This window comes from Apodemus sylvaticus, chromosome 1, assembly GCF_947179515.1.
Source record: "Apodemus sylvaticus chromosome 1, mApoSyl1.1, whole genome shotgun sequence".
Taxonomy (NCBI): domain Eukaryota; kingdom Metazoa; phylum Chordata; class Mammalia; order Rodentia; family Muridae; genus Apodemus; species Apodemus sylvaticus.
This window is the reverse complement of record NC_067472.1, coordinates 57,659,737-57,929,220: the sequence shown is the minus strand read 5'-3', so window position 1 is coordinate 57,929,220 and position 269,484 is coordinate 57,659,737. Positions and strand designations below refer to the sequence as shown.

At 46.8% G+C, this 269,484-nt stretch overlaps 12 protein-coding genes, 1 non-coding gene and 2 pseudogenes across 20 annotated transcripts; 6 read left to right on the top strand and 9 right to left on the bottom strand.

Annotated features, from left to right (window-relative positions):
- Positions 1-4,206: 4,206 nt before the first annotated feature.
- Slc29a2 (solute carrier family 29 member 2) lies at positions 4,207-11,647 on the top strand. The gene is made up of 12 exons (XM_052193100.1): positions 4,207-4,446; positions 4,679-4,760; positions 6,007-6,167; positions 6,356-6,495; positions 7,129-7,263; positions 7,448-7,545; positions 7,678-7,762; positions 8,514-8,650; positions 8,890-8,998; positions 9,082-9,167; positions 9,983-10,182; positions 10,654-11,647. Exons 1-12 carry the CDS (start codon positions 4,418-4,420, stop codon positions 10,763-10,765), a joined length of 1,374 nt encoding a protein of 457 aa, XP_052049060.1. The 5' UTR covers positions 4,207-4,417; the 3' UTR covers positions 10,766-11,647.
- An 8,014-nt stretch (positions 11,648-19,661) lies between these two features.
- Trnas-gcu (transfer RNA serine (anticodon GCU)) lies at positions 19,662-19,743 on the bottom strand. Its single transcript has one exon. It is a non-coding gene; the product is annotated as a tRNA-Ser (tRNA).
- Positions 19,744-20,201: 458 nt separating this feature from the next.
- Positions 20,202-22,442, top strand: B4gat1 (beta-1,4-glucuronyltransferase 1). Its single transcript, XM_052193069.1, has 2 exons — positions 20,202-21,385; positions 21,627-22,442. Exons 1-2 carry the CDS (start codon positions 20,330-20,332, stop codon positions 21,816-21,818), a joined length of 1,248 nt encoding a protein of 415 aa, XP_052049029.1. The 5' UTR covers positions 20,202-20,329; the 3' UTR covers positions 21,819-22,442.
- An 89-nt stretch (positions 22,443-22,531) lies between these two features.
- On the top strand, positions 22,532-31,708 carry Brms1 (BRMS1 transcriptional repressor and anoikis regulator). Of its 2 annotated transcripts, none has more exons than XM_052193079.1 (10): positions 22,532-22,798; positions 27,560-27,698; positions 27,813-27,903; positions 28,268-28,395; positions 28,539-28,618; positions 28,702-28,798; positions 29,268-29,361; positions 30,415-30,478; positions 30,854-30,893; positions 31,195-31,708. In XM_052193079.1, the coding sequence occupies exons 2-10, from the start codon at positions 27,560-27,562 to the stop codon at positions 31,200-31,202; spliced, it is 741 nt and encodes a 246-aa protein (XP_052049039.1). In that variant the 5' UTR covers positions 22,532-22,798; the 3' UTR covers positions 31,203-31,708. The 2 variants fall into 2 exon arrangements, with proteins under 2 accessions (XP_052049039.1, XP_052049047.1); XM_052193087.1 differs by lacking the exon at positions 22,532-22,798 and adding an exon at positions 22,815-22,919.
- Positions 31,709-32,577: 869 nt separating this feature from the next.
- Rin1 (Ras and Rab interactor 1) lies at positions 32,578-38,598 on the top strand. Its single transcript, XM_052193055.1, is given in 12 exon segments — positions 32,578-32,720; positions 32,869-33,049; positions 33,149-33,263; positions 33,365-33,437; positions 33,555-33,646; positions 33,770-34,501; positions 34,761-35,066; positions 35,393-35,524; positions 35,650-35,801; positions 36,596-36,942; positions 36,944-36,979; positions 36,981-38,598. Coding segments are annotated over 12 exon segments (2,295 nt in total). The 5' UTR covers positions 32,578-32,637; the 3' UTR covers positions 37,027-38,598.
- An 11,399-nt stretch (positions 38,599-49,997) lies between these two features.
- On the top strand, positions 49,998-52,587 carry Cd248 (CD248 molecule). The gene has a single exon (XM_052193040.1). The coding sequence runs from the start codon at positions 50,092-50,094 to the stop codon at positions 52,390-52,392; it is 2,301 nt and encodes a 766-aa protein (XP_052049000.1). The 5' UTR covers positions 49,998-50,091; the 3' UTR covers positions 52,393-52,587.
- Positions 52,588-64,880: 12,293 nt separating this feature from the next.
- Positions 64,881-69,645, bottom strand: Tmem151a (transmembrane protein 151A). 2 transcript variants are annotated; one of them, XM_052193028.1, is made up of 3 exons: positions 69,411-69,494; positions 68,841-68,925; positions 64,881-67,240 (listed from the first exon to the last, which is right to left on the bottom strand). In XM_052193028.1, the coding sequence occupies exons 2-3, from the start codon at positions 68,841-68,843 to the stop codon at positions 65,909-65,911; spliced, it is 1,335 nt and encodes a 444-aa protein (XP_052048988.1). In that variant the 5' UTR covers positions 68,844-68,925; positions 69,411-69,494; the 3' UTR covers positions 64,881-65,908. The 2 variants fall into 2 exon arrangements, with proteins under 2 accessions (XP_052048988.1, XP_052048977.1); XM_052193017.1 differs by lacking the exon at positions 68,841-68,925 and having other exon boundaries at positions 69,411-69,645.
- A 3,069-nt stretch (positions 69,646-72,714) lies between these two features.
- On the top strand, positions 72,715-76,524 carry Yif1a (Yip1 interacting factor homolog A, membrane trafficking protein). The gene is made up of 8 exons (XM_052192961.1): positions 72,715-72,923; positions 73,570-73,781; positions 73,917-74,021; positions 74,140-74,218; positions 75,411-75,468; positions 75,610-75,765; positions 76,145-76,238; positions 76,320-76,524. Exons 1-8 carry the CDS (start codon positions 72,893-72,895, stop codon positions 76,464-76,466), a joined length of 882 nt encoding a protein of 293 aa, XP_052048921.1. The 5' UTR covers positions 72,715-72,892; the 3' UTR covers positions 76,467-76,524.
- A 362-nt stretch (positions 76,525-76,886) lies between these two features.
- On the bottom strand, positions 76,887-83,195 carry Cnih2 (cornichon family AMPA receptor auxiliary protein 2). Of its 2 annotated transcripts, XM_052193003.1 has the most exons (6): positions 82,253-83,195; positions 78,726-78,794; positions 78,277-78,324; positions 77,923-78,035; positions 77,679-77,822; positions 76,887-77,509 (listed from the first exon to the last, which is right to left on the bottom strand). In XM_052193003.1, exons 1-6 carry the CDS (start codon positions 82,331-82,333, stop codon positions 77,482-77,484), a joined length of 483 nt encoding a protein of 160 aa, XP_052048963.1. In that variant the 5' UTR covers positions 82,334-83,195; the 3' UTR covers positions 76,887-77,481. The 2 variants fall into 2 exon arrangements, with proteins under 2 accessions (XP_052048963.1, XP_052048954.1); XM_052192994.1 differs by lacking the exon at positions 82,253-83,195 and having other exon boundaries at positions 78,726-80,347.
- Positions 83,196-83,286: 91 nt separating this feature from the next.
- Rab1b (RAB1B, member RAS oncogene family) lies at positions 83,287-91,339 on the bottom strand. 2 transcript variants are annotated; one of them, XM_052192983.1, is made up of 6 exons: positions 91,229-91,339; positions 89,448-89,520; positions 89,104-89,199; positions 88,915-89,010; positions 84,752-84,883; positions 83,287-84,658 (listed from the first exon to the last, which is right to left on the bottom strand). In XM_052192983.1, the coding sequence occupies exons 1-6, from the start codon at positions 91,240-91,242 to the stop codon at positions 84,464-84,466; spliced, it is 606 nt and encodes a 201-aa protein (XP_052048943.1). In that variant the 5' UTR covers positions 91,243-91,339; the 3' UTR covers positions 83,287-84,463. The 2 variants fall into 2 exon arrangements, with proteins under 2 accessions (XP_052048943.1, XP_052048935.1); XM_052192975.1 differs by lacking the exon at positions 91,229-91,339 and adding an exon at positions 90,949-91,196.
- A 647-nt stretch (positions 91,340-91,986) lies between these two features.
- Positions 91,987-102,721, bottom strand: Klc2 (kinesin light chain 2). 3 transcript variants are annotated; one of them, XM_052192948.1, is made up of 16 exons: positions 102,482-102,721; positions 101,549-101,787; positions 98,565-98,795; positions 98,406-98,475; positions 97,508-97,730; positions 96,257-96,344; positions 96,050-96,151; positions 95,796-95,969; positions 95,568-95,667; positions 94,696-94,745; positions 94,526-94,593; positions 94,017-94,125; positions 93,764-93,922; positions 93,567-93,691; positions 93,365-93,422; positions 91,987-92,955 (listed from the first exon to the last, which is right to left on the bottom strand). In XM_052192948.1, exons 2-16 carry the CDS (start codon positions 101,774-101,776, stop codon positions 92,872-92,874), a joined length of 1,869 nt encoding a protein of 622 aa, XP_052048908.1. In that variant the 5' UTR covers positions 101,777-101,787; positions 102,482-102,721; the 3' UTR covers positions 91,987-92,871. The 3 variants fall into 3 exon arrangements, with proteins under 3 accessions (XP_052048908.1, XP_052048898.1, XP_052048891.1); XM_052192938.1 differs by having other exon boundaries at positions 101,549-101,825; positions 102,465-102,720; XM_052192931.1 differs by having other exon boundaries at positions 101,549-101,825; positions 102,482-102,720.
- A 10,772-nt stretch (positions 102,722-113,493) lies between these two features.
- On the bottom strand, positions 113,494-115,098 carry LOC127692519 (heterogeneous nuclear ribonucleoprotein F-like; annotated as a pseudogene).
- Positions 115,099-115,759: 661 nt separating this feature from the next.
- Positions 115,760-248,146, bottom strand: Pacs1 (phosphofurin acidic cluster sorting protein 1). Its single transcript, XM_052192898.1, has 24 exons — positions 247,422-248,146; positions 151,413-151,500; positions 143,688-143,777; positions 142,931-143,056; positions 137,915-138,059; positions 137,526-137,617; positions 137,363-137,443; positions 135,156-135,215; positions 134,159-134,319; positions 133,735-133,828; positions 128,583-128,663; positions 126,968-127,083; positions 126,708-126,843; positions 125,726-125,830; positions 125,280-125,386; positions 124,305-124,459; positions 124,031-124,141; positions 123,388-123,490; positions 122,955-122,997; positions 121,117-121,159; positions 120,773-120,908; positions 118,427-118,653; positions 117,176-117,295; positions 115,760-117,089 (listed from the first exon to the last, which is right to left on the bottom strand). The coding sequence occupies exons 1-24, from the start codon at positions 247,769-247,771 to the stop codon at positions 116,974-116,976; spliced, it is 2,886 nt and encodes a 961-aa protein (XP_052048858.1). The 5' UTR covers positions 247,772-248,146; the 3' UTR covers positions 115,760-116,973.
- On the bottom strand, positions 174,403-174,894 carry LOC127692510 (40S ribosomal protein S17-like; annotated as a pseudogene).
- A 1,039-nt stretch (positions 248,147-249,185) lies between the features above and the next one.
- Positions 249,186-267,038, bottom strand: Sf3b2 (splicing factor 3b subunit 2). 2 transcript variants are annotated; one of them, XM_052192876.1, is made up of 21 exons: positions 266,863-267,038; positions 266,642-266,688; positions 266,092-266,169; positions 264,929-265,168; positions 263,479-263,596; positions 261,088-261,197; positions 260,685-260,781; positions 260,305-260,396; positions 259,842-260,057; positions 259,566-259,703; positions 259,343-259,423; positions 258,951-259,178; positions 257,374-257,523; positions 256,525-256,614; positions 256,304-256,411; positions 255,521-255,628; positions 255,133-255,275; positions 254,944-255,045; positions 249,998-250,097; positions 249,726-249,911; positions 249,186-249,404 (listed from the first exon to the last, which is right to left on the bottom strand). In XM_052192876.1, the coding sequence occupies exons 1-21, from the start codon at positions 266,993-266,995 to the stop codon at positions 249,333-249,335; spliced, it is 2,637 nt and encodes an 878-aa protein (XP_052048836.1). In that variant the 5' UTR covers positions 266,996-267,038; the 3' UTR covers positions 249,186-249,332. The 2 variants fall into 2 exon arrangements, with proteins under 2 accessions (XP_052048836.1, XP_052048844.1); XM_052192884.1 differs by having other exon boundaries at positions 261,088-261,194.
- Between the last annotated feature and the right edge of the window lie 2,446 nt (positions 267,039-269,484).

Sequence of the window (269,484 nt, the reverse complement as noted above, 5' to 3'; positions counted from 1 at the left end):
GCATGGGCTTATTAATTTTTATTTTCATAGTTACTTTATTTTATGTGTTTGAGTGTTTTACCTGTGAAGCAGAAGGAGGCAAGAAGGCATTGGTTCCACTGGAACTGGAATTTATAGTTGTGAGCTGTCTGCTGTAGATTCTGGGAAATGGATGAACCTTGGTCCTCTGCTGAGGGCCAGCCCCCAACAGGGTCAAGCACTGAGGTGGGGCACGACTTGGGACCAAGACCAAAGACAGACGACCTCTGGCATTTAACTCTCACTGTTCTGAGGGCTCTGGCAATTCAATTTAACTCAACTATTCTGGGGTCAAACGCTGATGACTTTTGTCAATTTCAGAGAGAAAGGAAAAGAGAGAGAGAGAGAGAAGAGAGAGAGAGAGTCACACACACTGGATGAAGCAGAAAAGGGCTACACCCAACTTTAGTGTTGCTTTCAGCTTTTTATAGCTTTTTAGACAAAAAGTTCTCTATGTAAGAATTATCTAGTAGATAAAATGTTACATAAAAGGGGAGTTACAGAAAGATGTCAATGAGTTCAAAGCAGTGTTTCATTCTATAAACTCATTATAAGTTCAAAGCAACAGTTTCACCTGGATAGAATAGCGCACCTGTGGCTTCATCTTTGGACCTGACCTAGAAGGAACATTTCTCCTTGGTCACAAATCTATCTGTCCAAGCCTGTTCCTCTTCTTAGTGCACCTGTGAGAGCTCACGGCCTCCTCCTTATGCACCTTTACTCACTATCCTATGAGGAGGGCACATGCTATTCTTGAGTCTAACTTTATTACATCTTTCTGGCAAAACAACTACAACCATCTCCTTAAACTTCCTTCCTAAAATTATTTGAATCAAATCAGAAATTCTATAAAGTCGTCAATACATCTAAACAGCATTACTATATGAAAGTACATCTTCATATTGATCTTCAGGAAATTTGCCCCATAGAGTGGGCAGGAAGTAACTACAGCAGGCTAGAGGCAGTGAGGGCCTCCTGGTGTCCACTCACACCAGGACAAAAACATGAGGACTATGGCAAAGACAAACAGGAAAAAGCACATCATCAGCAAGAAGCAGTCCTGGGACAGAGTCTCTCGGGCTGTGCCTCACGAGAGTGCGCCCATTGAAGCTGAGCAGGATGCGTGTGCGCGCGCGCGCACACACACACACACACACACACATATCTCCAGGGAGCTCACGTGCCCTCCCTCTGCAGCTCTTCCTCATGGCGCCTGCCAACCCTCTGCAAGTGGACCAAGCACAGCCAGTGCTCTTAAGCACTGAGCCATCACTCTAACCCCACAGGCCGAGGAAAGAAACAAAACAAACAAACAAACAACTTCTTTTGGGGAAATGACCAGAGTTCAGTTCCCAGCACTCATGTCAGACAGTTTTCATCCTTTTATAACTCCCGTTCCAGGGGATCTGTCTTAGTCTGTGCTCTATTGCTGAGAGGAAATACACAGCCAAGGCAACATTGAGCATTTAATGGGGCTGGCTTACAGTGTAGAGGTTCAGTCCATTGTCAGGTTTGGGAGGATGGCAGCATGCAGGCAGGCCTGGTGCTGCAGAAGGAGCTGTGTCACACGGTCTACTCCCTGTCAGGGATGTGCCACGTTAACACAGGGTCTGAATGAGGGAAACTGAGTTGCAGTCGCAGCTACCACAAAGAACTCTGTCCTGTTTGCTCAGGCATTCTGTAAATCTAAAACTGTACTAAAAATAAAACCAACTTTTTTTTTAAACCACCCTAATAATTTTCTGAGCCTGGGCTGTAAATCCATTTGTCCTGCAGACACAGTGTATTATCTGTAAGGTTTAAATAGAAACAGATTTTCCAGCAACTCGGCCACTGTCTGCAGAGAGACAGCTGCACTGTTTCATTTGGAGATTCACCAAGCCTTGGTCACCATTCCAGAATAGCACATCCTCAAGACACACTAGTAGCCTTTAAGAGTCAGCTTCTGGTGCCTCTGCTGTGTGTTTAACACTGGCTTTATAAAGAGGGTCTGAGGATGTGGCTGCCTCGTGTGTCTGAGCACTAATAGTCACATGCTTACCATTTCATTACTAAGTGCTTTCCTTCTTGCCTCTGTTAGGACATCACTGCACCATCAAAATGCTTCCTGCCTGGATTTTTGTCACAAATAGAAACAAAATATTGGTTAATTACAGATCCCCAATCTGACTGAGCTGAGAACCTGAAGTAAAATCCAACTCCAGGGAGACTCCAGCTTCTCCAAACCTAAGGGACCTGTTAGTATGTCCCACAGTGTGCCAGCTCTCTGCTGTCCCCGTCCTGGTGCGGGCTGTTCTTTCTCTGAAATGCCTCTTCCATCCCAGACAAGCAAACAAAATGCACTGCTCCCCAGACCCCCCATCTCCATTTTTGCCTTCAAGACAGTGCCAGGCCTGCGTCTCTACCCCCTGTCTCACTTTGACTCATTTTCCTATTCCTATCAAGTAGGAAACAGGTCGATAATAATTATTAGAATAAGCTTGGGGAAAATGCAAGTGATTAACTTGTGTGTAGGCAAAACTGTCAAGAAACGCCCAAGGCAGAGGGGATGAAGAGGCCTTGAAAACCTGTTAGAACTGAATTCAGACTGTCCCTCTCAGCATATTGAAAGGCAGGAAAGAAAGCTTAAAGAGTAACTGTCTTTCCCAGTGTAACTGAATGCTGTCTTTTCCCTAAATTCACCAGCTAAGGCTATGGATGCAGTCCAGGGTAAGAGTGTTTGCCTCACATGCACAGGGTTCTGAGTTCAGTTCCCAGTACCACAGACAGTCATGTATAGTCCACCATGATCTAATTAACCACCTCTGATGAACGAAGCCCGGCGGCTAGATTCTGGGAACAGAACAGAAATAACAGTACTAGCATGGTTTGGCTGGCACATAGGAAAAACATTCTAAAAATAACTATATTCTTTAAAACACACACATTTCTTTTTTAAAATATTTATATATAACTGTACTATAGCTGTCTTCAGACACCCCAGAAGAGGGCATCAGATCCCATTTCAGATGGTTGTAAGCTAACATGTGGTTGCTGGGAATTGAACTCAGGACCTCTGGAAGAGCAGACAGTGCTCTTAACCACTGAGCCATCTCTCCAGCCCTAAAATACACATTTACATTACTTTGTATATTTATATATTCATATGTATTTATATTTATTATTTGGAAGCAGGTGTACAACCATGCTTGTGTGGAGGTCAGGGAACAATTTGCTGGAGTCACTTTAGTGTTTCCGACATATGGTCCTGGGGTCCTCAGGTCGTCAGGCTGGGCACGCCCACCAGCCCAGATAAATAGATTCTTAACTAAGGAAAATAGCAGCCAGGCAGTGGTGGTGCACGACTTTAATCCTAGCACTTGGGAGGGAGAGGCAGGCCGATTTCTGAGTTCAAGGCCAGTCTGGTCTACAGAGTGAGTTCCAGGACAGCCAGGGCTACACAGAGAAACCCTGTCTCGAGGTGGGGGGCAGGGAGGAGGGAGGAAAACAGCAAGTCTCACTTCCCCAAACCAGAGAAACCATACCCATGCATAAATTATCAGATTGTAACTAGCAATCTTATCAAGTTTTCTCGAGATGGTTGTAATAGTAGAAGGTAACCGTTGTTATTGAGATAACGTTTATTGGAACCTCTGGACAATTAAGCACCCCGACTAAGGGGGCCCGAACATCGCCTCCTGGGCCACGATTCCCTCCGGAGCTTTTGTTCAATACTCCCTGTTGGACCCAGGTACCGCAGGAGGGCCTGTCTGTCTTTCAAATACGTTGGATGGCAAAAGTACCTGGCCACCTCCTCGACCTCTGGGGCAACTCCCTCGGAGCACCCCGCTGGGACCTTCTGCGACAATAGGTGACATTGGCTTTTTCCTCCAGGTCGGACTTGCTTCCCAACCTGCTGATTGGGAAACAGCAAACTTAGAAGGCTCCAAACCTTAGAACACGCCAAGAGGAAGAGCCTCCCAGCTAGGTCGGCTGTGCCCAACTATCAACGGACCCCTTCCCTCCTGTGCACGCCTTATCCCCTTCCCAGAGATTCCGGACACTTGCCTAAGGGGAAGGGGATGTGTGAGGCGAAGGGCTAAGAGACGAGCAAGCTAGAAGCCGGAACCCAAAGCCCTAAAAGCACAGTCACGAGCGAGGCGGAGCCTGGAGAGCCCGCGTTCGGGGGAGGGGTGCGAAGGCTCTTTGTTCCCGCCCTGGGGGCGGAGCCGAGGTCCGAGCCCGCCAAACGTGGTCCGCTGTGTAACCCAACCCGGACCCTCTCACTGGCTACAGCGCTCCGACTTTGGGATTCCCGGCCAGCGGCCGGCGTCGCTATCCTTCGGCCTCCCTCCCAGCCCTGCGTAGCGCAGGCGCAGCCGTCTTGCAGTGGGCCTGGCGAAATCGGACTGCGGCAACCATGGCGCGCGGAAGCGCCCCTCGGGACAGGTGAGGTGGGAACCCATGTGGTGCGTACCGTGGCCCATGGGCCACGAGCCTGTGAATTCCCGCTCGTCTGGATGCTCCTGGGCTCCAAGACCAGCGGGACTACAATTCCCATCAGCCGATTCCCTTGGCTGCCTGAGCCAGGGTGATGGGGATTGTAGTCCGTTCTACTGAGGGTCGGCTAGGGCGGCACAGGCGTACGTCCTCGGGGTGACCTTCTGATTGATCCCCACAGCTACCACCTGGTCGGGATCAGCTTCTTCATTCTGGGACTGGGCACCCTCCTCCCCTGGAACTTCTTCATTACCGCCATCCCGGTGAGCCGCGGCCGATGAGTAACCGCATGGCCACAAACCTCCATCCCTCCAGTCGTCGTGGACTGTGGTTCACGAGCTGCTTTCCTCACCAGGCCACCTACTACAACTCAGCCTGTCAGCGAAAGCACCAAGCCTCACTGAGGGAACCGCCTCTCGCCTGGCTAGGCAAACTTTTAGGAATGTCCATATCCCAGGGGGCAGGGCCATCCACGCAGGGAGTCTGACAGCAAAGGAGCTACCATCCCATGCCCTTTGTCCTTATTTCTGGCCAGTCACTACAAAAGTGGTTTTCCCAAGCCTTTGGCTTTCTTTGCAGTGACATGAATCACATTCATTCAACTAATACTTAATGCACAGCTACTGTAGACCAGGCATTGCAGATGTGGAGGTACCATGAGACAGGAAGGCCCTGTTCCCCAAAGCATGCGTTCTTTTATGGAGAGGCAGAAATGTATAGCTTGTGTTTTCTTTGGGATCGGGTTATTCAAACATATCCAGTGGGTTAACTTCCCAGGTGCCTGTGGATGCCGGGATCAGTGCTGGGCCCTGGATACCCAAAGATGAATCAGCTACTGGATTTGAGACACATAGAGCCAGGGCTATTAGAATTGTAACATGACCCGTGCCATTCCATTCCACCCTAAAGGTTCTCAGAAGACATTTCTTCTGTTTCATAGAAGAGGCTTGTAAATTAGGAACTGAGCCGGCAAAGGGTGGGGGGGAAATTCAGAGTGGAGGCAAAGAAGACCCTATTTAGAGAAAGCTCTGGAGCCCGCAGCTTACCAGAGTGGAGCAGAAACCAGACAAAAAAGGGAGTCTGGGATCAGATTCTAAAGGATACTAAAATGTGAGTGAGGTCTGCCCTGCCGGCCATGGGCAGTGTAAGTAGCAGAGTGCTGGGATATGCGTGCCCGAGAGAATGGGCTGGCTTAGTACCTGAGCTGGAGCCTGGCATACAGTAGGTGTTCAATACCCGTGGAATGAGCACGAGTTGAGGTTGTTACAGCAGGGGAACGGAGGCTAGGGCCCGGACCCTGAAGAGGAAAGCAAGACCTTGGGCTCTGGCGTAGCCATCAGCTGTTTAATCCAGTGTGTACACATCTAGCTCCTGCTGTGTGCCAGGTGTTGGGAACAGTGCAGAGACAGCCCCACAGATTTTAAGCAGACAGAGATGCTGGCCAAGTGTGGGGAGGGGGAGGGGGAGAAGAAGTGCTTCCTGACCCCACCCTGTCTCCCCCTGTGGCAGTACTTCCAGGGGCGGTTGGCAGGGACCAACAGCAGCGCCGAGACCCTGAGCACCAACCACACCAGTCCCACAGACACTTTCAACTTCAACAACTGGGTGACACTGCTGTCCCAGCTGCCTCTTCTGCTCTTCACACTCCTCAACTCCTTCCTGTATCAGTGGTGAGAACCCGTCCTGGGGCCCCAGCCTCCCTGCGGAGGCTCGCAGAGGAGAGGCCAGGGACACCTGCTCCAGGGACACCTGCTCCTCTCCTCCCCTGCTCCCACTCAACACTCCCGAGCCACCGCCCTGCCCCTATGCCCACTTGCTCCTGGTGGCCCCCTGATGTCCTCTGCCCCCTTCTGAGCAGCATCCCTGAGTCGGTGCGTATTCTGGGCAGCCTGCTGGCCATACTGCTGCTCTTTGCCCTGACAGCAGCGTTGGTGAAGGTGGACTTGAGCCCTGAGCTGTTCTTCTCCATCACCATGGCATCCGTCTGGTTCATCAACTGTAAGCACATCTCCCTTCGACTTCCCCTCCTCCTCCTCGTGCTGAAACAGCCCCGCAGATCCTCTAAAGGAAGACAATACCACTATCACCCAAGTCCCCAGAGCAGAAAATGAGCCCAAAGAGAGGAAAAGCCACTTGTCTAGGACCTGTAGTGACGTCATCGTAGGGAGACCTCCTAGTCAGAATCCCCACAGACCAATGTTTTATCTCAAAAGAGAAATTGGCTGGGTGTGGTGGAAGACCATCCTGGTCTACACGATGACTTCCAGGCCAGCCAAGACTACATAAATAAATAAATAAATAAGAAAAATAGCTGGGTTGTGGTGGCACACACCCTTCATCCCAGCACTTGGGAGGCAGAGGCAGGCAGATTTCTGAGTTCAAGGCCAGCCTGGTCTACAGAGTGAGTTCCATGACAGCCAGGGCTACACAGAGAAACCTGTCTCAAAAACAAAAAAGTAAGAAAAAAAGAACGAAAAATAGATGGGGGACACATCCTACTAGATTGCCCTAGGTCCCCAGGAAAACGCACACCTGCCTAGCGTAGACTGCAGCTGCCCGTGCACCTCATGGATACGTCTTCTCGGATGCTGCTGAGGCTGCCTAAGTGTTGCTCCTTCCATGTCTCCACAGCCTTCTGTGCAGTGCTTCAAGGCAGCCTCTTTGGGCAGCTGGGCACCATGCCTTCCGCCTACAGCACGCTCTTCCTCAGTGGCCAGGGTCTGGCTGGGATCTTCGCTGCCCTGGCTATGCTTGTGTCCCTGGCCAGTGAGTGCCTCTGGGGTCTGGAGGGCTGGGTGGAAGAGAGCAGACACAGGAGGAGGATGCCTGGGCTACCGGGTGGAGGCTGAGGGTCAGGGCCCTTGGGCTTTGCACTGAGGGAGAATGAATGATGCCACAGAAAACTGGGACTGGGAGATTTGTGTCTCCTCTGAGGCTAAACCTGTCACAGGTGGCGTGGATGCCCAGACCTCTGCCCTTGGATACTTCATCACGCCCTGTGTGGGCATCCTCCTCTCCATTGTATGTTACCTCAGCCTGCCCCATCTGGTAAGCCTGCCACTGCCTTAATGCACCACCTTAGGGGATTGTGTACAAAACCCTGGAAGAGTCGAAGGGAGAGAAAACTTGACTGGGGAGGCCTCAGCCTTGTGCAGGACTGACTTGTTGATCCTTCTGCAGGAGTTTGCCCGTTACTACCTGAGCAAGAAGCTGTCTCAGGCCCCAGCTCAGGAGCTGGAGACCAAAGCTGAGCTCCTCCAAGCTGGTAAGCCCCCCGGCCCTTCAGGGAATGTGGGAAGTTCAGGTACGCTCTCCTGGGCAGGATTCCCTTCTGTCCTCCCGTAGCTCATCCCTCTGTGCCTGGTATGAGAAGCAGGCCATGAAGAGACACCATCCCTGCTGCCCTGGGGTTCAGTTTCCTCTTGAACAAAATGGAGAAGCAGGAGAGAGCACTTTGCATCTATGATCTCTAAGCCTTGGGCAGATCACTCTAGGCTCTATTTCTTTGTTGTTGTCATTGGTTTTTGGTAACAGGGTCTTTCTAAGTAGGCCAGACTGGCCTCAGACCCAGAAACCCGCCTACCTCTGCTTCCTGGGTGCTGAGACTAAAGGCGTCCACCACCATGCCTGACTTAGGCTTCATTTCTTCATTGCAAAGTGACAATAAGAGAATATCTCCAAGATGCTTAATTCGTTGCCTGGCACATGGGCAGGGGGATAGCTAGTCAGAGGTCAAGCTAGGTAACAGAGAGGCTAGGCTGCCCTGGGCTAGAAAGAGATCCTATCTACAAAAACTCCTGAGTGCTCTTTTGTAGTTCAGTCACATGTCTAACAGCCATGAAAACATGGGTCAGGCCCCAGCACCGCCATAAACAGGCAATAAACAACTGTCACCACCATCAATCCCCTTTCTCCTGTTCTTAGGCTAGAAAGGGTCACTTTTTTCAACCCTGAGGATTTCCTTACTTTTGGAATAGTGAGTCATGAGCCTGACCCCAGACTCCCCTCTTCCCTAGATGAGAAGAATGGGATTCCCATCAGCCCCCAGCAGGCCTGCCCAACTCTGGACCTTGACCCTGAGAAGGAACCGGAGCTGGAGCTGGAGGAGCCACAGAAGCCAGGAAAACCTTCAGTCTTTGTTGTCTTCCGGAAGGTTCGTTGTCTTTTCGAAGGTTCAGCTAAGAGATAGCTTCTAACTGACCACCCAGAGATTTTCTCCAGCTCCCCCACCCCCCAGACCAGAATTGGACCTTAGTGCTTATTCCCTCGGTTCATTGGCTCAGGGTGGCTTAGGGGAGACAGTGGACGAGGCTGCAGCAGGGGGCTGGGGCGGGGCTGTATGATGGACATGGGGCTTCTCCGCCCACTCACACCCCTGCCTCCGGCTCCCAGATCTGGCTGACGGCGCTGTGCCTTGTGTTGGTCTTCACCGTCACTCTGTCAGTCTTTCCTGCCATCACAGCCATGGTGACCACCAGCTCCAATAGCCCCGGGAAGTGGAGTGAGTATTAAGGTAAAGCAGGGGCTGGGGGAGTGAGGGAAGGGGGCAGACGGGATCGGGCTGACTGTGGCTCTCTTCCCCAGGTCAGTTCTTCAACCCTATCTGTTGCTTCCTGCTCTTCAATGTCATGGATTGGCTGGGCCGGAGCCTGACCTCCTACTTCCTGTGGGTAAGCTTGTCTGGGCTAAACCAGTCAGAAGTTTGGGAAGTAACCAAAGGGAGGGGAGGAACATAGAAAGGTGACTTTCAGTAGTCCTCCTGACCTGACATTAGAACAGTCCTCCCAACTGGCAGTAAGTGGCTGTCCCCTGGAATGGGCAGGCCAGGCGGGTGCTGAGTTCCTCCAACTGCATCTAATGGACCACTGCATCTAATGGACCACCATGTCCCCAGCAACCAGCCCCAGCCCAGCCCTTTGCTGCATGATGAGGACATGATTCTTAGGACATGATTCTTAGTCAGCGGGGTATTGTCTCCTTATGTGAAGGCTCTCTGGGAAGTCTAACAGGTATAGCAGCAGCCACCCAAGTGCGGACACAACCTGGAGACCCAGCCTGCTTGGAAGCCCGAGCCCGAGTTAGCCAGTGGGCTCTAGTTAGGTCGGAGGAACGCAAGCTGCTGCTCCGGTGCACGTGGCTGGAGAGGCCCTGACTGTCCCGTGCTTCATGAAAGCTAGAGCACATTATTTTGAATGCTTTTATTATAAAGACTTGATCAGGAGCAAGAGAGATGGCCTAGAAGTGAAGAGCTTTTCCAGAAGACCCGAGTCTAGTTCTCAGCACACGTGTTACTCTGCTCACAGTTGCCTGTAACTTAAGCTCCAGGGGGGTTAGAGACCCTCTTCTGGCCTCCTGGGGTACACACACGCGCACGCATGCGTGCGCGCGCACACGCGCACACACACACACACACACACACACACACACACACACGGCACATGCACACACACTGCAGGGCCCACACTCACCTGAGCGTCTGTCACAGCCAGATGAGGACAGCCAGCTGCTGCCCCTGCTGGTGTGCCTGCGCTTCCTGTTTGTGCCGCTCTTCATGCTGTGTCACGTGCCCCAGCGTGCCCGGCTGCCCATCATCTTCTGGCAGGACGCCTACTTCATCACCTTCATGCTGCTCTTCGCTGTCTCCAACGGCTACTTGGTGTCTCTCACCATGTGCCTGGCACCCAGGTCTGGGAGGTGAAGGGCTGGGGGTGGGCATGGGGAGGGCCTGGCTCTTTGAGGGGTATCTGGAAAGGAAGCCCACTGACCCTAGGTAGCTGTTGTAAGACCTCTGGTGCCGTCCTATGGGACAGGCCTTCACTGTGGCACTTGTCCCAGGCTAGGAACTGAGGAGTTGCAGGCCCGGGCAGCCGAGCCATTTTCTACGGCGGCAATAAGGCTGGGACTCTCAGGAGACTGAACAGGACGGGAAGAGCCACTTGGGGATATTTTGTTGAGAAATGAAGCGATAGGATCTAGAACCCTATAAGCTGGACCCGGAAAGATGCTCTTTTTCAGCAACTTCATTTTATGGAGGAGATTGAGCCCAGAGAAAAGCCCAGACTAGAACTCCAGTGTTGAGGGACAGCAGAGGGCCAGGAGCTGTGTCTAAGGTTAGGCCTGGCATTCTTGATAAGTTCCTGTCTCTTTGTGTTCTAGGCAGGTGTTGCCACATGAGAGGGAGGTGGCCGGAGCCCTCATGACCTTCTTCCTGGCCCTGGGACTCTCCTGCGGAGCCTCCCTCTCCTTCCTCTTTAAGGCTTTACTCTGAGGAGCACCAGTGCTCCACATAGTCCTCCCCTCAGTGCTGCTTCTGGAGCTGGGACATTTCCCAGGGAAGGACCTCCGCTATGCCGGTCTCTTGGTCTGTGGGTGCCAGGGCGGGACAGAAACTACCTTGGCTGGTAGCCATATTGCATATGGTGAGGAAGAATCCACCATTGGTCATTGTGCCTCTCAGATGGGAGTGAAACGGGACACAGGAACACGGAGCTCACTGAGAGGATATTGGAAGGCAATAGTCAGGGGAAAGCAGGCACGGGGCCCTCACTGCCATCTGGACGACATCCGTTCATCAAGCCACCCACTGACCCCAGGGAGCAGAGCCACCTGTAGGCCTTGATTAGGACAGACATCCTGATGGTCTCTACCTTGGCGGGCGCAGAGTGGGAACTGGGACCAGCTCCAGAGCAGCAGCCTCCCGCTGCTCACCCACAAGGCCCTGGGCAGGGCACAAAGTGTCATGGAAACTGAGGGGAAGAGAAAGCTCAAAGGGCCTCCGAGCCTTCAGCAGGGTTTTCTCACTGCCAACACCCCTAGAATCCCACGGGCCTGTCTAACAGAAAGGCAGTCGGCCTGCATGTGTTGTGCACTGCACTTTACAGTCTGCAAAGTTTTTCCTCAGCCACTCACAGAGGCCTCTGTGAGGCCTTTGGAACAGGCCAGGCAGGGACCATCCCCAGGTGGGATTCGGCTGGTCCGAGGAAGAGCAGGCGATGGCCTTCATGTAGGTGCTGACCCTGCGGCCCACCGCTTGCCGCTTTTCCTCAGAGGTCTGCAGGCGGGCGCCCTCAGCACTCGCTTCTGTCTTCACCCCATTTCTCCTCTGACCCTGTTCCTGCATCCAATAAAAACTGCCCATTTCTAGGACGGATTCCTAGAGTATTGACTTCTTAAGACCTGCTCTTGGTATTGGCCTCAGTAAGCTGGGTGGGGCAGGGATGGGCGGTAACCACGTGACAGGTTGAGGTGGCCTGTTCTGAGAGGGGCAGAGGTCTGTGTGCTGGCTCTCTGGACCTCTTGACAGCCGAGAAGGCCAAATGGTTTGCAAGAAGCTGTCCTAGATTGCCTGGGTTTGATTCCCAGCACTTACATGGTGACTGGGAACTCGAACTCCAATTCCAGGGTAATCCAACACCCTCTCATGGTGAACATATGTAATTGTGTAAATTATCCAGTATTTATACTAATAAAGACACGGGAGGTGTAAATGGAAAGAAAAACCTGCTATCTCAGTGAGGTAACTGACAAAAGAGTTTCTCTGTGTAGCCCTGGCTGTCCTGGAACTCACTCTAGACCAGGCTGGCCTCGAACTCAGAAATCCGCCTGCCTCTGCCTCCCAGAGTGCTGGGATTACAGGCATGTGCACTGGTGCCACCACCACCCACCCCAAGCTGAGGTAACTTTTTATTGTCTGAACTACATACAAAATATCAATTTGCAAGCCTGATTTTACAACTAAACTACCAGCTCTTGAGAAATCTCTGTCATTCTTGGGAGCTAGTCTACCTTTCTCTTGAGCTCCTCTGAACACAAGAAGGCCCCTTAGCTCTCTTTGCTAGAACAGTTTTACCTGTGGCCTGCCAGCTGCTTTGCCTGTTCCTGCAAGCCCAAAGAGAAATCCGTCTCCTAGCTGGAGCTCATTCCATAAAGTCAAGTCAGAGAGACAGAAATAAGGAGAGAGCACTCTATGCCAACTGCTTATAAAAGTCTCTAGCTCCTCCTCCTCCCTATGTCTGAGTGGCTCATAAGTGGGATGAGGGCTCCCTGTGCCCTTGGCAGCTGAACCAAGTCCCTGTCATGGGGAGGGGCCCGCTCACCTTTACAGAGAGGTAACTCTAGGCCACCCAGCTGACCTGCCTCCTGTCACAGATCAATGACCACACGACCTCTCTCAACTTGCCTTTAAATGGGCAGGAACTTTCCCTTCTTTAGCATTCTTATTTAAGCTTGTATATTCTGCTAACAATCAAGTTTTCTATGTACAATAATCAAATATCCTATGACAGTCATACATGCAGGCAAACACCCATCACATACAATACAAATAAATTTAAAATGTAGACAGCAGGGCTGGAGAGAAGGCTCAGTGGTTAAGAGCACTGCTCGTCCTAGAGGTCCGGAGTTCCAATTCTCAGCAACCATATGCTGGCTCACAAGCATCTGTAATGAGATCTGACGCCCTCTTCTGGTGAGTCTGAGGACAGCTACAGTGTACTCACATAGAATAAGTGAATAAATCTCTACCAACAAATGCAGGAAGCAGTGGCTTTGTGTGATCCTGAGAAGAACGCTTGGCTGAGCAGCTAAGCAGTGCTACCCCCCTTCTGAGCGCTCCCAGTTCTCTCCTGCATCTGCTACCTCTCTCTGTGTTGCACACTCCCAGATATCTTATCCTCAGAGAGGCAGTCACCCTGAGCAGGTCTCCAGCAACCCAGCCCGGGTCCCTGATGGGCGGAGAAGCGGTCTCCTTCATCTCTGCACACATGTGCCACCTGCTGTGCCCGTAAGGTTTTCTACCCTCTGCCTTCCATGAACACGCATGGAGCCCATCATGTACCCGAGGCTAGGCTGCTTAAACCACAGGCTCTTGGTGTCTTAGAGGATGATAAAGTAAGCTACGACATTGGGAGCAGAGACAAACTACAAGGCAGACCTCAAGTAACAGCCAAGACCTTCTGACCTGAGGCTGGTGGGACAGGGCCCCAATGCCTGCTGAGTCTTCTTCAGAGAATTCTATAGGCCTGGCTGGCTGGGTCAGGAAAGTACCCCTCCCTCCTCTTACAGGCCAGGCAGTCTCAGGGAACCCACAAGGGCCACTGTCAATTGGAGCATGCCAGGAGAAGGTTGGCTTTTTTAAAAAGATACTTATTTTTAAAAATTTATGTAAACCCTGTCTCGAAAAACAAACAAACATGTGCTGGACTGGAGAGATGGCTCAGCAGTTAAGAACACTCTGCTCTTCCAGAGGTCCTGAGTTCAAATCTCAGCAACCACATGGTGGTTCACCACCATCTGTAATGAGATCCGATGCACACTTCTAGTGTGTGTCTGAAGACAGCTGCAGTGTACTCACATACATACATAAATCTAAAAAAAAAAATTTATGTGTATGAGTGATGTCTTAGGTTCTCTTGCTGTGAAGAAACCACGACCACAGCAACTATTATAAAGGAAAGCCTATAACTGGCGACAGCTTACATTTCAGAGGTTTAGTTCATTATTGTCACGGCAAGAAGCATGGTAGTGTGCGGGCAGCCATGGTGCTGGAAAGGCGGCTGAGAATTCTACATCTGATCAGCAGGCGGCAGGAAGAGACTCTGGGCCACAGGACTTGGCTTGAGTTCCTGAAACCTCAAAGCCCATCCACTAGGGACAAAAGCCACACACCCCAGCAATGCCACTCCCATGAGTCTGCAAGGGCCATTTGCCTGCATGTATGGCTCTGTACTGTGTGTGCGCGCGCGCGCGAGGTGCCCACAGAGACCGGGAAAGTGTCAGATCCCCTGACACTGGAGTTTCAGATGGCTGTAAGCCCAGGTATGGGTGCTGGGAACACCCACATCTAAGAACAGAACCTAAGTCCTCTTCAAAGGCAGCCAGTGCTCTTAACTGCTCAACTCTTGCCCCTATTCCCCATCCCTCCCTCTTTTGAGACAGGGTCGCACTAGGCTGGCCTTGAACTCACAGAGATAAGCCTGCTTCTGTCTCCCAAATGCTAGGATTAAAGATGTGCACACCACACCCAAAGGAAGCTGCTTTCAGTGTTAGGAACAAAAGCTTGAGCAGAAGGGCTGCACCTGTGTACGGGAGGGGGGTCCCACGCCCACCCCAGTTCTTGAATAAAGACATGTATATTTATTTTTGAATGCCTAGGCCTCATGCTAGGCTTGTTCCCGACTAGCTTGTAACTCAATTATCCCATTTATACTAATCTAAGTTCTGCCACATGGTTGGTTACCTCTCCTCAATATCTGCAGTTCAGTTTCTCTCCTCTCCATCTTATTTGCTAAATCTCCCATGCTACCCTCTTTCCCAGAATTCCTTTCTCGGCTCAGAGGCCCCTTCTTACTAGTCTGCCTTTCACTATAGGCCAAAGGCTTTTTATTTTAACCAATGAAAAGGTACCTTAGGCAGACAAGGAAGGATGGAAACACATCTTCACACTGTACAAAAACATCACCCCATCTGTCCCTTTCCTGTTGCCCAGGGTCCTGCTCCTGCCCCCTCCTCAGCCCCCATACAGTTCTGTGATTGGACTCTGCCTCACCTCAAAGCAACCCATTCCCACCAGCAAGCCCTTGGAAGTCTTCCTGTAGAGAGGGCTTAGCCAGCTTCATGGAAGGGACATAGACATTTGACGCTCAGGGTTGACCCTAAGTTGCTGAACCTTTTATAAGGAGTCTGGGTAGCACTGGTTACAATTGAGAAGCACTTAGCAGTAGGGTAGGTGCCTGCCTGTAATCCCAGGACTTGGAAGGTGCATGCAGGAGGATCAGGAGTTCAAGATCATCTTTGGCTACAAGAGGCCCTGCCTCAAAAAGAAACAAACAGGGCTGGAGAGATGGCTCAGAGGTTAAGAACACTGGCTGCTCTTCCAGAGCCCCAGCACTCGCATTATGGTTGGCAACTGTCTGTAACTTTGGTTCCTGGGTACCTGACACCCTCTTCTGACTGCTACATGTGGTACACAGACACACCAACAGGCACATACATATAAAATAATATGTAAAAATGGTTAGAAGGTGGATTTAAAAAACTAAACAATAACAACAAAAGCATCGGAGGAGTATTTGGCACTGTGAATTAGTGAGCTCCTTCCCTGCCACTCACAGCCATAGTTTCCGCTTTGGATAGGGCTGAAATCTTCGTCTGGCTAGAGTCACCAGGACAAGGCTGTGTAGGGTTGTGGGTCCTGAGTCCACTCTGCCACAGGACATGACCACTTGGGAAGGCAGAACACGGGGAGTTTGACTCTGCTCCACAAGGCTGTGTATGGGTGTTTTGCCTACGTGTATGTCTGTGTACTACATGTGTGTATAGTGTCCTGGAAGTCAGAAGAGAACATTAGATGCCCTGGAACCAGAGTTGTAGATGTGTATGACCACTGTGTGAGTGATGGGAAGTGAACCTGGGTCTTCTAGAGCAGCTGGTGCTCTTAACTGCTGAGCCAGCCCTCCAGCCCTTGAGCTGAGTGTTGAGCAAGGACCAGGTGGTAGCCGTTAGTCGGCCCACGGCCTTATGATACATAATGATCCAGCCTCCCTGGTGAGAAGAACCAACCAGCTCACTCCTCTTGGGAGAGTGCAGCCACATAACATGGAGAGACATCGTGAAGTGGACAGACGAAGGGACATCAGGTCAGAGCACGACAGAACAGGGCATGTCTCTGTAGTCATAGCTGTTGCCATGATCCTGTGGGTGGACCTGGATGGAGTCCTGGCTTTCTTTCAGGGTTTCTCAACAAAATCACAGTTGACTGAAGTCACCTAACTAGTCTTAGGCTGCTGTTGTGACCCTTTAATACACTTCATATTGTGGTGATCCCCCAACCATAAAATTATTTTTTTTCTACTTCATAACTTTAATTTTGCTACTGTTATGAATCATAACGAAAACATCTTTGTTTTCTAATGGTCTTGGACATCGCCTGTGAAAGGGTCATCGGTCCCTCCAAGGGGTCTCGACCCATAGGTCTAGAACCACTCAAGACTTGAGCCATGAGCAGTTGTCCTATGCCTGCGTCTCGCCAGTCCTTTTGTTTGTCTGTCTAAAGTTTTAAAGATGAGTCTCTGTCTGTTTGGGCTTTCTGTTTGTTTGTTTTGTTTTGAGACAGGATTTCTCTGTGTAGCCCTGGCTGTCTCAGAACTCACTCACTCCTCCATGTAAGTTTTGTTTTGTTTTTTTCCCTGAGACAGGCTGTCCTGGAACTCACTCTATTGACCAGGCTGGCCTCGAACTCAGAAGTCCACCTGCCTCTGCCTCCCCTGCCTCCCAAGTGCTGGAATTACAGGCATGCGCCACCACACCCGGCTATGAGTTTTTTTTTTTAATATTTGTTTGTTTATTTATTTATTTACTGTATGTGAGTGAGCACTGTTGTGCTCTTCAGACACACCAGAAGAGGGCATCAGATCCCATTACAGATGGTTGTGAGCCACCATGTGGTTGCTGGGACTTGAACTCAGGACCTCTGGATGTGCAGTCAGTGCTCTTAACCACTGAGCCATCTCTCCAGCCCCCTCCATGTCAATTTTTAAACTCGGGGATTTTGCTACAGCCACACACACACAACTCACACAGTGGTAGTTGTGAGGACCCAGGTGATTGGCTCAGGAGGAGGGAAAGCGAACCTTGTTAGAAAAAAATTGCCTTTATCTGTCTCAACACATCTGGGAACAACCCCAAGGGCTGAGGCGAAGCACAGCTCAGAAATCTCAGGAGGGAACTGCTCTGGTCAAGGGCAGTTCTCTAAGACACTGAAAGGTACGTTAATGCCCCAGTGGCTGTCTGGAGTAAGGGTCACAGTGGAGGCAAACAAAAGACCAAGGTCTGGCAGGGAAAATCTGGAAGGGATTTTTGTGGTGAACTGAAAAGCTGCCTCAGATTTCAAGGAATTTATAAAGTCACGTGCATGCGCAGGGAGGTGCATGCACAGTGAGGTGCCTGTGCAGAACTGACCAGCGTCTCACCAGAGCAGGGCCTTAGAGTTGGGGAGGTTAGGGTAGAGTGGCAAGCTTCTGGGCTGCTGTTAAAGACAAGCCTCCGCTCAGAGCTAGAAGCCATGCTATCTCTGGACAACTGTTACTAGTGCAAGTGTAAGCCATATCATCCAAACTTCAAACAGGAATTGAGCTACCCTGGTAGGTGTGCCTGGGTCCCAGCAATGGGGAGCACAGGGCAAGAGAATCATGTGAAGACAGCCTTGGGCTCCATACTATGATGGAGGCCAGACTCGATGGTGCCAGGTACCCAGGAGGCAAACCGGAATCCCTGTGAGTTGGAAGCCAGCCTGTTTTACATAGTGAGTTCCTGGATCGCCAAGACTACATAGAGACCCTGTCTCAAAAACAAACTACCACCACCACCACCCAACAACCAAAACCCCATACCCTCTATCTCAAAACCACAAACAATAAAATAATGATAATGGAGCATCCAGATGTGCTGGTGCATACCTATGATCCAGCACTCCAGAGGTGGTGGCAGGAGGTTCACAAGTTCGAGCCCATCCTGGACTACAATAGCAAGGTACTCTTTAAAATAATAATAATAAACTGAAACGGTAGGTCACCCAGGGGAGAGTAGAGCTGCATGCACCACGTTCCTACTTCAAATAAAATATTTATTTTAAAGTTCTGTTTTAATAGTGTTTATTTTGTGAAGTCTATTATTCTAAGAGTTCTGTTTGTGAAGAAAAAAGTTAAAAACAGGATTACTGATATATAATATAATATATATTATATTATATTATATTATATTATATTATATTATATTATATTATATTATATTAATCAGTTAAAAAGGGGGGGGGGGGAGAGCCGGGCGGTGGTGGTGGCGCAAGCCTGTAATCCCAGCACTCTGGGAGGCAGAGGCAGGCGGATTTCTGAGTTCGAGGCCAGCCTGGTCTACCAAGTGAGTTCCAGGACAGCCAGGGCTACACAGAGAAACCCTGTCTCGAAAAAACCAAAACAAAAAACAAAAAAAAGGGGGGGGGAGGGAAGAAATGCCCCTCCCCCCAGGATTTCTCTGTGTAGCTCTATAGACCAGCACTCGAACTCGGAGATCTGAGTCTCCCTAGTGCATGCCCCACTACAGCCCAGTATAGATTGTTATTTTTGTTAATTATTGACCAGGTTATAAAAAACAAAACAAAACAAAACAAAAAGGCTGGCAATGGTGGCGCACACCTTTAGTTCCTGCACTTAGGAGGCAGAGGCAGGTGGATTTCTGTCCACAAGGCCAGCCTGGTCTACAGAGTGAATGCCAGGCCAGCCAGGGCTACCCGGAGAAACCCTGTCTCAAAAAAAACTAAAACCAAACCAAACCAAAGTTCTCACAGTGCAGCAAGTCTGATTTTTGATCCCTGTGTCTACCAAACCTGGGCTGAAAGTTCTGACCCTCCCCTTCTCTCCTGCCGCCTGTGTCCAGTGAAAAGGACACTCACTACCTGTATGTGCACGGTTCCCTGTCAGTGCCTAACACAGCCTTGGCTGAGAGCTGGCGCCCTGAGTGCTACCATATCAATCTGTGAAATAGGTGTATCCTGAATGTTTAGGACCCTGCAGCCTGTGGAAGCCCCCTACCCAACCCAACCCTGCCACTCGGTGCCCTCCAGTCTGAACGAGCGCTGTGTTCTGTCCACAGTATATATCTTGATTTGGTTAAAAAGGAAGTCAAGTATTTATTAAGTCAGTTGATGAAGCAGCGGAGGTACCCGCCCTTCCCCCACACTTCTGCTAACGGTTTCCATTCATCCACAAACACTAAGTGCCTTCAGTATACAGTGGCTGCTGTGGGACTATTCGAAGCCGTCTGTTTCAATTCATGCCATGGGCCAAGGGCTGTGTAAAGATGTTTCCACCTTGGAGGAAACAGAGGAAACAGCAGTGATTTAAACAATCACTCCCCTGCAGAGATCAGGTGAGGTGCTGATGGTCAAATCAGAGTACTAGTCTTAGACGCAACGAGCCCTTCGCTGTACTTAGGAGGAAAAAAGAGTGGAGCCTTAATCAACACCATGCACACTCTGAAAGCTCTAGTACAAAACACGCTCGAAACATGGGCTGTGGACAAATAGTTTGGTGGGACCCCGAATTTTTCCACTTCGCTGCTCACGACCCGCAGAATGTAGAAAATTAAGAAGCCTTCCCCCTATAAAACAGGACCGACGAGGATGGGATTCGAACCCACGCGTGCAAAGCACAATGGATTAGCAGTCCATCGCCTTAACCACTCGGCCACCTCGTCCCACACGCAATGATGCTTTCCACATTTCCATATCTCCCATCTCCTGCGCACCTTCACGTTTTATTCATAACTCCGGTACTCACCCGGAAAAGTTCAGAAGAAGAAACAATAACAAAGGTGTTTTAATTTCCTCTCCGAAGGATTCAACCGGGAACTCCGCCATCACATCAGTGATGCAGCCAAGCTCTGCGGGGGTTCCTTTCCCCGCGGCCGGGCGAGCGCACCGAAGTTTCACGACGCGCTAAGGCTGGAGGGGGGGGGGGGCGGTAACTCTGCGTCCAGCTCCCCAGGGAAAGAAACGCTTACAGGGGTCTCCGGCCTCGCGCTGGGACCGCGGCTAGGTTCAGCGTTCGCAAAGCGCGCGCCGAGCAGCCACGGCTGCAGTAGCTCCCCTTCTCTCACAGAGGGCGAGCTGGCTCGCGCCTCCGAGGAGGAGAGCGGGTGGTGGGCGGGGCTACGCGTAGAGCTCGGCTGGCCTCGGCTGGCCTCGGCTGCGCTCGGGAGGCTGCGGTAAATCCGGGCTTGCGGTGGCTGGCAGAGGCTACGGCCGGGTGGTCCCTGCTTCGTGCCGGGATCCCCGAGAGCCATGCAAATGTCCTACGGCATCCGATGCGCCTTCTACCAGCTGCTGCTGGCCGCGCTCATGTTGGTGGCAATGTTGCAGCTGCTCTACCTTTCGCTGCTGTCCGGACTGCACGGCCAGGAGGAGCAGGAACAGTATTTCGAGTTCTTCCCGCCGTCTCCGCGATCCGTAGACCAGGTAAAGTCTCAACTCCGCGCCGCCCTGGCCTCCGGAGGCGTTCTGGATGCTAGCGGCGATTATCGCGTCTACAGGGGTCTACTGAAGACCACCATGGACCCCAACGATGTCATCTTGGCTACGCATGCCAGTGTGGACAACCTACTACACCTGTCCGGACTTCTGGAGCGCTGGGAGGGTCCGCTGTCCGTTTCAGTGTTCGCGGCCACCAAAGAAGAGGCGCAGCTGGCCACGGTGCTGGCCTACGCGCTGAGCAGCCACTGCCCCGAGATGCGCGCCAGGGTCGCCATGCACCTCGTGTGCCCCTCGCGTTATGAGGCTGCTGTGCCCGACCCCCGAGAGCCTGGGGAGTTTGCCCTGCTGCGGTCCTGCCAAGAGGTCTTTGACAAGCTAGCGAGGGTGGCCCAGCCCGGGATTAATTATGCACTGGGGACCAACATCTCCTATCCCAATAACCTGTTAAGGAATCTGGCTCGAGAAGAGGCCAGCTATGCCCTGGTGATTGATGTGGACATGGTGCCCAGCGAAGGGCTCTGGAGAGGCCTAAGGGAAATGTTGGATCAGAGTAAGCACTGGGACGGCACAGCCCTGGTAGTGCCTGCGTTTGAAATCCGCCGATCCCGCCGGATGCCGAGAAACAAGAACGAGCTAGTGCAGCTCTATCAGGTGGGCGAAGTCCGGCCCTTCTATTATGGGCTGTGCACGCCTTGCCATGCGCCCACCAACTACTCCCGCTGGGTCAACCTGCCAGAAGAGAGCTTGCTGAGACCTGCCTACGTGGTGCCCTGGAGGGACCCCTGGGAACCATTTTATGTGGCTGGAGGAAAGGTGCCCACATTTGATGAACGTTTTCGGCAGTATGGCTTCAATCGAATCAGCCAGGTACTTAAAAGGGAGACAGCATGTGGGACTGAGACTGGAGGTGTGTCGGGGATGGAGTGGCCATTGGCGGTTGGACGGTGGAGAATTGAGGACAGTGGAGTGAAGCTTTAGGGGTGATTGTGTGGGCCCTGGGGATATCATTAAGTTATTATGATTACATTATTGTGACCTCTGTCTGTCTCACTCCTTCTCTTCCCTCTCCCTTCCTCCATCTCCCTTTTCTTCCCCACCCCTTTTCCAGGCCTGTGAACTGCACATGGCAGGGTTTAATTTTGAGGTGCTGAACGAAGGATTCCTGGTTCATAAGGGATTCAAGGAGGCCTTGAATTTCCACCCCCAAAAGGAGGCTGAAAACCAGCGCAATAAGATCCTTTACCGCCAGTTCAAACAGGAGCTGAAGGCTAGGTACCCCAACTCTCCCCGACGATGCTGAGTCCTTTTCTTCCATGGTCTGAGAATTTTCAGCATCTGGCTCCTCAGGCCTGACTGGGATAAGAAACATGCCTCCACTTTAGAGGTAGCTGTGGTTTCAGAACACTGGACTTGACCATGGGCTGCTGGGAGCCAAGTCTCAGCTTTACCACTAACTAGCTGTGTGGCCTTGAGCAAATATTACTTCTCTGAGCCTCCATTACCCCGTCTGTAAAAAGGGAGGTGAAAATACCTACCTCACAGAACTGTTGGCTCAGATGAGATGCTGTATGTGAAAACATCTGTAAACTCGTACAAATGTGAAGTATTATTAATATTGCTGCACTGATAGGATATTGTTACTATTAACAATGCTGGGTAGATAGCAGCAAAGCAAAAAGTATGAATGGACTAGAGGTGAGAAGCTTGAGTATTTAATAAAATGAGCCTTTTGGAAAGAAAGATGAAAACTTAGAATGTAGTGCTCAGAACTGGGGTAGAACATAAGCGTTCTCGTTCTCCCCCTGAAGGAGGAAAGGGGTCTGTAGACCCTGGGGGGGTTAAAGTCCCAGATCTGTGCCCTCCATTAGGTTGGGCTGCTCATTTGCTTTCGGATGACTGTGTAAATAAACGAGTGTTACACCCACAGCTGGCTCACTTACTCTCCTAAGCTGAGGGGTGGTGGGCCGGAGCACCGTGTTATACCGCGGTGGACCCAAGGACACAGACCACAATGCCAGAATAAGCTGAAGGCCTGGGAGACTGTGGGCCGGTTGCTATGGAGACCCGTCCTCCTATCCCGGCATGCCTGGATACCAGTGGTTCCATTGTAAGTTCCACATGGGCGCCTCCTGATGACGTACACGGAAGCGTCGACACCTCCCGGAGAAAGAGGGACCTGCGCAGCTCTGTTCCGGAGACCAACGGCGGCCGCGTTCACATCCTGGCTCCGACCTCTCTCACGGAGTCTTGGACGTGAGGCCGGAGTCCCCAGTCCCTGCGGTGCGTATGGCCACGCCTGGCGCTGGGTTGGACTTCCGGGTTCGGAACCAAAGCAGAGACTTAACCGGTCCGGCCCGCGCGCTGGCTTGAGAGGAGCCCGCGGTTCTGAGGGTGGATCGAGGTTGGATACTCCCTTGCGCCGCAAAGTTTGTTCCCTGTGTCTGTAGGGAGAGGTCTGCTTTCCCTGGAGATGCTTATACCTCTGTAAAGAGAAATTTCATGTACACTGCGCGTTACCTTGTGCCTCTTCCACTTCCTACAGCCCTCAGCAATGGTATAGCCACTATTTGTACCCAGATTAAGGAGGGACGGTTGTGACTTCATTTAACGAAGTCAGGATCAGAGTCAGATGGAGGAAGGAGATCGTTGCGTTCACCCTGCGTCCTAGAAAAAAATATATACCATGGTGAAAAGGAATTGCCCGTGCGGAGGATCTGAGTCTTGAGAAGGGGAACGGTGGGTGGGGCTGTTTTGGAGATCTGGATTTTCAGAGCAGGAGGAAATGTTACTAAACGCTCCTGCAGGACTGGCACTATAATTACTTGAATAGGTATTGAAGAAGCGTTGGCCACCACTCCAAGTAGAATTATCAAGACGTAAAGCCAGTCCCTGTACTGCAAAGGTTTCTTTTTTGTTTTGGGGTTTTTTTGTTTTGTTTTGTTTTTGGGTTTTTTGTTTTGTTTTGTTTTTGTTTTTTTGTTTTTTTTTTTTTTGTTTTTTGTTTTTCCGAGACAGGGTTTCTCTGTGTAGCCCTGGCTGTCCTGGAACTCACTCTGTAAACCTGGCTGTCCTCAAACTCAGAAATACGCCTGCCTCAGCCTCTCAAGTGCTGGCATTAAAGGCGTGCGCCACCACCGCCTGGCACTGCAAAGGTTTCTTTTTGTTTAATTTGTATTTGGAAATCTGCAGTCATCAGGTGAGCTGGCACTGTACTAGGTGAATAGGACAGACTGCGGCCCCTGTTCTCATGAAACACCCACATTTCCCTGGGTGATCTGACATGAGAATGGGAGACTATGAATTAAAAAAAAAAAAAAAAAAACAAGCTCCTGGGGGAGGGGGGGTGTGCCTACCCCACAGGGATGACTTACAGAGCAGCAACCAGAGGGGTAGAAGTAACACCACTGTGAACTAGAAGCTTCTACATCCAAGATGGCTTATTCTCTCAGGTGACCTGGCAGATCAATCTCTCAGTCTCCTTCATTCTGAAAATATCTTCCACCCTAACTTTTGGGTTTTCAATCTACTGTGCTGAGATTTCTCCGCCTGCCTCCATTGTTGGCCTTGTGAATTCCAACAAAGACCCCTTCTGATGTTTCTGCTTGACTAGTCAGACTGCACAAAGCCTAAACAACTTGCCATATGTAGGTAGCGGAGCCTGGGTCTAGTGGAAGCTTACATACCTGTATCCCTGGCCCCTTTCTCACTTCTGAGTCTTTGTACTTGTTCTTCACTCTGCCAGGAATGTTCCATCTCTGTCGGCCTGGTCCTCACCTAGTCTCTCTCTCTCTGGAAGCTGTCACTATAGCAGCAAGCTCCAGATCCTGTGTAGACACCTCTCCCATAACACCTTAGTTTGACTCTCTTTACACCATTATAAAGGTCTGTTTCTTTGCCTTCTCTCCCAGAAATTTGTCATTTCCTCAAGGCCAAAAACTATGTCTGTTATAGCTGTATTACAGCCCCTGCCACAGTTCATGGTGACTGTTGGTACCTGGCATATATTAATTAGGTGCTTAGTAAATACTAGATGCGTAGAAAGAAAGTGAGGGGAGGGACTTAGTGTTCTGATAGGTTACATAAGGCAAGCACTGAAAAATGTTGGTGTTTGCTACAAGGAAGTCGATGTGTAATTCTGCCGCAGTGGTTTTAGTGTGAGTTCTGGGTATCCAAACACTGAAAGAGGAGCAGATGAAAATCAGAATAGCAAGTGTGCCCAAGGCCTAGAGAACTGTAGGAAATTAAGTAAACTGGGCCAAGTTTCGTATCTCTGCATTCCTTCTTTTACCTATTCATTTAATTGGATTTGACACAGCCTCCCCAGCTATTGCTAGCCTGAAACTAACTGTATATCAGGCTGGGCTTGAATTGGTAGTAATCCTTCTGCCTCCTGAGCGCTAAGATAACAGGCCTGTATCGGCTCACCCAGCTTTACTTTTTATTTGTATTTGTTTTTTTCCAGAGGGCTCTAGTCCAGGCACCTCTTCAGACAGCAGCTCCAGCCCTGAACTGCGCCCAGACAGGCTGCTGTTGTTTGTTCTTGTTTTAAGACAGAGCATCACTATCTCACCCAGTTATTGGCTCTCCGCATCAGTGTGTGGAGAGATGGGACTGTGTATGAGCCTCGGGCTCCCTCTGCTTTTTCATTTTTTATTTTTCTTTCCAGTACTGACAATTGATTCCAAGACCTCATATATGCTAGGAACATTCTTAGACTTCCCTGCTTCCTCCCCACCTCCACCCCCCAACAGGGTTTCTCTTTGTAACCTTGGCTGTCCTGGAACTCACTCTGTAGACCAGACCAGGCTGGCCTTGAACTCAGAGATCCACCTGCTTCTGCCTCTCGAGTGCTAGGATTAAAGGCCCTTGCCACTACCACCTGGCTTCTGGTTTTTTCTTTTCTTTTTTAGATGTATTTATATTATGTATATGAGAATACTGTAGCCGTCTTCAGGCACACACAAGAAGAGGGCATTGGATCTCATTACAGATGGTTGTGAGCCACCATGTGGTCACTGGGAATTGAACTCAGGATCTCTGGAAGAGAAGTTAGTGCTCTTAACCACTGAGCCATCTCTCCAGCCCCTTCTGTTTTTCCTTAATGGTAGGAAAAATCTGAGTACATCTGAACTTCCACATAGGAATGTGCTTCCTGTTCCTGTCCTTGGGAATGCTAGGGGCTTAGGATATTGCCCCGTGGTAGTTAGGGCTCAACATTTATGAGAACTGGAGTTCAATCCTTAGTCCTTCACCAAAACAAAATAAAAACCCAAGTCAGGGTCATGTATGAAGCAGGGCATTTAACTGAGTGGAGAGAGGCAAGCCTGTGGCCCTGTGGCCAGCGTGGACAACTTAGAGACCAGTTCTCAGAGAAGGCTGTGAACGTCGGGAAATGCTGGCTTTTTCAGCATGCTTTTGAATCTGAGTTTAGGGCTGGAGAGATGGCTCAGAGGTCCTGAGTTCAATTCCCAGCACCCATATGGTGGCTCACAACCACCCATAATATCTGGCTCCCTCTTCTGACATGCAGGCAGAACACTGTATATAATAAATAAATGTTTGAAAAAAAAAAAGAAAAAAAAACCTGAGTTTAGCCAGGCAGTGGTGGTGCATACCTTTAATCCCAGCACTTGGGAGGCAGAGGCAAGTGGATTTCTGAGTTCAAGGCCAACCTGGTCTACAAAGTAAGTTCCAGGACAGCCAGGACCACACAGAAAAACCCTGTCCCAAAAACAACCAACCAAACAAAAAGAATCTGAGTTTAGCTGAGCATAATGATGCATTCCTCTAACCTTAGCATTCGAGAAGCAAGGCAGGCAGATCTCTGTGAGTTCAAGGCCAGCCTGGTCTGCAGAGGAATTCAGACCAGCCAGGGCTATCCAGAGAAACCCTGTCTTAGAGGAAAAAAGCAAAAAAACCCAAAACAACAAAAACTAAACAAACAAAAAAGAATCTGTTTAACTCCCAGAATCAGAAATTTTTACAATGGACATTGGTGTTCCTAGAGAAATGGTTCAGCCACTAAGAGCACTGGCTGCTCTTCCAGAGGACCCTAGTTCCATTCCCAGCCCCAACATGGCAGCTCACAACCGTCTGTAATTCCGTTTCTAAGAGATCTGATGTTCCCTTTGCAGCCACTGCACACAGTGCAAAGACACAGGTGCTGGCCGAACACTCGTGCACATAATGTCAAAATTATATATGTAAGATGTGTGTGTCTCAGAGCCCTGGGCCGGGAGACAAGGCTGAGAAGCCTGTGTCTGACAAGAGCCTTTTCGCTAGAGCACCGCATTTAAGAAGGTGAAATGGAAAGACTTAAATTGTCTCAGGAACCCTCTGCTGACTGAGGCCATCAGTACACCTGAGGGCAGACCTCAGCGTCTTTCAAAGGTCTCATCTTGGGCTAACCAAATGGTTCAGCAGGTAAAAGCAACTGCCACCAATGTTCAGTCCAAGAGCCCACATTAGGAGAGAACTGACTTGTACAAGCTGTCCTCAGACTCCATGTATGCTCTATGGGCTGTGTGTGTGTGTGTGTATTAAGTGAATAACAGAAAACCCTGAAGGTCTCATCTCTAAGCACTTGCACATTAAGCTTTTAATACGGGCCAGAAGGAGGAACTGAAGATCATAGGGAGAAGGAAACACTGAGGACTGAAGAGACAGTGACAGGATTTGATCTAGAACACAGGAAAAGGCCAGAGTGGGTGGAGTGTGAGAACTGGCCATTGAGTGAGGTAAAGGAGCTGGGCTTAGAGTTCAAGTACAGCCTGTGAAGGGTCTTGTCAGAGCCAGTCAGAAGCTTGGGTCCAGTCCCATGGCTGTGGGGAGCCTTTCCCATTGTGACTCATGGCCTTGGTCAGCATTCCCATGCATCCCAGAATTCTGTGAGAGGAGCAGGTTCCATCAAGTGCGTGTTCAGTGTGGTGATACTAGTCACTTCCCGTCTCGTTCGAGGCTTGTGTTTGGTCAGCTCTGTTTGGCTGCTCTGATAGTGGTCAGTGGCTAACAATGGCCCATACTCTGTCTCCCGGAGCCCAGATGCCCATCCAGCCTTCAGGCAAAGAAACAGAAGAGATGGAGGCAGAAGGCGATTCAGCAGCTGAGATGAATGGAGAGGCAGATGAGAGTGAGGAGGAACGGAGTGGCAGCCAGACTGAGTCGGAGGAGGAGAGCTCAGGTGAGCCCCTATAGCCTCTCCCTCTCCCCCACACACGCACACACGTGTGCACACACATGTGCATACATGCACGCACACACAGCAGAACCAGTCCTAATTGCCCTCTCGCCTCAGAGATGGATGACGAGGACTATGAGCGGCGCCGCAGTGAGTGTGTCAGTGAGATGCTGGACCTGGAGAAGCAGTTCTCTGAGCTGAAGGAAAAGTGAGCATGGGAGCTAGGGCCTTTGTGCAGCTGGGGGGCAGGTGCCGTAATGACAAGCCACAAGGGGGAGCAGGGGGCAGCGGGTAGGGGGGCAGGGGGACAGGGAGCAGGGGGCAGGGGGGCAGGGGGGCAGCGGACAGGGGGGCAGGTGCTGTAATGACAAGCCACAAGGGGGGGCAGTGGGCAGGGGGACGGGGGCAGGTGCTGTAATGACAAGCTGCAAGAGGGAGCAGGGGGCAGGAGGGCAGCAGGCAGGGGGCCAGCGGGCAGAGGGGCAGGGGGCAGGTGTTCAGCAGGCATTGACTTGAGAGGACAAATGGCCCCTAGAGAAGCCAGTGACACACAGCTGCCTTTTCACCCCCAGGCTGTTCAGGGAGCGGCTGAGCCAGCTACGCTTCCGCCTGGAGGAGGTGGGGGCAGAGCGAGCCCCAGAGTACACAGAGCCTCTTGGAGGGCTGCAGCAGAGCCTAAAGATCCGCATTCAGGTGGCAGGTCTGTAGCTGCCCTGTTCTGCTCCCAGACCAGCTCTCTGACACCGTCAGTTTTGCCCTGCCCTGTTCACCCTATTCTTGTGACTCTTCCTTTGGGTGACACTAGGGCCTCTGGCCAAACAGAGCTGCTCTTTCCCTTTGCAGGGATCTACAAGGGCTTCTGTCTGGATGTGATCAGGAATAAGTATGAGTGTGAACTCCAGGGAGCCAAACAGCACCTGGAGGTGAGCCCGTGTGAACCCCATAGGAAGGCGGGGAGGCTGAGTTTAGCGTCCCCGACTGAGCAGCTCTCCCCCCCCCCCCCCAGAGTGAGAGGCTGCTGCTATACGACACACTTCTTGGGGAGCTGCAGGAGCGGATCCAGAGGCTGGAGGAGGACAGACAGAGCCTCGACATCAGCTCTGGTGAGGCGAGGGCCCAGTCCTAAAGTGCCCCACCCTTTCTGGACCTCAGTTTCCCAGGCTGCACAAGGGGAGTCAAACAGCCCGCTTCTTGGGGTCAGGAAAGGGTCTAGCTCAGTACTCCGCATATAGTGGGGGCTCATGCAGAGTGGGCTCTGCCTGCCCCTATTCAGATTAGGGATATCCAACTGACACCGGGATGCATATAAAAAAAACATAGTCCTCTCAGTGATAGTGGCATCCGTGTTCATATGGGGTCCAGAAATTTCCTTCATCCCCTGTCAGCAAAGCAAATGGAGAACCTGAGGCTTAAGCAAGGAGGGCAGCAGTCTTCCCGGGCTGCACCAGTACCCAGGAGGCTGCCAGCCTCAGCCAGGGTTGGGCGGCTCTCCTGGTGGTGATGGGGAAGGGAGGGAAGGCCAGGCTGTCCGTGGCTGTGGTTACTGTCCTGATCCTGACTCTCTGGCCACAGAGTGGTGGGACGACAAACTACACAGCAGGGGCGGCTCCAAGACCTGGGACCCGGTGCCCCCCAGCAAGAGGAAGAAGGCACCGCTTGTTTCTGGTATCCTTCCACTCAAGGTCGCCTGCCTCTGGGCAGATTGGACGGGCCCTGGACTCAGGGAGGTTGGACTCAGGGAGGTTAGAAGGATCATGTGGGACAGCCAAGCTACAATCATTCATGGCCATTTGGTGTCACATGAAAGTGTCCATTTGTCAGAATTTTCTTCTGCATTCTAGGTCCTCCTGAGTTCCATGGTCCCCAAAGAAACTGAAAGCTCAGATCACTGACTCCTAGTAATTTCCTGAGAAAAGATGAGCCTTGAAGCCCTCTGGCGTCCCCTCAGTGTCCTGATGTAGGGCTCATGCTCGGTCATTCCTTCCCGGGCCTTGCTCAACCCCTCTGCGCTATTGCCTATCTGTCCAATGCTGTCATGTCAGGTGCCCTCTCCTCTGAAGTCTCTCCTGATCCATACCCCGCCCCATGCATGTGGCTCTCTCCTGTATGAGCGTCCTAAGGAGACTCCCTACCTTTGACCCTCCTGTTGCTGCACAGCGTAGCACTGAGCTGAGGTCTTCCATAGCCATAGTGTCAGCCCTGGGATCACCTCAGGAGGGAGGTGGAACGGACAGGACATTATTGAATCATTGTGGGTAAAGGTAGATTTCAGATACAGAGCTCAGTGTTACTAGGAGGGAAGCCGCCAGGATCCACCTTCAGGAGACAGGGTCCAGCAAGCCAGTAGCTGTCAGCAACAGGTGCAGGGCCCCTTAGGGTGGGCGGGGCCTTGGTCAGCCCATACAGAAACAGGGTGGGAGTGAGTGAGGGAATGGGGTAGGGTTCTGTCCCAAACACAGCTCCCACACTTGCCAAGAACTAGAGTCCCTGAGGCAGGAGGCAGAGGCAGGTGGATCTCTGTGAGTTCCAGGACAGCCAGGACCACAAATACCAAGGTTTTTTTTAAAAACAAAACAAAAAACTCTGGCACCACCTCCACAGTCTCCATGTGCCAGCTCTCCTAAGCAATGAGTGTGAGGTGTGGCCCTGCTGCCTGTGGCCTTCAGTGGGGTGGTTGCGTGCTTCCTGTGGCTGTCCTGCTTCCTTGACCCTGTGTGGGCCCATACATTGTGTACATGCTGCAGGAGATTGACATCCTGGAAGACTGGACGGCCATCAAAAAGGTGGGTCCACCGCTGCCTCTAACCCCACCCTGCTTTGCCTCTTGTCCCTCTACTCCCAACAACCCCACCCTCCCTGCCCCCTACTTCCTTCACCTGGCCCCCCTGCTAGCTCTAGTACCTGAGGACGCCCAGGTGGTTTTCTCCTCAGCAACATCTGTCTCAGCCCAGGTGCCCTGACTTTGTGGCTAGAGACTGACCTGTTCATGTCAGCCCTCGTTCCAGGAGGACTGGGAGGAGAGGGCCACCTCAGCACTTGGTGTAGAAAAGATTTTATATTTCATAGAGCTTGGCTCAGAGCAGCTCTCATCCTGGACCATGGGGGCAGTATCAGCAAGCTAAAATGGACGCTAAGGGACCCTTTCTTCTCTCCACCAGGCCAGGGCAGCAGTGTCCCCTCAGAAGAGAAAAGCAGACGGTAAGAGCCACAGTCGTGGGCCCATCAGAGGTGGTGGTCTGATCTCACTTTGAGGATTTCACGGGATTTGGAGGACTAGGAAGCAGATTGGAGAGGCTCTTGGCTGAGGGAGCAGGACCTGTAGAGGAAAGCGGTTGGAGTGGAGCCCAGTGGTAGTGCATGCCCAGCATGGGTGGGTCAGAGGGCAGGAAGAAGAAACCCTTATGGATGAGGGGAGTATGGCACTTCCTCAGGGCCTTCAGGAAGTGGGGGTGGTCCTTTGGTTCAACTTCCTTCAGCAGGTTTCCCATATCCCTACTAGGACCCTGACCTTGCATTGGCACTCAGAGGGTCCTGGGAACAGCTGCTTCCACACACAGGATTAACGTTTCTCTGCAAAGGCAGGGGCTGCCTAGTAACTCTCCGGTGTTACTGCTGTCCCTGACCCTCTGCCACCACTGGCCTGGACTCATCCGCTCTCCTGGAGATCTGCATAACTGGCCCTGAAGGTGACCTGGCCAAGCAAGACTGTTTTCTCCATCCCTGACCAGCCCACCCCCTCCCAAACAATAACTTCCTCAGAGTCCCCCACAAAGAAAACAGGCCTCATCCAGAGTCAAAGCAGCAACCCTCCTGACTTTCAACCCTGGCCCTCAGCCACTGAGCCAGGATCCAGGCCCAACAGCAGGAGGACCGCTCTCGATCCAGAGACATGTTGGGTCTTGCCCATCCTACTGCCGCTGGAAATGATGGCTTCCCAGGCTTTCTCAGGGCTATTCCTGGTGTCTGCCTCTCAGATTCCAAAGACTGGAATAAAATTTAACCTGGGACCTTGATGTGACTGACGCGTGGCTGCTGTACCTTACAAAGGCTTTTGTGGGAGCACCTAAGACAGACTTTTCTGGGGTCTCTGTAGTTTGGGACATTGTGATTTAGAGAAAAGCCTGGGGATAGGAAACTGGGACCAGAGCCGGAAGCTACACATGGCACAGGCAAAAAGGTGACACGTGTGGCCTTGTGTGGTGAAGGGGCTTTTGGACATGACTGCAGGCCAAGTCATGTCTGTACCTGCCCCAGACACTTGGCAGATTGGCAGGGCAGGCTAGCTAGCAGGTCTGTGTGGGAGGGAGGCAGCAGCAGCACCATGTGCAGTCGACCTCACAGCCACACTCCCCCTCTGGTTAACAGTGAGTGTCAGAACCACCCCCAGAACCTCAGTTAAGCAAAGAGCTTAGTTTCCATGGAGACACAGCATCCTTTCTCCATAGCAACCTGAAATCACAAAACCCAAGTTAGGTTCAGGAATGAGTCATCTGCAACCAGTAGGGGGTGCTCTCCCACAAGGCTGACCCCCCCCCCCCCCCTGCAAGACTGGAGCAGATGAGCCAGTGACCACAGACTTCTTAAGGTGACCCAGAGGTGCGGTTTGGGCCTATGGGAACTTAGCCAGTCCTGCTTAACCCCTCCCTCCTCCACTGCACAGTGGGAGGAGGCTGCAGGAGGAGCTCCGTGGAGGTGGTCCTCCCACAGCTGGGGCCCTCAGCAGGGCATTAGCTTGGAGGGCTCCTTGGCCACTCAGCTGGGCCAAGAATAGAAACGGTGGACACTGGCTACATGGAGTGGACATACAAGAGTTAACTGGCGGGGTGTGACAGGGCGAACCGCCTTCAGGAAGTGTTACTCACCGCCAGGAATGTGCACGCCTGTGCCTTGGGGGTTGGATTCCCTTCCTGAGTCCCAGGAGAAGCTGAAGGAGCTCCCAGCCATGGAAGACCCTGGTGAGACCGGAGCCCACCCTCTGGGAGCCACCAGCCTGAACTCTGTACCTGGGCACCAACAGGAAGAAAAGTTAGTAAAGTTGGGGGACCAGCCAGGTGTGTCGGGTGAGGGCAGTTCCAGGAGGGTCTGGCAAGGACAGGACAGATGGGAAGGAAGCCCAGAATGGGAAGAGGTGTTCACCCCAGACCCCTGCTCAGGTCTGGGTGTCTGCCCCCAGGCCATCTCCAGACCCACTGTATGACACACCCAATGCCAGAGGGGTACAGGCAGGCGGGTCCCAACCACCAGCGCGTACTGTGAGCCTGCGGGAGCGGCTGCTGATCACCCGGCCTGTGTGGTTACAGCTGCGGGCCAACGCTGCAGCCGCGCTGCACGTGCTGAGGACGGAGCCTCCAGGGGTGAGTCTCTCCCTTTCTTCAAGGTCTAGCCTGCCAAGGATGGGAGCAAACGGGTCTGGACATGGAGGTCCCGAGCCTCCTAACCCTGTTCACTTGCAGACCTTCCTGGTGCGGAAGTCTAACACTCGCCAATGCCAGGCTCTGTGTGTGCGGCTGCCAGAAGCCAGTGGCCCCTCTTTTGTCTCCAGCCACTATATCCAGGAGAGTCCTGGCGGTGAGGAGGGTGGCCTGGAGGGAAGGGGCTGGAAGACAGGCAGGGGAGGGAGGTCCCCAGAGAGCAGCCTCACTCCCGATGATGTGATGTCTGTCTCTCAGGCGTCTCTTTGGAGGGCTCAGAGCTCACGTTCCCGGACCTGGTGCAGCTCATCTGTGCATACTGCCAAACCAGGTGAGTGTGCCCATAGGGCACGTGGGGGCCCCCGGCCGGCCAGGCTGCCACCTGGGGCTGCCCACCCTCTGCATCTGCGCAGCACTCACTCTTGACTGCTCCTTGCTCTGACCTTAGGGACATTCTTCTCCTCCCTCTCCGACTCCCCAGAGCCATTCACCAGGCAGCCACCCACAAAGAGCTGGAGGCCATCTCCCATCTGGGCATGGGTAAGGGTTCGACAGGCACAAAGAGGCCAAATGTGGGGAGAAAGAGCAACCCAGATTGTTGTTTGTGGACGCCCTCCAGAGCCAGCCCTGAGCCCTCTCCCCCCATTGGTTTCTGATTGCTAGAGTTCTGGAGTTCCTCTCTCAACACCAAGCTTCAACAGAGGTCTTCGGAAGCCCCAGCGATACCCCGGCTGAAGGCTCGCTCCCCCCAGGAGCTGGACCAGGGCACTGGTGCTGCCCTCTGCTTCTTCAACCCCCTCTTCCCCGGGGATCTGGGCCCCACTAAGCGCGAGAAGTTCAAGAGGAGTTTCAAAGTGCGCGTGTCCACCGAGACCTCCAGCCCTCTGTCTCCACCTGCTGTTCCGCCTCCGCCAGTCCCGGTGCTGCCAGGGCCATCTTCCAGCCAAACGGAAAGTCTGCCCCCTCGACAGCTGCTGCAGAGGGAGAGCTCAGTGGGGTATCGTGTGCCAGGAAGTGCAGCGGGCCCGAGACTTCCTCCCCTACCTTCACTTCAGGAGGTGGACTGCTGCTCCCCTAGCAGCTCAGAGGAGGAGGGTTCTTCAGGAAGCCCTACAACCTCCCCACGCCCAAGGCACCGGCGGCCTCTGCTTCGGTCCATGAGTTCTGCTTTCTGCTCTCTGCTGGCACCTGAGAGGCAGGTGGGCCGGGCAGCCACAACGCTAATGCAAAACCGATACACGGCTGTGGGTCAGCTAGTGCAGGACCTACTGACCCAGGTTCGGGCTGGTCCCGAGCCCCGAGAGTTGCAGGGCATCCGCCAGGCCCTGACTCGGGCCCGGGCCATGCTGAGTGCAGAGCTGGGCCCTGAGAAGCTGCTACCACCGGAGCGGCTGGGTAAGGCCCAAGCCCTGGCCTCCACAGGCTCATGTCCCTGCCTCTCCATCCTCCCTTGTCCTCCTCCTCTCTCCTTGCTTTGGGTGCCTAATGAGGTACAGCTGCTTTCCCTGTGCCCCACCCCACCCCCTTTCTCACTACTGTTGGACTGAATTCCCCCTCCCCACCTTTCTCCCTACCTCCTATCTTGGCCAGGGCCTCCAGAAAGAAGCTCTTCCAGGCTTCTTTCCCCTGACCACACCTACCTCTCCTCTGGCAGAACTGGTCCTGGAGAAGTCCCTGCATCGCTCCGTTCTCAAGCCTCTGCGACCGATTCTAGTTGCCCGCCTGCGGCGCCGGCTTTCCACAGATGGTTCCCTTGGCCGCCTAGCTGAGGGCTTCTGCCTGGCCAGGACCCAGGGCCTTGGAGCCTTCGGGTCCCACCTGAACCTTTCTTCCCCTGTGGAGACAGAGCAGGTGCGCCAGAAGCTGCTTCAGCTCCTCCGTGCCTACTCCCCCAGTGCCCAGGTCAAGCGGCTCCTGCAGGCCTGCAAGCTGCTATACACAGCCCTGAAAACCCAGGCAGGTATGATCCCACCACACCTTCCCTCCCCCACTCTTTCTGAGAAGAGGCTGTGCACCACCCACCTCCACAGGGAGACTGTCCCAGAACCCCAGTACTGCACACAGGATAGAAGGATCCAATTTTCCATCCCAGGGACTCCAGAGAATACTGCTTTTCTTCCCTGTAGCCTTCCCTGAGGTTGCTATGATGGTCCTGGTCTGTTACCTAGTCTCTTAGGGGTCTAGCAGATGGAGGGGAGGGGAGGGGTCGCTGTCTAGCATGGAGACTGGACCCTAGCTTCTGGGCCTCTGAGGAGGCTGGGACTTCCTTCTCCCATGTCTCCACAGGGGAGGATGCAGGAGCTGATGAGTTCCTGCCTCTGCTGAGCCTTGCTCTGGCCCAGTGCGACCTTCCTGACCTCCTGTTAGATGCTGAGTACATGTCCGAACTTTTGGAACCCACCCAGCTCACGGGAGAGGGTAAGGGTTCCCTCACTTCCTGTCTGGGTGAAACTGGGGCTTCTTAGCTGGGAGTAGGTCCTTGGGGAGGCAGGACGCTCTACCCCAGCCTGAGCTGCATTCTGTGTATTTCTCTTGTGTGCCAGGTGGCTACTACCTGACCAGCCTCTCGGCCAGCCTGGCCTTGTTGGGTGGCCTAAGCCAGGCCCCCGCACAGCCACTCAGCCCAGCACAGGAGCTCCAGCGCTCTCTGGCCCTCTGGGAACAGCGCCGCCTGCCGGCCACCCACAGCTCCCAGGTAAGGAGCCGTTCCCCATGGCTTCCCCTTATTGGCCGACACTGACGTTGCCCTGCACCACCCTACAATAGAGATTAAGGCCCAGCTGAGCTTCAGAGCTGCCCTTCAGGAGAATGTGTTCCCTGGGGGAGGCACTGGACTGTAAGCTGCAGGGCAGTCTCGAATCGGCACAGAAATTCTGCAGAGGTAGGGCCATTGTTTTTCTCATTTTACAGATGTGGAGATAGAAACTGACATGAGAGTGACAGCCAGTTCCTGGCCCCTAGTACCAGCTAAGACTCTCCCCTCCTTGTTGTTGAGCTTTGGTCTATGCTCCCATTTGGACCTTGGCCAGGGTGCACCATTCTTGACCTTTGACCTTCTCAGTCTTGCTTATGAATCCAGAGTTTGTAGCCAGATCCCAGATTCACCCCAGCTCTATCACTTTGTCTGTGCGTTGGTTTTCTCATCTCTAAAATGGGCACATGGGTTGCCATGAAGGGTAGGTGAACTGGTGAACTATGGGGATAGTTGTAGGTAGGTAGGCCCCGGGACAATTATGGAGAGAGCCTAGCACACAGTGGATTATCCTCGTGGATCTTTTCATAGAGCTCCCTCTGGTTGGCCTTGCGCCTGGACCACTAGTCCAAGCACATTTCTCCCTGCCCCAAAGTCCCACTTGGAGCCCACAGTCAGTCCGTCCTACCCTGGATGGGTTCCACGCCACTCTATCATTACACCGCTTCAGCCTGACCCTTGTGCTTTGGTGGTGACAACCAAACAGACTGTTGGACTTGTTCTTGCTTTCTGCACAGCATCTCCTCCGAGTGGCCTACCAGGACCCCAGCACAGGCTGCACATCCAAGACCCTGGCTGTGCCCCCAGAGTCTTCCATCGCTGCCTTGAGCCAACTCTGTGCCACCAAGTTCCGAGTGACTCAACCTGATGCATTTGGCCTCTTCCTCTACAAGGACCAGGGCTACCATCGCCTACCCCCCGAAGCCCTGGCCCACAGGCTCCCTGCAACTGGCTATCTCATCTATCGCCAGGCAGAGCGCCCTGAGACCCAGGGGGCTGCAGCAGAGAAGACAAAGACAGACAGTGAGAGGCCAGAGGCAGGAGCCTGGGAGGAGGAGAAAGGGGATCTAGACGGTGAAGGGAAAGCGCAGAGCTGTTGACCAGGAAGGCAAGGATCACACAGCCAGAGGAACACGAGGCAGAGGGAAGCCAGGCTTTGGAAGAGTAGCTGGGGAGGACCAGAAGGGCTGCCCGGGCCCCCAGGAGCCTCTGAAGTCCACCTTCTTAGCTGCACAGCTTCCCTCACCACCCACACATGGTTCACTGTGGTGTCTGCCACCGCCTCTAGCTGATCTTCCTGAGTCCACCTGCCAGGGAACGGGAGCTGGCCATACAGACCAAAGCAGCATTAAGAGAGGTGGGGCAGACCCTCTGTTCAAGGCCCCAACTTCTGTGCCCCCATAGCCCACGGGGATAGATGGGTCTGATAAGGGGAAATCCCCCTGAGAGCCAGAGGGGCAGAGCAGAGCGTGAGGGTTGTCCCAGCTGCTTCTGCCCCTCCCACTGCCATGGGCACCCCAGGGCTGCTGGAGCATCAAGACCCCATGCAACTCCAGTCTCTCCTAATTTCAGGGGTCAGGGATCAGAAGAATGGCAGCAAGTCTCCCCAAACTAACAGCTCTTCCCGGACATAGCCTCTGACATGCGAAGAAGGGGTGTGACTGCTATTCTGCAGGGTCCTGGAGTGAGTGACCCAGGACCTTCGTGGATGGCTGGCAGCTCAATTTAGGAGAAAGAGAGCAAAGAGTGGGTGTTAGCAGCCGCGATAGCCTGTGGGCGCCTCTACCAGGCAGTCCCCAGTCAGTTCAGAGACGGTTGCTTCCCTAGAGGTCAGGCCACAGGAGAGAGCATCTATGTTCCAGTCTTTTCTCAAGACCAGAAGTCTGCTGAGGCTCTTAAGTGTTTCTGGGAAATTGGACTCTGAGAAGTAATGCACACTAGCAGCAGAAGTTTCCAGAACAGAGATGCCCCACAAACATTGCCTTTGCAGTCCGCTCACTGGGTCCTTACTAAGCTCGGTAATGAGGGGTGGCCTGGCTTGTGAGCCCCACTGCAGTGCAGGTTAGATCATTCCCAAGATGTTCCAGCAAACTGGCCCACCAGGCCAGGGCAATGGCCCCAGAGGGAAGCCCACGGCAAATACGAGCAGAGAAAAATACCCACGAATGGCCACAAGAGGGCGTGTGCAGCCCAAGAAGCGGCTGAGGGTTGCCCACTCCCTCAGAGCGGTGGGAGGGGTGTGGCTAAAGAGAATGTAAGAGCCCCAGAATGTAGGCAGTCGCTGGCCTTACACTCCTACAGCAGCGTGGGAACTGCCGAGCAGAGACGACTTGTTTCCAGACAAAGGAGAACCACAGCCGGGCTCAGAGCTGCTCTCCTGGGCCTCTGAGCACCAGGGCACCAACTTACGTGCTATATACTTACCGACATGGAGATGGGCTTTCAAATCCACATCTGGCCAGTGTAGGGGTTCCAAACTAGTCATCAGACCACCAGTCCCTTGCCCACTTCTATGCCCCTCCCTCTGCAGGAGGGAAAAGTGTGTGATAAGAGACAAGTTCGTCTGATATCTAACATCTGGCACGGGGAGGGTGGCCTTCTCTCCACCACCCAGGAAGAGCCACGAACAGGCTGCTGGATCTTCAAGGCTCTGAACAACACGGCCGCTGTTCCGTCATATGTTCCCCCTTCCACCCTAACCCTTTGTACAGGATCGAGCACTCCACAGGTGCTCAATAAACGGTGTCTGCTGACTGGAGCTCGATAGCTAGAAAGAAGGGGCGGGGCGGAGCTGGGGAGGGGTGGGGAGGCTGTTTCTGGGAAAGAGACATGCTTGATGCGACCTACGACGACGAGGACCTGGAATGTCTGCAGGGGTGCTCAGACAACCCCAGGGGCCGGATATGCAGCTCCTTTCGTGGGAACCAGGTTTCTGGGACCTCGTCAGGCCCTTCCTTTTTGTGGTCAGTTCTAGTTCTGGGCTCCGAGAAGTCAGTGCGGGTCCTGCCATGGCTCAAAGGAGTGCCGCTGGCTCCTGCCTGCTTTTATCAAAGCCAAATCGGTGTGAGCACAAGTCAAGCTCGGTGGCAGCCCCACCAGTCGGGTGGTGCTAACATGCCAGTCTTAGATGCTGTCTCCACCTTATTTTTCCCTTCCCGATGTCTCCATTACATAAAGTAGGAATGCGAGGCCTTTTTCAGGTAAGTGGCTTGTTGCAGGACTTAAAACTGCAATGTCTACCCTCCAGAAAGAGAATCAGTTATTCATACTCTGAACAAACAAAGCCAGGCACAGCAGCACACATCTGTAATCGCTGTACTTGGGAGGCTGAGGCAGTTCAGGAATATCTTTGGCTACACAATTGGAAGCCAGACTGGGCTATAGCAAGACCCCCATCTCAAAAGAGAAGTGTGTGTATTTTGTGGCCTAATACCAAGTACTGTGATCTGGCAGGTGACTGAAGCGCTGCATCCCGGGGCTCCACCTTTCCTGCATCTCCCATGTCCTAGAAGTCAAGGCTCTGAGCTGTGCTGTGCCTCAGCCAGTGTCCACTGCTGCAGAGCAGGACAGGGACACTGACCAGTAGCTTGGGTGTCTTGAGAGCAGGGACGTCATTTCCTTGCTTGGCAATGTTGCATTTGTCACCTTAAAGTCACCCCAATTGTATGTGTGAGTGTGTTTATTGTCTGTCTTCCTCACTAATGTGCCAGAGTCAGACTGGCCTTCTTCCCAGCAGGCCTTCAAGACCTAGAACAATGCTTTGGCTGGAACTGGCACTTTTAAGACTGTCTGTGGGATGATTCAGAATGGTGGGTCTGGGAAGACTTCATTGAGACCTGTTCTCTCCGTTCCTGGGGCTGGCTCGTTTCCTAGCAGTTCTCCTGAGCACCTTGCTTCAGGCCCATACCAGGTGCTCTTGTCCCCTGATGCCACCCCAACGCATGAATACCCAGCTGGTGATAAAAGACCACTGGGCATCACTGGAAGGGGGTCAGAGGTAGGGTGAAGAAAGGGCTGCCTGCTCAGGTTCTAGGGCCTGTGAGATGGTCTGAGGAGTGGAGTGAACCGCAGTCATTGAGACTTAGTCTGACACACCCTCCTCCCCTCCTTAGCATTCTACTGAGGCTTTGTAAGCAATGTTCACACCCACGGGTTAGAGCGTCCTCCGACCCACATTCCAAAGCTAAGTGACATGTCCATGTCGTTATTATCCCAGGTGAGAGAAGCACTGTGCCCAGGCATCCCCAAGACTAACAGGTGTCCCCAGATACCAGGACACACATGGGGCCTGAGGGTACAGGTCTGACACACAGACTTCCTGACACTTGCCTACCTATGCAAACCGTGCTAAGAGCACACGTCACCACTCAGTTACATTCAAGCTCCTGGAGACAGAAGTATAGCTTCTGCTTCCTGCTCCTTCTGAGCCCTGGCAATGTACACAACACACACAACTCACATGTTTTTATACTTTGGAGCATGAACAGGAGATCCAACCAATCTCCTACCCAGCCTGGCCTATCCTGGCCTCACTCCCCCACATAGCCCCTAATGGGGCCCCTGAGGAGGCTGAATTGCTGGGAAGACCCCTGAAAGGGTGCGGTGACCTCACGGGCTAGGCAGGAGCTGAGGCAGGCAGGCTGGGCGGGGCAGCCTGAGCTCATCAGATTCCAGCCTGATTCACTGGAGGAACTGGATGGAGGATGGGGAAGAGCACTGGCCCAGGAGCTGGGGCTCTGGGGACCTGAGTGGGGTTTGGATCTGAGTGTCATGGTGGTGGCCCTTCCTGAAGAGTTCCCCTGGGTACACTTAGGGCCCTAGGCTGAGCTGTGGGGTGAGACAAATCAGCCCTGCCCTCCAGGCTGGGACTCCCCCCACCGTCCCTGGCTTTAGCAGCTGGATGTCTTTAGCTGGGGAGGTGACCTTCAGTCCATCTTGGATCCTCCAGGCTCAGGCTGGCAGTCAGTTTGGTGGACTCTAAAGGTCAGGAAAGGCCAGATTTGCGTGGTCCCATTCATTGCCTGGGGCTGACAGGGTTACAGACCCATGCTGCCCTGCCAGGCTGTGCCTCTGCCAGCGAGTGAGAGTGCAAGGCTGCCCGGTGCCTCAGATGTTTTCTTGCTGAGATTAAGCCCTTTACTTCTGCCATCCCCAGAAACCCTTGTGTTCCCAACTGAGGGATGCTAACGGGGCGGGGAGTGGGGGTGGGGGGAGCTGCCCAGACTCAGCTGCGGGGTGACAGGAAGAAAGTATGGGGGCAGGGTGAGGGTACAGGAAGTGCCTTTCTTGGAACTCTGTACCAAAATAGACCATTCCATCCCTACTCTGGGTCTGGTGTCCCAGGGGGGAGGTGTGTGTCACCAAGGAGACCCTCACTAGGGAGGAGCATGATCTGACCTCAGTCTGGCTTTTGCTTGCCAGCCCCCTCCACCCCCACCACAGCCCAGGCTCCACTTTGAAGTCCCAACGTAAATATCATGTCTGCTTGGTTCTCCTTCCTGGCCTTGGTCACAGACCCCAGACCTGGCTTCCAACCCAGCCAACCCCCAGGATACAGAACAGAGAGAGAGAGGAGGGAGGCTAGACCACCCAGGGATGGCGGCAAGATAGACAGACTGCTACATAGATGGGGGAGAGGTGGGGGAGATGCACAGACAGGAGACTGAAAGCAATGAGACAGACCCCAGACCAACAGGGGGACAACTCTTAGGGCAGGAGACCCCTGACTCCGGGATCCTGGGGGATGAGGGTGCGTGAGAAGAAACAGGCGTGATCCAGGAAGAGACAAAGAAAAGTAAATACTTGAGAAAGTTCCAGAGGTGTCAGGTGTGGCAGAGATCAGAGAAGTTGGGACTGGGGTAACTGGGGAAAGATGTGGGACAAAGAAACTTGTCCTGTGACAGTGAGGACCCTTGTTTACCCAGGCCTGGGGTATGTGGTCAGGGTGAGGACCTAGGAGTTGGGACTGAAGTTCTCGAAGTCCTCAACAACCTGGGCCCAGCCAATCGATCCTCCCCTTAGGTGGCCTACACCCACAGGTACTCTTGCCTTCAGAAGAGCTGCCTGCTCAACTCAGGCAGGGCTGGCCCTTCCAGGCTAGACACGGGTTCCAGGATTCCCTTTCTTGAGGGCAGATGTGGCCAGATGTTTAGGTCAGGCATCTGCTAGGAGAGAGAACTGGGCTCCCAGCTGGATCTAGGCTGGATGCTGCGAGGAGCCATTTGCTTCATTCTTGCAGCTGTGGGCACAGGTGTGAATTTGCTGGGACACCCAGCTGTGTATGTGTGTAGCCACGCCAAGGCTGTGCAAACACGTGTGTATGCACAGCCCTGCGCATGCAAGCACATTGTCCTGTAGCCACATGCATACAAGGTCTCTATGACTAAGGCCCAGCTCTACCCTCAGCTACCCCCAGCTGTCAGAATTCTTTGGCTTCAAGGATACTGAGAAGGGCCAAACCCCCTTCTTCCCAGTTTGAGTTCTCCAAACCTCTGTCTCCCACCCATCCTGTCCCCAGCAGCATGATCCCCTCCCTGCAGGGCTGTCCTGCCAGAAGCACAAAGGGCGTGGCCCCAACAGTGGGGAGGAGAGGACGTTGCAAATGTACTCTTTCCTCCCCAACAGCTGCCCAGGGTAAACCTCTCCCACCCACCCACCTTGGCTCCCACCCAAGACTGGGTGCCTCCCGCCCTCTCTCGGCCCTTCCTCCCGACAGCCTAAAAGCTAGGATGCTTTGAGAAGAGTTTAGACAGGGACTGAGGTGGGGGTGGGGACAGAAGAGAGAGGAGAAGGAGGTGATTTGCACACAAAGCAATGTGCTGACTCAGCAGGCCAGCATGCCAAGGCTCTAAAGGACGCCTGTAGGGGGGGTGCCGGGTGGGGGCGCCCCCAATCTTACCCAATCCCCCCCCAGCTGTTCTATGGGGCCTTTCTCTGGGCCAGCTATCCTTTAGACCACCTTTCCCTGTCCCCTCTGGGCCTACAGATTGCATTTAAAACCATCTCCCTCTTGCATGTCCTGGACAAGTTTTCCTGGGAATCGGGAAGACACACTGGCTCAGACCCCAGTAAAGAGCACAGTTGTGTGTGGGAACTCATCTTGCAGTGGTAGCGCACGCTGTCCCTGTCTTGGATTGTCCTCCTCCAGAGATGTAGAGATCCATTCTCAATTTGCCACTCATCAGGGTGGCTGCCCGTGACAACTCAGGCCCCTATGGAGCAATGCATCCAAATGTTTTATAATTTTTAATTTTTTAAAAAAATTAATTTTATTTATTTATTTACTTATGTTTTTCGAGACAGGGTTTCTCCGTATGGCCCTGGCTGTCCTGGAACTCTCACTCTGTACACCAGACTAGTCTTGAACTCAGAAATCCACCTGCCTCTGCCTCCCAAGTGCTGGGATTAAAGGAGTGCACCACCATGTGTTGCTCCAAATGTTTTATAAACAAGGTGATAAATGCCTGTAATCCTAGTACTTGGTAATAAAGGCAGAGAAATCATAACTTCAAGGTTATCCTTGGCTACATAGTAGTTTGAAGCTAGCTTGAGCAACATGAGACTTTGCATCAAAAAAAATCCACATATACATCTACCTACCTATCTATCTTGCACATATGTGCATACATATACACTACATGCATGCATACATACTACATACATACATACTACATACATGCATAACATACACACATACTACATACTACATACTACATACATACTACATGCACACATAGTACATACACACTACATGCATACACACTACATGCATACACACATACATATTACATACACACTACACACATGCATACACACTACATACATATTGCACACATACATATTACACACATACTATATACACACATGCATACATGCTACACACATAGTACATACATACATATATACTACATACACACTACATACATACACACTACACACATACATAGTACATACACAGTACATACATCTATACTATATACATACTACACACACTACATACATACATACTACATACATACCCACATACATACTACATACACACATACCTACATACTACACACATACATATTATACACATACTACATACACACATACATACATACTGCATACATACATATATACTAGATACATACATGCATGCATGCATGCATACTACATACATACATTGGTCCATCTGTCCATCCATCCATCCAATCCCTTCCTCCCTCCTAACCATCCTTGCTTCCACACATTCATTCATTCAGCTGTGTGGCAACCCACGCCCCCATCTATCTATCATCTCTCTGTGTATCTTCCAAGCACTCATGCTGCACATGGTTCACCCATGTGAATGAGTACGCACCACCTGCCCACGTATCCATCCATCCCCCATGCGTCTGTCTATCTACCATCGTTCACCCGTGCGTCCATCCATCCACATATCGACCACCAAGCTTTAATCGCCTGTCACATCAGTTGGCATCTTCTCGTGTAGTGGTGAACAGTACAAGTCAGACTCGACCAGAACAGCAGGATGGGAACCTCCAGCCCGCCTGCTCTCGGGCTCAGTTCCCCACATCCTTGGTGCTCTCTATTCGTGTTCCCCATCCCAACTGGGGAAGAAAGTTCTTCGGACACCCCCCAAGGGTCTAAGAACACTCTACTTCTCCCAACCTGGAGGAAGGCTGGACCCTCAACCTGGGCACTGAAGTATGTCGCCAACTCTTACTTTTGGCCAGAGGCCCTCAGCCACCTCTCAGCCCCTGTCCTGCGGTGGCTTCCCTCCACTCAGGAGCAGGTCTGGCTAGGACATCTGGAGGCTGCCCTTTGACCCTCTCCTTCTCCTTACTCTGCCGGCTCCCCCAGCCCTTCGCCCCACTGAACCTGGGGTCCTGACCTCTGCTCTGACCCACCCACTTGCCAGACATCCTGCAGCTTCTTCTCAGACGCCCAGCTCTGGCCATGGCCCGAAGCATGACCAGGCTCACCACACCCTTGGAGCAGGCTCAGAACCGCCCCCAAGGAACCTCCAGAGGCTGCCTCCCCCAGCCCGGCCCGCCCTGTAGCCCAGCTCTCCAAGCCAGAGCCCTTCCCTTTCCCAGATGATTGCAACAGGCTCCTAACTGGTGCCTGGCCTTGGGTCCCATCCACCCACCATCCACCCACCATGGAGTTCCCTCGCCCTGACTCTTCCCGTGGCATCCACAGTGGAGATTCTGCTTCTCAGGGGCAGCTTCAAAGCCGCCCACGTCAGGCCTCCCCTCCCGGCCTTTATCCTCTGTCTGTTCCTCACTTTCCTCTCAGGCCAGGCAAGGAAGTCCATCTGAGCTCTCAGCCCAGGCCATCAACCTGGTGTGCCAGCCTCTGCTCGGGACGACAGGTGTGCAACCTGGAGGACAAGCGGAATAAGGATCAGCAGCCCGGGGTTCAAGCCTGAGCTCTGCCATTAATTCCCTCTAAGACATTCACTGCCTCAGTTTCCCCAGCTACAAAAAGACATGCACACCACCAGGAACGTCCACTTCTGGGATGATCCAGTATCAACAGGGTAGCTAGCAAATGTGGAGAACAAGCAGGGACGGCAGGCTCTTCCGTTCTCTGTGCTCATTCAGTCAGTCAACAAGTCCCTGCCAACAACAACTTTTTTTTTTTTTTTTTTTTTTTTTTTAGTATAGATTAGAGTTTATTCAGGGCATGGATGGGGAAGGGAGTTAAGAGGGTAGTAGAGGCTGGCCTATGACCGTGTGGAGAGAGGGGAGAAGGGAAGGGGGAAGAGCCCAAGAGGACAAGAGAGCAAACGGGAAGCAAGAGTAAAAAAGCAAGAGGACCAACAACTTTTTATTTGTTTGTTTTGAGACAGGGTTTCTCTGGGTAGCCCTGGTTTTCCTGAAACCCACTCTGTAGACCAGGCTGGCCTCAAACTCAAGAGTGCTGCCTGCCTCTGCTTCCCAAGTGCTGGGATTAAAGGCAAGGACCACCATGCCGGGTTCTTTTGTTTGGTTTTTGTTTTTAAAGATGTATTTATTTTAAGTGAGTACACACTTGTCTTCAGACACACCAGAAGAGGGCATCAGATCCCATTTCAGATGGTTGGGAGGCACCATGTGATTGCTGTGATTTGAACTCAGGACTCTGGAAGAGCAGAGCAATCAGTGCTCTTAACCCCTCCGCTAGCTCTCTGCGTTTTTGTTTTTGGGTTTTGTTGTTGTTGTTGTTTTGTTGTTGGTTGTTTTATTTTGTTTAACAGGGTCTCATATATCTTTTTACATCTCAGCCTGGCCAGAAACTCACTATGCATCTAAGGATCACTGAATTTCTGATCTTCTGCCTCCATCTCTGAAGCGCTGGGATCTCAGGCACTTCTTACTAATTCTTACAATTCGTACTAAGCAAAGGTTTAGTAAGGGAGGCAGGGAGGACATGGGATCAAAGGTCCTAAGCTCAGTGTCGAAGGCTGGCCACAGACGAGGCCTGAGTAGCTTAGAACAAATGGAAGGATCAAGAGAGAGGGGGAGGGCAGAGCTGACTGATCCTTAGAGACAGATCACATAGCAGGACTTTGGCTACCTCGGAGTGAGACATGGTAGCCATGTCTCATGGTTGTGAGCAGAGGACTGGCTGGATCTGGCCAGGTCTGCTTTTTCCCTGTGTGCATGTGTGTAAGATTATTTTATTTTATGAGTGGTTTTTTTGTTTTGTTTTGTTTGAGTTTGGTTTGGTTTTTTGTGCTTTTTTTTTTGTTTGTTTTTTTTTTTTTTTTTTTTTTTTTTTTTGGTTTTTTGAGACAGGGTTTCTCTGTGTGATCCTGGCTGTCCTGGGATTAAAGGCGTATTATTATTATTAAAGGCTGGGATTAAAGACCTCCCTGTATGAGTATCTCTGCCTGCATATACTGTATGCACTCCATGTGTGCCCGGTGTATGGAAGGGGTCAGACGAGGACATCAGATTCCCTGGGACTGCAGTTACAGATGGTTGTGGGCCTCCGTGTGGATAACAGGAACCCAGCCGTGGGTCTTCGCAAGAGCAGCAAGTACTTAACCACTGAGACAGCTCTGCAGCCCTCTTGTTTTTTAGTGGTTCTCCCCATAAGGGAGAAAAGGAAGAAGAGGAAGGAGAGAGAGAGAGAGAGAGAGAGAGAGTGAGTTGTGGGGCCCTGGAGACAGAGTGTGACTAGGGTAGACAGGAGGGTGAAGGGGTTGCTGTGAAGTGGTCACACTCTTGGTCTAGTTTTGAAAATGATGCTCACAGTATTTGCTGAGATACTGGACAAGGGGTGTGGGGGAAGGATGGAAGAGAAGGGTGAGCTCAAGCTCTGGCTGCTGCTCCAGTGGAAGGATGGACCTCGCTCTCCTGAGAGGGGGAGTGGCCCCGCATGCTTTGAGCATAAGACTTGTGAGCACAAGGCCAGTGCTGACTAAATGGCAGTTCCCAGAGCCTGGCTGCATCCGCAGTGCCAGCGCGGGCACTGGGAGGCAGGGAGTGAAAGCACTAGGTCCACACTGGCATCTAGATTTGCTCAGAAGACGACCAAACCTTCGCCCTGTGCTCTGCAGCCGATAAAACACATATGCATAAAACACATATGCAAATGGGTACTGCGACAGGACACAGTATCGGAGCGGAAGGACCTGCCCACGTTTATCCCGAGTTGTGGAGGGGGCAATGGGACGCAGGCATGGTGGCCTACACTCAGTCCCAGTACTGCTGTGGGGAGACCCGCACAAAAGGGAAGAGACGGTAGAGAAAGAGGAGAGGAAGGACATGAAATAAAGAGAAGGAGAAAGGAGCAAGTGTGTGTGTGTGTGTGTGTGTGTGTGTGTGTGGGTCACTCACTTAATCCCAGCACTTGGGAGACAGAGGCAGGCAGAGTTCTGAGTTCGAGGCCAGCCTGGTCTACAGAGTAAGTTCTAGGACAGCCAGGGCTATACAGAGAAACCCTGTCTCGAAAAAAACCAAAAAAGAAACCAAAAAAAAGAAAGAAAAGAAAAGAAAAAAGGGGGTGGGGTGAGGATGGGACACGACCGAAGGCTCAGACATAGCCTCGAACACACACAGGCCAGTAGCAGAGTTATCTAGGCCAGGCCAGTGTCCCAAAGAACAAAACTTCTTTTTCACTTTCTCATCCATGGATCAAGAGGTTTTTAGTGCTAGGAATTCAACCCAGGACATCACTCTACCACTAAGCCACATCGCTAGCTGGTTGAAAATCTGCTGAGAATATAAAGTATCATGTGTTAACCAGACCAGAGGTGACAGGAAGACCAGGAGTTCAAAGTCATCCTTGACTACACAGTGAGCTCCAGCCCAGCCTGGGCTACATGTGAGGCCTCAAAAAAAAAAAAAAAAAAAATCAACAACAAGGGGCTGGAGAGAAGCCTCAGCAGCTAAGAGTGCTTCTTGCTCTTGCAGAGGACCCAAGTTTGGTTCCCAGCACCCACACGGTAGTTTACAAACACCTTCAACTCCAGTTCCAGGGAGTCTGATCCCCTCTTCTGACGTCAGGAGGTACCAGGTACATGCATGGTGCACATGCATACATGCAGATAAAACATAAACAGAAGGCAAAAAAAATTGGGGGGAGTTTTGTTTTATTTGTTTGTTTGTTTGTTTGGGGTTTTTTTGTTTTTTGGTTTTTTTGGGATTTGTTTTTTTTTTTTTTTTTTTTTTTGAGACAGGGTTTCTCTGTGTAGCCCTGGCTGTCCTGCAACTCACTCTGTAGACCAAGGTGGCCTCGAACTCAGAAATCCGCCTGCCTCTGCCTCCCAGAGTGCTGGGATTACAGTTGTGCGCCACCACCGCCCGGCTCAGAAGGCAAAATTTAAAAACAAAGTCAACATAAAAATCAAGAGTATAAAAGCATTGCCTGGTGTTGGATGACTGTAGTAGCAGCTACTTAGAGCCCAAGAGTTTGGGATAGCCTTGGCAACATAGCAACCAGGCTGGCCTCGAATTCAGAAATCAGCCTGCCTCTGCCTCCCAAGTGTGGGGAGTGTGCCACCACCGCCGCCCAGCGTAAACTCCCTCTCTTAAAAAAATGCGTGAAAATGGGGTGTGTTTAATCCTTCACAGATTCCCAGGGCCACCCTGGGTGCCAGGCCCAGTGTGCAAACCTCCAGAGGCTTCCAGGAAGGGAAGAGGACCCTGACCAGGCTATGCAGCAGGCCCTGGGAGTGAGGAGGACAGTGTGAGACCCGTGTCACAATTGACTATTCGGTTGTGTCCCCGTGCCCATACATGGTCTGGCACAGGTCCCCTCATAGCAGCCCTGCTCACCCTGAGCAGAGCTCAGCCTAGTGGAGCCCAGAGCCATGCACCCTGCCCTCCTGCAGCAGAAGCCCAGAGAGGCATTTCCTGTTTGGGGGCAGCCTCCTCCCCACCAAGCCCAGGTTCCCAGGGCCCCTGACTGAGCCAGGGTAAGGGGAGAGCAGCCCTGGGCCTCCTCCCCCTCCCTAACCGCTAATGCTGGTCCTGCTGGAGTCACAAACCGTGGGAGCGAGGTAGGTGAGCGAGCGAAGGGGCTCATCAGAGACGCGTCTGCCTGAGGTTGTTCTCAGGGAGGTTATCAAGTTGATTCTCACGCGGGGCCTAGGCAGGAATGGGCGGGGCCTCAGAGTTCAGACCGGTTAGCGTGCCACATCATCCCAGCCTTGCTTGTCCACCTAAGGGCATACATAGCACGTCAGGAGAACTGCGTGTGTGAGGCCGGGGTTCGGCGGCCTTAGATAGGGTGTCAGAGAAGATGCTCTTGCCAGGAGCTGGAAGGAGTCAAACACATGTGTGATGAGAAAGGGCGGGCCCGATCTTGTCGTTGAGCTCAGAGCGCAGCCTTATACTGACACTGGTGAATCCAGGTTCTGGGTCTTCGGGAGTTTCTCTGGAAAGGCTGCTTCTCCCCGGCTGCCTTAACTGCAGACGTTGCCGAAGTTTCAGAGGGTTGACTGGGGATGCCTCTCAGGCAGCGAGGTCCCCCTTTCCCTGACTCTCAGCTCTGTGCCGCCTGAGGTAGCCCGTTAGTTAACTGTACCCCTCCCCTCCTCTGCCCTTCGCCTCTCACCCCAGAGCCCCCCACCCCACTGCTTCCTGCTCCAGCAGCCCCCGGGGAGCTAGCGGGGGAGCTGGCAGCGGCCCCAGCCCACTCCTTACAAGGCGTGAGTCCGCCGGGCCCGCCCCCGGCCCTCCCGCCGGAGGCCTTGATCCCTCCCCCTGTCAAGAGCAGCGGCAGGCCCGAGCCGGGCCAGTCGGGGGGCGTCGCGATGCTGCTGCGCCTGCTGCTGGCCTGGGCGGCCGCGGTGCCCGCGCTGGGCCAGGGCCCCTGGACGCCGGAGCCTCGAGCCGTGTGCGGCCCCAGCAGCTGCTACGCGCTCTTCCCCCAGCGCCGCACGTTCCTGGAAGCTTGGCGAGCGTGCCGCGAATTGGGGGGCAACCTGGCCACGCCGCGGACCCCGGAGGAGGCCCGGCGTGTGGACAGCTTGGTGGGCGTCGGGCCCGCCAGTGGGCTGCTATGGATTGGGTTGCAGCGGCAGGCTAGGCAATGCCAGCCGCAGCGCCCACTGCGGGGCTTCATGTGGACCACGGGAGACCAGGACACCGCCTTCACCAACTGGGCCCAGCCGGCCACGGAAGGACCCTGTCCGGCCCAGCGCTGTGCCGCCCTTGAGGCCAGCGGAGAGCATCGCTGGCTCGAAGGCTCGTGCACACTGGCTGTCGATGGCTACCTCTGCCAGTTTGGTTTTGAGGGTGCCTGCCCTGCCTTGCCGCTTGAGGTGGGTCAGGCCGGTCCAGCTGTCTACACCACACCCTTCAACCTGGTTTCCAGCGAGTTCGAATGGCTGCCCTTTGGCTCCGTGGCAGCTGTGCAGTGCCAAGCTGGCAGGGGAGCTTCTCTGCTGTGCGTGAAACAACCTTCAGGTGGCGTGGGCTGGTCCCAGGCTGGCCCACTGTGCCCGGGGACAGGCTGTGGTCCTGACAATGGGGGTTGCGAACATGAGTGTGTGGAAGAGCTGGATGGCCGTGTGTCCTGCCGCTGCAGTGAAGGCTTCCGTCTAGCAGCAGACGGGCACAGCTGTGAAGACCCCTGTGCCCAGGCCCCCTGTGAGCAGCAGTGTGAGCCTGGTGGGCCACAAGGCTACAGCTGCCACTGTCGCCTCGGCTTCCGGCCAGCTGAGGATGAGCCACATCGCTGCGTGGACACGGATGAGTGCCAGATTGCTGGTGTGTGCCAACAGATGTGTGTCAACTATGTTGGTGGCTTCGAGTGTTACTGCAGCGAGGGTCATGAGCTTGAGGCAGACGGGATCAGTTGTAGTCCTGCAGGAGCCATGGGCGCACAGGCTTCCCAGGATCTTAGAGATGAGTTGCTGGATGACGGGGAAGAAGGGGAGGATGAAGAGGAGCCCTGGGAGGACTTTGATGGCACCTGGACAGAGGAGCAGGGGATCCTCTGGATGGCATCGACACATCCACCTGACTTCGGCCTCCCCTATAGGCCCAACTTCCCACAGGATGGAGAGCCTCAGAGGTTGCACCTGGAGCCTACCTGGCCACCCCCACTTAGTGCCCCCAGGGGCCCCTACCACTCCCCAGTGGTGTCGGCCACACGGCCCATGGTGATCTCGGCCACGAGACCCACACTGCCTTCTGCCCACAAGACCTCTGTTATTTCAGCCACACACCCACCCCTGAGCCCTGTCCACCCACCTGCCATGGCCCCTGCCACACCTCCAGCTGTGCTCCCCGAGCATCAGATCCCCAAAATCAAGGCCAGTTATCCAGATCTGCCTTTTGGCCACAAGCCTGGGATAACGTCAGCCGCTCACCCAGCACAGCCTCCTCCTTACCAGCCCCCCATTATCTCAACCAAGTATCCCCAAGTCTTCCCTCCCCACCAGGCTCCTATGTCTCCGGACACCCACACTATCACTTATTTGCCTCCAATCTCATCGCACCTTGACCCTGGGGATACCACTTCCAAAGCCCGTCAACACCCTTTGCTCCCAGATGTCCCAGGTATCAGAACCCAGGCACCCCGGCTTTCTGTCTCAGCTCTCCAGCCCCCTCTGTCTACCAACTCCAGGCCTTCTGTCCATGAAATCCCTGTGCCTGTGCCTGCTGCCACCCAGCCTCCAGCCTTCCCTTCTCCCCTGCCCCCTCAGAGCCCCATTAACCAGACCTCACCTATCAGCCCTACACAGTCTTATTCCAGAGCCCCTCTAGTCCCAAGGGAAGGAGTTCCCAGTCCCAAATCAGTGCCACGGCTGCCCTCAGTGGCCCCCACAGCAGCTCCAACAGCCCTGGCGGAGTCGGGTCTTGCAGGCCAAAGCCAAAGGGATGACCGCTGGCTGCTGGTGGCACTCCTGGTACCAACGTGTGTCTTCTTGGTGGTCCTGCTCGCGCTGGGCATTGTGTACTGCACTCGCTGTGGCTCCCATGCGCCCAACAAGCGGATCACTGACTGCTATCGCTGGGTCACACATGCTGGAAACAAGAGCTCAACAGAACCCATGCCCCCCAGAGGCAGCCTTACAGGGGTACAGACCTGTAGAACCAGTGTGTGATGGGGTGCAGATACCCCTTGTGGGGTAAAAGGACTTGCTTGGACACATGGCTGAGACCACACCAAGGACTTACAGGGGCTGCCCAGATGGACAGAGGAGGGTCTGTCCCTTGGGCCCAGCATTCAAGGCAAAGGACACACCAAAGAACTCCAGGACCTCAAGGGGTGGGGGCCGGGATCTTCTCCAATAAATGGGGTGCCAACCTCACCCAAAGTTTGTGATCCCCACTGATGCCTGAGTGAAGGGTCTGGGAGGCTTCAGGGGGAAATGGAGCTCCCTTCCATTTATCTAGGTAAGATAAGACCCCTTTAAGAAAAGGTGTGCTTTATAGTTTTCAGTGAGATGAGACAGGAGAGGGCAGGGCCTTACCCACTGTTACACAGCAGGCAGAGTGGTCTAGGGGTTTGGTAAGGTTCCCCATTTTATTAAAATGCTACAAAGATCTGGGGGAAGGTCTTGAGGTGAGGGTCTCTGATGAACTGGAGTCCGGCTGGAGTTTGGGAATCTCAGATAGGATGGGGCTGGAGATTAGGGGGAGAGGAGTCTCCAGTCATCTGCTTCCCTGAACTTTCTTCTGAACACTCTTTCTCATCGTCATAGGATGCCCAGAAGTCTGGGCAGGGAATCGGGGTCGCCCAAGGATGCAGCCACCCTAAGGTTGTAGGTACGCCTCCTTCATAGAAGGTAATAGGGGAGGAGTCAAGAATGGGTACCCGGGAGGCTAGGCTGGGGAAGGGCCAGATCTAGCTCCCTGGGTCCACTTAGAAACAAGGCCTTCCCTGTAGGGAACACATTTTACTCTTCACCCTGTTGGAGTGAAAGTGGCCCGGCTAGGAAACATCCCATCATACCCGAGCAGCTTGAGGATATTGAGGGCTGGTGTCCTGGTCAGAGATCACGAGTGTGAGATAACCTCCCCCTCATCCCCGGCGGACTGGCTTGGGGGGAAGGGGGAAGGGACGGGACCTGGAAGAGGGAGGCGCCGGTTCCACCACCTCTATAATTTTTCAGCTCAGCCCTCTCAGGGCCTCTAATTAGGACTGGGCAAAGCTGCACCCCCACCCCCAGGCAGGTGAGGAGGGGTGGCCCAGCGCCCTTTCTCTGCTTGAAGCCCCTGTGCCACATTCTCGCCCAAGGATTGTATCCCAGGAGACCAGGAAAGGGAGTGCGGGGGCTGGGGACCAACTAGGAGTGGGGGTTCACAGAGGGGGGCAGAGGGAACGCACCGCCCGGGTAGCCACTCTCACGTTCCCCTAACTCAAACCAGACGCCCCTGCCAGATCCTTCCCAGCTTTAACCTCGGAGACGCAGTCGAGGGGGCGGGGGATTGATGGATGGAATGGAGGGAGGTCCCCTGGTTTTCCAGAAAGCTTGGGCCTGAGGCACCACTTATGGAATGACACCGTCTGCTGGGACGGAGCCCTGAAGTTCCTTCCCATGACCTCTGGCAGAGGGTAGACAGCACCCTGAGGGAAAGAAAGAGTTAAATGCGCTGCAGTCCGCGGGAGGATGGGTGTGGGGAAGGGGGCCCAGAGCCGGCTCTTTGTCATCTAGTAATGAGCACCAGATGCGGAGCTGCGTGCGGGCCTAAACAGACGGCCTCCCAGGGCAGAGCCCCCGCCTGCGCCCAGACTCAGGCTCCGCCTCCACCGAGAGCTGAGTCTCAGGCTCCGCCCATTAACTCTCAGGCCGAGCCTCACCTCAGCGCGCCGGAGGTGGCCTGGATTATCAGCCCCGCCCTTCCAATCCATGAGCCACGCCCCTTGGCGGCAGGGGCGGGGAGAGAAAACGTCGGGAGAACCCGCCCGCCAAAGCCACAACCTCTCCCCTCGCCAGCTCAAAGACGCCTTCAGAGCTGGGCTAACCCCTCGGCCTTATCACCTCCCCCAGAACCCCGCCCATAAGCAACAAGCTGCGTCTCCACCGCTAGGCCGAAACCGAGACGAGAGGAGTTTATAAATCTTGTCTTCACCGAGATATGAACTCCGCCCAGACTTTGCGCATTCTCGTCTCCGTCCCTTCCGAGCCTGGGACTCTGCAGGATATCCCGCTGAGAAATAAACGCTGTTCCCAAAAGACCCAAGCAAACTCAGCCCTCTAGGGAACGGAATTGCCCTCGAGCTATTCTTCAGGTTCCGCCCCTTCAGGTTCAGGCCGGCAGAAGAACGACCCCCAGGTAATGTTCATTGCTTAAACCATCCTCGGTCTAGCCTACGACGGTGCTCCCAAGCCATGCCTCTTAATAATACCTTTAAATCGGCTCCACCCAAGGAAGCCCTTTTAAGGCCGCGAGATAGGTAAAGACGCACACTTCCAATCTTGACGGCCTGCGATCCAGCCCTGGGAACCACCTAGTGGAAGGGAAGAATATAGTCCCGCAAGTTGTCATATGACTTCCACAGGAGCACTGTCATCAATACAACACACACAAAATAAAATGCAATGTTTTAAAAGTCCTCTGTTGCCGGGCGTGGTGGCGCACGCCTGTAATCCCAGCACTTGGGAGGCAGATGCAGGAGGATTTCTGAGTTCGAGGCCAGCCTGGTCTACAGAGTGAGTTCCAGGATAGCCAGGGCTACACAGAGAAACCCTGTCTCGAAAAACCAAAAAAGAAAAAAGAAAGAAAGAAGAAAGAAAGAAAGAAAGAAAGAAAGAAAGAAAGAAAGAAAGAAAGAAAAGTCCTTTGTTGCGGGACATTAGTGGCACACGCCTTTCATCCCAGCACTCAGGATCCAGAGGCAGGTGGATCTCTGAGTTCAAGGCCAGCCTGGTCTACAGAGTGAGTTCCTGGACAGTTGGGCTACACAGAGAAGAAGCCCTGTCTCAAAACAAAACAAAATAAACAAACCAAAACCACCAAAAGCCCACTCTCCAGACTCGTCTGAAGTACCTCTCACTCAAGGAAAGAAACCAGAAACTACCTCCCCACTCATGCTCCGCCTCCTGATTGTGGATAGCTCCTTCCACATCTGTACTCTGCCTCTCTGGATGTAATATGCACTCGGCCCGCGCGCACACGCACACGCTCCAACCCTCTTACCTCTAAACAGAGAGCCCCATCTCAGCCCTGGAGCCCGTTTTCCTTCTTATTCTTAGGGTTAAAGAGTCGGACAGTATCAATGAGTGGCCATTTAGCGCCATCTGGCGTTGGCACCACAGATTTGCAGCCACCGAAGGTTCTCCTAAAATGCGTCCTAATTGTACAATAATTATTTGATTTGTTTGTGTCACTGAATATCTGCTGATTCCCCTGCCCCACAGGACAAATATTCTTCATGTTTGGGATTCTGTACTCAAAGGTGCTTCACTTCAGTCGTCAAGTCTCCCTAGCAAGTGGCCCTGGAAAATCTTTAAATTGGCTGGTAGAACTCAAATTGTTCATCCCCAGAATCCTGCTATCAGAGGTGAAAGCACACTTTCTCACCCGGAAGCCCAGAATCATTGAAGCCGGGCGCCAATCGCTCCACCGAGCACTCTGAAGTATGCTATTTACTCTCACTAGGGTGTGGGTTTTGGCTCTGAAGCGCTGTTCGGAAGCTGAAGGTGGTAGTTTTTAGGAAAGTGTTGACGTCAGCCAGAATCTTAGGACAGACTTCTTTCAGCCTAAACACGAACTAAAAATACTTTCCACCCACTGGTTCGTGAGAGTGTGTTTTAGAGGGCAGAAGTCCACGGGGCTCTATCAAGACGTTTCAGGGGCTAACAGAGAGGAGCGGCGGAACACCCATCAACCGGAAGGCTCCTACAGGTCACCCTTTCCCGGACTACTTCAGCTAGCGTGAAGTTCAGGCACTCACCATTCCCACAGGCCCCTGGGACAGCCTCAGGCCCAAGACTGCAAGCCACCTTCGGTGCTCTCAATACTACAGGTGGTGGCAGCATTTGGTGCAAATTGAAAATAACAGCGAATTTTCTGCCCAGTCTTAGTCCAAGACACACCTATCCCAACTGAGAGCTGTAAGGACCGCGATTTAGATGCCATTCCTAACTATCACCTAACAGATACGAAAACTGAAGGCACTGCTTGAGTTAGACACCAGAGTAGAAATACACATCCAAAATCCTGTGATCTTTAAACGATTTATTTATTTATGTGAGGGTATGCTTGTTATTTGAAAAATGTGTGGGGCTGGAGAGATGGCTGCTCTTCCAGAGGACCAGGTTCAAGTCCCAGCACCCACATGGCAGCTCACAATTGTCTGTAACACCAGTTCTACCGAATCTAACACCTTCATACAAACATACATTCAGGTAAAACACAGATGCACATGAAATAAAAATAAGTTATAGGGCTGGAGAGATGGCTCAGTGGGTAAGACTGCTCTTCTGAAGGTTCTGAGTTCAAATCCCAGCAACCACATGGTGGCTCACAACCATCCATAAAGAGATCTGACACCCTCTTCTGGTGTCTGAAGACATCTACACTGTACTTAGTTATAATAAATAAATAAATCTTTTTAAAAAACTATAAAAAAAATTCTCCCTTCCTTAAGTCGCTTTTGGCAGTATATTTTGTCACACAACAGAACAGACAACAAACACAGCCAGGTACATGTGTGTGCAGGTGCATGTGCAAAGGCCAGAAGTCAGCCTTAGGTGTCCTCAGAGATTCTCTTTGGTGACAGGGTCTCTCACTGGGAGCCTCAGGTGCCCTGCGGTCTCTTCCTCCCCAACTCTGGCTTCACATGCAAGAACTACCTGGCCTTTGACCTGGGTACCGGCGATTGAACTCTTGAACTTGGGTCTTAATGCTTTCAAGGTAAGCACTTTACCGACTGTCTCCCCAGCCCCAGAAACGTCAGGATTTGGTGGCATATGGAGGACTCTCAGGATGACAATGCTGGGACTGACTTCTCCTCTCAGTAAGAGTTAAGCACCGTGGCTTGGGTTGTGTGTATTGCCGGGAAATAAAGCATTTCCTCCATACGTGGGATCTGGACAGTGTGTGGTCGCGGCTGTAGTGGGGCCCGCGGCTCATGCTTAGCAGAGGTTTCCAAGACATCAGGGGTGTTTATGGGAAGGTCATCTAGCATTAGGAGTTGTCACACTCTGTGTCTAACAGGTTGGGTAGGTTCCAGCTTTGCTGCTTGATGGCCTGGGACGTCCGGCAAGTTTTCTAATTGTTCTGAGCTTGCCTGCTTGTCTGAAAAATCGGGGAGGACCCTCTCTTGTAGTTACTGCGTCCTCCATCTGTGACCCGTGCATCTGACCACTCATCTCTTCAGTATTTCTTGAAATCCTGCCGTGAGTCAGACTCCAATAAGGTCAGGACACAAAAGTGGCCAGAGACAGCAGGAAGTGTCCACAATGAAGCGGAAACTTAAGGGTTCTTTGGAAAGTCGGTTGGATGATGTTTTGCTGGGGCAAACACGTGAAGGAACATTTAGCTGAAGCAGACACAGGTGAAAGGATGTTGTTGTTTTTTTTTTTAAGATTTATTTATTATTATATGTAAGTACACTGTAACTATCTTGAGACACACCAGAAGAGGGCAATAGATCTCATTACGGATGGTTGTGAACCACCTTGTGGTTGCTGGGATTTGAACTCAGGACCTTCGGAAAAGCAGTCAGTGCTCTTAACCGCCGAGCCATCTCTCCAGCCCAGAAAGGATGTTCTATTAAAGCAAGCGTGTGAAAGGACACGTGATGAAGGATTCTTTGCTAACGTCACACATGTATTGGTCTGCCTTACACTGCTTGGCTGTGCTTCATTTGTTGGGACACCATAGAGAGAAACGCACCAAAATACTTTTGGTGGTGTGCTGCAGTGTCTTGCTGATTCCTTGGACTCGGGCTGATTGGCCGAGTGATGTCAGCTGAGACAGACTCACGAGCTGAGGCAGGACACATGGAGGACACGTTATGTTTGGATATAAATAGGACTTGAAGGACAGCGATGGAGGCGGAGCTTGGCTTGCTTACAGAGCTAGCTGTGCAACGCCTGGGGGTCTCTCATCTTCGCTGATCTTTGCTGAGGGAGGCACAGCCGAGAACTTCTCCTGGTGTTCTGTTGGTCCCTCCTGCTGGCTTGTACTGAGGCTGTGGCCTGGCTGTCTCTACTAGGTCGTGTCACCTCTGTTGCTAACCTGACTCTGCCGGACTGGACTGCTGGTGTACCTGTGGAGCGTTTTCAGGAGGACTGAGCTGCCGCTGCCTGCTAGCCTGTGAAATGAACTGCAGATTTCCAGACAACATATATGGGAGTTGTTCCAAAGAACCATTTATAAACAGGTCTATTCCCCCTATATCCTTTCTTTCCCACTACCTCTGTTGGGTGGTGGACTAAAAGGAAGGTTAAACCACTTAAGGACTATCATTAAAAATAAGGTTTGGCTGGGCGGTGGTGGCGCACGCCTGTAATCCCAGCACTCTGGGAGGCAGAGGCAGGCGGATTTCTGAGTTCGAAGCCAGCCTGGTCTACAGAGTGAGTTCCAGGACAGCCAGGGCTATACAGAGAAACCCTGTCTTGAAAAAAAAAATAAGGTTTGAGTGGTGGTGGCGCATGCCTGTAATCCCAGCACTCTGGGAGACAGAGGCAGGCAGATTTCTGAGTTCGAAGCCAGCCTGGTCTACAGAGTGAGTTCCAGGACAGCCAGGGCTATACAGAGAAACCCTGTCTTGAAATAACCAAAATCCAAAACAAAAAACAAAACAAAAAAAGGTTTGAAAAATTAAAGTTACACCCTAAAGCAAGTCCTCTCTGGGTAGGGTGTCTTAGTCAGGGTTTTTATTGCTGTGATAAAACACTTTCACCAAAACACAGGAAAGGGTTGGAGAGGAAAGGATTTGTTTGAGCTTGCAACTCCCAGGTCACACTATTCTAGCAATGAGGGAAGTCAGGCAGGAACTCAAGCATGGCAGGAACCTGGAGGGAGAAATGGAAGCAGAGGCCATGGAAGACCACTGCTCACTAGTTCACTTCCCAAGGTTTTTTCTCAGCTTGTTTTGTTTTAGCACCCAAGACCCTCAGCCAGGAGTGGTACCGCTCAGAATGGGCTGGGCCCTCCTACATCAATCATTAAGCAAGAAAATGCACCCCAGACATCTAGTGGAAGCATTGTCTCAGGTGTGATTTCCTCTTCCAAAATGACTCTAGCTTAATGTCAAGTTTACATAAAATTAGCCAGTGCAGCAGACAATAGAAGATGTGGCCTGGATGTAGGCAGTGGGGGAATTGGGCGGTGAGGAGACAGACTGAGGAGTGGGCATGCAGATGTGGGAGGACCAAAGATGGACCAGAAGGGAAGGAGGTGGAGAGGCTGGTAAGGCCTGGGGTTTTTTGTTTTTTGTTTTTTTAGATTTATTTATTTATTATATATAAGTACACTATAGATGTCTTCAGACACACCAGAAGAGGGCATCAGATCTCATTATGGATGGTTGTGAGCCACAGTGTGGTTGCTGGGATTTGAACTCAGGACCTCTGGAAGAACAGTTAGTGCTCTTAACCTCTCAGCCATCTCTCCAGCCCCAGACATCTGAGGTTTTTGTTGTTGTTGTTGTTTTTTTTTTAAGATTATGTTGTTATTGTTGCTTTGTTCTGGTTTTGTTTTTGTGTTTTTGAAATCACACAGATCCACCTGCCTCCTAAGTGCTGGGACTAAAGGCACGTGCCACTTCCACTAGGCAAAAGGGTTTTCTGTTTTGTTTTGTTTTTAAAATTTATTTTATGTATGTGAGTACACAGTCACTTTCTTCAGAGACACCAGAAGAGGGCATCAGATCCCATTACAGATGGTTGTGAGCCACCCTGTGGTTGCTGGGAATTGAACTCAGGACTTCTGGAAGGGCGGTCAGTGCTCTTTACCACTGAGCCATCTCTCCAGCCCAAGGCAAAAGATTTAAAAAGTTTTTTTTTTTCAAGACAGGGCCTCTCTGTGTAGTCCTGGCTGTCCTGAAACTAGCTCTACAGACCAGGCTGGCCTTGAACTCACAAAGATCCACCTGCCTCTGCCTCCCAAGTGCTGGGTTGAAGGGATACACGTTATGTGTATATTATATGCATGTCTCTTTGTAGGCTGGTGCACAGGAATGCAGTATGATTGGAGGCCAGGAAAGGGGGTCCCCAGGACCTGGGGTGAGAGGTGGTCAGGAGCTGCCACAAATGCTGCTCATCAGACTTGGTTAAGTGCTCTTCACACTGAGCCACCACCCCAGACCTGGCTTCTGAGTTTTGCCTTATCCCCCTGGGTGGTGTCATTTATTCAGGTGGGGATGTGTGGAAAGCCATTCCAAGGAGGTTTCCTGGTTAGTGGTTTGTCCCTATCCCGTGCTGACTTTTGATTTACAATGTGGCCGAGCTGAGGTGATGAGGCCTAACAGGAAGTCCTGGGGTTGTGTGTGTTGACTGAGACAACTTGTTTGCTAGTGTCGAGGATTAAGTGTTTGGCTGTTGTCTTAGTCAGGGTTTCTATTCCTGCACAAACATCATGACCAAGAACTCCAGCCTGTGTCAAGTTGACACACGAAACTAGCCAGTACAATTGACCCCTCGTCAACTTGACACACAAACACATCACTATTAAGCCTCAACCCTTACTTTCTTATTCATCCCCAAGATCTAAATTACTTTAAAAGTCCCACAGTCTTTACATATTAAAAGTTCAATCACCTTTAAATGTCCAATATCTTTCAAATTCAAAGTCTTTTAAAAATTCAAAGTCTCTCAACTATGGGCTCCACTAAAATACTTTCTTCCTTCAAGAGGGAAACATATTAGGGCACAGTCACAACCAAAAGCAAAACTCAAACTCCAATGGTTCAATGTCTGGGATCCAACTCACGATCTTCTGGGCTCCTCCAAGGGCTTGGGTCACTTCTTCAGCTCTGCCCTTTGTAGCACACAGCTTGTCTTCTAGGCTCCAGCTGCCTGTACTCCACTGCTGCTGCTGTTCTTGGTGGTCATCACATGGTACTGGCATCTCCAAAACGCTGCTATCTTCCACTGTAATTAGGCTTCACCAATAGCCTCTCATAGGCTCTCATCAGGGTGACAAGCCTCTGCTCCTATGCATGACCCCTTCAAGTCCTGGGCCATCAATTGCAACTGAGGCTGCACCTTCACCAATGGCCTTCTGTGGCCTCTCACTGTGCCAAGAGCCTCAGCTGCTCTTCATGACCCCTTCATGCCTTCAAAACCAGTACCATCTGGGTGACTCTTACACAGTACCAAGTCCAGCCACAACACAAAACACAACTGTGGCTATCTCTGGAACATACTCTCTGTGCTCTCAGAAAACACTTCCAAGAAGATTTCATCTCAGTGATGCTGGTCTCTTCTTAATCACCACTAATTTCTTAGCTCCAGCTAACCAGCATCAATAGTCCCAGTAACACAAAGGTTTGCTTTAGTGGTTCTAGTATCTTGTTACTCACAGCTGATTCTTCAGCCCCAGCTAACCAAAACCACAGAATCTTCACAATCAAAACATGGCCACTGTAAGAGTCTTTAATCTTCCCTCTGAAATTTCACAAGGCAGGCCTCCATCTTTTGCATTGTTCTTAACATTGTCTTCCAAGCTCCTACAGAACTTTCCACTGAGCTCTTAATATTCTAATGGCTTTTCTAGCTCAAAGTTCCAAAGTCCTTCCACAGTCCTCCCCAAAACATTGTCAGGTTGTCACAGGAATACCCCACTCCTGGTACCAATTTGTCTTAGTCAGGGTTTCTATTCCTGCACAAACATCATGACCAAGAAGCAAGTTGGGGAGGAAAGGGTTTATTGAGTTTACACTTCCACATTGCAGTTCATCACTAAAGGACGTCAGGACTGGAACTCAAGCAGATCAGGAAGCAGGAGCTGATGCAGAGACCATGGAGGGATGTTTCTTACTGGCTTGCTTCCCCTGGCTTGCTCAGCCTGCTCTCTTATAGAACCCAAGAGCACCAGCCCAAATGTGGTACCGCCCACAAGGGGCCCTCCCCACTCGATCACTAATTGAGAAAATGCCCCACAACTGAATCTCATGGAGGCACTTCCCCAACTGAAACTCCTTTCTCTGTGATAACTCCAGCCTGTGTCAAGTTGACACACAAAACTAGCCAGTGCAGCTGTTATCCCTGCATGGCCCAAGACATGAACACTGGCTTCTGCAATTCCAGTCCGAGGTCCCGGCTGACAATGAGGGTATGTCCTTCATTATATGGCGTTTCTGAGAGAATCCCAGAAAACTGACAGGACATCCACAGACAACCCTGAACACTCCTGCCATTCTGGGTAAATAGACAGAACTAACTTTTCTGTTGTTATAACTGAATACCACAGCCTCAGTGATTTATAGCATTAGATGTGTACTTTGGCTCTTGGGAGGCAGAAGCAGGTGGATTTCTGAGTTCTGGTCTACAGAGTGAGTTCCAGAACAGCTAAGACTATACAGAAAAACCCTGTCTCAAAAAACGAAGAAGAAGAAGAAGAAGAAGAAGAAGAAGAAGAAGAAGAAGAAGAAGAAGAAGAAGAAGAAGAAGAAGAAGAAGAAGTAGTAGTGGTGTACTCACCCTGGGAAGTGGTGGTACAGGCCTTTAATCCCAGCAGAAGCAGGTGGATCTCTGTGAGTTCAGGCCAGCTTGGCTTACATAACTAGTTCCAGGACAACACACACACACACACACACACACAAAACCCCTTCTTTAAAAAAAATCCAAAAAAGTGTCCATCATCTCTGCTACATAAATTTATGAGTATGAAAGACCCCAATAAATGTGTAGCAGGTTACTCTGTCCTGAGAAGACCCACATCTGACATACTGCCACCACCCTGCCTCCAGCCAAGATCATAAAAGGCACATCAACTGTAGAGGTCAGTAGGCAGTGGCCTGGGCTCAGCCGTCACTTCATTTGTAAGGAGGACCATGATTATTTCTCCATCTCCTGTTCTTTTTTTGGAGCTGGGGTTGGTTTGCATATTTTGTTTTTGGAGAAAGGGTCTCAGGTACCAGAGTCTGGACTGGAACTCACTGTGCAGTCTAAAGTGATCCTGAACTCCTGATTTTTCCACTTTCACTTCCTAGTTCTGGGATCCCAGGGCTGAGTTACCACACCTGGTGGAGAAGTGGGATCTGTGTTCTCACCAAATAAGCCTGATGTCTGTGTAACAACCTTCTGCTGTGCCTCTGTGTGACAGCATGGTTCCCTTACTGTTCTTGTCTGTGCAGCCAGCTGACAGGCATAAGGAGACCCAGGCCACAGGAGTCCATGACTGGCTGCTCTAGCCAACATCTCTAGTTAGTCCTTTGATGCCTATGCCAGACCTGTGCATGACGGAGACCTCCAGCGGAAGCCTTCTAAGTGGTAGGCAGAGATAAGGGGTCTCCATTCTGCTTTGGCTGAATTCTTGACCCACAGCTGCAAGAAGTGATGGCATGGATCATAGTTTCTTCTTATTTTGGTTTTAGTTTGGTTTCTTCAAGACAGGGATTCTCGCCGGGTGGTGGCGCACGCCTTTGATCCCAGCACTTGGGAGGCAGAAACAGGCATATTTCTGAGTTTGAGGCCAGCCTGGACTACAGAGTGAGTTCCAGGACAGTCAGGGCTACAGAGAAACCCTGTCTCGAAGAAAAAAAAAAAAAAAAAAAGACAGGGTTTCTCTGCATAACCCTGGCTGCCCTGGAACTTGTTCTGTAGACCAGGTTGGTTTCAAATCCTCAGAGATCTGCCTGCCTCTGCCTCATGAGGTAAGGGTAAGCCCGGGGCCCCTTGCATGCTAGACAAGCACTCTGCCCAATGAGCAAGAGGTCATTGGGGGTAGCTGGACTTTGGCTAAGAGTCTTCATGTTTTCCCTTTTCAACTATTCACCATGGCTCCAGTTCAAACACAGTCTCTGGTGTTTGACTGAGAGCCACGGGTCTTTGCTTCTGTTTCCCACACACTACTCAAAGCTAGGGAACTGATTACACTCCTACTCCCCCTCCTCCATACCAGCCTAGCATGGTAGACGTGGCGAACAAACTCTGCATACCATGTTGATCCTTCACTCAGACGCTTTCCTAGGCCCGCCTCCACGAGTGAGGCCCTTCCTCTGTCCTTTATTCTCTTTCTTTATATTCCATTTTGGCTCACCATGTTTCAGCTTTCTGTCCCACAGCCTGCCCAAGACTGTTCAGTGGCCACAAATGGAACTGTATTTGGGTTATAGGCCATAGCTTCCTCCCCACAGTGGAACAGACATCACCTCTTCATCCCCTGCGTACCCAGCAGGTTTGCAATTGCCACCAGGTTGGAAGAGGGGTCACTTGGGACAATGCGTACTTATGTAATCAAGTTCTAATACTGGGGGGTGGATGTAGTCAGCTACTCAGGGCATCTCAAAGCAAAGTCTCAGAGGCCCTGGGTGAGACAGAAAGGTTCCCACGCTGTGTGTCTGAATGCTAGAAGCCACCTCTGTGTCTCCTCCTGGAAGCCACCGTCACCCTTGACTCAGTGTACTCAATGGCCTTGCAGCTGTGGTCTCGGACCCATCGCCCAGGAACACACTTGTGAAACCTTTCCCGTTTCGTAACTTTATTTAATTTTCTCTGTCTCTTCCCTCCCCCGCCGCCGGCCCCTGAGAGGGGGTGGAATCCCCAGTTGGAAGGGAAGGGACTGTTCTGTTCTCCCTAGGGAGGGATGGTGTCCCCTGTACAGGTTCCATGAATGAGAGATGAGGGGCCTTCAAGGCAAGGCCAGGGCATCGTCCAAGAGGCTGTGGCCAGGGCAGAGCCCCTCAGATGCCCTGTGCTATGTCCTGTGGCTCACCTGGAAGGTGAAGCGCAGAGAAGCCTGGACGGAGGGTGGAGACAAGGTACTGCGTGGCTGACAGAGGCAGATATGAATTTTAGGATGCTGGGGCTCAGAGCTGGAAAACCTGGGTCACGGGGAAAGCTGGGTGTGGTGAGGGTGCAGCAGGAACCAGGGAGACCAAAGTGGACAAGAGAGCATGTCTGTGCTCTGAGCACTGGGCGCTGTGGAGGGACTAACCACACCTTAGGGTCTAGGGATCATCAGGGCACTTGCCCTGAGCAGAGGCTAGAGGGCAGATGCAGCAGAAGAGGGTGGGGACTCTGGTGGTCAGGGGACCAAGCTACGGGGTAGCCATGGCCAGCTGTTCAGCCTCAGGACAGCATTCCCAGCTGGGCATGGTCCCAAGCCACCAGTTTGTGCTTCTATGTTGCTGGAGGGCTCCCCATGTAGCTCAGCCACGGCAGAGAGGCAGGCAGCCGTGCCCTGATCTCCTCCCCATCCCAGGCTTTCTGGAAACTTCTCTCCCTGCCCAGCATCATCTGCTATCACAGGGGAATATGGCAATGGTTGGGGGAGCCATGCTGGGGACAGATCACAGACTCAACTTAGATGGTGTTTCCTTCCTCCTCGAAGGACCACGTGTCACCGCATTTCAGTCTAAGGATCCCACTCCACTCCCACCTCTTGTGCATGGCTGGTCTGTTGTCTTTCCTGTTTTTGAGAGTTATTCAGACATCTGAGCCCGTGGTGAGATGGTGAGGAGAGAGGGGTGTTCTGGGACTGTAGGGGGCGGGTATCTCAGAGTGCACCCTGCCCATCCCCACGGCAGCCGCTGTCCCCGTGAACAATGAGCACCGGGAAGTACAGGGCGTCCTCATAGCACGGAGGGCTTTCCAGAGGCTCCGTGTCCTCCCCTCTGCGTCCCAAGGGGCCTCCGCTCAAGCTTCGGAAGACCCCTGGGGTGGTTCGGCCCCCAGCACCTAGCGAGAGGCGGCTGCGGCTGAAGGGTAGGCGGGGCCCACTGGGACGAGCAGGAGGCAGGGAGTTGCTGCTGACAGAGCGGCGGCAGCGTTGGCAGCCTCGCAGGTAGGCCCCAGAGCCCGCACCCATAACCACAGCCTCCGAGTAGCTGGGCACCAGCTGCCGGTTGGAGCAGATGTGCCACTCAAGCTCTGTAAAGTCCACGGTGGCCACGCGAGAGAGCGGCGGCCCGCTGGGCACAGCCCCTGGGGGCGGTGAGCTGGCACCGAAAAGCTTCTCCACTTGGTAGTGCACGTGGGCTGTCCCATAGGCAGCCACCACTCGCAGTGGCCAGGACAGTGTGGCTGCAGACACCAGCCAGAAGACCCAGGCTCGGGCATACCAGGGTGGGCTGCGGGGGTCTGCAAAGACCATGAGGGACTCACGGAAGTCCACATCCTTCAGATGCATGCCCTCGCGGGCCTCTAGGTAGTCATCCAGGCCCTCATTGGCACTGAAGAAACGGGCCCTTTGCGTGAGGTACGAGGCCTCGGCCTCAGCACTCCCAAAGCTGAAGCACTTGGTGAAACGCAGTCGCGTGGCTGCGTGGTCTGCCAGGCCCACGAGCTCCTTGGAGACGTCACGGACACCATGTGCACTGTAGTCAAACTCACCCCGAGCTGTGCGACTGTCCGCCCTCTCATGGTAGACCTGTGTGGTGGTATAGGCGTCCCCATTGCGGTATCGGGTGATCTGGCGTGTGCGGCGCACGTAGTGGTAGCTGGTGGCCTTCCACCAGACACAGGGCGGAGCCTGTTGCAGCCGGTGGATCAGGGCAAGCACGGTGTTGGCATCAGTGCGAGGCGCCTGGCATGACCGCACATGACAGTGCCAGCACTCTGCCAGGTAGAGGAGGTAGAGGAGGGAGACGAAGGCCAATGGGATGTACAGGTAGCCATCCGAGCAGGGACTGGCTGGGTAGGTGGGCGGTGGGGCGCCAGCCCCACGAGCCAAGGCTGCTTCAGGCCCCAGGACCAGGCGGGGCACAGTGGCTAAGCGACACCAGGCCACCACAGCCCCACAGGCATGGATGAGCAGTGTGAGGAGCAGGCACTTCCAGTGAGACTCTCGACACAGGGAGCCTCCCAGGGACTGCTTCAGGGGCCGCTGCTGCGGGCGGGCGGGCAGAGAAAGGAGAGGCATCTGTCAGTGGGGGCCACTGGCACGAAGGATGTAGACCCACTTTACAGAGGAAGAAACCGAGGCTTCTATTGATTGAGTTATTTTGCAGCAAGTCTCACAGTAGCAAACATTGTTTATCTGCTATGAGCTTGCCTCTTCTTGTGACCTGCTGTTAGCAGCCCTCTACCCAAATAAAATCCCAAGAGAAGAACTGACAGCCCCCGCCCCCCATGCCCCTCTCCAGTGACTACTGAAAAATCTGATTTCTGGTAGTTCTTGTTCTGTCTCTAATTTTCTGTGTGCATTTGGCTACATTTTTACTCTCTCTGAGTCTGGATTTTAGTAATAGTGAACCAGGAGGCTGATGTGGCAAGGAGTGGTGTGTGTGTGTGTGTGTGTGTGTGTGTGTTAGAGAAGGCAGGCGGCTATGGAGTCCTTAAAGTGCTAGCCCTTCTACTCAGTGTGATTTGGGACCCCTTACCTACTCTAACACTGTTTCCTCATCTGCATACCTGGTTGTTGAGGATTCAGAGATCGCATGTGGGAATTTGTTAGCACAGGGTCTGGCCCTGGGAATAAACACTTTTGCTGCTACCCTGAGACTCCCACTGGTCCCTTGTTCCACAAGGGATGGCAGGAGGCTTGGGAGAGGCTGTTAAGTCAGAGTGGGGGTGGGGTGGGAAATGGGGATGGTGTAAGTCTCAGGCCTAGGAGCAGATAGAGGGCCACCCTCCACCCCCACTCTGTGAAGAAGGGATGGGACACAAGTTACTTGCACAAGGTACTTTGTGTAGGCAGCACAAAGTACTTTTTGACCCAAAGGGCTTGGTGTATCCTCCATGGTAGGTCTACCAGCCTGGTTACCTCAGCTCTGGGATCAATAGGAGAGAAGGAATGGCAAGGGGGACGGGAACTGGGAGAGCAAAGGTGGAGAGTCTAGAGTGGGATTCTGGGTAATGTCACCTACTCAGCCCCACCTGCCCTGAGAGGTCCAACAGGAGAGGGCACTGGCCCAGGACCCATCCAGGGCAGCCTGCTCCCATGGTGCATGAAATTTACAAATGCATCCTGCCACCTAGACCTGTGCCAGCCAGGGGCACACACCCACTCATCCGCACCTCCAACACATGTCCATCAGAGACCCACCTACCACAAAGGAACATCACCGCTCATCAAGGAACAACAGAACCTGGCTTATTCTCAGAGAGCAAGCATCGCGGCTGTAGCAGGGTACACCCACACACTCACACACACTACCACGTCAGCACAGGACACACATGCACATACATGTTACACACTGGCACCTAGACATGCAAGACCTTCACCTGACCACAGTGCACATCTACCCCACCCTATAGCAACCTAACACCCACAATCCATACTTAGCCACACACTGGAAGGCACAGCACAAAATCATACACACCTACACTCTTGGGCAAGGAACCCACCAGAGGCTCACCAGACTACATGTTCCTACTGAAGTCACAGGAAACACACCACCAGAATTCTTTCACACACACACACACACACACACACACACACCCCACACAAACGCATTTATATCCGCTCTCACACACAGACCACTCACCATCCTGTTTTCCACACTTGGCACATCCTCCTAGCTAGAGCTGGGGAGGGGATCTCAACTACTGGAGTGGGCCCTCAGTCCTCACCTGGGGGTGGGGGAGAGAAAGGTATCAGCGGCGGCTCTGCTCCTTTCTCTTCCGTTTTTTCCCTCCCCCACCTCCAGTCCCTGCCACTGCTACTGCATTGCAGGCACCGCCCGACACCTCGTGAGCAACTGGGCTGGACTGGGGGCCTGACCCCATGGCCCTAGCAGTCACAAACAGCATCCCCGGCTGCGCTTTGGAACAGGGGCGCGTGGGGGCCACAGAGGCTGACGTCACAGGACAGGAGAAGATGGTTGAGGGGGCGCCGGGGGTCAGGATCTTCCCTACATTCCTGCCATCCATTCCTGCCTTGACCTACGTGGATCCCGAAGCCTCGACCCCTACCAGAACTCTGTCCCCCCAATGACGTCATTGCTGGAGGGGCTCCGGGACATTCCTCCTCAATCCGTCTCCGGGGATCGCCCCTCTACTTGTCCCCTTCACCTCTCTACAGCCCTGGCTCCGTTCCCACTAGTCGCCCCCGGTACCTCCTCCCGCAGCGGCTCGCCGTCCGGAACGAGCGCGGGCACCTCCCCGCAGTCTCCACCTTCGCCCTCCGGCATGGTGTCCTGGCTGCTCCGACTGCCGGGCCCGAGCCCGGGGCATGATAAGCAGGGGCGCGGGGGGCTGCGGCGCGGCCCCGAGGGGCGTCCGCTCGGCTGGGCGGCCGCTGAAGAGTGCGCCGAGCCCAGCCCAAGCGCCGCGGCGTTGGCGGCCGCGGTGCCCGGCGCCCCGCCCTCCGCTGACCCCGCCCCCGCAGCACCGGTGGCGCCGCTGGCCGCGCCTGGCACGGCGGGCACACCCCATCTCCACCCCCTCGCCCGTGGGAAGCCCAGTCTGGGCCGCCGGACGCCTGGTTTCTCTAGCCGCGCTCGCGCTTGCGACCTTGGGCGAGTCCTTGCTCTGCGGCACCCGAGTCTCCCCAACTGAGTAATGAAGAGGGCCATGATGGGTGGACGTCCGCCAGGTTCCTCTCTAGGGGATGGGCCCAGCACTAAGCCCACCCAGACTTCACCCCAGAAGCTTTGCTTGTTGACAGTTAATACCCAGAAGGGAAAGACAGTCTCATCTGCTGGACTCTAAGGCTGGTGGGCTGGAGCCAGGGCACCAGAAACTCTAGACTGCACAACTTTTGACCAGATTATCCAGCCATAAACTCAGCCTTTCTATCTGAGAAATGGGAATGAAAAAGTGTTGGATTAAATTCACTAGAGTGCTTAGGCCAGGTGGCGGGGAATAGTTAGCTCTGCACAGGACACCCTTTTCTCCTCAGGGGGCTGGTTTCTCACATTGCAGAGGCCTCGAATTCAGAGATTCACCTACCTCTGCCTCCTGCGTGCTGGGATTAAAGGCCTGTTTCACCATCCTCCATCTTTACTTATTTTGTGTTTACTTTTTCAATTATTATTTTTTTAACATTTATTTATTTTATGTAAGTACACTGTTGCTCTCTTCAGACACACGAGAAAAGGGCATCAGATCCCATTACAGTTGGTTGTGAGCCACCATGTGGTTGCTGGGAATTGAACTCAGGACCTCTGGAAGAGCAGATGGTGCTCTTAACTGCTGAGCCATCTCTCCAGCCCCTACAATTATTATTTTGTTTTATGTGTGTTTTGCTTGTGTGTTTGTCTGTACACCACATGCTTGCAATGCCCACAGAGGGCAGAAGAGGGTGTCCCATCCCCTGGAACTGGAATTATAGATGACTGAGAGCTGCTGAGTGGATGAGGGGAAGCCAATCAGGCCCTTTGGAAGAGCAATCTTAACTGCTGAACCATCTCTAAGTGCCCCGCCCATTTGTGGACTTATTGGGCCCAGATGTGTCTCGGCTTTCGTCTGTGTGTAATCGGTGTGCTTGGGCACTAGGAGGACATAGGTCTCAGGAATGACACAGTTTCTGTCCTCATGGAAGATATTCAGGACAATCTGGTTAAAGAGGAGTTTGGAACCCAGACTTTGGCCATCACTCTGGGCCATGGTCAGGCCTTTATTCCCTTTGTCCCTCCGTAAGAGCTAAAGTGATCCCCCTTTTATCTTTATTTTATTTTTTTAAAAGATTTATTTATTTTATGTATATGAGTACTCTATCTGCATGTACACCTGCATGCCAGAAGAGGGCATCAGATCTCATTACAGATGATTGTGAGCCACCATGTGGTTGCTTGGAATTGAACTCAGGACCTCTGGAAGAGCAGCCAGTGCTCTTAACTGCTGAGCCATCTCTCCAGCCCCGACCCCCCCCCAATGAAATTAAAATTAAAATTTGTTTTGTGTATATCTGTCTGGGTGGGATGGTACAGAGAGGTGCACTTTATTTTTTATTTATTTTTTGTTGTTTTTTGTTTTTGTTTTGTTTTGTTTTGTTTTGTTTTGTTTTTTGAGTCAGAGTTTCTCTGTGTAGCCCTGGCTGTTCTGGAACTAACTCTGTAGACCAGGCTGGCTTCAAACTCAGAAATCCACCTGCCTCTGCCTCCCAGAGTGCTGGGATTACAGGCGTGCGCCACCACCACGCCCGGCGAGTGGTGCACTTTAACCGAAGCTCAAGTGTGCGAATCAGAGGATGAATCAGGGGTTGGTTCTCTTCTTCCACTGTTTGGGAACTGAGTTTAGGTCTGCAGGCTTGGCAGTCTGCTGAGCCATCTCACAAGCAAGCTAACATGACTCTTAAAGGATTTGGACAAGTGGATAGAAAGGGAAAAACATATCTTCCGCATCCCAGGCAGAGGAGCAAAAGCAGCCGCTGGACCGCATGGGCTGAGTTTGGGGAGCAGGAAAGTCTCACCTTATGTAACTAAACACTGAGTAGTTAGTCAGCTACAAGTATCAGAGGGCGTGTCATCCTGTTTAGAGATAGTGCCTGGCCGTCTGTGAGAGAGGGACCCTTGAAGTCTGTCTCCAATGAGGGAGGCAGTGGTTACAGTCTGGGTGGGAAGAAAAGAGCCTGGGAAGTGAGGCTTAAGGGCCTCCCTTCGAGATCAGAGGACTGGTGATGACTCAGGACGCCTTCAGGAGACATCACCACACTCCTGCCTCCCAAATCTACCGGACTACTGGAGAAAGCAATGGAACAAGACCCAGTACAGATTCCTGCCGCATGTATACCACCAGAACTTCGTATCTTCTGGGTGGTCTCAGTTTCTGTCCCCTGCCTCATGTGTGAGCGCGTATGTGCATAATGTTTTGAGCGCGATTCCAACCCCTGCCAACAGTGGCCCTCGAGGATGAGCAAGACGGCGGCAGACTCTACGGGGCATTTTCAGCACCGGCCGACGGACAGCACCTGTTCTGAAAGGAGTGGGAGGGCGGAGGAGGAGTCAGCGTTCTGGGGCTCTGGGCCCGGTTGTCGCTCTCCCGATGCGGGCAACAACACATTTTAGCAGGCCGGGGCTCCAATAGAGGACGGAGTGAACTGGAGGAAAGAGCAGAGAGAAGGGGCAGGGATCAGTCAGAGCTTGACCGACGGCCGCATTCCTCTTGGACTGCATTGCGGCGGAGCCAGCTTTGTGCCCTGACTAGCTGGGTCGGACCTCAATCTTCCTATTGGCGTAGTCGTGGCAAGGAGCGTCAAGCGCCTCTTGGCGCAGACACGGAACTAAGTTACAAAATTCCTTCCCACCTATTGGCTGGTAGCGCCGCAAATTAGCAAGCCTACTACTCAATCGGAGAACTTCTTGAGTAGCTCCGCCCCCTACCTGTCGGAAGTTGAATATGAAAAAACCCGATTGGGAGAAGGTTCACCAGTAGCCAATTGAAAGTGTGAAGGGGAAGAACCAGCTCCTCCGACGAGCCAATGGTAGACAGCGAAGTGTGACGCCAGGGACATGGCGGCCGTGATCGGACAGCCCCGGGACGTGTCGGGCGGTCGGCTAACTTCGGTCAGGACAAGGCAAGAGAAACAGCTGTTTCAGTAGTGTTCGTATCCAAGACTCAGCGAGGCCAGCCCTTGGGTAGAGAGCACGTCACTGCCATGGCTTACCACTCGGGATATGGAGTCCACGGTGCGTGAGGTGTGGGGAGGGCGGGGCGCGGCCTGGTAGAGGGGCGTCAAATACGCTGCGAGATCCAGTGGTCCGGAGGGAGAGGGCCTGCGGTGACCGCTGCCCAGGGCGGGGAGAGTGTCTCTCGGGTTCCTGCCCTGCCACATTGCGGCGTGTCCTGGACTTCGCCCTTACTTGCCAGTCCTCAGATCAGGCGGCGACAGAACTACCAGGATCCTCAAGTCTAATCCTTCATGTAGCGAATTTGCCTCCAGAACTTCCTTTCCCTGTTACAACTCTGGCAACATTCCTGACCACTGTCCAGGGATTCTGAATAGGCCAATGCTGTCTTTTCTACCCGTGTTAAGGGATGTCTTTCCGGTGGTCGTGCCCAAGCAAACGTCTATTCACACGCCATTACTTAGGGATCATCTCTGTTGACTTTCTAGAAACTACAAATTGGCAGCCATTCTAGGCAAGCCTTTCCCCTTGCATGCAGTAAAGGATCCCTCCAAAAGGATCGGAGATCGATCTTAAAAACGCACCCTGGCTTTTCCTTAACAACTGTTCCGTGCCTCAGGACCTATGTACAGCTTCTCAGCCTGGGGAAGGGGCAGTGGTTTGGGTTCTTGCTTTGTAACTCTGTAACCTACTCCCACACCCGCAGGTTCCAAGCACAGGACCCGGGCAGCTCCAGATCCTCCTCCACTCTTCGATGACACAAGTGGTGGTTATTCCAGCCAACTAGGCGGATACCCAGCCCCAGGAGCTGATGTGGCTTTCAGTGTCAACAACCTGCTTGGAGACCCAGTGGCCAATATGGCTATGGCCTATGGCAGCTCCATAGCATCCCAAGGGAAGGACATGGTGCACAAAGAGGTGCGGCCTGTGCTCAGGACGGCGTCAGGGCTGCTGGCTAGGGGTGGGGTGTCACAGGGTCCCATCTCACTCCCAGGCACCCTTTAGGAAGGAGCACAGCGTGGCTTGTCCATAGCTTCTTTTCTTTACTTCCAGCTCAACCGTTTTGTGTCTGTGAACAAACTCAAGTATTTTTTTGCTGTGGACACAGCCTATGTAGCTAAGAAGCTAGGGCTGTTGGTCTTCCCATACACACATCAGGTGAGCCTCCGTCCAGGTGAGCTGGCAAGCCCCTCTGCACTCAGGGCAACCTGACAGACCGTCAGATCTCAACCCCCTCTCTCTTTTTCTCTGCTCCCGTTTTCTCTGCCACTGCCAGAACTGGAAAATGCAGTACAGTCACGATGTGCCTCTGCCCCCACGGAAAGACCTCAATGCTCCTGACCTCTATATCCCCAGTGAGTCTCTGGTGTGGCTTGGGGACAGAGGGGACTTGTGCCTTGAGGCATAGTTAGGAAAACGATTCAATGAATGACACCCAGCATTCATTCCTGGAGCTTTTCATGTGTGACTGTTGCTAGACACTAGGTTGACAGGGTGACCAGTAGGAAACTTCCCAAATGTGACCCTGATGTTGTTGTTGTTGTTGTTAATGTTGTAACACCTTCCTGCCTTTTAATTTGGACTCTGTCTCTCTTCAGCCTGGAGCTCTGGGTTTCCTCTTGGCCCGGCAGCTGCCAGCGTGGGACTTGAGGCTTCTGGCTCCTCACAGCTGTCTGTCCCTGTGGCACTTGTCGGGCTGGCTGCATTGCCTCTGCACCTCATTTTTCTCTGTCCTGTTGGCTAAGAAGGTTCAGGCTCAGGACATGCACAAGGAAAGCAGATATACTAGGGCAGAGCTGTCTGGAGGAGCTGTCAGGAAGGGCAGCAGCTAAGGTGGTCCCATCCTCCGTTCCTCCCATGACCTCTGTTACAAAACTGGTACTGCCATCCTTTGTCATATGCTGAAGTCAAGGCTATAGGGCCTTAACTGTCTCATAGCTTATAGGTGGCAGTGCTGTGCCTTCTGGTGCCAACATCAATCTGGTGCTTGGGAGGCAGGGGGCAGGCAGAGGAAGGTAACTGTTGAGTTGAGATTGCCTCTGAAGCCTGCCTGGCCCCCTACATCTTTGAGCTCCTGTGAAAACAGCCTATAGACAACCAGGGGTTTCTGCATGGTCTGTGGCCAAACTCACAATAGTTGGCAGAGAAGGACCTTATTCCCAGAATCCTGGACCCTAAGGACAGCCTAGGTTGTCCATGAAGCTTCCTTTTTGGTTCTAGTTTTGCCGGCAATCAGGCTGGTTCCTGTCCAGGAAGAGCAGCGGTCTTGGTTTGTGGTGGACACTGCAGGGAGCTGCTGAGCTTCCTAGCATAGGAGGGAAGGTGATGACTTGAGGTCCAGGGGCAGTCAGCTGGAGGGGTGGTCGGAGAGGTGCACTGGACGGACACGGAGAGCTAAGTGTAAAAGGCGAGCGTGTAAAGGACGAGCGAAGTTGGGATATGCAGAGGGACGAATGGGAGAGGCTGGCGGACCAGTGGACTTGAATGCCTAATGAGGGGCTCTGGGTGAGGAAGCCAGATTAACTACTTCCTCTCTTGTCTTGGCAGCCATGGCCTTCATCACGTATGTGCTGCTGGCTGGGATGGCGTTAGGCATTCAGCAAAGGTTGGTATTCTCCTCTCCCTCCTAGCTTAAGTCCCTTCCTCTTAGGGCATCTGTGCCAGGTCCCAGCTCACCCATCCTAGCTTTTTACCTCAGACCTGCCACAGATGGCTCAGCCTGACCTATCTTCTCCCATGGTTGCAGGTTCTCCCCAGAGGTTTTGGGCTTGTGTGCAAGCACAGCACTGGTGTGGGTGTTAATGGAGGTGTTGGCTCTACTTCTGGGCCTGTACCTGGCCACCGTACGCAGTGAACTGAGTACCTTCCACCTCTTGGCTTACAGCGGTTACAAATACGTGGGGTGAGTGCCCTTGGGCCGAGAGGCACCTGAAGGGTCTCTGGCTACAGCTTTTGAGCCTATGTAGCAACAACTTTCATTATGATGCTAGAGACAGTTTCTATTCCATCTCAACTTCCAGCTCTATTTCTAACAGCCCCCCCTTGGAGCCAGTGACTTTAAAGAGATTGAGGATTTGTTAGTTACCTTGGGGAGCCCAGAGAAGGGGATTTCAGATCCTGGGGCTGAGTCCTGAACCTTGCAGATCCATTTAGAGTCTGGTTCTTTGTAGAGAACAGCCTGGTGTCTTGGGTCATGGTATTGAGTGGTTCTAGGCCCTGGCAGGTAGGGCTAGTTTTGGGCTTGGCCATTGGCAGTCACTAGCTGACTCCTGTACCTGCAGGATGATCCTCAGCGTGCTGACAGGGCTGCTCTTCGGCAGTGATGGCTATTATGTGGCCCTGGCCTGGACATCATCTGCGCTTATGTACTTCATTGTGAGTGTGGGCTGGCCCTCCCCCTCCTCTCCTCTGGGGCACATTTCCCTTCCTAGCCCACTCAGCTCTCCTCTCTTCCAGGTACGTTCTTTGCGGACTGCAGCTTCAGGCCCTGACAGCATGGGGGGCCCAGCCCCTCGGCAGCATCTCCAGCTCTACCTGACCCTGGGAGCAGCTGCCTTCCAACCCCTCATCATATACTGGCTGACCTTCCAGCTGGTCCGGTGATTCCCTGCTCCTTCGGTGGCACTGATTTTTCCATACATTGAAGATTTGGTTTCCTTAACTTGGCTTGACCCTGGTTCCTGGGACCCAAGGGGAAGCCACAGGCGTCTGCTTTGCCCAGGGGACCAGGCTTCAGGCTGTTTAAGAGAAGGGTAAGCAGATCTGGGGAGAGCATCCTGGAGATATCTTTTGTACTGCCTTGAAAAACAACTGGAAGGGTCGCATCGGACACGGCTGGAAAGGGAGGATGGAAGGACTGCTTACTTCCAAGACTTCAGATACATCTGAGAGGATTCCAGAAAAGCCCAGAGCTAGCAGGGCAAGGCTCACAGTGCTGGGATTTAGTTCTGGGTTGTCCCCTCTAGAATATTCCACCTAACTCTGTGTGTTCAAGCCTTCCAGAAGCAGAATTGGGGCTTGTATGTTTTCAGTAGTTTATTCATATTTTGTCACAAATGTCTGGGGATGTGGTGCTGGACTCCTCCAGGCAACATAGAAAATAGGTCCAAGGGACAGGGTGGGCTGGATTTGGGATAAGTAGAGACTGGGTTGGAAAGAGCCTGGGGAGGGGAGAGGGCAGACTAGGGATGGGGCTGCCCCCCATGTTGAGCCTGCTCATTCCTGGTGCAGGTGCCCCCCCACCTGCAGGGGGAGCTTCGGGGTGAGGGCCAGGGTGGGCTGCCCAGAATTGCCAGATCAAGGTCTGCCTGTTGGCAGGGCCCAAATTCCCCTGAAACGGACAAGACCAGAAGTCCTACCCCTTCCAGGATGACTGCCATGCCTAGCTTCAGGCTAGCAGAGGAGCCCCCACCCCTGTTTAGAGCTTCGCTGGCCCTAGTCGGAAGGGGAGAGCTCTGAAGGCGGAGGTCCCCGCAGCAGCAGTTTGGGGGGTGGAGAGGCAGGAGGCACCAGTGCCTCCTCCCTCCCCAGGGCTGAGGCCTCTGTGGCCAGAGGGGCAGGGCTGGGGGTGCACAGGCGTCCGGTCCGTTCTGGGCTTGCTCCCTGGCCGGCTTCCCCCTTAGAAGCTCACCAACGTATAAACCATACTGTGGGGAAGATGAGGCTGTGAACGCGTGTTCTGAGAAAGCCTGCTACCCTCAGTCATGCCCTGAGTTGTCCATTGTCCTCAAAGGCAAAAAGAGGGACCTGGGAACTAAGGGCCCAAAGCCTGGGATCCCCCTTGCCTGGATTCCAGCTGCCGTGGCCCAGGCTCACCTGTACAGGTAATAGAAGAAGGAGAGCAGGTAGAAGGCGAGTTTGCACCAGGACTCCTTCTGGCAGTAGTTGAGGATGTCGGCGTTCATGATAGAGACCGCATCATACATGACCTCAGAGCCGTCCGCAGGACGGTGGAAGTACCTGGTGGGAGGGAGGCCTGAGTGCCCGCTCGCCACCCAGGGCTGACCCCCATCCTGCCCTGCCCCGTCTTTATGTCCCTGAGGTAACTGCTTGCCCTCACCTCCAGAGGTGGTAGAAGAGGAGGGGGATGTTGAGGCCCAGGGTCACCCACTCTGCTGCACACAGAAACATCAGACAGAAGAGGCCGTGGATGGAATATTCCGGGACCACCAGCTGAGGGAGCGAGGGTGAGAAGTCAGAGGTCTGGTGCCTGGACGGACCCAATGGCACAGAGGGGCAATGATATTTAGGAAGCGCCAACCCACCATGATCTCAGAACTAAAAGGCCTTTCTGGCCTGCCATTCCCACCCTCCTGGGTGGTGAAATGGACCAAACAAGCTCAAAGAAAAGGAAGGACTCGCTGTGGGCTACACAGAGAGAGGGGGCAGCACTAGCTAGCTTCCTGACACTGACCTTCCTCAGGAGGCAGCAGATGCGTTCGATGTTTTTCAAACGCTCGCGCTGTAGGGAAGGAAAGGGCCTAGATAAGGGAAGCCAAGGAGCAGAAACCAGGGCGCCTCCCATGGCCCTGGGCGTGGTCACCAGAGGGCGCCAGAACTCTCTGCGGTGTCTTCTCAGGAAAGCAGCCCGCCGTCCCCATGGTGACTGTCGCCATGGAGGGGCCTTCACCCGCATCTCCATGGCAACGGCCCAGAGCCTGGAAAAAGGCTTCCCCACCAGGAGGAACCCGAGCCCTGAGCCCGCTCCAGGTGTTTGCGGGGGTGGGGACGGAGGAAAGGACAGGGTCACCTCATCAACCTTCCACATTGCACCCCCATCTTCCCGATCTCCATTCCCACCCTCCACCATGACAAAAAGACAAACAGACGGACACACCTCAGCACAGCACATGTATCACTTACTGCCCGCGCTGGGTTCCCCTGGTCGATGGGGTTCTTGAAGTCAGTCCGCAGCTCATCAAAGGCTATGATCTGGGGGCGGGGGCGTGCGCCTGTCAGGGTTGGGGAAGGCCCACTACCACCCTTAACACCCCAGGGAAAAGAACATGGGCTTCTTGGAGGGATCTGGATGGTAACAGCCTTCCTTCTCTCTCTCTGTCTCTCTGTCTCTCTCTCTCCCTCCCTCCCTCCCTCTCTCTCTCCCTGTGTATACATTATATACCCTGTTAAGTGGAGATTGCTGCTTCGTGGGGAAGCAGGACTGCTCCAAGCTCACAGTGATCAACAATGTCTAGTGTCTATTGCACTCCCCATACATTTCAAGACATGGCCTCTCCTCTCCAAGGGCTCATGTTAGTACAGGAACCCTAGAGCTTGGTACAAAGTCCTTGTCCAAGAGGAGCCTCAGGGGGGTAGGGAGAGAACTCCTGATCAGAGTTAGGGGTAGCGCGGAGCTCCATATGGGTTGGTGGGGTTCAAGCTGACTATGCATTTGGTGAACAAATGGGAGAAAGGCAGTCCAAGCAGTGGTGAGAACAGAGACAAAGGCACAGAAGGTTGAGAGAACATTCAGAAAGCTGCAGGTTCACGGGGTTGGGTGCTGTGCAAATGGGAAGAAAGGGAACTGTGCAAGGTGGGTGGAAGGGTCAACAGAGCTAGTCCCCGTAGGCCAGCCAAGACTAGGCTGTAACATAGGAGTTGGGGAGTCCTAGTAGATGATAAAGCCACGAGGTGGGGGCATCAGTTTAGGAATGCAGGGATACAAGCTGGCTAACAATCACAGCCAAGATAAACACCCAGCAGGCATTATAGCTCACTGAACCCTTTTAACAACTGATGACTTAGGTGCTAGTATTGCTTTTATTTTTTACTTACAGAAGAGAAAACAGGTTAGGTATCTTGTCTAGGGCCACAAGGGCTACTAAGTAGTAAACCTGTAACCCAGTTAAAAGTACTACCCACGTCATACAGGGGCAGATGAGTGAGGGGCCGGCTGGCCTGTTTTGTGTCCAGGGAGGGGTTCACTGCATGGTGGTCTAAGTGAGAAGGACGGCGGCCATGGAAATGAAGAGGTGTGGAGGTATCCAGTGTTCTCTAGTAGCCAGCTTCAAGGGGCCTGTGTGATAGGGAAAGTGACAGTAGAAGGCCGCAAGATACCTTCCTTTATAGTGTGTCTGTGTCTGGGGGATGGCAGTGTATTCAGAAATTCCTGAGAGCAGACATTTGAGACAGAGCTGTGGACCTGGAAGGAACTGCAGGGAACCTGGGGGAGGCAGACTGGCAGAGAACCTGACTGAGGGGGAAGGGGAGTTCCTTCCCCTCCAGCCCCAGGATGAGGCAGCAGGCCCACCACCCCCAAACATCCTAGACCCCATACGGTTCAGAGGAAAAGAACACGGGCTTCCTGAAGGGAGCTGGGGCCATCTGGAGCCCCTCCCCCAATTCCTCACTGACTCTGAGCTGCTGCCTGCCTGAGAGACACAGCAACAGGGTCCAGCAGGGGCGGAAGGGTACCGTCTGCCTGTCCCCCCCCGGCCCCCCCTCGAGCTGGCACCACCAGCAGGCAGCGGGTGTCGAGCCTCCCACCCCCCCCCCCAGGCTGCCTGGCGCTGACTCAGCACTGTCTCCCCCCACCCCCAACCCCGGAACAAACAATTCTCCACGGTGACAGCTGACACACGTCACTCATGAGGGTTGCCTAGTGACTACTGGGACCTGGGGTTTTGGCTCAGAAGATTTTACTTCTAAACAGCTTTGAATTGAGGACCACATTCTCTCTCCTAGACTTCACATCTACAAGCCCATTTTACTGATAAGGAAACAGCTCCAGCCTGATAAGATGACCAAGCTAAAAGGGTAAAAAAAGCACAGTGCCTCACAGTAGAAGGGGTTCCAGAAAGGTTTATCGAGAGAACAAAGGCGCTGCTCCAAGCCTCAGACTTCACCTCAGCCTGGACACTTTGCAGGGGCAAAGTCTGGATCTCATGCAGCCTGACTCCCCTGGCAGCTGCCATGCAGCTGTACTAGGCAGGCCTGAGACTCTCCTAAGAGGCCCTATTAGTGGAGCTGTGAGTGGGAAGGGGCTTCTTGAATTTCAGGAGCTAGTTAGCTATCCTGTGCTTCTCTGCCTGTGCCTCCCCAGTTTTTCTAACTCTTAGGACCAAAGTTCTCCTGCCCCCACAGGACTGTCTGTCCAAGGCCCTGGGCCTGGGACAGGAAGCTCATAATGGATTCGAAGTGATGGAGGAAGAGAAAAACGGAGCAGAGGACAAGAAACCCAACTGGGAGACCTAGATCAAGACTGGAGCAAAGTGAGGGATTGGGCTGGAGACAGGGTGCGTGTCTGGAGATACCTGTGGGGGCTCAGGATCCAGGACAGTAGTGGTTTAGCGTATGTCAACGAGAAAGGGGGGAAGGGCAAGAAAGCCATGGGGCAATTCTGGGAGGCAGCAAGTCCCAGAAAGACACAAGAAATGGAGAGAGCAAGAAGGTCAGGTAAAGCACGGGAGGCAGGGAGGCGCGCAGTCAGTCAGATAAGAGAACATTGGGAAGAAGATGAAGACAAGACCAGGAGGTCCACATGCTGGTAGCTACAACAGAGACAGAGGCCTGCGTGGGGGCCCGTTTGGGGCAAAAACCTCAGAGGACCACGGAGGGAGGGGAAGCTGGAAGGAGGGGCAGAGACCTCAACAGTGAGCCGGAGGCTCATAGTTCTATAGAGAGGAGAAAGAAACCAGGTAGAGGAGGCCCTTGGAAAAGCCCAGGAGAGAACTAGGTAGAACCCTCTCCAATGGGAAACCGTTAGTGTGAGATGAGACACATTCTGAAGAGTAAGGTGTGAGGCTAGGCCAGGGTAAGGGCAGACCAGGAGTGAGGGAATGAAAGACGAAAGGCATGTACGTGGAGAAATAGGAAGGAAGCTGGAAAGTGAACGTGAGACAAGGTGGGGGCTAGGTTTCTGGAGCTGCTTCAAACCTATCTCACTTGGGTCAGAGAGGGGTCCAGGAGGGGACAGGGTTAATGGGTTCCAAGATATGCGGGTCTTGTAAACAGATGCAGTTGCCATAGCAACCATCTCCATCATCCTGGTTGGAAAAACCCACAAAGAAGGGGTTCAGCGGGGGGGGGGGGGGTTGTGTGTGTGTGGGGAACAAAGACAAACTGCCCGATGGACAGACGGGGGTGGATGGGTGAGAATGTAGAAGGATCAAGAATTCCGCCCCCTGCCCAATGACTGGATGGGCAAGGAGAGGGTCAAGACCTACTGACATACCCACAGACAGGCGGGGGCGGTGAAGGAAGGGGGGCTGCTCCCGGGGAAGGAAGCCAAAGACAAGGGGATACTGGTGGGAGGCAAACAGAAACCATGGGGGATAGTAGAAAAGACCTTTCAAGTTTCCCCGGAGCGTTGATACCATCAGTCCCAGCCCCCTCCTGCTCCGTAAGCCCACTTGCCCCCCACCCCGCCCCCAGTCCAAGCCCAGTCTTACGTGCCAGATGACAAAGAAGATGAGGGAGGCGCACAGCACCAGGGTGAGCATGTAGCAGAATGCTGCGAAGGTGAACGCCATGGCCCCCGCGCCGGGCGGTGGCCCGGGGGGCGCCAGCGCGGGGTCTGGGCGCAAGGGGACGCCCCCCGGCCCACACTTAGGGCCGGCCGGGCATGGCCCACCGGACTCGAGGGACACGGGCAGCGCGTCCGGGACCAGGGCCACGGGGCCGTGGGGGACGCGGGGCGCGGGCCGTGGGGCTCGGGGGGCGCGTCCGCTGCCGGCTGCCCGGGCCCCGATCGCTCATCCTGCGATCCCTCGCCCGCGGCTCCCTCGCTCTCCAGCCCGCGAAGCCGGTGGGGCGGAGCCAGGGGCGGGGCCGCTGTGCAGAGGCCTCGGGCGGGGCTGAGACTAGAAGCGCCCCTCCCGCCAGCCTCATCAGCCCAGCACAGCTACTCACCCCACTGAGCCCAGTGTTTGTGCACCTTCAGAACATGCAGACCTGAAGCCTGTTCCTGACATAACTCTTAGACAACTAGCCCACTATAGCCACATTTGTCTCCAATTCTCAACACACAGTGCTGGCTCAGGAGGATACAACTGAGGTCCTAATATGAAGAAGCACTTGTCAAAGCTCAGAATGGCTGGCATCTGGCTTCAAGCCAGAAGAGGTGACTAAAGGACCTGAGGAGGCGAAGACTAAATGCAGTGCAGATTGTCATAAGGAACCAATGCCCGCTCCTTGCTCCTAACTTTATGTCTTGCACACCTGTCCCAGTAGATGTTGTTGGTGGCTTACCTGATGGCCTCCTGCCAGCCTCCCTCTGACAGATCCGTGCTGGGCCCTTGGGGACATCCCATAGCAGCACAGCAGGCTTTCCCAGCCCCAGTATGTGGGTCAAGGGCTTTTACCAGCAAACTCAAGATAGAGTCCAAGCCAGGACCCCCTATGCATCACACCAAACTCTGGACTTCAGTTCCACCCAGCAACTCAAAGCTGACTCAGACCATAGACCACACTCAGTCACCACAGCTTCCTTGCAAAAACCCTTGGCTTATCCAAGGGCCGGTGGAAATTTATTTTTTCATCCTTTTCCATCTTCCCCCAAGTGGCTTTTCCTTGCAAAATGCCTGATGTGACACCAGAGGGGAACCTGGGAGAGGAGGCTCCCTCCCAGAGGGGCAGCCCAGGGACTTAAATACACATTGGAGGGGAGGGCAGATTGTAGGGTGAGACTGGCAAGAGACAGCACAAAGGACATGGCTTCTTAGGTAAAGACCAAAGGTTTTCTATAGGAAGCTGTGCCAGAGGGTGGGGGCCAGGATTCTGAGTTGGGAGGGGAAAGAGTCCCACAACCCCAAGCTGCACCCACATTCCCCAGAGAAGTAGGTCTGGCCCTGTCAGGCTATGAGGAATGGAGGAAGAACAAGCCAGATGTGCTGCCTCAGAAAAGGGAGGTGGTGCTGGCAGAGTGAGGGTTAAGGCTGGTGCCCGGCCTTTGGCAAGGTGGGCCTTCCGCCTCCGCTTTCCTCAGGGACAAAGGGGCTCGGTGGGCAGGCAGCACATGGGCCTGGCTCTGGCAGGGCAGGGGGAGGCAGGAGCAGGCTCCCTCCCGGCTTGAGACATAGGCCCAGCGCAGCCATCCGCCCACCTACCCTAGATGTGCTCAAGACCTAACTGCAGCTGGACGGCTCAAGCTGTGTGTGGGAGCAGTCGAGTGAGGCAGAGATGAGGAAAAGGTGACTATTGGGCTCTTGCAGCCCTGGCACCTGTCCTGAGGTCCGATGCGGGACCCTGGATCTGAGGCCCTGGATCCTCTGGCTACTGCCTGCACCCAGGGGCAGCAGAGGCAGGGAGGCCCTAGCTATTGGTAAGAAAGGAAAAGAAAAACCCAGTGCAGCATACATGGGGGTGAGTGACAGACAGCGGAGCCCTCATTCCAAGAAAGGTGCGTGGTGGGCATCTTTTCAAGGTCCCTAGAGGCAGCAGCAGAGCAGTCCCTGTGACCACCCCAGCCACAGGTCCTGCATGTCCTCCATGGGGGCCCTGACAGGACTGGGACTCAGAGCAGAAGGCAGATGGGCCAGAGGAAGATGGGGAGCCCAGGACACCCCAAAGCTACAGACTCAAATGCCCTAGGAGAGGGAGGCATTTCCTGCCCCCTCCAGGGGCATCATCTGGAGAAGGTGCCCCTCCCCCAAGTGCCCCTCCTAGCAGCAGCCACCACTAGCAGGCTTCACAGGAGTGCTGTCAATCTTCAGGTTGGGCCGTTCACCCCCAGATGCTGCTCCTGGCCCCATCCGCTTTTTGATCTCTGCGGCCATTGTCATGAATGCCTGCTCAACATTGGTGGCATTCTTGGCACTTGTCTCCAGGAAGGGGACACCCAGAGAGTCTGCAAATTCCTGCCAAGGAAAGAAGAGAGAGGGGAGCAAGGGAGAGAAGGGGTGAAGGCATGTGGGCCCCAGACCCCTGACAGCCAGGGCGGGTCTGCTCACCTTGGCTGTGGTGTTGTCCACGACCTTCTTGGTGGTGAGGTCACTCTTGTTGCCTACCAGAAGTTTATTGACATTCTCACTGGCGTAGCGCTCTATCTCCTGCAGCCACTGTTTCACGTTAGCGTAGGATTCCTAGGCACAGTGTCCAAAGTTAGTGAGCACACAAACCCAGGCCTACCTAGGTCTAGAGAACAGCACTCGTTTGAAAGGGAGGAGACCTGAGCATAGGGATTCAGACAAAGTCTTCCCCTCCAGGTTTAGCTTTCCCCTGGTTTTCTTCCATGTGGAAACCTGAAAACCAGAACCAGAGTAGAGTAGCTGCCAGTGGCTGTCACCTCAACGGTTGCCCGGACCCACAGCCATTTCTGCTTCCTGAGTTCTCTCTCCCTAAACCACTCCTAGGAAGCCAAGGGCATCAGAAGAAAGACGGGTGACACCAGGCATGGCTGATGCAGGAAGATCATGACTCTAAGACTAGCCTAGGGAACTCAGTGAGACCGTCTCAAAATAAAAGTAATGACAAGGGGGGCTTGACTAAAAGCACTGGCGCAATTCCCGGCACCCACAAGGCAGCTTACAACTGTCTATAGCTCAAGTTCCAGATGATCTAACACCCTCACAGACATACATGAAGGCAAAAACACCAATGCACATAAAATAAGTCATTAAAAATAATGAAAAGGAGCCAGGCCTGGAGACACACACCTTTTACTCCCAACACTTGGGAGGCAGAAGCAGGTGAATCTCTTAGTTCAAGGACAGCCTGCCAGTTCTAGGACAGTCAGAGCCACACAGAAAAGTCCTTTTCACCACTCCCCCAAGCCCTGCCTGCATCCCCCAAAATGAGGCAGGCATTTTATGACTGAGCTACATAATCTCTTGCCTTTAAATTGTGAAGCTTTGGAGCCCACGGGAGGTAAAAATTCCTCACAGGGCAACCCTGGCTAGTGAAGGCTGTAAGTTTACTCACTTCTGACATCAACGATTGTCTCACTGAGTCTCAGATTCTCCTAGCAGCTTGACATGGAACTTGTACAAAGAATGAATTTCTACAAATGGGTTCAAGCCAGAGGTATAGTATACTTCCTCTTCTTTTTAGAGAGTTTGCCGGGACTGGAGAGATGGCTCAGTGGTTAAGAGCACTAACTGCTCTTCCAGAGGTCCTGAGTTCAATTCCCAGCAACCACATGGTGACTCACAACCATCTGTAATGGGATCTGATGCCCTCTTCAGGTGTGTCTGAAGACAGCAACAGTGTACTCACATAAATAAAATAAATACATCTCTAAAAAGAGTTTGCCTGCTTGTAAACATGCGCCTTGTGTATGGCTCCTGCTCCTGGAGGCCAGAAGAGGGTATCAGCTCCTCTGGAACTGGAGTTACAGAGACTTGTAAACTGCTGTGTTAATGCTGGGGACGGAAATCCAGGTTCTCTGTAAGAGCAGTGAGCACTCTTACTGCTGAGCCATCTCTCCAGATTCTGCTTTCCCTTCAAGATATACAGGGTTCTAATGTACACACCAGCATGTCCTAAGCTGGGCTCTATCCTGAAGGAGGGGACATCATACAAACACCTGCCTTAGGGTACTGGGGACCGCAGAGAAACAGACCAGCACACACACATGGCGAGATGGGCTAAAAAGCCAGCGCTGGGCAGCCCCAGGACTACTACTGCAACAGCTGACCCTAGCCTGCAAGTATGGACTTAACTAAAGGCTACCAGCAGAAGACATAGCATCTGCTAGAATGAAAGGGTGTGGTGTCTTTGGGAAGTGGGAAAAGAGCAGACTTCAGGTTGGGAAGACCTGGTCAGGACAGAACTCAAAAGACTGGCCTAGATGAACTTGGCATAGTCATGAGCTAGCAGGGTTTTTCTTAGATGAAGAGTATAGCATCATACCTGTGTTCTGGGAAAAGAGCTTGGGCAGGACTGGAGCAGACCAGCGGAGCAACTAAGAAGCACACGGGCTAATCTAGAGCCCAAAACCAGGGAACAAAGCAGGAACAACAAAGTGGAGGGCAGACTTAATCTATACAGTCACCTAAGCTAGGTCTTTTATCACAAGACCTCAGATATGTAGTCACCTGACCTGGGTCTCAGTTTCCTCTTTTGTACAGATTAACACCTCCCAGCAGAACTGTTGTTTGCATGAGAGTGAATGCAGGCTTGAGTCCTAACAAGTGCTCAGTTAGCAAGAGCAGCTATTATCCTCATCACTGCTATTGTTATGAGGGACAGAAGAAGAGGAGGAAAGAATGGAGGCGCTTTGAGACTAACTATGGAGACGGGAAGTTTTTTGGTCAGCCTCACAAGGATTATGTTACAAAATGAGGATGCAGGAGGCGGGTTGGGGGAGATGGTGAGTAGAGGGCTAGAGTCTGAATCCTGCAGCTGGTGTGGAGCCCACAGAGGCAGTCTAAGGTTTTCTGGGATACCAGAGGCAAGTTTATTGACACCTCTGGAAAACAACTTCATCTATGAAGCATGCTGTACTAGTCAGTGTTTTTCAACTTGACCCAAACCTAAACATCTGGAAAGAGGACATTTGAACTGAGGAACTGCCTCCATCAGATTGCCCTGTGAACTTCTGGGGAATTCTTGACCCATGGTTAATGGGGGCTGGGGGTGTGCAGCTCACTGTGGGCAGTGTCACCCTTGGAAGGTGACCTTGGGTAGTCTAAGAAAGGATGCTGAGCAGTCTATGGGGAACAAGGCAGGAGGTGCCTTTCTCTGTGGCTCCTGTTTCAATTCATGCTTTGGCGTCTTTGGTGATGGACCAGGATGAGACAGGCCCTGTCCTCCCACCTGGTGTTTACTGTGGCAACAAAAAGCAAAGTTCATTCTGACTAAGGAGCACATCGGGAGCACTCCCGTTATAGGCCTAAGGGCTGGCACAAGCACAGCAGAGATGGGAACCCATGGGACATCTGTCTGGGCATAAGAATTCCAGAACACACAAAAGAATCCCAGAACCCAAGACAAAACCCAAACCACAGACGTGGCTAGGGTCGGTCAGGATGCTCAAATTATGGGTTAATGGGCAGTAAAGGTGTGCCAATAAAAAGAGAATTAAAGGGGTTGGGGTATAGCTCACTGGCTGAGTGTATGCTTGTTGGGGGGACAGGGGAGCTACATTTTCAAGGAAAGAGAAGAAAACAAGTGCAACAAGTCAATTTGGGCAAGAAGGCAACTGAGTTTTTGGTAATTTGGTGACACTCAGCTCATCCAGCTTGGAAGATCCGACAGTGAAGGCATGGGTAACTTAGCCTCTGGACTCGCCCAGCCCGGGACTGAGTACACCTCCATATCCCTGGGGACATGGGAGCAACAAGGCTTGGCAGGAAAGCAAAGGAGCTGGGTCGGAGCCTAGGCTTCTTACTGAGGAGACGGAAGGCCGTTAGCAAGTGACGGACGGCACCAGCCTGAATGAGTCTTCATCTTTAAGATGAGAATATGAGCAACTTCTCATGAGCATCTCATGAGGACAATTATAGGGCTGGGCAGTGGTGGCACACAGCTTTAATCCCTGCATTTGGGAGGCAGAGGCAGGAGAATCCCTAGGAGTTTGAGGCCAGCCTAGTCTATATGGATTGAGTTCCGGGACATCCAGGAGTACAGAGAGAAACGCTGTCTCAAAATAACCAAAACAGCAACAATAGCCAATTAGAAGCTAGGCACAGTGGTTGCTGCTCAGGACCCCAGCTACTAGGAAGGCTAAGGCAGAAGGATCACTTAAGCTGAGGAATTCGGAACAGGATGGTAATGGAGTGAAACTCACATTTTATGGGGCAAACAACCAAGGAACTCTAAAGGCTACAGTGTCTGTAAGCTGTGAGATACTGTCAGGCTGATTTGCTCCCTGAATCTGAAGACAGAAAGCATGGGACCAACATTAACTAACCAGCTGATTAACTGCCACCAAACATGGGTACTCTGGAAAGTCTAAGAGTAAGTGTAGAATAAGGTAGCAGGAGCCATGAGGCCTGGTTCTGTCAAGACTCCATGACAGGGTCTTAGTAGGATCCATTTCTATGGGCTCGTGCCCTTTTTATGAAGCAATTCAGTATAGTGTCTCCTTCCCAGAAAGCTAAAGGATAATGAAAACAGGAAAAGAAGAAAGAATCATAACTCAAGGCTCAGGAGGCAAGGCTGCACGGAGTACCTGGTCAGTGACGTCATACACGACAATGATGCCATGAGCCCCCCGGTAGTAGCTGGAAGTGATGGTCCTGAACCGTTCCTGACCAGCTGTGTCCCACTACAAGTCAGGAGGAAAAGGGTAGGTCAGCCACAGAACTCCCACCCCAAGGAAAACAGCTCTGCCTGAGGGCTGGGGAAAAGCCATACTTACAATCTGCAGTTTGATGGTTTTGCCATCCAGCTCAATGGTTCGAATCTTGAAGTCCACACCGATGGTGCTGATGTAGCTTTCTGTGTAAGTGTCATCCTGAAAGGTTGTGACTAGTGAAATGAACTGAGCAGACAGGCTCCCTGCCTGTACTGTGCTCCTCACTGCCATGCCTCAGTTCTAAGCGCCCCAACTTGCAAGGAAGGCCTGGGCCCTTGCTGGGGAGGCTCCAGCAGCCTCACTCTTGGTCTCAGGACTTGTAACTCCTGTGTTCTGAGTTGCCCCCTTTTCCTCCCAGTGGCCAGCCAGGACCCCAAGTGGATAATACAGGGGTGCTTCTTACTCACAGCAAAGCGCAGGAGCAGGCATGACTTGCCCACGCCCGAGTCACCAATCAAAAGCAGCTTAAACAGGTAGTCACTGGCAAGAGAAGATGGGAAGGCATGAGGACAAGCAGGAAGTCTCCCCCACCACTTCCTGTAGTAAGCATGACAGCACTGTAAGGCTTACTTCTCCTTGATCTACTATGCTGCTCACTAGAGCCTTCTACTGTTCTGAAAAGGGACAAAAACAAACAAATAAGTCAATCTGACCCTTACTAGCCCCAATAAGCTAGCACAATTTGCTAAGAAATATGAGGTGCTGTTTGGTAGAAACTATTTATGAAACTCACATTAGGCCACATTAGTGTGCCAACCTAGGACCCAAAAGCAAAAACCTGATCCATGAGGTAAAAATAAATCTGAAGCTGGGATGGGAGGTAGGGTGTGTGTGTGGTGCAGGAAGGGTGGGTGGTACATGCCTTTGATCCCAGCACTCAGGAGGAGGAGGAGGCAGAGGCAGAGGCAGAGGCAGATAGAATTCGGAGTCCTAGGCCAGCCTGGTCTACAGAGTGAGTTCCAGTACAGCCAGGGCTGCAGAGAAACCCTGTCTGAAAAATCCAAAACAAAAACAAAACAAAAAACAAATGTGAAAGAGCCTGAGATGGAGTCAGTCATTAACAAGAGGCAGTCAACAAGTGGCCATGGAAGCAGCGGTAAATACTAAATTGTAACTGGCCTGTGTGAAGTACTTGAAATGCATCCTCTATTAAATCCTCACAACAGGGCAAAGAAGTGTTATTTCCAACTACTGAGGAAACCAGAGGTCACAGAAGGGAAGTGACTTATCCTAAGCAGTTGAACACTGTGAGACTGGAAACCAGGCCTGTCAGACTCCAAGCTTTTTGACAGCCGGTGGTTTCCCTTTCTATCCCGGCTCCTAAGCCCACTACAGAGTTCAACCCTTCCTCAAGGAAATTTGAGGCCTTGAGTTGAGGAAGAAAAAGGAAGTGGCGAACGGGAAAAAGATAACGTGGGTGTAAAACTGTATGTTGGCCATCTACTCCAAAGGGTGTGAGTTTGAGGAATAAAAACTCCACTCCAGGGGAGCAAGCATATTCCACATTCACCTAAAGCTCTTTGGCAGTGTGACAGGAGAGGGACGCTGTGCGACAGTGGCACTGGAGGCCTGAGCAAAGGTGAGAGGACAGAAAAAGACAGACCGCCGGGAGCAACATGACAGCGCGACCCAGGCAAGGCAAATGGTAGCCTCGGAGAAAAGGACCTGCAGGAGATGTGAGTCAAGCAGGGACTTGGGGGTCCCCTCTTGTCTGGTCAGCTTATGGGCCAGCCCCGGGACCGAGGCTCCAGAAGAAAGGCAAAGGCAGAGAAGTTCACAGCCCAACTAAAAGTACTCGAGTATGGAGATCAGAAACTATTGTGATGGGCTCCAAACCGCCTGCCCCTGGTCAAGCTGTGGGTGGGAAAATTGAAGCTCAGGGAGACAAAATCTGCAGGGTCACCTAACCGAAAAGGCCTGTGAGGGCTGGTGCTGCGGGCTCCCAGTGTTGCCCATCCAGTCTGCAGCCTCCGGGCCCCGGACTGCAGAACTCGGGGTGTTGAGCCGGGGTCCTGGGGATCCAAGGGGGGAGGCGCAGGACCCGGATGTGGGGGGGGGGTCAGCGGAAGAGGGACCCGGATGTGGGGGCGCCGCGCAGTTCTGACCAAGGCCAGACAAGTTCGGCAAGCATATAGCCCCATACACAGAATCGAGGCTGCGCCGCACGGCGCGGGCGGGGCTCACTCACTATTCGGGGTTCATGGCGGCAGCGGTGGCCCGCTCGGTCGCTCCCAGTCGGCTCTGCTCCGCCTCCCGTTCCAAGATGGTGGCCGCTCCGCCCTAGAGGCCCCGCCCGCGCTGCGCAGGCGCACATACTTCCAACTCGGGTTGCGCCGCACTGCCTTGCGGAACCTGTAGTTTCCATGGATATTCGACTTGCCACTGCTGCGCAGGCGTAACCCAGGGAACCCGAGTGGCCTTGCACTCCATTAGCCACCCGCGAATGGTCTTCTGGGATCTGTAGTCTTCGCAATCCCTGAACCGACCCAGCTACAAAAATATTTGTTGGGCTACCCAATCTGCAGGTGTAGGCTCTTGTTTAGCACCGGGGTAGGTATAGTCCGCCTCTGAGATGGGCAGCCACTTTGACGCTTTCGGTTTGCAGATTGAAACTAGAAGGGTGAGGTATTTAGGACCAGAAAATTTTGATTTATTCGGCGTTCTCGGTGGGATGGACATTCCGCAGCCTTAGTACCAGGATTATGTGATCACTAGTATTAAGTGTATGAAAATTCCTCTCAGGAAACTCAGTCCAAGAACATTATTAAGGAGTAGAAGCTATCATAGGCGGAACTGTCTAGAACCCCGTAAGGACATGTGTTAGGTGCAACCCCAACGAGGGCAGGGAATGATATGCGTGTGTATCCCTCACTCCCGCAGCCTCTTCTGATTCCACCCAACTCTAGGGATGCTCAGGGACTCTGGGATTCCTCAAAACAAGCCCGGTTCAGATTCAAATCGTCTTTATTTCTACAGCAACATCTGAAAATAGAGAGCGACTGCCTTACCCAACAGATGGGGTAGCCCCATCCTACTGTGTGTGTGGGGAGGGGGACATCAGAAGCTGAGGCAAGGGAGGCGTGGCAGGATGGCTCAACGGGCTGTGCCCAGGGTAGGGACAGGCCATGCCTGGGCGGGGCTGGGTGAGAAGGCCCGTGCATTAAGTCCTGGAGGCAGCACAGGGCCCCGTGGCGAGAGGTTCCGGCATTTGCAAGGTGGAGTAGAACTAATCCCTCCAAGACCAGGCAGGTCTAGGGAACCCTTTTGGGAGGCTCTGGTCCCAGAACTTGGAGCTTGGGAGATACCACCACTGGGAACGGGGTGATTTAAGGCCTGGGCGGTACCACTGGATAAGAGAGAGGCAGGTATTGGCCCGGGAATACCGTGGACTGAGGGGAGGAGGGCTGAGAGGATGACATGGCCAATAACTTATTTCTCTATATACAGAAGCAACGGCCGGGAGGGCAAAGGTGCAGAGGGGACGGCAAGGACTTAGTGTTCTTGGCTTTGGGGGCTGGGCAGGCAGGCCACCACTCCCACAGGCCCTGAATTTAGGGAAACAGAGGCCCCCTGCTGGGAAGGAATAAATACGGAGCAGAGCTGGAGCCAGCAGGCCCGTCCTCCAGGGCCTAGGCTGAGATGACAAGGGAGGAAGTTACCCTGAGATTGAACAGAAAAGACGGGGTGGGGTGGGTGGGAGGGGAGGTGGGGGGGTGGGGGATGGGTGTGTCCTTGGGAGGGGCAGGCAGGACAAGCAGCAGGCCCATGCGCAGGGCTGGGGGAAGGGATCATGTCAGATGGAGGCTCTGGTGATTGGCTGCCCCTTCAGCTTTAGCCCACGAGGGAGCTTCTTCGGGAGAGGTCCATGGAGCTGGAGCTCAAAGTGCGGCTGTCAGAAAGACCCGTGCCTCCAGGCTGTGGGCAGAGGATGTGTAACTTAGTCCTAAACTGCTGGGAGTGAAGGGGTCATAGGGGAGCAGGGCTCCAGAAGAGGAAGGGATGATGAAAGGGCCAAACGAGGTACCCTGTGCAAATACAGTCAGACTGGTCAAAGTTAAAGTTTAGCTCACATCCAGTGCCCAAGAGCTTCATGTGGGTCCTGGATGAGTGGATCTCTGCCCCAAGGCAAGGGTTATGTTTCCCTTTCCCTGACCTCTCCCTCCATTTGTTTCTACAGATCTCCTCCCAGCCCAAAGCAGGCCTGAAACCAGAGCAGTTGCGGGATAAAGACTCACCAGGGGAAGTTGGGTCGGGCCATACACAGAAAAACAGGGCCCAGAGCCTGGGTCTAGGCTACCTAGTACCAGACGCCCTCCAATCTTACCTGGACTGGCTCTTCCACACTCTTGTTAAGGAAATTGAGAGAGCTGGCCCTCTTCATCCTGAGGAAAAGGAGAGCCAGGATTTGTTCATTGTAAGACAATAAAGGGACACAGGATGGGTCTGGGATGGAGTACATGATAAAGCAGATTTGGTGACAGTGTTTCTGAGAGGGATGGGAAGTCAATCAGGGGTCAGAGGCTCACCTAGAATTAGGGGGTTCCTGTGGGCCGCCTCCCTGCAACTTCCTCACCAGCATCTCACTGCTGCGTCTCAGGGCATCCCGGAGCTTTCCAAAGGAGCCACTGCGCCTCAGAGAGCCACTGCCATCCTGTGGGGAAGAACTGTCTTTAGGCCCTACTTTCTTTGTAGTCTTACAACCTACCTCAGCCTCCACACTCACCCCACTCCACTCAGCTGCAGGCCCTGACTCCTCCAGGTCAGACTCAGAAGGAGGCCCAGCACCCCCGGCCACATCTCTGCTGCCACGGCGGTGTCCTCGTCCACCACTACCATCTTTTAACAGTTCTACCACCTTGGTCTGGCTGGCAGGATCCAGGCCCTGAAAGGGGGCAGGAAGCATCAGGCCCTGACTGAAGCACACAATAAGCCTCACAGGTCTCTATCTATCCTCCCCCCACCATGAAAAGCCTTACCTGTTTGCGACTGCGGCTGGCACAATCTTCCAGTGTGTGTGCAGCTTCCAGCTTGCCCTGGCGCCGGTACAGGGCACCCAGGCTTCGCAGAGTAGTGTTGACTGTGGGACTGTGGACAGAGCAGGGAAGGCTTTATGGGGCTCTGGGGACCAAACAGGTCATGCAGAATCTGGCTTTTCCTATTTGTCTGATGCTGTGGTGAACCCACTGGTCTCTCCCATCCCAAAAGAACCCCTCTAGGCCTAGAAACCTGGCCTGGCCCTAGAGTCCTCCTAGGATGCTGCCACCAGGATCAGAAGCTGGGAGACCCAGGAGTGAGTGGACCAAGCTGTCACAGTGCAGATAGTCTTTTTGGGTTAGGGCCTTGAGAGATGAGCTAGCAGAAGAGAGGGCGTCTCAGGAGTGAAAGCATAGTGTGAGGCCTGGGTCTCACTGACCAAGGATGCTATTTCCTTGGTACTCATTAGACCCCTACCCCACACCCCTACCCCAGATCAATCAGCCCTCACCTGTCAACTTTACAGGCTTTGTACCAGCTGCCATACTCCCCATAGGGGGCGCTGTCCCGGCGCTTATCCTGAGGGAAAGGCCGGTCAGTTGATAGATGGGAGTAAACTAGGCTCCATACATCCCAGCCTTATACCCTCCCCACACTTGCAGCTCCCACAGCACTGCTTACCTTGCTCTCCTCTCGTTCCTCTGCATGCATCCAGATGGGCTTGTTCTCTCCTGGAAGGAGAGACATGTCACCTGCCTGCCATATACATCTCTCCAGTTGGGCTGCACATGGGAGTAATGTCTGGGGAAGGGTGCAGGGCTATGTAGGAAGGACCCGGATTGGGCTTTGTTGAATAGAAGAACAAGAAACAAACCCAAAACATCACTGACCCGCCTCTGGACTCAGATGAACAGGCCACATCTGTGTTGAGTGGCTGTAAATGAGGAGGAGCAGGAGTAATGGGGCATGCCCTTATACACCGTAGACCAGAGACTGGGCATGGGCCTGAATGTGGGGCCAGGGTGAGGAATGGAGATCAGGAAATGGCCAGAAGGTTGTTTCGGAGAAGAAAAGACAATTGGGCCAGTCTTCAAAGTGAACAGGAATTGTCATGTAGAGAAAGAGGAGATTGGGTATAGTGCTATATGCCTTTAATCCCCTTTAATCCCAGTACTCAGAGGCAGGTGAATCTCTGTGAGTTTGAGGCCAGCCTGGTCTACACAGTGAGTTCCAGGGCAGTCAGAGCTACATAGTCAGACCTTGTGTCAGAGAGAGAGAGAGAGAGAGAGAGAGAGAGAGAGAGAGAAGGGGGAGGGAGACAGAGAAAGAGACAGACAGAGACAGACACACAGACAGAGAGCTCGAGCACAGGGGGTTTGCCAATTTGTCTGGTCAGGGCACTGAATTGGGTATGGGTTCCTGCAGGTGAGGAGTCTGGGCTTCTCCCAAACTCTAAGCAAGATGGCTTGCAAGGCCAAGCATGGTCCTGGGTACTCCTGGCTGAGTAGGCCTGTGTTGAAGGAACTGGAGGTACATGGTGACTATGGACTCACCATTGACTGAGCCAAACTCCTTCTCATGAGCACGGGTAAGGATCTCCTTGTACAGAGTCTCTGCATCCTGGTACTTGCCCTGCTTCAGGTAGCAGGAAGCCTGGATGGGAAAAATAGCGGGTAAGCAGCCTGCAGGAAGCTTAGTTTTCCTTTTCCTTCCCTCCTGGACATCAGCCCTCTCCCTCCCTGCCTCCTTCCTTTCGAGCTTCCCACCCAGCCTCACAGCACCAGGTTGTTCTTGGTCTTCGCCACATTGGGGTCATCAGGACCAAGGCGCGTGGCATAGATCTCCAGGGCTCTCCGGTAATAGTATTCCACCTCCTCAGCTTTGCCCTGGTTCTGGCACAGCAAAGCCAGGTTGCTGAGCTGCTTGGCCACATCTGGATGAAACTTGCCCAGGACCTGGTAAGAGTCAGTGGCTGGGTTCAGAGTTGCCCAGAGTCTGCTGTTGGTCCAGCACGCTTGGCCCTGCCTGCTCCCACCTTTTCCCGGATCTCCAGTGCTCTCTTGCACAGCGGCTCAGCCTCTTTGTACTTGCCCCGTTTGCCATACAGAACAGCCAGATTGTTGAGGGTTGCAGCCACCTGGGTATAAGAGAATGAAGGTGTCTTCACTCAGGACACTAACAGGCAGGAGGATCTGGAACTTGTGAGGCTTGGAGAGGAACACTTAGTCTAATTCTTACTCACAGCTGGGTGGTCCTTGCCCAGTGTCTTTTCCCGGATAGCCAGAGCATCATTGAGCAGGTGAGCAGCATCCTTGTACTTATTCTGGTCCCTGGGAGCAGGCAGGACATTCAGGAATGTCTTCCAGTCCGAAGCCTGCCCCCAGGGGCCCGTAGTCCTCGGAAGGCACTCCTGGGGTCACTGATGTGGATATGACAGGAGTGCAACCCAGAGCATGGGAGGCCTGGGCAGCCCTGCCCTTGAGAACTCTGAGGACATTAGGCAGTTTACCTCATCTCACTAAGGATACCTCATACCCAGGCCCTGAGTAACTCAACTTTAAGTGATCCCCAGTGCCTTGGTTCACTGTCATGTTCTGCCACAGAAACCCTTTCACTCATGAGTTCTGGGCCAATTTATCTTTCTACCCCACTAGTCTTTCCTTGTCCTTTCCCTCTCTTTCCAGGGTTTCATGTATCCTGAGTTAGCCTTCAATTATGTATAAAACCAATTCCCAATTGTCTTGCTCCCACTTCTTAAGTACTTATAGTGTATACCACCACACCTGGCTTCTAACCCACTTCTCAAGGCCCACCCTCAAGCCTGGGTGCCTAGAAGCTATGCTGACTCCCAGTGACCTTAGTATTTTCTTTTCTTTCTTTTTTTTTTAAGTATTTATTTACTTATTATTATATATAAGTACACTGTAGCTGTCTTCAGATACCCCAGAAGAGGGCATCGGATCTCATTACGGATGGTTGTGAGCCACTATGTGGTTGCTGGGATTTGAACTCAGGACCTCTGGAAGAGTAGATGGTGCTCTTAACTGCTGAGCCATCTCTCTACCCAGTCTTAGTCTTTTAATGTGTCACCCTTGCTCACAGCCAAGCTTTTAATTTTTTTGTTGTTTTTTTTCAAGACAGGGTTTCTCTTTGGAGTCCTGGCTATCCTCAAACTCATTCTATAGATTAGACTAGCCTCTAACTCAGAGATCATCTTGCCTCTCTCTGCCTCCTGGGTATTGGGATTAAAGCTGTATACTATCACTGCCTGGCTGGACCGTTTCTTAAAGCTCTTGACAGGTTTATTTCCAATGGGAGGCCAGCTCTATAGAGGCATGTTCATCTTTCTGTGCTATTCAATTGTTCCTTGAGACACTGCTATGGAAGGATGCAGGTGTGCCCACACAGCCAGGCATGCCCACACAGTCAGGTGTGCCCACACAGCCAGGCATGCCCACACAGTCAGGTGTGCCCACACAGCCGGGGCCCTTACCGATAAACCAGTGCCAGGATGTTCAGCATGGTGGCCACATCAGGGTGGTCATGGCCCGATGTCTTCTCCAAATCCTCCAGTGCCTGCTTGCATAAGGGCACGGCCACCTCATAGCGGCCTTGTGAAGCATACTGGATTACCAGATTGTGGAGGGTCCGCAGCCGTGCTGGGATCTCATAGCCTCCATGTTGTGCAGCTACATCTCCTCCTCCAGGGCTAGGAGCTACAGGGCCAAGGGGAGGAGTTAGAGGTGCCTTCGCCTTCCTGAGCGAGGCTGCCATAAGCCAGCTGTACCTCTGCTCATGTGTACCTGGGCAAGTAATCAATCTGCCTCAGCTTCTGAACTTACAGAGTAGGTTAGTTATTGCACAAGGAGTGAGTCCTACCATCGTCTCTTCTGCATCTACATTTTAAGTGGAACAATTTGGCTCAGCTCAGCAAGGCCCTGCATGATTTTTCTCTGTCTAAGGAGGCCCAGAAAATAACTGACTGTCCAGCCAGGTTCAGATCCTCCAGACCTGCTAAGCATGCTACTTGCTTTCCATAGAGCTCAGGGATAGGAGGTGCAACAGAGAAGACTTGAACTTGCCCTTTGTTTTGTTTTGTTTTGTTTTTGAGACAGAGTTGCTCTGTGTAACAGCCCTGACTGCCCTGGATGGCACCCAACTCAGAGATCCACCTGCCTCTGCCTCTCCAATGCTGAGATTAAAGGTGTGTGCCACCACTGCCTGGCCAAAACTTGCCTTTTAAACCCTAACTTGCTAGGATATTGTGATTGGAAATGAGGTAAAAGACAACATTGATCCAAGTAGTATCCATCTCCTATGACCTATAGGACTTATAGGACCTATAGGTCAACTGCCCTTCCCTCAACCCAGAGCTAACTGTCCTTTTGTACCTGGACTCTGTTCATCTTCATTGGGAAACAGGTCATCCAGGGAATCTTTGGGGACATCACCCTTCTCCTCCTGTTAAGGAAGACAGGAGTGAGTGTCAGACACAGTAGCACAGGTATCAGCAAGCACATGGGAATGGATGCTGGCCAGCCAGGGCTTACATTTGGGGACGCATCCTCATCCAGCTTTCGGATCTGACTCATGAATAGCAGGTGCTGCTTCTCTTCCTCCAGCTGAGCCACCGCCTGTTCACTGCGCTGCAGCTTCTGCTGTGTCCCTGCCAGCTCCTCACGCAGCCACTGGTTCTCTTGTACCAGGCGCCGCACCTGAGCCCGCAGCTTCTGCTTCTCTGACTCCACGGCCCCCAGATGGCTTGATAATGCCAGGATCACCTGTGCAGCCAGCCAGACCAGGGTCAAAACCCTGGCCATCACCTTGCCTGTAATTACTGCCTCAGCCACCCGGGGGCAATGAAAGGCCTGGCCCTGGCTGAGTGATTGGCAGGGCTAAGTCCCACTTCCCAGAAGCACAGACTACAATCTACAGTTCAAACCCAGGAGTAGGTTTGGTAATTGTGCTGGCTAAGATCCTGTGGGATCTGAGCTCCTAGACTCTCCCTTTGTTTCCCTTTGATTACACTCTGCCCACTGTAGCCAACACCATTATCACTGCTTCCAGTCTAGGGCCAGTGATTGTTCAAAGAACCCTGACGGAAGACTGAAAGGTCACAAAAAGACCTCACCCAAATCTGCTAAGGGGCCATAGCTCTGCCTGCCTGCTGAAGGGAAGGGAAGCAGCATGTGTCCTAAGTCTTTAAAGGGTCTGAAGAGCTAACCACAGGGACAGGTAAGGGATGCACTGGCCTTAGTCTCAACACCCAGCTTTTTTAATATCTGCAGGTGTCTTGGGCCTTGCTATGGGCTATACGTTCCCATCCACACTTCATGGAGCAGGCCACTGCCTCTCTGCAGTCATACCCCAAGCTCCATCTCCACTGCCTGTACCCTCCATGACACTGTGAAATATGAGTGAGAGTAGGACCCTGCAGAACCATCTTTGTGACTGACAGCTAAGGGGCTTGGCTGTAACATATTGCCTTTCCAGAAGGTTGGAGTCTAGGATCCTGCATTTTCTACTTAGTTAACCAATGATTTTTTCTTTCTTTTCTTTCTTTCTTTCTTTCTTTCTTTTTTTTTTTTTTTTTTTTTTTGGTTTTTTGAGTCAGGGTTTCTCTGTGTAGTCCTGGCTGTCCTGGAACTTACTCTGTAGACCAGGCTGTCCTCGAACTCAGAAATCCTCCTGCCTCTGCCTCCCAAGTGCTGGGATTACAGGCGTGCGCTACCACGCCCAGCTGCTCATTTTTTTTTTTTAAGACAAGTTTTCTTTATGTAGCCCTGGCTGTCTTGGAACTTGTTCCATAGACCAGGCTGGCCTCAAACTCAGGGATCCACCGGCCTTTGCCTCTAGAGTGCTGGAATTAATTAAAGGTGCGGGCCACTCTACTTGGCTGTTTGAAAACATTTGAAGGGATAGGTGTTTTTATAACCACTAAGCATAAAAAACAAAAACAAACACAAACAAACAAAAAAACAAAGTCCAGATGGCACATGCTTTTAATTCCAGCACTTAGGAGGCAGAGGCAGGTGGATCTCTATGAGTTCACAGCCAGCTTGATCTACATAGTAAGTTCCAGGAGAGCCAGGGTTATATAGAGATCCTCAAAAACAAAACAAACAAGTCCTCAACCAACCTGGAAGTACATATAGTAGATGGCATGACCACTATGGATTTTTTTGGTGGGTGGGAGGGACATTCTATCTGTCCTGGAATTCATTCTGTAGACAAGGCTGGCCTTGAACTTAGAACTCTCCCTGCCTCTACTTCCCAAGAGCTGGGATTAATGACATATGCCACCATGCCTTGCTTACTATTTTAAAGACAAAGAAATCAAGGCAATACAAGCTCCCAAGAATTTCTGGATCCAGGCAGTGGCTTGGTCAAGAACCAGGGAGAGCAAAACCCTTCTTTATCCAATAGCCCCACTATATGGGGACCTAAACAGTCGTTCATCCTGAAGCTTGCTAAAAGCGCAAACATCCAGGAGTTGTGCTGTCCCCACCCCACCCCCCATCCTCAGGTCCTATTGAGCAGCCTTCCGGAGTATCTGGGACTGGTGTCTCCTTGGCTATCCCTCTAATTCAAACTTCCATCTATCTGAAGCCTAGTGATGGCTTCCTAGTTCCAAGAGTCCATCCTTAACCTATTAAGGTTAACTCTGCACAGCTCAGAGGAGATTTCAGACTAAGTCAGACTACGCCTTCTGCTGTTAGAACTGTCCACCGGCTGGGTTCCTGGTGGCCTGGACATAGTCTGGCTTCTGCTTCCATACGGGCCTCCAGCACATGACCTTTCCTGCCTTGATCTTTACACATGCAGCTCCCCTCTATGCCTCTTCTGGAGGCCTGCCCATCTTTCTTCAGCTCTTGAGTTAGTCATCTCTGAGAAGTCTTGGCTGATCAACAGACAAGACTCCCTTCTATAAACTACCACAAGATCTTGTTGTCCCTGGAGCGCTGATCACAATTTGTTTCAAGTAATTAGTTAAATGTGTGTGTGTGTGTGTTTCTCTTCTCTTACTATACTAGGGGGAAGTCATCTTAATTTTTTTTTTTTTTTGGAAGGGGCAGTAAGGTGAGCCAGGATGTTACCATGTGACCCAAACTGGCCTGGAGCTTGGAATCCTGCCGCCTTTACCTCTCAAGTGTTGGGATCACAAACACCATGCCCAGTGAGGGCAGAGAGCGTCATCTTCGGCATTAACATACTGCCTGGCACAAACTACATGAGAAGCTATAGAACTTAATGAATTAATGCATAATTGAATTGTGAAGGGAGGTTACTAAGATATTTCTGTTTTCGTCTGTCATCCAGTCTGTTAGGTAGAATGAGGCCTGAATGACATAGCTCTGTGTGAGGGAAGGGTGTCTCCATTGGGGCAGGGATGGCATTTCCAAAGTGTATTCATTTAACATTACTTATTGTCCTAATGTGACGCTCAAGAGACAAGTGTTTCCTTGCTGAGGGTGTTCCTACATTACCAGGACCCTTCCAGTAATCTTCCACCACAGCCCCAACACTGACCTACCTGAGCCTCCCCAAGCCCCAGCTCGATGGCCTCCAGGGAGCGGCGCAGGAGGAGGCAGCGCTCCTGTGAGCCCGGCTCGGCCTCGCCTGCCTCATGAGAAGCTAGGGGAGCTAGCAGGGCACGATGCTCCCCTCGCAGGGTCTCTAAACCCTGGATAACCGCCTTGGTGCCCAGCACTATCTCGTCCTGACTCAGCTTCTCCTCTCGAGGAAGCACCATCGTGGCCATAGTCGTGCCGTCTGTGGAAGCAAGGGGTGGGGCAGGCGGACGCCGGGGCCTAGAGCCACACCGCCGTCCACCCCAAGTTAGGTAAACACCGGGAGGTCCCCAGACGCCCAAGTCCCTAAGGGTGTCCAGATCCCTCGGCCCGCAGTCCTCGCCGTGCCAGCACGCGGCCTACAGGGGGCGCGCCAGGCTCGTCTAGCCTAGGGAGACGCAATGCGGTGTGGCTGAAGTGAGGCTGGACCCTGATTCCGCCCCAGACCACCGGCTCAGGCCAGTTTACCTAAAGCCCTGCCTCTAGGGTTTTTCAAAACTGTCCTAATCAGTACACAAAGTACTGGTCATTGTAAGGTGTCCCCCAAATCAGAGGCCCTCGGGGCAACTGGGTCCCAGCCCTGGGGACAGCCCCCTTCCCTAGGGCATCCGGAACCACGAGCCCCTCCCCCAGGGCAGGCCGAGCCCAGACACCCGTCCCCGCCCCCGCCGCTCCGGGGAGGCTGCGGTCTTTAGTTTCGGGACAGGTTTCTTCAGGCCGCGCCCACAACGACCCCTCCCACAGGCTGGCCAAAGGCCCGCAGACCCTCCCTAGAAAAGGCCCAATTCCCAGCCCCAGTCCAGGACCGCGCCCCCTCCCCGCAGGCCGGTCGGGTCCTCCCACAGGCCGCGCCCACGACACCTCCTCCCCTAGGCCGACCTGCAACCGCTCCTCACCGTCCGGCCTGACCGGGTCTCCCGGCCCAACCGGCCCACGCCGACCTGCACCTTCTGCTCTGGCCCCGCTCCGGCTCTTGTTCCTGTCCTGCTTCACCCAGATCCTCGACCGTGAGCTCGTCTAGCTGCCTCCATCCCGCCGGCCTTCCCAGCAGTCCCCGCGCCGCCTTAAAGGTGAAGCCGCTACCTCGGCGGCGTCGGAGGGGCTGAAACGCGTTCCAGCCGGCCAGCTCGCTGCCTTAAAGGGGCCCCGCGGGGCTGGCCGGCTTCGGGGTGGGGCCAACCCAGACGGGATGCAATAGGGGCGTGGCTGGACTCGCCCCCTCGGACCAGAGCTTCCAAGGTCTGTGCACTCTGGGGAGCTCCGACCCCGGACTAGCGTGACTGAGGAGCAAGAAGGCCGACCTCCCCAGATTCCAGAGTCAGTTCACATTGATTGACTGCTATTTGTCAAGTGTTTTTGTTGGCGTCTTAGTGCATTAACTTAATGCTCACAAAGGGCTATTGAGATGGATACTGCCATTACCCATCTCTCGCACATCTGACCCCCCAATCTCCTCCGCGCTCATTTGTCTCCAGAAACGCACCTCTTTCCAGCTTCAGAGTTGACAGTGTTTGTAGAGAATTCTCAGCATCTAGGTTTGCTTTGTGAGGGAATAGGAGGAGAGGCTTCTGGTTAAAAGGGAGAAGGAGGTGGAAACGAGCATGTGGCGATCCGTGGAATAGGGAGAAGACCTATGTCTCGGAGGGGAACATCTGGGTGGATACTGTTGACCAGATACTGTGGTCAGACGAGTGTCTTTGGTTTGTGGTGGTGTTATTAGGGGCCTCAGATTAATAGTCACCAATTCGGAAGGAAAGACCACTGCGCTAGTTAGTTTTATGTCAACTTGGAGAGATGGGAATCTCAACTGAGAAAATGCTTCTGTAAGATCAAGCTTCAGGAAACTGTGTAGAACATTTTCTTAACGATTGTTGTGGGAGGACCCAGGCCAGTGTAGGTGAGACCCAGACAGCAGTTCTGAGCAAGCCCATACGCAGAGCTCCTTCATGGGCTCTGCATCAGCTCCTTCCTCTAGGTTCTGTCCTCTTTGGGTTCCTGCCCTGACTTCCTTCACTGGATGAAGAGTGCGCCAGAAAAACCCTTTTGGCCACTGTGTTTCCACACAGCAATACTAACCCTAACTAGGACAACCTCTTTGATCCCTAGCCCACTAGATTCTGAAGTACTCTTCCAATCTCTAACCCACACCCACTTGATGCTGGCTACAACATCAGCCTCTCTAACATTTTTCTTGTTTTGCCTTCTAGAATGTAGGTCATCACCTGCTGGTTGGGGCCTGAGGTAGCTCAAGATAGAGAATATGGTAGAACTCAGTAGATGCTACCTTACAAAAAGTGGGGGGAAGGGGAGGGAATTGCTGGAAGGATAACTCAGTGGTTAAGAGCATTTGTTTCGGGCTGGAGAGATGGCTCAGTGGTTAAGAGCACCGACTGCTCTTCCAGAGGTCCTGAGTTCAATTCCCAGCAACCACATGGTGGCTCACAACCATCTGTAATGGGATCTGATGCATTCTTCAGGTGTGTGTCTGAAGACAGCTTCAGTGTACTCATATAAATAAAAATAAATAAGTAATATTAAAAAAAAAAGAGCATTTGTTTCTCTTGCTGAAGACTTGAGGCTCATTCCTAGCACTCATGTGGGTCACAACTATCTTTACCATTTCCAGGGCCTTGATACCACCTTCTGATTTCAGCAGGCACTAGGAACTCATGTGGTATACATAAATACTTGCATACACATAAAAAATAAATCAGGGGCTGGAGAGATGGTTCAATGGTTAAGAGCACTGACTGCTCTTCTAAAGGCTCTGAGTTCAAATCCTAGCAACCACATGGTGGCTGGCTCACAACCATCTGTAATGAGATCTGACTCCCTCTTCTGGAGTGTCTGAAGACAGCTACAGTGTATTTACATATAATAAATAAATAAATACATCTTTTTTTAAAAATATGAAAGGAAAAAAAAAGTCAGAAAGATACACTTGCCCTTGGCCAGTCCTTCCAAACCTTCATTTGGTCTCATTTTCTGTAACAAGGGGCCAGCACCACCCTCAGCCAACCTCTTGGTTGACAAATCTAGCAGGTGATGGCGAAGATTACCACCTCCACTCCAGGGACAAAAGCCACACAGTGAGAACTTATATAGGCATCTCAGGGACCTGGGGTTTATCTTGAATAAGGGGCTAGACTCAGACTCAGAGGACAAGGTTCAGCATTTGCCATCTTTCACAGAGAGATTGTCCTGTACTCTTAGCTTAACAGGGTGCTCACTCTCCTAATAAACTAGAAAGAAGAAATTAGAAAGTCCCCTCACCCCACCCTGAGACAGGGTCTCGGGTAGTCCAGGTTGGCCTCAAATTTGCTATGTAGCCAAGGGTAACCTTGAGTTTCTGCCTGCCATTATGACCCATGTGCTGAAATTACTACTATGTCCAACTTTAGGACTTACTGGAGACCAAACCCAAGGCTTCATGTGTGCTAGGCAAGCACTCTACAGACTGAGCTATATCCCTAGTTTAAAAGGTTACTTTTTATTTAAATTATACTAAAGTGCCTTCTTCATGAACTCACAGCTCGTGTCTCTCCTTTCCTAGGCTGCCCTGTGTCTTTCACCGAGTGCTATTGTCTTCCCCTGACCCTTCCCCTTCTGACAATCCAGATGCTGCTGCAAACGTCATGGCATTCTAGGACCGATTATCCAGAGTAAGTGAACTGTATAGTAACCAAGTGGCGGGGCTAGGGATATGTGCACCTGTACCGTATCAGTGGAAGCACTCCTAGCCCATGAAGACCTAGGTTCAATACTCCACATAACAAATACACAAAAATACAATCTTTCTACTCATGAAGCCCTGGGTCAGTCTAACTTTGGCCGCTGGTTTAATAAGTCACTAAATTATCACATTTCTTCAAGAGCCCACCAGGTACTCCTTGATCTTTTGCTGCTTCTATCAGTGATGTTTTTTTATTACATTTCAAATATCTCCCAAGGAGTGGTAGTATACGCCTTTCATCCCAGCACAAGAGACTTGGATCTGTGAGTTCAAGGCCAGCGTGGTCTATTTTTTGGGGGACGGGGAGCGTTCTTGTTTTTTGAGACAGGGTTTCTCTGCCAGTATAGCTCTGACTGGCTGTCCTGGAACTCACTTTGTAGACCAGACTGGCCTCGAATTTACAGAGATCTGCCTGCCTCTGCCTCCTTAAAGTGCTGGGATTACAGGCATGTGCACCCCCACCTGTCAAAGGGAACATTTTATCCTTTTGTTCTCAGGCAGCTAAGGCTCCCCATGAGCAGTTCTTCCCTCTGCATCTCAGGTCCAAATAGTTTGTCACTGAGAGCGTGTGAGGAAGCTACGTGGCATGCCATTGCTGATGTGGTGGCACAAATGTGCATATTACCTGCAGTAGGGCCCCCAGACAGAGATGCCTGCTGCCTCTATGCATTCTCTCTATGCTTTTGTAGGTGTAAGTACCCACCTACCACCTCTGTTCCTTCTGCTTTTCTCTCTACTTAACAAAGGCACTCATTCCTTTTATCACCTTGTCCCAGGTAAATATGGAACAATGTACACTCTTGCTTTGTGGCTTTTGTTGGTTTTAGCAGAGGCTGTTGTGCCTCTCTTTAGTGGTTTCTTTTGTGCTTTTCATAGGCAGCTGGCCCTGCCTCCCATGTCCTGGACCTTTTTTTGATTGTTCTCTTTATCTTGTTTTCTGTGCTTAACCTTGTCTGTGTTCAACCCTTTCAGCCACTTGTCTTGTTATCTGGTCTCTGAGGATTACACTGTGCTCCCTGAGGGACAGACTGTCGCTCTGTCCTGCTAGGCCCTGTGTCCCTCCACTTCCAGCTGCTGGCTTCTTGCCAGGATGCTGCTGATACTTGGTAAATGGAGAAGAAAGGAAGGAGGTTCAGCTTCTGTGATGTTCAACAGGTCACCCACCATCCCCAAGTCTATGGACATTGTTATTGCTACTTAAAAAAAATTAATGTATGGGTGTTTTGCCTGCATATATATTTATAAACCATGTGCACAGAGCACCCAAAGAGACCAGGAGTGGGTGATGGGTCTTCTGGAACCAGAGTTACAGTGCTGAGCTGCCTTGTGGGTGTTGGGAATTGAACCCAGGTCCTCTAGAGGAACAGCCAGTGCTCTCCAACCCCAACTATATTTTAATATTATTGTGTTCTCTTTGCAAACCACTCTGATGCTCATCTCCTATCCCACTGAAGTCACATTTGTCACTTTGTCACATTCTTCTTTTTCCTCTGGCAACTTTCTTCTTTTCCTTTGCCATTTGAAATTTCTGTGGATTCAACCATAAGTGCTCAAGATTGGCAACTACTTAAAAAAAATTTGTTTCCCCTTCTATGGACATTTCTTTTCTTTTCTTCTTCCTTTTTTTTTTTTCCTGAGACAGGGTTTCTCTGTGTAGCCCTGGCTGTCCTATAACTCATTCTGTAGACTAGGCTGGCCTCAAACTCAGAAATCCACCTGCCTCTGCCTCCCAGAGTGCTGGGATTACAGGCATGTGCCACCACCGCCTGGCTCTATGGACATTTCTAAGTGTCTGCTTTTTCTACAACTGAGTAGCTACCCAGAACTCTCAGGAAAGGCCTCCAGTTTCTCTCTGGCAGCCACAAATCTGCTTCTATCCTTTCTGTGAATTCCCAGTCAGGCTGGAAGGGCTCCTACCTTGCTCAAGATTGGAACACAGGGGCTGGAGAGATGGTTCTCAGTTAAGAGGGCTCAAAAGCTCTTGCTTAGAACCCAGGTTTGGTTCCCAGCACCTACAAGGCAGTTCATAACTCTCTGTAAATCCAGTTACAGAGAATTCAATGTCCTCTTCTGGTCTCTGAGCATACCGCATGCATGTGGAACACAGATATACATGCAGGCCAAGCACCCACGCACATGAATAACAAAATTAGAGGAAACGCAGGTCAGACTCCACTAGCGTCAGAGCCACATCTCTGTCTGCTGGATGGCAGTGTTTTCCAATGCTCTGTTGTCTCTACCCAGTTCTTCATCTGATGGCTTCCTAACACCTGCCTTGTTGGATCTTGGAAAGCACTGAGAGAGCAGAGAGCATTCACAGTAAGCCTCTTACAAAACACTCACTGTTCCTCACTTTTATTGTTATCAACACAGGCAAGCTTATGATTTGACAGACCTTGTGCTAGGGAGGGAGGCAGGGAGAAAAAAATGTAAAATATAGGACAGTCTTTGTTTAGTGTTGGAGAGAAAACACAGGACTGAAGATTGGTGGCAAAGAGAAAGGTGAACCCAGTCAGAAGCAAGTGCTGCAGAGGCTGGTGCTGACAGGAGCCTGTGTCCCTCCTCTCCTCAGCTCTCACATGCGGGGAGATGGCCAGGATCCCAGCTCTAGTCAGACCTCTGTGCCCCTCTTCCACTCAGAATGGCGTAGCATCCACGTCTGTGTCATCTCATTCCCATCTCCTGCAGGGATGTCTTACCATCTGCTCATGTAGGGCAGATGGCCAGTCCTGTCCTCAGGCTTTTCCCGTCAGCCCTACTGATATCCTTTCTCCCTCCCTCCCTCCCCACTGCACTCCTACTTTGAGAGTCTGTGTATCCCAGGCTGGCTTTACACGTGTGCTCCTCCCATTTCCCTGAGTAGGGGCTTTCAGGTGTGTACATCTTCCCTGGGCATCAGCCTGACTTTCCAACGCCCACCCTGCTTATTCTGCCGTGAAATTGTTCTCCACCCTTCCCACAGTACACATCGTCACTATAGCATTTCTTTTTTTCAGACAGTGTCCCCTCCCCTCAGAGTTTCTCTTTCTCTGTGTAGCCCTAGCTATCCTGGAACTCATGTGTAAACTAGGCTGATCTGCCTCTCCAGCGCTAGGATTAAAGGTGTGTACCACCATACTCCCATTACAGATGGTTGTGAGCCACCATGTGGTTGCTGGGAATTGAACTCAGGATCTCTGGAAGAGCAGTCAGTGATCTTAACCACTGAGCCATCTCTCCAGTTCCAAGGGACAACTTTCAATAGTCTGTTCTCTCCTTCTACCCAGGGACTGAATTCAAAATGGTAGCAATTGCCTTTATCTGCTCAACCATATCACTGCCCTTGAATGTCATTTCTAAAGTGTTACAGTACCCTTTGACTGAACTGTTTTGTTGTTTTTTTTTTTTAACATAATACTTTAATTATTTGGGAATTTCACACAATGAACCTCAATCACACTAGTTTCCCATTCCAACCAGGTCTACTCCCACTTGTTCCCTCCCTAATTAAAAAAAAAAAAAGGTAAAACAATACAAGTCCAACATAAATGGGTTCAGTTTCTGGCAAGCTTGAATACAGGTTGTATGTTGGTGCTGGCTACCAAGACTGGGAAGATAAGAGGATTAGAACCTTGCTTTGGCCAGGTGAGGGCTGAGATGTTTGTAGGATCTAGGTTATCAACCTAGTGGTTGATCTAGTGAGTCTAATGCTAGGAGTGAAGATTTGTGACCTCATGTAGAGAAGGCAGCAAGCACAACGATGTCATAGATAACTTCTCCGAGGACCCAACAAGCTAAGTTACATGTAAAGCACTTGCCTTGGGAGGGTATGTGGGTGACAGGACAGCTGCTAATGCTCTGTTCTTGGACACAGCAGTTGGGAGATGAAGTAAATATTTTCAAACAGTCAGGCTGGTTGTGGTGGCACAGGTCTACAATCCTGGTGTTCCAGTGGCTGAGGCAGGAGGATCATGAATCCAAGGCTAGGTTGGGCTACATAGTTAGACACTGTCTCAAAAAGCAAAAAATGAAATTAAAATGGGGGTGTTGGTGGTAGAGAGATGGCTCAGCAGTTATGGGATCTGATGCCTGTAGTCTTTGCAGGTAACTACACTTACATGCACATATTCATATGAAGAGGATACACACACCTACACGTAATTAAAAATCATTTAAAAGTGGAGTCAGGTGATATGGCACGTATCTGTAATCCCAGCACTCAGGAGACAAAAGCAGGCAGATCCTTTGAGTTCTAGGCCAATCTGGTCTGCATAGTGAGTTCCAGGCCAACCAAGGCTACATGAATCACCTCTCTAAAATACACGCGCACACATACACACATACACACACATACATACTATACTAAATTGGGGCAAGTATTAAAATGGGGCAGATGAGATGAAAATGGGGCTCAACTGGTAACAGCAGCTGCCATCAGGTAAAAGCCTGATGACCCATCTCCTGGGACCCATAATGTGGAAGGAGAGAACAGATTTCTACAAGTTCTGCCTCTACTTGTGTGTCATTGCTTATGAGTGTCCACAAGCAGACACACACACACACATGCATACAAAAAATAACATACCCACCCAAATAAGCAAACAAAACCGTCAGGAGCTGAAAGTTTACTTAGCAGTTAAGAGTGTTTGGTGTTTGTACATACACAGAATCAGGGTTCAGTCCCTAATAGTGGTTTATAACCATCTGATCTGTAACTCCAGTTCCAGAGGACTCAATGCCCTCTTCTAGCCTCTGCAGGCACCAGGCACAAACATGGTGCATACACATAATGCAGACAAGATACTCTTACACATAAATCATAAAAAACAAAACAAATGAAACCCACCTGCCCCTAATTACTCTACTCGGAGACAGCGTGGAGAGGGTTTGTGCACACAGATTTACAGGGAGGAATCCTGCAGACTGCCTGAGTCACGGAGCAGGTCACTGTCAGAAACAGCAGCACATGGACAACCCGTGCTTTGGAAAGTCATAGCACTGCACACCTGATGCCCTTCTTCTAATCTAGCCTTAAGAAAACACATCAGACAGATCTCATATTAGTTATGGATTCTATTGCTAAGATATGTCCAAAAGTAAAATGGGGTTGTTTCACCTTATAGCTTATAGTCCATCATCCAGGGAAGTCCTATCAGAAACTATGGCGGGAACCTGGAAGCAGAAACAGATTCAGAGCCATTGGGGAAGTACTGCTCACTGGCTTACTTCTAGTAGCTTGCTCAGCACAGTTTATCCAGGACGACCTGCCCAGGCTGGGCTCTCCCACATCACCAAGAAAATGCCCTACAGTCTTGCTAGCAGCCAAATCATGTGGAGCCAGTTTCTCAGTTGAGTGCCCCTCTTCCCAAATGACTCTACTCATGTCGACATAAAACTAGTCAGGACAAACTCCAACTGAGGGAGAATACACAAAATATTTAACTTGTATTCCTCCAAACTCCCAAGGCTAAGACTGGGGATACTGGAAACAGAGAGCTGCCTCCGAGGCTAAGAATGCTTACTGCTTTTGTAGGACTTGAGTTCACTTCTGAGCACCCAGCTGAGTGGCTCACAGCTGGCTGTAACTCCATCTGTAGGAGATCTGATGCTCTCTTCTGGCCTCCATGGGTATCCACACATGTGGCATACATTCATACAAACACATAATTAAAAATAATAAAAGTAAATATTTAGAAAAGTTTGTTAATGCTGCTCAGTAGAAGGACACTTGCTCAGTATATACAGGATCTTGGGTTCTATCCCCAGTACCACAAAAGCATCAACAGCCCAACAAAAAAAATGTTAGGGTTGCTGGGCAGTGGTGGTGCACACCTTTAGTCCCAGCACTTGGGAGGCAGGTAGACCCCTGAATTTGAGGCTAGCCTAGTATACAGAGTGAGTTCTAGGACAGCCAGGGCTACACACAGAGTAACCCTGTCTCAAAAAACAAACAAAAGTTAGGGTCATAAAAAATAGATACAAAATTGGAGGCAATGTCACAACTCCGACAAAGCCAAGGAAACAAAAACTACTTATAGTGTGGCTTCTCGAATGGACACGATGTATCAGAGGGGAATAAAGGAAATAGGAATAAAATTCAGAAATGGATTAATAATGATGAATTATGCAAATAGAACATGTTTGCAGTAGGGGTAATAGGGCAGGCTAAGCAACCACCCTATACTAGCTCTGCAATTTTTCTGAGATTAAAAATAAAAGTTGGGGGCTGAAGAGATGGCTCAGGGGTTAAAAGCACTGTCTGCTCTTCCAGAGGTCTTGAGTTCAAGTCCCAGCAACCACATGTGGCTCATAACCAACTATGAGTACTGATACTCTCTTCTGGCATGTAGACATACTTGTAGATAGTGCACTCATATATTAAAAAAAAAAAAAAAAAACCAAAAAACAAGTCAGGCTGTTGATCTGCTTAAGGGGCTTGCTGCCAAGCCTGATGATCCCATGGTGTAAGAAGAAAAACAACTCCTGCAAGGTAGTTTTCTGGTCTCCATGACTGGGCTGCACACTCCCCTTTAAATGTAATGAAAGCCAGCGTGGGGCTGGAGAGATGGCTCAGTGGTTAAGAGCACTGACTGTTCTTCCAGAGGTCCTGAGTTCATTTCCCAGCAACCACATGGTGGTTCACAACCATCTGTAATTCTTTAATGGGATTGGATGCCACTTTCTGGTATATCTCGAGACAGCTACAATATATACTCATAGACATTAACAACAACAACAACAACAAAACAACAAAAAGCCAGTGTCAAGTTGGTGAGGGCTAGATAGGGCTTCTACCCTCACATCAGAATGCACCCAGTGCTTAGATGATGTTTCTGATAACCCGGGGACTGTATGCTTCATCCGTGATTGGCAGAGCTGTCTCAAGGCCTAAGCCAGCACTGTTGTATCTGCACACATTTGTTCCTCCTCTTGGCTCCGAAGTCACTCTACCTTGTTCCTCCATGGCCTATAAAAAATGATGAGCATCAAGTATCTTCTGCGGCTGATCTGATAAAGGGCTGTTGTAGAACTTTAGTCTCTGACTGTAAGAGCAGCTATGACTATTTGTAAGACCCTCAGGGCTGAGCTTGTTGATTCTTGAAGGTCCTTCATAAGATGGGGCAGGAAAGGTCACTGGACCTCAGTGAATGCATTCAGGGTCCAGGATGGGGAAGAGGAGGTATAGGCAAGAACCCTGCTGAGGGAGGGCCAGGGAGAAAGGCAGGAAGAGAGTGGACCTTGCCTGAGCAGATTAAGGGTGGGTGGGGGGAAAGTGATTACTAATTTAAACCAAACATACCCAGTAAATTTCTGCTTGGTCTATAAGGAAAACAGCCTGAAATGAACAGAGCAAAGTGAAGTGACAGCAGCTTTGTTGATGGATTCTGCTCACGGGTCTTCCTAGTTCTCAGAGCTCTGTGGAGGTCAGGTCTCACCTTCCACTTTTGGTGGGTTCCAGGGATCAGATCCAGTTCGTCACATTTGCATGGCAAAGTGCTTTCCCCACTGTGGTCTCACCAATCTTCTCTGGTGCCCTTTCCCAGCACTCACTGGCTTCTGGTTCTCCAGAGTTAAAGTGACATTACCATTCGCCTAGCTTGTCATTCAGCTGGATGGGTTCTGGATTTTTCAGAACTGGGCTTCTAGGCACACACTATAGGGAGTCCATCTGAAGTTAACTAAAGTCTGCCCTGATCCATCTCAGGCATGGCTAGGGTGGCTCTGTGTCTAGGTCACTGGGAGTGTAGGGAAGTCTGCACCCAGGACACTGGTAGTGGTGGCTAGTTTTAAATGTCACCATCACACAATCTAGAATCGCCTAGAGGGGACTGTCTAGATTAGGTTGGCTTGTGGGAAGACCACCATGGATAGCATCATTTTGTGGGATGAGTCCTGCACTGAAAGAGCCAAGCACTTGAACGTGTTCCTGAATTCATTCAGAGCCTTCTACTCTGACTACAGGTCTGTGTGACTATAGCTGCTTCAAGTTCCTGTAGCCTTGATTTTCCCCTAAATGCCACCATTGGAACCTGGAATGGTGAGCCAAATAAACCTTTTCTTTCTTAAGTTGCTGTTGTCATGGTGTCTCATCATAGCAATAGGAAGCAAAACTAGGACACTGGCTATGACTGTTTCCCATTTCAGGTCAAGGACCAACAGGAAAATAAACTCAACAGATGGGTCCAGGTTTTTTTTTTTTTTTTTTTTTTTAAGAGGTAATCTTTTTAATCCAGATTTTACAAACTCATCGTGCAAAGTGCAAAGTGGGTCCCCCAACTTCCTCTAGAGTTATAAACTGCTCTTGACTGCTTATTGGCTGTTTGTGAAATTCTGATTGAAATAACTCAAATGTTCCTACAATATTAATTATATCCGTCCATGCTCTTCTGACCGCGGCAGCCGGTCCAATAACAGCCACTCACCAACTGGCTCTCCAGGCCACTGTAAGTTGCCTGGGCAGCTGACACTCCTGTGCCCTGCATCACCTGGCTGCTATAAGCCTCATTGATAGTCCGTTGTTGAATTTAGGTAGAATTCTATGCATCTGTGCTGCATGTTGGCCCTGTCCTTGGACATAGCTACCACTGCCTCTTCATGAGTAGCAAACTCAACATCAGCCTCTCCTGTCACTCTTCCATCAGGACCATTCTCAATATGAACTCTCACAGGGTTGAGTGGAGAGAAGTTGTAAATGTCGTTCTCCGTTGCTCTGTAGGGCAGCCTCTCATGTGGACGCAGTGGCCGGTGGTGCTCTGCACTGTGAACTTGATGTCTCCATATCTGTGTCATACATTCCTGAGAGACAAGAGCTGAAGTCTCTCCCAAACAGGTCAGTGGTGAGGCCATAGCCATCACTGAGGCCACTGTAGTCTTCATAGTCCCCATAGCCAGCAGCACTATAGGCACCAGACCTCATCCTATCCAGGCCTGCCTGCTTCACAATGCCAATGTACCTCCAGGCTGTGCCAAGCCTGTCGTAAGGCCCAGGCCTCTGCACAGACATAAACTTAAGAGGTGGATCTGAGTATGACCTAACTTCCTCCTGACTGCTCTTGAACACTTCAGTATACCTGTGCTCCATTCTCTCCTTGTGCTTCCCTAAAGCTTTCTCAGCTCACTCTTGAGAGGCAAAGTGAATGAAGGCTTCCTGTCTCTTGCTTTCTGGGTCCACAGGTAGTGTGATCCCATTTGGCACAATTTCCAACCTTGAGAAGAACTGAACAATGTTTTTGTTTGTGCATCCAAATAAGAACCCCTGAAGCCTCACAAAACCATTACTGGCACTGTCGGCGCTGTTTGAACCACTGTGCTTCAACACCCAATCCCTTGGTTCTGTGTGACCAGGACACCTCAATATTCTGGTGTCCCATGCTTTCCCTGTCTTTTTTCAGAGCCAGTTTTATATCATCAGATTCAAGTTCAACAAAAGCCTCACCACTCTGCCTGCCTTCTCTAGTATAAATGAAATAAACACTTGCGGCCCCATCATGAATTGTGCAGTTGGAGAGGAAGTTCTGTATATCCTCAACTGGGCAGGACCAGGGTAAGCCACCGAGTTTGACCACATAGCCTTCACCTCCCTCAGGGCCCAGTAACATGGACACTTCACAGGGCTGATGTCACACAAACTTGGGCAAGTTTTTGTAGCTTTAGTCCCGGCACCCAGGAAACAAGAGGCAAGTGGATCTATATAACAAGTCCCAGCCGGGCGGTGGTGGTGCATGCCTGTAATCCCAGCACTCTGGGAGGCAGAGGCAGGCAGATTTCTGAGTTCGAGGCCAGCCTGGTCTACAGCGTGAGTTCCAGGACAGCCAGGGCTATACAGAGAAACCCTGTCTAGAAAAAAACAAATCCAAAAAACCAAAATAAATAAATAAATAAATAAATAAATAAATAAATAAATAAAACAAAAACAAATCCCAGGCCAAGTAGAGCTATATAGCCATACCCTTAAAGAACCACTACAGAAGATGCCTTCTGTAGTTAATACTTAATGGAAGATAACTTTTCCATGGGAGGAAAACGGAAGTGACTTCTATTTTCAATAAGGAACATGGCGTATGAGCCCCAATTCCACCTGACACCCTAATGCAGAGGGCTCTGGGGAAAGTCCAGGTGCATCTTTTTGTTCTCAACCTTTAGAAAGACGGAGCTGGAAGGAAGTAAGGTGGCGGTGATCCAGGTTTTAACCACCAACGCAAAGACCACCTGGACTCAGAAGGAGGAACATGGCCCTGACTTGGGAGGCAAGTTTGAAGATGGTGGGTTCTGGGGAAATAGAGGATCTGAACCCTTCTGCTCGCTTCATTCTGGGCAGCCACCTTCAAGCCTGTTTCCACAATAGAGGAACATAGAAGTATACTCCTTTCTACCTGTGCCTCTGGCTTATTCTGAGGGGAGTCACTTCTGCTGAGGGTGGATGATTGTAGTGACAGAGTGAGGGGCAGGAGCCCAAGGCAGGTGGTAGGAAATCACCATTTTATTGAATGAAAAAAACCCAACATGGCCCCAGTCTTCCCACCCCGCTTATTCTCAGGCCCAGGAGACACTCTGGACAGTAGGGCTGGGCAGTGGGAAGGGCTTAAGAGTCTTGGATGTGAAAAATGACAAAACTATGTTCCAAGTGCAGTTCCGTGCCACACTGCTAGGAAGCAGTGAGAGGGCAAAGAGAAGCTCGGAGGTGCCAGAGGCCATGGGGCTGGGCCAGCTCTGTCCCTTGTCCTTAGCCTCTCATAAGATACTGATGAGGAGGCTGAGGTAGGTCTGGGACCCATCCATGGCTGAGAGGGAAGGAGGCTGCTGGAGGGAGACTTGGTGGAGATGGGCCTCTTTCTGCTGCCCTGACATGACGGACAGAGCAGGGACGGGGAGGCAAGCTGACACAGGAAAAGGGAGACAGTATGACTGGATAAGAGTCACAGATAATGTGTGCATGTTAAGGGGCAGAGGGTGGTTTGCTGTCTCCTACCTCATGAAGCCACAGAGCAATGTTAGGTGGGAGGCTGGGAGGCAGAGGGAGGAGTTTCAAGGACCTGTGCACAGGACAAGTTATCCAAACAACTAAAAACACACAAAACACAGGACATCCAAGCAACTTGAGGTGTCAGGAGATCATGCATGTGAGACTGGGAAGGCCTCTTCAATCCCAGAACCACCAGGATGCCCAGGTGCCACCCTCATTCCCCTACTGGGAAGCTGTGAGGCAGATGAGGTCACAGGAATGGGAGGAGCCCCAGCCCTGCTGGAGGAAGGCAGGGGGAGTACAACAGGCAACGGAGCCTTGGAAAGGCAGAGCCTGGTGGCCAGGCTCTGTAGGATGCTGGGTTGTCTCACTGTGTACCACTCCAGGTGTTTCATTTCCAGAAAGGGTACCAGTGCTCAAGGGGTGAGTGAAGTGAAGGAAGGCCCAGATTATTCAATTTCAGGGATTATGGGCACCAGAGGCAGGACCACCCAGCTCTGGGCCTGGGACAGGAGGGAGGGTAGTCCAGAGATGGGCTGGGCAGTGAGAGGGGAGGGCTGTATCTCCAGTGGCAGTGTCCTTCAGGACTGGGCGTGGAGACAAACCCCAGTGCTGGGAAAGGGAGGCTGGGCTGGGGCTTGCTGGCCTTCCCCTGCCCGCAGGTGGTGAGGCTGGGTGGCAGTGCCAAGAGGGAGTGGCTGGGAGGCAGGGCCTCAGGTGGTCTTGCTGCCACTGAAGAGTCCCACTGGAAAGTGCTTGACATGAGTGGGCCACTGGGCTGCCAGCTGGAAGAACTTGATGTCACTCCACTCCACTCCATCAATGGACACTGGGGTGACAAGAAGAGGAAGGTCAAGGGTTAGCTAACACCCCTCATGGAGGATGTGCCCCTCCTGCACCCTGCGACCATCGCACCTCTCAGCATGGTTTGCTGCTGCTTTGCAGAACAGATGAGGCGGCTGATGCCCTCGATAACCTGGCTCTTAGAATCCACCTCCTTTTCCCGGGGTTTCTTGCTCAGGAAGATAGTGGGCACTGTAAAGCCAGCACAAAACACAAGAGAGTTGGGAAACAGCCATCATACCCCCCCACTCCCCCCACTTCCAGCCCCATCTGCATCGTTCTTGCTGGGGCTGGGGAGGTAATTTGTTCCCCATGCTTCCTGGCCCTGACCAGGAGGAAATTTAAAATCCTGGGCCATTTTGCCTAGGATGCCTGGGCCCCTCTTCATCTGTACAGTGAAGCTCTGGGGCCAGATGGTCTCCAAAGTCTCTTCTAGGGGGAGTGTCTGGGCACCTTGGGGCAGGGATGCCTCTCTGTCTGGGTCACCAAAGCAGTGGCTGAGTGATAAAAGTGGCAGATGTTTGCACTACCTCTGCCCCAGATGTGGGATCCACATAACCCAAGCTGGCTCTATTTACTCTGGGAAGGAGGTGAGATAGGTTAGGGCTCCTGCTAAGCTGATGGCAGGTCCCTATGCCAGTGGTGGACTAGGCTGCAGGCCTGGTTCAGGCCCTGGGAGAACTTTGAAGGGGAGAGGCACACTCAGGAAGAGGCATAGCTTCCTGGGAGCTCCTGTAGTGGCAGATTTGGGGTCACAAAGGACATATGCTGCAGGTACACATCTGAAGCTACAGTGTTCCAAATGGTTACCCAAGCAATGGTCTGGTGGTAGGAATCTTGTCTCACTCTCTTGGAGAACAGGACTGACAACTACTCTGCAACTCTGCCTTCGATGATCTACCCCTTTATCTGCATTTGCCTATCTTTTTTAGGGTATGGGTGATTATTTTGAGGTAGGATCTCATGGCCTTAAACTTGTAATTTTCTGCCTCAGCCTCCCCAATGCTGGGATTATATATACTGCTATGCTTAGCTCTTTATTTTTCAAAAGTGGTCATATCTTTTGCTCTTAAAACTTCCCTGGAATGGTTTCCATCCCTGAAAGAGGGATGTGAAGGTGATCCTCTCCATTCCGTACTCATCCTGAAGGCAGTGGACTTGTCTAACTGATGTAGACCTGCCTGCTGGGCCCTGGGCTAGCCTCAAGATCTACATACTAATACATGTATCTTATCTAGAAGGAGATTCTGGCCCAGGCCCTGGAACGGGGGCTTGGAGGGGAGACCAGTGAGGTCTGCTGGTCTGGTGTCTTCCCTGGCCTACCTTTCTTGTTCTTCTCTTTGGTGACCACAGTCATTGCCATGGTGCCAGAAAGCTGGGCTTCCCCTGCATGTGGCAGGCGAGAAACCTGCACTGAGCGGAAGACACTCTTGAGGGTGTTCTTTGAGCTGGCGTCCCTCTTATCACCTTCTCTCCTTCGCTCCCCAGGGTGGCCCAGCCAGTAGTCCACCTGGAGTCCAATCACGTCCCCATATGGGCTATTTGGGCTCCTGGAGAAGTAGAATAGAAACAGCAGGCTTTAGCTTCAGTGCCTAACACCATGAGCCCAGTGAGGGATGGGAAAGACTGCTTCTGGGAGCAGGAAATAGAGAAAAAGGCTAGCCAGCTGGCTCTGCTTCCTCCAGTCAGACAGAGTCTGAGAACAAAGACAGGAGAAGATAAAAGCCCGAGTCACAGCGAGGAAATCAGAACTCAGAGAACAAGGGAAGAGCAGAAGCATTGTGAAAGAGTGCACACATGCAAGCTAACAAGCCCAGGCCCAAAGCAGGCAATTGGCTGGAGAGAAAAAGCAGGGCTACAGCAGCACCATGGCTTCAAGGGCGCCTTGGGAGCCCAGGGGATGTTGCCCTGCACCTTTGCTTTTGTATGGCACTTTTAGCTCAGTGATAATTTTAGCTCCTGGGGAAAATGGAGTGTTTTCTTGAAAGGAGGCGTCAGACACAATAGGTACCCAGGCTATGAAAGTCATCTGACTTTTCCTTCTGCCTCATTTTTGTGGCTCCATTAAAAACAAGTTTAAATTGGATGAGAAAAGAGGTCAAGGTAGGGGTTGGTTCCAGTCCTCAAATCCAAGCTGGATAGAAGCCTTTCATGTAGTGGATGAAAAAAAGAGGAGAAAACAGGCTTCCTGCGAGCTTAAAAGTACGAGATTGCTGAGGCAGAATGTGGCTACATTTATAAACTGTCTCTTCCATGACAGTAGAAGACCATGATAGGAAATTAAAGGAGGAGAAGGTCTGGGCACTAGCTCTAGGGCCCATGCCTTCCTCAGAAGTCACAATACTGTCAAGGGCACTTCTGAAAAGCCACTGGCAGTGCTCCCTTCCTGAGCTGTGAGGAGGGAATGGTGAAGACAGAAGAGGGCAGGCGCTGCTTTTTATGCCTGGCCATACCTAGCTTCATCTAACTTTTCTTGCCTGAGTCTTCCTCTTCTACCCTCAAGACACCGTTCCCTAGCCCTCCCTCAGATGGCAGAAAACCATCTCCCTGAACTTTAGGTGCCTGAGATTCTAAAGAAACATTCTCCCTCCTACCACTCCCAGCAATCTCAGTGCCAAGGTATTTGCTATCTCAGCACTGCAGGCCCAACCTAGACCTGAGCCGCTGGCTGCTACAGCTCCAGGGCTCCCACGAGGTAGGTACTCCGAGGGTGCCACTTTGAAGCATGTCCCACACTGACACTGTTGCCACTCAGGTCTCACAATATCCCTGTGAGGTGGCCAGATCACCTGCACACACAGCAGAAGCTAAAGCTTGGTAACCTGCTAAAGTCACCACAGTGCACATAGGCCAGAGCATAGTCATCAGGCATCTCTAGGACAGCGACTCTCAACCTTCCTAATGCTGTAATCCTTTAATACATTTCCTTATGTTGTGGTGACCTACAATCATAACATTATTTTTGCTGCTACTTCATAACTGTAATTTTGCTACTATTAGTAATTATAATATAAATATCCAAGCCGGGCAATGGTGGCATGTGCATGCCTTTAATTCCAGCACTTGGGAGACAGAGGGGGCAGATTTCTGAGTTCGAGGCCAGCCAGGTCTACAGAGTGAGTTCCAGGACAGCCAGGAATACACAGAGAAACCCTGTCTGGAAAAAAAAAATATCTGTGGTTTTTTTGTTTTTGTTGGTTTTTTTGAGACTGGTTTCTCTGTGTAGCCCTGCCTATACTGGAACTCACTCTGTAGACCTGGCTAGCCTCAAACTTACAGATATCTACCTGCCTCTCCCTCTCAAGTGTTGGGATTAAAGTCATGTACCACCACTGCCTGGCTATTATCTATGTGTCCTAATGGTCTTAGGCAACCCCTGTGAAAGGGGTCACGACTCACAGGTTGAGAACCACTGCCCTAGGAGGTCCCACAGGAAGCTACTGAACAATACTTTACAGCCCACTAGAGCCACGATGTCAAGACAGGCACAGCTGACCCTACAGTGATGAAGGCTAGACAAAGCAAGAAGAATCAAACTTCATTAAACCTTTCAATGTCTCAGTCGCCTTGTGACCTGTCTCTGAATTCTACCTAAGCGCTCACCCAGTATGGCTGTACTGTGCAGTGTACCATGCCTAGGAAGGGAGTCAGGCTGGGGAAGAACCTTACCCCACGATGGCGAGGGCACTGCTCATGGATGGGGATGAGGGAGGGGTAGCTGTGGCATCTCGGCTCAGGCCTGAGCTTGAGGGTGGTGATGTGGAGGGCACAGTGAGGCTGACCACAGGTGAATCGTCCCCATCACCTGTTGAAGGGACAAATAGAGTTGGCCAGAGGGTCCCCCTTGCCCTGTTGGTGGCAGGAGGTGTGCTTTCTGTTCAGTGGGCCAGGGTCTTCTCAGAGGAATGACCCACACCTTCCCACTCAACTGCTTCCTTGAGCACACTCCATCAATTACAGCACAGAGGGCGGGAAGGATGACCTCACTCAGAAGCAAAGGCACTCTAGTTTACCTGCAGTAGAGGGTGAGTCTTCAACAAGGCCCACTTTCACAACCTGTAGAGATGGGACTTTCGTTAGGTCCTCTGTCAGGGCAGCAAGCCCCAATCCATCTATTACCAATACATGGCCAGCAGTACAACCATAACTACATGGTGTTTTATCAATGACTAAAAAAATCTTTACACATTTGAAACAACCTAAAAAAAAAAAGCATCCCCCCCAAAAAAATGAAAAAAAGAAAATAAAAAGAAGGAGTACTCTGTAGGTTTGGTGATATAAAGAGGCTCTGGTTTCCATCCTTGGAACCATAAAACTGAAGGAAAGAAGCCCAGTCCTGTGAGGTAGGCCCATGACACTTGGTAGCCCCTCTCTGGGGACTACGGCAGAGCCAACTTTGAAGGTAGTATCCTGATCTCATTTCTTCTAAAGCCATATTGGCTTTGGAATAGTATATCTCAAGGGTGGCTAGGCTTTGTGTCAAGACAAGTGAACTGCTCAAGGTGTAGCCACAACTTTTCTACTTTCTACTTTCCTGGAATCTGAAGGACCCTTGGAGGGTATGTCTCACGAACTCTGGAGAAGATGGAAGGTGCCCTCCAGTGGCCAGAAAAAATATAGCTATAGAAACACTTGGTTACTGTATTCTGTGTCCGGTATCCTGGTACCTGAGCCAGCCCATCCAGCAGAATAGTTGGACTGGAGGCCAAGGGCTGGGCTGGGTCTGCTACAGCAAATGCCATGTGCCCTTTTCAGGTGGCACCTGGAAGGTGGGTCCAGTTGACACCCTGGGCCTTCCTGGAGACAGCTATCAGCTCCCTAGCTCCTCTGGCAGGCTGGCAGGCTGCTAGGTCTTGTGGGTAATTACTTTTTCTTTTGAGATGCTGCGGGTAGAGCCCAGGGTCTGATGTATGTGTTGTGTCACGGAACTATGGCTACTGAAACTTTTTTTTAATGTCTCACTTACTCTGAGAGCACAGTGAGTGTTCTTATACCCCTAGTTCCATGAAGGAAGTAGCTACACTGCCAGCCTGTGTGGCAGCTGGGATTCTAGGTAATGGGAGTATTCCAGAGCCTAAGTAGGCAGTGACTGACTGGGGGGGGTGGGGAGTCCTGCTCATCTCCCCAGATGAGATCACTCAGCACATCCTTTCAAGATAGGTACAGTTAAAACATTGGTTTGCTTAGCTCTTCACTGTAAAGATTATGAGAGATCATCAAGATCATAGGAGACAAAAGTCAACTCTGAAAGGAAATCAGAAAGCCTTTTGAATGCAATTACCAGTTTTCAGCCCTCTGTAGAGTGCTCTGGCTGTTTTGGAATTTCAAGGCTCATGAGATCATGGCATTGCTAAGAGAAGAACACCACAGTCCAATATACTTGACCCCAAAGGCATTCATTAGTATCTTGCTTTATTTTGAGATAAATTTACTCAAGGCTCTTTCTCAAAGTTATCCCTGTGAGGGAGCTGGTTTTGGACATGTGACAATGCCAAGTTTCACTATTTCTGAGGCTACTTCCTCCTCCCTGAGCCTGGAGAAGCCACATTGTAGAGTAAGCTCCAGCAGTCAAAGGCCCAAGTTCAGGGCTTGGTACAATAAACAGGAGAACCCAGTAACTAATCTGAGGTGGTTATTGATTTGGGAAAGAATGTCCCTCTTTAAGCCTAGCATTTAGGAAGCTGAGACAGGAGGATCACAAGTTCAAGGCCAGCTTTAGCTACAGACACCCTGCTGCCTCTGTCTCTAGAGTTCTGGATTTAACTGTGTATGCCACCACAAATAGCATTTTCTTATACAAAGGGAGTAAGGAGGCTGGGAGGCGGGGTCAGAAGACGGAGCTAGTACATACACCAATGAAGGGGATAAACTTCTGGTAGGAGTCTTCATCAGGGCTGTTGGGAAACAGGAGAGATTTACAATTAGTGGGCTTTCACGAGTGCTGGAGAAATAAGCTTCCCACACTGTACCCTGCCCAATGGGATCCAGAACACAAGGCTACCACTTCTGTCACACTGCGGGGTGGCCACTCACTGAGGACAGAGTGGAGCACAGAACAGAGGCTGTGCAAACAGCTCTGCTCACACTTGCCATCTGATTTCAGTCACCAGTGAGGACAATAACTGATGCCTATGCAGGGGAAGGCCCAGGCATGGAGGCATGTGCATCCTTTAGGGCCTCTTTGACAGAAAAAGGAATGGTGAAAAAGAAAATATGAAAAATGAAAGAATCCAAGGTTTCTCTAACCTACCAATCTGTTTTTAGAAATCTAATGTGAGACTTACAATTTATGCCTGCAGGTCAACATGGCTTCAGCCACAGGCAGCTGGTGTGTTGTGGTAGCTCCATTGACATACTGCATCACACGACCTACCACATCCAGTAGCTCTACAGAAAAGCCAGGAGGAATGTGTCTATTTCAGTGTGCAGCCCTATAGCCCCTCGGAGAGGCCCTCCTGAGTCCCAAGCCAAGACCTCGGAGCTGAAGTGAAGAAAGGACTCTAAAATCCTGTTGGCCATGAATGAAAGGAATCATAAACCAAAGCCCAGCCCTCTCTCATCTGAGCTGGACTCTGATGCTAGCTAGCATCACCAGTGGGTGGTACAGCAATACCTCCTGGTACAGTGTCACTCACTCAACAAGATATTGATCAGTGGCACTCTCTATTGCCTATGTCATCTCTGTAAGCAGAGCTGGCCCACATACCAGTCCCTTCACTTCCATACTTTTAGATGCAGAAACTATTCTGAGGAGAGGGCTATGCAGGGTACACCTCCATTAATGAATATCAACTAGAAAGGGGATCTGCACAGTGGGCAAGAGTCTGGGAGCTACAGGAATGGGAAGAAGGTTGCTCCCCACTCTCTTCAGCTGCAATGGGGAGTCAGAAGCCTCACTTCTTGGAGGTTCCTACTAGGGGTACTTACCTGACACTGGAGGCTCTGAGCGACTGAATAGATCTCTCCAGGCAGAATCAAGAAAGGTGCTGCTATATCTACTATCTACTGAGCCCAAGTACTTGGCCACTGGATGAGAACCTGGCAGAGGGAAAACCAGAGAAAGTGAACCATTAGTGGGTAGAATAGAGGAAGCAGCTATCCCCAGTCATGGTCCAGACTTTAGTTTCCCTGACCAATTCCCATCCTTGCTGCAGGAACCAGGTCTGCTAACAGAGGTCTCCTGACTGCTGTCAGACATTACCTAGGGGAATGATGAGGAAGCGCATGTAACCCAGCCAGTCCGGGGTCTTGCTGGCAAGGGACTTGACAAAAAACCGGAGGATGGAGCTCAGGTAACTCTGGCTGCCCACAGCAGCCACCTTGACTGGCCTCGGCATGGATGAGTTGCAGTTGCAGCTGCAAGAAAGGGGTGCACATACACCACACTTAGGTCTCAGGATCCTGCTCAGGGCAGGCCTCAAGCTCTGACTTCATGCATTTCCAAAAGTCACGGGGGAAGCATGCCAAGAAACAAAATGATAGAGAGAGGCAGCGAGCTCTAGTGCTGCTTAAGAGGGCAGGCAGCGGTCTACAGAGAAGGCTGAGGCTAACAGGAAGTTGGAAGTGCTGCTTGTGAGGCCTGGAACTAGTCCAGGCCCAGACACCTGGAATCTCCTTGCTGTCACATGAGAGGGAATACCAGGTCTCTCTAAGGTGATTCTGGAGAACATAGGCTTTCCATTAACAAACAGCACATTAGCACAGAAGGAAGGAATATAAGATATTTTTAGAACCCTGTACTCTCTTCTTTGTCTTAAACTTAGGAGAGAGATGAAGTAAGTCTAACAGAGGCATGAATCCAGGGTGTGGAAGTGGTGGAGCAGAAGTTCCCAGGAGCTGATGTTCTACTAGGGGCACAGACACTGCTGTAGGCTCTGTCTCCAAGTTCAAATTAGAGCTGCAACTCCCTAGCCTGATGGGAAGATGAGGTAGAGGAATCACAAAACACCCTAAGAATTTTGAAAAGCCTCGGGCTGGAGAGATGGCTCAGCGGTTAAGATAGCAAGAGCGGTTAAGACTGCTCTTCCAGAGGTCCAGAATTAAATTCCCAGGAACCACATAGTAGCTCACAACCATCTGTAATGAGATCCAATGCACTCTTCTAGTGTGCATCTGAAGACAGTTGCAGAGTACTTATATAAATAAAAAATAAATCTTAAAAAAAGAAAAGTCTTACTAGCGCTGAATCCTAGTGAGCAGGGCAGACAAAACCGCCTGGACCTCCACTGCTGAGCAGGTGCACACAACAGGCTTCCTCTGGTCTTGAAGCAGTTCAGCCACATACTGGAGGGGGAAAGCAGGGAGGGACACAGGTAAGCTACACCACTCCCCACAAATGCGGAGAAGGCAGGCAAGTCCCAGATAGAGCTGCAGAGCACTGTCCTCTTCAGGTTATGTGTAAGAAAAGGGCACAGCAGACCCCATGGAAACATACTGACTATGGAATGAGGAGGATTAAGGGTTCCAAATGTCACCCATGTCCAGGCATCTTTGGAACCACAATGTCTAGGAGACAGATACAGATGGCAGATGAAGTCACTCTCCTGTCTCCCTGTATACTGTTTCAGGTCACACACTGGGAACATCTGTAGACCCACTACCCCTTAACCCTCAATGTTCTACCTGGCCCTGCCAGTCTGTGGTGTTCACCAGGATGACGTTTTCAGGGAGGGCTGCATCGGATACCAGGATCTGATTCAGTTGGTCGTATACCACCTTTCTTGGAATCTGTAGGAACAAGTGTTGGGCAGGTGGGAACAGACAGGACTTCTGGCACAAGGATAACTAAGAATTTGTGGAGACAGCCTCCCATTGATCAGACTAAAATGGAGATGAGGAGGAAGATTAGTGTCTTTGGAGAATACACTAACACACTAGGCATAAAGTCACACCAGCCGTTGTTCTGGAAAGCAGAGGCATCAAATGAAGGGCATGGCTCTGGGTTAGCATGGTAGGAGGGACTGAAAGCAGCGAGTGAGCTGCTGCTTGGAGAATGCAGTAAGGGCAGTGTGGAGGAGAAGGTCCAGTGGCAGAGGGCACCCTGTGAGGCCCACTGTCCCGGGAACAAAGGTATTTCAAGAGCAATGATTGAGCAGAAGGACAACATGTCACCCTAGGTGCTGGGGTATTCTAGTCTCAGGTTCACTTGCAGCTTTGTGATAGCATCAAGTTCAGGAAGCCATACAGTCCCAACCTTGTCCTTCCATATTTATTAGAGAAACTTGTCTGCTTAACTCTAGGAGCACAGCAACCAGCTTACGTGGCTTCTTGCCCTGGCTCTGATACCAGTGTCCCAGTGAGGACACACTCCTCCGGTTTGGTTTGTGGTCACATCTTCTCTGACTACCCTCAGGGCAGAGAGTAGCTCAAGACGAGCTTGGAATAAGCACGGCACATTGGCTGGGGAGCAGCACCAACAGTTCTTGTTCTTGTTCCTGTCCCTGTTCACCACCACTCAACTGGACCCCAAATTCCTCGAAGCAGAGGATAGCAAGAGCGGTAGCTTCTCTAACTTAGCTGACATCCTCCCTTCTCTACCCAGTCGTCAAACAAACAGACTGAAATCCAAGAAAGGTGTCCTGATACTGCAGGAATCCAAGATTACCTGTGTGCTGTGGCCCAGGTCAGGAGAGCGTTCACTGTCGGAACTGTTGGTCCTCTCACTTAGGGGTTTGGAGAGCTGCCGCTCCTTCAGGGGAGTGCTCCTCTTCTGCCGAGGGGTGTGTGTCCCTTCCACCTTGCTGATGGTAGCAGGAACAGTCTTTTCAACCCCAAAGCAACCTCAGCCCCACCCCACCCTCCCAACATGCTGCTGGTACTGAGTGTGGCAGGGCCAGTCGCCTGTGTCCTTCCTCACTGGGGTACCTGGGAGAGGCGGAGCCCTGCAGATCAGCTTTGCTGGACTTCATAGGAGTTTTGACTTTTTCTGGTACAACCAGACTTGTGCTCACATCTCCAAACATGTCCTGGTCAGTGATTTCCTGCCGCAAGAAAGGTGGCAAAGAACGTTACCTCTTACTTGATAACTCTGCAGGAGTCGTCGCCAAGCCCTGGGAAGCCCTCCGCTCTCCCGGAAGTGTGCTTGTCGCACTCGTGTTCCCCAGTATTGGATGTCATGTGCTCTCGTCCACCTTTGTCCTCCAGCTCTATGGACAGTATTCCAGCAGAGTGACTGACGGTAGCCCGGCTACAGGTTAGTGAGGGACTGCACTCTGGATCCCTTTAGCAGGACCTGTGGTTCTGAGGTTTTTCGCTACATTCCTCATCTTGGCTAACCTCTAAATGAGGTTATTTACTATAGAAAACATAAGCCTAAATACTACAGGATTCAATTCAACCACTAAAAGGTCTTGCCATGTGGTCACTGTCCCAGACAGTGTCTTTGTAAACTTCCCCCTCTGATGTCTAGCTCCCTGTCTCATTGGGTACATTTCCAGGTACTCCATGCGTGTAGCCAACTCAGAGACCCTCTCACCCCAGGACTTCCACTGAGCCTTGTCCAGGTTTGCACAGGTGGCTTCCCCTGGAGAGAGGCCTGGACGCCATCTTCATGTTCAGCTTTAGTAGGTGCATAGTAACAGCTAAAGGCTTAGGAGACAGTGCCCAGCTGATTCAGTTCTACCTCCATGGAGTGCTGGCTCACATTCCTAGCCAGCTCCAGCGTCTCCTGGAGAAGAAGCTGGCCAGTGTCCCTCAGAGACTTAACACCACTAGCTTCTTGAACACTGAGAAGGCCTCAGAGCTGGGAAAGGAACGCTCCCCAGGGCCAGACACTGGATATTGTCTTTCAGAAGTAAATGAAGGTGACAGTAAAACAAACAAACAAACAAACAAACAAACAAAAACCAAAGTAGCATTTGGTCAGTTCTACTTAAGGCAAAATGGGGACATTTCTGGTTTACTCCTCTAGGGGAGGACCTGGTTGCTAGGCTGGGTTCCTCCAAGAGTAAGGATTTCAGGGGAGCAGAAACACAGGACATTCACAAGCCCACAGATTTAAGGCAAAATTTCCAAGGTGTTCTGAGCATCTTTCTAAAATAAATCTCTCTTCTCTGTCTGTCCATCTCTGCATGTGAATAAGTGTGTGTGTGTGTGTGTGTGTGTGTGTGTATGTGTGTGTCAATCTGCCTACCTACGTTTTTAATCTAATCTAATCTATGAACAATGTTTCATTAGGCTAGCCTTGACCTAAGAAAGGCCCCCCCACAACACCCCCAGCCTGTGCCCTTGATTGCAGGTGTGCACTATTTTACCTGGCTCTCCCTATGGTTTTTGTTTTCTTTTTGAGACAGGGTTTCTCTGTGTAGCCTTGGCTGTCCTGGAACTCACTCTGTAGACCAGGCTAGCCTTGAATTCAGAAATCTGCTTGCCTCTGCCTCCCAAGTTCTGGGCTTAAAGGCCTGCGCCACCACCGCCTGCTTTCCCTATGTTTTTAAAGGTACAAAGACAATCTAAAGGTAGAAGACAAAACCATACTTACTAAAGTGTCTGTTTCAGTCAAGCTGTCATCCTGGTTTTTAATCCAAGTAGATTTGACTTTTTCTAAAGCAGCCAATTCCATCTGCAAAATAATCATCATCATCACCATCCATAATCCAAGAAACTAGCGCTCTAACTTATTAGGTCTCCCAAGCTTAAAATACTTTCACTTTATCTTCAACTTCATACAGCCTTTAGGGCTTTTATCTTTTAAGAGGGGGTGAGGTGGTTTTGTGAAAACTCAGCCTCAGAAAGGCCAGTTTGTTTCAGGAAACCATTAAGTACGGATTGGAGAGATGACCTGGTGATCACTGGCTAAGAACTTGCAGAGAACCTGGGTTTGATTTCTAGCACCCCCATTAAGTATTCCACAATGCCTATAACTCCATTTAAGAGGGGTTAATACCTTTGCTAGCCTCTGAAGGAAATCACACTCAAATGAATGTGTGAATGTTCTCACACACATACATAACAAAAACAAGAATTTTAAAAAATCATTATACAAATGATACACAGGGGTGCAGAACTAGAAACTCCATTTATTTATTTTTTGGTTTTTCTAGACAAAGTTTTGCTGTGTAGTCCTGGTTGTCTGGAGCTTGCTCTGGTAAGACCTGGCTGCCTCTAAACTTAATAGATCACCTGTCTCTGCCTCCTGAGTACTAGGACAAAAGGACAAAGAGCTACCACACCTGACTCAGAGCAAGACATTCTGACTCAGTTATGTTGCTAGGCGAAGGGGCTTGATGTTAGGTGGTCTTCTGTTGGATCTATAAAATCTGAACACTTTTTCATTAAGAGGACACATGGTGTTTGTCTCTGCTCGTGAGAGAAGGGAGCCTCTCACAGTTTCAGACTTTCACATTGAGACTAAAGTCAAATGCTTTATCAACAGTAGTCAAATGCTTTTGCTTGGTAGATGCATCCAGAAAACCATCTCTCTAACAATATATTAAGCAAAAAAAAAAAAAAAAAAAAAAAAAAAAAAAAAAAAAAAAGATCCCATATGAAGCTGTCAGGTGTGAATTAATTCTCCACTGTCTTATTGCATTTCTCATAAATGTGAAGAGTTTATTAAGCAGACACAGATGGATAAACAAGACCATTCATATTTGCTAATAATCTGGTCAGATAAGCATCACAGCCAGTTATGGGCAACAGGGTATAGGAGTCAGGGAGGCACTGGCCCCAGAGAATTTCTTTCTTCTATGTAACCAAAGGATGAAGAAGAGATTCAGGATATCTCATTTAATCTCAACTACTCAAAGTCCTTTCAATTTATAAAATATATACAACTAAAAATGGCAGGCTAGGGCAGGAGAGATGGCTCAGTAAGAGCACTGACTGCTTTTCCTGAGTTCAAATCCCAGCAACCACTCAGTGGCTCACAACCATCTGTAACAAGATCTGACACCCTCTTCTGGTGTGTCTGAAGACAGCTGCAGTGTACTCACATATAATAAATAAATAAATCTTTAAAAAAAGAAAAAAGAAAAAAGAAAATGGCAGGCTAATTAAGTTCAGGGTGCTGTGAGGGAGCTGACAACAAGGAAAACCCTCCCAGTGCTGTACTCGCCAGGGTGTTTCCACCGACTAACATTTAGGGCTCCATCATCTGTGTGTTGCAGGGTGATTAGGAGTTTGCCCTTGACTCTCTGGATGCTAGTAGTCTTTCCTGTTGGGCTAAAATTTCTCAAGCCAATGACAAATGTCTTCTGAGAAGCAGACCATCCCTTGTGGAGAACCACTGCATAAAGCCACCTGCAAGACGTATCTGACACCCCTGAGCTAGAGGCAGTAACGTCAGAGCTTGAAATGGCATGACCTGTGTAATGACTCAGCCACACAGAACAGGCTGTCTCCAGAGTGCATATTTAGTCTATTTACATGACACTGATGAACCAATATTAGCAGTCTCGAATCCCAGAAAAGCCCTGCTTGGTTGGACCTAGGGTAGAAGCTCACTCTGGGAGCTCAGCAAGAATTTCCACTGGGTGATTTCAAGGTAGCATGACTTGTCATCCCTGAGACAGCTACAGTGTTGCTTTCACAGCAGTATGGAAGAATTTGAGGATACCTACTTCCCTACTTCTACAGGATCTGCATTAAGGCACATGACAAAGAAGACCTGGAAAAAACTCCCGCTTCTTGAAACTTCTGTTCCTGCTCTAACACTGTCTGAAAGGCTGGGGTATAGCTCAATGACCTTAGCAATGGTTGTGAGCCACCATGTGGTGGCTGGGATTTGAACTCAGGATTTGGAAAAGCAGTCAGTGTTCTTAATCACTGAGCCATCTCTCTCTATCTCTCTCTCTAACACTTTTGTATCCAAGGGACACATGGCGCTGTCTCTGCTGGTCAGAGGCAGGAGACGTAGTTTCAGACTTCTGTCTGACTGAGGCTTGGGCAGGCGTCCTGAGGCACTAGCAGGCTTTACTCTTACAAGCACAGAGAAACTAATTATGTTATGATTGTGTGTTTGAGTCTCAAGAGTTGAAAACTCAACAACTGCTACAATTTGTATCAGCGGAAATCCTTTCTGGTTCTAGTAATAAAGTGAATTCTCTAAGAATTTGGAGCGTAAAAGTGGGAGATTAAGAAACCCCACAAGTCTCATGAAGTGGTTCAAGGGTTAGGAGCACTTGCTGTTCTTGCAGCTGTTCAGGGTCAGCTGCTGACGGACATGGTGGCTCACAGCTATGTGTAACCCCACTTCTAGGGGATCCTACACCATTTTCAGACCTCTGTGGGCGCCAGGCACACATGTGGTACACATACATACAGATGAAACACTCGTACACAAAGTAAAATTTAAAAATAGAAAGAAAATACATTAGCAAGGCTGGTGACATAGCTCACTGGTAGATTTCTTACTAGAGACAAAGCCCTGGGTTCTATTCACTGTACCACAAAAAGAAAAAAGAAAAAGTTAAAAAAAAAAAATAGGTCAGGCATGGTGGCACATTCCAGCACTCCAGGGGGCAAGGGCAGGTAGATCTCTGTGAGTTCTAGGCCAGCCTGGTCTACATTGTAAGTTCCAGAAAAATAGCCGGAGCTACATAGTAAGACCCAACCCTGAAAACAAAACAAAACAGAGTACTAGTGCTTAGCAATAGAGAAGAGAGGCCATCGAGGTGAGAAAGGAAGTGCATAAGCCCTAGCTCCAGCAGTCACACCTCCCTAATCTACCTGAAGCACTCCACGGTAAGAGCACAGGCTTGCTCTGCCATCCTAAAGTGCCTTCAAACTAAAGGATTCCACAGTTCTACACCCACACCAAGACATATGGGCTCTTCAAAATAGAAATCTCAGCAGGGAGACAACAAAGCCAATTTGAGGTCTAGCCAAGGGAACCAGCATTTAAAGGACGTGCGCAGAAGACATTCGTGGTCTGTCAGTTTTGGGACTCTAAAACTGGATGTGCTAAGGAATGTACTTCTGTAGGTCTGTCAATCACTACACTCTGCCTAAGTCTGACCCACAGGATCTCACAGCATTTCCACATGGCTTTTTAGAGCACATGTTTTCCATGTAGGCGTTGCAGATGAGGAAACAGCCTTGAGAAGAAGCAAGTCAGTGGGAAGATGGAGTTGAGATTCACTCTGGAAAATCCACCCCTTACAGTTAAAGGCTTTTTGCTTCCTTGTTTGAGCTAGGGTCTCGGTAAGTAGACCAGGCTGGCCTCCAACTTACAAAGATCCACCTCTGCCTGGGAGTAAAACCAGCGTCCTTGTTTGTTTTTGCCAAATCAAGGGTCCATCACACAAGCTACATCAACTTCTGTCGATGCAGAAGCCCTGTGCCCCGGATATTAAACAGCTCCTCTTACTGCTCATTTAGTGGTCACGAACAATAACTGAACGTTCATGTATGCCGTACTCTACTCCGTGACCACTGGCTTGGCTAACACCTTACACTGTCACAGCGGCACGTTGCTCATAGCTCCACAAAGCACTGTGCAATGGTCTTCCCTTCAGCAGGCTCTAGGTTTCTTCTCAGAGATGTTACTCTGAGTGCTCTAGTGGTCAATTATTTATCCACATTGACAGAGACTTTCTGTAAAACCATCTGGCAGCTCTCTGTGAGGAAAAGCTATTGTGAGCCAGGCCCCAATATTAGCAGTACACTAATGCTGCCTACTTGGCTTTCAACCACTATGAACCTGCTTGAAAGGTGATGGGAAGGCGGATTTGCACGCCACGGGCACTTCTCCAAGGGTAATTTTTAACGTGGGCATGGTTTTCTTCTTTCACTTCCTTACTAGGATCTGTGGTACAGTTCTTGGTGGGCTTGGGAGCCAGCTGTTCTTTAATAAAGAGATAAGCTGGGAGACAGCTCCATCTGGTGGCAAAAGGGAGGAAGGTTGCTGAGATGCCCCAGAAGAAGGCACACACAGGACAGGAGCCTGGCCAGCTGTAGAGTGCTTTTCAACAGATGGAGAACCTGGCACCTTCAGCTCATCTCCTCACAGTTAATAGCCATCGAAGAGTAAGATGTGTATTCTCCCCTGTGAGCAAATTAGTATGCCTCATTTGATGCCAGAACAGCGAGAACTGGAGAACATCAGTTTCTCTCATTAACAAAAAAATAGGGCCCTAAATAGCACATCATAGCTTGGTTCTAAAACTATACATGGTGGTGGTTTGCCTTTGGTTGTGGACAAAGCTTCTCCAAGCTTGAGGAGAGCTTGACAACTAGAGGCTCCTGCCTGACCAGCTGCTAGGAGCCATAGCAGACAGCTCTCCTGCTCACCAGGCAGTGACATAGTCACTAAACTGTACATTCTTCCACAATATTGCCCTCCTGTTTCCTGGACAGATCACTCTGTTCTTTTATACCTGATTTTTTTTTTTTGTAGCCCGAAGGCAGAATCTCTCCTCCCACCCCCAGGCCAAATGACATGCATTACACCTCATACTCTCAGCTACCTCACAGAGGGGAGGGTTCTGAGGTAAGGAGAATGGCTCTGCTATGTTGGAGCAGAAGAATAATACTGTACTCTTGGATTGCTAAGCTCCCAGCCAGGTCAGAGGAGGAAGACTGAAGATACTTTGTAGGCCCCCGAAGGAGGGACACTTAAGAGAAGCAGAGGGCTCAGTGAGAGCCTGAATACGCAGGCCCCTTTCCCAACCCTTTCACCATTGTCTGCTCACAGGGCTTGTGGTGTCTTTTCCGAGGCTGCCCTTGCTGTTGAGACTGCCAATCTCCGTCTGTGAGCTGGACTGAGACATCCCCTCAAAGAAGGGCCTGCAGCAAAGAAGCACAGCAGACGTGAGTGGGGACTGCAGCTCAGAAAAGCAGTTCACAAGGCCTGGATGAACAGTGCTCAAGGCTCATCAACAACTTAGACTTTGCAGACACTGGTTAGGTAGGATGCTATGGAGTTGGTCAAGGGATCTGCAGAGACTCCTGTCAGGACCTTTGTCAGTCATAGGCAAAACCCTGATCTCCACCAGAAGAGACATGGATGATGAGAAGCCACAATCCTCTGAGTGAGGTATGAGAGAGGATGCAAGGGTCACAGTGATGGGGAAAGGGGAGCTTGGAAGGCAGCCTAAGAGGAGCTCTGGGCCTCACTTCAGCTTGGGCTTTGGGGTGCTGAGGATGCTCTCTGTTTCCTCCATCTCAGGGCCACTGTCGCTGGGGTTGTACATCTCTAGACTGTCATATAGTTCATCCAGGTCCTCTTCCACTTCCCGAATCTGCTCCCGTGACACATGTTCTAGACCAAAGCCCACCTGTAAGCAAAACAAACATGAATCTGGAGTTCTCCCTATTAACAATTGTGGTTAGATGAGCAAATCCTGTCTCCTAGGTCATGTGTCAATTGGTGCTCTCAATATTCCTTCTAGGGGGATATGCAACATTGTCCCTTTAGACTAATAGAGTATTAGTACTCTAGTAGAGTAACCTTTGTATCCCCATACGGTCTGACTCAGAGAGCAGAAACATGGTGGGGCTACTTTCCCTCTCAGTTACTATCAATATCCAACCCAGGGCTGGCACCAGGGGGAAGAGAAAGTGCAGACATGTCTCCCAGGGAATCACACAAGACAACCCAGGCTGGTACTCTAGCCCATTTTCTGCTCTGTCCTTTAAATTCAGGTGTAAGCTACTTTTATTTGCAGCCCACAGTGAGACTAAGACCCTTTCTCAACATTTTATATTTTTACTCACTTTTAGTTTACTTAGAAACCTGTGTGAATGAAGCCAGGACCTTGAGGGTCTAGGGGATTTGCACCCAGAGGTGATCAATGAGGCTATATCACACTTGGGATGTTGCTCACTGTAGCTGCCCTCGGGATATGAGGACAAATTAAACAATAGCTAGATATTTCATTGCTGCCCTTATAAAAGACTTGAGTGTTATGATTGGATACGACTGTTCTAAATACCATGAAACCACACTTTTCATGTGGTTTCATTTTCTCTTCAAGAAACATAATGCTCTTCTCCATATGCCATCTCTCCTGGGCTCTGCTATGCATGCAAGGGGCAGGAATCAGGACCCCACAATCCTGATTCCTAGCGGCCTATAGGGTCTAGGAGTGAAACTGGAAGTAAGGGATCATACCTCATCAGAAACTTTGAATCGTTTCAGGAGAGCCACAAACTTCTGTTTGATGTTAGGTTGCTGTGGGGACAAAAATATACAAATTGTTCTCAAGTAACATATACTAGTGGTCAATTCTAGAGTCTGCCAGGAGCTTACCCTCACAGGGAGAGAAGACAGACAGCAGACAGGCAGTAGCTGCATTCACACTACACCCTCTCCAGAAAGACAGCCAATGCTAGTGTACTTCTTAGAGCCCTGGACAGCTCGCTGGGTGTCTCATGTCTCCAAAGCCTCCAGCGCACCCCAGGAATTTCCAGAAGTGTACCTCTAGCCCATCTTTTGCTCTGCCCAGCAGATCCAGGTATCAGCTGGTGAGTGTCCAGTACCTCCATGCTCAACAGCTCTGAATAGCATTTGTCCTCTTGTACAACCAATCCACCTGATTACCAGCCCTCACCTGGAGTCTGTCTACTCCTGCCCCCTTAGCTTGCAATGAACATTGCCAGCAGAGGTCACTTTTCTGTGGTGTCCTCATTGTCCCTATGCAGAACGCTGCCCTATGGTACCCACTCACCCGCTGTGTCAGTTATTTGTTGAGATGAGTCTGCATTTCCAGACACTAGGGTTCACCGGGCCCAGCCTAGGCTTCCCGTTCCCTGTTTCTTATTCTACTTTAGGCACCAGGATTAGTTTTCGGACACACATATTTCTGGCCTGAGTAGCTAAACCCTCATATGGGAATGGGAACAACTGACTTGTACTCAAGAATGAGAAGTGGGAAGAGCAAGAGCAACAAGGAAGCAACTCAAAGAACAAAGTGCTCGTGGTGGGGAAGGAAGACTGTGCAGGAACAGGAGCCCATCACCACGCGTCCAGAAACACAGCGACACAGTGCCTACAGCGTCCAGTGGTGCCTCTGGGAGACGGACATTGTCACTAATCTCTGGCTGTACCTGGGCACAATGCTACTGAGCAGGATGGACACAGGAGAGGATCCTTAGGAAGCTCAGGGGGTGCTCTGGGGAGAAAACAGGGCCTCCTCACGACTGCAGAGCAGGAAAGAGAAAAGCTCAGAAGAAACAGTAACAGGGAGGGCCCTACAGCTCTTTTCTTTCTCAAAGTTTAAAAAAGGAAAGTTTGGATTCTGGGGCCTGTCTTCCCTACAGGGCTGGAAAACCTGGGAAAAACTGAGCCATATTTATATGTTCCTGAGCCACTGATAGAAAGGAGAAATTAGGGTTGCAGTCTTGTGGGTTATAAAGGTTGAGAGTGTTATTTCATGGTTAGAGGCCAGGGCTGGCCTTAATTTCACTCCAAATGAGAAAACCTCACTTTCAGGGTATCAATCTGTAGACTGTCCCTGCACTTGAGAAAACCAGAAAGAAACAAACTTTTTCTTCTGAGAAGCTCCTGGTACTTCGGATCCCCTCATCCCTGGAGTACATGGGCTCCAGGATCAGCCAGAGGTTACCAAAGAGCTCAGATTTTAGCTTCTCAGTCCACAACTCTGATTTTAATATGGGCTCAGGAATCTTAGTTAGGAGACATACAAACATTGTTGATTTCAGAGAATAGATCCAAGGTAAGAATTGTGTCTAATGTAATTTGAACATTATCAAACCCAGTTTCTATAGTTTTTAAGTACTAGTCTGACACAGCAATATTCCACAGACCTGGCTTCACTCTGCAGTTGACAGAGCATCACTTGAAGCAATCACCAAGAAAGGAAAGGTCTGTGGCATTTTATTCCTTAAAGAAATATATTTTTTTGTTGTTGTTTTTTTTTTTGGGGGGGGGGGGATTTGGTTTTTTCCGAGACAGGGTTTCTCTGTATAGCCCTGGCTATCCTGGAACTCACTCTGTAGACCAGGCTGGCCTCGAACTCAGAAATCCGCCTGTCTCTGCCTCCCAGAGTGCTGGGATTACAGGCGTGGGCCACCACTGCCCGGCTAGATTGTTTCAAATTCTGGAAAAATGGTTATAGCCTTCTTTCTGTTCTGCATAATCTATAGCCTATAACTTCTGTGTACCACAGAAGCTCCTAACATGCTGATTCTTAGTGGGTGGTAGTAGGGGCTCTGGCGATGTATCAGAATATTGAGGGTACAACTCCAAGTATACAGGGTTTTCAAAACCCCCACAGAGTCTTAATGCACCCACTCACTCCCCACCTACTTCAGACTAAGAGTCTGAGCTGTGCCATGCCCTAGTCCTGGGTGGCTTACCCTAGTGATGGCTGAGGTTGAGGTCAGTTTCCTTCGAGTCTTCTTTACTTTCCGAAGATCTTCATCTTCATAGAATAGGTCCTGAGTGAGCAGGAAATAGAATGAGGCTGGGAAATTCCAGGGACTTCTCATACACTGTGAGGAAGGACCCATAGGAAGTTACCTGCCCATGCAACGGGTCATCACTGCCTTCCTGCTCTGAGGAGAAGCTTTCCTCCTCTTCTTCAGAGTAGTTGTCAATATCTGGGGAGCGATCTAGGACAAACACCTTATTAAGAACCTTCATCTGGTTTGGTCTATCCTAAGTGGCACATTTCCCAGGATGGAGGTCAGTGTGTGGCTTCTCTGTCTTTTATGGTGTCTGCAGACACTCATATATATGTGTGTACCACATTTGGATGTCAGAAGAGGGTGTCAAATCCCTGGGAACTGGCGTTATGGATGGCTGTGAGCCAGTGTGTAGATGCTAGAAGTCAAACCCAGATCCTTGCGAAGAGCATCGGGTGCTGTACACCACTGAGCTCTCTCTTCAGCCCACTGTATGCGTCTTACCAGACAGCTTAGACTTGATTCCTTCGTGGTCAATGGGCTGGCTGGATAAAGAGTAGATTTTTATTTCTGCCACAGGCACAGAGACATCCTTGACATTGCTGTGCAGGCCAAGTACTAAAGCCCCCTCGTTAGGGTGTTGCATCACCTGTGAACAGAGAATACAGCACAAACTGCTTACCCAGTGACAGGGTTGTCGCTACTGTAAGCCCAAGTGACATGCAAGCCAATGGCAATGACACCCTGTGAAGGCAGTTTCCTTCTCACTTCCAAGTCTATGCCTACTTCCTTTCCTGGCTTTCAAGGACCTACTCTCACAGCATGCATATGTCCCCATTTTATCCACCAATGTGTTTTTCTTTCCTATTATTCATTATAGAATGTAACACTACGCCAGGCGGTGGTGGTGCACGCCTGTAATCCCAGCACTCTAGGAGGCAAAGGCAGGCAGATTTCTGAGTTCAAGGCCAGCCTGGTCTACAGAGTAAGTTCCAGGACAGCCAGGGCTACATAGAGAAACCCTGTCTCAAAAACAAAAACAAAACAACAACAACCCCCCCCCCCAAAAAACCCAAGTCAACCCTCCCCCCCGAAAGAATGTAACACTACATTCATTCATTTTTCATATTCCAACTTTATTAAGAGTGTCTGAAGCTTTCTTATTTCTTATAACTTTGGTAGTTTTGAGGAATGCTGGTCTGGTAGTTACCATAATGTTCTCTATTTTGTATTTGTCCAGCATTTTCTCATAGTTCAGATGGATCTGTGATTTTTACGGAAATAACCACCAGGGATATAATTTTCTGACTTGTTACTGGGGATGCTAACCTTGGTTACTGACTAAGGTCTGTGTACTGTAGTTACAGATCCCAGTTGCTTCTAGCTAAGTCATTAATGATGCTGAAGTGAGAGGATCTCCTGAGTCTGGCAATTTAAAATAACAACAAAAACAATAACAACACAGCCATCTTTAGAAAGTGCCAGCATCAGGGCCATCTGCTTAAAGACAACAACCGAGGTTGAGGCTGTAAATGATTGCTGATCACTAGGGTTCCATGTTAAACTAAGTCCTTTACATGGACAGTAGCCTTACATCTGGGTAAAGCTGAGCCTATAAGCATGGTTGGTCAGCTGCTGCTGCTGAGAACAAAGGAGCCAGAAAACAGAGAAAGGTGGGGCTTAGCCCTCCAGTAACGCTGATACTATTAATTCCTCCCCACAGGACTTCATCCTCATATAAAACTTCAAGAGGACAAAAAGATGGGTTGGGACAAGTCAGATATAAACACTACCAGGACCATACATTTTTCTTATTTCACCTATTATTATTTTTTGAGACAGATTCTCTTTACCTATCCCTGGCTATTCTAGAACTTATTATGTGGACTAGGCAGGCCTCAAACTCACAAAGATCCCCCTGCCTTTGCCTCTTGTGTGCTGGGATTAAAGGCGTGCACAACCACACCGAGCCTATTTCACTATGACAGAAATGATTTAAAAAGGGGTCTTGCGACTTCTTTCCTCTTTGTCTTTGGCTGGCACACAGGAGCACTGTACAAGTGAGCAGAAATGTTGAGGAAATTGTGAGCCTTGTTTTTTTGCTGCTGGAGAAAGGAGTTTGAAAGGAAGAAAGAAGGAAAAACAGGATCAGGCCTTATGCTATTAGGTTGGAACTGAAGTTGCCACTGTGTGCTATGAGTGGGACAGCTATATATAAACAGGAAATGATTATGCACGCGTGCGCGCACGCGTGTGTATGCATGCATCTGTGTGTGTGTGTGTGTGTGTGTGTGTGTGTGTGTGTAAGAGCATGTGTGTGCATGTATATACACTTCCTAGTTCTTTCTGCTGAGAGACAGCACAAGTCATCCCTGTTGGGTCCATGAGCATTACTGCTAGTATCTGATATGATTTTTCTTTTCTCCCTGAGACAGGGTCTCACTATGTAGTGCTGGCCATTCTGGAACTCACCAGTATAGATCAGGTACGCCTCAAACTCAGAGATACATCTGCTTCTCTGCTTCTGCTTTCTGAGTGCTGGTATTAAAGGCATGTGTTACCAAACCCCACCCTTACTAGACTTTTAAAGTACTATTCTCCACTAAAACACTCCAGGAGCCTCAGAAAATCAGCTCATTTCAGGAGGTAAGCTTGAGTTATTCTGTAGCAGGAAGTAAGATGGCCTGTAAAGAAGGGAGGCTCTTATCAAAAAAGGACATAGAAAATAGCTTGGAGGGGCTCTTACTGGCCAAACCAGGGCATAAAACATTATGCATAGATCCCCATTAAGTAAAACAAGAACCCACAATCCATAACTGATACAAATAAGTGGATCAATTGGTAAGTGGAAGAAGAAAGGAATGTTCTATATAGCAACTGTCCTATACAGAAAGGATGGCTGGAATTTTGGTTTCTTTAAAGAAAACACAGAAATATTACTAGTATATGTTTTCATTTTAATCCCAGGTATGGGTGTGGGGCTGCTTCAGAGTCCACAGCAGCTGACTAGGATTTGCCTTGTGCTCTAGCAAGGGAGTGATTTTACCAGCTACAGATGATTTCTGTGATTGAATGACATTTGGAATTCTGGGGACTTTTATATAAAAGCTAGGGCCTGGAGGAGTGAGTGGGTTGTTGGCCACAGTTTAAGTAGTCATGCACAAAGAAGAAACAACAAGAAGAAATTAGATATCTTGACAGCAAAGATCAAACTTGTCCCAACAAACTCAGCACCTCCAATCAACAGGAAGTAGTTTCAAAAAAAATCCATCGCCCCCTTTCCAACCTCTGACTTTATTCAGGAATCTCTTTCCTTTCGCCTCTATCCATTTTCTCTCCTATCTAGTGTTATGGGGTTGAAAGAGTGGAAGTAAAAGGGTGGAGAAAGGTGGAAAAAAGAGGAACCCACAGAAATTCACAAACTGATAAGCATCAAAATAGTCACTAATTTAGGCCAAAATCATTAAAAGAACGGAGCTAGGGAAGTGTCTCAGTGGGTAAAATGTTTACCATGTGAGAACATACACTTTGAATCCTTAGAGCATGTGTAAAGATAGATACAGTAGCACGCATCTACAATCTTTGTGTCCCTAAAAGTGAGATAGGAGTAGTAGATAGGATGATCTCTGAAGTACATGGATCAGATAGCTCAAAAGACCCTGGTTCAAACAAGCTAGAAAACAAGGACCAACACTCAAGGTTGTCATATCATTCCCACATGCATGCCAAAGCATGCCCATATCCTCACACACACCTCCCCTCCCCTCCTTGCCCGCCCCCCCCTCTCTCTCACACTCACACACACACACACACACACACACACACACACACACACCCATTACCATTAATACGCACTTTCTGGAGCCCACATCAAGACCAGGCAGTTTTGGCACACACCTTTAATCCCAGAACTGGGAGGCAGAAGCAGGGGAATTTTCTTTTACTTCTTTCTTTCTTTCTTTCTTTCTTTCTTTCTTTCTTTCTTTCTTTCTTTCTTTCTTTCTTTCTTTCTTTCTTTCTTTCTTTCTTTCCTTCCTTCCTTCCTTCCTTCCTTCCTTCCTTCCTTCCTTCCTTCCTTCCTTCCTTCCTTCCTTCCTTCTTCCTTCCTTCCTTCCTTTCTTTTTTTTTTTTTGTAGTTTGTTTTGTTTTGTGGGGAAGTTTAAGGTAGTTCTTAGAACTGCAGGGTTTTGTTTTGTTTTTGAGGGTAAAGGGATAAGAGCAGCGGTTCACTCCAGTTGTGGGTATTGTGAGGTGACTAGGCCTGGGATGAATGTTGTGAAATAAGATCTGTTGCTGGTTTGAAAATTAGTTGGGTGTCTCCTCAGGGAGGATGAAAACCTATCTATCATAGGGAGGGACTTGAATTGTGTTCTTTCAGAAAAGGAGAGGAGGAATAGTAGATCTAAGTGCAAGGGGTGGGTCATGATCTGAGTGGCTCATCCTAACAAACTACCTCCTTTCAAAGCCGGGGAATCTGAATTTGAGGTCACCCTGGTCTACAGAGTGAGTTCCAGGACAACCAGGGTTACAGAGAGAAAGCCTGTCACACACACACACACACACACACACACACACACACAGAATCCTCATCATGGTGACTATCACAGACTGAGACCAAAGAGATATGAAAAAGAAATGTAACCAACCAACTACCAGATTGGGTCATGAGTCTTGGGAAGGTCACTGAGACATTTTGCACTGTGAGTTTGGCGTCTGTGGGCTAGACAGAACCTTGAATTAATGTTAATATCCTGACTGTGGTGGGGGAATGGGGTTTAGGTAGGACAGAATCCTCATGCTTAGAAAATTAACATACTATACTATTAATGTGTAATGAGGCTTCATGCCTCCAACAGTCAAACTGATCAGGAAAAAAAAATCTCCACGAAACAATAGCCACAATATGCAGAGATAATATACAACCATAATAATGTTATCAAGTTAAATATTTGGGTAAACCTGGTATATGGGAATTTTTTTACATTATTCTTACTAGAACTAAGTTAAAATACATAACGCACACATTTTAAAGTTAGTCCTAGGGATGCACCTACAGCACCAGTTCCATGGGAAGCCGGAATAGAGGGTCACTTGGGTCTAGGAGTCTGGGCCTAACCTGGCCAACATCGAAAGACCCATCTCAACAGAAAGAGGCAGCTAGAGAGAAAGCTCAGTGCTTAGGAGCACATGCTCTTAGCTAGACATGGGTTCGAGTCCCAGAACCTATATGTTGGTTCATAACCGTCTGTAACTCTAGTTACAAATTGACATACATTCGAACAAAATACTCATATACATAAAGATAAATAAATCTTAAAAATAAAATGAAGATTAAAAAAGAGTTAAAAGGAAAAAAAACTTTTGTGTAAGAGAAATTGAGAAAACTAGTTACAGACTGAATTTCCAATAAAATAATTAACCTATAAAGAAAAAACAAATACATGCCTGCAGGCTGGGGAAACCCCTTGCTGGGTGACAATGGCTTTAGAGACCTGCAGTCTAAGACTGTGTTCTGCTCACCTCTGCCATGTTGATGAGTCCCACAGCCAAGGTTTTGTAGCCCAAGATAGTCCGGTTCTTGTACCGCTTCCTCCTTTGCAACATAATCTGCAGTTTGTTGGCATCTCGCTTAAGGAAATGAGGGTACTGAAGAGGAAAACAGTCCAGATGGTCAACCAGGATGGCAACCAGGGCTTTGGTGGCTCAGGTCCTGCTAGACGACTTCACTTTAGTGTCTCTTGGTTGTGAGAGTGATTGGTCAGAATAAGAAAGAAATGCCAGAGGACCTGGTTCTGCTGGGTGCTGGTAGGGTCTACATAAGCTTAGAAACATCACTTTCTCTATCTGTCCAGAAGTTTTCTCTGTATGATTCAGCACAGTCACCAGGACTATGATGAGAGAGATGCTCTGGGAGGGATGAAGGGAGAAGGGTGGATACAACACATAACAGAAGTGGCTGTATTCTACTGGGACCTGAGATTCAGACCAGTAATGATGGGGAAAAGCTAAGTGTGGTGGTGGAGCTCAGTGGGTAGCTGCCAAGCACCATGACTGGGCCTCAGTATCCACGTAGCATCATAACCAGTACACCCTACTTGTGCTGGCTCAGGTACTGCTTAGAAGATGTCTTCCAGGTTGGCTATTAGCCCATGGGTGACTTTTGGTCTTTCTACTCAAAATGGGATGTGGCTAGAGAATCAAGTCCCCAAATTTCAAGATTATTTAGGTACTAGACTATTGTAACATTAGAAAACTTCAAGATTTAGAAATTTCTGACCTGGAGGGAGAAGGTTAACTGGAGCTCTGTTTCCACCAGGCCACTGGCTGGAAGGATGATCTCATTGGAACGAAGAATCCTTTTTGAACCCTAAAACCAAGAAAAAATCCTGTCAAAGCTGTGTCACTACAAGATGACCAAAAGAACTATGTACTGTGCTGCAAACACAAGTCAACCTTTATAAGTCCCCCCTCCTCCCACCACCATCAAGTCCTCCTACTCTTGCTCTGCTGGGCTTTTATGGTGCTGAGAATTGAAGTCATGGCTCTGATGTACCAGACAATGACCCTGTCACCGAACTATGTATGTTCTTAGTCCTTTCAGACTGTTGTAAATTCAACTGTACCAGATGACATGTATAGCAACACGATTTGGCTAGGTGGGCTGACTAAACTTATGGCCCGTCTTAAGTGGGTAAGTACCCCTGCCTAGGGACCACTTCATAACATCTCAAGCCCATTCTCTGTCCTCTGTCCTCACAGGATGTACTGTACCTTCCCAATTCCCCTGACATATGCCCTCTAATTTCCCAAATGCCGCTGACCTTGATTCTTTTCACTGAGAAAGCTGGAGTAGCTCATACCTCCTAAACCTGCCCCTGGGCCCCTGTCCTCACACACTCTCCCTTCCCTTCTGTATAGACAATCACCCATGTCCCCATCCAAAGTTAGGGAGCACTGCACTCAGGTACTAACCTCCTTTCTCACCTAGTAGAAGGTATTGTTGAAGTTATTTTTTTTCTTCTCACATACTTTATTCACTGTCCTAGATCATTCTCATGAGCAAATGTGTTATATTTCCAACAAAGCAAACTAAATCCCTCCTGGCCTCCCTGGACACCACCTCACAGGTGCTTCTTTTCATAGTAGACTTCTCTTTTGAGTCCCCTACTCTGACTTCTCCTAATGCATTTCTGTATTTCTGTTACCTTTTCTCCATCAATCTAGCATCGGCAAGATGGATAATTCTCTCTTGATGAGTCTGATGGCCCAGGTTCCTTCTTGGCCTGTCTCCTGCCTTTAACAGGGCATCATTTGCTGTTTCCCAGAACACCACAGCTTTGGGATTTCCTCTGACTTTGGAGATGCTCTCATTCTGAGTCCTCCAGACTGCCCAGCACTGGAGATCCTGGAGCTTCTGTCCATAGCTGGGTTCTATCTGTGTCTATTCCCTTTATGCCTGTTGTTCCAGCCAGTCTTATAGTTATCAATTCCTCCCAAACCCCAGCCCTCCCCAGAGCCTGACACTCAGGTCTCCACTGGTATCTCAAACAACACAGTAAACTGAATTTCAGGTTTCCTTGGAGTCTGCTCTACCCCAGTCTTCCCCTTCTCACTGAAGGGCAGATCCACTCTACCAACTTGCTTGAGTCATCTCAGCCTACCCTCCTCTCTCACCCAAACCATCATCATTATAGGAAGTGCCTGTTACCTAGCACCCAACTCCCCTTTTCAGTCATAGAACAGCTCTCTCAAGAAACAAGGCCGGGGTGCTCTGCCTTTCCAGTGCATTCCTCACCTGATTTGTTTTTCCTGCTCTATCCTCTCCATTCAGCCAGAAATGCCACAGCTAATGAAGCCAGAGAACCTAGAGTCAGTCATATTAGCTACAAATTGGCCACAGCTAGACATTTGAGAACCAGACATCACCATGGCTGTGTAGGGCTTTGAAGCTGGCTTTTCTCTCCCCCTGGAATGCTCCTCTTGGAATTTGTGTAGCTCACTCTCTTGGTTTTCACAAATGTCATTTTCTCAGTGAGACCCATATCCATCATCATCACCTATAACTTCCTTCATCCCTTCATTTTGTTCTAGTTTCTCCAAACTAGAACATTTCACATTCCATTAGTAGCAGCTCTTGTTATTTGAACTTCTCTTATCTAAATATATGCTGTTAAGAACTGTAGAAACTTCCGCTTCCCTCACAAGTGTGAAAACCTGAGTTCTAACCCCAGAACATACACAAAAAGAGCTTGGTGCAGTGTTGTGCACTTGTAATTCCCAGTGTTGGAGAGGCTGAAAGAGAAGAGTCCCCGGGGCCCACTAACAGTCAACCTAACCTATTTAGAGAGTTCTAGGCCAAGGAGCAGAGAAATTTTGTCTTTAAAAAAATAAGAGTGTGTGTGTGGGTATTTCTGCGGTTAAGGGCACTGACTGCTCATCCAGAGGTCCTGAGTTCAATTCCCAGCAACGACATGATGACTCACAACCATCTGTAAGAAGATTTGATGCCCTCTTCTGGTGTGTCTGAAGACAGCTACAGTGTACTCACATAAATGAAATAAATAAATCTTTAATTTTTTTTTTTTTTGAGACAGGGTTTCTCTGTGTATCCCTGGCTGTCCTGGAACTCACTCTGTAGACCAGGCTGGCCTTGAACTCAGAAATCCGCCTGCCTCTGCCTCCCAGAGTGCTGGGATTACAGGTGTGCACCACCACCTCTCAGCTTTTTGTTGTTGTTGTTGTTAAATTAAGAGTGGACAGCTTTGAGGAATGATCTCCAGGACTGCCCTCTGACCTACATAAACACTCCCTCAACACACAAACACCTTCTGTCCAATGGACTCTGTGGGATATAGTTTTATCTCTAGCACTGCAAAAAAGACCAACCCCAAACCCCCATGCACCATCTGGATGGTGAGTTGTATTAATGGCACCTGCATACATAGGTAACAGGGTGCAGACTGCAGCACACCAGGGGCTGTGGAGTAGCCATGTCTGCCCCCTGTAGGTATGCTACATGACCATTCTCACCTTTCTATCTTTCCACAAAGATTGTTTCCATGTGTCTCAATATTGGATTCTTGAAATTATGCAGGACACTAGCAACATGGGTCCAATTTTGGAATAATTATAATAGTAATAATATTTACTTTGTTTATTTGAGACAGGGTTTCTCTGTATAGCCCTGGCTGTCCTGGAACTCTGTAGACTGGGCTAGTCTCAATCTCAGAGATTCACCTGCTTTTGCCTCCCAAGTGCTGGGATTAAAGGTGTGCATCACCACTGCTCAGCTTCAGAATTATTTTTGATACCTTTAAATCTTATTTATCTATTTTTTTATTTTTTATTTTTTTGTGTATGGGTGTTTCTTCTCCATGTGTTTCTGTATACTGTGTGTGTGCAGTGACTGGAAAAGCCAGAAGAGGGTGCTACATGCCCTGTGACTGGGGAGTCAACAGAGAAATGGGTGCAGAGGATGGAACATGGGTCCTCTGAAGGGCAGCCAGTGGTCTTAACTACGAAGCCATCTCATGCCAGTTATCTAATTTATTTTTAATATTTTAAAAAAATTGTATGTGAATACATGTGGACATGTGTATGTAGTGTATGTGTGTGGGACATGCACAGGTGTGAACACATGTGTATGAAAGTCAGAGGACGGTATCAGGTGTCCTGTTCTACTACTCTACCTTACTCCTTTCAGGCAGTATAGCTCACAGACTTTGGAGCTAGGCTGGGAGCCAACAAGACCCTGCAGTCTGATACTCTGACTTTGGCCCTACTTCACTGGTGTTAGGTACGACATTGCCATGTTTGCTTATGACATGGGGACTGAAACTCGGGTCCTCATGTGTGAACTGTAAAGACTGTCTCCTGCTGAGCTATCTCCTCAGACCTCCACTTTTACTCTATAGTGCATTTTCAATACAGAAGCAAAGAAAAAGTGTTTAATACCATGAAGTTATTACAAAACATAAAAATACTCATTAATGAATACTGTCTGTTAAATTACAATTCTATTATTTTTTAAATATTTGTTTTTGAGACAGGGCCTTGCTATACAGCCCAGGCTAACATAAAACTCTCAATCCTCCTGCCTCAGTCTCCTGCTCTCACTTTCTCCCATCCACTGTGGTGTGAATTACCAATGTGGTAGTTAGTGGCCCAGAGCAAGGGCTGGAGGACAGACAGTTAACAGATGAGAGGCCTTTTTGGTGGAGTGGAGACAATGCTTGGACACCTGTGCTGATGGCTGTATGACTGGGAACATTGTAGCAGCCTCAGATTCTGTGCTCCAAGTAGGTGAGCTGAATGGAATCTGAATTATAGCCTAGTAAATATGCTATTTAAAACATTATGCTATGCTCATTCCGAATATGGTGCTTTTATAAGTCTTTAATCCTATCACTCAGATCTCTGAGAATTCCAGGCCTGTCTGGACTATACAATAAGATCTCATCTCAAGAAACAAAATGACCAAAACTAACCAACCACACACACACACATACACACACATACACACACACACACACAGAGAGAGAGAGAGAGAGAGAGAGAGAGAGAGAGAGAGAGAGAGAGAGAGAGAGAGAGAGAGAGAAGAAACAAAAACCTCAATAACAACGACAGCAAACCCACTGTGGGGCTGGTTTAATGATAAAAGCACTGGCTGTTCTTTCAAAGGATCCTAGTTTGATTTCTATCACCCATGTGCCGGTTAATCACTATCTGTCACTCCAGTTCCAAGGGATCCAATGCCTTCTGGATTTCTAGGGCATTGCATACACATGGTACACAGACATACATAAAATAAAAATAAGAAAAGAAAAATAGCTCTTAATCACTGAGCCAACTCTCTTCATACCAAAATCTTTACTCTTAAAGAGCATTTAAAACAGTATTTATGATAGAACTAGGTAGGAGGAAATCAGGTCACCGAAGCCCCTTACAGGGGCTGTGTCTTAAGTTTCTTACATCCCCTCTCCCACTTAGTTGCCATGAGTGTGCAGCTTCCTCCTCTACCTATGCCCACAGGCCCATGAAGAATTGAAATCTCTGAAACCATGAGTGGAAATAAATCCTCACTCCCTCTAATCTGATTAACCTGGGGTACTGTGTTCCAGTGAGGGAGAGCTGACAGGTGCTCTAGTGGGCTGCAGCATGGAGAGTGCCACCCACGGGAGCACCGGCACTTCCAGGGCAAATACTACCAACTCAGGGTAAATGACAAACAATACCAAAGCATTAATGTGGAAATGATTTTGACTCATATCCTGAATAGTGTCTTGGGGAAGCTTTTTGTTTGTTTTTTGAGACAGGGTTTCTCTCTATATCCCTGGCTGGCCTAGAATTCATTATGTAGTCCAGGCTGGCCTCGAACTCAGAGATCTGCCTGCCTCTGCCTCCCAAGTGCTGGCATTAAAGGAGTGTGGCACCATGGCAGGCAGGGGCTCATTTTCAATACTGCTGTGCAATTAGAATAAAAAGCTCCTTAAAGGCAGGGGGTTTTGTTTTATTTACTGCTGCCTCATTTGTGCCTAAATCCATACTTAATATAAAATAAATGCTCAGCCAATATTCACTAAATGAACCAATAAGTAGGTGATCAAAATGAATATAGCAATATCTGTTATTACTTTCAGCTGCATGGAAATAAACTTAAATATTCAGAATATTTGAAGTTTCTGGATGATCAAGGATCTTACAGAATGTCAAATATTTAATGAGAAAATGAAATTATTTCCTTTGGCAAGAGCACTTAATGACAGGAAGGACAAAAGAATCAGAGAAAGGATCCCCATATTGTTTGCATGTGAATACAAAGGAAACACTCCTGAGCCTTGGATGCAGCCTGTGACCTATGCAGGATCCAGACAAGACAACACCGCACTGACAGCTGCCGCTGCGTGTCACTTCCCACACTGGTTTAGCAGTACCTCACAGGTTTCGGAGGAATTTTGCACAAGAATTAACAGGGAATTAGACTGTGTTAAACAGGAGGAATATGTTAGGAATAATGAAAATGTTGAAGTTAAAAGTTTTTTAGGTTTATTTTCCACATATAAGTGCTCTGCCAGCATCTACATTTGTGCATTATGTGCACACCTGATGCTCACACAGTTGTGAGCCTCCATGTGGGAACTGAACTCAGCTCTTATGGAAGAACAAGTGCTCTTAAATGCTGAGCTTTGTCTTCAACTGGAATATTTTGATGTTTTAAAAAATTATTTTTATTGTTGGACCTGGTAGAGTACACCTTTAATCCCGGCCCTCAGAAGGCGATGGGTCTCTGAGAATTCAAGGCCGTCTGGTTATACATAGTGAGTTTTAGGACACTAGAGCTACATGGTGAGACCATGCCTCAAAAAAACCTTTTTTGCTTTTACTTTTAGTTAAGGGTATATGTGAGTCTCTGTCTATGTGCACATGCGCAAGAAAGGCAGAGGTGATGGATTCCCTGGACCTAGAGTTACAAGCAGTTGTGAGCTGTCTTACATGGATGCTGGAACAAAGCTCAGGGTCTCTAAAAGAGCAGTGCAAGTTCTTTTGTTGTTCGGGCAGGGTCTCTCTATGTAGATCAGGTTGATCTTGAATTCACAAAGATCTGCCTGCCTCTGCCTTCCAAGTGCTGTGTTCAAAGGTGTGTCCACCACACCTGATTAGTACATGGTCTTACCTGCAGACCCATTTTTCTAGTTAGTTGTGAGCCACTATGCGGGAATCAACCCAGGTCCTCTGGAAAAGCAACTAGTACTCACAACCACTGAGTCAAATCTTCAGCCCCTCAGCTGTAAATTTTAATGGAGGTTATTTACTATAATAAATATCACATAGCAAGCTAGCTAATCAATATGATGGTTTGTAGGGGATCACCATATAGTTCACTGTTTTCTAAGGAATGAGATTCAGGGCTGGAGAGATGGTTCAGTGGTTAAGAGCACTGGCTATTCTTCCTAATAAGTACAATTCCCTGAACCACATGGTGGCTCCTGACTATATATAATGTGATCCAATGCCCTCTTCTGACTTGCCGATGTATATGTAAATAGAGCACTCACACACATTAACAAATCTTTGAGAGAGAGAGAGAGAGAGAGAGACAGAGAGACAGAGAGAGAGAGACAGAGAGACAGAGAGAGACGGAGACAGAGAGACAGAGAGAGAGTGATTGAGAGAGACAGAGAAAGAGAGTGAGCAAGAGAGACAGAGAGTGAGCGAGAGAGACAGAGAGAGAGAGAGAGAGAGACAGAGAGAGAGAGAGAGAGAGAGACTCAGCAAATACACCACCCTCAAATGAGAGACTCAGCTGTTGTTTAAGCACTGCAGAGACCCCTCAGAACCTCCCTAAGCTCCAGGGAGTCTTCATTAGGAAGGACTGATCAGTTAAGGAAGATCTGGGAATGGAGTTTAATTAAATATAAATTACACACTCTTTGGTTTCTAGTCTTAGCTCTGCCACTTAATTATTAAGTAGCAATGAATAAATTCCTAAATACTTTTGTAATTTAGTTTTAAATATGTTGAATTCCTTGAGAATACAAAATTAAATTAAAAGTAAGAAGCATTAAGTGTGAGGGCTACCTAGAATATAAAACACTCTAGTAAACTTTAAATTGTTAAGACTAAAATTATAATGTATACATTTTTTACATCCTATAGGAAGCCTCCAAAAGTACTTTCCTAACACAGACACTGGAGAACTAAGATTGGAACGGCCCTGCATCCCTTTTATGACACTGAGTGGTTTACAACAGGCTTCAGCCTCTGCCTCACTTATCTGGGGAGGCAGCCAAGAAGGACCATTTCGTTTTCCAAGATAAGATATAAGGAAACTGAGGACCCAAATCAAAGGTGGAATTGGGACTCTGCATGCCTCATGCTCAGCCGCTCTGCATAACTGTCGCCACAGCTGCGGAGAGGAGTAGCTCCAGGGATCTCTACAGCTAGGACATCAAGAGCACTACGGGAGCCTCCCCGGGCTCAGGACACTCACTGTTCAACTCACCTGCAGCTTCACAGCAATGACTACTGAGTTAAGATCTTTGTCCATTTCTTTAAGCATTACAAGTTTCTTCAGAGTCAAGCTGAAAAGCCTAAAAAAATACAGAGAAAGAAGGTCCTGTTAAAATAAGAACTTGTAGGAAGGTAACATCTACTGTGGAAACCTGGTCTACTTAAGTAAGCCTATGAGAGGGCCAATCAAGGTAAAGAGCTTTAGGTCGTATGTTTCAAAGTGTCAAGGCGTATCATTCTTCAGACTTCAGTGACTGTTTATGTTTCTCAAGCCCAACCTACACTTTCCTGTTATTAATGTGGAGCAGCTTCAGAGGACACAGGAAGCAGAGACGTGGTTATTTTCTCAGGTTCTCCCCTACTTGCCATCCAAGAATATCTGAAACAGCAAAAGTGACCCCTCCCCTCACACACACACACACAGACGCTTGCAAAGTAAGTAAAAGAGATACCTGCTACAGTCTTCAGGATTTTACAGCTAGCTACAAATACTTCCGCTATAAAAGCAGATGAAACCAACAAGATAAATTTTAATAAATGTTCCATTGAGGAGAGGAACAATACAGGAACTCATTAACACTTTCTTTAAGATTTTAAATGTTCATAGGAATAAACAAAAGCAAGGTGACTTCTGGGGAATAAAAGAATACAGAAAGTTTCATTCTGCAAATAGTAAATGCAACTCTCAGGTCAAACTGGTTAAAGCATCACGGTAATGGGAAAAGAGTGAACAGAGGAACTGATGGCGAGGAACACAGTCTGGACTTAGACCTAAGCATAGATAGGAATTTACTGTGGGCAGATGAATTATTCAATTAACAAATAGTACCATACTGGGAAACTAGCTCTATGAACAAAAACAATGACAGAACTGTCTTACTCCTCATAACACAGGCAGCTCCATGAGTTTAAAACAAGGAGCGTGCTGGTTGGTCATGGTACATACCTTTAATTCCAGTTACAAGGAACTTAAAACCCACTCTTTGTTGAGTGGCGGAGTGCATGCAGCTCTTCCAGAGGAGCACCACAGTTCAGCTCCAGCACTGATGGTGACCCTGCAAACAGGGACTCACTCACCTCTGTTTCACTTTTTATGAAACTACCAACATAGTTTCATAATGTGCTTGGAATGTGCAAGGCCTGCTGGGTTCAGTCTATAGCACAGAATGGAAAGAAGGAAGGACTAGGAGGACTCCTGTTTCTCCATATCCTCACCAACATCGGTGGTTGTCTTTTTTTTTTTTTTTTTTTATTAAAGCTATTGAATGAATGTGGAGTGGTATCCTACCATACTTTAGTCTGCTTTTCCTGATGATTAATGGTACCAAGCATCTCTTCATATGTTTACTTTCATGTCTGCCATTGTGTCTTCTTTAGTAAAACATCTATATTCCAAGTTTTTCCCCCCATTTTAAAATTGTAGTGTTGTTATTGGGTCTAAATCCCCTACCTCCAGATAGGACTGGTTTTCTCTGTGTAGCCCTGGCTGTTTTGGAACTCACTCTGTAGACCAGGCTGGCCTCAAACTCAAGAGATCTGCCTGCTTCTGCCTCCTGAGTGCTGGGATTAAAGGCCGTCCTGGACCTTGCTTTGTAGATCAGGCTGGCTTCAAACACAGATCCACTTGCCTCTGACTAGTGCTGGAATTAAAGGTGTGAGTCACATGTTGGGCTCCACCTGGCTTTTTAAAATGTTCTGGGTTCTGGGAATGGAATTCAGGTCCTCTTGCAATTGCTTTACCAACCAAGCTCTCTCCTCACAGTCTCCTTTTTAAAATTAATTAATTTAGAGAGAGTGTGTATAGGTCAGAAAATAACTTTGAGGAGTTGGTTCTCTCCTGTCACCTTGTAGGATCCAAATATGAAGCTTAACTCTACCCACTCTATTTCTCAAGGGTCCTAAGATACTAGCTCTTAAAGACTAATAAAGTTTGGCAACCTGAACATTTTTAAAGGAACATTCTCCAGATAAAGCAGAATTTTAAAAATTAAATTATTCCTGTAGAGAGAATCCTCTGTGCACTGTGTGAAAGCGTCACCTGACATAAAAGCCTATGGACAAGGGACTGGGCCAGGGAATGGGAGGTGGAAGTCCCAGTGGGGAAAGAGAGAGGAACTCTGGGAGACTCGCCCTGAATGCAGGAGGAGACATTAACCACGCGGAAGACTTAGAATAGTTTAAACGGGTTTTAGATGAGCTAATCAAGGATCTACTTGAAGATTAGGACCTGAACAGTTATTCATATATAGAAAGTCTCAGAGTCGTTATTTCTGGGAACAAAGAGGCCAGGGTGGAAAAGCCATCCATTACAATTCCACAAACCACTTTATTTATTCAAGTAATGCTGCAATTGGATGAATAAAGAAAATAGTTGAAAAAATTGTAGCAGAAATTATTAAGACAGCTATAGCTACTTGCATATAAACATCATCAGTAACAATCAGACACATTGGTTGAAGAGCCTCTGAAAAAGAAAACCTCAAGTTCAGAGGATGTTTATATGCAAATTCTGCTAAATATTCTAAAAACAAAAAAACAAAAAACTAACCCCATACACATTTTCCAGAGGTTCTAAAGGAAGAAATAGATTCAGATTTTATAAGCTCAAAAAACACCTTACTGTACACCATCAAAGAAGAATGACAAGCCAATATCATATCAGCATGACTGAACTGAAAGAAACAAAAGTCACTGCTTTCAGGGTAGTGTATAAAAACTTATTTGGGAAATTCAAAAGAATGTTATTACCTTTAATAGAGTTTAATCAAGACTGGTAAATTCCTGAAAATCAAATGCATTTCTAAATACCAGCAACAAATAAAACGTAATTTTAAAAAGATATAATTTACAAAACAACAAAAATAAGACACCTGGAAAGAAAAGAACAGTAGTGATAGTGAACGGACAAATATTGAGCATTTATCACAATGCTCATTAGCTCTGCCCTACAAAAAAGGGAAGGGAGATGCAAAGTGTTGGTTACCCAAGAGGACCTTAAACTCAGGCAAGCTGGATCTGGAGCATTTCCTCTTAAGCATTCATTACTCCAAGTTGCCTCCCTCTGCCACATACACTAGCCCCTGTGTAGAGCTGTACCACTGTACTGCACACATACAAATGACTAAGTAAAAGAGGGGACACACATGTGTGGGATGCTAGCATTCTATCTGACCTCTCATCGGACACTGAAAAGTAACACAGCACTGAGAAAACTCCCGTAGGACTTCCCGTAAACATCAAGTTCAACACTCACAGGAAAGTCCAAAGTCCAAGAAAAAAATACTTTTGAAGAAGAGAAGATAGGATAATCAGACTTACAGTAAAGCAGCACTACTTGAGGAAGTTAGGTATACTGAAAGAACGAAAGATTGTGGAAAAGAACATGGTGCAACATCTCACAATTATGCAGAAATCTGATAAAAGATGATGGCAGGACTAGAAGCAGAGAAGCAGGTCGAACATGAGGAGGAAGAGGAGAAAAAAATGCAGAGAAGCAGCAGAAGAAGTTAGCCTATTCCCTAACTAGGAAAATGACTGACTACATACAACTCTTCAGCTTATACATGAAATGTAAGTTTTAGAATACAAGACTGCATTCTTTATATTATTTTTATTATATTTTAATTAATTAATTGTGTATGCATGTTTGTGGGCACATGTGTGCCACAGCATGCACACGCAAGTCTGAACAGAATTGGTATTCTTTTACCAAATGGGTCCTAGGAATCTAATTCAGTCTTTGCCAAAGGCAACTTTAACCACTGAGCCATCTCACCAACCCCAGGACAATATTATTATGACACTGAGATATTCTAAAAACAAGATACTGGGAAAAATAAATTCAACTCTGTGAAAATTAGGGTTTTTTGCTAGCAGGAAATACCATATAAACAATGAAATGACAGGAACTGGAGAAATGGTTGAGAGATCCTAAATTCAATTCCCAGCAACCACGTGGTGGCTCACAAGCATCTGTAATGAGATCTGATGCCCTCTTCTGGCACGCAGATGTACACGCAGATAGATCATTCCTATACATAAATAAAAATCTTTAAAAAAAATTAAAAAGACAGTCACGACTTTGGAGAAGATATCTGAAACTCATAATGCTAACAAAGTATGTAGAATAAAGAAGGCTGGCAAATCAATATAAGAATGAATAGGCAAAGGACAGGAACAGTGTGTTTCCAAGAGGAAATGTTAATGGCTGATAAATATTAAATCAGGAAAAGATAACTTGAAATCAAAATACAAATTTGGCAAAATTATGTATGAGTGAGGGTGTGGTACAATGGAACTCATATGCTGCTTGTGGGAGTATCATCTGAATCACTTTAAAAAACTATGAACATCCGAGGAACCCGCTCTCCAGCGATCCCACTCACTGGCTCGATGCCCCTCCCTTTATCTCTATATATTCATACATAAAATGAACATGTAATAACACTGACTCATGGGGCTGCCAAGGGAGTCATGCATAAGAAAGTGAGAACACTGCCCTCCACAGTAAGAATTCTATATGCAACACTGTTTGCGTCATGCATAACAGACTCCTCATAAGTGCCACCAGGAGCAGCCCCAAAAGCTGTAGTACAGCCGTACATTCAATGCTGCCCATCAGGATTAAAAAAAAAAATGAGTTAAGATTTTATTTCAATTATCAATTTCTTTCTAAACATAATACCATGTGTGTGGGTGGGAAGAAACCAAGTTGGAGAAGACCACATAGTGAATAGTACATAAAATTTGAAACCAAGTAAAAACTATCTAGTAATTGTCGGGACTCAGGAGGGGAAACTCTAAGGGACTGAGTGACACATGAATAAAAGGAAGTCGGGATGTTTAGAGAAGCAAAGTAAGCAAGAATGCTTGCAGCTTGGGGAATGTAAAAATGAAAAGTGAAAGCTAGACTCTGCAGTAGGGGGCTTTGATTTTGCTTATGACAGGAGACACTGATAATTTATAAACAAGAAAATCATTATATACAAGGATTCAGGTAAAAATGTTCTGCTTAGATGAAATTAGACCTGCCAGAGAAGGGATGATAGGTTTGGGGAAATCCACGAGTCAGCAGGCTAAGGCTGTGGTCCAGCTAAGGCAGGAGCAAAGTTTGGTCTCAGACCCTAGCTAATGAATGATAGAGAGTGGAATTCACAAATATTCTAGTACATCGCTTATGTCTTGCTAATAGACTGAACGCAGGGTCTGGGAAAAAAAGAACTTCATGAAAGTTCTGAGGTGTTGGCAGTGCCATCTAGTAAGATGAAGGAGGAGACAGGGACATTGTGGAGCAGAGTTTGAGACATCTTGACTATAAGTGGACACTAGATGGCTGACTGTGGATGTCTCCAGCTCAAGAAAAGCATCAGGCTAGAGTTATAGATTTAGAAATCAACACAGAGGACTGACAACTGAGATCTTCCAGAGGAGTCCAAACAGGAAAAAGATGATCCTTGGGCAGATGAGAAAGACTGAGGAGCTGCCAGTGAGGTAGGAAAGCAACACTTAATTAGAACAAAGGAGGAACTGTAAATGAAGTCCACAGGTAGAATGAGATGAGGGTAGAAAGCTGATTGGTAAATGGTACAAAATGGTGAAAACTAGTGACCCACAGCCAATGTACTGGCTACACATTCCAGTCGCATACAACATCTCAAATGAAGGATGCCAGACATGGAAGTAGCTGCCTATAAAGTAAGGAAATCAGAAAATAAGATTTCAAGCTAGGAAAAGCAACGAGGCAAGGTGGGAGGAATGGAAACTTCACACAGCTACCTTTTTAAAGGTTTTTTGGGACCAAATGGTCTCATCTAAATTTCCCTGTGGTCTCAAGGTGATCCCGGTAAGAGAAATGTGGTTTTATCTGAAAACACAAGGAAGAGAAAAAAACGGGAATTTGAAGTGGAAATTTCTGATTTCTTTGTAGATTCAGTTGTGTCATGTGATGTTTTTCTGGAAGCTGTCTTATAAGAGGATCTTTTGCTGAAGCAGACACTTGAGAGGATGTGTAATGTTTGGAAAGAGTACAAGTACAACCCAGTAGACAGCACTTGGACTGGTTCACCTTGCAATGCTTTGCTGGTCTTCACTGATCTTCACTTCTTGTGAGTTTGTAAGAGAGAAAAGTGCAAACAACTTTTCATGGTATTCAGGCTGCTTCTTGCCACTTCTGCAGACTCATGCCAACACGGCAGAGCCTCCAGGTTTCTTCCGGATCGACCCGCTTCTACTGATTTATGTACAGCGTTTGCTGATTAGGCTGGACTACTGCTACTGACTTGTATTTGAAGTTTTAGACTGGACTGCTGATATCCTGACAATGATGATTGGAATCACCCCCAAAGAACTACTTCTAAATAGGTCTACAACCTCCACTTCCTATTAACCTTTCTTTTCCCCTAATTATGGTAGTTGGGCTAGAAGGGAGGTTGAAGCATTTAAGAACCTTTATTAAAGCAGGTTTTGAAAGTTTTATTCCTACAGAAATTGGAATGTAATAAATCAAAACATAAATTAAAAGGCTTTAAAAAAGTTTTCATGTCTTTACTAAACACATACAAAAGGACACAACATCAGTTATGCCCTCCTGTAGCACCACCCCAAGATTAAAGGGCTTTTTCTAAAATCCCATAAGTGAGTTGATCACTATTTCCTTTGTGATCTTAACTGATGAACTGTATCACATCCAAGGATGAAATCTTTTAATTTTATGAGGCTCAAGAGAAATGCTATAATAGCTAACTATGAACATCTTTGTCCTGTTTTCCTAGTTCTGGAAGCATCACAGGCATCTAGACATCTCAGCTTCACAAAGACTGAAGAGCTGAGACAGAAAACACTATGCTGCCGGGCGGTGGCGGCGCACGCCTGTAATCCCAGCACTTGGGAGGCAGAGGCAGGCGGATTTCTGAGTTCGAGGCCAGCCTGGTCTACAGAGTGAGTTCCAGGACAGCCAGGGCTACACAGAGAAACCCTGTCTGGAAAAAAGAAAAAGAAAAAAGAAAAACAAAAGAAAACACTATGCTGTGGTTCACTTGTCTTGCCTCCTCTTCTCTCACTTCGCTCCCTCCCCTCTCTAAGAATCCAGCTGTGCAGATCCTTACTGACTGAACAAACAAAATAAGAAAATGGAGTAATTTGGATTTAAGACAGTTTTCTTCACCGAGAAAATTAAAAATTTCAAAAATAGATCCTACTGTGGACTGCAATAGATTGTGACTACCTTAAATAATTTTAAATGGTACATTTAAATTTATTTTAATAGCCAGGTTGCTTGTTTATCGAGAGACAGTTCCATCTTTCTCTGATCTTTCTCCACATTCCAGACCAAGGCAAAACCTGAACTTGTCTAGATACACAAAGAGCTGCCAGGTTAATGTAGGAGTAGGAATGACAGGAGAATCCTTACACATCCCTAACAAAGAACTTCACTCAGGAAAGATTCATTATTTGACAATTCTGGGTTCTGAATACATCAGAAAGGAGTTAAGGAGGCACAATCACAAAATTGGTATACTGATTACTCCAAGCTGAATTCAGTTGAAATGGTTTGCTTTTGCCTACATGTACAAAACTATAAGGATTATTCTGGAAGGGATAATCCAGAGTCATTAGTCCTTTCTCACTCAGAGATTAATTACTCTTTTGAAATGTAAGAAGCATCATGCTTTGGTTATTTCTTTGTATTTTTAGTATATCACTGTCTTCTGAAGATTTCCACTGTACATATGAAATTAATAAAACAAGTATGATTTCCTTATTCCTTAAGAGTCTTAGCATCAGCCAAAGAGTGCATGAAAGAACTACAGACTTGGGGGGACATCTTTCTCCCCTGTGGTTTCATGCCACAGCTATTTATTTTAAGACCTTGAAAACAAGAATTCCCAGACACGTCATGCACATATATATGGGCAGCGCTAATTGCTCTCAGTGGTTATAATGAAGGAAGGGAAGGAGATAAAGTTTGTGTGTAGAGAGGCAGGTTTGGGGAGCCTAGCAGGAGTTGGAACAGGAGTGTTAGGTAAGGGTTAGATAAGATAAAATACATTGTATACATGTATGAAATTCTCAAGGAATAAATAATTATGAACATTAAAAAAAATTCTGGATGTGGACCTTCACGTCTAATAAGGGGACCCTAACACATGAGGTACAGGTTTTAGACCTACTTAATCATTTAGCTTTGTATAAGCAGACTTCAGACAATATGAAGATAAGCTAGCAGGCCCCAAAGTAATTTAATACGGGGGCTGACAAAGACACTGGAGGAAGAACAAGAGCAGGTCAGACTCAATTGATAATCACTATCAAGGAAGAACTACAGTCAACTCTCTCCATAATAATATATAATAACCCTTACCCAATAGAATCATTTGTAGTTCTTTATTTACTCATTCTTTAATGGACAATATAAAAGATAGCTTTAAAAAATAAAATTAGGAGCAAGGTATAGTGGTGGGTGCTTTAATTTTAGCACTTGGGAGGCAGAGGCAGGTGAATTCAAGCCCAGTATGGTCGATATAGTAAATTCCAAGACAGCCAAGGCTACATAGATACTCTGTCTCAAAACAAACAAACAAACAAACAAACAAACAATAATAAAATAAAATAAAATAAAATAAAATAAAATAAAATAAAATAAGGGGTCTGGAGAGATAGCCCAGAGTGTGCAGCTTACAACCCCTTGTAACTTCAGCTCTAGAGGCTATGACACCTCTCATCTCCACACTTGAATTACCCAGACTACTATGTTTATCCCAGACTTTCTCCCTAGACCTTTATCTTGAGCATTGTTTCTCAGTCAATAGAACCTAGGAGGAGAAGTCATATGTACTTTGTAGTTTGGTGACCTCTACAATACCTGTATAAGTGGGACTACACCTGATACTCCCCTAGGAGTATCTTTATGGAAGAGGTCACATGCACTATGCAAAAAAGTTTCAATGTAGTCATACCTTAAAACTTTATTGTACACACGAGACTGAGATAACTGTTACCAGGAAACATTTTTTCCAAAATTGTACTGTACTTAAATGTCTAAATATAAAGTGTCCAATGTTAGATTCTAGAAGTTTGAACCAAAATCAGCTACTAAGTTGTACTGAACTGGATTTCCTGCTTACCTCAATCAGCTGTTTCTCTGCTGGTCATGGCCCCACAAACATGCAGGTCAAATATTTATGCATGTAAAATAAAATAAAGCTAAACAATTTAGATTCTTAAAATGTATTTGTGTGGGGGCAAAGTATACACACTCTAAGTCAGAAGAAGATGCTCTGCACAAGTTGGTCCTCTCCTACTCTGTGGATCATGCCTGTGATGGAACTGAAGTGTTCAGGCTTGGTGGCAACTGTCTTTACCTGCTTAGCTATCACCTCACCAGCCCTTTTACTTGAGTTTTAAAAGGTGAGTTTGTTTACTATTTCTGAACTTCTTAGGATGAAACCATTTTCTAATTAGTTATAGAACCAAGCAAGAGTCTATCTAGTCCAGTTGCAACCTCTTTTGGGCTAATAATAATAATAACAACAATAATTTTGTTTTCTTTTTCTATTCTAGTTTGGTTATTTGAGACAGGGTCTGATGATTTATTCTACGTTGGCCTAGAATTTGCAACTCCCAGCCTAAGCATCCCAGGAGCTGGGATTCTAGACATTTGCTACCATATTCAGTTTGTAGTACCTTTATACAGCTACCCCTTTTACAGGTCAAGTGAACCTTGTGTATGTGTTCCCTGCAGCAAAGCCGTCATGGCTGTACTACTAGGCAGTCCTCCCTTGCATCTAGAATGCACCAAGGTCTGGAGAGTATACTTTCACTGCCTAAGGCTCAAACCAGACAAAGAAAACATCTAAAAGCTCAGTGTGAATCAATACAGTTGTAATTCCAGCCATTTGCAAAACTGAGGCAGGAGGATTTCAAGTTCAAGGCCAACCTGGGCATCTTAGGGGGACACTTGTGTAAGGATAAAAAGGGCTGGGAATGTAGCTCAGTAGAGCACTTTCACAGCAGGAATGATGTGCCAGAACTAATCCCCAACATGTGAGACAGAGAGGGGAGGGGCATCAGAAAGACTGCTTATTTCTAGTTCTCTATGCCAACAAACTTATTATTTCAAGCCTCTCCACAGCCCTTCCTTTTCTGATGTTTCCATTGTAGGTCAAGCTTTCTTCCTCATTTGAAGTCTGCAGTTTTCCTACCCCTTCAAGCTCTTATCTAGTTCTACCTTACCCTAAAGAACAGAGACTATGTCTTCCTCTTACTTGGATACTTCCAATTTCCAACAGAGTGATGTGAAAGAAAATGGGTATTGTATAGCTTATTTAATTAAAACTATCCAATGTAAAAATACTAAGAAAAATGTTTCATCCCACTAAACATAAAACCCATGTTTTCATCCAACAGCTTCTTAATTGGACAACACTAGCTTAGATTAAAGGGCATTAAATTATTCCTTTCTAAACAGTGACACAAATGCAGAATATTTTCTCTTTGCTGCACTGGGCACTTTGCCAAGTCTTTTTCTAATTAGGTCCTGTGGTTATTAATTCCTTAATCTGTTAGCAAGCATTTCCTTGCCTTTAAAAAAAGGGGTGTGTGTGTGCTAGAGAGATGGCTCAGTGGTTAAGAGCACTGGCTGCTCTTCCAGAGGTTGAGTTCAATTCCCAGAAACCACATAGTGGCTGACAACCATCTGTAAGGGGATCTAGCTCTCTTGGTGTGCATGGAAACAGACCAATCCTATACATAAAATAAATAAATCTAAAAACAAAACAACTACAACAAAACAAGCCCTACAGAGGGAGCTTGTAGAGCCCACCTCCAGCAGGAAGACAAGGCATTGAATGATGGATGGGGTTGGCATCCCACTGTCAAAACTCTGACCCATAATTGTTCCTGTCTGAAAGAACTGCAGGGATGGAAATGGAGAGGAGCCTGAGGAAAAGAAGTAACAGTGACAGGCCCAAAGTGGGATCCAGATCAAGGGGAGGCCCCAAGACCTGACACTATTAGGGAGGCTATGGAGAGCTCACAAAAAGGAACCTATCATGACTGCCCTCCAAAAGATCCAACAAGCAGCTGAAAGAGTCAGATGCAGATATTTGCACCCAACCAATGGACAGAAAATGCTGACCCCTGTGGTTGAATTAGGGTAAAGCTGGAAGAAACTGAGGAGGAGGGCACCTTGTAGGAGGACCAGCAGTCCCACCCTGGAGATCTCTCAGATACTGGAACACCAACCAGGCAGCATACACCAGCATATATAAGCTAATAATAATAATAACAACAAAACAATAAAAATAGGGGTCTAACAATTTAGCCTAACCTGGACTGGAATTTGAGATCTTCCCACCTCACTAGATGTGGTGGCACATGCCTTTAGTCCCAGAACTCACCAGGCAGAGGAAGGTAGAAAGGTCTGTGAGCAGGCTGGCTTGCTTCTATACAGAAAATTGTAGGCTAATGGGATCTACAGTACGAGACCCTGTTTCAAAATAAACTAGCCTCTTTTCTGTTCTGTTCTGTTCTGTTCTTTATGGTTGAGACAGGGTTTCTCTGTGTGTCCCTGGCTGTCCTGGAGCTGATTCTAAACTTGCCTCAGACTCAGATCCACCTGCCTCTTCCACCTGTGTGCTGGTATTAAAGGCATGTGCCACCATTGCACTGCTATTTCTATTCTAGATATTTTCTCCCTATTTCCATATACATCTTAGAACCAGAATGTCAATTTATATTTGCATGTTCAAGGGTGTGCAAGTACCCCTGCATGTGTTACATGTGTCCAGTGTTACATGTTTTTCTCTATTGTTCTACATTTTAAATTTTTTAATCATGTGTATAGTAGGCTATGATTTTTCAATTTTAATAAGTGTTCTTAAATTGTTAATGTTTCTTCTAGTTCATCACCCACCAGAGGTAGTGGAAAGGAAAGGTTAATAGACCAAAGAAGGAGCCGGGCGGTGGTGGCACACGCCTGTAATCCCAGCACTCTGGGAGGCAGAGGCAGGCGGATTTCTGAGTTCGAGGCCAGCCTGGTCTACAGAGTGAGTTCCAGGGCTATACAGAGAAACCCTGTCTCAAAAAAAAAAAAAAAATAGACCAAAGAAGGATGTGGACCTTAGAAATATTTCTTTGGAAAAAATCCAATCTGCATTGTCAGGATATCAGCAGTTTAGTTCACATGAATCAGCAGTGGCAGCTTGATCCATTCACAAACACCATTTATGAATCAGCAATAGTAGGTCAATCCAGAAGCAACAGCAAGGCTCTGCCAATCAGCCTGAGTCTACAGAAGTGGCAAGAAGTTGCCAGAATACCACCAAAAGTTTTTTGGTGTGTTTTTTTCTCTATGAAGTCATGACAAATGATGACCAACAAAGAATGGTAAGATGTACCAAAACCACCCAGTGCTGTCAGCAAAGCCCAACGCTGACTAGCACAGAACGGCAAGGTAAGCCAATGCCATCCAGCATTGTCCGCTGTCCGCTGGGTTAGATTTATATCCTTTCCAAACATGATATGTTCTCTCAAGCATCATCTACCCCAGTAAAACATTACATGCCCTTTTTACAGGCTGCCTCCAGAAAAACATATGATTTTAGCAAAACATCCTCCTGAGTGTCTGCTGCAGTGAAAACATCCACTCATAAGACAGTTTCCAGAAAAAAAATCACTGACACAACTGAGTCTACAAAGAAACCAGAAATTTACACTTCATGTATATGTTTGTTTCTGTGTGTGGGTATGTGCATGTGTGTGCACAGATACCACAGAGGCCAGAAGATAACATAAGATTCACTGGAGCTGCCGTTAAGAGGCATATATATATATTCCAGAGAGTTAAGAGAACATACACTGCTGAGCCATCTCTCCAGTCCCCCTCCCCAATTTCTTTTACTGTTATTTCAATATAATACTATTGAGCATATCTGTGAGGTTTTTTTTTAAAACTTCAGTTATTATTCCCTTCCCCCAGCCTTGAGGGGGATAATCAGACCTTGTTTTGCCACAGTTGCCTAGCCCACCTGGAATGGAGTCTCCTGTTTCCCACATCCACAGTATTCCTGCAAGAACAAGACCGCCTGCTGAAGCTTGCTTTAAAACAAGAACCCTGTTGAACCTAAGGCTGGGTCTTTCCCTATATAAACGCAGAACTGAAAAATAAACTTCGAGCCTTGATCAGAACTTTTGTCTTGGCTCCATTCTTCTCTCGCCTCCCTTCCTTGATTCCAGCCTCCCTTTCAGGTAAACCCAGTTTCCCGGTGACTGCTGGACAGTTACAAGTTATTATTTTATTTCAACTCTAATTCCATGTATTACTTCCATATTTCATGAATAAAGTTATCTGTTTACCTATTTTTTTCTTAGTCATTTAAGCACAACTTGTAATATTTCAACCCCAAGATATTCACATGAAAATAGGAACTTGGTTGGGTCTTACAGATTGCAGTGCTTTTCTTCCTTCCTGTGAGTTCCGTTTCTTCATATGTCTAGTAATTATAGATCATACCTAGACATTGTAGATAAGGCAATGTAGAATTCTGGATCCTGTTGTGTCCCTCTTGGGATATTGGGGATTTTGTTTTTGTTTTTGGTTGGCTTTGGTTTTTCCTAAGTAGTTAATTGACTTACCTAGATGCACCCTGGAAGTATGTGTCTGTAGTATGCAGCAACTGCTTCCTCTGCTTAGTTCTTCTGAGATTCTAGGAACTGCTTTTAGAACTTGAACCCTGGGGAGTATCCCTGTACTTGGGTAATCTGGCTGTTGGCCAAGGATTTTGGTAGCAAGCACTCAGAAGAGGAGCTCACCCTGGGATAATAGAGTGGTTCTTTTACCGTGCTTCCCCCTAATCTTCCAACTGCATGATACCCTAAGCAACCAAAGCTTCAGTTTGTTTGTTTGTTTGTTTGTTTTAAAGTTTTTAAGTTGAGCAATATAGTAATAGAGGTTGCTCTATTTTGAAAAAGGAAATTTGGTGGTAGCAGGCATAGCTACATAATAGAGCCTTGCCTTTCATGAGTTCTGTTTAGCCCCATGTTCCATTCCCAGCATGTTAACAAATAAGAGAAACAAAGTTAAAAAAAACAAAGCAGAAAGGAAAGAAAAGAGGCATCAAATTCACTGATCTTTTCTAAGTAAGTCGGTTTTTCTAAGGGGAACTTATTTCTCTTTCAAGATTTTTTCCAAAATTTTTCTCCATTCACTGATTGGTTTTTATATTTATTTTTTAGGGTCTTCTCTATGTACATGGAATGAATTTACCAGCTGTTCAGGAATTCGAGCAGTGTTGACTGATGTCTCTTCCCCCACAACATTAAGCTGGCTGGCAACCCCCACTCTTCCGATGGGTTACCTCCAGCCTTTGTTCCTTGGAACAATAAAGCGCCTTCACCTTGACTACCAACATTGCCTCAAGGTGGTTTCACCTGGGACCCAGCAGAGACCCTGCCAGACTAGAAGCAGGCGACCCGCTGAGATTGGAGCCAAAGACTTCTCGGCCTGCCCTTTGATGTGACCAGCTTCTGGGAGGGGTTGGGTTATTCCTCTAAGACTATAAATCTTGACATAGAAATATTAAAGTTAGTCTTGACTGGCACTGTCGCCTTGACTCAGTCTCTCCTTTCGCCCCCTTCCCATCACCCTCAGAATTCTCTTCCAGGTAACCCGGTTCGTATGTGGCTGCTGGTGGTCAACATATTGGCGCCCAACGTCCAGATCCTGCCTACAGGAGTTTTTGGACCATTACCTGAAGGAACTTGGGGATTACTGCTAGGACGAAGCAGTTCTACCGTAAAGGGACTGCAGATTTATCCAGGTGTCATAGACAGTGACTATGAGGGAGAAATAAAAATTATGGCTGCTTCTCCTCATGGTGTCATAACTATACCTGCTAACCAAAGAATTGCTCAGCTTGTCTTGGTTCCTTTACATCCACTGCCTTCCAAATTCGTTAAAGATAAAAGAGGAAAAGAAGGCTTTGGCTCCTCCGGAGTGTATTGGGTTCAATCTATCACCAATAAAAGACCTAACCTTAAATTGACTATTGAAGGAAAGAGTTTTGAAGGATTAATAGATACGGGAGCTGATGTAACAGTTATTAAAGGACAAGATTGGCCATGTAGCTGGCCATTGACGGAGACACTTACGCATCTCCAAGGCATCGGATATGCTAATAATCCAAAACAGAGTGTGAGACTTCTAACTTGGAAAGATAAAGAGGGAAATTCAGGGCAAATCCAGCCTTATGTTATGCAAAACTTGCCTACTACCCTTTGGGGTAGAGACCTTCTGTCACAAATGAATTTGATTATGTGTAGTCCCAACGAAATTGTCTCTAGGCAAGAGCTAGAGCAAGAATCCTTGCCCGCTCAGGGGCTTGGGAAAGGCCCCCAGTCAAACCCTAACTCTAGAAGTCTGGGGCATTTTCGGTAATGGCCATTATCTTGCCTGCATCCCACGCAGATAAAATTCAATGGCTTAATGATAATCCTGTGTGGATTGATCAGTGGTCTTTATCTAAAGAAAAAATGGAAGCCGCCTCTTTGCTAGTGCAGGAACAATTGAAGGCGGGACATTTAAAAGAGTCTCTATCTCCATGGAACACGCCAATATTTGTTATTAAAAAAAAATCCGGCAAATGGAGATTGTTACAGGATTTAAGAAAGGTTAATGAAACTATGTTGCCCATGGGAACTTTACAAGCTGGTCTTCCATCCCCCGTGGCTATTCCTAAAGGATTTCATAAAATAGTCATAGATTTAAAAGATTGTTTCTTTACTATTCCATTGCATCCTGAGGATTGCAAAAGATTCGCGTTTAGCGTTCATTCTATTAACTTCATAGAACCTATGAAAAGATACCAATGGACAGTTCTTCCTCAGGGCATGGCTAACAGCCCGGTTTTATGCCAGAAGTTTGTAGCACAGGCCATTCAGCCTGTAAGACAAAAATGGCCAGATATTTACTTTATCCATTTCACCGATGATTTTCTAATTGCAGGAAAAAATCCTCAGACTTTGCTTTTATGTTTTAAAGATTTACAACAAGCTTTAGCCGCTAAAGGATTGCAAATAGCACCAGAGAAGGTGCAGACCCAGGATCCGTACACTTATCTGGGTTTTAAACTTACAGACCAAGCAATTTTTTTCCCAGAAGATAATTATCCGCAGGGACAATTTAAAAACTTTAAATGATTTTCAGAAGTTATTGGGTGACATTAACTGGCTTCGGCCATATTTAAAGCTTACTACAGGAGAATTACAACCTTTATTTGATATTCTAAAGGGGAACGCTGATCCTACATCCCCTAGATTATTAACTTCAGAAGGACTTTTGGCTTTACAGACAGTGGAGAAAGCTACTGAAAATCAATTTGTTACCTATATAGATTATTCTTTACCTTTGCATCTGCTAATTTTTAATATGACTCACTCGCCTACAGGTTTATTATGGCAAAAGGCTCCTCTGATGTGGATTCATTTGAGGGTGTCTTCAAGGCGTAATATCTTGCCATATTATGAGGCAGTGGCCCAAGTAATTGTGCTTGGAAGAAAGCAGGCGCTAACTTATTTTGGCAAAGAACCAGATGTTATTATACAGCCCTACAGTGTAAATCAGGATGATTGGTTAAAACAGCATAGCACAGATTGGTTGCTTGCTAAAATAGGCTTTGAAGGGACTATAGATAACCATTATCCTCAAGACAAATTGATAAAGTTTTTAAATATGCATGAGGTTGTATTTCCTAAAATGACATCTTTACAGCCGTTGCATAATGCTCTCTTAATTTTCACAGACGGCTCTTCCAAAGGAAGAGCCGGATATCATATTAATAATCAACAGGTGGTCGTAGAGACCCCTGGGCTGTCTGCTCAGTTATCAGAGCTGACAGCGGTGTTGTGTGTCTTTCAATCTATAAATAGTACCTTTAATCTCTTTACTGACAGTGCTTATGTTGCATTTTCTATACCACAATTAGAAACCTGTGGCATATTTAATTTTAATACACCAGCTGGATCCTTGTTTTCACAATTGCAAAGTATCATTCTTGCTAGGAAAAATCCCTTTTATATTGGCCATATACGAGCCCACTCAGGTCTTCCTGGACCTTTGGCTCAGGGTAATGAGTACATTGACAAAGCTCTCATAGGACAAGCTTTGGCTTTAACACCTATAGAATTGGCGAGACGTGATCATGATAAATTTCATCTTTCTAGCCATACATTGAGACTCTGTCATAAGATCACAAAGGAGCAAGCAAGAATGATTGTAAAACAATGCCCTAATTGTCTCACTTTAGCACCAGTGCCCCACTTAGGGGTTAATCCACGTGGCCTTATGCCCAATCAAATTTGGCAAATGGATGTAACTCACTATGCAGAATTTGGGAAATTAAAATTTATACATGTTTGCATTGATACGTGCTCGGGACTCATTTTTGCCTCCCTGCATTCAGGAGAAGCCTCTAAAAATGTAATTGATCATTGTTTACAAGCTTTTAATACCATGGGATTACCCAAAGTCATTAAGACAGACAATGGACCAGCCTATACTGGTAAGAACTTTATCTCATTTTGCAAGGAATTTAATATAAAACTTAAAACTGGAATTCCTTATAATCCAATGGGTCAAGGAATCATAGAGCGTGCTCACCGCACCCTTAAAAACTGGCTTCTTAAAACTAAGAAGGGGAACCTATACCCCCTAGGTCCCCTAAATCACATCTTGCCTTTGTCTTATTTGTTTTAAATTTTTCTCCAAACGGATGCTAAAGGTCAGTCTGCAGCAGACCGACACTGGCACCCAGCTACTTCCAATTCCTACGCCATGGTTAAGTGGCGGGACCCTTTAACTAATACATGGAATGGTCCAGACCCCGTTTTAATCTGGGGGAGAGGGTCCGTCTGCATTTTTTCTCAGGGAGAAGATGGTGCACGCTGGCTGCCAGAGAGATTGGTCCAACAGGTAAACACACCCTAAAAGCTACTGGCAAGTATAATTAATTCAAAAGGCTTTCCCTAAGCTTCCTCCCACTTACTTGGGAAGTAAGGTTCCTTTGTGTTCTTGCAAATTAAGTTGCAAGCCAGGCTTCTTGCCTGAAGACACTAATTTTCAATCAAACTAAACGCCTTGGGCCTTCCATACTGACCAAACAGGTTTTTTCTCTTAATCTCCTTTTATATTTCAAGCAGATAACACTCAGAAGATAAGCTCCTCCAGCAATGGCCGCCAGGTTGAGGATGGGTGGTTATTATAGCCAGCCAGCTCATATTCACAGAGCATTTACTTTACCAGTGGATCCTCAAAAATGAGGCTGCATAGTATTCGGAACTATGCATGTTTGTTAATATAACAAACATGGGCATCAGTTTGAGGTGCGAGGCGAGGCACTGCAAGGGAAAAGGAAAAAATCCTGTCTCCGAATTTCCCTGAAAAGCACGTCCAGCTGCATGGGGGTTGACATTGAGACTGTCCTTAAATTATTAAGGCAGTCTATTCCCCACCCCCCCTGAAAAAGATGTCGTTAACGTTTAAGGGGGTTGGACCTCTGTTTTCCCTCACTGGTCTAAAAGCCCATCATCCATTGGATGAATATACTTATATCCACTGAGTTGTTAAAAATTAGTAATTAAGGGGGAATTGTCTCTTCCCCCACAACATTAAGCTGTCTGGCAACCCCCACTCTTCCGATGGGTTACCTCCAGCCTTTGTTCCTTGGAAACAATAAGGCGCCTTCACCTTGACTACCAACATTGCCTCAAGGTGGTTTCACCTGGGACCCAGCAGAGACCCTGCCAGACTAGAAGCAGGCGACCCGCTGAGATTGGAGCCAAAGACTTCTCGGCCTGCCCTTTGATGTGACCAGCTTCTGGGAGGGGTTGGGTTATTTCCCTAAGACTATAAATCTTGACATAGATATATTAAAGTTAGTCTTGACTGGCACTGTTGCCTTGACTCAGTCTCTCCTTTCGCCCCCTTCCCATCACCCTCAGAATTCTCTTCCAGGTAACCCGGTTCGTATGTGGCCGCTGGCGGTCAACAGACTGAGATGCTGAACTTCTTTCATAAGTTTTTATTCCAGGATTTGTCCCCGAATGCTGGCTGATCTTTCTTCTCTACATTTCCCTCATATAGTACTGCAGTTTTCCACTGTTACTTTATTCTCCTTTAATTAGTCATCATGAGATGGGGGCATAAACTGGTAACCCCTACACAACCCCAAACTTGCTAATCTTATTACTTCTAATTCTATGGAGCCATTCCGGATTCTTTTAGAAATTTCTTAGATTTTGTTGAGGTTTTCTCATTCCTGTGTGAGTCTAAGCAACCAATTTATTCCATTTTGGTTAGTAGAAACTTCATTTACTTTAGCTAAAAGTAATTTACAAATTTTAAAAATAAAATTTACCAAAAAATTACTTTTTAGTAACACACACACACACACTCACACTTTTAAGAGCTTAGTGGTACTGGACTTGGTGACACTATGCCTATACAGAACTTGGAAGGATGAGGCAAGAGGATACGGAGTTCAAGACCAGTCTAGAATATGCAGTGAGACTCAGTCTCAAAACAAACAAGCTGGGCAGTGGTGGAGCAGGCCTTTAATTCCCAGCACTTGGGAGGCAGAGGCAGGCAGATCACTGTGAGTTTGAGGCCAACCTGGTCTACAGAGTGAGTTCCAGGACAGCTAATGCTACACAGAGAGAACCTGCCTTCAAAAACCAAAAAAGCAATCAATCAACCAACCAACCAAAAACAAAACAACACAAAATGTAGAGCTATACACAAAATATATAAAAACAGGAAAAAAACCTCAGAAAAATAGATGATGGCTTAGTGGGCAGTGTCAGCTGCACAAGCATGGAACACTGCCTGCTCCCAAGTAAGCCAGGTGTGAGGCTTGACGCCAGCGCCAGGGCAGGAGACAGGCAGCCTGAAGCTCACTGGCCTACAACCACAAGCTCCAAGTTCAACAACAACCCATCTCAAAAAATAACAGACTGTAGTGAGGATCCTGGAACTTTTTTAAAAAACAGAAATACAAGAATGTGCTTTGTTTTAATCCCAGGTGTAGGTATGTGGGGTTGCTTCAGACTGTCTGCGGCAGCTGACTATGATTTACCTCATGTTCTAGCAGAGGCATGGTTTTGCCAGCTGCAGATTCTGTGATTGTGTGACATTTGGAATCTAGGAACTTTTTAGAAGGTATATAAATTTGAGGGCCCAGAGAGCCATGGTGGGTGGGTGTCTGTTGGTTGTTCACAGAGGTTGGTGGTGGTTTGTTTAGTAGCTGTGGTCTAAGAAGAAACAAAAGGAACAAAATTAGATTTAGGGATTTTCCTAATTCCTCTTTTCTGTATCCTTGTTTCTCTTCTACCTAGTGCTAGGGGGCAAAACCAAAGGGATAAAGGGTGGGAAAAAGAACCCACAAAGCAGCAAAACCCAGCTACTACAGACCACAAGACAACCAAACTCTGCATCTGAGAGGGAGGGAGAGGGAGAGGGAGAAGGAGGGGGAAGGGGAGAGGGGGAGGAAGAGAGTGGGGAGGGAGGAGGGGAGAGAGAGGGGGGGAGAGAGAGGGAGAGAGAGAGAGAGAGAGAGAGAGAGAGAGAGAGAGAGAGAGAGAGAGAGAGAGAAAACACTAAGCAAGAACACATGCACATGGGTATTAAGGGGAATAAGGGCCAGGTGGTGGTGGTGGTTAGTATCTCAGTACTCACACCTGGACAATAACAGCTAATTAATTTTAGAAATATATACAATAGTTCTGGGTGGCCCCAAGGGCTCACTGGATAGAACCCCCGGCTGCCAAGCCTGAAGATCTCAGTTCTATCCCTAGGACTGATTCCTTCAAATTGTCCTCTGATCTCCACATGTGTGTGGTAGCATTTACATGTTCCCTCCCCCAACACAGACAACACACACACACACACACTCTAATAAGTTCATTAAAAAATTGGGAATGGCCGGGCGGTGGTGGCGCACGCCTTTAAACCCAGCACTTGGGAGGCAGAGGCAGGTGGATTTCTGAGTTCGAGGTCAGCCTGGTCTACAGAGTGAGTTCCAGGACAGCCAGGGCTATACAGAGAAACCATGTCTCGAAAAACCAAAAAAAAAAAAAAAAAAAAAAAATTGGGAATGTAGGCCTAGCAGTGGTGGCACGCACCTTTAATCTCAGCACTCAGGAGGCAGAAGCAGGCGGATGTCTGAGTTTGAGGCCAGCCTGGTCTACACAGCAAGTTCCAGGACATCTAATGCTACACAGAGAGACCCTGTCTTGAAAAACCAAATCAGAAAGAAAAGGTTTAGGAAAAAGAAAAAAACATTGTGCAAAACCTTTGATGGATTTGAGTGACACAGAAAAGTTTCTACTGATTATTTCCTCTGAATATAATCATTCTTTACTGTCTGTCTCAGTGTTTTTTAAGATTTATTTATTATTTATATAGTATTCTGCCTGTATATATGCCTGCGTGCCAGAAGAGGACACCAGATCTCATTACAGATGGTTGTGAACCATCATGTGGTTGCTGGGAATTGAACTCAGGACCTTTGGAAGAACAGCCAGTGCTCTTAACCTCTGAGCCATCTCTGCAGCCTCATTTTTTTTTTTTAATTAAAACATAGATGCCTTACCAATTGTGGATTTTAGCTTGTCATGTTGGCCGTAATTTATTTTTCCATTTTAGTATTTTGCCTGAACTACATCTACACAACTATCAGGACCCCGTCTCTGCTGTGCCCAGTATCATCTGTACTGTATGTAGACTATGGTCAGCTGTGTCCAGTATCATCTGCACTGTATGTCGACTATGGCCAGCCATGCGTGGACATCTCTGCATACGCCTAGGTTGGTAGTTTTTAGCTGCTCTGTTGTTTGACATACTTAGGACTGCTCTGTTAGGTTACTGAACCCAGCTGGTTTCCTTACTGTTTGCTACAGAGACCATTACTTTTACTGCCCACCCAACTCAGTGAGGGCTTTTCACAGTTCCTTCTCCCCATTGAACTCATTCTGGCCACTAGTTTACAGCCTTCAGACTTCCTATCTGGAATTAAATGCCACAGCAATCAAGGCTCTTGGAAAAGAAGAGCCTCAGGCAAAGCTCAGCTGCTCTGGCCTGAATTTTAGGTGGCTTCCTTTGCTGCTCACACTTGTTTCACTTCGAGACCTAGAATGAGTTATTAACAATTCAGTTGTTTAATATTATTAAGACTTGATAATGTCCTCACTCTATCAAAGTCCTAATTTCATCCTAAACTAATTTAAAATCCTTTCATCTTCAAGTGCACCATGTAATATGGCATAATAAGTTCTCACACAACACCGTAAGTCAAATGTAAGATTAGAAAGAACATCATCCATACCCAGCTATCTTTACAGGCTATTATTTATACTGCACTTTCAAGTCTCAAGAGAGCAAAACCTAACTTTTAAAAGAAAATCATCGAAGTCAGCCTAGTCCAAAAATGAGCTAATAACATGCTTGTTTCCTTTGAGTCTTTAAAACAACAAAACAGTCTTGCTGTGCAGGCTAGTATGATAGTTGGAATAAGAAATATACCACACAGGCTCATGGATTAAACACTTAGTTTCCAGCTGGTCGCACTGTTTGGGGAGGTTATGCAACCATTAGGAGGTACAGCTTTGCTGGAGAAATGATGTCACTGTGGACAGAACTTGAGACTTTATAGCCTCATCCCATCTGTAGTTCCTGCTCTCTGTTCTCTGCTTCCTGTGTGAGGTGATCTTTGTTTCCTGCTTCTGCTGCCATGCCTTCTCTGCCATTATGGACTGCACTCAGGAAATGTAAGCCAAAATAAAACCTTTCTTCTCTAAGTTGTCTTTGGTCATGGTATTTCATCACAGCAACAAGACAGTAACTAGCATACCAGGTTGGCTTCGAACATATAATCCTCCTGCCTCAGACTCCCAAATGTTGGTGATTGTAAGTGTGTATTACCACATCTGACTTTCGTCAAGTCTTTTTTTTTTTTTTCTTGTTTTCAGGTTTATTGAAAATATGGCATAACAGATTAAACAGCTCCACGTGGTGTTTTGAAATTCATGCCAACTGTAGGCTGAGTGACCTGAAGGTTAGAGAGACTGCCAAAGTCCAGAAGCTTCAGCATTTCCCTGGTGTCAGGATCTACCTCAATGATCTCCAGATCTAGGGCTGAGACCTCGGGAACATAATTATCTCTCCTCTCTCTCTCTCTTCTTCCTGGAACTTGATAGAGATACCTCTCACAGGACCTCTCTGAATCTGCTTCATCAGATGCGTGACATAGCCGGCGATCTTGTTCCGAAGTTTCTTGCTGGAGATGATGGCGATCTCCTCGCACACGTGCTTATTGGTGTGGAAATCATTACCCAGGCGCGTGTAGTACTTCTCGATGATGACCCGGGCCGCCTTCTTCACAGTCTTGGTGCGAACGCGGCCCATGTTGGCGGGTCTCGGTAAAAGAGGCTCGTCAAGTCTTAATCACTTAATCGTCAGGTTACACACTGATACTATTAGAAAGCTATTTTCTGTTTTCCTTTGCTGTAAGTTCTTTGCTCTCTACTGACTGACATCTAAAGTTGCTATAAGTTGTAAATGCTATTTATTCAGCCTCAGACAGTCCAGAGAGCTTTCTATGCTTATTTGTACACAAAGAAGGCTGAGAAAGGCTTTGAGATAGCCTTTCCCTGGGTTAAGGGAACATCCAGCCACGTTTGGTGATTCAAATTCAATATCCAGGACTGACGTAGTAGAAGGAGAGAATTAACTCCTTCAAGCTGTCTTTTGATTGCTGTGAATCTGGGACTCTTCTCAAAATAGCTAGGAGTGATGGCATAGTCTTTGATCTCAGAACCTATGAGGTAGAAGTCTGTTTATCTCTGTGAGTTCAAGGTCAGTCTTGTTTACACACTGAGTTCCAGGCCATGAGGACTACATAGTGAGGACCTGTCTTTTTTTTTAAAAGGTGGCTGGAGATATAGCTCAGTGGTCCTGCGTAAGACCTAAACTATAATATTCAGTATCACACACACATGCATATGCATGCAGGAATATTGATATAAAAAGAAGCCCAAGATTTAGTTTCCTATCTTAATAAATCTTATTCAGTGGGAAGGGGTGATTGGGGAACAAGGGGAGAGAAGAGGGCTTATGGGACTTTCCGGGAGGAGGGATCCAGGAAAGGAGATATCATTTGAAATGTAAATAAAGAATATATTGAATAAAAAATGCCCTAAAATGACACACAGCTTGTTTCTGTTATAGAATGGCTCATTGCTACTATGTACCTCATACTATCTATACCCTTGTACCTTACACTATGAAAGTTGCAAGGCACACTGACTTGCTCTTTCAGCAAAGTATTAGAGTTAATGCTTGTTTCTTCACTTCCTGATAAAGACCTAAGCAGAGAAAAAGCTGAATAGTTAGTTATCAATAAAAGGCAAAGTTCAAGAATTTCTGTCTCTATGTACCTACAAAATTAACAGCATTATTTCAACATGCTTTAAGTTTGCAATAAGGCATTTTGTTCTAACAGCTGGCAATTGCAGTACCATTCATAAAACCTCAAAAATTGATTTTTCTCCCCTTAACTAAAGCAAATGACTTTCCAAACTGAGTATATATATTACAGAATTCTGATTTCCCATCTACTTCTATCCCTGGGTTAGTGGCCCAAGATAGGCATGTGTGAAAGAAAAGAACAAGCACTACACAAAAGAGGACTCAGCTAAGCACACACAGGGAATCTGCTACGAAACAAAGCTGTCAGTGGTTTGTGTTCAGGGCCACAATGTTCAGGGCCAACAGCTTCAAAAGCACTTGACAGAAAAACTCTCTGCCCCTCCCCCAAAGGAGAAATAAGGGAGAGAAGGCATCTTCTGCATAGTGAGAAGTATTAAATAACCCTACTTCTTCTGAAGATAATGCCCATTACAAGCAGAGTTAACTGATAAGGTCAGCTTGATGACAAGAAGGGAATCCAATTGCAAGCCTATATAATCTAACCTAGCTCCAGGGCAGCAGGCCACACTTCATTCATAGCACTATCTGACTGCAATTCTTTAAAAGCTGCCTTAGGCAAAACTGTCTATTTCCCTGTTCCTCTTGGATCCTCTAACCCAGATTTATCTGTGGACAGTGGAGTGCTGCTGCTCACACTCCAGCAGCAGCACATGCAGGCCCAGCCCTGGTGTGATTTTGATTTCTCAGAGCTGACATATTAGGTAAACACCATTGATGGATTTTCTCCCACAGTAAAAGAGACTAAGATATAAGGGTGTAAGACCTTGGGCATGGCTCAAGACCCACTCAAAGTATTAGAGAGCTGACTGTGAGTGAGAAATAGCATTACATGGCAGCCAGCTTGGTTCCCCTGCTCCTAAGGAGTCCCGTCCCTTGACTAAAACCAACATAACAGTCTTGAATAAGTAAACACTTCTATCCTTTATCTTTTAAAAGTAAGATGTTTCTTTTTTTACTTAACTATCTGTCTTCTTGTAGCACTAGGCAAGCTCTCTACCACTGACCTATATCCTAGCCCTTAAGATAATGATGGCTAGAGAGATGGCTCAGCAGTTAGGAGTACTTGCTGCTCTTACAGAAGCCAAACACTGTATATATGTGCTTGTGGTACATGGACAGAGACAAGAACACACACACACACACACACACACACACGGGAGGGGGGGGGAGAAGGGGAGTTGGCGGGCAGTGAATCAGCTCTACATATCTGTGGGTTATATATCCAGGGGTTCAACCAAAAAATATTTGGAAAAATTAATACCCATAGTGAACATTCACAGACACTTTCCTTGTCATTATTCCCTAGATAGCACATCTATTTACTTAGCATTTACGTTGTATTTTTATAGAGATAAATATGCATTCTCAGTGGGAAATCACTCCTAACACTGGAGTTGAAGGAAAGGTCTCTGAATGCTCATATAAGAGCTGGCCTTGAACATGAGATGTTACTAATATATACACTTTGGGCTTATGCATTCTATAGTCATTCTTAAATCTCTCTTAGGCCCTAGTCCCAGATTACACTTTGAACAATTTAAACAGAGACAAGTTTCAAGTCTGGGTGCTTAGGCAAACAGGAGATTTACATAGCAAAGATATTACTAGAATTTTAAATTTTTTTTAGTTTTTACTTTTTGTTTTTTTGAGACAGGGTTTCTCTGTGTAGCCCTAGCTATCCTGGAAATCACTTTGTAGACCACCTCTGGGATAAAAGGCCTATGCCACCCACCTGGCCAGAATTCTTTCTTAAGTATACTACCGTGTTCTTGTACTAATAGTAACTACTCAGAGTCATCTTGTCTACCTGGCAGAATTATGTTTTTCTAATAAGAAAACAGGAGACTTGATGGCAGACCCTGTGTTGCTTGTCCCCCTGAACAGCAGGCTAACAGGTATGTCTTTAGACAATGGGCCTAATGTGGTAAATAAGGGCTGACTTCTTTGTTACAGGAGTGGACCCGACTGGCAGTGAATCATGGTGAATAAACATTTGCACCCTCAATATTTTTTTCTAACAGGCTTGGTTAGTTTACTACTTATCTTGGGTATTTGGGAGGCAGTACTCCTGAAGCGGAATTCAACTTCTTTAACTTAATATTGCACAACTAAGCAAATCTATTAATAAATCCTTTATAACGTCAGTTTTATTGCTTAGGGTTTCTTCTCACATCAGTGTTAGGACCCGTGGGTAACACAGAGATGATTTAAAGTATATGGGAGTAAAGTGCTACAAAGATGGCTCAGTCATTAAGGGTGCTTGTTGCTCTTCCAGAGTCCCAAGTTCTGTCCCCTGCATCTGTATCAGGTGGCCCACAACCATCTGTAACTCCAGTTCCAGGAAATCTGACACACTCATTTGGCCTGAGTACACACATAGTGCATGCATAGTGCACGCATGCACAAACACATAAATACAGATAAAAATAAATCCTTTAAAAATTACATATAATAAATAAATAAATCTTTAATAAAAATAAAAAGTACTGTCTGCTCTGCCAGAGGACTTGGGTTCAAGTCCTAGCACCCACATGGCAGCTCACCACTGTCTGGAACTCCTGTTCCAGGGGATCCGACACCCTCACACAGATCATCACCAATGTACATAAAATAAAAATAAATTATTAGAAAAATAAAAATTATTTTATGTGTAGAAGTGTTTGCTGACATGCATGCATGTGCACATTGTATGGCTAGTGTCTGAGGAGGGTAGAAGAGCTCATTGGGTCCTCTGGAACTGGAATTATAGCCACCATTTGGGTTCTAGAAATCAAACTCAGGTCCTATGGAAAGGATGCCTGTACTATTAACCACCGAGTCACCTCTCAGCTCTACAAATGGTCTTGTAGGTTCTGGAGGACACACAGTATGCCAATATTAATATTTTAAGAGATTAAGAAAAACACAAAATATACAATTATAAATAAATATAATTACAATTATACATAAAATAAAAATAAATTATTAGAAAAATAAAAATTATTTTATGTGTAGAAGTATTTGCTGACATGCATGCATGTATACCTTTATGCCTAGTGTCTGAGAGGGCACTAAATAAATACAATTATAAATAAATAATATTATATAATACAGAAAAACATCTGGAAAAACATGAAACATACAGCACATCACAATTTAGCAGGCTGGAGTGGAGGAGCAAAGAACTGGCAAAGATTAAGTTAATTGTACTATTCACTGTGGCTTTTTCTACCTTTTAATTTTAGGATCATGTACATGTATTGCTTCTTCCTAGGTTTTTAGAAACAAACTAAAATGTCCTACATGAGAAGCATTCCCTTCAGCAGAGTATAGCAGTGTCTGAGTCTGGGATGTCTATGGTTGGGAACCCAGCACAGGTTCATCCATGAAGTGAGCATTTCCCTGTCTGCTGAAGCAAACCTAAGGACTTCTCCAAATACTCAAACACCCAGAAGAAAGGGACTTCCCTTTCTGTGGTACAGCTGTGGATTCTAAGCCTTAGTATCACCTAAGAGCTTGTCAGAAACGTAGAAGCCAGGGCTCTTGCAGGCCTGCTGATCTGAGTCTGAATCTCCCACAGTGCATGGATATTCTTATACACAGTAGAGTCTGCAGAACACTGGCCTATGGCACACTTTCCATTATGCTTTCACTACTCGTTTGTTGTTGTTGTCGGGCAGTGGTGGCATATACCTTTAATGCCAGCACTTGGGAGGCAGAGGCAGGTGGATCTCTGAGTTCCAGGCCAGCCTGGTCTACAGAGTGAGTTCTAGGACAGCCAGGGCTATACAGAGAAACCCTGTCTTGAAAAACATTTTTAAAAAAGTAATTAATTAATTAAGTGAAAAACCAAAACTTAATTAATTAATTACTGTCCTGGAACTCACTTTGTAGACCTGGATGGCCTCAAACTCAAAGATTTGTCTGCCCCTGTCTCCCAAGTGTTGGGGTTAAATTGAAAAACATTTTTAAAAAAGTAATTAATTAATTAAGTGAAAAACCAAAACTTAATTAATTAATTACTGTCCTGGAACTCACTTTGTAGACCTGGATGGCCTCAAACTCAAAGATTTGTCTGCCCCTGTCTCCCAAGTGTTGGGGTTAAAGGCCTGTGCTAACCTTTATACATAAAATAAAAACCTAATAAAGGTTCACTTTTACTACTTAAAACATGTGACTTCTGAGTGAAAAATCTCACCACCAGTCATGGGTACCCATTAAAAAATAAAAAAGGAGCCAGTTTTCCTCTGTAGGGTACCACATGAACAACCATTGTAGGCTCAGACACAAGGGCTCTGACACTACCATCTCAAGTGAATCACAGAATTGAAAGGTAAAGGTATAGCTTAGTATTTTCAGATTGTAAAGAACTTGTTTTACTATGGGGCTGGAGAGACAATAGCAGTGAAAGCACTTTGCTCTTGTAGAGGACATGAGGTTCCCAGCACCCATGTCAGGAGGTGCACAGCCACATGTGACTCAAGTTCAGGATATCCAGCACCCTCTCCAGACATCTGTGGGCACTCACACACATGTGACACACAAATACACATTCATTCATACAAATAAAATGATGTCAGTTTGATAAGAAACATAAGAAGTTTCACAAAGAGCCGGGTGGTGGTGGCGCACGCCTGTAATCCCAGCACTCTGGGAGGCAGAGGCAGGCGGATCTCTGAGTTCGAGGCCAGCCTGGTCTACAGAGGTCTTCCAGGACAGCCAGGGCTACACAGAGAAACCCTGTCTCGAAAAAACCAAATCCAAAAAGAATTGCCTGAGTGGCCTGGCCATCCTGTCAGTCAATGTTTTGTCACTTGTCAATGGCTTAGATAAGGACATTAACCTGTAGGTGGCGCCAAAGAGGCAATTCTAACCACAAGAAGCCAGTCAGGTCACCTTGCTGTCTAGATGGTAGTATGAACATTTAGCTAGAAAACATAAAAAGCTACACATTAAGGTTAAATTGACCGATAGCGAAGGCCAAAGATGTGTTATGGTTTATTAGGAAAACAGGAAAAGCTAAGGAAGTAGGTCTGTGGAATAGCTCCAAGTGTGTCATTAATATAAAACAGAACTTCCAATTAAAGAGAAGAATAAACCATGTTGGATAATTAGGTTCTTGGCTAGAAAAATAAATAAATAAATTTGGGTCCCTACTTGACATATCAAATTAAATTTCAGATGACCAGATGCTTAAACACATATATACATTAGAAAACCTGATGCATCTAAGTACAAGAAAAGATAAATAAAATAATTTTAAGCAGTCTTAAAATAGGGAAAGGCTTTTGTAAATTAAAACAAATCATAAAGACAATTAAAATCCAGGGGTTATGGGATGGACATGGTGGCACATGCTTCAATTCCAGCATTTGGGAAGAAAAGGCAGGGAGATTTCTGAGAATTCAAGGCCAGTCTGTTCTACAAAATAAGTTCTAGGACAGACAGCTATTTCATAGAGAAACCTTGTCTCAAAACAAAACAACAACAAAGTCTGGTTTGAGGCCCTGATCATCAGTCCTGGGGCAATTCTCCTTGTCTGACTGAGATTGCTATTCATGTGGTTTGTAAGGTGACTCCTGGACCCCAACAGACACCAAGAAGGTTGAAATACTCTTCTGATGGCTGAGCAGCATCCTATGAGACAGAACACTGAAACCATTTGCTGCTACAAATGGTCTAATCAGGATTGATGATGGAAATTTTCATGAGTTAAAACTCAAGGTATATACAGAATTTTCTAACAACGAGGGCAGTCTGTAAGTAGAATGGATCTCCTTAAAAAGTAATGGTCTGGCCAGGCGGTGGTGGCGCATGCCTTTAATCCCAGCACTTGGGAGGCAGAGGCAGGCGGATTTCTGAGTTCGAGGCCAGTCTGGTCTACAGAGTGAGTTCCAAGACAGCCAGGGCTGCACAGAGAACCCTGTCTCAAAAAGCCAAACAAACAAACAAACAAAAAAAGTAATGGTCTAGAAGCTGGGCATGGTGGAACATGCCTCTAAGTCCAGCACTCAGAAGGCAGCGGCAGGCAGAGCTCTCTTGAGTTCAAGGCCAGCATGGTCTACATAGCAAGTTCAGGGCATCCAGGACTTCATAGTAGGACTTTCTCTCAAAGAGAAAGAGGGAGAAAAGTGGGGGGTGGCCTGGGGTGGAGAGATGGCTTGGTGGTTAAGAGCACTCGCAGCAGACCTAGGTTCAACACTTAGAAACTATATGGTAGTTCACGCCCATCCCTAACTCCAGTCCCAGGGTATCTGATGCTCTCTTCTGATCTCCATAGGCACCAAGGCAAACATATGGTATAAATACATATACACAGTCAAAATGCACATACACATAAAACAAATATAAGTAAAAAAGGTTAAAAATAATGAATTCATGTTTAGTTTAAATATTTTTGCCACAGCTAGAAAGTCAACTTCTCCTAGGGTAGTTCTGAAAGGGAAAGTTACATTAAATGGGGAAATAACTTCAAGATCTTCGAGGTTGTGTCAAACACTGAAATAATACAATTCTATACCAAAGATCGCATCGATTTTGAAAAAGTTTTGAGAATGAAATCAAATCATGATAAGCAATCAACTTCCAGAAAGACCAGAACTCAAGGTACTTATCATGATTAACTTTTCTTTTTTAGACATGGTCGTGTTTTGTTGTCCAGGCTGACCTTGCGAACATTTTTCCAAGCCAGCCTCCCAAGAGCTGGAATTGTAATCCACTCATTATCACCTTTTTATTCAAGATCAAAGTCCTCTTTCCTTTCCTCTAAGGTACAGTTCTGACTTTATTCTATCTACAGTGTTCTCTAGAGAGGAAAGGAAAAGGAGACAGTGATCTAGTGAATCATGGCTACAGTAGTGTTTGGCATTGTTTCATTCATTCATCCCAAGCCCTTTGGTTATAAAAAATTCCATTCACTGCTTGCAAGACAGTGAATTAGGGTTGGAGGGTTAATTAAGTTCTGGGTCTCAGGTGTAAAACCCTGTAACTCATGGGAAAGGCTTATATATTGATGACATTTTCATTATTAACTATATTTAATATTAGTTTAAAGCACAGACAAACAGTATAAGTACTCAACTTATAAACTGATGTACTCTACAATACTAGTTTTCAAGTCAGTTGGGTGAAATTTGAACATACTGAAAAAGAATGGGTAGTCCCCACTGACTTTTGAACTCCTTTATCACCCATAACAGGTGGTGAGCAACATTTTTTTCAAAAGTAGAAAATACTACTGGAACTTAAATCACTTATTATGAAGTAAACTTAAAAACTGTTTGGGGCAGTCATTTATTAGAGACAAGGCTCCTGTAGCCCAAGCTGGCCTGGGACTTATTAGGTACCTGAGGATGACCTTGAACTTTCTTTTGGTCTTTCCACTCTCTATCTCCCAAGAGCTAGACTTACATACAGGTGCGTGCCACCAACACCAACTTAAGAGTTGTTTTATTTAGGTTGGACTCTAAAGCTTAAGATAAAGTATATTTAGGTGCTGTGCTGAATAGTTTTGTGTCAAGTTGACCCAAGCTAAAGTCATTTGAGAAGAGGGAATCTCAAGAAAATACCTCCATAAGATCAGAGTATAGGTGCTAGCAGGTAGTCGTGCACACCTTTAGTCCCAGCCTTTGGGAGGCAAAGGGAGCCAGATCTCTGAAATTTTGAGGCCAGCTTGATCTACAGAGTGAATTCCAGGACAGCCAGGGCTACACAAGAGAAACCCAGCCTAGGGGAAGGAGAGGGCCTTGGGGCTGTAGGCAAGCCTATAGGGCATTTCCATAATTATTGAGTTATGGGGTAGAGGTCATCACAGCAACAGAAACCCCTAAATACACAGCTGGAGAGTGCAGAAGGTCAACAGCTGTGATGATTTTCACATATCCACAAGTTCTAGGTTGGCAATACTGAGTCTTACTGTGCCATCTAAATTCCCTCAAAATCTGGCATTCTCTTTCTCCAGGACATGAAAAACTCCAAATACTGATCAGCCATCACTGCAAGGGAAGTGGCGGTGAGGAAGCATACATGTAATCCTAGCATTTTTGAGGCAATGGTAGGAGGATCTTGAATTCAAGGCCAGCCTGGGCTCAGGCTTTGAAATCATCAAAAGGCTGAGATTGAAGTTCATAGCAATGCGCTGGCCCAGCCTGTGAAAGACCCTGACTGCATCTGCAGCACTGCACTGCTCCTCTCAAAATAAAAAAGGGGTGGAGAGGCAGCATTTCAAAGAAAAGGGTAAAAAGAAATGAGAAGCAAAAATAAGAGGTAAGAAGGATACTCCAATATAGGTACTGTGAAAGAGACACTCGGAGGAAGTAAGGGTGGGGAGGGAAGCAAGCCCCAGAGAGGTGGTAACAAAAGGATGCGGACACCACAGCAAGGCCACTGGGCACCAGGAACCAGGATACCCAAGGCTGTGCAGATGTGGTGTGCCCAAGAGAATCTTCATATAAGAAAGATAATTCCATCTTGAAAATGTGATGCTAAACTACTACAAATCAACTTCTACAGCCCCAGGAGTAAAACAAAAACACATCTGTCCTTTCATTTCCTTATCCAATCCAGAAATGACAACAACAAATAGCGCATCATTTGGTATTCAGAGAAAGATAGCACAGGGAAGGCTGAAGAAATTTCATTTTGGAAGTCCTACCAACTCAACAGGTAGTCAGGCTGGCCCTGGGCAGTAGCACACAGTCTAACTGTGGTCCCCCACCCTCAGGGACTTCAGGCTAGGGCAGAGGAAAACTCAGAATTAGGAAAATTTGATAAGCACCTTAGGAGTAAACATGATTATGGTTACTTAAAGCTGGCTGTTTATCAGTCACCAAACCCCAACACCATTATGGAAGAAGTGCATACCAAAAGGAGCATGCCATGGTTGTCCCTGAGGGGCCCTGCCAGAGCCTTACACATACAGAGGCAGATGCTAGCAGCTAACCATTGGTCTGGGCGTGGGGTCCCCAATGGAAGAGATGGAGGGTGGCCCAGAGGAGCTGAAGGGGTTTACAGCCCCATGGGAAGAAGAACGTTGTCAGTCACCTAGACACCCCAGGACTCCCAGGGACTAAGCCATCAACCAAGGGGTACACATGGTTCCAGCCAAAAATGTAGCAGAGGAAGGCCTTATTGGGCATCAGTGGGAGGAGTGGTCCTTGGTGAGGTGAAGGCTCAATAGAGGCCCCAACAAAGGGAAATGGGGGTGGGGAGGTGGGAGTGGATTGGGCAGAGGGGCATATATACTTGGAGGCAGGGGGTGGGAGGAGGGGTTGGGGGTTTTCCGGGATGGGGAAAACAGGGAAAGGTTTTACCATTTGAAATGTAAATGAAGATTATATTCAATTAAAAAAAAAAAAGAAAAGAAAAGGAAAAAAAAAAAAGCCAGCTGTTGCTGTCTGGTAGAGGTGGTAGCAGCAGCAGCAGCAGCAGCAGCAGCGCACACCTTTAATCCCAGCACTTGGGAGGCAGAGGCAGGTGGATTTCTGAGTTGGAGGCCAGCCTGGTCTACAGAGTGATTTCTAGGACAGCCTGTCTCAAAAAACAAAAAACAAACAAACAAACAAAAAAGCTGGCTGTTTATTACCCTGAGAATAGAATAAAAATGAAATATAAAACACAGGCAATTGAAAAATAAGATCATTATATGTCTTGCTGAACAACAATATGTTATTGTGATGGTTCATATATGATTGGCCCAGGAAGTGACCCTATTAAGAGATGTGGCCTTGTTAAAGTAGGTGTGTCACTGTGGGTGTGGGCTTAAGATCCTCACCCTAGTTGCCTGGAAGTCAGTCTTCTACTAGCAGCCTTCAGATAAAGATGTGTAACTCTCAGCTCCTCCTACACCATATCTGCTTGGATGCTGCCATGTTTTTGCCTTGATGACAATGGACTGAACCTCTGAGCCTGTAAGCCAGACCCAATTAAATGTTGTCTTTTATAGAACTTGCATTGGTCATGGTGTCTGTTCACAGCAGTAAAACCCTAACTAAGACAACATTTAAAAAGAACAAGCACCCATCTCCCTTACTAGTTTAAGTTTGTTTGTCTTGAGATGTTTATTTTATGCATATGGGAGTTTTGTCTGTGCACCACATGTGTCCCTGGTGCCCACAGAAACCTGAAGAGAGCATCGGGTCACCTGGAACTGGAGTTACAGATGACTAGGAACCACCATGTGAAATCAAGTGTGAGTCCTCTGGAAGAACAGCAGAAAATTTAACCACTGAGCCAGCTCCCAGATCATCCCTTTTAATAAACAGATTTGGAATGAGAGAGAAGGGACTTTAAAAGTTCCACAAAGTAAGAAGCTCTACTGAACATCTCTGGAGTTGTTCATGTTAACAGAGTTAAACATGAAAGCACAGCTGCTCCTATAGAATCTACTCTACATGGCCCTCTAGTAAAGGCCTGCTGGCAAGAATCTCTCCATATGATCTGTTAGCAAGACTGAAGCTAAGCGTCATACAGTAAACAGTCGGGCTAAGGGGGGGACGGGAGGTCCAGCAAGTACAGAGAAAGGATTGTTTAAAGTTTCCTACGAAAGACAAAAACTGGCTTATGCATTTTAAAACTCCACTGAGGAACTCCACTATCACTAAGTAACAATGAAGTTGCTGTGTTCACTTGATCCCTAAATATAATTACAGTTGTTATGACTTGTACAACTTTATTATTATTGGCTTTAAATTTATATAGCAGAACCAAACTTTATATAAGCCAAATTTATGTAAGCAGAACCATTTTGGAAATACAGATGTTACAGAGCTGGATGATGGTTTTGGTGGTTAGGCTCAGGACAGATTCCCAACACTCACGTGGTGGTTCACAACCACGTGTAACTCCAGCTCCAGGGCACCAGATGCCTTATTCTGACCTCTGAGGGCATTAGGTATGCACGTGGTACACAGACATTGTGGTGGTTTGAATAAGAATGACCCTATAAATTGATTATTTGGAGTCAGGTTGGTAGAACTGTTTGGGAAATATGAGAAAGAATGGACTTGTTGGAGGAGGTGTGCCAATTGGCTGAAGTTTCCAAAGTACATACCATTCCTAGTTAGCCTTCTCTTACCGCTCTCTCTTTCTGCTTCCTACTTACAGAGAAGGATGTAAGTGCTCTGCTGCTGTTCCCCAGCTGTGCCTGTCTGCTCGCTGCCATGCTCCCTGCCATGGTGGTTATGGATTTAACCTCTGAAATCATATGCCTCCAACAGACTCTTATATAAATTGTCCTGGTCATGGTGCTTTATCAGAGTAACTAAGACAGACATACATGCAGGCCAAGTACATATACACACAAAACAAAATAAATTAACCTAAAAATGTTTTTTAAAATACCAATCCTGGGGGATGGAGAGATGGCTTGGTAGTTAAGAGCACTGACTACTCTTCCGAAGGTCCTGAGTTCAAATCCCAGCAACCACACGGTGGCTCACGACCATCTGTAATGAGATCTGACACCTTCTTCTGGCGTGTCTGAAAACAGCTACAGTGTGCTTAGACATAATAATAAATAGAAATCTTTAGGCCAGAACAAACAGGGTCGACCGGAGCAAGCAGAGGTCCTGAAATCAAATTCTCAGCAACCACATGATGGCTTATAACCATCAGTACAGCTACAGCGTACTCATATACATAAAATAAACAGATAAATCTTTAAAAAAATAACAATCTTAAGCCAGATTGATGGCACATGCCTTTAATTCCAGCACTCAGCAGGCAGAGGCAGGTGGATGTCTCTGAGTTCAAAATCCTGTGGGATCTGGTCTACAAAATGAGTTCCAACAGCTAGGGGTATTACATAAGAAAACGTGTCTAAAAAACAGTACTGATTTTAATTTGAGATACCTGGCATTTAAGAGTCAGTCCTGGAGCCAGGTGGTGGCACACATCTTTAATCCCAGCACTTGGGAGGCAGAGGCAGGTGGATTTCTGAGTTTGAGGCCAGCCTGGTTTACAGACTGAGTTCCAGGACAGACAGGGCTACACAAAGAAACCCTGTCTCGAAAAAAAACAAAAAACAAAACAAAACAAAACAAAAAAAGAGTCAGCCCTGAAGCCAGGTGGTGATGGTACACACCTTTAATCCTCAGGAGAAAGGCAAGCCACTCTCTTGAGTTTGAGACCAGCCTGGTTGTCTACAGAGCAAGTTCTAGGACATCCAGGGCTACAGAGAAACCCTGTCTCAACAACAAAAGAAAAAAAAGGTCAGCCCTGAGCAGGGAATGAGTTTCCAGAATGTACGAAAATCCTAGTTAGGTCTAGATGGAATGTTAAGACCGAGGTAACTGTTACCTGGCTACCTTGACATTTTAATAAAACTTTCTCATACATTTCTGTTGGTATTAGAAAACTTTTTAATGCCAAGATTGATTACATATTCTGTTATGTTCTGTGCCCTTAGAAATCAAACAGTTGGTAGAACTGTTTTGTATAGTTACCCACAATAAGCTTGGAACTGAACCAACTATCCAACAGCACTTCCTGCACCTGTATATAAGCTTTTATGGCCTTTTCTTTCTTTCATAAGCTGCCTATGGGATGGACCCCAACATAAGAGAGATACCTGCACCAATGTTAGAAACTATGTGGAATAAGACTTCAGTTTTGCATAGTGGTCAAGAAAGTTTAAGTCCCTAGGAACTGAAATCCTACTTGGCAGAAAAGACATGCACATGAGTAACTGACATCCTGGTCAGCAAGTTAAGACATGAATGTTAGACAAGTCCCTTCCTGGTAGAAAAATTAAGATATGAATATTAGACAAGTCCCTTCCTGGTAGACAAATTAAGACATGAATTTGCCACAGTTGAATACTACAACCAATGGGAGCAGGATAAATGTACAACAAACTCATGTTCCTAAGGAAACCCCCATCCCTAAATTCTGACTGGTGGGATAACTTGGCAAGGTGTTTGTGGATTTTAGACTTAAAAACCTGTAGAATCTTAACTCAATGTCACAGTTCAGTTCCTAAATCTGGATTGTGGCTCTGGTCAATCAGTCCTGGGGCACATGTTGAATAGACTATCCTGTCTGTCTGAGATTGGTGTCTGTGTGGTTTGTGAGGCAATTCATGGACCCCAACAATGATACATGTTATGTCTTCCCTAAAAACTGGTGGGGAACAACAGCCACTCCTAGGAAAGTGTCTTAGTTAGGATTTTACTGCTGGGATAAGTCAACATGACCGTGGCAATTCTTATAAAGGAAACCATTTCATTGGCGGTGGCTCACAGTTCAGAGGTTAGTCCATTATCAACAGGATGGAAAGAATAGTGGCAGACAGGCAGACATGGTGCTGGAGAAGCGGCTGAGAGTTCTATATCCAGATAGTCAGGCAGCAAGAAGAGAAAGGAAGAGAGGGAAACTGGGCCTGGCTTGAGCACTGAAACCCTCAAAGTCCACTCCAGTGACACACTTCCTTCCTTCACCTACTCCAACAAGGACATACCCTGGTGACCAAGCATTTAAATCTACAAGTCTATGGGGACCATTTGGGTTTTTTTTTTTAAAGATTTATTATTATATGTGAGTACACTGTCGCTGTCTTCAGACACCCCAGAAGAGGGCATCAGATCCCATTATGGATGGTTGTGAGCTACCATGTGGTTGCTGGGTTTAACTCAGGACCTTCGGAAGAGCAATCAGTGCTCTTAACTGCTGAGCCATCTCTCCAGCCCCGTATGGGGTCCATTCTTATTTAGACCACCAAACAAAGAGAAATGATGGTCTCAAGCCTTCAAAAATGAGTGGAAAAATCAGAGTCAAGCTGAAGAGCTCTGATATAACAGCTACCTTCTTTTCACTGAAAACTGGTGTAGTTTATCCTTCTGGCAGCATACAGGCTATCTAGGACTGTATTTGCTGCAGGGATGCTATCATTCACTGGGAATATAGTCACTAATTGCCACATAAGCTGTCAGTATCCATCCCAGAGCCTAACACAATGGTGAATGACACAGACCTGGTGCCCTACTCTCATAGCTGGCAAGAGGTGATGATATTCCAGTGCTAAACAATTGTTAAGATCTACAAAAGAAAGAACCAGCCATACAAATATGTTTAAACAGAATGCCCCAAGGATGGGGCAGTTGCTAAATAAATAAGAAAGCACAATTCTTTATAAGAAGAATAACCAGTATCAAAACAAAGGATTCCTAGGCCAGGTGTGGTGGCATATGCCTTTTTAATCCAGCACCCATGAGAAATCCACAGATGGATTGCTGTGAATCTGAGACCAACCTAGTCTACAGAGCAAATTCCAGGCCAGTTAGGACTACACAGTGAGGACCTTGGCTCAAAAAAAAAAAAAAAAAAAAAAAAAACACTAAGTAGTGAATAATATTATAAAGAAGACATCTGTAATAGTTAAGGACTATCAGGAATTCTATTAGGAAAAGAAGAAAAAAATATGACTGGGTAATTCACACACACACACACACACACACAATCCACAAATTAACTATCATAATCAGAAACCCTACTACTAGCTGGGCTTAGAGATACATGCCTTTAATCCCAGCAAACAGGAGGCTGAAGCAGTTGGATTTTTGTGAGTTCAGGATAGCCTGTTTACCCAAGAATTCTAGGACAGCGAGAGAGTCTCTGTTTAAAAAAAAAAAATGGAAAAGAAAAAGAAAGAAATCTCACTACTAATAAAAGAAACTGTAGTTAAAACATGGAAACACGCCGGGCGGTGGTGGCGTACACCTGTAATCCCAGCACTCTGGGAGGCAGAGGCAGGCAGATTTCTGAGTTTGAGGCCAGCCTGGTCTACAGAGTGAGTTCCAGGACAGCCAGGGCTACACAGAGAAACCCTGTCTCAAAAAACCAAAAGAAAAAAAAAAATCAAAAACAAACAGACAAAAAAAAAAAAAACATGGAAACACACAACTGCCAGTCCTGTCAGACACTATGTCCTGCACTGTCACAACTGAAAACATGCACTTTGTGGCCCAGTAGGGACGCTTGCTGCCACTTGCCCAGATAAACTGCATGTCAGGCAACTGAGGAGACAAGAGGCCATTTAACAGAGTACTGTTTGTAGTGCAGCAAGGCAGAGGACAAACCGGGCATCCTTACTGGGAGAGTTAAAAAACAAAACAAAACTCAGTTGATATATAACATATAACATAATAGGTAAAAGAAATATTCAAGAATAACATGAATACAACTTAGAGTCAGCTTTAAATAAAAAATTATCAGAATTAGAATTATGACATGAGCTGGGTGGTGGTGGTGCATGCCTGTAATCCCAGCACTCTGGGAGGCAGAGGCAGGCGGATTTCTGAGTTTGAGGCCAGTCTGGTCTACAGAGTGAGTTCCAGGACAGCCGGGACTACACAAAGAAAGCCTGTCTCGGAAAAAAAAAATCCAAACAAACAAACAAACAAAAAATTATGACATGAACTACTATTTACATGAATTTACAGAAATTTATAGCACACAGGAAAACATACATATCCATATATATCCTTAAACACATTAAGGAAGAATCTGGCATGTGTATGTCATAGGGAGTGAAAGTAGGAAAAGAATGGAAAAATAAGCTATTTTAGATGGAAATAATATTTTTGAATGGAAAATAATACAAGGGGGGATATTTTGATATCTATTAGTGTTTTATGGTCTGGACAGTATAAAAAATTAAACTCAGACTTGAAATCTAAGAGAAAAAAAATAACAATCTTTCAGGCACAAAGGATGTATTAATTCCAACTCCTTCTTCCAAACTGCCTGACACTCTGTCAAGTGATTGGTGTAATTCAAGATGCATCAAAGAAAGCCTTAGGTGGGCAGGCAGTACTACATCATAACACTGTACCCTGCACCCACACCTTTTCCATGGCTGCTGTCACACTGCTGAAAGGATACATGTACTGCTGTTTTCCACCCTGTGAGTTCTATTCTCATGGGCAGGACACATCATATCCACAATGGCTGGTGCAAAGAACATAGTCAATAAACTGGCTGATTAGTCAATAATGTAACTGAAAACAAATCACATTTGGAAGCCAAATGAGCTGTTTTTAGTTCAAGCATGTTCTTAGTTATCAATCATTATAATGGAGCCAACAATGTTCAGTGCTTATCGTCATTATAAACTAGTAGGTGAAGCTGGGCATAGTGCTGCACACCTTTAATCCCGGCATTCAGGAGGCAGAGGCAGGCAGACCCTGATAAGTTAGGGTCTACCTACGTAGTCTACATGGTTTCAAAGCAAACCAAAAAAAACAAAAAAAACCAGAAATTGGTAGATGAATTCTTTTTTGTTCTGTTTTGGTTTTTGTTTTAGTTTTTCGAGACAGGGTTTCTTTGTGTAGGTCTGGCTGTCCTGAAACTCTGTAGACCAGGATAGTCTTGAACTCCCAGAGATCCACTTGCCTCTGCTTCCCAAGTGCTGGGGGGGTAAAGTGTGAAGCACTATGGGTAGATGAATTCCTGACACTTCCAGGATCAAATATCCTTTGGATAACAGACATATAAACAAACATATAATTCAAGCTGGCTTTACAGCTAGCTACAAGGAAGTATCAGAGATGTCAGAGCACAGGCAGAGGCTAGAGAGACAGAATTTAATGGTTGTTGGGCAAAGCAACGGATAATCAGCACTCAGTGGTGCCAAGCCTCTAAATCACTAATCTAAAACTGTGTTTAAGACATAAATTATTTTATTTTTTTATTTTAAAGCAAAAATCTTGTGAGACAGGGTAGCCCAGACTATCTTGGTATTTACTATGTAGCCCTGGGTTGTCTTGACACTGAGGCAATCCTCCTATCTCAGCCTCCTGGGTACTGGGATTATAGTTAGAAGCTACCATATTCAGGTTAAATTCATTTTAAAACAAACTTTATTATAATTTACAAACATCAAAATGCACATATGGTGGAGGTCTAGCTCAGTAGCTAACTTATACCAGGTCTTTGATTTGGTACTTAGCAACAAGAATAATTAATAAATAAATGCAATGGGGGAAGTAGAAGGAGAAAGAAACAAATAAGAATGGTTAAGGAAACACGCCCATCTTATGTGGGTTGTTTGGGGCTTTTGCGGAGTGTCAAGCTAGGAAAGGGTCTTGCCCTGTAGCCTGGGCTGGCCTGGAACTGACTGTGTAGCCCAGACTGGTCTTACACCCATAACTCCTCCAGGCTCCTGAATGCTGGAATTGCCACTGTGTAAATTACCACTATACCCAGCTTCAAATGCACCCATTTAAACAAGCAGTTCAATTTTCAATCTATATGCCACTACCACATCAATCTAGAATACCTCTTCTTCTGCCCTGTACAGCAAGGCTACTTTCCACCTCTGCCTGCTACAGGCAACTACTGACTCTGCCTTCTGTCAAGATAGCTTATTTGTTTTTAAGCCAGGTGTGGTAAAATACAGCTTTCATCCTAGCACTAGGGACACCGAGACAGGAGGATCTCTATGAGTTGAAGACCAACCATAGTTACAAAGTAAGAGGCTGCCTCAAAACCAAGCCAAACTAAACCAAAAAAAAAAAAAACCAACAGTAATACTTTCTATTAACCACTAAGCCATCTCTCCAGCTTGCATTTAAAAAGTCTTTTACACATATATGCAATATGCATACAATACATATATACACACTATATATACTTATCTGTGTGTGTATGTATGTATGTGTATATATATGTATGTGTATGTGTATATATATATATCTTTTACATTTATTTGTGTATGCTTGTGTTTGTACACACACCACAGCAAGTTTGTGGAGGTCAGAGGTAACATTTAGAAGTCAGCTCTCTCCTTCTAACATGTGGGTTCCAAGAACTGAACTCAGTTCATCAGGGTGAGCCATCTTTCTGGTCCCTAATTTCCTAAATTAAAACAAAACAACATTAAATACAAGCAAACAAACATTTCTGTAATTAAAAAATTTCGCCGGGTGGTGGTGGCACATACCTATAATTCCAGCACTCTGGGAGGCAGAGGCAGACAGATTTCTCAGTTCAAGGCCAGCCTGGTCTATAGAGTAAGTTCCAGGACAGCCAGGGCTACACAGAGAAACCCTATCTCGAAAAAAAACAAAGAAAAAAAAAACAAAGGAAAAAAATCCAAATATATATACAATGAACTTACTTTACCCAACACCCAGCTTCAACAATTAAAATTTAGATTCATTTTATTTAATGTACATGAGTGCTCTGCATGCATGATTGTGTACAATGTGCATGCCATGCGCACAGAAGTCAGAAAAAGATCCTCTGTATTTTGCTGCTCTAGTCATCATTCACCTCTTACTTATGTGAAGTTATACACAACATGCATGTTGACATGTTCATCTTTATGCCTGAAATAGCCCTCCAGTTATATTTCTCCTACACTTCTGTTCAATCCCTCCCACATGAGGTCGGCACATGGCTAACACCAGGTGAACAAGAACAGGGGGTTCAATCCCCCCTGGGCATTACTCCATCCTTGGATTAGCTTTTATTAGTTCTTCATCATTATCCTCCAGAGTTACCAACTGGAACACAGAGAAACCAGAACAAATATGAACAGTGAATAATGAGAGATTGTCCTAAAAACCAGAAAATACTGGCCATCAGGAAACCTGATGAGTAAAGTCTATCTCCGTTTCAATGCTTTTGTCCTCTTTTCTGGGAAGTATGTGCGAAGCAGGGAAAGAGAGGAGATAAGAAGATGAGAAATTAGGGGAAGAAAAGAGAACCAGTTATCTTTACTTATTACAGACAGGATCCAGGAACAGGTAAGGTGGCCATCTTGTTCTCTTTTCCAGGACAAGTTTCTACCTGACAGGAGTCAAGCAATTACTAGGAACACGAAAGGCAGTTAAGAAATACTCTTGAGAAATGTGTGCCCACAAAAGTCAGATTGGACAGAAAAACAGTTTACAGCCCAAGCTCCCCACAGGGCAGCTAATAGGAGAGGCAGTGAGACATGCAAGTTAAGTCATTAGCAGAACACATCAGGCCTCTCTTCTCCACTTGCTAAAGCTCTGCACACCTGCACTTCTGAGCTACACTAAAAGCTACAAGGCCCTGGGCTGCCAGCTGCATCTCACTCACCTCTGTGCTTGACTGGTTCTTTGCTGGCTCCAGAAGTAAGAGTTAGAACATAATACTTATTATGCCAATTACTGCTCTATGATAAACATAAATTCCAGAAGTTCTGGCCTTTGCTTACTGGCAAAGAAAGAGCACAAATCTGGATGCAGAGGATACACCTTGCTCATCTTCGCCCCACCCTGGACAAGCACAGATTAAATTAAGAAGTCTCAAAATTCCCAATGGTGCCCAAAGTATTTAAAGTTGCTGGGTCAAAGATTCATTTTTGCAGCAGTCAACCACAAAGGATTTCAGTGTTACATACAGAGGAGATGATGGCAAGAAATTCTAAATATGGACAAACCAGTAATTTAAATCCTGTTCTGAGTGGCTGATGTGTTCTTTTCAGCTCAATATCAGATTCTAAGTCAGGCTCCAATAAATGAAAGCAAGACCCAGGCATCTGGTTCCTCTGGAATTTATCTGGTCTGGGGATTGTCTGTCTGCTAGTTTTGAATCTCTCTTGACCAACACAGAAGTGTTTCACAGCAAGGAAACCCCTGAATACTGGAAGTCCAGGGTGAGGCTAAGCCCCAAACAAAACAGTTTCCCTTGGAGTCTTGGAGTATACAAGCAAGAACTATGAACCCCAGCTGATCTCCATCAGAAAACAGGGCTGGAGACTGGCACACAAGTAAGTATTGAGGATGGATGTCTGGCTGGTTCAAACAGAAATCTTTCTTCAGTGAGTTGGTTTTCTAAATTGCCCTAGTTTTCAACCTAATTTTGGGCTGTTTTCTGTTTGTTTGGTGTGTGTATGTGTGTTGTATAGTATTTTACTATAGCCAGCCTCAAACTCTTAAACTTCCTGCCTCAGCTTCCCCAGTGCTGGATAATAAGCATGAACAATCATGCTCAGCAAGTTTTATTTTGGTTAGCATAAGATATAAATGGGTATTGGATGTGGTGGTGCATGCCTTTAATCCTAAGACATGGAAGGCAGAAGCAGAGGCAGGTTAAAAGACAGCCTGATCTACATAGTGAATTCCCAGAAAATTACAAATGGGGCTAGAGAAAGGCTTGGACAACATGTACTGCAGAAGACCTGAGTCTGATTTCTAGCATACATATAGGACAGCTGATAACTGCCACTACGTCAAATCCTAGGCGATCCAATGCCATCCTCAGACACCTGCACTCATATGGACATACCCACACAAATTACACAGGGGCATGAGTGGTAACTATCTCAAGTTGTGACTAATATGTGCTTTTACTCACTTTCAATTATTTAATGCTAACTAGCTCTCTGAAAAATCGTGAATCCAGAACATCATCAAATCAGATAGCATAAAATTATTTCAAGGATCCCTTTTATTCCCCCAACCCCATCCACCCATCCAGTATGTCTGATGTCTGTCTCTCTGTTTCTGTCTCTCTGTCTCTGTCTGTCTCTCTGTCTCTGTCTGTCTGTCTGTCTGTCTGTCTGTCTGTCTCTCTCTCTCTCTGTGTGTGTGTGTGTGTGTGTGTGTGTGTGTGTGTGTGTGTGTGAAAGAAAAAGAGAGAGAGACAGAGAGACAGAGATAGAGGGGGAGGAAAGAGGGAGAAACAGAGAGATTGACTATATTTAGGAGATAAGTCTCAAGTAGTCCAGGCTGGCCTTGAAGTAACTATGTAGCCAAAGATGACCCTGAACCTCTAATCCTGCTACCTTTGCCTTCCACCTCCTGTGATGGGAAATGTACTGCACCTCATCAGAGCTTTCTTACTTATTTGTCTTATGTTTTCTTTGCAATTGAACTGAGTCTCATTAACTATCAATCTAATGGATCAATATAGTTCAAATACTAGACTTTCATTATAGTAAATGTTGTTAAAATAGAATTTTGATGGTAATAGGATTTGGTGTATTAATGAAATGATGCTACATTTAAAAATGATTTTAAAGTTGAAGATACTGTTCAGTCTCAGAAGTACATCTTAACCTGCAAAATCCTGGGTTCAACCCATAGCACAACAAAGGTAAAATCTACTGCGCATCAATGTTATTCACAAAAGCCAAAAGGAAAGCACCCAAATGTCTATCTGTAGAAAGACAAGGAAGAAACTATCCTTCCTCAGCAAGATCCTCTATTATCTATCTCTCTGTGGTTCCCAGTGACTACCTAAGACCAGGATCAGCCCATGCTAAGATACTGTAGTTTCCTTATTTACAGAATGAGATTGAGCCCCTTAGCCTAAGCCATCCTAGCTCCAGTTTTCTCCAGCTAAACACTTCCCCTTCTGCACTTAACTGACTTCTACAATCCACTCTGGCTGCAACTGAACAGGTATCACCTCCATAGAAAAGGGCTTTTTAAAAGTACCCAGACAAGACCTAAAGCTCCAGATAGTCTCTTTTGTACTCTGTACCCTGCAGGCTTGCCAACAGGTAAAATATCTGTTTTCACTATGAGAACTACCTGTCCTGAGAATATATCAGTTATGTCCACTATCAGAAAGTATTTCCAAAATTGGCAGAGCATCTGCCACAACCTAGAAGTGACAGCAAGCAAGTAGTTCTGGGAGCTGAAAGGCTATGTGTAGGAACCCCATGTGGCTTTCTGAACTGTCCCTTGAACTGGGCTCTGAAGGTAAGTTAGGAAAGGTCAGAAAAAAGGTATTTTAGACAGACAGAACACAGGCATTAAGAGGTCTTGAAACTGGGGAACAGTAACTAGTTCATTATGACTAGAGTTAAATAACAGCAAGAAAATAAAGGTTGAGAGATAGAAAACCTGGCTCTATATTCAAAGAAGGCAATGTATTGTACAGACCTAAAATGCCCATGCACAGCAAACAGGTACAACAGTAGGCACCTTACATGAATAGTTTCAATGTATTTACACAGTGACCCTCATAATTATTCTCATGGGGAACAAGAAGGCCAAGATCATAAACAGCTAGTAGGTAAACCACAGGACCAAATTTGAACCACAGTTGCATAATATAGCTTCTAAGGCTATGTTCTTAAACACAAGTTAAGACATGTCTAACTTATTCTGATTGCTGGACAAAGATAGATGGATATAATTCAAATAATTATGTTCATTCTATGAGAAAAGCCAGTGACTGAAAGGAATACCATATATTTTTAATTAAACAAATTATAAACACAGGTATTTCATACATTGAGTTTGTTGAAAATAAAGCACATTAGTAGTACTTAATGGCTTTTTGAAAATAAAGATCAAAGGGACATTATTCAAAAACAAAAAGGCTTTTGCTTCATCCATCTGTCTAAGACGCAGCGGGCAGCCAGCAGCTTTGCTGAGCCACCCCGGGGACCCTCTGTAGGATCCTCACTCTTGCTGATCACGCTCACATGGGAATGATCTGATGCAGAAGTATGGCTTCAACACATGTTCCAGTCATTCTGTAAGATAGGCTACACTGAGCTGGCTAAATGATCTTCCTGAATGGAAACCATCCTAGTTCTTTATAATATGAACATTTTTAGTTGTTTATTTGTTAAGAGAGATTTCATTATGCAGCCCATGCTGTCCTCAAATGCTAAGCAATCTCCTGTCCTGAGTCTTGGGGTGATAGAAGTAAAACTACTAAACCCAGTAATTATTATTTTTCTTCTCCTTTGTAGTATGGGGACTGACCTAGCACTGAACTACATCTCCAACCATAAACTTTTTTTTTAAAAGAAAGGATTTATTTATTTTTATTTATTTATTATATGTAAATACATTGTAGCTGTCTTCAGACACTCCAGAAGAGGGCATCGGATCCCATTACAGATGGTTGTGAGCCAGCATGGATTTCTGGGAATTGAACTCAGGACCTCTGGAAGAGCAGTAAGTTCTCTTAATTGCTGAGCCATACCTCCAGCCTGATTTTTTTTTTAAAGATTTATTTATTTATTATATGTGAGTACACTGTAACTGTCTTCAGACACCAGAAGAAAGCATCAGATATCTTTTCTCTTTTCAGATGGTTGCGAGCCACTATGTGGGTGCTAGGATTTGAACTCATGACCTTTTGGAAGAACAGTCAGTGAGTGCTCTTACCCACTGAGCCATCTCTCCAGCCCCAGCCTGATTTTTTTTTTTAAGTTTAAGAAAATACAGTATCCTGACATATGGTCCCTAGAACTTTGTTTTCTCTAAACAATCAAAAACATGTTAAACAAACATTAAAACTACTCTATTTCATCAAAACTAATTTTATGGGCCAGCAAGATGGCTCAAAAGTATTACTGCCAAGTCTGATCACATGAGTCCAAGTACCAGTCCTGGGACAAGAACTGATTTCACAAGTTATCTTCTAACTTCTGTATGTGTGCTGTGGTAGGCTGTTCAGTCTCAAGGGTTGAAAGCCACATCACTAGAATTCACAAGCAGGCTGTTCCACCAACTTCTGTGCTGCCTATAGATACCTAATGATCCCACCAATCCACTCCTCCGTTTACAGAAACCTGTAAGGAGGTTAATGGATGGTTTTAGAGTCTTTTGATTGTTTTATAGCACACTCCACTTGAGGACCCTGGGTGTATGTGTGTGTGATGTATTTTTTTTTTCAGGTAGGCATATCTGAAATCACTCCGAGCAACATCAGGTATCTTCTCTTTGAAAATTATTAAAATTTTCCACATAACTAAATTCAAAACAATAAAAAGACAATACTTGTCACTGTATAGAAAGGTATGTTTCGAATATTTCCTGTGCATTGCTTGCAATCAATCAGCTAACAGAACACAATAGGGTATTCTTTTTTGGGAGGCGTTGAGACAGAATTTCTCTGTGTAGCCCTGGCTGTCTTGGAACTCACTCTGTAGACCAACCAGGCTGGCCTCGAAATCCACTTGCCTCTGCCTCCCAAGTGCTGGGATTAAAGGCGTGCGCCACCATCGCCCAGCTCAACAGGGTATTCTTTTGCTCTTTTCTGTTTAGTTTTGGGAGAAGAGGTCTCTTCTTTTTGCAACCCAGGATGGCTTCAAAATGCCAACCATTGTGTCTTTGCCTCCTGAGTACTAGGGCTTACAGGTGTGTGATACCATTTCTGACTCATGAGTTTCTTATGATGCTATCTATACTCTCAGTCTTCTGTAACTCAGTAAGATACCAAAAATCATTAAAGCAAGAGTCAACACACAGTTTTCAGCCAAGGGCCTAAACATTTTAGGTCTTATGGACCATAAAAGCCTCTAATGCAGCTGCTGGAAGAAAGCAGCCACAGGGCATTCGCAAAAGATAAGAATGCTATGTTCTAATGAAGTTATAGACACAAAAATGAAATTTCATATGACTTTTCCATGATGTGAAAACACTTTTTTTTTATATTTCTCAACTATGGAGAAAAGTATTTCTTATGGACTACACAACAAGTGGTGGCATAGAGCATCAACAAAGGAGTACTGTAGGGCTGACAAGAAAAAGAAAAGAAAGCACAGACTAGGGCCAAGAAGCCTTCCTTCTCCAGCCAGTCCACTGTGACTCACTCAGATGACCACTTCTGTGATCTCACTAACACCTGGTCCTCTCTGTCCTAGCATTTACCATGATATATATAGTGATTGACTGTTGAATTGTCCCTATCTCCTCAATAACAAGGGCAAGCAATGTTTTTATTTTTGAAGTCTCTGTGTTACAAAAAATATCAATAAACAAAACAAAAAACAACCAACAAAACAAAACAAATGTTGGAAAGAGAGATAAAGAAAAGGGTAATTTCTTAGAAAGTGTTCTTTACATGCAATAGGCTGTTCCTGAGATTCCTCTTCAAGTCTCTCTCTCTCTCTCTCTATATATATATATATAGATAGATAGATATAGATATAGATAGATAGTATGTGTGTGTATATATATATATATATATATGTGTGTACATACACACACACACATACATATATATACATACACACTGTTAGGTTTCCAACTGGACTAATGGCTGAGGTGTCTATTTAACACATCAAAATGGATATGGTCTTCAAGTTCTCCCAGCATCCCTCACCTGCACACTACCTGTTACAGGGTCCTCCTGGCTAGAATATACTTTCCTATTATAATCCAACCATTTTGGTTACCAGCTATCTTTGTACCCTTGGGCCTGCTGGCTGGTACACCTGGTCCCTCTCTCTTCTTCTCTTCATTTTCCATATGGCCCAGCTCAGGGTAATATATTCTCTGGACTCTCCCAGAGGTTCCTGCCTCTAACTACACTCTCCCTTTTATCAACAGTAAACTTTCTCTTACAGCATACTTAGGAGCAGTCATGTTTCCTTTCTTTTCTTTTTTCTTTGTTTTCATTCATTTGGTACCAAAACCTAGGACTTCACTTTCCTTCCTTCCTTCCTTCCTTCCTTCCTTCCTTCCTTCCTTCCATCCATCCATCCCGTGGTAAAACCTGGGAATGGTATAAATAAGCCCCCTTCTGCTGAACTTGGCCTTTCTGATCCAAGTTGCTGATCTGACTCCCCTAAGGTATGTCAGATTGTTTGTTCCTGCTGGCTTCTGCCATCCACCGAATTTGATCCAAATTCTAGAGCCTGACTCTTGAGCTGCTGCTTCCCTCTCCCTGCTGCTCTCCTCCCTCTGAGCTTTGGCTGTTGTGCCCTCCACATGGGCACCTCTCTGGCCACTATAGCCCGCTATTCCTCTGGTCTGTATACCCACGCAGACATCTTCCTTTCCTTCCGCTCTCTCTCTTCCTGCCACACCTGGCTGGGTCTGTCACAAACAAATCGTCCCAAAGTCCTATCTCTAAGGTTCTTCAGCTTTCCATTCTTGAATCTTTTAAGATTATTGTGTGAACAATCTTTATCTGAGGATCTGTAAATTCGGTGGGTATGGTTTAAAATCTACAAAATCTGCAACAAAATTTGGAGTGGCTTTGAGATAGGGTCTTTGTATCCCTGGCTGTCCTAGAACTCAGAGATCCTCCTGCCTTTCCCTCCTAAGTGCTAGGATTAAAGGTGTCATCGTAATTTCTTTTTTTGTCATTCATTTACAATATTTACCACCACTCCTTCTCCTCCTTCTTCTAAATTTTATCAATGTGAGTACATTGTCACTGTCTTCAGACACACCAGAAGAGGGCATCAGATCCCATTATACATGGTTGTGAGCCACCATGTAGTTGCTGGGAATTGAACTCAGGATCTCTGACAAAATAGTGCTCTTAACCTCTGAGCTATCTCTCCAGTTCTACTGTCCACTTTTTATGTCTGTCATCAACCTACCCATAAATGCACCCCAACCCTTCCTATTCTCCTTGTTTCTCACAAGGCCAGGCATCTGACTGACTTGTTAGATAAACCAGGACAAGGGTGGTACAAACATAAAATTTAAATGATCAGGGCTCTTAGAACAGCTCCAGGATACCATGCTGTTGTTGTGCAGAATGACAAGTGGAAAAGCTGAGTTTGATAATATTAGTATCAGAGTGAAAAATAATTTAGAGAAAACCCAAGAAGCCCAAATAAGCAGATAAAACATAGAGGTCTATGTGGAAAAATCTGGTACATCATTATCACATGAAGCCCAGAAGACAAAATCAACAAGAGAACTGCTAGAAAGGAGCCTTTTGTATAGTGGGGCCCTTACCCTTTTCTATGATGTAGTCTCGCTGGCACTCTGGGCCCCCACCTAGAATTTTTTTTTAATGTTTTTAAATAAAATAAAATAAAATAAAATGCATACATTTAAGCAGGAAATCAGGTACAATATTAAACAAGGTACATGGCCATCCTGTACACTTTCCACCCTCTTTCCTGTTTTATTTATTTATTTTCCCTAGAATCTACCACTAGTACTCACTAGTTGTTTGTTACTCTATGTCTCTGTGTTTGAATCTAAGCTCCATGAGGCCAGAGACAGACAGTCAAATGTCATGTTTACTACTCTATTCCCTAAACCTAGAATTTGCCTCAGGTAGGTATGCATATTTAATAAGAATTTGTTAAATGTTTAAAGGAACTGTCTTCCAAGTGTTTTACTTTACTCAATTGCAGTCCTATGTTTGTGGTTTCAAAAAAAGATTTTATATAATATTTCATATTTACAAGTTCCTTGGTAGAAAATGTTTTGAAAACATTCACAAAAAAATAATCTCTACTGACTGAGGGCACAGATACACTGTGAAATGCCTTAAGATGATTCCACAGACAAAGTCAGTGACACCAGTGTGTTCTGCCCTTTACTTCACCGCCCATGATACCTGCTACACTGCTTGAAAACCGGGTGTATCTCCACAAAGGTACTTGGTTACTCCAACAATAAGCACTAGTTACACTGCGCAGTGGTGGTATATATTTTTAATCTCAATGCTCATGAGGATGATGCAGATGGATCTCTGAGTTAGAGGCCAGTCTGATTCTCACAGCAAGTTCCAGGACAGCCAGGGCTACACAGGGAAACCATGTCACGAGGATAGAAAGGGGAGGGTCATAAGAACGTAAACCCTCAGACCCGACAGGCTGTCTATATTGTTTGTTCATAAGGAAGGAAGCTGACCACCAGCCAGGACAGCTAAAATGAGAAGCATGTAATCATTTCTACATAGCACACCACCCTACTAAGTAGAAAGACAACAGAAGCCAAAAACACAAGAGGGCGGAAGGAAGGTGAGGTTAACACCAAGGTCAGTCAATGTGAAAGCAAACCAGGTTTCAGACAGTTTCATAACCAAACAGCAGTCAGCACCAAACAGGAAGGCCCCCTGGCCCTTCTTGGGTAGATAAAACCAACATCAGCTTGTTAGTGCCTTGCCCTGCTTTTTGCCTAAAAGCAGGACTGAGGAAAAGTACTTGTATTACACAGGACTCTAACTCACCTACCTAAAATACAGCTTTCTAATTGGGCTTAAATACCAGAATCTTCCAGATCACTTATTAGTGATTCTGCTCATATAAAATATACCCCATATTTCAGCATACTCAGTATATATATGCTTAGGAAGAAATCTGCAAGATATGAGCCAAACTCTTAATAGTGATTTTGTACAGAAGAGAGAGGCTACAGGAGATCAGTTTCCCACTATATCCTCATATGTGCTTGCTGAAAAATAAAGTCTTTTTTGTTTTGTTTTAGAGATCAATTCATGTAGCCTGGGCTAATTTTGACCTTACTATATAGTCAAGGCTGACCCTGAACTCCTGATCTTCCTGCTTTTGAATTTCTCTGTGCAGCTCAGGCTGTATAGACTAGGCTGGCTTCAAACTCCAGAGCTCCACCTGCCTCTTTCTCCTGTGTGCTGGAATTAAATAAAAGATCTGAAAGATTTTTTTTAAATTTTATGTGCATGAATTCTTTGTGTGTGTGTGTGTGTGTGTGTGTGTATCTGCACACCAGAGAGTGGGATCCCATGGGACCACAGTTATAGAAGGTTGGGAGCCACCATGTGGGTGCTGGGAATTGAACCCAGGACCTCTGAAAAAGCAGCCAGTATCCTTAACCACTGAGGTGTCTCTCCAGTCCCAATAAAAATTTAAACATTTTTATTACATTTATTTATTTATCTGGAATTGTGTGCACCAGGTCAGAGGACAACTTCCAGGAATTAGTTTTTTTCCTCCACCGTGTGGGTTCCAGGGAGCCAACTCTGTCATCAGGTTGGTGGCAAGCCCCTGTGTCTGTTAAGCAATCCAACTGGCCCCAAATAAAGTCTTTTTATGTTTTTGAATGTTTGTCTATATGTCTGTATAAGCACCTGTGTGTGTTTGGTGCTGTGGAAACCAGAATGAGGCACCAGGTACCCTGAAACTTAAGTTATAGACAGTTCAGCAAAAGTTCTTAATTATGAAGCCATCTCTCCAACCCCTCCTCACACCAATATTGGAAGATTTTTATGAATTAAATGGAAGAAAAACAAAAGATGAAAACTAGGCTTGCTATTCAGTAAAGTAATGAGACCCAACCCATCTCCTCCACATCTGAGTGCAGCTTTTTTACGTCAGCCAAAAACAGCTTCAGAGAACAAGATAAATCATGAGCAAGAAGAGTAAGACTCTGAAGTGGTGACTATGTCTATGATCAAAGCTAAGTTCCATTATCTCACAATCTGAATGTTTCAAACAACCGAGGCCTCACATCTTCCTACCAAGCTGGAAGCACTGTGAAACTGCCACCCTTGGATTGGAAGTGCTGACTCTTTGGTACTGAAACAAACCAGCTTTGATGATAAGGTCCAACAGAGTATCTTGAGGAAAGCAGCAACACTACAATTGCGAAATGGTTTGACAAATGGAAACAGAGGAGAAGGTTCTCAAAGGATGTCCTGCTGGCTCAGGAAGAGGAAACTGAATGTATAAGATGAATCAGAACGTGAGCAGGAATTATGGGAATAAAAGGTCACCCAGCCAGGAGAGGCAAAGCAAGCAAGTTTAAAGCAATCGAAGCGTATGTCAGTCACAAGAGGAATTTTTAAAGTTTGATATGGTTTTATATAAAGCAGACCTTTGTAGTTGTGTGCTTCAATGTTTCCCTTTTTCTTTTGGACTTTTGGGGGAGGGGATCTCATAACCATGAAGATCAATAAAAGCAGTGCTAAGAGGAAAATTCATAGCACTAAGCACCCTGGTAGAGAAACTGGAAAACTCTTATACTAGCAACTTAACAGCACACTTGAGAGCTCTAGAACAAAAAGGAGCAAACACACCAAGAGGAGTAGACATCAGGAAATAATCAAACTCCGGCTGAAACCAACCAAATAGAAACAAAGAGAACAATACAAAGAATCAACAAAATCAAAAGCTGGTTCTTTGAGAGAATCAACAAGATAGATAAAACCCTAGTCTAACTAAAGGGCCCAGAGGCAGTATCCAAATTAACAAAATCAGAAATGAAAAGGGAGACATAACAACAAAAACTGATGAAATTCAAAAAAAATCATCAGATCCTACTACAAAAGCCTATACTCAAAAAAAAAAAAAAAAACTGATAAAGAGATAACTAGGGCCTTAGTTTCCTTGTGTTCCCCTTTGTAATTTCTCTCTCATTCTAGGTTACAATTGAATACATTTCTGCAAGTGAAATTGTGAGGCTTTAGGATTAACTAAATATTTTAAGAAACTGCCAAACCACCACCCAAAGCTGCTACCCCACTTAATGTTCCCTTGCTCTTACAGACTATACCATGGCAGACATGATGCCAATGAGTCTCAAGTGGTATCTCGTGATTTTGTTTTGCTTTTAAATACAGGGTCTCACTGTGTATCACTAGCTGGCTGTGAACCAGCTTATTTCATTTTTTTTAAATGTGCTTTTTCCTTTTTAGATCTATAAGTTCAGAAAAGCTTAGAAAAACAGGAGCTTGCTGATTACCTCATAAGACCATCACTTGGTACTACAAGATCAAACAATTATCTCTATTTCATAGATGAGGACACAAGAGATGTTAAATACATTAATAAAAAAAGTACAGCTGCAGAGTTGCAGAGGAGCTGGAATATGCCTGGCCTGGGCATCTATCTCTAAAGCCCATCCTCCTCCAACAGGGTCCTGTTGAGCCACACAGCAGCAGAGACTAGTGTGCCTGAAGGTCTATACAGAGCAATATACTGCTGAAGGCAGTCAAGTAAAAGATGGTGTGAGCTGAACCCTGTCACAGTTCTTTGGGTTCATTTTAATCAATATGAACTTGTGTGTTCTGTTGTTGTTACAGGATCTCATGTAGCCCAGGGTGGTCTTAAACTAATCATGTAGTAGAGAATGATCTTGAACTTTAAATCCTCTGCCATTATTTTCTAAATGTGGCGATTTCAGTAGACTACAATATCTAGCTAGTTGTATTAATAAAAAGTCTAGATAAACCAATTTCTCACTAAAATTAATGAGAATTATTCTGATAAAGTATAGCATTGCAGGGTGCCAAATACCATAAATATATTCACAATTTAGTTTTCGACAGACCAGTAATCACATTCATTGTTCACAAAAAGGCTCATCCTTGCCAGTTAGGTCAGTAGGGACTAGTGAAAGCTCTCTGACAGAGGAAAACTGGGCCAGAGCTATTAGCCTCAGGATATAATCAGAATCCATCTTCCTTAGATGAGGGTCTTCATGTTCCAGACATCCCTGAACACTCTCAGAATTCTAACTCTAACATCTCTGCCTACTACTTCCTTTCATACTTTTTACTGGATTAAACAAAGTCAGGACATAGCATTATTAAATGGTCATAAAATTTACATTTTCAAAAGTATTACCTTTGCTTAAAGTACAATATCTTGGAACAAGATTGTTGTTGTTGTTCTTGTTGTTGTTTCATTTTTGTGACAGGATTCCTCTGTTATCATCCTCTATATAGTCCTGGTTGTCCTGGATCTAATTATATAGACCAGGCTTGCCTCTAATTCACAGGAATCTTCCTACTCTACTGAGGTCAAAAGTGTGCGCCATACCTGGCCTTATAACAGATTCTTGATCTAAAACTCCAAAAGCACAGCCATGGCTATGTGTGGCTACCAAACAATAAAAATGTAGGTGGCACAACTGAATAACAACACCTCAACTTAAAAGAGAATTGTTGGAGCCGGGCAGTGTGGCATATGCTTTTAATCACAGCACTTGGGAGGCAGAGAGAGGCGGATTCTGAGTTTGAGGCCAGCCTGGTCTATAGAGTGAGTTCTAGGACAGCAAGGGCTATACAGAGAAACCCTGTCTCAAAGAACAGAGAAAGAGAGAGAAAAAAGAGGAGGGGAAGAAGGGAGAGAGGGGAGAGAGGGGGGGTAGAAAGAGAGGAGAGGAGGAGAAAGAAAAAGGGGAAAAAGGGGAGAGAGAGAGAGAGAGAGAGAATGAATATGAATTATTGGATTCACTAGAACTGGACACCATGTAGGTACCCTGAGTCAAATCCAGTTCCTCTGGAAGAAGCAGCAAATGTTCTTAACTGCTGAGTCATCTTTCCAGCCCAACATTTTATTACTTTATTTAATTTTAATGAATTTAAAATTAAAAATAAGCTGGGTGGCATACATATCTGTAATTCTAGCACCTGAGAGGCTATGGCAGGGAGAAAGTGAGTGTGAAACCAGCCTGGGTAAACGTAATAACCTATCTGAGAAACCAAACAAACTAAAAATAGAAGCAGTAGAAAACTTTCATATTAATTACATTTTGAAATAATTTATATATATAAAACTCTATTTCTTTTTTGATAACTATTAGAAAAATTTAAAGTACACATCTCTATAAATAACCATTAAAAACCAAGGAGCTGCCTACTTTTAATGGGTGAACTGATGGTACATGTATTTCATCATAAAGCTATTTTTAAAAAAGTAACTGTGGCTAACATTATATTACACTTTGATAACACTATTTACCCATCTCTGCAGGTGATTCAGTAACAGAAATAATGAGAAAGAAGGGAGAAGAAAGGAGAAATCACATTTATTTCCTATTTACAAAACAAAGCAGGTAAAATTCTAAGAAAAAAAAAAATCTACTGGAAGCCAGACCTGGTGGCCTACACCTGTCACCCATGATTGTGAGCTTGAGGCCAGCCTTGGCTACATATTCAGGCTGTGTTTCAAAAAAAAAAAAAAAAAAAAACCAAACCACCACCACCAACAAACCAACCCCAATCTTGACTTCCCTCTCCCAAAAGAAAAACCAAGCCCCTGGGCTTTCAGTAAGTTAAAGGGGCGAAGAAACAAGAAGGCACGTAAAGGCACTTTTCATTAGCTCACAACCACACAGCAGCGATGAGACAAAGGTAGAAAAAGGCTAATTCCTCAATCTTCATCATGTCAGAGAAATCCATCACCTTCTCATAAATACATCTGGGAATAGGCAGAGAGAAAAAGAGTAGATTTAAAGTAAGTGGCAACCAAGACAAACTTAATTTAATGTTATTTGTATTCCTCCCTGAGAAGGAACAAGAAATGCTGGTTTACCAAGCAATTCTCTGGAGCCATAACTTATCAAATCACTTGTGCCATTTATGTAGTAAGAACTTTCCCAAATGCTACATCAGTAATTGCAATTTCATAAACAGAATATCAGTGCTGGCTGACAACCTCACTTATCATTTATTAATGGAAAACAGGAGGCTCTGGCAAAACCAGCATTCACTTAACACCAGGAATTGCCTTTGCAGAAAACTGGGAGATGAGAAGGAGGACTACAGTACAAGAGCTCTCCTGAGGAGAGATGGGAGGTGGATGGAAATGGGAATTCTCAGCAGCTCTCAGACCAGCTAACCTGGCATACCCTGTCTCAGAATGGAAAGCAAAGACCCACACCCAGGATTTTCCTCTAACCTCCACGAGACGCTGCAGCACATCTAAGCTTGTACTTATGCAGACACATACATATTTCATGCACAGAGATGCACATATAAAGACTAAAGAAAAAGAAGCTAAAGAGATAGCTTAGCAGTTAAGAGTACTTGCTGCTCTTGCAGAGGAATCAAGTTTAATTCCTAGACCTATATGGTGATTCACAAACAACCTTATTAACTCCAGTTGCAGATAACTGAACACCTCTTCAAACACTAGGCATGTACATGGTGAACAGACAGACACAGGTAAAACATTCACACATACAAGATAAATCAAAAAATGTCTTCAAAAACAAAGGAAGGAAGAGAGGTTAGTAGTTAAGACTGGAAATAATGTTGGGAGGCAGATGCTGAAGAAAGGAACTGAGGAATGACAGCTGAAGAACTAAAGACACATGAAGACCAGGAAAATGGTTCAGGCACCACCTTGTCATTCCTGGGTAAAGACCACAATGACAAGGCTGAAGACATGACTCATCTACCACTGTGCAGGTGACCAGGAGATGTTTATTCAGAGACCTGCAAGTATATATGGGAACCTAACAAAGAAACCTTCTGTGGCACAAATAGGTACCTCCATCATGTTCATCTCTGTCTCCATCACTGTCTCCTCACCTCTTCTGCATGCCAGTTTTCAGTAAGTGCTGTTAAAAGGGTGAATGAAGGCAATCCAAATGCAAGAGCCAATGAAGTAGTATATGTGAGGGACTGAATTTTATCACCCCAGTGTGATTGAGGATATAAGACCTTGGGGAGGTAATTACAGTTAAATGAGGTTGGAAGATACAGTCCTGATTTGACACAACTTGTGTCCTAATAACAGAAAACCAAGTATGCTCTTCTGCTTTTCTCTCTCCTTTCTCCCTTTCTCTTCCTCCTCCTCCCTTCTATTTCCTCTCCTCTTTCTCTTCTCCACTCCATTCCTCACTTCTCTCCCTGAGTCCTTGAATGTTTATAGAAGAAAAGCCAAGAATGAATCAAGAAAAGAGGCCCCATAAAAGCCAACCGCACTGACACCTTGATTTGAGCTTCCACTCTCCACAACTGCAACGCTGACGTCTGTTATTCAGACCTCATGGTCTGTAGCCATCTGTTATGGCATCCTGAACAGACTACATAACATCTAAATTAGTAGATGGATGCTCTCATGGACCCACTGACAGCTGCCAAGACATATAAGAATGAACTCTTCAGTAGCAGATCCTAGGATTCACAAAGTAAGGTCAGCAGACACTAGAAGTAGATTTCTCATAGAGGGGTAGGTTAGACTATGGCCTGAAAAATACAGGAGTACAAGAGCAGTTCAACAGTCATACAGTGTAAGTGAAGCTGTCTTTAATAAATGTACTAACTGTGCAAGTTGCTCTGTTGATCTTACTACCTTGAACTGCAGCCCTTCTCAATTAATCCAAAGACCCAAAAGATGCTTTGTTCTTCTTCAGAAAGGGACTAGAACATTCTTGAGGTTAATGTGATGGGCAGTAACAAACATGTAAATAAATTCCAGATGGAAGGTGGAACCCAGCTTCCCAGCCATTTCATTCATTCAATAAATATTTGCCAAGAAAATTATGTGTTTGGCTGCAGGCAATCTAATTACTAGAGATGCAACAGTGACAAAATCTGTTTAAAACTCATGCCCTCATATGGCCCACTCTAGCTCAGTGTGGGGAGGAAACAGTAAATAATGCATGTAACAAATATAGGCCAGGTGGAGTATGTTAGAAGTTACCAAGAGTTATAGAGGTGAAGCCACAATGATGTGGGGGAGGAGCTTAAAGACCTCACTAGGAAGGAGATATCTGAGTAAACACTTGGGGGTGGGGGCTACAGAAAATCCATGACTCTAGCAAGCATAGGTAGTAGAAGAGCCAATACAGATCATGTCTGACATTTTTAAGGAAAAGCAAAAACGCAGAAAAAGATGTATGTTTGAAGTGAAGCAAGCCTAAAAGAAAACATAGGTGGCCAAATTTAGAACATAAGGAGGAGCTAGGAGGTGGTGTCTTTAATCCCAGCCCCAAGGAGACAAGCTGCCACATAGTTCCAAGAGAACTAGGGCTACACAGAGAAACACCACCTTGAAAACACACACACACACACACACACACACACACACACACACACAGAGAGAGAGAGAGAGAGAGAGAGAGAGAGAGAGAGAGAGAGAAAGAGAGAGAGAGAGAGAGAGCGCACTAGGAGGATTCTGGTTTATTTTGAATTAAATGAAATGAAGAGGTACTCAATGAATTTCCATTTGCTAACCTTCAAAGGTAGTCCTCTCTGCCCTGAGAAATAAGTTCCTGAAACTGGATGTGGTGGCTCATTTCTATACTTCTGGCACTCAGGAACTAGAAGCTGGAGCATCTGCTGTAAATTCAAGGACAACCTGGTCTATATAACAAATTCAGGTCAGCCTAAGACATGTAGTAAAAAAACATGTCTCAAAATCAAACAAATAGGCTTCTAAAACTGGCCTGGCAGAGAAGGTCTGTAATCCCAGGACTTGGAAGGCTGAGGCTGGAGATGGCAAATTCAGGCTCTTGGGGTATAGAGTTCAAGGTCAGCATGGGTAACAGCAGAATCCTATCTCAAAACAAAAAATTAAAAGAACAGGACTGGAAAGATGATTTGGCAGTAAAGAGCACTGGCTACCCCTCCAGAGGACCTGGGTTTGATTCTCAACACCCCTCTGGCAGCTCCTGTTCCAGAACAGCCAGAGCTATATAGTGAGATCCTGTCTCACAAAAAGAAAAACAAAAAACAATTAGGCAGAAAGCTGCTGAAGAAGACAACAGATGTTGGCCCCTGGACTACATGCATGCACATGCACATATACACCTGGACTACATGCATGCACATGCACATATACACCTGGACTAGATGCATGCACACGCACACATACACCTGGACTACATGCATGCACACACACGTATACACCTGGACACATATACACACAAAAGGAAAAAGTACAAATACTTTTTTTTTTTTTGGTTTTTTGAGACAGGGTAGCCCTGGCTGTCCTGGAACTCACTCTGTAGACCAGGCTGGCCTCGAACTCAGAAATCCACCTGCCTCTGCCTCCCAAGTGCTGGGATTACAGGCGTGCACCACCACCCTCCCAGCTCTTTTTGATTTTCTATTGTGATAAGCCATCATATCCAAAAGCAGCTTCGAGAGGAGAGGGTTTATAGCATCTTATAGCTTGAGGTCCACTAAATAGTCTCCATTCCAGGGAAGTCAAGACACATAACTGGAGGCAAGAGGTGATACAGAGTTCATGGAGGAATACAGTTTAAGTGCTTGATTCCCATGGTTTGATCCACTTGGTTTCATTTGATCTTTTTAAAATTTTTACATATTTTTTCATAACCTATATTTTGATCATACTTTTCCCCTCCTCAGATTCCATCCACTCACCCAACTTTATGTTATCTTCCTCTCAAAAAATAAAAACAACAACAACAACACAGATGTGGTGGCACATACTTTAATCCCAGCACTCCAGAGGCAGGCAAATCTGAGTTCAAGGCCAGCCTGGTCTACAGAGTTCCTTCCAGGACAGCCAGGGCTGCAGAGGAACCCTGTATCACCTGTATCAAAAAGCTACAGCAAAGCACAAGTGCATGCAGGTAAACATGCATGCGTGCGTGCATGCATGCACGCATGCGTGCGCAGGAGCACGCATGTACACACACACACACACAGTTCTTTTGTGTTAGGCAACCAACCACTCATTGGCATGCAGCCTGGAGTGTGTGATTCATATACCCAGTGATACTCAGTTGGAGAAAATGGATTTTTCCTTTTGCTAACAAGTATCAATTATAAAAAACTACTGGGTTAGGGGTAGGGCCCCATTTCCATTTCCTGATTTCAGCACAGGGACCCTGTCTGGCTTAAACCCACACAAGTCTTATGTGTACTGGAACAACCTAGTTTCTTATACTATCCAGGAACACCCGTGGGATAGTCACATTTTTATCAACCATTAGTCAAGAAAATGCCCCACAGGCATACTCATAGGCCAATCTGGTAGGAGTATTTTCTCAACTGAGGTTTCCTCTTCCCAAATGACTCTAGTCTCTACCAAGCTAATATTAAAAAATTAGCTATCACGAAGAGGATGAAAGTACTCATTTATTCAACAGCTATTTACTAGGTTAAATGTCTAGTAGTGATCCATGTCCTGATAGCAACTAAAAACATAAAAGCCCTTGACTTTATGAATCTTGGTTCAATGAGAAACAATATATAAAATAAAATTGGGTACTAATCAAATTGACAAAGATGCCTAAAGATCCATGTTTTTACACTAGAATGAATGATGAAAACATGGCAAAACAACCCCAAGGGTTCTGACTCCTATGTGCTAAGTAACAAAACAATGGCAATTTCTGGTCAATATTTAAACACTTCCTCTAACAGCGCTGAACCCAAGACCCAGTTTCTTCTTAAGTAGGGCTTAGTAAACTGTCTCTATAATGGGCCAAAGATAATAAAAATATAGGATTTGGGCTGGAGAGATGGCTGAGAGGTTAAGAGCACTGACTGCTCTTCCAGAGGTCCTGAGTTCAATTCCCAGCAACCACGTGGTGGCTTACAACCATCTATAATGGGATCTGATGCCCTCTTCTGATGTATCTGAAGACAGTGACAGTATATTCATGTAAATAAAATAAATCTAAAAAAATAAAAGATATAGGACTCAAGGGTCACTGCTTTTAGTAGTCTGTTCTACCACTATATGGCAAAGCAGTCAAGGACAGTATGTCAATGAATGAGTACTGGTGTGTTCACAAAAACCATCTAACAACAGTGGTGATAGCTAAGTTTGGTATGTAAGTAACTGTAGATTCTGTTCTATATGGTTCAAAATGACCAAACACTGTCAATTAGAAAAGAAAATCAACCCTCCTTTAGTTAAGTCTATCTCTGTCAGAACTCACATCTTGTAATTATGCTTCCAAATCCACTGCCATAGGACTTAACATATATCGCTTCTTGGCCTTTTGGCTAAGATCAAGTATAGGACTTAACACATGATAAACCATTATTCTGAATTACTTTCCTTCTAACCATCACCTATTAAAATTCTCTTTTTGTAAAGTACAATTCTGCTGAATATGTATGTATATATATACATATTAAATAGTTAAAGCTTCACTATTAATTATTTTTTGAGGAATGGTGGTATTATGACTAGGTACTTTTTGAGAATGCCTAGTTTTTTTGGAGATACACATTGAAGTCACTACAGAATGATATGAATTTACTTAAAATAATTTGGGAAGATGAAGCAGTTGAGATCAGCAGGATGCAGGTGAAGTAAAATGACTGTGAACTGGTATTGAAACTGGCTGATGAGTATATACTGGGTTGATGCACATCTTTATCTGAATATGTAAAAAAAAATCTACAACAAAAAATTAGAAACAAAACTTGCAATTCAAATGTCAGACTCTACAGAGGCATCAGCGACCCTACCCCTGTCTCAGCACACCTCGCTTGTTCCTACTATATCAACTTACTCTGAACTGAGATATACTGTTTCCACCAAGGCTGAGCTCCTTGTAGATAAGCCGATCACCTTCGGCTCTCTAGCAATCTCGGCATGTTTCACATGTATGTGGGTATCTAATATTCTGCCCCAGTTATTTGAACATAGATCAAAACCAAACAGATCACAGAGAAAACAGTAAGATTTCCCTCATCTCTTATCAAAATAAAATGTTAAGGCATTTTTTTTTTCATTTTGACTATACCATATATATAGTACTCATGGGTTTATATAGCACATTATATAGTGCTCAGTTCTAGTGACCCAACCTAAAAGAAAAAGCACAACAACCATTTTCCTGGAGTTAGGGACATGGGAAGAGCAAGAGTTTTATTCCAAAAAGAGAACCGGCAGCATCATTTTTCACTAGTGAGTTGAAAGCACTGTTGTTACTTTTAATAATGAGTAATAATAATCACCATTATCCTAATGGAATCCAAATGGCCACTAGATCTAGCTGGCTCGAAGTCCATAGAAATCACATGTCTAGAGCTAGGGAAGAAAAGGGTAGTAAAACATTGGCCTAGCATGTGAGAGGCCTGGGTACACCCCTAGCACAGCTCCCCAGGCAGAGAGAATAAAAAAAAAGACAGAACCTCATAGTTTCTTTCTAACATAAAAAGGAGAAGAAAAAATAAAACCTTCCTCAGTCATTCAACTATTCAATCATACAGAGAGGCAAATTACCAAGGCCAGCTTTCAGTTGGCTTCACAGGGAGATAAGAACAGGGAAGTTCCAGTAAGTGGCTCAGGTTTTGCTTTTTTTTTTTTTTTTTTTTTGGTTTTGCATTTTAAATGTCTTAAGTGCCTTAGTAAAACCAATAAACTCACAATGCTATACTTAGCACATGATCCCCTTAGCCTGCATTATATAAAATGGAAAACCAAATCTTTTTCTGAAAATGGGTAACTTTTTAAAGAATAGAACTTAATGCACCAAAAACAAATGCATCAAAAACAGGACCAAGGCCTGGACTAAAGAACTCCAAACGCCCCACTCTGGACATTTACTGCTGAGCATACACAGCTCTCCCTTGGGGTCCTCTATGCCTCAGTGTTGCCTACTAGCTCCAACATTATCATTAGACTTGTGCCCTGGTCCTGCATCTTCATGATCTGCTAAGCAATTTCACTAATGCAAAAGTATTCAAATGCCTGTTAAAGCCAAACAAGTCACTCCCCACCATTTTCCCAACTAGCCTATCATTTCAATAGCACAGAGGTCTAGGACCTGTATGTAAATTAGGATTCCTGGAAAGAAGCTGTCTGCAATAGACTGACCAACAGATAAAAACTACTATCACTGATAGTTCAATTATAATTTCTTTTGAACTATCTTTACTCAAAGGAGAACCATTTCTTCTTGCCCATCTCAGCATCAGAACTAACATCTAACCTGATAAGCAGATTAAAAACCTTTGGACTATATTAACAAAACCCTATTCTCTAACAATGGAGGGATAAGAATACCATGAGATAGTATCTCAGGCCTATAGTGCAGAATCCTCTGCCTACTGGAATCACCCAACTTAATGTTTTTATCAATGTATCTTTAAAATGCTTTGATTTAGAACTTTGTTCTATTACTATAAAAATTCTATATAATTACTTCCATATTGGAACATGGAATCTGGGGTAATCTAGCTTCATGTTCCAGGGACCACAGTCACTCAAATTTGGCTCCAGAATAAACTATCTCTTACTCCCTTTGGGGTGAAGGCTGTTTATTGCACGACAGACCTCAGGACTATTCAGGTAACCTCGCTCCCACTCATTCTTTGTTACCATTCCCTTAAAGGCTATCAGGCTACATTCCAGCTTCCCAAGTAGAGTCTCCCATCCATTCATGATCAAATACTAGAAAACAGAATATGAGCAGCCACTAAAAAGAACACATTGGACCAAAACCTTCTGACTTCCAGAAATTTCTACAAGGGATTTAGTAAGATGGATAGATGGATAGATGGATGGATGGATGAGTGGGTGGATGGGTGAGTGAGTAGATGGATGAATAGGATAGATAGATAGATAGATAGATAGATAGATAGATAGATAGATAGATAGATTAGTTTAAATGTGATTCCATTTTTAAACAGTCTCAATGTGTTGTAGATTTTCTGAATAAGAATGGAGACAATATGGAAGGATGTGTGTAGATGTTACTTGGAAGAAAAAAGAGAAAGGTGGATGAAGTGAGCCAAAGAGAGAAACAGTACTCCTTACTAAAATAAATAAAAAGATCTATTTTATATCTTTATGTAAAAGCAGATATAAGTGTTTTAAATTTTTTTTACTGTTTTTTTTAAATTTTCTATATTCTTTGTTTACATTCCAAATGATTTTCCCTTTCCCGGTTCCTCCCTCCCCATAAGTCCCATAAGCCCTCTTCCCTCCGCTCATTCTCCAATCAACCCCCTCCTACTTCTCTGTCTTGGTAATCCCCTACAATGCTGCATCAAGCCTTTCCAGGACCAGGGCCCTCTCCTTCCTTCTTCTTGGGAATGATTTCATATGTGAGTTGTGTCTTGGGTATTCAAAGCTTCTAGGCTAATATCCACTTATTAGTGACTGCATTCCATGTGTGTTCTTTTGTAAATGAGTTACCTCACTTAGGATGATATCTTCCAGTTTCAACCATTTGCCTAAGAATTTCATGAATTCATTGTTTTTAATTGCTGAGTATATTCCATTGTGTAAATATACCACATTGTCTGTATCCATTCCTCCATTGAGGGACATCTGGGTTCTTTCTAGCTTCTGACTATTATAAATAAGGCTGCTATGAACATAGTGGAGCATGTATCCTTATTACATGCTGGCAAGCAAAGTCAACAAGATGGCTGGCACATTTAACCCCCTCTCGACATACACCAAACGAATTTAATAATAAATTTAAGTACTTTAAAACAAATGAAAGCATTGAACAAGTCCATCCACAAACAAAAGAATGTTCTGTTCATTCAAAAAAGATGTTTTCAGCTATTATGCCACTCATAAAACATGTCTACAGGAGTCTGAAGAAAATGGTTCAGCTGTTAAGAGTACCAAATAACCCTACTAAAAATGGGGTGCAGAGCTAAACAAAGAATTCTCAACTGAGGAATCTTGAATGGCTGAGATGCATCCTTAGTCATCAGGGAAATGCAAATCAAAATGACCCTTAGATTCCACGTCACACTAGTCAGAATGGGTAAGATCAAAAACTCAGGTGACAGCAGATGCTGGCAAGGATGTAGAGAAAGAGGAACATTCCTCCATTGCTGGAGGGATTGTAAGCTGGTACAACCACTCTAGAAATCAGTCTGGCGGTTCCTAAGAAAATTGGACATAGTACTACCTGAGGACCCAGCTATACCACTCCTGGGCATATACACAGAAGATGCCAGGCAGTGGTGGCACACACCTTTAATCCCAGCACTTGGATGGCAGAGGCAGGCGGATTTCTGAGTTTGAGGCTAGCCTGGTCTACAGAGTGAGTTCCAGGCAGCCAGGGCTATACAGAGAAACCCTGTCTCAAACAAGCAAACAAAAAAAGATACTCCAACATATAACAAGGACACATGCTCCACTATGTTTATAGCAGCCAGAAGCTGGAAACAACCCAGATGTCCCTCAAGAGGAACAGATACAGAAAATGTGGTACATTTACACAAAGGAATACTACTCAGCTATTAAAAACGACTTCATGAAATTCTCAGGCAAATGGATGGAACTAGAAAATATCCTGAGTGAGGTAACCTAGTCATAAAAGGACACACATGATATGTACTCACTGATAAGTGGATATTAGGAATAAGCCTAGAATACCTACGATACAACTCACAGACCATATGAAGCTCAAGAAGAAGGAAGACCAAAGTGTGGATGCTTCAGTCCTACTTAGAATGGGGAAACAAAACAATCATGGGAGGTAGAGAAAGGGAGAGAGAGGGAGGGGAAAGGGAGGCAGGATCAGGTGTGGAAGGAGATGGGAAAGATGTACAGAGGATCAGGAAACTGAATGGAGGTGTGTAGCAATGGGGGATGGGGAGCTGGGAGTAGTCACCAGGAAGTCCCACATACCAGGAAAGCAAGAGGTTCCCAGGACCCAACAAAGAGAAGAGAGAACCTGTAGAGACCACATCCAGAGGTTAGGCACAGTCCCCAGTTAAAGGATGGGGCCACCAAACCATCTCAAAAATTTTAACCCAGAATTGCTCCTGTCTAAAGGAAATACAGGCTGGGCGGTGGTAGCGCAAGCCTGTAATCCTATCACTTGGGAGACAGAGGGAGATGGATCTCTGTGAGTTCAAAAGCCAGCCTGATCTACAGAGTGAGTTCTAGGACAACCAGGGCTACACCCAAATACCCTGTCTTAAAACAAACCAAACAACAATAACAACAATGGCCTAGCATTCTGTGGTGTTTGAATGAGGAATGTCCCTCACAGGCTCATGCATTTCAATACCTGGTTCTCAGCTGGAAGCTATGCTTAGGAAGTTATGGAATCTTTAGAAGTTTATCCTTGCTGGAGGAAGAACATCACCAGGAGTTGGGTGTGTGGAGGAGGCCTTGAAGGTTCACAACCTCACTCAGATTTCTATATGTGGATAAAAAATGTGAGCAGCCAGGTTTCTGGTCTTGCCAGTATGCCATGTCCTTTCTTGCCATTATGAACTTAACTCTCTGGAAACATAAGGTAAAATAAACTCTTTTTTCCTTAAGTTGGTCATGGTATTTTATCCCAGCAAGAGAAGAGTAGAGTAACTAATACTCTTTAGAGAAAGAGTTGATCCTAGAGCTAAGTGAAAAGACGATAGAGAGTATCTGGACATCTTGTTCTAGAAAATCATTACATATTCAAAGAAGAATAAAGTCAGGTAAATGGTAAACTGAATGTAGGGCTCCCTCGGGCAGATTTGCAGTAATGGGGGTATCAATGATACTAACAAACTATAAACCTGTGAGCAAATATAAATCCATGAGTCCACAAGGAAGGAAGAAGGAAAAGCTCATCATTACAATGCAAGATTAGCATTAATATAGAAGAAATAATAGAAACAAAATATCATCACTTGGCAACTACACAGAGGTGACTGACTTGGGAAAGACATACTGGCAATTTCAAGTTTGATGAGGAAAGGACTTCAGCATAATCTTAAATATCTGCATACAACATTCTTTTCTGTTAGGAAGAAGAAAACAATGACATTCTGGGGAGAAGAACATGAGACACTGGCCTACACCAACATGACGATGTGATCAGGGTTAACATACTCAGCAGCAGGGCTAGTCAATGCAGTGTACTTTGATGTGAAGTGCTGGGAATATATAATAGCATCTTTGTAATAATATCTTTTGTCAAGAAATCATAGTCTAAGTCTGGTCATGAGGCAATATTGAGGGGTTTGTTTTGCAGATCCTCCTCTTTACTATAGGACATAAATAATTGAAGTGATTAAAGCCATGAAGACTATAGGGCATAAAAAGTCATGACAACTAAGCAGGGTTCATGTGTCTCAATGCATCTTTTTTTAAAGACATTTAGCTGGCCTGGAACTAGCTGTGTTAACTATGCTGGCCTCAACCTCAAAGTTCTGCATGCCTCTGCCTCCCAAGTCAGTTTTTCATCAAGGGAATATGCCCAGAGGAATTTTTAAAAATTGCACCAGGCTGGTCTAACTGAACATCTACATGTAGAAGAATGTAAATAGATTCTTGTTTATCATTCTGCACAAAATTCAAGTCCAAATGAGTCAAAGACTTCAATATAAACCAGATACATTGTACCTGTCAGAAGAGAAAGTGGGGAATAGCCTTGAATGTGTTGGCATAGGACACAACTTCCTGAACAGAACACCAACAGCACAGGCTCTAAGATCAACAATTAATAAATGGGACATCATGAACTGAAAAGCTTCTGTAGGCAAAGGATACCATCAATAGGACAAACAGTCTACGGAATGGGAAAAGATTTTCACCAATTCCACATCAGATAGAGGTCTAATATCTAAAATCTATAAAGAATTCAAGAAACTAGATATCAAGAAAACAATCCAACTAACAAATGGGTATGGATCTAAACAGAGAATTCTCAACAGAAGAAACCAAATGGCTGAGAAACAAAAAATTGTTCAACATCTTTAGCCATCAAGGATATGCAGATCAAATTACCTTGAAATTCCATCTAACACCTGTCAGAATGTCTAAGATCAATAACAGCACAAGGGACAGCACGTGCTGGAGCGGATGTGCAGCAAGGGGAACACGCCTCCACTGCTAGGAATGCAAACTTGTACAACTACTATAGAACTGACATGGCAGCTCCTCAGAAAACTTAGAAGACCTCAAGACCCAGCTCTTGAGTATATATACAAAGGATACTCTATCCTATCACAAGCGCACTTGCTCAACCCAAGAATGGATAAAGAAGATATGGCAATTTATACAATGGAACATTACCCAGTTGTTAAAAAAATGACATTATGAAATTTGTAGGCAAATTAGAACTGGAAAAATGTTCATCCTTGGTGAAGTCATCCAGACCCAGAAAAACAAATATGGTATATATTAACTTATAAAAGGTATTGGCTGTTAAGTCAATGATAATCACACTTCAATCCACAGAGGCCCAGAAAGGCTAAGTAACAAGGAGGGCTGTAAGAGGGATCTCTTTAACATGGATCTCTCTGGGAAGCAGAAATAGATTTTTCAAGTGGACTGGGGGCAAATGGGGATTGGAACAGGAGGGATCAGATCGGATCAGATCGGATGTGTGTAGAGACAATTGCAACTGGAGGGCATTTGGGGAGGGAGGGTGGAAACCTAGTACAGTAGAAACCCTCAGGATTCTATGAGGGTGACCCTCTCTTAGTAATGGAGGATTCAGAGCCTGAACTGACCATCCTCTGTAACCAGGCAAGGCTTCCAGAGGAGGGACTGAGACACCAACACAGCCACAAAACCTTCAATCTACTATAGTCTATCCCACTTGCAAGATGTACTAGGGCAATGGAGATACAAAATTTGTGGGGAGTAGCCAACCAATCAGATGTACACCATGAGAGGGAGCCCATGCCCGACACAGCCTGGATGACTAGGAATTGGAGGCTGTATGTCTCTGAGATCTATGATAGAAAAAAAATCAATAAACGATTACTAATGATATCCACTTATAGACCAGTGCCTAGCCCAATCATTATTAAAGAGGCTACCACCTGCAGCTCATTGGGGCTGATACAGAAACCCACAGTCAAACCTTAGAGAGAGAGAGCCCATGTTGGAGGTCTCCATCAGATCCTTCCCCTTGGGAGCTTGGGGAACCCTATGGAGGATGGGAAGGAAGAAATGTAGGAGCCAGAGGAGTTGGCAATACCAGGAGAACACACTTCAACTAAGCAGGGATCATAGGGGCCAACAGAGACTGAAATGGCAATTATTGAGCCTGTATAGGTCTATGCAAGGTTCTTTTCATATATGTTATGGTTGTTAGCTAGGTGTTTTTGTAGGACTCCTAACAGTGGGAATGGGGATGTCTCTAACTCTTTTGTCTGCTTTTGGGACCTGTTCCTCATACTGGGTTTCCTCACCCAACCTTGCACCTAGTCTTAGTGCATCTCATTATGCCATGCTAGGTAGATATTTCTGGGAGACTTGCTCTCTTCTAAAGGGAAACTGAGGAGGAGTGGATCAGGGTGAGAGGGAAGGTGGATGGATAGGGGAAGTGGAGGGAGGGATGGGAGTGTATTAAAAAACAAAACAAAACAAAAACTTAAAAAAATATTGCACCAGTTGTGTTGTATGTTGATATGATTTGCATAAGGACACAGAGGCTGGAGGATCACATGTTCAAGGTCCAGCCTGGGCTAAACATTTGCTATCAGTTTGTCAATTATCTCTGTTCACCATGTAATTCCTGGGGACTAAATATTTAGGACACAAAGCTTGGCAACGAGTACCTTAAGCCACTGAACCATCTCATCATCCCACAGAGGTATCTTGGACTATTAACTACCTAACTAAGACACAAAGTAGTTACTGGGAGCACTTTTTTAATATATAAAGACTTATGGGTTGGAGAGATGGCTCAGCAGTTAAGAGTACTGATTGCTCTTCTGAAGGTTGTGAGTTCAAATCCCAGCAACCACATGATGGCTTACAACCATCCATAATAGAATCTGATGCCCTCTTCTGTTATGTCTGAAGACAGAGACAGTGTACTCACATAATGGAAGTAAATATTTAAAAAAATACTACTATACTTATATATAAATAATAATTATCTATCTACTGTTATATAACAACAGTATGACAAACCTATAAACAGTCAAAAACAAGATAAGTTGATCAGAGCTATGGGTGAGAGACCCAGGCAGAGCTCAGCTAGTCCCTCTACAGTTACAATCAAGATACTAGCCAAGATCGTGGTGGGACAAGACTATTACAAGCTCATAGTTATTGGCAGCAATCAATTCTTGTAGGTTACTGAACTGAGAGACAATGTTTCTTGAGCACAGAGTTATGACACATGCCTTTAATCTCAGCAAAGACATATCTCTCTGTAAGTTTGAAGCTCACTACACCGTGAGTTCTGGGATAGGCAGGGCAACATAGAAAAACCTTGTCTCAAAAGCAACAACAACAAATGAACAAACCAACCCAAAAAGAAGTCTCTTGGTGCCTAGGGCTTGAAGTTGCCCAAAGCTCCACACCGCTCAGAGTTCTTCACTGACAACTCACAGCATGGCAACGTCTACAGATCCAACACGGTACGGTTACGATCTGATGGAACATTACCATTTAAGTCCTACCTGATTGCCAAAATATTCAATAACTCTACTCATGGATTCCACCCAAAACCAAGACAATAGGATAGGATTACATGAGAATATAAAAACCAAGAGGCAGATCCTGGGGTCACCTAGGGAGATTTTAAACTGATATAACTACATCTGATAAACTGATATTTCCTACACAGTTAATTTAAAGCACACATTCCTCTTAGGCCCACAACTCTACTCTCACATATTTACCTCCTTTGTGTACACAAGAAGACATGTACAAGAAGTTTCATAACAGGCCGGGCAGTGGTGGCGGACACCTGTAATCCCAGCACTTGGGAGGCAGAAGCAGGCGGATTTCTGAGTTCGAGGCCAGCCTGGTCTACAGAGTGAGTTCCAGGACAGCCAGGGCTATATGAGAAACCCTGTCTCGAAAAAACCAAAAACCAAAAATCAAAAAAAAAAAAAAAAAAAAAAAAAGAATTTTCATAACAAGCCTGGCACAGTGGTGCACCCCTTTAATGCCAGCATTTGGGATGTAGAGGCAGGCTGATCTCTGAGTTCAAGGCCAGCCAGAGCTATGACCCTATCTCAGAAAACAAACAAACAAACAAACAAAAACCCAAACAAACCAAAACTAAAAAGATTGTGCACCACATGGCTGGAGTGCCTATTGAGACCAAAACTCCTCAGACCTCCTTGAACTGGAGTTAGAAATGGTGAGCCACTATATAGATATTGAGAACCAAACCCAAGTCCTCTGGAAGAGCAACAAGTGCTTTTAACACCCGGACCGTCTCTCCAGCTCCAAATTTATACATTTAAAAAAAAAAAAAAAAGAGCCAGGCGGTGGTGGTGCACACCTGTAATCCTAGCACTCTGGGAGGCAGAGAGGCAGGAGGATTTCTGAGTTCGAGGCCAACCTGGTCTACAGAGTAAGTTCCAGGACAGCCAGGGCTACACAGAGAAACCTTGTCTCGAAAAAAAAAAATTCAAAAAATAAAATTAAATTAAATTAAAGTCTAAGATCTGTGAATCCATTACATTTAAATTTACCTCAATCAAAAAGTCTGAGACCAGCTGGGCAGTTATAGCGCAGGCCTTTAATCCCAGTACTGGAAAGCAGAGGCAGGCAAAGCTCTGTGAGTTCCAGACCAGCCTGACTGACACAGGGAGTTAGAGGACAGTCAAGGCTTTTACACAAAGAAACTTGTCTGGGAGGAAAAAAAAAGAAAGGAAGGGAGGAAGAGAGGGAGGGAAGGAGGGAAGGAGGGAAGAAGGGAGGGAGGGAGGAAAAGAAAAGAGAGGGAGGGGAGGGAAGGAGGGAAGGGGGAGGGAGGGAAGGAGGGAAAGAAGGAAAAGAAAAGAGCAAGGCGCTGATCTGATCTGAGCACAGCGCACACCCCTGTAGGCCTAGCACTTGAGAGGAAGGACTACTGGGCCACCCTAGTCTACATAGCAAGCTCTAGGCCAGCTGGATTACATAGTGACACTTTGTCTCAAAAAGCAAAAAATAAAGAGGGGAAGGAAAGCTGGAGAGACCATTCAGTGGTTAAGAACACTTGTCATTATTATTGTTATTATTATTATTATTATTATTATTATTATTATATGTAAGTACATTGCAGCTATCTTCAGACACACCAGAAGAGGGTATCAGATCTCATTACAAATGGTGGCTAAAAGTAGCCGGGTGGTGGTGATGCACACCTTTAATCCAAGCACTTGGGAGGCAGAGGCAGGCGGATTTCTGAGTTCGAGGCCAGCCTGGTCTACTGAGTTCCAGGACAGCCAAGGCAGAGAAACCCTGTCTGGGGGGTGGGGGGGAGGTAAAAATATTGAAATAGGCCGGGAAAAGAAAATTGTAGTTTACTATCCAGCCTGGCAATGGCCATAACTATAAGAACTCTGAGTGGTAATTTAACTGACATCACACTCTAGCTGGTATCATGGTACGTTCATATAATTCCAGCAACAGAAGGAAGATCAAGCACCCCTGGGCTAACAGACAAGACAGTGTCTGGAAACAACAAGCAGCGTGGCTCTGGGTAAAAGCCCCTGCTGTGTAAGCCTCCGTTCCTGGGTCTCAAATGGAAGGAAACAACTGGCTCTTGAAAGGTGTCCTTGGCCTTTACAAGTGTACTGTGATATATGTACCGGACTCAAACACATTTCACACATAACTATAAAAAAAATAACTCTTGATGGGCGGTGGTGGGACACGCCTTTAATCCCAGCACTTGGGAGGCAGAGGCAGGCAGATTTCTGAGTTTGAGGCCAGCCTGGTCTACAGAGTGAGTTCCAGGACAGGACAGCCAGGGCTTCACAGAAAAACCCTGTCTCAAAAAAAAAAAAAAAAAAAAAAAAAAAAAAAAAAAAACTTTTAAAAAAATGTTGCTACGTTCTATTGCTATACTAATTATGAAGACTAAGGTTTACAGGAGAAATCATACTAAAATTCAATCTTGTTAAAAGAAAATCTTTCAATAAAAACTTAATAAACTGTATTAAACCTCTCCCCAGCAATTTACATTCCAACAGCTACTGCTTTTCTATCTACCAATAAACCATGGATTTCTCCTTCTATGGGCTGGAAGGCTGGGGTTATAATAAATTCGTATGATTGAGAATTTTTGCGTTTTTTGAGAAACCCAGAGCTTCAAACACGATACACTCATGCCGGATTATTGATCTAGATATATGGCCTAAGAATTTAATTCTCACAATTCATCGCCTATGTTCACAGTGTGACATTCACTAAGGAATAAGCATTTGGGGGGGGAGGAGGAAAGGGTTTATTCAGCTTAGATTTTCATATTGCTGTTCATCATCAGAGGAATTCAGGACTGGAACTCTAGCAGGTCAGGAAGCAGGAGCTGATGCAGAGGCCACAGAGAGATGTTATTTACTAGCTTGCTTCCCCTTGATTGAACAGCTTGATTTCTTATAGAACCCAGAACTACCAGCCCAGGGATGGCACCACCTACCATGGGCCCTCACCACTTGATCACAAATTGAGAAAATGCCTTATAGCTGGATCTCATGGAGGCATTAATATCCTCAAGGCTCTTTTCTCTGTGATAACTCTAGCTTGTGTCTAGTTGACACACAAAATCAGCCCAGTGCAACTGACCCCTTGTCAACTTGATGCACAAACATCACTATTAAGACAACCCTTACTTTCTTATTAATTCCCAAGATCTAAACTTTAAAAGTCCCACAGTCTTCACAAATTCTTTTTTTTATTGACTATCGTCTTTATTTACATTGCCAGTGGTAAAAGCTTTCCCGATTTCCTCCCTCCTCTAAGACCCCCCAACCCCTCCCCTTTCCCTCCCCCTGCCTCCACGTATATGCTGCTCCACCCAACACACTCCCACCTCCCCACACCTCGGTTTCCCTTTGTTGGGGCCTCTGTTGAGCCTTTACCTGACCAAGGACCATTCCTCCCACTGATGCTCTCGGTAATGGGGTCTGATGCCTCTCCTGGTGTGTCTTAAGACAGCTACAGTGGACTCATATACATAAAATAAATAAATAATTTTTTAAAAAAAAGAGGTGTTAAAGACTAAGGCTCAGAATCAAAAGAAGAAAATGGAAATGGGTATCAATAAGTTTTTTTTTTTAAAATCCATAACATAGTTGAGGTTAGCTCAGGAGGCAGAGGCATGAAGAGCCTTATCTCAAGCAGCAGCAGCAACAACAACAACAACAACATCAAACAACAAAACCCACTTTAGAGCATTCAGACACATAATAAACTTAACATCATATTATAATGAAGTCAAATTGTTAACAAGTCTGAAGAGTGGCCTGGTAGTGGAGATACATCTAATAATCCACACGTACACAACGGAGAAATGACTGGTTTCCCACATGGTTTCTAACATTCATGTAAGTGACTAAGTGCTTATCTCTAATCAGGAACTATCTTTTTTTTTTTTTTTTTTTTTTTTTATTATTCGATATAATTTATTTACATTTCAAATGATTTCCCCTTTTCTAGCCCCAGGAACTATCTTGAAAGAGGAGGATGGAAAGAAGGTAAGAATCAGAGGAAGGGAAGCAGAGCTGTAAAATGTTATCTTTTGGATCTGACAAGGTCATTACATTCACTGTCATAATAGTCAAAGACTGTCAAAATAGTCAAATGGCACGAACTGGTGGAGGAAGGACTCACCTCTAGCTGAGAAGTTATTAGCAATTGATCCAGGATTGACAGCCAATCCCCATTAGTGGGGAGTTGGGGGTTGGGGATGGTGAACACTGGTGGGGTGCCCAAGCTCCAGTGGATGGCTACACATACGCACAAATACAGGCAGTACTTATGGGACACACTGAGTTAAAACAAAAAGAATGAAATCCTAAAGCAAATAAGAAACGTAGCTCCAAAGGAAGGACGATGGAGGAAGAGAAAAGTGAGTCAGATTCCACATGGCTTTAAACAGCCACAGGTAGCTATGAATATCATATAAAGGGTGCATACTTACAGGACAATATGTCTTATCTAGGTGGGCAATTCATATCAGTATCAACTGGCCCTGACTAAATTGTGTGGACATTTTGTGGAGAAGTTACTGATATAAATCTGACTTAGAAACTGCAAAGAGAGGAAGGAAGGAAGGAAGGAAGGAAGGAAGGAAGGAAGGAAGGAAGGAAGGAAGGAAGGAAGGAAGGAAGGAAGGAAGGAAGAAACACAGCTTCTCACAAAAGGAAACTGACCCAAACAAATAATTCATGAAGGAAAATATCACAATAATCTTGATGATCAACAAAAGGAAAAGGGAAATGTAAACTAAAACCACAAGACAAACCATCTTTGCCCCTAGCAGAATGACTAAAGGGGGGGGGGGGGCAAATACCAACTGTTCATGCAGATGTGGAGCAACAGAGGCTATCGTATGGTGTGAATGTGAAAACATGTTTCCTGTGACCCAGAATTTCACATTCAAGAGAAATGAGTACATAGATCTACCAACATCCAAAATAGTCCCAGACTGGAAATGTCCTACACACTTAACATCAGCAGAATAACTAAGAGACCGCAGTATCCATGCTATGAAACGCATATGAGCGTACACCATTCAATGAAATACTATGCAACAAGAAGAAATGAACTACAACTAGTATATGAAAGACTCACAAACACACAAGCACACACTAAAGAAGGCAGCGCTGACTCATCCCATCGGAAGTCGGCCTACTGTTTTGGTGGCAGAGGTGAGGGCAAGGTGACATTCTGAGGTTAGGGACGCTCAGCTTCTTCATGTGGCTGCTAGATAGGTATGTTCCGTTTATGAAGTTCACTAAATTGAAATTACTAAATTGTATACTTTTCTAAGTATATGTGATACTTCCAGTAAAATTTTTGTTCGATTTTTTTTAAATTAGGTATAGAACACAGAAGTAAATCTTTGCATGAGAAAGAATTCCAAATTGTACTTTTATCTGCTTTATAAAATCAGCCTTCTTTATAATAAATCAGCCTTTGGACCCACTCACATACATGCCAGTAAAAAGCCGTTTGCAATTATTTAAGTCTCAACACAAACATGCTTGTTTCTTTAAACAGTTAGCATAGAGTAAATATTCCATGAATGTAAACTCCATGCACATAGGAGAGATTTCACTCTATTTTATTCAAAACTCAAAAAGATTTATTAACTATTTTGGGAAGTCATATTCCAGTAGCATTGCCACATATCATCTGAGTCACCAAAGCAACAGCTAAATTAATCTCTATTCATAGATGTCATATCCACAGAGATAAAGCTGCACGTGCCACAGGCACACATAGCTGTGGTTCCTATACACTGAGTGCACTCATTTACATTTGCCTCCTAAGAAAGACACACCTTTGGTTTCCTCTGTATTGCTGTGAAGACAATGCAGAAGTGCCAGTAAATTTTATTATCTAAGCATTTCATTTCAGAACAGAAAAGGGACCATATGGACTGAACAGGTTTAAAACCAGTCATAAACCACCAGTCTAAGCTGGGAATGTAGTTCATACCTGTAATCCCAGAACTCCAGATGCTAAAAACAGTCAGGACTACAGAGTGAGTGTAATCTTACCTCTCAACAAATACAAAGGAAAAATAAATCACAGTTTATCACAGGAACTACAAGGAGAACTCAAGAATTCTAAACCCAGAACTTAGTAACTACCCTTTTAACTACTCACATCATTCAAATTCTAAGTAGAGTAAACACAGTTAAGAACGTATAAAACCCAGCAGCCATCCCTTACCTAAGGACTCTTATCACCCACTGAATCTAGACACAGTAAAGGAAACAGAAACACAGAGTACAAGATCTGAATCCCTTTCCTTTTAAGTCAGTGAGATACAGTTTGGCATTCAGGAGCAAAGGGCTCCATTATTTTTCTGTACTTATTCAAAAATAGCTCCACCTTCAAGGCTACACAAATTAGATCACTTTGCAGCAGGATTCCTCCTTGCTGAGCGCCTTGGTCCGACAGGAAGTATGCTACAGCAAACTCATGATTTTTACAAAAAACATGTTTTTTTGAATCTTCAGTTTCACTAGGTTACTAACAAAAGATTGAAGCTACTATTATCAATGAATTCTGCACAAATCACCTCTTCAAAAAGAATCCAACAAATATAGATCAGAGTGAGCTAACACAGACCACACAGCAGAGTAACTAGACACTGAGATTGAATTGCTTCAGTGGCTACATTATGGCCTAAAACACAGGAACAATGTTAAGTAGATCTTTAAAACATCAGGTGCCAAGCTACTAATTATTCTATAACCTAGTAAAAATGGAAACAAATTCCAAAACTGCTCTGTAGACTCCTATTATAGATACTGTTTCCATGAGGGCACTAAGATGGCATAAGAGTGACTTGAAATGAAAACAGAAAGCAAATACAATGCAGTTAAACGAGATGTTGAAGATATTGTTGAAATTTTTTTGCTCCATCATACCCCAAATCTGGGAGAAAAATGTGCTCAGGATCCTCAGCTTCTGAATTCCCACCTGCTTCTACCTCTCTCATCACAGCCCCCTACCACTGTGACTCCACCTGGCCCTGCCCTTTCCCCCTGTTGAGTATACAGAGGCCAGTGGCTCTGCTGAGGCTGAAGTAATCATAATGCATCTTTTCTAGTTCTAACTTCAAATGACTCAAGAACAAAACAAGAGTTATGCAATGACCAATAAATTGCATCAGTGGCAGAGCACTTGCTTTGTCTCTCTCCAACACTGCAAAACAAACTATGTTGTATGTGCCTGCTCTCCCCCACCTTCCCCTCCCCCCTCTCATCCCCCTCTTCCTTAACTTCCCTTAACTTCTCTGATTTTGCCTTCTATAATTTCCTCCTTAGTTACATGGCTCCAGCCACACTGGCCTCCTGGATATTGCTGGTATCTACCAACACTTTCTGTCCCCTCTACCAAGAAGGCTCCTCCCAAGAACTGACTTGGCATGGCTCACATAATCATGTGCTTTACCTAGCCTGCTCAGCTCTCAGGCTTTCTGGACTATCTTATTTGTGTGACCAGAGGAAAACCCTACGTGTTCTTTCTCAAGTGTCACGTACCTTGTTTTGTTTTTATTTTTAGACAGAATATCTCACTGGGACATGGGTCTTATCAAGACAGCTAGGCAACTAGCAGTAAGCTGAGGGGATCCTTCTCTCTCCACCTCCCTACACCATCATACCTCCCTTAAACTGCACTGCTGTCCTCCTTGTCACTTAGCTTCTGTTCCTACTCTATTTGGCACACTCTGTCATTTATTTACTGTCTGATGCCCACCTATTCTTAGAGGTAAATATAAGAGCTGGAATTTTTCGGTTTTATTCATCATTCTATCCAGTATCTACAACAATAAGTGGTACAGAGCATTTGCTTGATATGTGTCTTTTCATTGAAAGATGGCATTAAGGAGAGGTAGGTAGAGTAAGAGACTTATCAAAATCTATTCAGCCAAATGAGAAATCAAAATGTAAAGTCAAACACTTTATATAATGTCACTTAAATGAGATTGCTACTGACTTTTTGTTCAGACACATAAGAAGAAAAACCTGAGTGAGAAAAGAGGGAGTGAGCAAGAAAGAAAAAGACATATACTATAATCTTAAAATTATTCTCAAAATATTTTCTTAAATGCATTTCAAAAAGATGAAGCTTCATTCAGGGCCATGGTATCCATTTATCAGTGGCCTAGAGTTAGGCCCTACTGGAACATTAAGTAAATGTATCACCTTTCTATGTTCTCAAACAACCAGGCTAATCTTATACCTTACCTTAGGCTTAAAAGTCCTTTCCCATTTGCAGTCCCATGAGATGAGCCTGTTCCCCAATGAAATAATCCTTTCTTTATTCTCCATGGAAGGGAATGTCATTCAAGGATTAATGGCCAAAGTTTCAAAATGTTACTATTTTTCTTTATTATATATATTTAAAGGAAAGCATTAGGACTCTTCAGTGATAAAAACAAAGTGATTATAATATTTCATGTACTTAATAAACAATTCTCTCTGTTAAAGGAGATAAACAACTTTACTGCACATCTTGGTGGCAGAGAGGAAATACAATTAAATCCATTAATAGCCACAAGAGTTATATTCCCAGTGGACCTTGGTTTTCATCCACAGCAAAAGTGGTACACAGCAGAGATGACAAAATACTGCAGCAACTTGATATGTATTTTAATTTCAAGGTGATTATTTTATTAAAAGGTAGACCTATGGATATTTCACAGTCACATTCTATTGTCCATGAAATCCAAGGACTGAATGAAAACACACTGGTGAAGACAATGCCAATGGCAGCTTGTAAGATCAACGGAGGACACATATCACCCCTCCGTGGTCATAGTCTCACTGACATTCCCAAAGATGAGACGGTGACATCAATGGATATCAAAGCCCAAACACCTTACATACATTTTACATTTAATAGTGGATGGGGTCTATCCTCACCTTAACTTACCATAAAAACAAGGGCGGTGGGGTAAACAAGGCTACTGTCACCAAGCAAACAGTGCTCAAACACAAGCACATACACACAACTGATTCACAGTACACATTTCTATCTCTACGTGACCTTCAGTGTAGTATCTTTAGATTCCCTAAGATTACAAAAGATTAGACACTTTCTATAATTCCCATTTCTCTGGAGCACAACCTGGACCAGGAGGTAAACAAACTATTTACTGTTCTCATACCCAACCCTGAATTTCATAGTAATACTCTCAGGCTAAATTGCCAGCTGTCCTTAGTCAAAATTTCAAAATCTGTCCTTCCTTCCTATCTGGCTTTTCGGTTTTTGGTTTGTGGGTTTTTGAGTGCTGGGGACTAGTTCCAGGCATTGCAGGGGCCAGGTAACACTTTACCCCCAAGCGATAGCCCAGCCCTCATTATTAACATTTTTCAATCAACTGTTTAATGGTATATAAAATGCAATCAAGAATGTCCTGACAAGAATCAAAAGCAAATGCATGACGTGAATAGTTATGCACTGTGCACAGTCCATATTATTCATCAAGCTTCTCTGTCCTGAAAGACCCGGTTAGTCATGATGATCCAGGCTCAAGGAAAGGATAATCTGCTTTAGACATCCCTAAAAATGAGCAGCAAGATAATAGGGTCACAGATTTCCAAGCAAAATGGTAAAGTCTGGTGCTGTTAAAGGAAAAAATAAAGCCAGGTATAATAGCACACACCTATAATCTCAGTGCATGGGGTAGACGCTGGAGACTCACCAGTTTAAGTCTGGTCTGAGAGATATGACCAGCTTCTGTCGAAAGAGAGAAAGAGAGGAAGAGAGGAAGAGAGAGAGAGAGAGAGAGAAAGAAAGAAAGAAAGAAAGAAAGAAAGAAAGAAAGAAAGAAAGAAAGAAAGAAAGAAAGAAAGAAAGAGAGAGAGAGAAAAAGCAAGAAAAGAAAAAAGAAAGAACACATGGATGATGAGAAAAGTAATGAGAGGAGGAAGGAAGGGCGAAGGGAACCACAGAGAGAAGAAAAGAAAAAGAAAAAAAATACACTCAAATATTACAAAGCTTCAGGAGAGGCTCTAGGCTATCACATTTCTTCTGTAAAAGGAGAATATAGTTTTTCTGTAGTTTGAAACAAAAAGGAAAACTTAAGGAGACAAAAGTAAAGTATCAACTCCAACTTAAATCCTTACTTTCGTTTAGAGTTGCTCAGCTTTCTTTGACTAAACTATGAGCTGTAAACCGGTTTAGTTGCTTTTCTGGCTGCCAAATAAAAGCTACAGAAGTCAGCGGGTAAAATAGAGAAGCTGTCAAGTCAAGCTGGATCAAAACAAAGCTGTGGTTTGCAGGCGGGGCTTGAGCCATCTCTTCCGTTCATGTAAGTGAGCAAGATGCAGCAACAGGATCCCAACCCTGCCGCCTCTTCAGACCAAAATACTTTAGCTTTCTAGTCTAATACGCTTGGCAGGATCTGTGCCTAAAGTGGATTCCATCAGGAACAGTGGTGTTCCTCTGTAATCCCAGTACTTGAGAGGCTGATGCAGGAAGATGGAAAATTCTAGGCCAGTCTGGGATATACAGAAAGACTGTGTAAAAAGCAAGCAAGCAAGCAAGCAAGCAAGCAAGCAGAGATGAGCCCAAGATCTTGTGATAATCCTAATAAATCAGAATCTCACAGCAGGATAGCACACACCTTTAATCCTAGCACTCAGGAAGCAGAAGCTGGTGGATCTCTGTAAGTTTGAGGCTAGCCTGGTCTACACAGTATATTCACGAACAGTCAAAGCAAACAGTGAGAATCTGTCTCAATGAAAAAAAAAAGGGAGAGAGAGAGAGAGAGAGAGAGAGAGAGAGAGAGAGAGAGAGAGAGAGAGAGAGAGAAGAGAAGAGAAGAGAAGAGAAGAGAAGAGAAGAGAAGAGAAGAGAAGAGAAGAGAAGAGAGAATGCAAGAAGCTAAGAGTCAGGCGGTGGTGGCGCACACCTGTAATCCCAGCACTCTGGGAGGCAGAAGCAGGCGGACTTCTGAGTTTGAGGCCAGCCTGGTCTACAGAGTGAGTTCCAGGACAGCCAGGGCTATGCAGAGAAAAAAAAAAAAAAGAAGCAAAGAAGCTAATTGGCAATCAAGGACAATAAAAACAACTGAATTTATTTTCTATGTGCAACACATTCAATTAACATGTTTTAAACCTTCTTAATCCTCACAGCTCTGTGAAATAATTATTATACCCATTTTATAGTTGATAAAATGGAAACATTAGAAAGGTTAAATAATTTGCTCAAAGTTACTCAAATACTAAACAGCAGAGTCAAAATTCAAATCCAGGAGGATTCCAAACCCCACACTCAGAGTCACTATATTAAGCATCCCCATGGCGCCCAGTGGTGTCAGAACAGCATTCTATAATTCCAACCAACAAAGCATAAGGCAGCCCATATTACTGTTAACTGTGAGAACAGCCAGAGCTTTGAGAAATAAATTTCTAAGGAAATCCTTCTTCTGACATGAGAATGCCAACTCTGCTCATCTAAACTGGGTGGCTAATAGAAATGTCTTCCCAAGAGTGGTGAGAGGCTTTGTCTGGTTTGGTGGCTCTTACATCTAGTTGTCAAGGACTTAGCCATTTGCAGTTTCATCACATTCAGTAACAGGCCAAAATGCAAATATTTGTGAAGACCCTGGCCAGCAAGACCATCATCCTAGAATTTGAGCCTAGTGACATCATGGAGAATGTGAAGGCCAAGATGTAAGATAAAGAGGGCACCCCCACCACCAACAGCAGGGGCTCACCTTTGCGGCAAGCATCTAGAAGATGGCCACACTCTTTCTGATTACAACATTCAGAAAGAGTCAGCGCTGTACCTGGTAGTTATTAATTCTTCAGTCTGCATTCCCAGTAGGTAGTAATGGCATTACTCTGCACTATAGCCATTTGCTCCTATTTAAGTTTAGAAATTACAAATTTCAGTAATAGATGAACCTCTGTTAAAAATGTCAATAAAAATTTTGATGCATAATAAGCAAAAAACAAAAGAAAAGAAAAAAAGGAAAGAAAGAAATGTTGTCTCATAAAACAAAAACAAAACACCTTCTCAAAGAGTCTTGACTTCTTCTGAGGCATGCAATCTCAGGTACTAAGATCCACTGCGTACAACTCACCAGAGCATTCCTGACCAGCCTGTCCATCAGGAGCAGCTAATTCCCAAGATTCCCAATGTTCCCCCTGACCATACAGATAGTGACAATACTCACTATCTGACCATTATTACAGATCAAATTATTTGATGGGTTTATTGTTTGTCTCCCTGCACTGGAATGTCCACTCCAGTAGAGAAGTAACTCTGTCAGCCTCTTTGCTACCCTTTCTAAGCAACTAAGCATTTGCACTTGGGATGAGGTAAATACTTGTTAAAGGAGTTAACTGTGTATAGTAGATATCCATTCAATAAATATTTAAGATAAACAGGTACTGTAAGGAAATCAGTCATCAGCTTGGCAAATGTGTCATTGACTACCCAAACAGTAACTAAATAGGAACATTTCAAAAACTAAGACATCATGAAGAAGCTTCATAAACTCCAGGATGGACTGGGCAGATAGAGGAAGGCACCCTGTGAAGGTGGAAGACTCAATAGAGACTGCCAGTGAGTTGTCCATCACCCATGCAGGTGATGTAGCTGAGAGAATTACCCATGCTCCTCTACAGAAGCCCAATAATCATTCACCAAGTTGGACTGAGAATCCACTCTGAGATCTGTCAGTGATGCCTTTCTTGGGTAAACAGGTATTCACATCTCCACAGGAAGAGTAACATAAAACCTGGCAATCCCCAAAAGCGAAATGTTCCAAAAATAAGCACCTCAGCCAAGGAACTGCAAGTATACAACCCCTAAGGACATGTATGCCCAAATCTATGAGGAGGATGGCGGATGATGCCAGGAAAGGGTCAGCCCTATTACCAGGAGGTGTTTCCTAAGTCATGGAAAAGGTTTGTTTTGTCATTGTTTTAAGGTCTCATTCTATAGCCCAGTGGTTTGTGGCATACATAAACTAGTCTACAAGTGAGAGATTATCGGGAGAAAAGTGACATGACCAGGAGATGGTCTTTTTAAAAAAGTTAACGGGCGGTGGTGGGACACGCCTTTAATCCCAGCACTTGGGAGGGCAGAGGCAGGCGAATTTCTGAGTTGGAGGACAGCCTGGTCTACAGAGTGATTTCCAGAACAGCCAGGGCTATACAGAGAAACCCTGTCTCGAAAAACCAAAATAATAATAATAATAATAATAATAAAGTAAGATATTTATTTGAGACAAGATCTATTATACAGCTTTGGCTGCCCTGGAAGTCCCTATCTAGACCAGGCTGGCCTTGAACTCACAGAGATACATCTGCATCTGCTGTACCTGTTCTTTACTACTTTGTGGGTTCTTTTTCCTGCCCTTTATCCCTAACCCCCATTTCATCCCCTATATAGGAGAGAAAAAAAGGATAGTGAGGAGAGAGAGATCTATGAATCTAATTTCTTATTCTTTGTTTCTTCTTTGAGCACAACTACTAATAAAACTTCAACCAATCCCCCTGAAGGACCAACAACCACGACCCCACTTTGAAAAGTTCCCAGAATGCCAAACAACACCAAGTCACAAAAACTATCTGCAGCTGGCAAAAACATGCTTCTGTTAGAGCATGAGGCAAATTATAGTCAGCTGCTGTAGACAGTCTGAGGGATCCCCACAGTCTTCCTCAAAAGTGCTAGAATTAAAGATGTATGCCTATCCAGTTATTCACTTTTAAACCATAATCTTGAGTATGTGTGAGACTCTGGGATATGTGTGTGTATGTATTAATATATGTGTGTGTGTGTGTGTGTGTGTGTGTGTATATACACACACATACACACATGCATATGTATATATATATAACAAAAAATTAAGAACAATAAAAACCCACTCTGAATTGCCACTAAATAAACCTTCAGCTATGTGTAGGCTAGTGTGACAGAGGAGGGGCATAGGAACAAACTATGTTACGTGCAATGTATTTTTGAAAAATGTCATGAAAGAGACAGAAAAGAAGTCATTCAGTCTTTTTATTTTGACTCCACTAATCATTTGAATGCACTGCACGTATTAGTGGGCAAATCTAATTCATTCATTCTCTCTCTCTCTCTCTCTCTCTCTCTCTCTCCTCTCTCTCCCTCTCTCTCTCTCTCTCTCTCTCTCTCTCTCTCTCTCTCTCTCTCTCTCTCTCTCTCCAAGACAGGGTTTCTCTCTGTATAGCCCTGAATGTCCTGGAACTCACTCCATAGACCAGGCTGGCCTCGAACTCAGAAATCTGCCTGCCTCTGCCTCCCAAGTGCTGGGAATTAAAGGCGTGCACCACCACTGCCCGGTGCAATTCTAATTCTTAAGGTCCTCAGAAAAGTTGTAAATCAGAAAGCCTTATTACAGTTATAAGACATTTTTTACAAGGAAAAAGAAATAGAAGGACAACAAGGTAGCTCAGTGGGTAACAGTGCTTGTTAACAAACCTGGCACTCTAAGTTGAATGCCTAGTTCTCCACATGGTCAAAGTAGATTCCTTCAAGTTGTCTTCTAAACTCCATAAGCACAACATGGCACACTACAGACAGACCAACAGACAGACACACACACACATACTACACACACAATGAATAAATGTAATTTAAAATTTGAAAGGAAGGAAGGAAGGGCAAGCGAGCTGGAAAAATAGCTCAGTGGATACAGAGAGAGGGGGGAGGGAGAGGGAAGGAGGGAGGGAGCTGGGAAGACAGCTCAGTGGATACAGTGTTTCCTTCAGATCTCCTGCACCTACATAAAAGTCAAGAGCAGTGATGCATGTCTGTAAGTAGTTCTGTGTTGGGAGAACAGAGACAGCCAGTCCTTAGGACTCACTGTCCAGCCAGTCTATGTGAAACTCAAGTTCCAAGTTCAGTAAGCGAACCTATTTCAGAAAATAATATAGAAGGTTAAGAGTGATTAAGAGCACTCATTGCTGTACAATGAGGACCGCCAGCACACATAAAAGCTGTTATGGTTCTGTGCACTGAAGAAGTCAAAGGTAGGATGATTGCTGGGGCTTGCTGGATGTCAGTCCAGCCAAAAACAAAACAAACAAGACAAAACCAAACAAACAAACAAAAAAGCAAACAAAAAACCTGAGCCACAGGTTCAGTGAGAGAGCCTTCCTCAAAGAAACAAAGGCAGAGTGATAGAGAAAGACAAAAGGAAACTCAAGAAATGCCCTCCTCAGGCGTCAGCACACACATATTAATATACATCATACACTATTCACACAGCCACAAAAAAGGAAGAAAGAAAGAAAGAAAGAAAGAAAGAAAGAAAGAAAGAAAGAAAGAAAGAAAGAAAGAAAGAAAGGAAGGAAGGAAGGAAGGAAGGAAGGAAGGAAGGAAGGAAGGAAGGAAGGAAGGAAGATAGGTGACAGAGCAATAGCCATAGAGGAAAATCATGGACCTTTGAGTTCCATATCTATATGCATGGCAGACAGCACACACACATACACTAAACACATACACAGAGTGGGAGAGGAGAAAGGTTAGTAAAGTAATGTCAAATTAAGTAAATGATGTACAGTATACTTAGATATAACAATAAATAAATCTTTAAAAAAATATATGCATGGCCTAAAAAATGTTTTGAGAAAAACAACCTGTGGATATATCTGATATAGTTCACTTTACAGAACTTAAAGTAGTTCAAGCACCAAAAAGATAAACGAAAACCAGGTTTAGTCAAGATGAGGATCCTTGTAAAATGAAACAGGAAGCATGATAATTAAAGCTCAAAAAACCTGGCAAACTCAAATATTCTAACCTCTGGAATATTTTCAACATTTAAAAGAATCTGCACAGGGTCTTGAGAGATGGCTCAGTAGTTAAGAGCACTAGTTTCTTCCACAAGATCCAGGTTTTGCTGTTAGCACCCACATGGTGTTTCACAATCACTAGTAATTCTATTTCCAGGGGATCCAAAGCCCTCTATTGGCCTCCATGAGTAACCGACACACATATGTACCCATATACACATACAGGAAAAACACTCATACACATAAAACTTTAAAATCTTTTTTAAAATGTGTGGATGTGGATATATATATATATATATATATATATATATATATATATATATAAACAAATTCTAACTAAATCAATCTTCCACTATCAACACAAACTTATTATATATGCTTTATCATGTATTGCAAAGTAGTCCAACAGTACCATATTCTCCATTTGCAATTTTTGCTATCAAAAATGAGTAGGCAAGGCCCTCAAGATGGCTTAGCAGAAAAAAGTGCTTGCAGTATGACCTAAATTCAATCCACAGGACTAATATGATAGAAGGATGGAACCAGATACTATACGTTATCTTCTTAACCACACTTATGCTATGGCACACATGCATACACATCCTGACCAGCCTTTACTATTTTTCTGTCATTCTGTTGTTATAACATTCATTTCAACTAAGATGAAAGGATATTTCATTGTAGTTTAGATCTGATGATTAGAATATCGAACACTTTTTTCTTACATTTGTTGACCATTTGGAGGTCTTATTTTGAGAAATGTATTTGTTTAGATAAACCTTTTTTTGTTTGCTTTGTTTTGAGACAGGCTCTCTCTATGTAGCCCTAACTGTCCTGGAACTCAATCTGTAGACCAGTCTGGCCTAGAACTCATCTCTGACCCCTGAGTGCTGGAATCAAAAGAAGGCACCATCACACTTGGAAATTTTCCAAATTTTTAAAGTCAGATTATTTTGAATTTTGGTTTTTGTTACCTAATTGAGTAATTTGCAAATTATTTTCCAAATCTTTTTTTTTTTTTAAAGGGCAAAGTCTCACTATGTAGCCCTGGCTATCCTGGAACTTCTAGGAAGATCAAGCTGACCTGAAATCTCTAGGATCTGCCTGCTTCTGCCCCACAAGTGCTGGGATTAAAACAATGCGTCACCATGCCAAGCTGAAAATATTTTCTTAACAAGCCATAAATATTAACACGAGAAATATTTAGACAACTTTTTCCCCACTAAACATGTTATCTAGAAGGTCTTTCTTAGTCACTAATAGGTTCTAAATCTTCCCTGACCAGTGTGGAAGCCATTAGGCATATGTGTCTAGAGTGACTTGAAATGGAACTGCTGTCATGCCAGGTGGAGTGATGGACACCTGAAATCACAGCACTCCAGAGACTAAAACAGGGGTATCACAAGTTCCAGTACAGCCTGGGCAACAATAGTGAATTCAAGGTTAATCAGAGCTACCTTATAAGATCCTATTCTCAAAAACAAAGCAACAACAAAAGAAGCAAAAGAATAGAAAGAATAAACAAGAAAGAAATGGAGGCAATGTAATAGAATATTTTTTCCTTCATTTTCTATTTCTTTTATATTGGTTTGTTATTTTGAAACTGGTTCTTATATAGCCAAGGATGACTTTAAACTCCTGCCTCTACTTCCCAGTGCTAGATTACAGGCCAAATGATGATCATGTTGGGCTGAGGAAGTAAATTTCAATCAAAGCAGTCTTAAATGGTTAACACAAAACAGCTTTAATTAAATCAATCTCTCTCTCTCTCTCTCTCTCTCTCTCTCTCTCTCTCTCTCTCTCTCTCTCCCCCTCCCTCCCTCCCTCCCTCCCTCCCTCTCTCCCTCTCTCCCTCCCCTTCTCCACCTCTGCTACCCTCTCAACTCCCCTCTCCATGCCCTGAATAAACTCTATTCTATACTACACCCTCGCATGGCTGGTCCCTCAGGGGAAGGGATGCCTCAACATGGGCCTGCTGGATTTCTGAGTTCGAGGCCAGTCTGTTCTACAGAGTGAGTTCCAGTACAGCCAGGGCTACACAGAGAAACCCTGTCTCGAAAAAAACCAAAAACCAAAAAAGAAAAGAAAAGAAAAGGAAAGGAAAGGAAAGGAAAGGGAAAAGGAAAAGGAAAAGGAAAAGGAAAAGGAAAAGGGAAAGGGAAAGGGAAAGGAAAAGGAAAAGGAAAAGGAAAAGGAAAGGAAAGAAAAGAAAAGAAAAGGCTGATGAGATGCTTACTGAACAAGCCTAACAACCTGAGTTTGCTTCCTACATGAAGATGAGAATCAAGTCTACCAATACAAAGTTCGTGTCTACAAAGTTCTCTGATCTCCACATATACAACATGATAACCACATTCTGATAAAATACATTTTTAAAATTGAAAAGAATTTTTTTCCTGGAGGTTCTCAAGCTAAGCAGCAATGTATCATTAGTTATTTGCACTTCCCAAGGAAAAAAAGGGCACATAATAGGCTGCCTTGGTGGCTAACCCTTGACTGAGACTAGAGTCCTTTCTAATTTTCTAGTCAGCTTTCTAAACAATTGTCTGTAAGTGTCTATGTAAAGGAACCACTCTAGAGTAGTTATCAACATATACATCTGGGTTCTCTAAAACCTTCCTGCAGTGCTCGTGATTCCTTGGTCTAAGGACCCTATGAGGGCTTATCAAGCTGGAACCACCTTGTTCAAGGCCCTCTCTGAAAGAAGTTCTTAGGCCAGCTCCAATTCTGACTTTTCTCATGAGCACTGCAAACTCCATGCTGGCAAGTCATTCCCAGATACCCTAGACTGCCCAAGTACTTCTAGAATGATGGCAGAGGCAACTTAGGCCAGGACAGCTCTACTTGAACAGTTTCAAGTCCAGGCCAAAGCAAGGCCAGTTAGTCAAAGGGCACAACACAACACAACCAGTTTCTGACTTGCATTTCCTTCCTACAAGAGCAGAAAGCAAGAGTATTCAATGGTTTGGCCAAAAAACTACAAAACTAGTTTTGAAAGAAATCATGTATCTGGAAGGTGGTAGCACATGCCTTTAATCCCAGCATTGGGTAAGCAGAGCCAGGCAGACCTCGGAATTTGAAGCCAGCCTGGTCTACAGAGCAAGTTCCAAGACAGCCAGAGCTACAAAGAGAAATTCTGTCTTGAGAAGGAGAGGAGAGGAGGGGAGGGGAGAGGGGGGGGAGGGGAGGGGAGGGGAGGGGAGGGGGGGAGAGGGGAGGGGAGGGGAGGGGAGGGGAGGGGAGAGGGGAGGGGAGGAGAGGGGGAGGGGAGGGGAGGGGAGGGGAGGGGAGGGGAGGGGAGAGGAGAGGAGGGGAGAGGAGAGGAGAGGAGAGGAGAGGAGAGGAGAGGAGAGAAGAGAAGAGAAGAGAAGAGAAGAGAAGTCACTAACTACTGTGCTCCAACCATGTGTAAATCAATACATATGAAGCCAACTCAGTGAATGTCATTCTCTTTCTAAGTTAAGGAATCTGAGCTCCTACTGGGATGACGGATGATATTACCCTGATAGGGAGGATATTCTATTACAACACTCACAAGGTGAAACTCAAATCTCCTACGGCACAAACAATGCTTTTAGTACTTTCAGTGCTAGGGAACTAACAGCCATTTCCCAGCTCTCTCTTATTTGATCAACTGCATTTACATCTATTGTTTAAGAAGCACTTGCTCCTGTGGCTTTACAGGCCTTTTTTGTATTTATTTAATGTACATCTTAGGATGGATGATAAGTAAAAGTATTTGTAACCAATGGCTGAAAAGTCTAAGGCATAAAAGAGTCTGTCTTAGCATACAGTAATCATATTGAGATTCCAGCTTGTATGTGCTTTTGTGGTAAAAGTAGCATCCCTTCCCAAGTACTTTCATGCAGATAACATTTCTCCCACAAGCTAGTCATGCCAATGCAGCTTGGCCACCTACTTTGGCTATAACACTTTTGTCTGATAAGGGTTAACTTTAGTAACCCTTTTCTGTATGATTAATGTAATTTAGGAAGAAATTGTGACTGATACTTACTGAACTCCTTCCCTACACGAAGGTATAAAGATAAGGACATTCATGTGTGCTTTGAAATGAAGTCCCAATTTGATACCGTTTGTATGTTATACAGTAGGAGATACATCAACTCCTAATCAATCTTATACAACTGAGAAAATTTTGTATGTTTAACAATTTAATAATTTCTGCCTTTCCTAACTTTAGCAATTCAAAAGAGAAAATATGAAGGGAAAATATCACCTCACAAAGACTGAAGAAAACAGAGGTAATGAGACTCTAAAACCCTTCCTTGAACAAGAGCAACATGCCACCTAGTTCCCTCCCCTTTCCTCCAGCCTCCCATTCCCACCTCTCTCCAGGCCTCTCCTTGCCATACCCAGCCCTGTAGAGGACAATTAAGTTGGGAAGGGGAGCAACTCCAACTCTTAAAGCTATGAATTTCTAAGGGAACAACAGCAGAGCTGCCTACTCATGTAACAGTTTTGCCTGATTTTTGTTGTTTTAGTGGTCTCATGTATCCCAGAGAGGCCTCAAACTTACTCTACAATTCAGGATAACTCTGAACTTCTGTCTTCCCTATGTAGATTCTGGGATTACAAGTATGGACTGCCACACCCAGTTTTACATGGTGCTGGCACTGAACTGAGGGCCCCGTGCATGCTAGGGAAGCACTCTACCAACTGAGCTACATCCCCAACCCCTTCTGTTATCATAAGAAAGTCTTAAAGATAACCATATTTCGTGGTAGTAATTTCTGAGAAGAAAGGAGGTGGGATCGGGCCCTTTCCCTTTACACAGTCTATCTTTCTACCCTGCTTGAGACATGGACATATGTTAATGCTGTTTTCTCTTTTAATGCTGATAAAAAGAAGCATCAATGCAAAGAACAATTAAGCCATTTTAAAGTCAACTGTAAGTATACTATTGAAAGTTTTAAAAATACTATCAATTTTGAGAATTTAGCAGAAATTAAAAACCAACAGACACGCACCTAAAAGTATTTAGAATGCTCACCTTTATTTAAATGTCTAATAAAGATTTTTTTCAAAAGCAAATCAAATTTTCTAAAGTATCTAAAGCAGTGTGACCTTCCTTACTGCTCTGTTACACCCCCTCTTTTCAGCACCCACTCTTATAGTGCTGATTGTTTTTGGATTTTTTCTTTGTCTGTTCTCAAGTAAGTCTTGCTATCTCTCCCTGGCTGGCCTGAAACTATGAACTCTGGCTGTCCTTGAGTCATTAATTTTCTGCCTCAAACTTTAAGCATATGCCATTATGCCAAGCTCCCACAGTGTTCTCATGCACACTTTTCCTCAGATTCACCATCAGGTTTACATTTCTTAATTGCCTATAGTTCATAGGTTTGTGTCTCACTGGATTTCCATGAGAGGTTAGTTCCAGGTTCTATACAGAGCTTCATGTTGGCAGTATATTTTAAATAACATGGACAAGTACAAGGAGACAACAAATTAACCAAATGATTTAATATTTAGAAGGGCCAATAGCATGCCTTTTTCAGAAGGAAAAGGGTGTTTTCCTTCTGAAGTCACAGCAGCATGCTCCAAGAAGCACAAGTGTTTCACAAGGTGCTGGGAGGCACAAGGATAATGGTTAGAAAGCAAAGTCATAGAAGGGCAGAAGAAAGACCAGGACTGGTTAGTAAACAAGACATAACCATACACATCTACATATAGAATGCCTACCCTGTTTCTGGAGCTAGTAATTTATTATTGCAGACTTTTTTAGTAACCAAGAGTTCTTATGGTCATACCAAAACTCAGTGGTGACTCTATTTGTTCCCCTTTATGACAGCTTCTGCCCACCAATCTATGCTTTTTCAATGTAACAAGCTAGACAAGGCAACTACCCAAAGGCCATTCAAACACTCCCAGATCCATAGGAGAACATGTTTTACTAACAGCAGATCCATGCAGCGTAGAACACAGGACTTTTATGCAAGGAAGAGGAGAATACCGTATTTCAACAATGGACAGGCCCACATAGAAATAAAACAAGGCCTGCCCAGGACCAAAAGGCATACCATCCCACAGTGAGCTCTAATTTGAGTTTGGTGTCATGCTAGGGCTCTGGCCAAAGTAAATTACTATGGTTCCTGATTTCCTTAAAGGAGGACAGAGAAAGAGGACAGCATACACCAGTGCAGAGAACGCGCACAAGGAGATGAAAGCAGAGGGGAGTGGCAAACAGTCCAGCACCATCCCTTCAAGCTTCAAATCCACCCTTTTCAAGTAGCAATTCTACTCCTGTATATTATATATGCTTCATATATACTTGTGTGTATATGTACATATATGCATATAGATATATTCAGATGTATACATATACTTTATATATACTTCAAACATACTCTAAAGAAACTTCTGCCCAGGAACACGAATCCTGAGCAAATACATACGTATATACATACATACGTGTCACACACACACAACTGTCCATGTTAACAGGGAACAACCTAAATATTCATCAGAATCAAATAGGAGTTCATATAACCAAATACTATCCATTAGAGAAAGTACTAAAAGCCAGAGCTACTAGACAATATTGATGATTTGCATAAGCCTGAATTAAAAATGACAGGCTATATACAATATGAGAACATTTCTACAAGCTCCAAAAAACGCTGAAGCCAAGAGTAGTGGTGCACACCTTTAATACTAGCACTGGGAAGGCAGAAGGCAGGCAGATCTCTGTGAGTTCCAGGCCGGCCAAGGCAAGTAAGATCATGTCTCAAAAACAAACAAACAATAAACAACCCAAAATAAAAAACATACAAAACTAAAAAACATATTGTTTACAGACTCTCATGTAGTAAAACTGTAATGGAGGGGCATAATTCAGAAGGGGGGGCAAAATGTATGTGGTTCAGGAAGGAACATGGAGAGTTTGGCAGGTGGCGTAATGCTCTATATTTTTCAATAAATGACATAGAAAGATGTGCTTGTCATCATTTTCCATGCCCTATATATTGGTGCGATGTTGTGGTGTGATGTTGTTCAAAATAAAGGGAGAAAAAGAAACACCAGCAGAGTTGAGGGTGGAACCCCACAGTGCACCCAGTCTCTGGCTTACAGGCACCTCCATCTGCCCTGCTGGACTAACAGGGTAAGTAAAATAGAACCTGAGAATCAACTCGGTGTAGAAGCAGAAAATGAACACCTCCAGGCACTTCTTTGTGCTTACTGGGCAAAACCAGCCCTGCAGGCTGTCTTATCACAGGGTCAATCCCAACACACTGTCCCCAAAGAATTATATAGAACAAATACTTTGCCATAAAGAAACAGAAAATATCGCCAAGCATATTTTTTGATGCAAGTTTCCAGATGGTTCCAATGGACAGAAAAATGGATTGAATTTAGGAACAAGGCAGTCATTTTACAGAGCTTGTAAGAACCAGGAGACTCTGTGACCAGTATCTAGGGGAGGAGAAAATTAAACCTTGCATTTAAGAACACACTCAACTGATGCCCCAAACTAAGAGCACAGAGGACCCAGAGAATGTGTGTGATGTGAAGCACAGATGAAGGTATGTACTGAACCCCCAAGTGTTAACCAGCTTTACCTGCAACAGGTGACAACTGAATTTGGCACATGCTAAGTACATTGGGAAATAATTATATCAAAGCCATCTTTACCACATCTGTGTAACATTAACATATGTACAGCCCACGGGCGCCTGTGAGGCAGGAAGAAGAGTGACTTACTGACCGTAAGGAAGGCCAGATTCGGTCAGACCCAGCCAAGAAGGACACTGGGCTGGGTCCAGGAGGCCACTATTGCTCCAGGAGGGCAGGAGGGTGGTCCAAGCCAAGGCAGAAAGTGAGACTGCTGGAAAGGGCAGGCTACACAACAACAGTCTTGGAAGGCCCAGGCGAAGGCAGCCCCCAGCCCCCAAAGCCAGGACGAGCTTGGAGTGGAGGACGTCCCCTCCACTCGACCCGGAGAGATGGGGAGGCGGGGCCTGTCACTGAGCCAGCCTGGCGGCCCCCTAGGCCAACACCTTTTCCCACCCGCCCGTTGCTCACCTGGGCACGCAGCTGGATGAGCTCCGGTCCACCTCCCAAGTAGCATACAAATTCATCTGCACTGGGGCGGGGGTGCGGCCTGGTCCTGGACCGCCCGGAGGCGCAGAGCCGGAGGCCACCGCGACGGCCATGGAGGTGGAGGTGGAGGAGGACGAAGAGGAGGCGGCCGCAGCCGAGGTGGACGAGGACGACGAGGTAGCCTGGGCCAGCTTGGGGGGCGTCGGCTGTTGTGGCTGCGGCGGCTGCTGCGGCGGCTGCTGCTGTGGGGACTGGGCGACCCCAGAGCCCCGCTGACTGCTGCCGCCCCCGGAGCCTCCGGGACCACCGCCCGCCCCTCCGCGTTCCGCCATGGCCTGGCCAGGGGTGGAAGGGGCGCGGGGCTTACGCACACTGATGGCACGCGAACGACTCTCAGGCTTACCCCCGCGGCGGCAGCGGCTCAGCGCGTCTCCTCAGAACGCCCGGCAGAGCGCGAGCCACCAGCGAATCTGCACGCACGCGCGGGCCTTCGCTGCGCGCGATCCTCGCGCTCGCCCGCCGCCGCCTGTTGCGGCCCGCGAGGCCCAGACACTGGGTGGGCGTGTCCGAAAGGGGCGGGGAGCCGCGGCCCCACCCGGCCCGGCGCCGTGGGGCGGGGCCAGACTCGCGCTCGGCCCCGCGGCCTCTGGGAAGGGGCTACAACCCGCGCTCTCTCGCGGCGCGGCCCTTCAGTCCCTGGCAGGCCTCTGGCATGCAGGCTCCGCGCCCCTCCTCCCCACCCCCGCCCTCCGCGGGCTGCCGCTACCCCGCCAGCGGAAACCCGGGTTTTCCGGGGCGCGGTCCCGGACCGGAGAAGACTGTACGGGAGCGCGCTCAGCCCCTGGGATCTGCAGAACACAGTGGAGGCCGACCCGCGGCTGGTCACGCGATGCATGGAAACCGGATAGCCCGCTGTGGCGACCCCTTCTATGGGTATTTCACCCACGTCTGCAAAAGGAGCAGCCGGCCACCACCTCATAGGGTTTCTGCTTGAAGATAGGCAGGAGCCAGTTAAGGTTGGCTAGGTCCACAGCCTTTCTTGGTACAGCGCCCCCCGAAACAGCCTTCTTTACAAAGTCCCAGAGTGCCTCACTGCTTTCTTAATTTCTAAAATTCTATTTCTCTCAAGGCCTGATCGGCTGCCATCCCCACACCCCCACCCTACCTAGAGCTCTTGCACTCTCCTACACCCACACCTTCTCCCCAGTACTTGAGCAAATGTCATGGAATCCTGTGCTCCAACCTAGTCTAGTTTTTCAAAACACTTCTCAGAACTCAGGGACCAAGGTGAAACAAGCCCCTTCAGACCCTATACCCCACACCCACCCACAAGCACACACACTAGTGAATCCAAGTAGTTAGCGGGACTCGAACAATTTAGATTTTATTTAGATAGAGATGTTATCCAATAGGTAAGAAATAGGCCTCTCTGCCACAAGGTCAATGAGGAAGGCCTGGGCTGGCCTACTTCCCTAGCCCACAGTTACTTCCAGCCTAACCAGGGTGCTAAGCTGGCTATTTTTATTCCCCATGGACAAAGCAGTAAGGTCAGACCAGACCTAAAGGTACTCTCCTCAGGGCCGTCAGTCACGCAGAGGAGGGGTAGGGGATAGTGAATTATCCACAAGTTCAGTTCAGCAACTACAGTCCCACAGCTCTATGGGGCAGTCTGTGATTATAGGCAAGAAGTAGATGCTTTTGCAGAAGCTAAAAAAGAGAAAGGTTCAAGAATGCCTGTATTCATCCTTCCTTGGGAAACAGCTTTATTTACAAAACAAGTCTAAAATAAGAACCGGAAGTGACAAGCCTAACGTGTACAGAACCGACTTGAGGGATGCACAGAGAAAGCCCAGGCATACAAAGGGCCTAAGGAGGCCAGTTTGTGAGAGGGACCTAAAATTTAAATTCCTTGTATTTCTTGCTGCCCCCGCGACTGTCCTGGGGCTGAGCTTTCCGTTTCTTTTGCTGTAGGAGAGAGAGAGAAAAAAGTTACGATAGGTTAAACAATGCCCAACAGGAGGCAGCCTGACACAGACATAAAAACTAAGGTAAAAAAGCACCGAAAGCACATTCTCCTCTTCTCCCTCAGATCTGAACGACTTTCGTCCTCTTCCTAAGCCCCAGTGTCACTGAACTTAAGAGACTGCAACCAGTGGAGGATCTCTTAAAGATCTTCAGGCTCAAAGAAGCTAGGCTGTGCACACTGAGACCTCCCACCTCTCACTGCCCAGGACAGCCCTACTCCAGGCTGCACGCCTGCGCATGCGGCTCCCAGGCAGCTCGCACCTTCTGCTTAGCAGCATGCTCAGCCACCATGTCGCTGAAGTCTTCTTTCTCGACTTGTGCCTGCTGCTCGCGAACATGCTCCTCATACTTCTGGGTCATGGCCATGGGGTCCAGCTCCAGCTCCTCAGGCGCCAGCGCCACCTCTACACCTTGCAACTCAGGGGCTGGGCCCTTCCGGCTCATAACCTGAAAAAATCAGAACGTTACCTCCAAAGACTGGCAGAAACACAGGCTCCATCTCTGTTACAAAATAATGTCCTCTAAATGCTTACCGTGGACATGTCATAAATGTGGGTGGACCCCATCATGGCTCCCCCTACAGTAGCTGTTCTCTTCTCTGGCAATACCGTGAACAACTGAGGTGTCTCACTTCTGCAAAGGACAAGAAAGTGAAACCCAATAAGGGACAAAAGGGTATCCAGAGTCAAAAGAAACATAAATGACACTTGAATTCTAAGAGAATCCCAAGATATCTGTGGCTGAAGGGTCTGCCACTGAAGGAGGGAGGCCCATAAGAAAAGCTGGGTTAGGGATGTCGAGTGGGGTCAGTGCTCATCCCACAGCACAGAATCTGTAAGGGGACAGAGACTAAGCTAAGGGATCTTTTGAACCAAACTGGGGAATCAGAACCAAGACTCACAAGGAAAGGTTAGTAGACAAAGAGGCTAAAGTTTCATAGAGAGCTTTCCTACAGAGAAGCTGTCAAAAGAATAGCTATGGGCCAGCAAAATAGCACAGCCAATAAGTAATACTTGCTGTGCAAACCTGATGATGAGTCCCATCCCTGGAACCCACATAAAGGAGAAAAGAGAAAACCAAGTCCACCAAGTTAGCTTCTGACCTACACTTGCTGTGGCACACTGGCACACATGCAGACACATGCCCACACAAACACATCAAGTATGCACACACGATAACAGTAATTGCTTTTTTTTAAGGTAGAAGTCAGGTATGACGCTGTACATCTTTAATACCAGCACTTCAAAAGCGAAGGTAGGCGGATGTCTATGAGTAAGAGGCCAGCCTGGGCTACATACTGAATTCCAGGACAGGCAAGGCTGTATTGAAAGATGGTCTCAAAAAACCAAAGAGTAAAAATAAATAAGACTTTCTCAGAGGTAATGCCTGAAGTTCTAATGTTCCAGCCTTCCCAAAAACGAAGGGCCTTCAACCACTGATTTCAATCAGGTGTAGACTAGCACAGTCAACTTCAAATAGCAAGCCATTACTACCCCTTTAGACTCTGCTCTCCTACTCTTCCCATAGAACAGGTGACTTTGTTTTTGTTTTTCAAGACAGGGTTTCTCTGTGTAGCCTTGGCTGTCCTGAAACTCACTCTGTAGACCAGGCTGACCTCAAACTCATAGATTCTCCTGCCTCTGTCTACCAAGTATTGGGATTAATGGTGTGTGCCACCACTACCCAGCGAGGTAACTCTTGAGGCTGGCCTGGTCTACAGATTGAGTTCCAGGACAGCCATGGCTATACAAAGAAACCCTGTCTTGAAAAACCAAAAAGGTAGAGGACCTGTAAAGATGGCTCAGTAGTTAGCTCTGGCTATTCTTCCAGAAGACTAAGGTTCAAGTCCCAGCACCCATGTGGCATTTTATTTTTACAACTGATCATATGTAACTGTAGTTCCAGAGGATCTGATACCCTATTCTGGCCTCAACAGGCATTGGGTAGTCATATAGTATACAGAATCAGATGCAAGAAAAAGACACTCATAAAAATGGACACAAACACACATACATATATATTTTAAATTTCACATGTATGAGTGTTTTGCCTGCATGATTGTATGTGTACCATGTGTGTGCCTAGTATCTGAGGAAATCAGAACCTCTGGAACTGGAGTTATAGGTTATGAGCTGCCATGTGGGTTCTGGGACTCCAATCCAGGTCCTCCACCCGCGGATCAAGTGTTCTTAACTTCTTAGCAATCTCTCTAGCCTTTAAAGGTCATTCCTTACCCACTAAACTAACCATCTCCTTGGCCAGAATCCAAACTCTTTATCATGCCCTAAAGGATTCAAACTCTGCACGGTGTCACCTTATTTGTTTTTTTTCCCTTGATATGCAAAACTTCAGACTTCTGCTTCCTAACAAGAAGCCGGGACTAGATTTATCAATCTACATGAAATAACCAAAAACTGGACAAAATACATGAAGCGACAGCTTTTCAAGGCACCAGACAAGAATGGTAAAGAACAGTAATTACTCTAAGACAGGAAACAGGTGAGAGGAGAAGCAGTCGATCTGAGCACTGCTTTAGAGTCCTTGTCTTTAAAAGGTTTACCAAAAGAATTAAAATAAAATAAAGGCCAGGCAGTGGTGGTGCACACCTTTAATCCCAGCACTTGGGAGACAGAGGCAGGCGGATTTCTGAGTTCGAGGTCAGCCTGGTCTACAGAGTGAGTTCCAGGACAGCCAGGGCTACACAGAGAAACCCTGTCTCGAAAAACCAAAAAATTAAATAAAATAAAATAAACCTTACAGTGGTTCTGAGTTTCCAGGCCACAGACCAGAGCAGACCATACAGCGCTGAGAGGATTCTGGGAGTTGGGAGTGAGGGTCCAAATCTAAGGAGTTCAACGCTGTCAGAGAGGGCAGGGCAGAGAGAGAGCTGGCTCAGGAGCTCCTTCTTCAAGCCCTGGGGGAGGAGTCTGAGGAGATGCACGTGAGGAGAGCACCAATGCCAGGATGAGCAATGAGCATGCGCACTGCTCAGTCAGAATGCAAAACCAATTCCCACTAATCACATGGAGACCCTCCAACCCCACACAACACAGCATCTCCCGAGCACTGCCTCCTAGTGATGAGGACTATTTCAGTCCTACTAGGAAAACCAAAAAAGGAAGTTTCAGAATATCAAACTGTTTCTAAACAACCATATAGTAATCAAAGGTGAAGATGGGGAGAAATACAAAATGTTCTAACCCAGTAAATTTCACAAAGCTAAATTGTCAATCAGAAACTATCAGGCACATAGCAAGGCATAGTGATGCACATCTGTATTTAATCCCAGGATTTAAATAGCTGAGCTAGGAGAACTGTGAGTTCAAGGCCAGCTGTAGCTACATAGAGACCCCAGTCTCAAAAATGGGGCATGGGGAGTGAGATGGCTCAGCCATTAAGAGCACTGGCTCCAGAGGTCCCAAGTTCAATTCTCAGCAACCACACGATGGCTCACAACCATCTGTAATAGGAACTGATGCCCTCTTCTGGCATATGAATGACTATGCAGCAGAATAAGTCATAAAATTAAAAAGAAAAAGGCCAGTTATAGCAGTTATAGCTGCACATGGCTTTTATCCCAGGACTTGGGAGGCAGAGACAGGTTCAAAGAAAGCCTGGCCTACACAGACAGCCCCACACCAGCCAGGGCAACACAATAAGACCCCATCTTGGAAAGGGATGGAAGGTTACAATCCATAGTAACAAAAATAGCAATCAAAATCAACCCAGAAAGCTGGAAGTAGTAGCCTACACCTGTAATGCCAGCCCTTAGGAGGTAGATGCCAGAGAATCAATAGCTCAACCTAGAACTGGTAAATGATGCAATAAGCAAGCAAATACACACACACACACACACACACACACACACACACACACACGGGGTGGGGGTGTTAGAGAAACAGTGAGAGAGAAATCAGAAAAATACCAAGCAAGGCAGAGGTGGCACACAACTTCAATCCCAACATTTGTGAGGCAGCCGCAGGCAGATCTGGTAAAGGAGCAAACCTGGTCTACAGAGCAAACTCCAGGACAGCCAAGGCTACACAGAGAAACCCTATCTCAAAAACAATAACAACAACAACAAACCAACCAGAGAAAATGACGCATTATATATCAAGGAACAAAGGTAAAGTGACAACTGTTTTCTCATCGGAAATACAGAAAACACTGGAGCAACATCCTAGGACTGAAGGGAAAACAAACTGTCAACCTAGAATACACAGCCAAAATCATTCAAACATGAAGACTTCTAAATATTACAGAATCTGGGGCTGAGAAGATGACTAAGTCACTAACCTACGGGAAAGCACGAGGCCCAAAGCTGATACCCAAGACCTACATAAAAGTGGGCACAGAATGCACACCTAGAGTCCCAGGCTGCATAAGCAGAAACACAAGTATCCCTGGGGTTTCTGGCTATGAAGCTTAGCAAGGTTCAATGAGATCCTGTCTAAAAAAATGTTGAGAACAATGGAAGGCACTTGACAGCAACCTCTGGCCCCTACACCAGTGTATTACATGTGTACCTTGCATACATGTGCATATATACAAAAAAACAAAGGACCAGAAAGTTATTTCGTGATAAAGGGGTGTGAAGGTTGGTTTTCTCTGATCTTCACACAAACTAGAGTCAAGTTGGAAGAGAGAACCTTGGTTGGAAAAATGTCCCCACCAGACTGGCCTGTAGTCACACCCATGGAACATTTCTTCACTGATGTTTGATGTAGGAGAACCAAGCCCACTGAGGACTATGCCACCCCTGGGCAGGCGATCTTGGGTTGTACAAAAAAGCAGACTGAGCAAGCCATGAAAAGCAAGCCAGTAGGCAGCACTCCTGCACAGTCCCTGCTTCAGTCCCTGCCTCCAGGTTCCTGCCTTTCTTCATAATGGACCGTAAGCTGTTAACCACATAAATTCTTTTCTCCCCAAGTTTCTTAACGGCATGGTATTTATCACAGCAATAGAAAGCAAACTAGGAAAGGAGACAATCCTATGTTCTCACCTACATAGAGCTATATCATCTGCGACAATGCAAAGCCTGCCTTGGGGACCACCGCTGGCTGATTCTTTCCTAATACTTAGTTCAAATACCATCTCTTCAATGAGGCCTTCCAAGATCGTCCCCTTCATTCAGCATTCTTCTCAGATTTCCTTAGCTTTGTCACTAGCCAGACCCACAATTACTTTATTCTGATCATTATCAAACCTCATCGATCTACCCTCCTGACTTCCCACCAGCACACAGTTGGTGTTTAATTGTTAAAAAGGGAATAAAGAGGGGGCTGGAGAGATGAGTTCTGATGCCTTCTTCTAGCATGCAAGTGTACATGCAGACAGATCACTCATAGACATAAGATAAGCAAATAAATCTTTAAAAAGGGGTGGGAGATACAGAAAAACACAATTAAAGTAAGCCAACCAACCCAGAAAACCAACTAAAGTAAAGGACCTCCCATCACTGCCTGGCGACTTCTCTCACCCATCCATTGCCTCTTCAATCTTTTTCTTCCTCAGCTCAATGAGTTCAGGGGTCTCCATTCCAGCCGGCACGGATGAGAAGCCTCCAGGAGTAATGAGGCCACTATAAAGAAAGATAGGCAAGTTCCATTGTGAAGCAGGCCCCACAGACTGACAGGCTGCTTTGGAGGAAACAGGCTCCACTGACTACCTGTCGGCAGGGGTGATAAAGCCAGTCTCATCTGGCTTGTCTTCATCGCTTTCCTCCTCTTCCTCTTCTTCTGAGGACTCTTCATCAGAAGGCTCCAGTTCTCCCCAAGGGGTCCGATCAATTTCTTCTTCTTCAGTTTTGGTCTAAAAGAAATCCCTCATTTCTTCAATAAGTACTTACTGTGGACTATCCCCCATCCTGTTGTTCACTGAAGAGGTGAAGGTAAACAATCTTCTGAGGAAAAGCAAGCCGGCCCCACACCCCAAGAACACATGTCTCTTTTCAGACTGTAAAACCACCACACTCCACTCCCAGACAAGGAAGTTTTAGACCAACTACTGCTAACCTTTTGAGCACTGTAAAATCAAATTAAACAGTCTACCCATACCTGAAACTCAGCAGCATTGGTTCCAAACACGTCCCCATAAAGTGGCTTCCCAGTCTCATCTACTGGGGGTTTGCCCCAGCCACCAGCATGGTATCCAAAGGAACAGCTCTGCAAGAGAGGAAACATGACTGAGCTCTCCCAAATTCTACAAGACTGAAGTCGTAGGAAAAAAGTTGCACTCCAAGATACAGAGCTTATACGGAGACTCTGGAAACTAAGACTGCAAAACATTAAAAACAAAACAAAACCAAGAGGTTCAAGAGATGGTCTAATCTGTACAGGTACGTATTACTAAGCAAGCATGCAGACCCAAGTCTGTAACTCCAGTCCTGGAGAGTCAGCGGCATGCAGATTCCTGGAGCTTATTGGCCAGTCTAACTGAATGGGTGAGACTCTAAGCTGAGGAAATAAAGAAGAAAATAGCTGAGCACACTCACTGTTCACCTCTGGCTTGCCTCCAGATGCACAAGAGCATACACAAGGAAAACAGGAGATCTCCCATGTGTCTGTGTCTGTGTCTGTCTCTCTCTCTCTCTCTCTCTCTCTCACACACACACACACACACACACACACAGAGAGAGAGAGAGAGAGAGAGAGAGAGAGAGAGAGAGAGAGAAACACAAACACACACGTACATCCCAGAGTTCGAAATCAGCCTAGTCTATGAGAGAGATTTCTAGGACAGCCAAAGCTACACAGAGAAACCCTGTCTTAAAAAACAAAACACACATACACAAAAGGACAAAAAAAGCAGCCAAGAAGGAAAACAAGCTCACTGCTCACCTCAGGGATAGGTGAATTCAGTCCAGGGATTTTCAGGTTTGGGTAGGATGGGGGTGGCCCGTATCGTTGCATGGCAATCAGCCACGGAGGAGGGACTTTGTGGGCATTCTGTAGGAAAAACAGAACAGGACCTTACCTACCTTCCCTACCCTACCACCTTTCCTTTCTGCTCACATCCTCACCCTCTCTCCCGATTCCCCAGGCACTCAGCCAACACTTACGGGTCCTACTGGCATCCCTAAGGAAATCCTCAGCTCATCAGATAAGTCTCCAGGCTTCTTCTCCTTCAGCCGTGTCTCAAACTCCTTCCCCTGAAGAAAACACACAGCTTGCTTTATTGAGACTTCCCGACATCCTGGGAGCTCAGTAGCACGAAGACATGAGAACAGACAAGGGGTCCCATGAGAGCTGTATAGCTCCCACTGAGATTCTGGGTGGGATAAGAAAAGGAAGAAGGCCGGGCTCTCTGTTGCTAACTGTGAGAAACACTGTGAGAAACAGCACCTGCTCTCTCCTGTGCACAGTGAGGTCACCGGACAGCATTCTTTCCCCACAAACATCAATTGATACCATGGTGATTAACATTTCAAAGATCAGAGGAAAAAATAAAACTTTTTTTGCCACTTAAAACAAAATGTTTGCGGGGCAGTGGTGGCATATGCCTTTAATCCCAGTACTTGGGTGGCAGAGGCAGGTGGATTTCTGAGTTGGAGGTCAGCCTGGTCTACAGAGTGAGTTCCAGGACAGCCAGGACTATACAGAGAAACCCTGTCTCGAAAAATCCAAAAACTCAAAAAAGAAAAAACAAAAACAAAATGTTTGGCCATCTTGTCCCTAAACCACCCACCAAATATCACTTCAAATGCTTGGGCTATAGCTTTTTTCAAGGGTTGGGGGGGCTTGTTTGGAGAAAAACAAACAAACAAACACCAATACATACTATCTCAACGAATGGCAGGAATGGACAATTTTAAGGCTGAGGATCACTGTACCAGCTTTGAAATGGATTCTAACCAAAGTCAACACAAAGACCCAGCCTTGACCCCCTGCCCTCTCGCCTCCTCCCGAACCTCATAATAAAGGTCCCCATGGATGGTAAGCTTTGGCTTGGTCTGCCACTTGAAGAAGGCATCGTGTAGCTTCTGATAGTCAATATCAATCTTCCCCATCTTCGGCCGAACCTTCTCTCTCATTTTTGACTTCATGGTCTTTTGTTCTTCCTGTAAGGATGGCAGAAGAGATGAATTACTGGGTATTAGTCAAGTCTTTCGTAGAGGATCTAGCTCCAATTCAAGGGAACCTCACTCAGAAAATGCAGCTTAGCACCAAGAAGTTCCTGAGTTCAAAACCAGCCCCAACAATTCAAATGACACAGCCTATGCTGAACACACAGACTTACTGTAGGACACAACCTCAGTTTTCTGTGTTGATAACTACTTTAACTATGTGATCAAGATAGGACTGGATCAGGGCTGGAGAGCTGTCTCACTGGTTTAAAAGCTCTTGCTGCATGCAATTTCAGCTTCCAGTACTGACATGGCAGCATCATAATTCCTAACCCCATTTCCAGAGATTTCTGAGACCCTCCTGGGACCTCTGCAGGCACCAGGTGTGCATGCGCACAATGAACATGAACACAGCCACACACATACATGACAATAAATCAGAAACGGAATAAAGAGAGGACTGGAGAACTGGAGGCTCAATGGAAGGCACTTCTCAATTTGTTTTAATCACAGACAACTAGCACTCAACATATTTTAAACATTTAAAAGACTTACACATGCACTGTACTAGATAATCTTATGTCAACTTAAGTCATCTGAGAGGAGGGAACCTCAATTAAAAAATGCCTGTATAAGATCAGGCAGCACACAACCTTCCTAATGCTGTCACCCTCTGAAACAGTGACACCCTAGCCATAAAATTATTTAGTTGCTACTGCATAACTGTAATTTTGCTATTATGAATCATAATGGAAATATCCGTGTTTTCTGATGGGCTTAGGCTACTCCTGTGAAATTGTGGTTCAATGCCCAAAAAGGGGCCTCAACCTGCAGGTCGGGAGCTGCTGCTCTAATGTGTTTTCTTAATTAGTGATGGATGAGAAAGGCCTCATCATGTGGGTGGGGCCATCCCTGGGCAAGGGGTCGTGGGTTCACTCAGAAAGCAAGCTGAGCAAGCCATGAGAAGTAAGCTAGTGAGCAGCTCCCTCCAAAGCCTCACATCAGCTCCTGCCTCCAGGCTCCCACCCCAGCTGTTTTTGATCAACAGCTATAATGGAGCTGTGAGTGAGGTAAATCCTTTCCTTTCCTCTCCGAGATGTTTCTGGTCATGGTGTTTCATCCCAGACTTAGCAACCCTAAATAAGACAAGCATCATTTTCGCCTCTAGCTACATCAAAAAAAGAAAAAAAGAAAAACAGCAGTCAGGCAAAAGAGAGAAAGAAAACTGCTATTCAGGACCAGGAACCTCAACATGACAAAGGAGGGACACCTTATAAACAGACCCAAGGCCATCACAGTGCTGACTTTTAAACTGGAAAAGCTAATTAGACTTGCAACAGGTAGGCAGGCAGGCCAGCTCTAAGGCAGGCTGCCTCAAAGGGTGTCGAGTCAACCTCAGGCTGTGCCCAGCCTTGCCTCACCTTCTCCTGCAGGGCCTCTCGCATCTCCTGAATGCCTGTGCGTTTGATGAAGTCTGGCAGCTCAAAGGGGGGTTTCTCAATGCCCCGTTTGCCTTGAAGGTACTTGCGCTTAAAACACCAGTGGCGTGGCACAGGGACAGAGTTCCGGGTGGCCTTGAGGTGAACCAAGAGCTTAGGGTCCTGTGCTGTCACGTCATGCATCTCCACAACATCTGGTCGAGCCACCAGCTGAAAAGCACAGTATGTTTGTAGAAAGCCTACCTCTTGGTTAAAGTTGTGTCCTCTTTCTTAAATGATCCCTAACCCAAGCCCACCTTATAAAGCATCTAACAAACTGGGTAGGGCTGTGCCCCAGTCAGGCTCCAGAGCTGACTGGTCATCCCAGGTCTAACCTGCTTCAGTTCCGCCACAGTAAAACGATTCATTCGGCGCAACTTCTTCTTGGACAGCTTAGGGGCTTCAGGCTTCTTTTCCTAAAGAGAATAACCTCTTAGGTGGCCATCAGGTGGAAACCAAACTGCCAGCCATGTCAGTGCTTAGGCCATGAAAGCACTTTAAGATGGTTTTTGAGGAGGACCTGTGCCCTGCATCCTTCTCCCACTGAGGGGGCCTGACCTGCTCATCATCACTGCTGTCATCGTCACTGTCCTTGTGCTCCTCCTCGAAGCCCTTCTTCTTGGGAACTGAAGAGTTCTCCATCTTGTCAAGCTTCTCTGGCTCCTTTTCTTTTTCCTTCTTCACATCATCAGTTAGCTGAGGAGACAGACCATGTGGAAATTCCATTCTTGACACACCGCCATTACTGACTCCTGTATTCAATGTCCCCTAGGCTTATCCCAACCCATCCCCCACTCATCAAGCCTGCCACTCAGAGCACTCCACCCTCTGTACCTTGAAAGCCTCAAAAATCCTCTTGAAAAAGATGAAGTTGGGCTCGTAGATTTCAGGCTCTTCAGTCACATATTCAATCTCCACATCAGCAGCAGGGGAGTCAGAGCCTCGGGACCGACCTGAGTCTTTCTCTCGGTCCCCAGAGCTCTCTGAGGAGGCTGCCCGCACCCGCTGCGGCTTTTTCTTCTTCTTCCGGTTCCGACGCTTCCGGTTTTTCTATCAAGATAGGAAAACTACCTAAGTCAGAGAATCTGCATCCATGCCTGCCTCACTCCTTCCGTACCTAAGTCTGCATCGAGTGGGCAGATGTCAAAGTGCTGCTGTGCAGCCTGAGCCCCAGCTTTCTCCCTTGTAAATGTATCCGTAGCACTGAGAGTTCAAAGGGCTTTGTGGAATTCAAAGATATCCCAGATGCTCAGAACGGAAATCAGTACCATGCTCTCAGACAAGCTTCATCACAAACCTCTTTTTTGGATATGGACACTGTATCTTCCTCGGTCTCTGATGCTGACTGTCCTAGAGACGAGCGAGTATCTGTCTCCATTTCTTCTTCCTCTGTTAAAGAAGAATATGGCAATCAAGTCTCCTAACAGTAACCATGGTCTCAAACTTACTACGTAACCAAGGATGACTTTGAACTTCTGATCCTCCTACCTCTACCTCCCAAGTGCTGGGATAACAAGAAAATGTACGCTACCACACCCAGTTTTCTCCATCACTAGAAAGTAGCAGCTCTCTACACTGTTTTCTCAGGGATGGAAAAGGGAGTCAGGACCACACAACATACCACACAACACCATGGCTCAGTCCTGTGTTGCAGCATCAAGATACAATAGCACTCACCCTGCTGAGAGTTCATCTCTTCCTGACGACTCTCCTTCAGCTGCAGAATCTTTTCTAAAGCCTGGGGGATCTTGGGGCCCACAGAAGGATCATCCATCTGCCAAAAACATCCAGTCAGAAGGGCTGACACCCAATGCCTTCCTCCTCTAATTCCAACTTACACTGGAGAGGATGTTGGGTGGTGGCACATACAACACACCAGGTTCTGCATCCCTCAGAATTTTGCCCAAAATGTCTCAAGCCCCTAACCCTAATAACTCACTTTAGCTAAGTGTGGCTCCTACCTGTACCCAAGAATTTAATCCAGCCCGACTTCACAGACCTCCCTGAGATCCTAAGGCAGACCTTCCTGAGATCGCTAAACCACAACCTCTGACCAGGGAGGAAATCAGCAGTTTCTCACCTCTCTGTTCTCATCTCCAGGGGGTGGGGGGGGACCCCGAGGACGAGGAACAGGTGCCCCCATAGGCAAAACAGTAGGTGTGGGAACCACAGGGCCTACTGGAGCAGCTACTGTGTGAAGAAAAAAAGTCCAATGTCAGAATTATCTCCTTGGTGATGGGTGTTCTGCAGGACAAGAGGTGACGAAAGGACTGAGTACTTCTAGGTTGCTGGCAATGTTTGGGTTTTGGTTCACAGACTGGCTACAGGACTACACACCGTATATGAAAATGCATGACTTGGCATATACTTGTTATAGGTAAGTTTTTCTTCTAAATTTATTATTTTTCTCTTCTCTTCTCTCATATTTCATATGTGTTTTGTAGCCACAGAAGTTGTAACAGCAAGTCAGACCCCTTGAAGCTGGAGTTACCAGTGGTTATGAGCCGCCCAATGTGCATGGTAGGATCAAATTCAGTTCCTCTGTGAGTCTAGCAGGAGTTCTTGATAATGAGACATTTCTCCAGCCTCTTCTTTTGTTTTTTGTTTTTAAATTTTTATTTTATGTGTGTGACTATTTGTACAAACTTCTATACACCACATGCATGTCTGATGCCTACAGGTCTAAAGAGGGGGTCAGATCCCCAAAAATGTAGTTGCTATTTATAAACCAGCATGAGGGTACTGGGAATTGAACCTGGGCACTCTGCAAGAGCAGGAAATGTTCTAAACAGCCAAGCTATCTCTCCAGCCCTTCTTTTGTTTTTGCGAGATAGGTTTATGTTGCTCAAACTCATGATCCTTCTTCTTCAGCCTCCTGACTACTACGATTACATGTTACAGATGTGCACCATCATGGCTGACTCTTACAAGTAATCATTTGGTTTTTGTTTGGGAGACAGAGCCTCACTATGTAGGCTTAGAACTTGCTTGGTAAACCAAGTTGGACCCAACCTCACAGAGATCAGAGTGCCTCTGGCTCCTTAAAATATGCACCACCAAGCTCAGCAAGTAACTTTTTACAGAGACAATGGGATTTTTGTCCTCTGGTGGATATACATGCACCACCAGGACGCCTGGTCAGAAGAGGTCATGTTTCCCCAGGAAGCAGTTACAGATGACTGTGACTGGTCATGTAGGTGCAGAGAATAGACCTGGGACCTCTGCAAGAGGTTTCAGGACCCCACCCAAATACTGGAATAAGGATGTTCAAGGCTTTCATAGAAAACAGGATTTACACAGAATTTATAAATACTTTTCTATTTTAAGGTCATCTCTAATACCCACTACGATGCAATTACTATATAAATAGTTCTGTTGAAGCTTAGAGAATGACAAGACAGTCTGTTAATGTTTTAAATATATTTTTTAAATTCTAGGTATGTGTATGTGTGAGAATATGCAGGAGTGCAGTACCTACAAGGTCCAAAAGAGGTCCTAAGAGCTCCTGGAGTCACAAGCAGCTGTAGGCCACCAAATGAGGGCGCTGAACTTGGGTGTTCTGCAAGAGCTACTTACAAATTTCTCCAGCCCCAAATACAACATGCTTGTTTTGCTTTCCACCTAGTCATCTGACATGTGCTTAGCTACAGATCCACAACACACCGAGGGCTCATGGTGTTTACAAGTTTCTGAAGTGCTGAGAACACAGCCAAATGATCCAGCCCAGGCTCTGTGTGCTCAAAGCTTAGTGCAAACTCAGCAGAGAAGAAATTTTTGTTTTAAGACTTTAATAACTTACTATTTTTGCTTGGTTTTTTGTTTTTGTTTTCCAAGCAGGGTTTCTTTATGTAGCTCTAGCTGTCCTGGAACTGGTTCTGTAGAGCAGGCTGGCCTCGAACTCAGAGATCCTTCTACCTTCCAAGTTCTGGGAGTAAAGATATTTACCACCAGCCGGGCAGTGGTGGCACACGCCTGTAATCCCAGCACTTGGGAGACAGAGGCAGGCGGATTTCTGAGTTCGAGGCCAGCCTGGTCTACAGAGTGAGTTCATGGACAGCCAGGACTACACAGAGAAACCCTGACTCAAAAAAAAAAAAAAAAAAAAAAAAAGATATTTACCACCATGCCCAGCTTGCTTTTAGTTTTTCTAACAAGCCAGGAGATGGTGTGTGCCTTTAGTCCCAGAACTCAGCAAGCAGAGGCAGGTAGATCACTGAATTCAAGGCCAGCCTGGCCACAGAGTAAGTCCTAGAACAGCCAGGGCTACAGAGAAACCCTATCTTGAAAAAAACAAAAACAAACCATAATAATAATAAAAAAATTAAGCAGAGGTTACTATAAGCTCTAGGATAACCTTTGCCCTGTGCCACTGCTTAAGCAGCAGGATTACAGGCACATGTCATCACACACAGATAAAGGAAACATTTTAAGAATGACATCTTTGCTTTGCCCCTCCACTCCAGGGTCTTACCTCGAGGCCCCAGAGGAGTCCGTACACCCAGCTGCCCCATATCCTGAGGAGGCCGCGGGACAGCAGTGCCCATCTTGGCGATCTCCTGCTGCCGTTCCTGCTCCATTAACACGGCTGCCTACGAGAAGCGCAGGCTCAGGTTGGAAAAGAATTTGGCACACATCCCTAACTAAAGGGTTCCTTCAAAGGAGACTAATCGTGGACAATGAGGCGGTCATCTTCTCTACACCTATGTGTGCATGTTACTAATAAAACTAGAAACTTCTTATCATGATGGAAAATTCCTAAAAACAAATAGGAAAAAGCCTAGGAAGTTTTAACGAGTTTTAATATCACAAAGATGGAACTATTTAGAAAGAACCATAAGACATTAAGTTCCCCCTTAAGATCAGCCATGATCTAGACAAAGCTAGTACTTCCTCAATGTTTCCATACTTGTTTTTGATGCTTCCTTTCCTTTCCTTTCCTTTCTTTCTTTTGGTTGTTCTAGACAGGGTTTCTCTGTGTAGCTCTGGCTGTTCTGGAACTTGCTCTATAGACCAGGCTGGTCTTGAACTTACAGAGATCTGATTGTCTCTCCCTCTGCCTTCTAAGTGCTGGGATGAAAGGCATCTCCCACCATCACCCAGCTGCTAACGCTTACCTTCTAATATTCCTGAATTACCCACTGGGTAAACCTGATATGGGGAAGGACATCCCTTCATCATTCCTCAATCTGTACCATCAGTTTAGATTCAGCTCAAATGACTAGATATGCCAGCATTCTCCACAAACCACCTAAATAATGTACATAAAACTAGCAGTAATCATAAAGTATTTTCTGTAATGGATAAAAAGTAAAACTACACATGTTATTAGCATAGGAATTCTGCAGCATGTTTGGTTTAGTGTTTGATTTTTTTCCTCTTTCTTTTTTAATGACAACCTCTCATAATTTGAAGAAAAAAAAATCATTTTTAGCTTACAGCCCATCCAAAAGCAGGGTACACATAGTATCTGGACTAGAGAAAAGATGGAAGCACTAGAACCTGTTCGATTATTAGTTAACCTTCAAGGAAAATTTGAATGAAGCATCTTGGTTTGGACACTAAATAATGTTAAATGGCATCCTCTGGATGGATCATGATGTCAAGTCAGAGAGAGAAATATTACCCTCTTCTAAGTACCCCAAAAGTTCATGTTGCTTCAATGAATGATCTTCCTGCTTAAAAAAAAAAAAAAAAAAAAAAAAAAAAAAAAACCACAAACAGCAGCAATATGGCCCTGGCCAATCTGCCAAAATACTGACTTCCTGGGAGTCTCTTCTAACATAACCTATGACCTAGTCTTCAATCAAGACCTTCCTAAAAGGCTTGGCCTCAGGGTCTTGCTTTCTGAGGCTGTTTCCCCACCAGGACCTGATGCGTGCGTCCCAGGCGCAGGCGCAGGCTCAGGCTCTTGCCCATCCCACCTGTTTGGCTCGCTCCTCCTGCTGCAGCAGCAAAGCCGCCTGCTGCTGGGCCAGCTTCAGCCGCTCTTCCTCTGACAGCGCCACAGGCTCGCCCACCCGAAGGGGTGGCGGAGGCCCCAGAGTTGGTGGGTGAGCCATAGGAAAGCCAAGGCCAAGGCCTGGTGGAGGTGGTGGAGGTGGTGGAGGAGGCTGTAGAGGGGGGAGCCCCATAGGTGGCGGCGGCATAGGAATCCCAGACAGCTATGGGGAAAAAAATACAGCTATGAACAAGAAAGCATTCATTCAATTTATAAGCATTTGCTGGGGACCTAGCAAAAGAGCCAGAACTAGAATTCAAAGTCTAATGACGTAGGACAAGAAAATTCACCATGGAAGAATCAAGAGATGCTAACTTTAGCACACTGATCAAAGCTATTGGCTCCTCTGAAAAATATCAGGAACATACAGAATACATTCTGCATTCAATATAAGGAGGTACAAGGACACCTCTAAAATCCATATAGGAACTTCACGAAACACATACCCCCCCCACACACACACACACCAATAAACTCCAGGTCAAAGCCACAACTTTGAAGAGAACCAAATTCAGAAAGGACTTAAAGAAATAGGAACTAGGCCTGGGTTGGTGGCCAAGCAGTTAAGAGCTGCTCTTCTATCATATCAGGGTTCTGTTTCCACCACCCTTATGGAAGCTCACAATTCTCTGTAACTCCAGCACCATGATGACCCCACGCCCTTCTATAGCCTCCTAAAACACTGCATGTACGTGATGCACAGACAGACATGCGGACAAAAGACAAACTCAGACAAAACACTCATAGACATAAAAATAAGTATTTTTTTAAAAGTACATTAATCAAATCAGGGCATTATCCTTTAATGTCTCAATGAATAATCTGGAAGTTATACCTAAGAGTAAAAAGCATGAACACTTCCAGCTGGTACAGAACCAAATAAGATTTCTAGATATTCTAGTTGAATCTTGAATAAGTCAAATTTGAAGGAGTAGACATTGAGGATTGAAACAGTAGGAGCACTAAGTCATAAGTGAAGAGGTCCCAATGTTGTCTCCTTAAACCTCTCCCTTACCTTCCTGTCCCATCTACTAGCTCTATCTCCAGAACATCACATGGGAGAAAAGATCCTCTAAACAATCTTACCTGTGCTGACATAGGAGGAGGGGCGGCTTTGTCCCCATCCTCTCCTCTCAAAACTGGTCGATTCAGCACGATGCCAGTCTACAAGAAAAAAGAAAACTCTAGGTCAGACTACAAGGAACTATTCCATTACATGACCTTCTCTTCCATTTATTTACTTAACAAAAATTTCCCAGTTTGGCAGAGACTGGGGCTGGAACCTGAAAAAAGCAACAGGAGTAGAAGCAATTACAATAAAGCAAAAACAAGAACTGACAAAATGGTCAAGAGCCGGTTTGCTGCGTTGAAATACACACACAAAAAAATGAAGACCCAGCCGGGCATAATGGAGTACGTCTTTAATCCAAGCACTCGGAAGGCAAACGCAGAAGGATCTCTAGGTTTGAGGCCAGCCTGGTCTACAAAGAGTTCTAGGTCAGCCAGGACTACACAGAGAAACCCTATTGGGAAAGAACAAACTAAAAAGTAGAAGAAACGAAGACCCATCCGTGAGGAGTCTAGGAGGCCTCCAGGAAAAGTTAGACCTGCCCTGAACTCCTGCCACAACACTCACCTGACGGGTGTAGGTCTGCAGCCGCTCTACCAGCTCCTCGCGACTCCCTATAGGACGAAGCACAGAATCAGGGGGTCAGCATCACCCCCGAGCAGGCCAACTTGGCGAGGTCAGGTCCCACAGGCCTGTCTCCGCCCCCCGCCCGTGGGTCTCCTGGGTAACCAAGCTCCACTTCTCCACCAGCCCACGCAGCCCCCCTCTCGACCGCCTATGCGCCTCACCCTGGATCGGTGCTCCTATCTCTGCCAATTTGGCCTGAAGCTCCTGAGCAGCCCAGGCTCCATAGTGGCCTGGAGGTGGAGGCGGTGGCAACTGCAATTCTCCTTTGGGAGGTTCGGGATGCTCCGCCGCCATCTTAGCCACAAGAAGGCGCGCGACCAACACGGAAGCTCTGGTCAGCCGCCGGGCCTACTTCTAGAAACTTCCGGCTGCGCAGTCCGCCACGTCCCGTGGTGATTGGAGAGAACTTGGTCCAAACACACACCCCTTCCCTTAGCCGGGAGATAGGATTCGCTGCCAACGAAGGCTGCACAGCCTTCTGGGAGTTGTAGTCTGTGGACGCGCCACCTAGAGGCCGAACGCTCGCTAAGACTTCCCGTACACGGCAGTAAGGAGTACATCCGATGCCCGGCGGCAAGAAAAACCTACTCTCCCAAGAGTGGACGCTTTCTTCTCTCCTGTCCAAACACATATTATGTCTTCTGTCCCGCCACCCTTTAATGATGAGAGACCTGGGTGCTTATTTTCTCCTAGGAACTCATAGAGACTGCTTTCCGGCGCCCACAATAAAAGGTTAGAGCCGATGGCTCTGATAACACAGTGTCTTATTGTCTGCTCACTCCCGCCTAGGCGTGCTTGAATGGGCTGAAAGGGGATCAGAGCCAGTAGAGAAACGGGCCCGCTAGGCTGAGTTCCAGCTGCTGACCTGGGGGAAGGGCGCTACTAAAATAAAATTCCCTTTTCCACCTCCGAAAAAGACTTAAATAAATGTCCTTTCTGTCAAATACTTCCTTCCCCTTTCTAGAAACGTTCATAACACATTTTCCACCTTTCAGGTGTTTTATGTGTATGTATATGCATCTTATGTGTATGTGTATGCTTGATATCTGTAGAGGGCAGAAGAGAGTCAGATTTGGAACTGGAGTTACACATGTTTGTGAATCAAACCCAGGTCCTCTGCAAAAGCAACATGTGCTCTTAACACCATTTCTCAAGCCCCAAGCTTGTTAAGACAAGTGTGTCCTGCCTGGCAGTAGCAACACATGCCTTTAATCCCAGCACTTGGGAGGCAGAGGCAGGCCAGGCCAGCCTGGTCTACAGAGTGAGTTCCAGGACAGCCAGGGCTATGTAGAGAAACCCTGTCTCAAAAAACAAACAAACAAAAAAGACAAATGTGTTCTTATGTGGCCCAGGCTACCTTAGAGCTCCTGATCCTTTGCAGACTACAGATGTATACTCTTATGCCTGATTTCATGGCTTGGAAAATCAAGATTCATGTAGCTCAGACTATCCTGGAACAAAGTCTAGCCCAAGCCAACCTCTAGCTCTTGGCAATCCTCCTGCCTCTGCTTCTTGAAAACTGGGATTGCTGCTGCCAGCCAATCCATTGCCTCTAAATCTTTCCTACCCTTTATTCTCACCTCCGTACCCCAAACAGGATCTGGAACTTGATCTTCCTCTATCTTGAAGTATCTAGCATCCAGGAGGCAGCTCACAGGTGATTGTGGGGTGGGGGTGTCCCAACCTGGGGACTTGTAGGGAAAAAAAGAAAAACAAACAAACAAAAAAAAAAACCTCAGGACCTTTCTTGGGGCAAGACCTCATGAGTCTTGCCTGCCTGACACCCACCAGTTCATTTTATCTCCTTCCCTCCTAGTTCTGCCACTCTCAGTGACAGCCTATTTGGTTTTGTGTGTGATGAATAAGGGAGAGGAACACAAATGGTCTCTTTTCCCACCCACGCACTTCAGATCTTTTCCTAGCCACCTCCGTTTCACCAGCTGTCCCCAAGGGAGAAGTAAACGGAAAGGAGGGGTGGGCATGAGGCAGGACAGGTGAGGTTTGAGGGGAACCAGAGAAAGTATAGGGTTGGGGTAAAAACAGTTCTTGTTCCCTTCACTTGTACCCAGACCTTGACTCTTCCCCCTTGGGTTATCACCGCTACCCTACACAGGGAGGGCAGAGAGAACCAAAACCAGAAAGGGCAGTACTAAAGAAAGAAGTGAGGTGGCCTTTCCTTCTGTTTGCCAGCTCACTCAGACAGAACCATTTGTAACCCAAAGGAAGTTTCTGCTCCCTGTAACCAGAGAGCCCAGAGCAGGTCATCTGAGGCTGGAGGCCCCAGTATGCTCAGACAGGACTGCAGAGGAGTCCAGGAGGAGGGCAGGGTCTCTAAGGCAAGAGATAACAGAGCAGACGGGTTGGTAATATAACTAGGGCCAGAAAAGGACACACCAAACAGGATCTGATTTTTTTTTTTCATGATTGTCCCAGGATGCAGATAGGATACCAAACTGTGTAAAGGGAAAGACTGAGAGAAAACAAAAGCTGACATGCCCATGTGCCCCGCCTCTGAAGTCAGGATCCTTACATGATGCCCACTTATTGGCTGTGTGAGACCAGAAGGGACCAGTGCAGCCCCTTTAAGTCCCAGCCTTGGGTGGTTAACCTACCTGAAGATCCTTTCCTGGCCCAGAATAAAGGGGACGACAGTCCATGCCAGCCCTACAATCAACTGCGGTCTCGTGGCATCTAATGTGGCTGTAGGGGGTGCCACTATTAGACATCCACCAGGAGCTCTTTCAATCAGAACTGTTACAAGGAAACAGCTGCCCGTTTCAGTG

Bases quoted from the DNA above. Each gene is read 5' to 3' on its own strand.
- Slc29a2 (XM_052193100.1), top strand. From the start codon at position 4,418: ATGGCGCGCGGAAGCGCCCCTCGGGACAG. The intron at 8,999-9,081 runs GTGAGTATTAAG...TCTCTTCCCCAG, and splicing joins CAATAGCCCCGGGAAGTGGA to GTCAGTTCTTCAACCCTATC. The intron at 10,183-10,653 runs GTCTGGGAGGTG...TTTGTGTTCTAG, and splicing joins ACCATGTGCCTGGCACCCAG to GCAGGTGTTGCCACATGAGA.
- B4gat1 (XM_052193069.1), top strand. From the start codon at position 20,330: ATGCAAATGTCCTACGGCATCCGATGCGCCTTCTACCAGCTGCTGCTG. The intron at 21,386-21,626 runs GTACTTAAAAGG...CCCCTTTTCCAG, and splicing joins GCTTCAATCGAATCAGCCAG to GCCTGTGAACTGCACATGGC.
- Brms1 (XM_052193079.1), top strand. From the start codon at position 27,560: ATGCCCATCCAGCCTTCAGGCAAAGAAACAGAAGAGATGGAGGCAGAA. The intron at 27,699-27,812 runs GTGAGCCCCTAT...CTCTCGCCTCAG, and splicing joins GTCGGAGGAGGAGAGCTCAG to AGATGGATGACGAGGACTAT. The intron at 28,396-28,538 runs GTCTGTAGCTGC...TTCCCTTTGCAG, and splicing joins GATCCGCATTCAGGTGGCAG to GGATCTACAAGGGCTTCTGT.
- Cd248 (XM_052193040.1), top strand. From the start codon at position 50,092: ATGCTGCTGCGCCTGCTGCTGGCCTGGGCGGCCGCGGTGCCCGCGCTG.
- Tmem151a (XM_052193017.1), bottom strand. From the start codon at position 69,485: ATGCCGGAGGGCGAAGGTGGAGACTGCGGGGAGGTGCCCGCGCTCGTT. The intron at 67,241-69,410 runs GTACCGGGGGCG...GCCCGCCCGCAG, and splicing joins GCGAGCCGCTGCGGGAGGAG to CAGCGGCCCCTGAAGCAGTC.
- Yif1a (XM_052192961.1), top strand. From the start codon at position 72,893: ATGGCTTACCACTCGGGATATGGAGTCCACG. The intron at 74,022-74,139 runs GTGAGCCTCCGT...TGCCACTGCCAG, and splicing joins TCTTCCCATACACACATCAG to AACTGGAAAATGCAGTACAG. The intron at 75,469-75,609 runs GTTGGTATTCTC...CCATGGTTGCAG, and splicing joins GCGTTAGGCATTCAGCAAAG to GTTCTCCCCAGAGGTTTTGG.
- Cnih2 (XM_052192994.1), bottom strand. From the start codon at position 78,977: ATGTATACACAGGGAGAGAGAGAGGGAGGGAGGGAGGGAGAGAGAGAG. The intron at 78,325-78,725 runs GTAAGTGATACA...CCTTCCCTACAG, and splicing joins AGGGGAACCCAGCGCGGGCA to CGCGAGCGTTTGAAAAACAT. The intron at 77,823-77,922 runs GTGAGGGCAAGC...CCCTCCCACCAG, and splicing joins CTCTTCTACCACCTCTGGAG to GTACTTCCACCGTCCTGCGG.
- Rab1b (XM_052192975.1), bottom strand. From the start codon at position 91,181: ATGGGGCTATATGCTTGCCGAACTTGTCTGGCCTTGGTCAGAACTGCG. The intron at 89,011-89,103 runs GTAAGTATGGCT...CCTGACTTGTAG, and splicing joins AAACCATCAAACTGCAGATT to TGGGACACAGCTGGTCAGGA. The intron at 84,884-88,914 runs GTACTCCGTGCA...CACTGTGCCTAG, and splicing joins TGTATGACGTCACTGACCAG to GAATCCTACGCTAACGTGAA.
- Klc2 (XM_052192948.1), bottom strand. From the start codon at position 101,776: ATGGCCACGATGGTGCTTCCTCGAGAGGAGAAGCTGAGTCAGGACGAG. The intron at 93,423-93,566 runs GTGAGCCTCTGA...CCTTTTCCTCAG, and splicing joins CAGGAACCCCCTAATTCTAG to GATGAAGAGGGCCAGCTCTC. The intron at 92,956-93,364 runs GTAAGATTGGAG...CTCTGCCCACAG, and splicing joins GTGTGGAAGAGCCAGTCCAG to CCTGGAGGCACGGGTCTTTC.
- Pacs1 (XM_052192898.1), bottom strand. From the start codon at position 247,771: ATGGCGGAACGCGGAGGGGCGGGCGGTGGTCCCGGAGGCTCCGGGGGC. The intron at 138,060-142,930 runs GTGAGCAGAACA...CTCTGTTCACAG, and splicing joins GACTCATCAACATGGCAGAG to GTGATGCAACACCCTAACGA. The intron at 117,296-118,426 runs GTAGGCCAGGGA...CTGGCTTTACAG, and splicing joins CAAAGAGAAGAACAAGAAAG to TGCCCACTATCTTCCTGAGC.
- Sf3b2 (XM_052192876.1), bottom strand. From the start codon at position 266,995: ATGGCGGCGGAGCATCCCGAACCTCCCAAAGGAGAATTGCAGTTGCCA. The intron at 265,169-266,091 runs GTAAGATTGTTT...TTTTCCCCATAG, and splicing joins CTCCTCCTATGTCAGCACAG to CTGTCTGGGATTCCTATGCC. The intron at 255,629-256,303 runs GTGAGCAGTGAG...CCTCTCTTGCAG, and splicing joins TGAATTCACCTATCCCTGAG to AGCTGTTCCTTTGGATACCA.